This window comes from Vulpes vulpes, chromosome 12 (assembly GCF_048418805.1).
Source record: "Vulpes vulpes isolate BD-2025 chromosome 12, VulVul3, whole genome shotgun sequence".
In the NCBI taxonomy this organism is placed as follows: Eukaryota; Metazoa; Chordata; class Mammalia; order Carnivora; family Canidae; genus Vulpes; species Vulpes vulpes.
In genome coordinates this window covers 22893625-23181982 of record NC_132791.1, presented here as the reverse complement: position 1 = coordinate 23181982, position 288358 = coordinate 22893625, and the positions used below count along the sequence as shown (strand labels likewise).

Below are 288358 nucleotides of genomic sequence, written 5' to 3'. Positions count from 1 at the left end.
GTATTTTGTGTTGAATCTGTAGATCACTCTAGAGAATACTGCCTTCTTTTTTTTTTTTTTTTTAAAGAATACTGCCATCTTAATAATGGTGTCTTCTGATCCACAAACATGGGATTTAAAAAAATCTTTACTTAGATCTTAATCTCTTTCAATACTTTTTCATTATTTTCAGAGTATAAATTTTATACTTCTTTTGTTAAATTTACTATTTTATTCTGATACTATTAAGAATGGAATTTTTTAATTCATTTTTTTAACATTTTATTTTTAAGTAATTTCTACACCAAAGTTGGGCTCAAATTCACAACCCTGAGATCAAGAGTAGCATGCTCTACCCATTGAGCCAGGCAGGTGCTCCAAGAATGGAATTCTTTTTTTTTTAGATTTATTTATTAATTTGAGAGACAAAGAGAGAGCACAAGCAGGGAGAGAGGCAGAGGGAGAGGGAGAAGCAGACTCCCCACAGAGTAGGGAGTACTACATGGGGCTCCATCCCAGGACCTGGAAATCATGACCTGACCCAGAGGCAGATGCTTAACCATCTGAGCCATCCAAGCACCCCCAAGAATGGAATTTTTAAAAATTCCATTTTTGGATTGCTCATTGCAAGTGTAGAAAAATACAGCTGATTTCTGTATAGTGATCTCGTAGTCTGCAAGCTTGCTGAATTTATTATTTCTAATAGGTTTTAAACGCATTTCTTAGAATTTGTTATGTACAAGATCATGTCTCCTGTGAACAAAGTTTATAGTTTTAGTTTTATTTCCTTTCCAATTTGGATGCCTTTTATTTCTTTTTGTTGCCTAACAGACCTGGCTAGAACCTCCCATACAATGTTGAATAAGAGTGGTGAGAACAAATATTCTTTTTTTAAAAAAAGATTTTATTTATTTATTCATGATAGACAGAGAGAGAGAGAGAGAGAGAGAGAGAGAGGCAGAGACACAGGCAGAAGGGGAAGCAGGCTCCATGCAGGGAGCCCGATGCGGGACCCGATCCCAGGACTCCAGGATCACACCCTGGGCCGAAGGCAGGCACTTAAACTACTGAGCCACCCAGGCTCCCAAGAACAAATATTCTTATCTTGTTCTTGATCTAAGTGGAAAGTATTCAGTCTTTTACCATTAAGTGTGATATTGGTGGTGGGTTTTTCATAGATGCCCTTAATTAGGTTGGGGAAATTCCCTTCTATTCTGAGTTTGTTGAATGTGTTTATCACAAAAGGTTGTTCCCTGGTCATTCTTAAGCCATGTTGAAGGAGTGGATAATCCTGTGCCATAGGATCATTCTCTTCATCAACCCATGGCCCTTCACCTATTCTACCTGTTGGTGGCAGTATGAATAAGGCAGGGGCACAGTCAAGGAATGCAGTGAGTATAGCCTAGAGAATTCAAGGAAAAACATGGTTGGATGGTATGTTGTTATACATTTACATTATAAAATTGCACAAGGTAAATTCAATAATCTAGAAAACAAATTACCATTCACATTTGACATTCACATTTGGTAAGATACGTATTTGTGCTTATTGTTAATAAAACACTGTAACAACCAGCGAAAGACCCTTTATTTTTTTATCTTATTTTAGGTTTTGAGAGAGCTTTAGAAGCCAATACCCACAGGTGGCAAGATGGATGATGTGGTGTCATAGTCATATAACTAGCATTAAATAAATGGTATTAGGAAATTGGAGAGGCAAGAAGACCTATATTATTTTAAGACAGGTTCTGAGAAGTTATGGCCTTGTGAGTAATAATACTATCATTACCTTTTTCTCATGTGTGAGATGTAAAATTAACTAGCAATGGTGCCTCTGAAATAAAGACAAGGAGAGATGGTACAGAGACAGTACCAAGAATCTCTATGTGCACTGGTATGACAGCAAACAAATTTATAACCATTATCCTAAATCTTCATTAACAAAATATTATACCTCACATGGGACCATGAATTTTATAACACATCTTTTAATAATATTATTTACATAATTAATGACCTTGAAAAAATTATTTCTTTAGGATGATGCATATCCTCAAGGTGGTCTGGAGGCAGTAGAGTGAAGCAAATGGTTAGGAGAATGGCCTCTGGAGTAAAAAATGCCTAGATTCTGTGTATTAGCTATGTGATCTTAGGTTAACTTCTCTGTGCCTCACTTTCTGCATCTGTATAATCGAATCAATGAAATGCAGTACTTCATGTTGATGTTGTGAAGTTTAAATTACTTAACATATATACAGTGTTTAGTATCTGGCATTTTGTTTAAAGGTGTACCTACTTTTTATTCTCTATTGTTAAGTTTCATGATGGTAAGGACAAAATAAGTTTGTATTTGTGTCCCTCACAGGATGAAGTGAACTGTATTTGTGAATTTATCTGTAAACATGAAGTATATTAAAGTGTAAATAAAATACTAAACATTTAAAAATAATTTATTTATTTTTAAAAATTATTTTATTTATTTATTCATGAGAGACACACAGAGAGATGCAGAGACATAGGCAGAGGGAGAAGCAGGAAGCCTGATGTGGGACTCGATCCTAGCACCCAGGGACCATGACCTGAGTCAAAGGCAAGACTCTCAACCACTGAGCCACGAGGTGTCCCTAAAAAATAATTTAAATAAAAATCTCGGCATATCATTTGTATTTCTTCAGTTACTGCTTTGTAATTAGCTGTTAGGGAATTCATGACTTCTGACATTCTTTTTCTTACCCTCACTTTCTTTAAAGCACCTAGTATGGTGTGATAATGCACGTTACAGCCCTCAGAACTGCTAATTGGGTAGTCCGAGGGATGAGGCTGGGCAGCAAAGAGTGGGGCATATCAAGGTACGTTTTGCTGCTGGGGATGGAGGACCAATAACCTCAGAATAGAGCGCGCAGGAACAGTTGGGCCAGCAGAGCACTCTGTGAAGGCTCATCTGGACCCTCCGCAGTGGGGTACCGCCAAGGTGAGCGCCCTAACGCGCGGGTCGCCCGCCCGGAGGCCCTCACGCTGCAGCAGGGTCTGGCGACGGAGGGAAGGGCTCCGGCCAAGGCCGCCTGGATGAGTCATTCTCACCTCCCCAGGCAGGTGCGGGTGGCAGGACGCGTCGCCTCGGCTGCCGGGAGGGAGCCGGGAGCCGGGAGCCGAGAGCCGCCGCCGCGGAGCCCCTTCCCGGGACGCCTCCTCTGGGCCAGCACTGACCTTGCCGCTGGCAGCCCGACTGCCGAGAAGACCCGGCGCCGCAGAGCCGGACACTGGTCGACGGTGCCCACTGGCACCCGGACCCACAGGTGTCGGAGCCTGCCGCCGCCCTCCTGCGCTGTCTCAGCGCCTCCTCCCCACGCGAGGTCGCCAGCCGCGCCCCGAGGGCCGCGGCACGAGGCTCAGGAGCACTGGGCGGGGCGCGCGCCCACCGGCCCGCGGAGGTCTTCTCGCGCGGGCGCACGCGCCGCAGCCGCGCGGGGCGGGGGGTGGGGCGGGTGGGTGTGCTTGGGGCGCGCGCGCCGCCGCCGCCGCCGCCGCCGCCGCCGCCTCAGCCTGCTGCTCCGCCTGCGCCTCCTGCTCCCGGCGCTCGGCCCCAGCACGCCGGCTCCCGAGCGGCCATGGGCGGCGCGGGGTGCGCAGTGTAGAGTCCGCCAGTCCCGGACCCGCGTCCCGCACCCTGACGGTCCCGGTAAGCGGGGGCGGGGGCGGCGGGGACTCGGCAGGCACCCTAAGGGACGAGTCTGCGGGCCGCGGACAGCCCTTTGGGGACTGTGAGGTGTTGTGTGGGAGCAGCCCCTAAGGGAGTCCCTGTGTAAGTGGATAAACCCCGAGTGTCCCTGCCTCTGCCGCTGGGAGAGTCCCGGAGGCGGTTCGGGGAGCCGCCCCCATGGAGGACCCCTGTGGGAAGGGGGACTCCAGGGCTCGCTCTGAGGAGCAGCGTGAGGCACTGTCCCCGCAGAGAGACCGTCTGTAGAACTCGCGGAGGCCAAGGGTAGTCTCTGGTGCTGTCTCAGTGGAAGACCATTTGAGAACATACGGGAGCCTCGGGAGCCTGCGCGGTGGAGCTGGACCGCACAGAGGACTCCTGTGGGAAGGAATACCTTAGGCTGAGCGCTAGAACTGCCGGAAGGAATGAATCTGACTGGAAGGAGAGGAGGCTGCTATGGGATCTAGGCCAGGAGTAACTTCCCCATATGCACCAAAGGACTTTGGCCTTGACTTCTCTAGGGGTCAGTGTGCCCGAGGTTGTGTCCCTCCAAGCCCCTGCGGGGCTGCTGCCTTTGTCCATTCCTCCCCGCAACCCCGTTAGAAATGTATTCTCCGTGGTAGCCCAGATTGGCTCCAGGCTGGAATTTGTGGAGGCAGGAACTTCTCTTAGAGCAAAGGGCATAGGGGAAGGGAGGACCACTGAGGCCTCTGAAGCAAAGATGGGAGACTTGAGGCCCTGGGCTCGACTGTCCATAAGCAAGCAGTTAAGATGAGGTGGAGTAATTGATCCTGGCTGGTCCTGGAAGAGAAAGCCCTTTGAAGGGAGGAAAAAGGATGCATGAGATTATTGAGCTCCAGTGTTTAAACATGTAACTCTTCTAACAACCTTGTGATATTATCCCTTCGGTGATAATTAAACTGAGACTCAGAGATTTTAAGCAATTTGTAAAAGGTTACAGAGGTTGGAATCATGAAATCTGTTTTTTCAGATTTTATTTGGGAAGAGATATCAAAGAGAGACGGAAGCAAGAATTATGTTTGCTTAAGTTTAAGAGGTAAAACTATATAAAACTCTTAGAAGAAAAACGGAAATATCTTCAAAACCTTGGATTTGGCAGTGGTTTCTTAGGTATAACATCAAAAGCACAGACGAGAAAAAATAGAAAACTTGGACCTCCTCAAAATTTAAACTTTTGTGCATCAAAGGATTCACTGAAGAGAGAAAGGACAACCCATGGAATGGGAGAAAATACTTGCAAACCATATATCTGGTAAGTGATCAACATCTACTATGCATAAAGAACTACGAGTCAACGACAACAAAAACTACACTCAGTTCAAAAATGGAAAGGATGTGAATAGACATTTCTTCAAAGAAGTTACATAAATGCCTAACCAGCACTATTCTCAAAAAAAAAAAAAAAAAAAAAGAAAAAGAAAGAAAGAAAAAACCGGAAAATAATGTGAAGATATGGAGAAATTGGAATGCTGGTACATTGCTAAAGAAATGCAAAGTAGTGCAGCTGCTGTAGAAATGTTTTATGGTTCCTCAAAAAGTTACAAAGAATTTTCATATGACCCAGCATTTCTACTCTTTAGTGTATATCCAAAAGAAATGTGGTATGATATGGAAACTGGCCAAATTACAAATTTGGTAGCTCTCTCCTGTGATCAAAGAAATGACCGATTTTGTTGTATTGGTTACCTGTCATCATTCCTGCTAACCCCAACTCACTAATCAGGTTCCATCTCTGAGGAAGCACAGTGGATATGATGTGTTCAGGATTATACTGTTTCTAGAAACAAGTTCTGAAGAATTGGTCTTATTAGACCCTTCTGCTCCACTTTGAACTACAGAGAGGAGACTGACACTGTGATCTCAAATAAACTCTTTGCTTCCTTCAATCATCTTTGCAGCATTTCTTTAAGAAAGATTTATTCAGGCCAGCCCGGGTAGCTCAGTGGTTTAGCACTGCCTTCGGCCTAGAGTGTGATCCTAGAGACCTGGGATCGAGTCCCACATCGGACTCCCTGCATGGAGCCTGCTTCTCCCTCTGCCTGTCTCTGCCTCTCTCTCTCTCTCTCTCTCCCTCTCTCTCTCTCTCTCTATCGAATAAATAAATAAAATATTTTTTAAAAAAAAGATTTATTCAGCTCTTGTGCTGTGTAAAGCAGTGTAAACTATTCTGATTGTTCCTCCTTCCTGAATCCAAAGAAAATCTGGAACTCCTATTTTTACCTGTGAAACTTACTGATTTGAGTTGTTTTCCCCACTTCCCTTCTCAGAGGTTTCTTTTACTTTATTAGTTTTCTATTACTCTGCAACAAATTACCACAAATATGGTGTTTTAAAATGGTACACGATTTATGATCTCACAGTTATGGTCTGACAAGGTGGCAAAGTATTGGCTGAGCTGTGTTCTCATCTGGAAGCTTGCATGGGGAAGAATCTTCCAAGCTCACTCAGGTTGTTGGCAGAATTCATTTCTCTGCAGTCATAATAACCGTGGCCCTGGATTCTTGTTAATTCTTAGCTGGAAACTACACATAGCATCTAAAGACCACCTACAGTTCCTAGAGGGTAAACGAACCCCCCCCCCCAACATGGCCACTTCAAGGTCTGTCCACACTCAAGAAGATGGGATTACACAAAACACGAACACCGGGGAGTGGGAACATGGGGGAAGCCACCTTAGAGACTTCCTCCATAAAGAATACCTAGCAAAGGTTTAGTTTGCCCTTATTTCTTCCATTTTGTTTGGCTAACGGGGCCTATTCTATTTTCTTGTCTCTTTGGGATTTACCACCCCTTTGCCCCTGGTGCCTGAAGTTTTTTTTTTCAAGCCCTTCTCAAATTACCACAAATTCCTCAACATGAATGTTGTCTCTATGATAATATCTTCTATCTCTCTTTTGTTCTTTGATAAGGACACAGAAAACCCCAGTTCCACTTATCTGCTAAAGAAGTACTCATGAAGCATAAATAGTGGGGTATTTCTGAATTGATTTTTTTCTTTTTCTTTAAAAAATATTATTTATTTATTTGATAGCACAAACAAGAGGGGTGGTGGGCAGAGGGAGAGGGAGGAGCAGGTTCGCCGCTGACCAGGGAGCCTGGTACAGGGCTCCATTTCAGGACCTGGAGATCATGATTTAGGCGGCTTAACTGACTGAAACACCCAGGTACCTCAGTTGATTTCCTTTTTAACCTGGATGTCTCTCCTAGGACTTCTTTCACACGTGGAAAGCAATTTTTTTTTCTAACCATTCATTTATTTCTAACATTGCTAGTTATGGTTGGGAGAAACAACCTACAATGGGCTCTTAACATTCCTGAATGTTTTTACTGGGTATGTCAATAATGTAGGGCACTGTTTTCCAGGCCATTTCTTGAAACTGTATTTACAACAAGCACCTTGAAAGAAGGCAACATCTCTCCCTGGACAAAGATCAGACCGCTTTTTCTTCCTATAAAAGGGGTAGGCCAAAAAATTTTTTAAAAAAATTAAAAGGAGTAGACCCCAAATCTTAGCATTCCTCTCCTATAACACGGACTACTGTAAGTAGGCATCTGTCATAGATGTATCTGTCATATATGTCACTTATTTTTTTAGAGATTAAAACTGATTTTATTGATTTCTGAAGCACCTGGTGCATATTTTGGAGCTTGCAGCCCTGAACCAAGCCCATCTCTTGGTCCTCAGGCAGGACTGAATATAGACATTGGGGAAGGGGACACAAAGAGTGGTGGGTACATACCTGAGTTGTGAGTGTCCAGCTAAGAGTTGTGATCTGTTGGGTGAAGATTTTGGGTTGGTGAATTCCTGCCAGAGCCAAAGCAGTGTTTGACAACCTCCAGGATGTCCGAGGTGCAGAGGAGTCCTATAATAAAGGTCCTGGTGCCTGGTGTTGAGAAGTTAGGAGGTAGGGGATGAGGGAGGTATAATGTCTTACTTCAGCTTTACCTCTGCTGATCAATTCCTTGTGCATATACCCTTTCATCAGATTGAGATTCTGGAGGAGGGGGAGAAGAAGTGTGCTAATTTACCCTACTCTCACCCAGTGTCAGTAGGTCCACTATATTTTTGGGAAAGGCACCTAGGCCAGGCTCTGAGATACAGCTCCTTGGTGTGGTTGTTGCAAGTGTTGGAAATCTCCAAATCTCTTCAGCCCCAGGTCCCAGGCACATTTGCTTCTTCCTGGACGGGGGATCCAAGGCCACAGATGCTCCCAGCCTGACAGGAAGGAGCCAGGGAAGAGTATAGCGGTAATTTCAGTTTAGAGGCTGGGTTAGTCCCAGAGGACTGGGCTGGGCCCTTGCACACTTTTCTGTTTAACAAGAGTCAAACAGCCTGGGTACCTAGCTGAACACTGAGCACTACAGGGACATCCTGCCCTGATGACTATGCAGGTGTTACTGATGGAACTATGAGTTCCTGGAGTGCAGTTGACTCATATTGTCATAACTATGTGATATTTGTGCATCTAGTGCAGGTACAGGTGTAGCTACGTAGGGTTTAGGTAACTGTGCTTAGAATAGCATTGATATAGTGGTTACAGATTGGAGGTAGACAGTGGTAAGCATAAGGCAAAGTATAGATTTTGGGGGTAATTGCCACCAGCATTCCCTTGAAAGGGTGTGTCCGTCTGCTTTATTCTTCCCTTAGAGTCTGTGTCTGCTGAGGCTGGGGGTCAGGACCCTGCAGTAAACTGAGGACACTCCTGGGGATGAAGATTGGTATATAGGTGAGGGATGGGGCTGCTGAAGAGGGCAGTGGATTCACTGCTGACCTTGTCATTTCTTTGAAAGCCCACGGCCAAGTTGTTGAGACCAGGGATATGCATGTGAAACCAGGACTATCCTTAGTAAAGCACAAGCATGGGACAGGAATTATAAAACAGAGTTTATTTTAGTTTTATTTTTTTATTTTGTTTTCTATTTAACATTTATTTTTTTATAAATTTATTTTTTATTGGTGTTCAATTGCCAACATATAGAATAACACCCAGTGCTCATCCCATCCAGTGCCCCCCTCAATGTCCGCCACCCAGTCATCCCCACCCCCCTCCTACCTCCCCTTCCACCACCCCTGGTTCGTTTCCCAGAGTTAGGAGTCTCTCATGTTCAGCAGAGTTTAGAGGAGGGAACGAAAGACAAGCCTGGTTTAAGGTGGCCCAGGGGGCTTTATGGAGGAGAGCAAATTTGGTGGATAAATTTGGACCGCATTTGTGTTTGTTGGTCTGTATCTGTTTGCAAGGGTGAAACCTGTATTTGTGTCTGCCTGTGTGATTGTGGCAGTGTCTGCTCCAGCATGTCTGACTCAGGGTGTTCTTGAGTCTATGCAGGTGTGTTTCCTGGGCATGTCTCTGGGCACTATTCTGAATTAGTTTTGGAGTGGCCTCATTGAATTTGTGTCTTTGTGTTTGTGTATCTGTGTGGCTGGATATCTGTGTCCATGTGTCTCTATGTGTGGGATTCGGCTCTGGCCTCTCACTTTACCCTGCCCCTCTCCCCTGACACTCCCCAGCTGCCAGCATCATTTACCGCCAGGAATGGCTTCCATTCCCTTCCCGCTGTCTGGATTCCCACGGGTCCAGCTGCCTGCCCAGGGTCCTGCCCCTGTGGCCTCTGTAGCAGGCTTGTCCTTGGGGCGATACACTCTGGAAAGCCCCCAGTATGCTCCTTTCCTGGCCACAGACCCAGAGAAGCTACCCTCGAGGCGGGAAAAGGGGGGCAGTTGGCAGCACCCACCCCTCCTTCTGGAAACGGAGATCTCCCTCTGGCCCCTTCCCAGGCCCCCTTTCCCTCCCCATGCTCTCATCCAGACCAAGTATTCAGGGTCCTGGCCTCACTGTCTCTGGGGATAGGAATGAACAGTCCTCTGCAGGCCCAGCCAGACCTATAGGGATCTGGTCCTCTGTGTTCCCCAGCACCTTACATTGTGTTCATTCCTCATACCCCACCTAAAGTCCGGGCTGTCTTCCCTTCTTTCCTCTCCCTGCATCGGACACAGCAACCATTCTTGTTCTTCATTCTGTGACAGCCCTGGCCTCTGCCATGGGCCTCTGAGCCCAGTGGAACATTAGGCTTTGGATGGCTGGGAAAGCCCACTCTCACATGGTGCAGGAAGTAGCATCTGTGGGGTTTATTCCTGTTCTCATTCTGAGTTCACTGCCTTCCGTGGATGGGCCATGGTAAGCAGGTACAGAAATGAAGCAGTCATGGTCTCTATCCTCTAGGACTCAGTGTTTGACAGGAGAAGTGATTTTGTGGAGAAGCCACTCTTCTGCACTGCAGTGGTCAGTTGCCTGAAATTCCCTCCATAGAACTCTCAGGTGCCCTCTGCAGAGATTAAGCGAAGGGGTGCAGAAGGTCAGAACCTTTCCCCATGACACGTTACCTCAGAACGCCAGAGGTGAACTCCAGGGTTCCCTAGCAAGCACTGATATATTCCTAGCATCTACCACCAATTCTAGAGTAGTAAATGCTTGAGTTTCTGTAAAAATTCTGATTTTTTACCTCTCTTGAGCCTAGGAAAATTGGAGGGTGGGGGTTGTGCTAGGGTTATGAGATGGGATGAACAAGGCTTCATCCCTCAACAGCATCCTACATGAGTCACAGGCTCTGACCCCTGTCTTCTCTCAGCTCTTGACTTTGCTGAAAACTGAGAATCCTGAAGGTGTTTGTTCCAGCTCATCTTTATACCCTCAACCCTTTGTTGTAAGACCTTGGTCAGCACTATGAACTCACACTGCTCTGGGACGGGTAGTAGTGTTAGGGGACCATGAGAAGGACCTGCTCCACCTAAGTCAGGATGTGTACACATTAACCTTGGCTTCCCACATGATGCTGCTGTGATCTTTTCTGGGTCATTCTCTTCATGCCGAGTCCTCCCTCATGTCTCCTTGTTCTGTGGCTGTCTGCCTAACTTCCAGTAGGCAGGGAGGATGTGCCTGTCATAAGATCTCCTTTGGTCTTTGGGGATGCTTTAGGAAAACACCTGGAGGTTGTTGGCTCAACAGACCTGGGCCTTATATCTTCTCACCTTGGGAGCCACAACGGGGGCTGGTCCCCTATCTCTTAGGCACAGAGTCATCATTTAGAGCAGGGACACATTCATGTTTCTTCCCATCCTGGCTCTTTTCCCATCCTGCTAGGAGTAGACATGTTGTGCTAAGTGCTAGGGTCCTATCGTGGAAGAGAGGCCTGCCATTGCCTCTTGGTTTGATGGATGTTGAATTTCTTTAGGAATCAATGAAGTAGAGTCATCCCACAGTCCTTCATACTGTATCATAGGGAGACTGCAGCATTTCTTACACTTCCTCTAGCTCTTGGCTCCTGTGTGGTAGGTCAGAATGTGGGAATGCAGAGGTTTCACCTTCTGAGAAATGTGAGGTATCCAAAACAGAGGTGCATCCCATCTACTCAGGGCAACCTTTTTTCCTGCCTGCCAGTTCTCTCCTCCTACCCTTTAAACATATCTAGTCTTTGAACACTAAGATGCTATACCTGTCCTCTTTGTCTCTAGCCTCATGCACTAGGCTCCACACATCTAGAACTTCCCTGAAATCTCTCCCGCCATTCTAATCATCTGAGAGCATTGTCATACACATAATCAGCAGAGGAAACACCTCTTTCTGATGACTGGATATGGACTGTTAGCGATGAAACATCAAAATGACACCAATGGTTTCAGACTGAACGGACAAGAGGAAGTGCCATTAACTGATGTGGGAAACACTGCAATTGGAATAGGTCTGGTATGTGTGATTGGGTGGTGTTAAGGGAGCAGGGAATTAGGATTTCACTTTTGAGATGAATATTGGGGGAAAAGCACAAAGCCTAACTCAGGGCTATATCCCAGGACCTTGGCACCATGACCTGAGCTGAAGGAAGATGCTTAACTGACTAAGCCATCCAGGTAGCCCTGTATAAATTGTTCAGACAGTTTTTTTCAAGATTTATTTATTCGTAAGAGACACACAGAGAGAGACAGAAACACAGGCAGAGGGAGAAGCAGGCTCCATATAGGGATTCTGATGTGGGACTGGATCCTCCAGGATCCTGCCCTGGGCTGAAGGCAGGCGCTAAATCGCTGAGCCACCCCGGGATCCCCTGATTAGACAGTTTGGACACACAAGCCTACTCGGTAATGATCTCTATGGAGGTCAAGCCTGTCTTGGTGATTGTTTTGTTTGGCATAGTTCCTGACACATATCAAGTACACAAATATTTTAATTGTCAAATGCAAGATGCCTCTCAAGGTCATTTTTATTGTGACCTTTTTATGTGACCCTCGAGTCCTTTTCATCAGCTGAGTACTTCCTCCTATGGCAGGACCTCACACACCATAGTGTTCATCACATTGATGTAATAATTTATCTGCTTCCTCAGTCCAGGTTTGGATTCAAGTCTATTAAGTGGTGCCATGCACCAACCACTATCCTAAGCCCTGGGGATATGAGATTCTATTGTAATTTTTTAGGAGAGAAAGGGTGAGAAACTAAATCATAAGCAGAGGCAGTAAACATAGAGGAAAGGGGCAACGTGAGAAATATAAAAATTAGAACCAGAGACTGACTTGATGTATGGTTTGAGCAAAAAAGTGGATGTATAGTGATATTCCCTGGCATTAGAAAGGAGTTTGACGGGGCAGAGGGGTTTGGAAACTTTGAATTAATTTGCATTCTCTTTGGAGCAAGATGGAGCTTCCTTCTATCTATTGGCTATACAGTTGAAGCTCAGAAGAAAGACTAGAGCAACAAAGTGACTTTGGGAATCATTAGTATATTAACAGCAATTGAGGTTTGGGTATGGATATACAGTTCAGTTCTCCCCTTTTCCCAGATAAGCTGGGGCTCAGAAATGTTAAGTAACTTGTCAAATGTCAGAGTTAGGATTCTAACTCTGATTTTTTTTTTCACATTCCATTCTTGTGACTTAGGCCTTAAAATCTGCATCCTTTCTAAGGGTCACACATTTGGCTTGAAAATGGTAAAAACACATGCTTGAGGATTTTGTAATGTTTTCCTTGTGTTGTAGTTTTGCTGCCCTTTATTCATGTTTATTATCTTTCTCTGAAATCATTCTCTGGTCTGAAATTTCAGTCAGAAGTTTCCTTCTGAAGGAGACCCAAATTTTTTATTCATACAGACCTTATGTTGAGTGGAATAAGCACAACCTTCAGCTATGCTGTTCTGTTGTAGCCTCCTTAAGGGCAGGATTCCAGTCCTCCTTCCACGGGCACCATTGCCTGCCCCAACTCAGTTAATGGAGAATTAGGACAGGTCCATTCACACCTCTTTGGGAGGTCAGGGAATATTAATCTGATGGCCACCATTAAGAGGTCCACTTTGAAAAAAAAGAAAAAAGAGATCCACTTCGTGGCAATGGCTACAGAGGCTGCTGGTAGTGCTGGAGTTGAGGGTGGGAATGCAGGTTGACTGTAGAGGAAGTGGGAAAGAGCTCTAGTATTGACTGAGTATGGCAAGTTATTGGAGGGTTCTTAAAACAGTCTGTAGGAGGAACTTCATTTAGCCTATATGTAAGGGAGTATATAGACAAGATATGGGGAGATCAGCTTGCCTCTCAGTCTTTCTCTTGGGTAGTTCTTGGTAGTTCTGGCATAGTTCATAGAATTTCACATTATCTTTCCCTTATTGATAAACACATATTACTATGAAATAGCCAATTATTGGATAGTCCAGAAAAACCAAAGGGGCCACAGTCGCTATTCAGTGCTGAGCAGCTTATCCGGTTTAGAGTCTCATGTGTGGCATTAAATTCTGGATCCCTGGCCACCTTCTGTGACTGTTTAATGGAACAGAACACTTTAGAAAAGTTTCCTAACTGCTTTTGTTTGTCTGCTTTAACCGTAAAAGTGGTTCTAAAAAAAAAAAAAAAACCAGTAAGTGGTTCTGATGCTTTCTGAAATGCACGGGGACATACTGAAGAAAGGGGGAATGATGACAGGCACCGAGGACAGGAGTAGGCAGACTAATCGGTGCTATCTTTGGCTGGGGAGAGGACAAGAGTCATCCTCTGAGAAGACACTGGGCAGATCCTGGGAGAGGATACAGCTGAATTCAACACTGTACAATGTGCATGAACACATAAAAATAAACATATACACTCACATAATCATGTGTATGTATGTTCAGGAAGGGAAGACTGGTAAAAGGAGAAAGTGGAGAAGGATTGCAGTTATAGGTGGTATAGAAATGAGACATAGCAGTAAGGTTGGGTACAAGCTGCTGGCAGTACTTGACAAGATGGGATGTCTTTAGAAAAGACAAGATTGAATGTCTTTAGAAAACCACTTGTGTTTGTGGTTCTTTCCCAGCAGTTGCAAAACTTAGACAGCTGCTCTTAAGTACACTAAGGACAAACAGATTGAAACTCAGATTTACTCACCTACTTTCCCCCAAAGCACTTGAACCTTGGGTTGACTTCCTGACTCCAGACTCTTTTGAATGCAAAGTAAATTGGTTTTGTTCCCTTATCTTACCCTCATCAGGAACATGTCAGCCTCTGTCCCAGGTACTCAGACGTCCATCTACATGCTCCCACTCCCTGATTCTCTCCCTGCCAGCCCTTGGGAGTGGGGGACAAGCCCCTCTTCATGGCCTACTGTGATCTCCATTCCAAAAGTCACTCATTCCATGCAGCTGGCAGGCAGTAGAGGCGAGCTATGGGCAAGAGAGTTAGAGCAGCCTCGCAGATGAGTTCTCCAGAAAGATCTTGCCAATTACCAACAGGGAGCAGAGGAGGGGAGATTCTATCATTTGCTTTTAATATCCTGTCATATTAGCTACCTGCTTTTGATAAACACAAAGTACCTCCTCAAGGTTGGAGCACTGTGGTACTCCTCTAAAACCCTCCCCTGCAGACTGTGGGCCTTTACAGGAGTCATCAGTGAATTCTGCCTGTGGGATTCCTGGCCATTCCTTCTTGTCACTACAATCCTCCTCAGGTCCACATTGCTCCTCTGGGCCCAAGGACACCAATGGAAAGCCATGATAGAATTCAAGCCTGACCTTTACGTAGCTTACCTTCTCTGCTCAAGCCCCTTTATCCACAGTCCAGGGAGGCTGGGAGGAGTTGTGTGGAAGGCTGACCCAGCTTAAGTGTGGGTTAAAGCGCCTTCTCTAGTTGGGAAGGACATTTTAGCCTCCCCTCATGCCTTCCCTTAACACACCACAGTGGAGAGAAGGAGGAGACAGACAGTTCTTTGCTTAGAGACATGGATGTATTTTGGGTGGCACTCTGCCCCACCTGTACATTAATGAAAATGACAGCAGCAGCCCTCTTCAAGGGACACAGATGTTGGGGAGCCTACAAAGTCTTTTGATTGTATTGAGTCTTCTTGAGCAGACCAACGTTTCCCTCTAAGGTGAGAGGTGAGATCTAGGGTGCATTCCCTGATTGGGTGACACAAGCCATTCGAGGACAGTGCCTAGGGCAGTGGCGAGGGTGGTCCAGGACTGAGGCAGAATGGAGTTGGTGAGAATGGGAGCGGTGCCGGAGCTTACTGTCTGGGGAATGGGGTCCATCCAAGAAGCCCAGGCACACCTGCTTCTCGGTGGGGGAAGATTGGGCCTTGGAGTCCCCTCTTGCCTTCTGATTGTTGGTTTGCCCCACCGGACTTTTGGCAGGAGCCAGGATCTTTTGTACATTTTCTTTTCTGGGGTTGGCCACCTTCCCAGCTATAGAGAACATGGATTCCTTATGCCCTTTGCCTTTCATCTTGGAGTTAAAACAGTACAGGAAGGATTTCATCCTACTTCTCAAGCCTGCTTCTGGAAGGCTGGGCCTCTTGTGAGTATGGACTGGCATCTCCTGTCCCTGCAAAACCTGACCTTTCAAAGTTTGGCCCTGCAAAGGCCTAGGCTGAATGAGTTGGCCCAGGAAAGGCTGGCCCTGTGATGCCTGGGGCACCATAGGCTGGACATTCTTAGGAATCCTTGCTGGCTTGAGGATGACATTGAGCTTGGTTTGACTGTCGTGCAGGTCATTCTTCTCAGATACTTTCACCCCAGGGATTCCTGGAGATGGCTCTGGAAGCTTAATCTGAGGGTGATGCTGGGTATTGTGTTCAAAGGGAGCAGCAAGATGAGAGCTATGGCTCTGTCGCTGGGGGCTGCGGGGTGCCCTATTCAGAAGTATCCCTTTTGGCCTCTGGGCTTCATCGGGGTCGCTTATTTCTCTTGTAAAGGAGCATGCAAACCCTGCATCCCCTTCCCCATGGTCTCCTGCCAATTTGGGTTTCCCTGGGTCCTCTCTCTTTTCTGCCAGCATGGGGACGTGGGCTGAGTCCTTGCTCTTGCCAGGGCTTTGGGGCTCAGGACTCCAGGGCTCCTCCAGGCTGGGGCTGTTCACACTGGCTTGCAGCTGAACACAGAGCACCTGGGTCTCCTTCATGTCTCCGCTGGGCGGTGAGATCTTGGAGGCCCAGTGGGCAGAGCCATGAGGTACTGCTCTTGGACTAGGCTGCTTCTGGTTCTTCTGCACTGCCTTTAACTCAATGGCCAGCTGTTCTTTCAGGTGGAGCCATTCTGGATCTGGGGCACGAGGAGCATCTGGTGGGATGGGGAGATCCTGGAGCAGTGTTTTTCCTTGATTGTTTAGACTCCTGAGAGACTCCTGTGTGGATGTGTTGTCTGGGGTTGCCCCAGTTTGTTCTCTGGACTGCCTTGCCTTTATGGGAATTCCCAGTTGTATCTCTAGGATCTTCTTTCTTAGATGGAAATTTAGTTTGGCTAAGATGGGTTTTTTGAGTGTGTAGAGCTCAGAGGCCTCTGCCTGGCTTTCTAGAGGCACCGCCTTGATCATTTGTTCCACCTGTTCTTCCACCTGGCGCTCCTCTGCAGTGTCTGCACAAGTCTTGTTGGCATCTTGAAAGCATGGCCCAGGACTCAGGCACTGCTCTTCAGATGAGATCATCTGAGTCAGAGGTTCAGTAGGGAATTCGCCAGGTCCAGGCACCATTCCTGTGATTACAGCTTGGGTAGAGATTGCCGGTGCCATTGCCCTAGAGAGAGCCACATAATAAAGAGCAGGCAGCCCTGACAAGAAGGCAAGGTACTTGTGCCTCAGAGTCGTCTCCAGTTTCTCAATGGCTCCCTCGGACAGGGCTTGGGGCAGCTTAGTGTGTTCAGTGACAGCGTCTGGTGGGGCTTGTTGCTGTTGATCAAGGGCCGTTGGTATCCAGGCCACATCTTTCTGTTGTAGGGCAGGGTCAGTTGTGGCCTGTAGCTCCAAGGGCTTGCCTTCTGGGATGCAGGTGAAGGGAGCCACTTGCCGGCCCCCAGGAATTATGCACTGCCAAGAGCTACATACACAAGCAGGGACCTTGCCCTGGTGAATCTGCCCACATTTGGAGTTGATGTGGCTCTGCAATATTGCCTTAGCCTGGTCAAACAAGTGTGGCATGGGGACTGGTACTTGGTCTGTGACTGGAGAGAATGGGTCACCGGCCCCAGTGGCCTCTAGGGCCGTGGGTTGGGGAGCATGCACATTGGCTAGGGTTGTGCTGCTCCAGGACAGAGTTGACTGATCAGTGGAGGACAGGAGCAGTTGGATGGACTCCTGGATCTTCTGGGGCAGGCCCCAGCGATGGTGAATCAACTGCCGCTGGAGATGGAATTCCAGCAGTCTCCGGCCATGCTCCGGGAAGAAAACTAGTTCCCTAGTGAGGACTGTGATGGGCTTCACTGGCCAAGAAGTTTTCTCAGGAGACTGGGCCCTGCCATAGGGCCTATACTGCATGGGGTTCTGGGTATTCTGAGGTCTCTGAAGAACAGCTGACAAGCCCCATCGAAGCTGGAGCTGCCTCTGCAGCAGGTGCCATTCCAAGGCATTGCACTCAGCCAGCGTCAGAAGTGGGACACTGTTTTGAGGTTGTTGGTTGTCAGATGGAACGACCCAGTTTTGGGAAGATGGGGAAGAAGATGCATCTGACTGGGGTGGAGTTTTAGGCAACAGAGGGAGGATGGAGAGGTCCTTGAGAAAAGGGTCCTTCAAGGGATGCTTGGACACGCTCCCGTTCATGGAGAAGTTTTGAGAGCCTAAAAAGGTGTTAACCAGGGACTCACTGTGCAGAGATGGGGGTCCACAGAATAACTGGATGTATTTCTGCTGCAGATGGCCCACTGAATCATGATTCTGGTACCCAGGAAGTGCATAGAGGCCACTTGAGTCTTTAAGGGCTGGAGAGGGCAAGGTCAGAGCCATATGGTTTGGGATTTGCTGCTGGTGGTGTCTTTGTTCTGGGCCCATGATGGACCACTCAGAAACCCAGAAGGCCTGGGTAGGCTGGTTAGCCATACATGAAGCCCAGTTCTCGCAGGAATAGGGCCCGAGTGTTTCGATAGAGAACTTAGAAGTATTCTTCTGGATGAAAGAAACTGGTTGGTTATTGATAGCTTGGCAAAACAAAGGTGGGTTTGGCATAAGCTGCCGCAGGGACTCCTCCACACGTCTGGGTAGCCCCCACCTCTGGAAATGCATCCATTTTTTCACATGTACTTCAAGAAGCCTCAAGACTTCAGGACTGAGGAATGGCAGGTGGGCAGGGAGGACAGTAACCATATGCCAGGCCATAGGGTGGGTCAGTGTAGTGATTTCTCGGTTTAGGGTCTGCAGAGAGACCTGGGAATTCAAGGGCCAATGCCCTTGGTTTCCACAGACAAGGCTGGGAGTGCTCTGTATCATCTGCTGCTGGTTCACTGGAACCTGAGGCTCTTCAAGTCTTAAACAAGGCATAGTCTCTGGGACACAAGTCACCTCCGGAATTTGAAATCCCTGCCCCAGCTGGAGGTGTTCAGCCCAGCAATCATGGATCCTGAGTGCATCAGTTGACTGGACAGCTGATTGTGTTAAGCATTTCTGATCCATTAATTCTAACACTGGAGGCGTTGCAGATCGAAATGTAAGTGCTTTGCAGTGTAGGGAACGTTGCTGCAGACTCTGTTCAAAAGACACAGTAGACATGGACAAAATCTCTAAGCAAGAGGAGCCCTGCAATGGTCCTGATGAAGGGGAAGAGATCAGGGTGTTCTCACCTACCAGCAACTGCTGAATCTCCAGAGCCATGGCATTGCAGATTTGGCAGCAGGTATCTGCACACAGGAGCCGCCGCACACTTCCTTCCTGAGGAAGCCAGTCCTGGCTAGGAAGGGAAGATGGCAACGGTTACTGATGGAGTGACACCTGCTTCTTTGTTTTTCTCTTTAGTGCTTTTTTAAGTCGTCTCCATGCCTAGCGTAGAGCCCAATGTGGAGCTTAAACTCACAGCCCTGAGATCAAGACCTGAGCTCAGATCAAGAGACAGACGCTTAACTCACTGAGCCACCCAAGCACCCCAACACCTGCCTCTTTGAATATGTGTGGCCTGGAGATTTGGCCCACCTTCCCCTAGTCTTGGAACCCCAGGGCATTTACCCATCTCCTTTTCCTCCTAGGAAAGTGCCATTGGCAAGTTATGTTGGGCTGGGTTGGACTGAGGGTCTGGAGCTTGTTGGGCAAGGTCTCAGACAACGCATGGAAACACAGGGCCATGAGAGACACTGGGACGTGGGGTGCATTCTCTATTGGTCTGTGTTGAGAAACTACACCAGGAGAAGGGAACCAGGCAATGGTGGGGAGCCAATGGTTGGCTGAGGGGCAGCACCAGGAACATTACAGAGGGAACCTCCAGTCAGTCTCTTCTGGAGCTAAGAAGGCCACAGCCTGGCATTCACTATTTCTAAGCTGTGGAAAATATGGTGTTTGTGGGAACTCTGCATTGTGGGGCCTATGGGGTGTCCCAGATCCTGTACATAGTCTCTTGAGAGCCAATTCCCTTCCTTAGAGATTTTAGGAAGAGGATAAAATGACAGACTCCTTTCTGAGGGCTGTCCCAGGAATTGGCCTCCCTGAAGACAAAACCATGGAATTAATGTCAGCAGGTTTTATGGGTCTGCCCTTGGATGGTTGCAACAGGAATATGACAATGGTGATTTATTTATATATGCATTTATCTATTCTCTTGACTGGATAGCTTGCCTTGTGGCTGAGCGCAAACTCATGTAGAGTCTTCAATGAATTACATACTAGCAAAATCCTGACTTTCAGGACCACTGTGAACCTAGCCTAGAGCAAAACTGGGAGACTCCCCCTCCTGAGACACCTGATCCCCCTCTGCCCTGGCAACTCTCTCAACCAGTGCTCAGCATCCACTGTCTGACTCCCTCCGGGACATTTTCCCTCTCCTGGTCCCTGCCACAGGCCAACCAGAGAAATCGTCCCAGGCCAGGCTGGGAATTTGGAGGATGCAAAGAGCAAGTGATCACCTTCTCATGACAGAGAGCAGCTCCCACGGCTTATCAGCTTCTTCCTGACAAAATCTCCTAGCTGAAAAACCAGGAGAGTGTTAACAAAGAATGAGAGGATGCAGGGGCATCCTATAGGAAGCTAAAGGCCTTTGAGGAAGAGGAGGCTGAAAGCCCCAACAGTCAATGCTCTAAGGCACATATGCATACAGCTTAATCCACTACAACATACTGTCCTAGACCTCATTTCATTTGATCATCACAACCACACTGCGAGTGAGGCAGGATCGTGAGGTGCCCATTTCATGGATCACAGACTGAGAGATGAAGTCATTTCCACAGGGTGGTAAAACTAGTAAATGACACAGCTAAGGGCTTCTGTCCTCCTTCTATATTCTTCATTCTCAAAGGCAGGTGTAATGTAGAGATTTTTGGAACATTCCCAGGCTCTGATTTCCCACCCAAGAAAGTGTTCTGGGAGAAACTGTCAACTGAGGCAACTGGAGCCTTCAGTGGTTAGAGCACCTGGTTACTGGCTCCAGGGCTCGTAGAGGGATAGGAATCAGGGGAAACTTGCCCATAGTGAGGCGAGTCAGAAGAGAGTGAGACCGTACCTCTTGATGCTGCATCTCTTATCCTGACTTTTCGGTGACGCTTAAAGACAAAATGTTAGAGTATAATGTTGGGACACCTTTTTTTAATGTTTAAAACCAGACAAAGCTGATATATATTTCCCAATCCCCTTCTATATATCTGTGTCTATATTTTACTTACTTTCCTAACTTTGCTTTCCATATCCATCTCTTTTCACCTCAACATTTCCCTTCTCTGCTTGTGTTTGATTTATTTCAAGGCTCTTCCATATTCTCATTTATTTCCCAAGAGAAGTTATGCATGAGGTTTATGATGAAGCAAGAGAAAGAGTGCAACAGATTAAAGGGTGTGTGGGTGTAATAGCTAAAGGATTTCTGTTAACAAATGCCTATCGCAACCACCAACCAGAAGAATCCTGCTAATTGGGAGGTACTCTGAGATCCAGGATGTAGATTCCATTTCATCTAGGTCTCAACTCCAACCAGATCGAAAGGTTCTTTATTTTCCAACTAGAATACACTGTAAGATGGCCTAGAAAGAAATTCTTACTAGTCTCTGAGAAGTACCATATAAGAGTTACTGATTGCATGGCATAAAATTTAGGGGGCGTGGGTGGTAAAAGGAGAGACTCTGAGATCTTAAAAGCTTCTTATCTGAGGCTTAATTAATTAATCCATGGTCATAAAGTTTCCCTACCTGGCAGCAGATCCTTTGAGGTTCCAACCTTAATCCATGGTAACTCTTTGTTACTCGCCAGATAATTAGAAGAATAATAAAGATGAAGCCATAGGTATATAAGGGATACTTGAAATCCCACAGAACAAAAGTATGGCTCAACATGGTCTAAACCTCATTAACATGAAGATACTAACCATCCCTATATCTAGGCATTCAGGGTCCTGATGCCTAATGATTCTCAATGTTATGCCTTATCATCTCCACCTCATAGATGATGGAACCAGGCCATTAGACTGCATCACAAAGCCCTTCTGTTTCACAAGGCAGGTGTTGTGTCAAAGACTTTTATCTGTCCTAGGGAAGCTTATGTGGTGATTAAGTCTGTAGGTGAAGGTGCCTGGTTGTCTGTAAGGGTTACAGAGCCTGAGACTAAAAGTGTCTACTTATAGGCGGTGTCTATGTCTCCACTTTGTCTTTACTGTACATATCCTACAGCAGCCTGATGTCTTGGCTCTCTCCTCTACAACTATCTGGTCACCTGTCCCCAGAAAACTGAATGTTTAGGGACATAGGACACCTTTTGTGGAAGAGTGGTTGGGACAGAGGACTCTCCACTAACTCCTCCACCTGTACAGGAGCTATATCTGTGAAGCACACATGAGCTTAGGGAGGGCAGAGTCTGGTTATGGCTTGAGAATGGAGAGCTATGATATTACAGGCATTGGGTGATGGAGAATCAGCAGTATCTGAAGGGGCCCATGGCTTGTATAGGAGGAAAAGGGCAAGGTGACATTTAAATGCCATTGTGGGAAGCAGGGAGAAATGCCTCCTGGTCTGTGTGGCCTCAAGCTTACGCATAGGTGGGAAGAGATATAGACACTGCCTTCCTTGGAGATACAGTAACAAGATTCATTTATTGAGCTCCTTAAAAGTTGGTTTTCTAGAGATGTTTTTTACCATGTTATAGAATTCTGTCTGTTTCTGGATAGGACTACCTTCAGAGAGGCATTAGTGGCCACTTCCTACTCAAGGTCATAAGCTAGTTGGTGATCATGGTTTGAGTAGAGTATCAACTGATCTACTCTGGATACATGCTGTTTGCCTGAAGGAGGGTTTTTGTTTTTGTTTGTTTGTTTGTTTCTTTTTAACTTGGATTTCTTTTAAGATTTTATTTATTTATTCATGAGAGATACACAGAGAGAGGCAGAGACACAGACAGAGGGATGGAGAGCCCGATGTGGGACTCAGTCCCAGGACTCTGGGATCACACCCTGAGCCGAAGGCAGGCGCTCAACCACTGAGCACCCAGGCATTCCTAACTTGGATTTTTGAAACCTTTCAGCAAGCCATCTGTTTTCTAATTCATCCCTGGGCCCAACACTTCTATTCTATGCCCATTTATTTATACATTTGTTACCTGATTGACCTCTGTGGTTATTGTCATATTTCTCCAACACTGAACTTCTGAATTTCCCTGAGAGTCTTACCCTGCTGACAGCAATCTCACAGCCAAAAATATCTTTGTGCTCAAAGTCTCTGAAGAGGCTATTTTGGTAACTTCTCCAGCATGCAGTCCTCCACCCGGCTGGCATGGTGAGCCCTCAGTCTGTGCTTATCCTAAGCTTGGAAGTGTCAAGGGTACAAAGACATTTGAGTTATGTTGCCTTCCTGCTCTTGAGGCACTTAACTATCTGCTTACCAAGATAAGACTAATTCACACAAAGCAGGAGCCAATAATCTAGAACAAATAGAATTGCATATTATTTGCAACGTCCAGGTTATAAATATCACATTTCGGAGGAGAGAAACCATAGTAAGGATCAGGATGGTCAGAGAGGGCTCCCGGGTAGAGTGACAGAGAGGTTGGGTCTAAAAGTGTAGGCTGTGGGGGAAGGAGCATGTTCCAGATGGGAGAGAAACTTAAGAACGAAACTAGAACACAGAGCAATGGGCCACGGAGTGCATTTGGCAGTGAGAAATGTAGTGTATCTCTAGCAGAGGTGGAGATAGGTGGATTAGAGGGGACTTGTGGCAGAAGATTGGGATGAGGTCTCTTGATGAAGGGCCAGTGCATTTAACTGATTTTAATGTTTGAAACTGTGTTTTATAAAGTAGGCATACATAGACACTGTACAACATTCAATGGGCAATGGTATGTAGGAAATATGTATGCTCACCCTTGTCTCTCATTTCCCAGCCTTCCTCTCTCGAGTCATTTATTCCTATCAGATTTCTGTGTATCTTTCCAAATGAGTCTAGCATAGCCAAAAAGAAATGAATTATGCTTTTCTTCACGAATGGTAGTGTGACAGTTTCCCTTTTATTTCATTTAATAATACACATATATCTTGTATGTACCATTAAGTTAACGGCTGTAATGTCTTCCTTGATATAACACAATTCCTCTTTAATTCTTTATTAATAGATATTTAGTTGTTTATAGTCTTTTGCTGTGAATAAAATGCTGACACAACCTTATATTATAAATCTATGTTACACATGTATGAGTATATAGGTAGGAAAAATTTCTGTGAATGAATTGACATTTTAACAATATTAAGCTTTTTGATCCATGGATATGGTATATCTCTCCATTTATTTAAGGTATCTTTAATTTGTCTCAGAAATGTTTTTTTTGTACAAGTCTTATACATATTTTGTGAATTTACCCCTATTTAACATTTTATGATACTATTTTTTAAAAAATATTTTTATTCATTCATGAGAGACAGAGAGAGAGAGAGAGAGAGAGAGAGAGAGAAAGAGGGGGGGGAGAGGGCAGAGATATAGGCAGAGAGAGAGAAGTGGTCTCCCTGCAGGAGCCTGACGTGGGACCTGACCCTAGGACTCCAGAATCATGCCCTGGGCCGAAGGCAGGTGCTCAACCGCTCAGCCACCCAGGTGTCCCTTATGATGCTATTATAAGTGATATTGTTTTTTAATTTTAACTTCTAGTTTTTATTGTTAATATGTAGAAATAGAATTTGTTGTATCATATCCTGCAATCTTGTTAAATTCACAGTTGTAATAGCTTTTTTGAAGTAAATTCTTTAGTATTTCCAAAACGATGATAATGTCTGACAATTTTCACCTCCTTTTCCAATTTGAAAGCCTTTTGTTTCTCTTTTTTTACCCTATTTCACTGATTAAAACATTCAGCATCATGTTGAATAGAAGTAGTGAGAGCAGACATCTTTGCCTTGTTACTGATCTTAGGGGGAAAACATTCTTTTTTCTGCTCCTCAGACTTGTAAATTTCAAAAGTCCTATTTTTACATCTGCTGATTCTTTCTTCTGTCTATACAAATCTGCCATAAAATTCCTCTAGTGAACCTTTCCTTTTACTTATTGTATTTTCAGATTCAGGATTTTTAGTTTTGTTTTTTGTTTTTGTTTTAATACTTTCTATCATTTAGGGCACCTGGGTGGCTCAGTCAGTTAACCACTGAACTCTTTATCTTAGCTCAGGTCTCTATCTCATGATTGTGAGTTCAAGCCTGCATTGGGTATCATGCTGGGTGTGGAGTCTACTTTTTTAAAAGATTGGATGTCTTTGTTGATATTTTGTTCTTTTTTATTAAGTTTTATTTAAGTAATCTCTACACTCAACATGGGGCTTGAACTCACAACCCTGAGATCAAGGGTTGCACGTTCTGACTGAGCCAGCCAACTGCCCCACATTTTGTTCCTTTATGATTGCCTTTAGTTCTTCATCTATGTTTTCCTTTAGCGTATATAATTTTTATTTATTTATTTTTTATTTATTTTATTTTTTTTAATAGATTTATTTTTTATTGTTGTTCCATTTGTCAACATACAGAATAACACCAAGTGCTCATCCCGTCAAGTGCCCACCTCAGTGCCTGCCACCCAGTCACCCTCACCCCCCACCCACCTCCCCTTCCACCACCCCTAGTTCATTTCCCAGAGTTAGGAGTCTTTCAGGTTCTGTCTCCCTTTCTTTTTTTTTTTTATATATAAATTAATTTTTATTGGTGTTTAGTTTACCAGTGTACAGAAAAACACCCAGTGCTCATCCAGTCAAGTGTCCGCCTCAGTGCCCGTCACCCATTCCCCCCCACCTCCCGCCCTCCTCCCCTTCCACCACCCCTAGTTCATTTCCCAGAGTTAGGAGTCTTTATGTTCTGTCTCCCTAATATTTCCCACACATTTCTTTTCCCTTCCTTTATATTCCCTTTGACTATTATTTATATTCCCCAAATGAATGAGAACATACACTGTTTTCCCTTCTCTGATTGACTTACTTCACTCAGCATAATACCCTCCAGTTCCATCCACGTTGAAGCAAATGGTGGGTATTTGTCGTTTCTAATGGCGGAGTAATATTCCATTGTATACATAAACCACATCTTTATCCATTCATCTTTCGATGGACACTGAGGCTCTTCCACAGTTGGGCTATCGTGGACATTGCTGCTATAAACATCAGGGTGCAGGTGTCCCGGCGTTTCATTGCATCTGTATCTTTGGGGTAAATCCCCAGCAGTGCAACTGCTGGGTCATAGAGCAGATCTATTTTTAACTCTTTGAGGAACCACCACACAGTTTTCCAGAGTGGCTGCACCAGTTCACATTCCCACCAACAGTGTAAGAGGGTTCCCTTTACTCCACATCCTCTCCAACATTTGTGGTTTCGTGCCTTGTTAATTTTCCCCATTCTCACTGGTGTGAGGTGGTATCTCATTGTGGTTTTGATTTGTATTTCCCTGATGGCAAGTGATGCAGAGCATTTTCTCATGTACTTGTTGGCCATGTCCATGTCTTCCTCTGTGAGATTTCTCTTCATGTCTTTTGCCCATTTCATGATTGGATTGTTTGTTTCTTGCTGTTGAGTTTAATAAGTTCTTTATAGATCTTGGAAACTAGCCCTTTATCTGATACGTCATTTGCAAATATCTTCTCCCATTCTGTAGGTTGTCTTTTAGTTTTGCTGACTGTATCCTTTGCTGTGCAAAAGCTTCTTCAAATTGGCAAAGAAGAAGTCAAACTCTCCCTCTTCGCTGATAACATGATACTCTATATAGAAAACCCAAAAGACTCCACCCCAAGATTGCTAGAACTCATACAGCAATTTGGCAGTGTGGCAGGATACAAAATCAATGCCCAGAAATCAGTGGAATTTCTATACACTAACAATGAGACTGAAGAAAGAGAAATTAAGGAGTCAATCCCATGTACAATTGCACCCAAAAGCATAAGATACCTAGGAATAAACCTAACCAAAGAGGTAAAGGATCTATACCCTAAAAACTATAGAACACTTCTGAAAGAAATTAAGGAAGACACAAAGAGATGGAAAAATGTTCCATGCTCATAGATTGGAAGAATTAATATTGTGAAAATGTCAATGTTACCCAGGACAATTTACACATTTAATGCAATGCCTATCAAAATACCATAGACTTTCTTCAGAGAGTTGGAACAAATTATTTTAAGTTTTGTGTGGAATCAGAAAAGACCCTGAATAGCCAGGGGAAATTTCAAAAGGAAAACCATATCTGGGGGCATCACGATGCCAGATTTCAGGTTGTACTACAAAGCTGTGGTCATCAAGACAGGTGGTACTGGCACAAAAACAGACACATAGATCAATGGAACAGAATAGAGAATCCAGAAGTGGATCCTCAACTTTATGGTCAACTAATATTCAACAAAGGAGGAAAGACTATCCACTGGAAAAAAGACAGTCTCTTCAATAAATGGTGCTGGGAAAATTGGAAATCCACATGCAGAAGAATTAAACTAGACCACTCTCTTGCACCATATACAAAGAAAAACTCAAAATGGATGAGAGATCTAAATGTGAGACAAGATTCCATCAAAATCCTAGAGGAGAACACAGGCAACACCCTTTATGAACTCGGCCACAGTAACTTCTTGCAAGATACATCCACGAAGGCAAAAGAAACAAAAGCAAAAATGAACTATTGGGACTTCATCAAGATAAGAAGCTTTTGCACAGCAAAGGATACAGTCAACAAAACTAAAAGACAACCTACAGAATGGGAGAAGATATTTGCAAATGACATATGAGATAAAGGGCTAGTTTCCAAAATCTATAAAGAACTTATTAAACTGAACAGCAAAGAAACAAACAATCCAATCATGAAATGGGCAAAAGACATGAAGAGAAATCTCACAGAGGAAGACATGGACATGGCCAACATGCACATGAGAAAATGCTCTGCATCACTTGCCATCAGGGAAATACAAATCAAAACCACAATGAGATACCACCTCACACCAGTGAGAATGGGGAAAATTAACAAGGCAGGAAGCCACAAATGTTGGAGAGGATGCGGAGAAAAGGGAACCCCCTTACACTGTTGGTGGGAATGTGAACTGGTGCAGCCACTCTGGAAAACTGTGTGGAGGATTTTTTTGTTTAATGTTTCCATGGGAGAGTGAGGACTTGGAGCTTCCTAGTCCACCTGTTTTTTCTACAAATATTGTTGAGCTTTGTTTTGTAATTCATTAAGTTACTTGGAACAGTTTGATGCTTTCAGGTGTTCCTTATAAACACTATTAGGCAGATCCTACCAACGTTTAGTCCAAGATTTATTTTTACTTACTGTTGAGTCAAGGCCTTGTTTATACTCCATCCAATGTCCCATTTATTTTGATGTTTTCTACTCTCTGTTGGAATAAATACTTTTTCTACCTCTGTGTGATCTCTCGGTATTATGCTTTTATATCTTAGGAATTTTTAAAACGTCCTATCTCAGGTACTTTTCTTACATGCATATACTGACTAGTCCCTTGTGAACACTTGAGGGAGACCTTCTTCAGATCTTAAGAGTTCTCTCTCTGTCCAGCACTTTCTTTTCAGATATGATGCCATGGCCATCTCTGACTCCCAGCTCTATCTCCTCAACTCATAGACTGTCAAGTTCTACCTGGGTTCCTCCTTACTATACCACAACCTGGGAACTTTGTCCAGGCCATAAGCTCACACAACTGTAGAGCTCACCTCATTGATTTCCTATCTCTCAGTGATCTCTGTCATTTGTTGCTTGATGTCTAATGTCTTAAGAGTTATTGTATATTTTGTCTAGTTCTGTAGTTGCTATAGATAGTAGGGTAAATGTGGGCCCTGTTACTCCATCTTGACCAAAAGTGAGAGTCTCGACAGAGTTGTAAAGTTTTCTTTCTATGGTTCTTACTTTATTTTAATTAGGGCTTATTCCTATGTTTTATTTTATTTTTGCTATTAGAAATAAGTGCTATTCAGTTCTATTTACTAACTTCATAAACAGGATTAAAAATTTCAGTTTATTTCCTTTGGCTTCTGTTATCTGAACACAATTTTTATATCTTTCAGTCTAATTTTTATTCCTCTTTTTTCCTTGTCTGATTATGTTGGCTTGCATAGAGTTGTCTTGCTCCTACTTTATTTAGTTTTTTAAAAAATATTTTATCTAGTTATTCATGAGATACAGAGAGAGAGAGAGAGAGAGAGAGAGAGAGAGAGAGGCAGAGACATAGGCAGAGGGAGAAGCAGGTTCCCTGTGGGGAGCCCGATGCAGGACTGGATCCTAGAACTGTGGGATCACGCCCTGAGCTGAAGGCAGATGCTCAACTGCTGAGCCATCCAGGTGTCCCAACCTGCTCCTACTTTAATGAGAAGGTAGATGTTGATGATTTTTGCAAGAAGATTTTTAAAGATTGTTAAAGAAGATGTGATATATATGTATATATCTTTCTTTACAGATACTATGCATACATTTTTTTATGCATACATTTTTTAATATTACTCAGACATAAGAAAGGAATGAAATCTTGCCAACTACAGTGACATTGATGGAGCTAGAGGGTATTATCCTATGCAAAATAAGTCAGTCAGAGAAAGACAAATACCATATGATTTCACTCATACATGGAACTTAAGAAACAAAACAAACATAATAGGGGAAAAAGGAGTGAGAGGCAAACCAAGAAACAGATTCTTAACTACAGACATCAAACAGATGGTTACTAGAGGGGAGGTGGATGAGAAGATGAGTTAAAAAGATGATGGGGAATAAGGAGTGTGCTTGTGGTGAGCACTAGGAGTTGTATGTAAGTGTTGAATCACTAAATTGTACACCTGAAACTAATATTACACTGTGTATTTACTAACTGGAATTTAAATAAAAACTTTAAAAATTAAAAAAATTGCGTGTGTGTATGTGTGTGTGTTGAGAATGTGAGTGTATAATCATGTTAAGGATTCTATTTTATATACAATTTTTATAAAGAATAGTTGTTGAATCCGCTTCAGATAATGATGGAGTAACCGAACTACATTATGCCTCCAGTTGTAAGGAAGTACAAAATGAGACCAAATACATGCACAAGTTGTGTGGACAGTAGCACAGTGGACTTTGATCTATTAGACAGGAGAAACACACGAGTAAAGCTTCAAAATTGCCCCAGGATTCTGTCTGGAGGCACCCTGTGGACTATTTTTTTTTTTAATTATTTTTTATTGGTGTTCAATTTACCAACATACAGAAAAACACCCAGTGCTCATCCCGCCCTGTGGACTATTGTAGAGAAAGGTGAGACCCAAACAGAGCACAGCTGTATTGCTATGCTCTGGAAGTAGAGTTAAGCATTTCTGGCTTTTTTTTTTTTTTTTTTTTTTTAGATTTTATTGATTTATTCATGAGAGACAGAGAGCGCGAGAGAGGCAGAGACACAGGCAGAGGGAGAAGCAGGCTCCATGCAGGGAGCCTAACATAGGACTCGATCCAGGGTCTCCAGGATCAGGCCCTGGGCCGAAGGCGGCGCTAATCCACTGACCCACCCAGGGTGCCCCATTTCTGGCTTTTGAGCTTTTCTGTAGCTGTGCAGAAAAGGAGAACTGGGAATATGTACAATGTGCCCTTTAAGTTTCTGGTTGAATGATAATTTGCACATGTACAGAACAAGATTCTGTACAATCTAGTTAAGGACAGCTGCTAGAGAGCTGTGAGCTGAATTGAATTTCAGGAGGTTTCACAGTTGTGTTAGACATAGGAGTCCAGTGGACCAAGATGGAGAGGACTCACTGAACATCATAGACATTCAATTGTCCTTCCAGAAAGGCCACTCTGTAGGATAGGACTACTCTAGACCTAGATAAGGGCCACTCTAGTCCCATCCTAACAAAGGTTAGAACAGCTTTTGAAAAAAAGCGTTATTGATCTGCTAGTAAATTAACTGTGTGCCAGAACAAACCTCAATATTCTCTTAATGTGAGGCTGAGGTACAGAAGTTACAAGATTAGCCTTGAACATCTTCTTGTGGATAAAGTATAGAAGTGCTCAAAGAATCATGAAGACATATCACAAGGGCACAGCGGCCAACTTAAAGAGGCTGCCACTGGGCAAGTGTGGGACAATTTGAGCATCAAAATAGTGGTAATAATAAATTATAACATATTGAATGAAATAAGAATTAGTTCTTACTGATATAAATATGAGAGGGAGGAAAGTTCCTTACAGAAGATTGTCAACTTATAAATATAGAAAGAATGATAATGTTAGAAAGTCTATAATGATTGCCACAACTAGTATGTGAAAGTTTGAGGAAGAACAGAATATTTTCATAGATTCAGAGTATCTTCTCACTAGTGATTTCATTTCTGTGGATCCTTTCAATTGAATGGTCAGCTCACCAACTGAGAATTATAAGAGGAAATTTTTAGGGTTTTTTTTTTAAGTACTTTTTTTTAAATGAAATTTTTTTGTAGTTATTGTATATGTACCAAGAAAGCTATAACTTAGGGTTTGGTTGTGTTTTTGTTTCATGTTTTTTTTTTCTCCTTCGGTTTTGTATTTTTTGGAATGATTTGTTAATTTTTCTAACTTTACCAAAGTTTGCAGCTTTTACCTCAATAGAACAGGAATATTTTAAATCACATAACTGCAGACAAACTGGAGAGATACTGTTTTAAAGTTTTTCTTTTCTCCTTCTTATTAGGTTTGTTAATGTATTAGGAAGTAACCACGAAATCCCGTGTAGGCTTTTTCTGAAAAGTTCAATATTCTTTGTCCAGATTTTTAGATTCTCAGAATAAATGCCTTTTACAGATGCAAAAACAACAACAACAACAACAAACAAACAAACAATCAATTATCAGTATTGGGACAAATAAAATCATATGCCCCCTGATATAATGCACTAAGAAGAACACAGTATCACTTCTGTTGTAGAATGGTCAAGAGTGCAAAACTTGAAACACTGGACAAATGGAGGGACAGTCTTCCAAATAACTGTATTCTTCCAACAATAAGATACAAGACAACTGAATGTAATGCATGAGGGAAAAGCCAGCTATAAAGGACATTAGGGGAGTAACACTGTCAGTTTTACTCTTTAGAAATGACTTTATTTGCTTTTTGGGGGGAAAGCATTTGCTTTTTTAGGGGAGCAAGCATAGAACAAGGATCATTAAGATACCATTGTCTAGCTCCAGACTATTAGGTTGCTCTACGTAGTTCAAGCTGGAGATGGTTGGATTTTAGATGGGCTTTTTAGCAGTAGACTTGGTAAGAAGTTGTGTATTTTGGAGACACATCTACTGGTGGATTGAATGTTGGGTGTGAAGGTAAAAATATAGATTTAAGGAGGAGCCTGGGTGGCTCAGTTGGTTAAGTGTCCAACTCTTGGTTTCGGCTCAGTCATGATCTTATGGGTTGTGAGAAAGACCCATAGCAGGAAGTCTTCTTGGGGATTCTTTCCCTCTGCCCCTCCCCGCACTGCGTGCACTCTTTCTCTCTCTTTCTCTCCCCCCCTCAAAATAAATAAGTCTTTAAAAAATAATTAAGGAAAATCTCTAGGTTATTATTGGCTTGGGGAATTGGATGGGTGGTGCTATTTAATGATAAGGTAAAGGCTTGGGGACTATGGATTTTGGGGAATGGGGGATGAATATTCACATTTGGCTCTATTATGTTGGAGGTGTGTATTACTCATTTAAGCAGAAATGTCATATGAGGAGTTGGATTTACAGGTCTAGAAGTCAGGGTGTAGATCTCACCTAGAAATATAAAGTAAAAATCAATATCTAGACATAATTGAAGTTATGTTACGTGGCCAGATAAAATCTTGGAGAGAGTATAACCGAAAAGAACAGAATTAAGCAGGCTAAACAGAGATCTGGTAGAGGAAGAAGGGCCAGCAAAGGAAATCAGAAGGAACAGACAGTGGGTTTGAGGAAAAAAGGGAGTGTGTTTAGTCATTGAATTGGAGTTCATAATAGCCAAAGAAAGGAAACAATCAATCAAATCAATCAAATGGACAAATAAAGTATGCCATATCCATAAGGTGAAATATTATTTAGCAAATAGGGGATCCCTGGGTGGCTCAGCCTTTGGCCCAGGGCATGATCCTGGAGTCCCGGGATCAAGTCCCACAAGGCTCCCTGCATGGAGCCTGCTTCTCCCTCTGCCTGTGTCTCTGCCTCTCCATCTCTCTGTGTCTCTCATGAATAAATCTTTTAAAAAAAGAAATTATTTAGCAAATAAAGTACTGACTGATATATGCTACAATGTAGGCGAAGTGTAAAAAACATGCTAAGTGAAGAAGCCAGTCACAAAAGACCACATACTGTATTTTTACAATACATTTCACAACTTAGTACTCCATTTATATGAAATGCCCAGGAAAGGCAAATATAGACAGATATTATGTTAATTTTTCAGGCCTTTGGGCAGTGAGGGGAAGTAAGAGGTGAGGATGGGATATGCTAATGGTTATAAAGTTTCTTACTGGAGGGACAGCTGGGTGGTTCAGCTGTTGGGTTCTGCCTTTGGCTCAGGGTGTGATCCTGGAGTCGCAGAATCAAGTCCCACATCAGGCTCCCTCCATGGAACCTGCTTCTACCTCTGCCTCTATCTCTGCCTCTCTCTCTGTGTATCTCTCATGAATAGATAAATAAAAGCTTAAAAACAACAACAACAACAAAGTTTCTTACTGGCATAATGAAAAAAGTCTGAAGTTGATTATGATGATGGTGACACAACTCTGCAAATAGACAATGCCCCACTAAATTGTAAACTTTAAATTAGTATGATATATGCATTATATCTTGATAAATTTAGAATTTTTTAAAATGTGAAATAAAGATTTTAGACATGAAAAGCTGAAAGAATTCATCACCCTACAAAAAATTTTAAAGGAAATCATTCAGGCAGAAGGAAAATGACAGAAGATGGAAATAAGAATTATAAAAAGTAATGACGAGAACTACAGGGACAGCTGGGTGGCTTGGCAGTTGAGCCTCTGCCTTTGGCTCAGGGCATGGTCCCTGGTGGGGGGATTGAGTCCTGCATCAGGCTCTGGGCAGGGAGCCTGCTTCTTCCTCTGCCGTGTCCCTGCCGCTCTTTCTGTGTCTCTCATGAATAAATAAATAAAACCTTAAAAAAAAAAAAAACTACAAATGATTAGAATGCAGGTAAACACACATTTTCCTATTATTCATGTCTCTTTAAAGATAAATGACTGAACAGAAATAACAGTGCATTTAAAATATATGTATAAGTAAAATATATGACAATAAGGCCATAAAGGCATAGAGTGGAGAAATAGAAATATACTATTATAAATTTCTCATATTATATATGAAATGTATTAGTGACACTTGAAGTTAGTTGGTAATGTTTAATACTTAAACCATAAACCCTAGTTTAACAACCAAAATAACAAAAACAAATAATTATAGAAAATCAAATGAGATCAAATGGGATCACAGAAAACACTGAATTCAAAAGAAGGCAGAAGTAAAGAGGAAAAAATGAAACAAAGAACACTGAAAATGAATAGTAGGATGATAAGCTTAAACCCAACTATGTCAATAATAATAATCAAAATAGGAAGGCAGAGGTTGAGTAATTGAAAAAGCAAGACTGAATTGTATGCTGCCCATAAGAAGCAAATTTCAAATATAAAGACAAATCTGCTAAAAGGATAGAAAAAAGATAAAGCATGCTAATTCTAATAAAAAGAAAGCTGCAGTCGCCATATTAATCTTAGGTGAAGATTTCACAGCAAAGAGTAGGAACACAGATAAAAGTCATTTTATAGTGATACATGGGTTAATTAATCAAGAGAACGTAACAGTACTAATCATTTTTGCTCCGAATAACACAGCTTCACGAAAAGTAAAAAAGGACTGAGGAGAAATAAGTCTATCGTATTCAGAGATTTCAAGAACCATTTCTCAATAACTGATAGAAAAAGTAAAAGAAAGTCAGTAAAATATAAAAGGCTTGAACAATGCCTCAATTTATATTAATTATATGTTAATTTATATTAACTTAATATAAATGTCCTTCATAAGAATATTTCACCCAGTAACAGCAGAATATACATATTCTTCACATGCACATGAAACATTGCATTGTCATAATTCAAATATCAATAAATTTAAAAGAATTCAAGTTATACAAAATGTGTTCTCTGACTGAAATGGAATTAAATTAGAAATTCAATTACAGAAATACATCTGGAAAAGCACCAAATATTTGGAAACAAAATAAGACATTTCTAAATAAAGGAAAAATCTAAAGGGCAATTAAAAGTATTTTAAAATATATTCTGAATGAAAAGGAGAATAAAATTTGTAGGGTGCAGGGAGAAATATTAGTACTAACTAGATCTATGTAAAAAAACCCCTCAAATCCACAAATTCAGGTTCCACATTAGAAACAAGATAAAAAGAGCAAATAAAATTCAAAGCAAGGGATCCCTGTGTGGCGCAGCAGTTTGGCGCTTGCCTTTGGCCCAGGGCGCGATACTGGAGACCCGGGATTGAATCCCACGTCAGGCTCCCGGTGCATGGAGCCTGCTTCTCCCTCTGCCTGTGTCTCTGCCTGGCTCTCTCTCTGTGTGTGACTATCATAAATAAATAAAAATTAAAAAAAATAATAAAATTCAAAGCAAGCAAAAGGAAGGAAATAATAAATATGAGAGATCTATAAAATAGAAAATAGAGATACAATAGAGAAAATGGATAATTCCAAATCGTTGCTTTGAGAAATTAATAAAATTGATAAACTCTCGCCAGACTTTTCAGGAAAAATAGTGGGTTGAAATTACCAATATAAGGAATGAGAGAGGTGACTGTACCACCAATCTTGCAGATAGCAAAAGAAGAACAAGAGGCTATTATGAACTTTATGCCAATAAATTCAACAACTTAGATGAAAACGACAAATTTCTTACAAAATGCAAACTATCAAGACTTTCCTGAGAAGAAATAAACAAGTTGACCTATAGTTATAAAGGAAATAGAATTTTTAGTCAAAGACCTTCCCAAAAATAAATCTCCAGGTCCAGGTGTCTTCATTGGTTTCATTCTACCAAACATTTAAGAAAAAAAATACCAATTCTCCACAAATTCTTTTATTATTTTATTTTATTTTCCTATTAGAATCTTTTATTCTGATTTTGTTGGTGCTTCAAGAAAACAGCTTTGCCCATAATTCACTGTGTCCTGAACTAATGACACCAACTTATATTTGGCCAATTAGGAACAATGCCAAACCACATTTTTCTTAGGTCTATTCAGTTAATAAATGGCACTTAACTGATAGTTTCTTTCATATAATCTTTTTTTTTTTTTTAATATATTTTTTTAAGTTTATTTATGATAGTCACACACAGAGAGAGAGGCAGAGAAGCAGGCTCCATGCACCGGAAGCCCGACGTGGGATTCGATCCCGGGTCTCCAGGATCGCGCCCTGGGCCAAAGGCAGGCGCCAAACCGCTGCGCCACCCAGGGATCCCTCTTTCATATAATCTTTAACAAGAACTCATAAGTTGTATTGATTATGCCCCAAGAGATGAGGGATCGATGGTAATTCAGATGAGCACCTCTGAAAAGATTTGTCAGCTTCCTGTCCCGCTCTAGCCAGATTTTCTGGAAAACCTTGGGAAAAGACTGAAATTCCCCACTAATCTGAGACTGCATTAGAGTTTTCACAACATTAACTGGGAAAAACAAGATTCCCAACATGGCACCCAACAGACCTCCACAGATAAAATCATTGACCAAATGGGCGCTGTGAGTTTTGGCGGTAGGCAGATGCTCCTTAACGGGACCTCCAAGGCCAAAGAGAAGGACATTGCTGAATCCATTGCGGAAAAGAACAGGTATCAAGCCTTGATAATACTCTCTAATTCCATGGCATTTGAGTGCCTTGAAAGCCTGGCAAGTGTTTGTAAATTTGTCATGATGCTTATGGTCTTGAAGCAATGTCTGAACTCTTTCCAATGGAGTGAAAATCGCTTCTGTTGTGCCTGCAAGTACTGCTGCCACACTACGGGTTGCAAACTCAGGGGTACTGATATGCTTCCGGAGAAGGCAAGATAAGTCCTCGTACAGACCAAACATAAGTGCCAGTGTAGTTGTCTTCTGCATCAGTGGGGGAAGGATTCCGCAGTACAAGTTTCGAAAGCCATCCCTCCTCAACTGAAGCACTGCATCCCGGGTTTTGATTCCATACAGCTGCTGCCTAAAGAGCACCTTCTGAACGGGATATGTAATTGCTACATTGTTGAAAGCTGCACAGTAATGCTTCATTTCACCAACATGTGAGGTGACAGATCTTGTTTTGAAGATGTTAGGATGGGCGGTCGGTCTCTTTTCATGAGCTTCTGAATCCACCATGTGAAATGCTTCATTTCACCAACATTTCACCAACATGTGAGGTGACAGATCTTGTTTTGAAGATGTTAGGATGGGCGGTCGGTCTCTTTTCATGAGCTTCTGAATCCACCATGTTGCTTAAGATCTTTCTTCTTCATGAAGGATATTTTTAACCTGAAATATCCAGGTCCATGACAGTCTTGCCACAGAAAAATAAAGTAACCAATGGTAGCCATCTCTCTGCTAGATCACGCCATCGCCGCGGGCTCCCGGTACCGCCAGACCGCAGGTCCGCGAGCCGGCGAGCAGTGGCCACGCAGGCGCAGACCTTTCCACAAACTCTTTTAGAGCAAAATTGAAGAGGAGGGGATATTTACCAAATTGCTCCATGAGGCCAGCACTACCTTGATGCCAAAACCAGATAAGACATTACAAGAAATAAAAGTACAGATAAATATCCCTCACGAGCATAGATAGAAAACTTTTATACAAAATTTTAGCAAATTGAAACAAAAAAATATAAAAAGGATAATACATCATGACCAAGTGCGGTTATCCCAGGAATGCAGAGTTGGCTTAAAATTTGAAAAATCAATTGGTATAAGTCATCATATTACCAAACTAAAAAAGAAAAACAATTTGATCATCTCAATAGATGTAGAAAAGATATCTGACAAAATACAAGATGCCTTCCTGATTTTTTAAGTTCACAAACTAGAAAAGAATTCCTCCAGCTAATAAAGGACATCTAACAGCTAAGATCATAGTTAATGATGAAAGACTAGATGCATATTTGCTAAGATTAAAAACAATTCAAGGATATCTACTCTTAGAACTTCTGTTCAGCATTGTGCTAGAGGTTCTAGCCAGTGCTATGAGGCAAGGACAAGAACTAAAAGGATGAGCACTGGGTGTTATTCTATATGTTGGCAAATTGAACACCAATAAAAATAAATTTATAAAAAAATAAAATAATTAATTAAAAGTAAAAAAAAATTCAAAAGAAAAAAAAGAACTAAAAGGCATCTAGTTGGAATAAAGAAGGAAAGTTGCCTTTATTCACAGATGACTGTGAATTTAGCAGTCTAAATGGAAGTGAATTTAGCAAGGCTGTAAGATATAAAGCTGGTATATAAATTCAATTGTACTTCTGTATACTCATTGTGAACAACTGGACATAGAAATTTTAAAAAACAATACCACTGAAAATAGCGTAAAAACATGAAATAGGGATAAACTTCTAGCAAAAATGTGCAAGGCCAATGTACTTCGGTTGTGCCCAAGATCGCCAATCCGAGAAACCGCCAAGGAGCCGACACCGATGCAAACACACGAGGGTTTATTTACAAGCTCGAGCCTGGGTCCAGGCATACCCCACGCAGCGGAGCAGGGACTTGGACCCCGAGACTAAGAGGCTTAGCAGCTTTATAGGGGCCAGTGGCCAATGGGATACGCAGAAAGTTGCATAGTCATGCTGGTCCACTGAGCCGGATTTCCGATTAGGGTGTGTCCTGGTCTTTGACTGGGGCGGGGCAGTGCCCTAAGTAATAAGCAGGTCAGCGCAAGGTGGGTGTAGCCCAAAATAGAGTCAGTCCTGCTCTGCTTGTCCAGGGGTAGGGTATTTTGTTAAATTTCCTGGTCCCACACTTCAGCTGCAAAACACTGTTGAGAAAAATTAAATGAGACCTTAAAAAATGGAGAGATATACCTGTCCGTTAGTCAGAATACTCAATATTATTATGATGTCACCTCTCCACTTTTGAGAAATTGACATGCTCATTTAAAAATTCTTGTGGATATATCAATGGAACAGAATAGAGAACCCAGAAGTGGACCCTGAACTTTATGGTCAACTAATATTCGATAAAGGAGGAAAGACTATCTATTGGAAGAAAGACAGTCTCTTCAATAAATGGTGCTGGGAAAATTGGACATCCATATGCAGAAGAATGAAACTAGACCTCTCTCTTTCACCATACACAAAGATAAACTCAAAATGGATGAAAGATCTAAATGTGAGACAAGATTCCATCAAAATCCTAGAGGAGAACACAGGCAACACCCTTTTTGAAATCGGCCACAGTAACTTCTTGCAAGATACATCCACGAAGGCAAAAGAAACAAAAGCAAAAATGAACTATTGGGACTTCATCAAGATAAGAAGCTTTGCACAGCAAAGGATACAGTCAACAAAACTAAAAGACAACCTACAGAATGGGAGAAGATATTTGCAAATGACGTATCAGATAAAGGGCTAGTTTCCAAGATCTATAAAGAACTTATTAAACTCAACAGCAAAGAAACAAACAATCCAATCATGAAATGAGCAAAAGACATGAAGAGAAATCTCACAGAGGAAGACATAGACAGTGCCAACAAGCACATGAGAAAATGCTCTGCATCACTTGCCATCAGGGAAATACAAATCAAAACTACAATGAGATACCACCTCACACCAGTGAGAATGGGGAAAATTAACAAGGCAGGAAGCCACAAATGTTGGAGAGGATGCGGAGAAAAGGGAGCCCTCTTACACTGTTGGTGGGAATGTGAACTGGTACAGCCACTCTGGAAAACTGTGTGGTGGTTCCTCAAAGAGTTAAAAATAGACCTGCCCTACGACCCAGCAATTGCACTGTTGGGGATTTACCCCAAAGATTCAGATGCAATGAAACTCTGAGACACCTGCACCCCGATGTTTATAGCAGCAATGTCCACAATAGCCCAACTGTGGAAGGAGCCTCGGTGTCCATCGAAAGATGAATGGATAAAGAAGATGTGGTTTATGTATACAATGGAATATTACTCAGCCATTAGAAATGACAAATACACACCATTTGCTTCGAAGTGGATGGAACTGGAGGGTATTATGCTGAGTCAAGTAAGTCAATGGAGAAGGATAAACATTGTATGTTCTCATTCATTTGGGGAATATAAATAATAGTGAAAGGGAATATAAGGGAAGGGAGAAGAAATGTGTGGGAAATATCAGAAAGGGAGACAGAACATAAAGACTCCTAACTCTGGGAAACGAACTAGGGGTGGTGGAAGGGGAGGAGGGCGGGGGGTGGGGGTGAATGGGTGACGGGCACTGAGGGGGGCACTTGACGGGATGAGTACTGGGTGTTATTCTGTATGTTGGTAAATTAACACCAATAAAAAATAAATTATAAAAAAAATTAAAAAATAAAAATTCTTGTGGAAATACATAGGACTCAGAGTAGCCAAAACAATTTGCAAAAGAATAAAGTTTGAGGATTAATACCAAATTACTTCAAGACTTAACATAAAACAACAGAAATTAGGACAATGTAGTATCAGTATAAATATAGACAAGTAGATCGAGGGACCAGGATAGAGAGTTGAGATACAGATCCACTCATATATGGACAGCCAGATGATTTTCAACAAAGGAGAAAGTCTTTTCAACAAATGGGGTGCTGGAATAATTGGTTGTCAACATCCAAGAAGACGAATTTCAATTCCTACTTCATACCATATAGAAAAACTTATTCAAAATGAGTTGCAGATCAAATGTAAAGCCTAAAACGATAGATTAATTAATAGAAAACATAGAAGAAAACCCATGAATATGAGTTAGGCAAAGATTTCTCACATATAATTCCAAAAGTATGATCCATCAAGACAAAGTGAATAAATTGTACTTTATAAAAATTTTAAAACTTCTGCCTCTGGAAGACAATGTTAAGAGAATACAAATGTGGGAGAAAATGTCTGCATGTCATCTATCTGGAAAAGGACTCATTGCCAGAATATATGAAGAACTATAAAGACTCAACAATAAGAAAGCAGGCAACCTAACTTTTTCCCCAAACAACCCAACTTTAAAAAGAGGAAAATTGGTGTGGCACAAGAATGTTGTATCTTAAGGCCTTTGCCATACTGCAGTACATACATTGAAAGCCGTGGAGCTTATCAGAGTTTCCCCACTTCCTGTCTGTATTACTATTGCTGCATAACAAGTTACCCTAAAACTTAGCCAGTTACACCAGCACATATTTATTTATTTTTATTTTTTTATTTTTTTAATTTTTATTTATTTATGATAGTCACAGAGAGAGAGAGAGAGAGAGGCAGAGACACAGGCGGAGGGGGAAGCAGGCTCCATGCACCGGGAGCCTGATGTGGGATTCGATCCCGGGTCTCCAGGATCGCGCCCTGGGCCAAAGGCAGGCGCCAAACCGCTGCGCCACCCAGGGATCCCCCACCAGCACATATTTATTATTTCATGATGTCTCTCTGTCAGGAACAAGACATAGTTTAGCTGGGTCCTCTGCCTCATGGTCTCTGGTAAGGTGTCAAAAGCAAGGTGTCACCCAAGAGTCTGCAATATCATCCAAAGTTTCAACTGGAATCTGCTACCAAGCTCATTCGGTGGTTGCTGGCAGAATTCAGTTCATCAGGCTCTTTTGGACTGAGAGCTTTAGTCCTTCACTAGTTGTTTGCTACATGCCACCTTACCATGTGGGCTTCTCCAATATGACAGCTTAATTCACAAAAGTGTGCACATTAAGAAGGCAATGGAGGGCGGCCTGGGTGGCTCAGTGGTTGAGCGCCGCCTTCAGCCCAGTGTGTGATCCTGGAGACCCAGGATCCAGTCCCACCTCGGGCTCCCTGAATGGAGCCTGCTTCTCCCTCTGCCTGTGTCTCTGCCGCTCTCTCTCTCTTTCTCTCTCTGTGTGTATGTCTCTCATTAATAAATAAATAAAATATTTTTTATTCAAAAAAGAAGGCAGTAGAGTTGGCTAGCAAGATAGAAGTAACAGACTTTTGTTACTTAATCATGGATATCCCTCAAAGTTGCCATAATCTGTTGGCCAGAAACATGGTACTCAGGAGGGGATTATACAATGCCATGAAGATGGCAGGGGGGCAGGGCTCAACAGGAGCCATTTGAGAGACTGCCTACCACATTAGCAGCAGGAAATCCAGCTCTCTAGGTCAGTTTATTTTTAATTTCTGAAATCCAAGGACATATTTCCTTTTAATCACTTTAGCCATACTACTTCTAATCAATTCTTTGGGCTAATGATAATTCTATGTAAAAGTAAGTTTCCTTGCCTATTTCTACCCAGCACCCAGTCTGGTTTCATACTACCTGAGCCACAGTGGGGTCTCTGTAGATCTATGCACCTGCCTTTCTGTGTGCTTTTAACTTCCTTCTGGAATGACAGTTCTTTATCCATTGCAGAAACTTGGTACTTACCTTTCAAGATTTAGCTTATGCGACACCTTCTCAAAAAGTCTTCCGCTTATGCACCTTTCACACACATACTCATACTGCATTCTACAGGCTGAGTGACGTTCCATTTGTTCATTTTACCAACATTTATTATGAGGCTGATGTATGCCTTATACATACTAGGTTGCACTCTACAGATGTTTGTAGTATTAGCAAATAAGTAAATGCTGATAAACAGGGTGTAATGAGTGCATTGGATGAATAGGACTGTTGTTGCATGGGTCCAGAGCAGAGAACAGGGAGTGCCTCTCCATCTTGCTGGAAAGTTCTGCCTGCTAAGTGCAGTCATACTAGCCAGTCACTGATATGGGATATTCCTTAACAATTACTCTACTTCTGTGGGAAGCCAGCACTGTAGTTTTTCATCAAGATTCATCCAAAGCCCCAGAGGCTAAAGATCATGCCATAATTTGTTCCCATGTATGTTAGAGATTTGTGGGCTTTAAGTAAATATTAAGGAACAGTAGGGCCTCCCAGATGCTTCATTCTCTTGAGCTGAGTCCGGGAAGACTCAGTTTCAGTCCTTGGAAACCCCAAGGTAACTCAGTTAACTTAGGGTGGCCATATTTTTTGGGCTGACTTAAGCAAGTGCTGCTGTACTGGATAAACAAGGGTAAATGGAGGGACACTGCCTACAGAGAGGGAGACTAAAAATAGCAGCCAAATCACTCTGGCTAAGAATAGTTTCCAAAAGCACTGTGGTGAGGTGTTACATTCCTAAAGCACAGCCAGTCACTGGAGAATAGGCAAAATCACTTAAGACTTGGATTTCTTCAAAAAGTAGAAGTCTCTCAAATTTGGTGACTGAGTGATGGGCACTGAGGGGGGCACTTGACGGGATGAGTAGTAGGTGTTATACTCTATGTTGGCAAATCAAACTCCAATAAAAAATATATATATTTTTAAGATTTTATTTATCCATGAGAGACCGAGAGAGAGAGGCAGAGACACAGGCAGAGGGAGAAGCAGGCTCCATGCTGGGAGCCCGATGTGGGACTTGATCCCAGGTCTCCAGGATCATGCCCTGGGCCAAAGGCAGACGCTCAACCGCAGACACCACCCAGGCATCCCCCCAAAATATATTTTTTAAAAGCAGGAGTCTCATGGAGGAGTAAAGAGACTTTTGGTTGTTGTTTTTTGTGTTGTTTTCGTTATGTTTGGAGTTTTATCAGTGTTAATAATACCCAGATGTGCAGTGAACTCTGGGTGTTGTTATGTACATTCTGCATTTTTTTACAGATCCTAGTTCTGATGGTTTTCCACTTTTTATGTTATGTATGTTGCTTTCCCTGAGGTTCTTACATAATCATTCAGGCACATGCTTCCAGAAGCCAATTATCAACCACTCTGAAAATTTTCACTATTATGTGCAGATGCTGTTTGTGCTAAGTCTCTCCAGTTCAAACCCAGGACAGATGAGATGCAGTTTGCAGCTTCCTACACATGCCTTTAGGGAAGCTGCCCTCCTGTGGGCTAGGTCACAGTGCCCCAAAACACAGCATAAATGCAGCAAACTTTTCACCTTGGTGATTTGGTCTCTCTTTTATCATTGTGGTCATGGAAACTTGCTAAATTCCAAAATCTGGTAATTCTCCCCTGTGGTCAGAGAAATCGCTTGTAGCTACTATAATATTTTGCCTATTCTCATCCCTGCTAGCCCTGAATCATCATTCAGGTTCTACCTCTAGGGAAGGAAAGTAGATGTGAAGAGCTGGTAACCGTGTATTTTCTACAATTGAAGTTTACAGATCTGTCTGATGAGTCTCTCCAGTCCATTTTGAGGAAAAGAAAAGGTACTGACTGATACTGTGATCTCAAACATTTTCTGTTGCCCAGTCATTGATGCAGCATTTATTCAATGAAGATAGATAAAACACATGCTCTGTGGAAGGCAGCAAGAATCATCTAGATTTATTTTCCTCTCCCCTGATCTCAATGAAAAGTTGGGGCTTTCTTTTCCACCTTTTGAACCCTCTTTGGTTGCTTCTGCTTGTCCTCCCCTTCAGGAGTTTGCGTTTGTTTTTGCCTAATGAAGCCCTCTCACTTTTCAGGAGATTACTGTTATTTACGTTCTCAGCTATTTAGCATTACAGAGAGAGGTTCCTAAACTGCCTTCTGATTCCCTTTCCCTTTTCCGGATACAAAGCAGCACCCTTCCTCCCACTTTGCCCTTATAAATAAGCAAGTTTTCTGCAGAGAATTTATATATTTTGTACACCTATAAACACACAACCCAAGTTGCAATGTATATCTTAGTACCTTAGAAAGACATCTAGACAGACTTTTTGGCTGCAGCAGTACCAAGGAAAGATTCATGCTGTCCTCTGCTTTCATTTCCTCTAGTTCATACAATCAGATGGTCCTATACCATTAAATCTTTTTGTCCCTCTGATTTTGCTCTTCTTCTTTAAAACTGAATTCACTATTGTGGGTCTTTTGCCTCTCTATACAAAGTTTAGAATCAGTTTATTTTTTGAAATATTTTTTCAAATTTAAATTCATTGTAATTAATATAGTGTGTATTATTAGTTCCAGAGATAGAATTTAGTAATTCATCAGTTGCATGTAACATCCAGTGCTCATTCTTTCAAGTGCCCTCCTTAATGCTAGAATCAGTTTATTGATATTTATAAAATATCTTGTTGGGATTTTAAATGGAATTGCATTGAGTGTACAGATCAATTGGGAAGAACAGATATCTTGATGATGTTGAATCCCCCTTTTCTTTGAAGATGGAATATCTATTTTTAAAAATATTGTTCATTAGAATTCTGTATTTGTCCTTATGTAGCTGGTACATAGCAAAGCAATGAACTTTTGCATATTAACCTTATGTCCTGCAACCTTGCTATAGTTGTTTATTCCAGTCTTGTCAGTTCTTTGGATTTTCTATGTACACATTCAAGTCATCTGTGAACAAAGGTAGTTTGATTTCTTCCTTCCCATTCTGTATACCTTTCATTTCTTTGTGTGTGAGTGAGTGTCTTATTACATTAGCTAGGACTTCTCAGACATTTGTTTTTACTTGTCACTAACCACTTGTTTCTCTGGAATTTCAAGCTGAAATGCACATTGGATATTTGAGAACACTGACTTTTAATCAAGGTGCTTTTTAAAAATCAATTTTAAATTTTTTTTCAATTTTTACTTTTTAAATTTGAATTCCAGTGTAGTTAACATACAGTGTTACATTTATTTCTGGTGTACAGTATAGTGATTCAAGAATTCCATATTACTTAGTGCTTATCAAGATAAGTGTACTCTTAATCTTCTTCACCCCTTTCACTCATCCTCTCACCTGCCTTCCCTCTGGTAACTGTTCTATATACTTAAGAGTCTGTTTTTTGGTTTGTCTCTTTTGCTCTTTCCTTCGTTCATTTGCTTTATTTCTCAAACTCTACAAATGAGTGAAACCACATGATATTTGCCTCTCTCTGACTGGCTTATTTCCCTTAGCATTATACTCTCTGAATCCATCCGTGTTGTTGCAAATAGCAAGATTTCACCCTTTTTATGGCTGAATAATATTCCATTGCATATATATACCACATCTTCTTTATCCATTCATCAATTGATGGACACTTAGGCTCCTTCCATAATGTGGCTCTTGTAAATAATGCAACTATAAACATAGGGGTGTGTGTTTCACTTTGAATTAGTGTTTTTGTATACTTTGGGTAAATACCCAGTTAATGCAATTTCATAAGGTAGACCTATTTTTATCTTTTTGAGGAACCTCCCTACTGTTTCCTATATGACTGCACCAGTTTGCATTCATACCAACAGTACAAGAGGGTTCCTTTTTAAACCTCCTATTCCTTGCCAACACTTGTTGTTTCTGGTGTTTTTTATTTTAGCCATTCTGATAGGTGTGAAGTGATATCTCATTGTAGTTTTGATTTGCATTTCCTTGATGATAAATGGTGTTGAGCATTTTTTCATGCTTCTCCTGGTCATCTGTATGTCTTCTTTGGAGAAATGTCTGTTTATGTGTTCTGCATGTTTTTAAAATAGATTATTATTATTGGTGTTGAGTTGTATAAGTTCTTTATGTATTTTGGATACTGGCCCTTTATTGAATATGCCATTTGCAAATATCTTCTCCTATTAGATAGGGTGTCTTTTAGTTTTGGTTGTTTCCTTTCTTGTGCAGCAAGTTTTTATCTTGATGTAGTATCAATAGTTTATCTTTGCTTTCATTTTCCTTGACTCAGGAGGCATATCTAGAAAGATGTTGTAATGGCAGATTTCAGAGAATTTACTGCATGTGCTATCTTCTAGGATTTTTATGGTTTCAGTTCTTACATTCAGGCCCTTAATCTACTTTGAGTTTATTTTTGTGTATAAGAAAGTGGTCCAGTTTCATTCTTTTGTGTGTGGCCGTCTAATTTTGCCAGCACCATCTGTCGAAGAGACCAAGGTGCATTTTGTATATAGGTTTGATCCTCATCTCCATTAACCATTAAAAACTTTGGCCTCATTCATTAAACCTCGTTCTGTTGTGTCTTCACAGTTTACTCTCAAAATCAAAGCTATATCATTTCAAAATGACTAGAGATCTTGTTTGGATTCTGATGTTTTCTTGTTAAGGTTTTATTTAAATTTTTTTGCCTTTGGAGGGGAAAATGTGGCTAGGAAAGGAGCCATATCAGGTAAAAAGAACAGAAGTGCTCTTCGAGTCTGTGGTCAGGTTTGTTTTTTTTTTAAAGCTCTTTTTTAAAAATTTTTACTTATTTATGATAGTCACACACAGAGAGAGACATAGGCAGAGGGAGAAGCAGGCTCCATGCACCGGGAGCCCGGTGGGATTCGATCCTGGGCCAAAGGCAGGCGCTAAACTGCTGTGCCACTCAGGGTTCCCTGTGGTCAGGTTTGGAAAGTGTTCGGGTGTTTTTCTGGGAGGGGGGTGTGGAGGGAGGGGAATGGTGGATTTTTTTGGTTTCTTTTACTGGTAGATGTCTAGTTTAATTCATTGAAATTCCTTTAAAGACAGTCTCCCAAAGCCACTGTAATGGCATGATTAATAACTGAGATAGCTTAACAGTGATTCTTGTTATCCTTATAGAGAATAATGGTTGTAGCAGGACTACAGTGTATTATGAGGCACCTGTAGTTAATTTGCTGATACAATATTAATGAGTCAGTTCACTTAAAGTGTACTCCTAATTGGTTGGCCTTTGTTTAATAACTATTATTATGTTGTCTGAAAAAGCCTATAAAATCCAAATAATTACCACTGATTTTACTCTAGGTCTTTGAATAAGTATTTCTCAATTTTTTATTATTTATTTATTTTTATATGTATCTTTTTATTGGAGTTCAATTTGCCAACATATAGTATGACACGCAGTCATCCCATCCCCCCACCCACCTCCCCTTCCACTACCCCTTGTTCTTTTCCCAGTGTTAGGAGTCTCTCATGTTTTGTCACCCTCTCTGATTTTTCCCACTCATTTTCTCTCCTTTCCCCTATAATCCCTTTCACTATTTTTTATATTCCCCGTATGAATGAAACCATATGACTGTCCTCCGATTGACTTACTTCACTCAGCATAATACCCTCCAGTTCCATCCACGTCGAAGCAAATGGTGGGTATTCGTCATTTCTAATGGCTGAGTTATACTCCATTAAATCTTATGAGTGTTCCCTAAAACTTCTGATACAAAAATAAAAAACTTCTGATATAATTTCTGGGAGGGGACTTCCCCCAAACTATTTACAGAGCTGGTATCTTCTGTGTCTTCCCAAGAACCAAAAAGATACTATAAACCTCTGCTGTTTTGTAGTTTACATTACAAAAAAAAAGGGGGGGGGAGGGCAACATGTTTTAATATTTGTCCTCCAAATATAAATATGTATATTCTAATTGACATGCTTTTTAAATCCATTCATTTCTCCTCCTCTTCCTGGAATTTATTAGAGACAACTCTCACCTGCCCAGGATCCACCCACTTCACCATTTAAGAATCATTGCTCTAGATTTTGTATTCCTGTTGAGGTTGTTTCCACATTTAAACCTCTAAGAACAATGCTGTACTAAATACTCTTTTATATATTTTCACAGGTCAAAAAGGATCAGCTAGCTTCTCATATAGTATAAGGGTTTTTTTCAGCCAAAGGTATATTAGTAGCTGTCCATCTCTGTTAGACCTTCCAATCACACAGACTCTTAAGACAAGATTGAGAACTGTTCTTGCATCACAGAAGTCAAGGGGAAGGCTTATCTTATACTCCACAATGTTGTTTTTGTCTTTTAGGGGTAATCATCTTTAAATCAAGACAAAAATGTAGGTCTGTAATCAAAAATGTAAAATTATCCTAAGGCTGTGTTTCTCAAATTGTAGGTCCAGACTCCTTGGGAAGTCATGAAATCATCTGAGAGAGTCACTATTAAGACTATTTTAATGAAATAGGATAGAGAGGTTAGAAAACACCAGCATACATCACATGTAGTTAAAGTAGGATTATTTCACAAAACTTTGGATTCAGTTCTAGATCTATGAACACATGTTTATAACTGTGTATATATATAGGGTCACATCATAAGCTATAATTCTTGCTATGAGTCATAGTAAAAAAAAATTAATGGGGTGCCTGGGTGGCTCGGTTAGCATCCAAGTCTTGATTTCAGCTCAGGTCACAATCTCAGGATTGTGAGATTGAGCCCTTCATTGGGCTCTGTGCTGGGTGTAGAACCTACTTAAAATTCTCTCTCCCTTCCTCTCCTTCTGATCCTCTGCCACTTATACTCACTCATGCTGTCTCTCCAAAAAAAAAAAGAAAAATAAAATTAAGAATTGAAAGACTTACCACAAAAGGTTTCTGAGGAAGTGTGGCCTTGGAAATAATAATTGATCATGAGAAAGGTCCACAGTGAAGGCTTGTGTGTCCAGTTTTTTAAAAGATTTTAATTATTTGACACAAAGAGAGAGAGAGAGAGAGAGAGAGAGAGAAAGCGCAAGCAGAGGAAGTGGGAGAGGGAAAAGTAGGCCTCCCACATAGTGGGGATGCCAACATAGGGCTTAATCCCAGGACTCTGGGATCATGACCTGAGCTGAAGGCGGACACTTAACCAACTGAGTCACCCGTAGGGACCCCTGTTTGTTTGTTTGTTTTTAAAGATTTTATTTATTTGGGAGAGCAAGCAGGGGGATGGGCAGAGGGAGAGAGTATCCACACTGAGGATGGAGCCTGTCATAGGGCTCGATCCTAAGACCCCGAGATCATGACCTGAGCCAAAACCAAGAGTTGGCGGCTCAACGGACCGAGCTGCCCAGGCACCCCTTAGTTTTTTTATTTTTATTTTCTTTATTTTTATTTTCTTTTTTTTATGATTTTATTTATTTATTCATAGAGATGCAGAGAGAGAGAGGCAGAGACACAGGCAGAGGGAGAAGCAGGCTCCATGTAGAGAGCCCGAAGTGGGACTCGATCAAGGGTCTCCAGGATCTCGCCCTGGGCTGCAGGCGGCGCTAAACCACTGCGCCACTGGGGCTTCCCCCCTTAGTTTTTTTTAAAGAATTATTTTGGAAAGAGAGTGTACATGAGAGAGCACGTTGGCGGGGGGGGGGGGGGGGCGATGGAGAGAGTCTCAAGTAGACTCCACACTGAGCACAGAACCTGACCCAGGGCTTGATCTCACCACCTTGAAATCATAACCTGAGTCTAACTAAACCAAGAGTCAGAAGCTTAACTGACTGCACCATCCAGGCACCCCTGGATTTTTTTAAAGATTTATTTATATGAGAGAGAGTGTGTTTGCGTGTGTATGCATGAGAGCGCAGCGCGGAGGGGCAGAGAAGATTTTTTAATTTTTTTGCATATAGTTGACATATAATTTTACACTAGTTTACATTATACAATATAGTGATTCAACAAGTTTATGCTATGTTCACCCCAAGTGTAGCTACCATATGTCCACATACATTGCTATTATAATATCCTTGTATTCTTTATGCTCTGTTTCCCACTCCCTTCACCCAGTTTTCCCAACAACCCAACTTAGGAAACCATCAGTTCTCCATATTTATAGGTCTGATTCTGTTTTTTTTTTTTTTAATTTACTTTTAAAATTCCAAATATTGATGAAATCATATGGCATTTGTTTTATTTTCCTTTATTTCACTTAGCATAATACCTTCTAGGTCCATTCATATTCTCTCAAATGGCATGATCTCATCCTTTTTATGGCCACATAATATTCCATTATATATGTGTGTGTGTATGCTGCATCTTCCTTATGAATTCATCTATTTTTTTTTTTAAATTTTTTTTAAATTTATTTATGATAGGCACACAGTGAGAGAGAGAGGCAGAGACACAGGCAGAGGGAGAAGCAGGCTCCATGCACCGGGAGCCCGATGTGGGATTTGATCCCGGGTCTCCAGGATCGCGCCCTGGGCCAAAGGCAGGCGCCAAACCGCTGCGCCACCCAGGGATCCCTGAATTCATCTATTAATAGGCACTTAAACTGCTGAGCCACCGGGGCTGCCCAAAATCTATTTAATATTTTTAAAATGAGACTGTAATGTGATTATTCTTGTAACTTGCTTTTTTCACTACTATGTTCACATATTACTATCATCCTTCCAGGCATTCAGCCTGGACAGTGAGGGGGCAAGTTGAGGCTGGTGACAGGAAGTCAGGCCAAAATAGAGATGAGGCTGTGGAAAGGAGGATGACATTCAGAGGATGTGGGAATTTAGGAGTAGGGGATATTTTACCTAAAGACTTACAGAGTAGAGAGACTAGAATTTTGAGCTAATGATCAAAGATATCTGAGTCCTTGAATCTAAGTGTCTCCAACAGGTTGGGAATTGGAGTAGGGCAGGGAGTTTCAAGTCATGTTCATGGAATCCTGGTCCCTTGCTGGCAAGAGGCTGGCATAACAGAATTGCACCACGAGCAAGGAGATGAAGTCTCACACACTCACTCCTGTGCTCGGAATGTTCTATGATCTCCCTGCCAGAGTGGAATGAGCAGGGACAAAAGTCCAGCAGTTGTGGTCAGCTGCCTGAAATTTCCGTTATAGAAAACTACTGGTAGAGGGTGGGAGCCTGTAGGGGACCATGGGAAGGACCTGTTCCACCTAAGCCAGGATGTGTGCACATTAACCTTGGCTTTTCACCTGATGCTGATGTGACCCTTCTGAGTCATATTCTTTCTCCTGGGCATCCTCCTGCATGGCTCTCTGCCCAACTCCCACTAGGCAAGGGAGGATGTGCCTGTCACAAGACCTCCAGTGATCTCTGGGGTTGCTTTAGGAAAACACCTGGAGGGTGTTGGCTCAGCAGGCTGGTGCCTTGTGCCTCCTCACCTTGAGGGCTACAACAGGGGCTGGACCCCCATCCCTTAGGCACAGAATCACCATTCAGAGGAGGGACACATTCATGCTTCTTCCCATCCTGGCTTTTTTTTTTCATCCTGCTAGCAATGGACACATTGGGTTCTATCAGTGGAAGAGAGTCCTACCACCACCTCTTGATTGAGGGGATGTTGAGTCATTCTGGATTTCCTTACAAATCAGTGGGGCAGGAGTGTCCCATAGTCCCCCATACCACATATGTCTCATAGGGAGACTACAGCACTTTCTTTACTTCCTTTAGCTCTTGCCTCCTGTGAGCTAGGTCAGAAGGTGGGAATACAGAGGTTTTGCCTTCTGAGAAATAGAAGGTGTCCAAACAGAGATCCATACCTTCCATCCAGGGCAGCCTCTGTCTTTCTGCTAGGTCAGCTATGTGTGATTCTGTGGTAGAGGGGAGGGGGACAGGGAATCAGGAGTTCACTTTTGAGATCAATATTGGATATCCATGTGTTTATTTTCATTAGGCAATTTGATCTACCCATGAGATCATGATTGGCATAGAGGCAAGGCTGTGTCTTGGTGACTGTTATGTCTATCATAGCTCCTGGAAGACAGTAAGTACTCAAATATTTTAACTATACAATGTAAGATGTCTTTCAAGGTCATTTTTGTTGTAATACCTTTACATGACCCCAGGGTCCTCCTCATCCTCTGAGTACTTCCTCCTGGGGCAGGACCCCACATACTATAGCACTCATCACACCCATGTAATAATTTTTCTCTCCCTTGGCCTAGTCTCATAGTTCATGGTTTTAAATCTATCTATCTATCTATCTATCTATCTATCTATCTATCTATCTTCCCCTTCACCATCATCATCATCACTACCTATGTATATCTATTTATCTAGTTGTCTGTTTGTCTGCCTAAAGCCTGGGCCCTTCCATGAACCCCAGGGTCATATGCTCAAATTGTTTAAGTTTTGTATACACTTGAATGCCCAATATCTATCTCTGTGTAAAAAGGAACTCCTGATTACCAGTCCTACCCAATCACACTTATCACCCACTCCAGTCCTAATATTTCTCATATCAGTATAGATAACTCCATGTTGCCAGAAGATTAGGCTACAAGCATTGGTGTTATCCTTGATTTTTTAATGTTTTCTAACTGTCCACATCCAACCTATCAGTAAATGGATATCAGTATCCTTTTGTCTCTACTTCAAAATGTCCAGCATCTAAACACTTCTAGTCTCTGCTGCTACTATTACTGGAATAATCTCATAACTAATCTCATAACTAATGCTTCTACCCAAGTCTTTACCTCCAATACTGCTGTTAGCAACTCAGCCTAAGTGATCCTTTTAAAACAGAAAGCAGATCTAAGAAGATGCTCTAACAGCAACTTCCATTTCTTCAAAAAGTCAATTCAATGTCTTTGCAATGACCTTCTAGGCCTTACCTCTTTTGGCCCCTTTACTGCTCTTTGCCCTCCATTACTCTCCCCCTTAATGATTACTCTGCTTCAGGCTCACTGTCCTTCTTCCTTGGAATAGCTCAGGCATGCTCCAGCCTCCAGAAAGTTTATGTTTCTGACATGAAATTTCCTCAGTTATTCATGTGATTTACTCTCACATCTCTCTAGTCCATGCCCACATTTAAATAAAAGATGTTATTTACTTATTTGAGAGGAGGACGGAGATAGCGACAGAGATAGTGAGAGAGAGCACAGAGGTAGAAGCAGACTCCCTGCTGAGCAGGGAGCCCGACACAGGCCTTGGTCCCAGGACCCTGAGATCATAACCTGAGCTGAAGGGAGAGCTTAATTGATTGAACCACCCAGGTGCCCCCAACACCATAATTTTTAGTGAGGCCTGCCCTGAACTCTCTATCTACCTACTTATTTATTTTTGAATTCCCTATTTAAAACTGCACCCACCTAAGTCTTCCCCAAACTTCTTACCTCTTATATATTTGGTCATCTTCTACATACTATATGTTTTTTTACTTATGCTTCTTTCATCTCCCTCTCTAGTACCATCAATGTAAACTCATTAAAGGCAGATAATTTTTTCCTCTTTTGTTCATTGCTGTATACTCAGTGCCTATACAAGTGTGTGGCAAATAGTAGATGCACAGTATTAGTTGAAGGAATGAAAAATGCATGAGTGAATACCATCCATTCTCTATCTTGGCATTCTCATTCTGATCCCACAAACATCTTAATGTGCTTTTGATTATTATAGGTACTTCTCCAGCAAGTTACTGTTCTTTCCATGGTATGCCCATTTGTTTGACACCATACATTTGTACATTTTACTCTCAGACTGGGGAAGCCCAGAGACTCCCTACTTCCTTCCTAACTTCTTATCCTTTGAAATTTGGTCTACATATCACCTCTTCTAGGAAAATTTCTATTGAACCCCTTCCCCCTGCCAAATTAGGTTAAGTACCATCCTGTGTATTTCCATCTACTTCCTCTAATCAGTCCTTATCACACTGCTTTTAGTGACTTTTTACTTGACTGTCTACTCCATAATTCCATAAGCTCAATGGAGGAAGGCCTGTGTGTTGTTCACTGTTGTGTTCACCTCATGTTTTCTGGCATAGTATTTGGAACATAGTAAGTAGTTGAAAATTTGAAATGTTGCATCTAAGACTCATGTCAAGGACATTTTTATTGTGATCTTTTGGGAACCTTCTCTTCAACTGATCTTCATTCTAGGAGACATTTATCCCATGCAACTGAAAGGCAACGGGTGTCAAACTGTCAACAGGCCACGCGAAAATCCCAGATGGTTTAGCCCTTTTTAAGATCTAATCAATAACAACACATTGCAGAGAGGCGAGATTCTCTCATATGCTTCTGACACGTGTCATATTATCTGTGTTCTTTTATGTTTACCAAGGATGGAACAACTGTGACACTCACCTAAAAACTTCCCTTCAGACTGCTGGTATACATAGAAGCTATTGGTAAATTGTTCCCATGGGCCAAAAATGTACTGGCCGCTACTTCTTATACTATGATTATGCCTACATTGTTCCTCTAGGGCCCATAGATGCCATGGGAAGACATAATAGAATTCAAGCCTGGTGCACCTTCAATGCACTTTGGGCAGGGGTCTTCCTTCTTTGCTCAAGTCCCCCTCTCCAAGGTCCAGGGTAGGACTGAAGGAGTTGTGTGGAATGCTGACCTATTTGAAATATGAGTTTAAGCTCCTGTAGCATATGGGAAGTATTATTTACCTTCTCTACTCTCTCCATCACATACAACCTTGAAAATAAGGAGGCACAAACAGGTGGTTCTTTGCTCAGAGGCAAAGAGTATATTTGGAGAGGGTCCTGCCTCACCTGGACTTTAATGGAAATTATGATGACAGCCTTTTTCATGGGGATGCAGAGGAAACTAGGATCTCCTTTTTCCTGCACTGCGTTTTTTCTTTGTGTAGACCAGTGCCTTCTGCTGAGAGGAGAGCTGAGACCTGGGGTGGATTTTCTGGTTGAGTGGCACAAGTCAGCTGAGGACAGTGCTTGGAGCTGTTATGAGGAAGGCACAGCAACCAGGAATGTCTGGACTGAAGGGATTGTTGCTTGAGTTCATTGTCTAGGCACTGAGGAGCATCAAAGAAGGTCATGCTCTCCTCCTCTGTTTTATTATCCAACTTGGCTCCTCTCACAGGGTGTTTGGTGAGGGGTGAACTCTTTTCAACCTTTTTTGTCATGGTTTTGGGCACTGTCTCATCCTTAGAGAGGAGAATGGATTCTTTATGCCTTTGACCTTTCACCTCGGGGTTAATCCAGTGTGGAAAGTGCTTCAGCTTATTTCCCAAGCCAGCTTCTGCAGCTTCTGGAAGAACGGGATGAATATGGGCTTGTGAATATGGACTGCTTTTACTAGACCCTGCAGCTCTTACCCTAGAAAGTGTGACTCTACGAATTTAGGCCCTGTAAATTTTGGATCTCAGAACATGGTCACTTTAAATGCTGGACTTACAAAATTTAGCCCAGCTAATAATGGCCCAGTAAGCTGGTCATGTAAGGTCTGGTCCATTAAGCTCTGGTGACTCCAGTTTTGGCATTCTGAGGAATCCTTGTTTGGGTGAGGTCATTCAGATTGTTTTAACAGCCTTATAGACCATTCTCATCTGGCATTTTGACCCAAGGAATCTAGGGGATACTCTAGGAACTCAATGTAAGGGAGAAACTGGTGAAGGGCTGCGAGGGATCTTGTCACCTGAGAGGATGGAAATGGTGGCTCTGCAGTTCCAGACAGATCCTTGCTAGTTCCAACTCACTCAAGGCAACTATCTTAACCTAACTCAAATTCTATTTGAGAAAGTTCCTAGAGACATTTGGTTTTGAGGAATCTTTTTTTTTTTAAAGATTTATTTATTCATGAGAGAGAGAGAGAGAGAGAGAGAGAGAGAGAGAAAGAGAGAGGCAGAGACACAGGCAGAAGGACAAGCAGGCTCCATGCCGGGAGCCCGATGCGGGACTCGATCCTGGGACTCCAGGATCACACCCTGGGCCAAAGGCAGGTGCTAAACCGCTGAGCCACCCAGGGATCCCCGATCCTAGAGACAGTTGGGAAGTCAAGGGCTCTGAGGGTTCTATTTATAAAAGTCCCTTTTGGCCCCTGAACCACAGCAGAGTATATGTTCTCTCTGGCTGGAGATAGCCTCAAACCTGCACCCCCTTGTCTATGATTCTCTGCTGCGTTAAGTTTCCCAGAGTCCTCTATTTTCTCTGCTGGGGCAGGGAGTTGTCCTTACCTTTGCAGGGGCTAAGGGATCCAGGGCTTCTCCAGGCTCAGCTTGTACACACTGGCTTAATACAAAGCACCTGGGCCCCTGTTGTGTCCTCAGGGGGTTGTGAGATCTTGGAGGCCCAGTGGGAAGAACCATGAGGACTAGCTTGCTTTATGTCCTCCTCACTGCCTCAATTTACCTGCAAGCTATTCTCTAAGTTGGAGCATTCTAGAACACATGGGATGATATCTGGTGGGATGGGGGAGATTCTGGAGCAATATTTTCCCCAGGTGTTTAGATTCTGAAGGAGTCCTAGGTACAGATACTCCTTGGAACAACCATAGTTTGTTCCTGGACTCCTTTATCTTTATAAGACTTCCCAAATGTATCTCCAGGAATTTTTTTTTTCAGGTAAAAATTCAGTTTGGCCAAGATAGGTATCTTGAGTGATGAGTGGCCTGCAGGATGTCTGGCTCTCTAGAGGCACCATCTTCATTCACGTGTATTTCAGTCTGGAATGCTTGCCCACTATCTGCACAAGTCTCACTGGCATATTGAAAGCCTGCAGCAGGACTTTCACATTGGTGTTTAGATGATATTGAGCCATAGGTTTTACTGGGCCCCCAAAAGACCCAGGCACACTTTTGTGATTGGAGATTGGCTAGTTATTGACAGGGCCATGGCCTTGGAGAAAGCCACATAATAAAAAGCTGGAAGGCCTGACAGTAAGGCCAAAACTCGTCTCTAGTTTTTCAGTGGCTCCTTGAGAAGATACCCAGGCAGATGCTGGTCAAGATGATCAGTGACAGCATCAAGTGAGGCTTGTTACTGCTGTCAAGGCCTATCAATACTGAGGATGTTGCTTTATGATCCATGTAGGGGCTAATAGCCACCTCCATGTCTAGGGACTTACTTTCTGAGCACGAGGGAACCAAATTCCTGTCAAGGCCCTTGGAATGCTGCAGACCTAATGATTTGCGGTCCTAACAGCTGCAAATGTGGGCAGGAACAAATGCCCTAGCACATCTTCCCATGCTTGTAGTCACTGTAGCTCTGCAACATTGCAGTAGCCTGGGCAAGCAACAGTGGACCAGCCCTACTGCCACGATGAATCATAACAGGTCGATATCCCCACTGGCCTTTAGGTCTGCAAGCTAGGGGATACTCATTCTGGCCATGGTGCTGCTCTTGGGCAGGAGCTGCTGGTCAGCAGGGGACAGGTGCAACTCTTTGGATGTATCTTCTGGGGCAGGCTCTCACAATAATGAATCAACTTGCTAAATCAACTGCTTCTGAAAGTAGAACTCTAGCAGCTCTGGGTATGTTCCAGGGAAATACCACCTCTCTCTTGAAGACTGAAATGGGCTTCTCCTAACAGGCCCCTTGGGACAGGAAGAAACATGTCTCAGGGCTTATTTTATATGGTTCTCTGAATCTACAGAGATTTCTGGGCAACAGCTGAGAAGTTCCACTGAAGATGTGACTGCCTTTGCTGCTGGTGCCACTCTAAGGCTTCACACTTGGCCAGAGAAGGAAATGAGATATTGATATGGGTTTATTGTTAATCAAATGGAGAAGCCCAAATCTGAGAATGTGGGAGAAGGTGGGGCTAACTTAAGTGGAGGAAATTTTAGAGATTACAAAGTAGTTATTGAACAAAAAGGAACTGGGGCTCCCCTTTTGTGGAGAGATCTTTATTGGCAGACTAGGACTCATTGTGCAGAAAATAGGAACCATAGGAACATAGCTATTTTTCTGCTATAGATAGCACACTGAGGCCTCAGTGGATCCTCTGGTCAATGGATGGAGACCACTTAGAAACTGAAATGTAGTAGAGGGTAGAGCTAGAGCCATGAAGTTTGCTATTTACTTGCCGTGGTATTTGCTCTGGGTTCATAGTGGATCTTTCTAGAACTCAGAAAGTTTGGGTAGACTGGCTCAATCATGAACCCAGGTCAGAAAGATAGCCTATATTTTCAAACGAGACATTAGAGGTGACATTATGATGAATGAAATGGTTGTTTTTCCAGGCTTGGAAAACATTTGGACTATGTGTTATAAGCTGCCATAGGAACTCTTCTAAAGATTTCAGCAGCCCCCTCAGGTATAGAAATGCATGCATTTATATACATGTACTCAGATACCTCAGGGCTTTGGGGAAATAGGAACATGCAAGGCAACAGGGTATTTTAGCTTCATGAGCTCTGAAATCAGGGAAAGAAAGAGAATCAGATATTCAAGGGCAGCTGACCTTGTTTCTCCAGCACACATACAGGGTAGCTCTTCCTCTTGTCCTGCTGATTCACAGGAGTCCTAGGCTCCTCACTTGAAGAAGACAGAGCTCCTGTATCCCTGGACACATCTGGCACTTGATATCCCTTCCTTCGCTGGAGGCATTCACCTTGGATATCTTGGCTGCTGACACTGGTCGACTGGGCAGCTGACTGTGTTAAGCATTTCTGATCTGTTAATTGTGACTTGGTAGGGGTTACAGATGGAAGTGAAAGAGCTTTGGAGTGCAGGGAACCCTGACTCTGCTCCAAAGAGAGACAAGAGGAGCCCTGCGATGGCCCCGATGAAGAGAGAGAGGTCAGGGTTTTCTCACCTGACAGCAACTGCTGAATCTCCAGAGCCACAGCATTGCAGATGGGGCAGGAAGGATCTGCACACAGGAGCCGCCGCACACTTCCCTCCTTAGGAAGCCAGCCCTGGCTAGGAAGGGAAGATGGCAACTGTTACTGATGGACTGACACCTGCCTCTCTGAATGTGTGTGACCTGGAGATTTGGCCCACCTTCCCCTAGTCCTGGAATCCCAAGGCATTTACCCATCTCCTTTTCTTCCTAGGAAAATGCCATTGGCAAGTTATGTTGGCTGGGTAGGACTGAGGGCTGGAGCTTGTTAGGCAAGGTCTCAACAATGATGGAACCACAGGCCATGAGAGACACTGGGAGATGGGGTGCATTTACTGTTGGTCTGTGTTGAGAAACTACACCAGGATAAGGGAACCAGGCAGAGGTGGGGAGCCAATGGTTAGCTGAGGGGCAGCACCAGGAACATTACAGAGGGAACCTGCAGTCAGTCTCTTTTGGAGCTAAGAAGGCCACAGCCTGGCATTCAGTATTTCTAAGCTGTGGAAAATGAGGTCTTTGTGGAAACTCTGCATTGTGGGGACTATGTGGTGTCCCAGTTCCTGTACATAGTCTCTTGAGAGCCAATTCCATTCCTTAGAGATTTTAGGAAGAGGATAAGATGATGGACTCCTTTCTGAGGGCTGTCCCAGGAATTGGCCTCCCTGAAGACAAAACCATGGAATTAATGTCAGCAGGTTTTATGGGTCTGCCCTTGAATGGTTGCAACAGGAATATGACAATGGTGATTTATTTATATATGCATTTATCTATTCTCTTGACTGGATAGCTTGTCTTGTGGCTGAGTGCAAACTCATGTAGAGTCTTCAATGAATTACATACTAGCAAAATCCTGACTTTCAGGACCACTGTGAACCTAGCCTAGAGCAAAACTGGGAGACTCCCCCTCCTGAGACACCTGATCCCCCTCTGCCCTGGCAACTCTCTCAACCAGTACTCAGCATCCACTGTCTGACTCCCTCCAGGACATTTTCCCTCTCCTGGTCCCTGCCACAGGCCAACCAGAGAAATCGTCCCAGGCCAGGCTGGGAATTTGGAGGATGCAAAGAGCAAGTGATCACCTTCTCATGACAGAGAGCAGCTCCCACGGCTTATCAGCTTCTCGGGACAGTCTCTTGCCTGAGAAACCAAGAGACAGTGTTAGAAGGAATGAGAGGATGCAGGGACATCCATCCTATAGGAAGCTAAAGGCCTTGAGGAAGAGGAGGCTGAAAAGCGCAACAATCAATGCCCTATGGCACATATGCATACAATTTAACCCACTGCAACATGCTGTCCTAGACCTCATTTCATTTGATCATCACAGCCACACTGGGAGTGAGGCAGGATCATGAGATGCCCATTTCATGGATCACAGACTGAGAGATGAAGTCATTTCCACAGGGTCATAAAACTAGTAAATGACACAGCTGAGGGCTTCTGTCCTTCTATATTCTTCTTTTTCAAGGGCAGGTATAAGGTAGAGAATTTTGGAACATTCCCAGGCTCTGATTTTCCACCCAAGAAAGTGTTCTGGGAGAAACTGTCAACTGAGGCATTGGAGCCTTCAGTGGTTAGAGCACCTGGTTACTGGCTCCCGGGTTCATAGGAGGGACAGGAATCAGGGGAATCTTGCCCATAGTGAGGGGAGTCTGAGGAGAAACCAGGACTTTACCTCTTGATGTTTTATCTTTAGCCCTTTGTCTGACTCTCCGGTGACACTTGAAAACAAAAAAGTTAAGAGTTAAGCCAGGGCACCTTTTACTTTTTGCATCTAAAATGAGACAAAGTAATTAAGTATTTCCCAAACTTCTATATTCCAATTTTATATACTTTCCTACCATTCTTTTCTTTACCTTATGTCTTTTCACCCATCATTTCCCTTCTCTTATTATTAATTCATTTTGAGGCTCTCCTATACACCATACCTCTACCCCCATTCCCTGAACAAGTTCTGTGGGAGATCAGAATGAGACAGGAGAAAAGAGGAATAGATTAAAGGATAAGGGGTCTAGTAGCCAAGGGATTTTAGCTATCCAAGGTCCTGAATGTCTCCCAAACCAGTAGTAAACCAAAAATTGGAGCTATTCTGAGATCCATGAAGAAACCCCCATAAAAAAAATAAGGGTAAGGGTAACAGGAGAAATTAAGGGAATAAAATCTTGTTTGAGGCTTAATCAGTTCAGTCGTGATCATTGTGTTTCCCTACCCGGCAACAGCTCCTTTTAGGTCCCAACCTTAATTCTTGGTGGCTCTTTTTCACTTGCCAAATAATTAATGCAATAATAATGATGGAGCCATAAGTGTATAAGGGATATCCAACATCCCACAGAAGAAAGGTAGGGCTCAACATAATCTAAGCCTCACTAGCCATCTCTCTTCCTAGGCTTTCAGGGACTTGGAACCTAATGCTTCCAAATTCTAGACCCTGTCATCTCTGCCTCACAGGAGATGGAACCAGATCACCAGACTACATCACAAAGCTTTCCTATTTCCAAAGGCATGCAGAGCATCAGAGGCCTTTATTTGTCTAGGAGAAGCCCATGTGATTCAATGTTCAGATGAGGATGTCTGATTGTCTGTATGAGTTACAGAGCCTGGGCCTTAGAGGTGCCAGGGTCATGGGCAGCATATACTCTTTCATGCTCTGTTCCCTATAGCGTGATGGCTTAGCTCTCTCCTTTAGACAACAGTCTGGCATCTATCCTTAGATACGTTAGTCTTTATGTACACCCTATAAGAGAGAGAATGGTTAGGTCAGAGGAACTCCATGAACATGCATTATCTTGTTAAGTGTTAGAAAGTGAGGATTTTGATGTCACAAGCAATTGGTGGTCAGTATTAAGAGGTTCAAGAAGAGGGTCATGTCTGACATGTCAAGGAAAGGATACAGCTGCTGTCTTTTAAAATAGCTTTCTGGGGCAGCCTGGTGGCTCACTGGTGTAGTGCTGCCTTCAGCCCAGGGTGTGATCCTGAGACCTGGGACCCCAGACCCCAGGATCATGCCCTGAGTCAAAGGCAGATGCTCAGCCTTGAACCACCCAGGCATCCCAGGGCAAGCTTTTTCCTTTTCAACCTCAGTTACCCACCACACCTATGTCCACTGATTCACATATTAATGTTAACTTCATGGCCCATGTCGACATTGTGAGATGGCTCCAGTACCCTAGGACTTCTGAATTTCCACAAGTTCTTACCCTGATGAGAGTGGTCCCACACCTCCAAAATTCTTTAGCTCAAAATCTGAAAGTACTATTTGGTCCCTCCTCCAGCATCCTGTCCATCACCAGACAGGTATGGTGAGCACTCAATCTGTGTTCATCACTAAAGTGGGCAGTATCAAAGGCACAAAAGACATTGAGCTGTGTTACCTGCCTGCTCTTAAGACACTTAAAAACCTAGTTATAGGGGATCCCTGGGTGGCGCAGTGGTTTGGCGCTTGCCTTTGGCCCAGGGCGCGATCCTGGAGACCTGGGATCGAATCCCACGTTGGGCTCCCAGTGCATGGAGCCTGCTTCTCCCTCTGCCTATGTCTCTGCCTCTCTCTCTGTCTCTCTGTGACTATCATAAATAAATAAAAATTTAAAAAAAAACCTAGTTATAGGGATACCTGGGTGGCTCAGTGGTTGGGCATCTGCCTTTGGCTCATGGCGTGATCCTGGGGTCCGGGATTGACTCCCACATCGGGCTCCCTGTGAGGAACCCACTTCTCCCTCTGCCTATGTCTCTGCCTCTGTGTGTGTGTGTGTGTGTCTCATGAATATATAAATTCAATCTTTTAAAAAATATTTATTTATGAGAAAGAGAGAGAAAGAGAGAGGGAGAGAGAGAGGCGGAGGAGGGGCAGAAACACAAGCAGGCTCCATGCAGGGAGCCTGACACAGGACTCAATCCCAGGTCTCCAGGATCATACCCTCGGCTGAAGGCAACACTAAACCGCTGAGCTATCCAGGCTGCCCCAATAAATAAAATCGTTTTAAAAAACCCTAGTTACAAAAAGAAGAATGAATCAAGAATCAACCTTATTAGGGGTTGAGGGAGGGGGAATTAGGGAGTTATTATTCACTTGGTACAGAATTTCTGTTTGGGATGATGAAAAATTTTGAAAATGGGTAGTGGAGATGACTGCACAATGATACATTTAAAGAGTGTTAAAATGGTAAATTTTACGTTAAGTATATATACCCAATTTAAGAAACAAAAGGCAAAAAAAACCCCATTACTAATAATTAGTATGAGATCTTTTTTACTAACTTGAAGGAAGAATACTCTGAAAAGGAAGGAAATGGAAATAAAAATATGGATCATGAATGTTTTTCTTTAGTGTCATTTTTTATATAGAATAAAACAAAAACAAAATACATCCTTATGTTTAAGATAATTTAAGAGGAGTCTCACCTGATGATGGGATGAATTTGAGCCATTTTAACATCTTTCCTGAACTTGCAAATTCCACACTACAAATAAGAGAAGCCTTTTTCAGCCAAAGATCACTGAATGTCAAACTGATAAACAGCTTGCATCACCTTTTTAGTACCAGGTTGAGATACCTACAGTGTAGCTTGAATCTTTAACTTTTATTATTCCTACCCAACTGGCTCCTGCTTCCTGCAGATTCTTTCTTTGCCACTACAAAGGTTTTATCTTCCATTAACATGACCTAATATGGCCCAGCATGGTGTTTGGTATCCTCCCCGCTGGGCTGTGACTATATATGATTAATAAAACTACTGTCAATCTCATAGGTGCAGTGTCGAGTGTCATGAATTCAGTCACGTCCAGAACCCAAGGACATTCCCTCCCTCACCAATCGGATGAAGAGGTGAACAGAATATTTTATCTCTTCCCCAACCAGCTCTGCTTCCTGCAGCTGCTGCTGCCTTTTCACTGCTGAAACAGTTCTCAGTCTCCCATTAGGCTAACCTCCTGGCCACAAGAAAACCATCAGATTGTGCAAACTTTGCACCTGCTCCAACCAGTGCACTCTTTACCCTGCAGATAACCCACAGCCAGTGCCATCCTACTAAGCCATTAAAACCATCTGGGATCCCTGGGTGGCGCAGCGGTTTGGCGCCTGCCTTTGGCCCAGGGCGCGATCCTGGAGACCCGGGATCGAATCCCACGTTGGGCTCCCAGTGCATGGAGCCTGCTTCTCCTTCTGCCTGTGTCTCTGCCTCTCTCTCTCTCTCTGTGACTATCATAAATAAAAACAAAACAAAACAAAACAAAAAAACCCATCTGCTGCCAACTCCTCTGCAGCATCTCACTCACCCTTGTTCCTCTGTCTTCAGACTCAGGAGTTAGAGCCAAAGATAATCTTATGTGTTTTTGCAGAGTAGGCCTTTAGTACAGGTTTATTTACTGGTTTGGTACTCATTGACAAAAGGTGCTTGAGTGGTTAGGACAGGGGAATCAGTGTCTTTCCAAACAAAGGTGCATTCCTGTAATGAACACATCAACAATACAGGCATGGATCTTCATATTTGCCCTTCCTGCTTCACAGTTTATAGTGAAGAGTACACAAGGAAGACGAAGTACCTGAAAAGCCTCTATGGACTCTGGACATACAACTATAAATTCATACTCATTTGTTTCAATAAAATTTCTCAAAGCCAGACTCTGCTTAATGTTTTTTAAAAATAATTTTATTCATTTGAGAGACAGAGAGAGAAAGAGAGCACAAGAACAGGGGGAAGGAGCTGTGCTGTGTCTCAGTATCAGAAAATATTACCGAACATCTTAGATGAGCCAAGGTGCTGGGGACAGAGAAGCACACTATTCAGCAGCAATATTTTTATACATGAGTGTTTTTATCAATGCTCAATAGTTAAAATTTGCGGGGAGTTGGACAGGAAAACCCATGTTAGTGTCAGGCCCCAAGATCACTAGCGTTCAAGCAGCAGGTTATAGTGTGCATTAAGTGTAGCAAGCAACCAGAGGCACTAGAGGGCAGCACCTGCCCACCCAATGCTCCTAGCCCACCAAACTTAGTGACAAACTTTAAAAGGTCCACTGTTCCAGTGGCTCTCAATCCTGGCCTTACATCAGACTCACTGGGAAGCCTGTAATAATATAGATTTCCTGGCCTCATCCCAGACTTAATGAGTCAGAATATCTAGGGGCAGGCTCCAGAAATCTATATATTAAGTATCAAAAATAACTCTCAAGCAAAAAAGCACTAAGGTCTGAGTGTATATTTGGGAAATACTGGCAACAGCCAACCCCCAACCTCAGTTTTACTGAGATATAATTGACATATAGTATTGTATTAGTTTAAGGTGTGCAACATAATGATTTATACGTAAATATATTGATAAATTCTTATCACAGTAAATTTAACATCCATGTCCTCACAGTTACAATTTTTTATGATGAAAATGTTTAAATTAAATCTACTCTCTTAGCAGTTCCCAAATATACGATATATAGTATTGTTAACTATGGTCATCATGCTGTATATTAGATCCCCAGAACTTACTAATCTTATAATTGGAAGTTGGTACCTTTTAACTACCTTCCTTCCTTTCCTCCATCCTCCACCTCCTGCCACTGACAGCCACAAATCTCTTTTCTGTTTCTGTCAGTTCAGGATTCTTTTTAGATTATACATAAAAGTGAGATAAAACAGTATTTGTCTTTCCCTGTTTATTTTCACTTAACATAATGCCTTAAGATTCATCCATGTTGTTGCTAAAGGCAAGGTTTCCTTCTCTTTATGCTTGATAACATTCCATTGTGTATATATATGTACCACATCTTTATCCATTCATCTATTGATGGGCACTTGGGTTCTTTTCCATATCTTGGCTACTGTAAATAATGCTGCAATGAACATGGAGATGCAGATAGTGATTTTGCTTCCTTCAGATATATACCTAGTATTGGGACTGGTGGATTATACAGCAGTTGTATATTTAATTTTTGAGGAACCTCCATACTGTTTTCCATAGCTACTGTGCCAATTTACATTACCACCAGCAATGCACAAGGGTTCCCTTTTTCTCACCAGCATTTGCTATCTCTTGTGTTTTTGATGACAGCCATTCTAACACATTCGAGATGATGTTTCATTGTGGTTCTGATTTGCATTTTGCTGATGATTAATGATACTGAGGACTGCTAGCCAATTGTATGTCTTCTTTGGATAAATGTCTCTTCAGTTCCTCTGCTTGTTTTTTTAAAGTAAGCTCCACACCCAGTGTGGGAACCCAATGTGGGGCTTGAATTCATGACTCTGAGATCAAGACCTGAGTTGAGATCAAGAGTCAGATACTTAACCAACTGAGCCACTCAGGCACCCTGATCAACTTTTAATCAGATTTTTTTGACTACTTAGTTGTATGAGTTTTTCTAATGTATTTTGTATATTAACCCCTTATCAGATATATGATTTGCAAATATTTTCTCATTCCATAGTTCATTATGTTGTTGATGATTTTGAAGATGTGCAGAAGCCTTTTATTCTTTATTTTATTTTTTTCCAGAAGCCTTTTAGTTTGATGCAGTCACACATTTATTTTTGCTTGTGTTGTCTTTGCTTTGGTGTCAAATCCAAAAAAAATGTTGCAAAGACTGATGTTAAGGAGCTTACCCTCTCTGTTTTCTTCTAGGACTTCTGCAATTAAAGACCTTATGTTCAAGTCTAATGTATTTTGAGTTGAGTTTTGTATATGGTGTAAGACAAGGGTCCAATTTTTATTTCTGTTACTCATGGCTCTCCAATTTTCCCAAAACCATATACTGAAGAGGTTATTCTTTCCACGTTATATATTCTTGGCTCCTTTGTCATAAATTAATTGATCATATATGCATGAGTTTATTTCCAGGCTTTATCTATTCTGTTCCATTGATTGGTATATTTTTATGCCAGAACAACAGTTCTTATAGTGTTGCAGATCTATGTGAATATATGATGAAACTAGGTCTCTCTCCTCACACTCAAATTCGGATTCAATTTCAGAGGGTCACAGATTCATTTATGGAAACTCTAGGATGCCCAAGGAGGCTAGTTAAGAAACTTGAGTATGTGCAGAAACAAAGACAATAGCTCAAAGTCCTTCATATTCTGAGAAGTTATAGAAAAATAAGGAAAAACAGAAGACACAAATTACCAATATCAGGAATGACAGAAGTGACTCAACACAAATTTTAGATGTTAAAAGGATAATAAATTAGTATATAAAAATTTTAATATTATATATATCAACAAAATAGATAAAATGAACAAATTCTATGAAAGACACAAACCATCAAAGCTTACTCCAGAAGAAATAGAGGGGAAGGTTAAGAGGTGGGGGAGTAGGAGGGATCCTAAGCTTGCCTCATCCCTTGAACACAACTAGATAAATATAAAAACATTCTATACACCCAAGAAATTGATTTGAGAACTGAGTGAACAAACTACATGCTAGAGATTAAAAAAAAAAAAAAAACAGACCGTACTGTGCAAGCTACGGAGAGTTGATTTGGGGAAGAAAAATGCTGCATGCTGTGGAGGAGAGGGAGTCTTGATCAGGGAGAGAGGACGGAGAGGGAGGGAGGGGAGGAAAGGAATGGAGGGGAAGGAAGAAAGAGGGAAAAGAGAAGGAGGATGGAGGGAGAAGGAGAAGGAGAGGGAGAAAGAAAGAGAGAGACAGAGGGAAAGAGAGAGAGATAGGGAAATCTGGCAGTGGATTACACGAGAAAAACTTTTGCCCAAAACCACTGACTGGGAAAAGGAGAGGGGCTGACTACTGCAAGTTTTTTTTTTTTTTTTAAGATTTTTATTTATTTATTTATTTATTTATTTATTTATTTATTTATTCATGAGAGACACACACACACAGAGAGAGAGAGAGAGATAGAGAGAGAGACAGGTAGAGACACAGGCAGAGGAAGAAGCAGGCTTCCAGCAGGGAGCCCAACGTGGGACTGGATCCCAGGACTCCAGGTTCACACCCTGGGCCGAAGGCGGGCACTAAACCCACTGAGCCACCGGGGCTGCCTGCAAGTTTTTATAAGCAAGGGAGCACAAAGTCTGAAGTTTTAGAGCCCTTGCCATTGCCAGGGTTGTGCCTGGCAGGTTTAGCAGTGCTATGGTGGGGAAGGAGGGCAGAGACCAGGGAACAGACAGAGTGGTTTGGGGATCTCTTGGATCACATAGGGAAAAACAGTTCCCTTTCTTGGGAGTGCATTTGGGAGTGGGGGCACAGCCTCTCTGGGGACAAAAGACCCAGCAGATGGGTGAATAGCCCATCTGCTATTGAAGATGCCATTGAGCTGAATAGCATAGGAACAGGGACATTGGCCGAGGGTAGGGAGCCTTGGTGCTGGCTTTCTGCTATGCTTTACCATAAACTCTGAGCACCCGCTGAGGCACAATCATTTTCTGTGCAGTGCAGTGTCCTCCCCACCAGAGGATCAGTGAGGGTCCATGCCACAGGGTCTCTGAAGTTTGGAGTTTTGAAACCCAGCCTTGCCTGAGATAAAACATGGGATTGCTGGTACTGCCTGGTAGGCAGACAGCTCAGACACAGACAGGATGAAAGAAGGGATCTGGCTGGGGACACAGGAGGGGAGATTGTTTGCTCTTCTGTGAGGACTTCCTGAGGAGTGGCAGGCGCAAGCTCCCCACCCTGGAGAAGAGAGAGTGGGTGATGCTATTTTCCTCCCACTGCCCATCTCAGAAAGCAAAACAGCTCCACCACGTGGAGGCTGGAACCACTTACACCAGGGCCCACCCTACACTGTGCCCTGCAGGTGCATCTCCATTAGGGCAGGTCTACCTGAGAATCAATGTAGCAGGCTCCACCCCCAGAAGACCAGCATAAACCTCTCCTAGCACCTAGGCTACTGCTCAGAGAGTGCTGCAGAGCTTCAGCTCTGGGGAAATAGGATCTAGCTTCCTTTCTTTTTCTTTACTTTTTTTTTTAAATCTATCTTCTTTTAACAAGCAGACTAAAACACACCTACGATCTAGCTTCCCTTTTTATTTTTAAAAATTAATTTATTTTTTATTCTTTGGATCTAGCTTCTTTTAACAAGCAGACCAAAACATGCCTAGGATCTAGCTTCCTGTATTTTCCTTTAAAAAAAAAAAACCCAACATCTTCTTAATACAGCCATTATTTTCAAAAGCAGCCATACAACAGGCTGTTCTAACAGATACAATAAATGACCCAGACAAAATGATAAGACAGAAGAATTCACCCCAAATGAAAGAACAAGAAGTCAGAGAAAGGTATTTAATCAGTATATATATAAAATGTCTGAACTATAATTTAAAATAATAATCATGAAAAAATAAAATAGAATAAAATAAAATAGTAATCATAAGGACACTAGTTCGGCTTGGGAAAGCATAGAAGACACTAGAGAAAACAATAAAGCTGAAGGAAGAGAGAAAGAAAGGTTTTGGATAATGAATGTAGACTTTGAGAAGTCAGTAACTCCTTAAAGTGTAATAAGATTCCAATCATGAGACTCCCAGGAGAAAAAGAGAAAGAAAAAGGGGCAGAAGGTTTATTTCAGCAAATTATAGCTAAAAATTTCCCTAATCTGGGGAAGGAAGTGGACATCGAAATCCAAGGAGCACAGAGAACTTCCATAAAATTCAACCAAAGCTGGCCATCATCAAGACATAGTCACACTCACAAAATACAGAGACAAGAATCCTGAAAGCAGCACGGGGAAAAAAAGTCCTTAACTTACAAGGAAAGACACATCAGGTTCACAGCAGGTCTGTCCACAGAAATTGACAAACCAGAAGAGAGGGGCAGGATATATTCAACATGCTGAATGGGAAAAATTGGTAGTCAAGAATATTTTATCCAGCAAAGCTGTTATTCAAATAGAAGGACAGTTAAAGTGTTTCCCAGACAAAAACGAAAGGAGTTGTGATCTCTAAACCAGCCCTACAAGAAATATTAAAGGGGACTCTTTGGGGGAAAAAAAGAACAAAAGCAACAAAGACTAGAAAGGAACAGAGAGCATTACCAGAAACATTAACTTTATAGGTAACACAATGGCAGTAAATTCATATCTATCAGTGATCACTCTGAATGTAAATTAACTAAATGTTCCAATCAAAAGACATAGGGTATCAGAATGAATAAAAAAATAAGGACCATCTATATGTTGCCTATAAGAGACTGATTTTAGACCTAAAGACACCTGCTGATGGAAACTGAGGGGATGGAGAACCATCTATCATGCTAATGGATGCCAAAAGGAAGCCAAAGTAGCCATACTTATCTCAAACTATATTTTAAAACAAAGACCGTAACGAGAGATGAAGTGCATTATATCATAATTAAGGAGTCTATCCATCAAGAAGCTCTAATAGTAAATATTTGTGTCCCCAACTTGGAAGCACCCAAATATGTAAATCAATTAATAACAAACATAAAGAAACTCATTGATAATGATACAGTAATAATAGGGGACTATAACATCCCACTTATAACAATGGACAGCTCATCTAAGGAGAAAATCAACAAGGAAACAATGGCTTTGAATGACACACTGGACCAGATGGACCTAATAGATATATTCAGAAAATTTCATCCTAAAACAGCAGAATACACATTCTTTTCAGTGCAAGGGAACATTCTCCATAATAGATTACATTCTGGGGTCACAAATCAGCCGTCAACAAGTACAAAAAGACCAAGGTCATATCATGCGTATTTTCAGACCACAACACTATGCAACTTGAAGTCAACCACAAGAAAAAATTTGGAAAGACCACAAATACAAGAAGGTTAAAGAACATCTTTCTAAATATTAATGGGTTAATCAAGAATTAAAGAGGAAACAAGGGGGTGTCTGGGTCATTCAGTTGCTTAAGAATCTGCCTTTGGCTCGGATCATGATCCCAGGATCCTGGGATTGAGCCCCAAGTTGGGCTCCCTGCTGGATGGGGAGCTTGCTTCTCCTTCTCCCTTTGCCACTCCCTTCACTCATTCTCTCAATCTCCCCCTTCCTTCCCTCCCTCCCCCCTCTCTCTCCCATCTCTCTAAAAAATAAATAAAAATCTTTAAAAAATAATTTAAAAAGAAGAAATGAGAAAGTATATGGAAGTAAATGACAATGAATACATGACAGTCCAAAACCTTTGGGATGCAGCAAATACAGTCACAATATAGGCCTATCTCAAGAAACAAAAATAGTCTTAAATGCACAATCTAACCTTACACCTAAAGGAGCTAGTAATGCAACAGCAAATAAGGCCTAAAGCCAGCAGAAAAGGGAAATAATAAAGATTAGAGAGAAATAAATGATATAGAAACAAATAGACAAAAAAAAAAAAAAAAGCCCAACAAAAACAACCCTAGTAAAACAGATCAATGCAACATAGAGCTGGTTCCTTAAATTAGTAAAATAGATAAACCTGTAGCCAGACCTATCAAAAAGAAAAGAGAAAGGACCCAAATAAATGAAGTCATGAATAAAACAGGAGGGATCACAATCAACAACACAGAAATACAAATAATCATAAGACGATACTATGAAAAATTATATATATACACTTATTTACATACATACATATGATGGAATATGACTTAGCCATCAAAAAGAATGAATTATTGCCATTTGTAATGATGTGGATGGAGCTAGAGTGTATTATACTAAGCAAAATAAGTCAGAGAAAGACAAATACCACATGATTCCAATCATATGTGGAATTTAAGAAACAAAACAGATGAACATAGAAGAGAAGGAAAAATAAAATAAGGCAAAAATAGAGAGGGAGACAAATCGTAAGAGATTCTTAACCCTAGTGTACAAACTGATGGTTTCTGGGAGGGGAGGGGAGTGGGGGGATGGGGTAACTGGTTGATGGACGTTAAGGAGGGCACATAATGTAGTGAGCACTGAGTGTTATGTGCAACTGAGGAATCACTAAGTTCCATCCCTGAAACTAGTATAGACTATATGTTAAATGGAACAGAATAGAGAATCCAGAAGTGGACCCTCAACTCTATGGTCAACTAATATTTGACAAAGCAGGAAAGACTATCCATTGGAAAAAAGGCAGTCTCTTCAATAAATGGTGCTGGGAAAATTGGACATCCACATGCAGAAGAATGAAACTAGACCATTCTCTTATACCATACACAAAGATAAACTCAAAATGGATGAAAAATCTAAATGTGTGAGACAAGATTCCATCAAAATCCTAGAGGAGAACACAGGCAACACCCTTTTTGAATTTGGCCACAGCAACTTCTTGCAAGATACATCCATGAAGGCAAAAGAAACAAAAACAAAAATGAATTATTGGGACTTCATCAAGATAAGAAGCTTTTGCACAGCAAAAGAAACAGTCAACAAAACTCAAAGACAACCTACAGAATGGGAGAAGATATTTGCAAATGACATATCAGATAAAGGGCTAGTATCCAAGATCTATAAAGAACTTATTAAACTCAACAGCAAAGAAGCAAACAATCCAATCATGAAATGGGCAAAAGACATGAAGAGAAATCTCACAGAGGAAGACATGGACATGGCCAGCAAGCACATGAGAAAATGCTCTGCATCACTTGCCATCAGGGAAATACAAATTAAAACCACAATGAGATACCACCTCACACCAGTGAGAATGGTGAAAATTAACAAGGCAGGCAACAACAAATGTTGGAGAGGATGTGGAGAAAGGGGAACCCTCTTGCACTGTTGGTGGGAATGTGAACTGGTGCAGCCACTCTGGAAAACTGTGTGGAGATTCCTCAAAGAGTTAAAAATAGAACTGCCTTACAACCCAGCAATTGCACTACCGGGGATTTACCCCAAAGATACAGATGCAGTGAAACACTGGAACACCTGCACCCCAATGTTTATAGCAGCAATATCCACAATAGCCCAACTGTGGAAGGAGCCTTGGTGTCCATCGAAAGATGAATGGATAAAGTAGATGTGGTCTATGTATACAATGGAATATTACTCAGCTGTTAGAAAAGACAAATACCCACCATTTGCTTCGACATGGATGGAACTGGAGGGTATTATCCTGAGTGAAATAAGTCAATTGGAGAAGGACAAACATTATATGGTCTCATTCATTTGGGGAATATAAGAATTAGTGAAAGGGAATAAAGGGAAAGGAGAAAAAATGAGTGAAAATATCCGTGAGGGTGACAAAAGATGAGAGACAGGTAACTCTGGGAAATGAACAAGGGGTAGTGGAAAGGGAGGTGGGTGGGGGGGTTGGGGTGACTGGGTGATGGGCACTGAGGGGGGTACTTGGTGGGATGAGAACTGGGTGTTATGCTATATTTTGGCAAACTGAACGCCAATAAAAAAAATTTAAAAAAAGGAAACAGAAAAAAATTTTAAATACACTTTTTTTTTGCCATTTAAATATAAATAAATAAATAAATAAATAAATAAATAAATAAATAAATACCTCTAAATGAGGAGGAACAGACACAAGGGTAAGGTAGGAGTCAGCATTCCTCATCTTTACAAGTAGATTCCATCTTGTCAGAGTTCTGTGAGCCATTTGGTTTCTTCAGGATGGACAAGCTATAATTAAACTGAAAGGAATGTGGAGTACCTGGCTGGGTCAGTCAGGGAAGCATGAGACTCTTGATCTCAGGGTTGTGAGCTGGAGCCCCATGTTGGGTGTAGAGATGATTTATATTTCCCAGTGTAAATCAAGGTCTTAGTATTATAATTTATGCCTCATATTCTTTTTTTAAGATACAGTTTTTAAGTAATCTCTAGATTACATGTCTCTTCCTCCTAGTAAGTAGTCTCTATCCTCCTAGCCAGCTGCAGAGGCAGGGAGAGCAATCCTAAACACCAAGCTACTGCAATGAACATAATCCCCAGCCTCCTCAGAGGAGAGCAACTGCCACTATTTCCCAGTCTAAGCTGCCTTTCTCTTGTGTGCCTTTGTTTTCTTCCATTAGTATAAAGTAGATTCTATTAAAGAGTATTTATTTATTTATTTTTAAATTTTTATTTATTTATGATAGTCACAGAGAGAGAGAGAGAGGCAGAGACACAGGCAGAGGGAGAAGCAGGCTCCATGCACCGGGAGCCCGATGTGGGATTCGATCCTGGGTCTCCAGGATTGCGCCCTGGGCCAAAGGCAGGCGCCAAACCGCTGCGCCACCCAGGGATCCCTATTAAAGAGTATTTAATGAATAAAGCATGCAGAATAATAAATGTTATCTAGAAGTGAATCCTGAACACTTAAAAGTTGTATGTTTTCAGCTTGGTAGGAAATAATAAGTAGTTATACAAAAGTACTCAAATATCTCAGAGTGTGACTGGTATACACAAACTGCTATATGAGTCTCCTATAAAGAGGAGAGAGATTATTTTTGGCTGAAGTGATCTGGGAAAGCTTCATGTAGAAAATGGCATTTAATCTAGTGCTTGAAGCAGAAAGAAAATTATAATGTGTGAAGTTGGAAGAGAAAATGATCCAAATGCAGGCGTCAGTATGCTCACAGAGGTTGCTGGTGTTTCTGTGTAATGATATACGGTGATAAGAAAAGGATTCTTGAAATATTTATTTTACTCTGGGTATATTATTTTGTATATATTTTATCTCAGTGCAGTGAGGTTTAGACTTCATTTTGTCTTTGTGTGGAAACTCCGAGGTCGGGATGTCTCCCTATAGCTGTATTTTTCTGCATGATGTGGCCATAAACTGTGGAGTTAGGTCTCCTGAATCTGACCATATGTGTTCCTAGGTATAAACTTCTGTGTGGGTGCATTTCTCTGCAGATATTTTGGTCTTTGTGGGTGTGTGCACATGCAGTCCTGAGGGGATAGGAAGGAAAGACAGAGAAAGGAGTAGCAGGGTGGCAGGGTATGGGGGAAGAAAGTCGGGTGTTGACAGGAACCTGTCTGAAGCCCAAATATGAAACTGATACACATAATGAGTATTTTAAGTAGTTGATAATTCATTGTCACATGGACCTCAGAGGTTCTTTTTCTAATAAAACAACATTTATTGGTAAAAAAACTAGCTTTTCAAAATGCCATATTTTATCCATCACATCCTATCTCTTCTCATTTGTCCTTCCTTTCATCCAATTTAACCCTATTTTTGGATTTTCTTAAGTTTCTTCTTCCCTTCTTCTTCTTCTTCTTCTTCTTCTTCTTCTTCTTCTTCTTCTTCTTCTTTCTTCTTTCTTTCTTCTTCTTCTTCTTCTTCTTCTTCTTCTTCTTCTTCTTCTTCTTCTTCTTCTTCTTCTTTCTTCTTCTTCTTCTTCTTTTGTTGTTGTTGTCAAAAAGAAAGCTTTATGTTTTCTTTCTTTTCTTATCCTTCCAGTTTTATTCCTTTCTTCATTGAAGTTTTCTCCCTGTTTTTCCTTTCTCTTCTAATGTATGGAGCTAATATTGTACCCCACCCATACCTCAGAATCAATTGTATTTAAATTGGGAAAAGGGTTATCTCTTGTTGTAAAGATGTTTTAGGCTCAGTCTTGGGCTTTTGTCTCCACTGTCACTGCCACAGTCAGTTCATTCACTGGTTCAACAAATTTTAATTGGGTGCTTTTGTGTATGTCAAAGGCCTTGTTCTAATTCCTGGAGAAACAGAAAAAATACCTAGCATAGACAACCAAGTATATTAATTATCATCTTTAATGAAAGTAACCAATTTTTCCATCCTCCAGACATAGGAGAAAACTAAAAGAGATGCAAAAGTGAGTTAGCTAGTTTTTTATAGGTATCTATTATATATCATCTTAAGAAAACTGAGGTAGTAAATAATCATCCAATGCATTTGCATATTTATCATATTTGTTAATATATTGCCATTTTAAGAAATAAGGACAAATCAAAATTAGGTTTAGTGAGCAATATTTCTACATTTGTTTCTTAGAAATAATCCAGGCATTTGGGGATTGTTTATTAATCAACTTGATTGTTTGTTTAATGATTAAAGTTTTAAAGTTAGTTAAGAATCTGGAAATACAATTTTAGCTAATGAAATATTATATATCCTTATGAATTCTAGAATTATAAGAATTTCATAAAATTGAACTCCTTTGAAAAGATATTATCACCATTTCACTTACACTAATATATACATATATAATATGTATATAATTGGTATAGAAAATATATTTGAAGAAATAATGGCTGAAAATTTCCCAAATTTAATGAAAGTTATAAATTCACATTAAAAAAACTCAGTGAAGCCTAAACAGGATAAACTAAAAGATACCCATTCCTAGATCCATCATAATTAAGCTTCTTAAAATCAAAGAAATCTTGAAAACAACCAGAGAAAAACAACATGTTACAGTTCAAATGACTAGTTTTTTCATGAAAAATCATCCAAGCCAGAAAATGGTGTAACAACATCTTTAAAATGTTAAAAAACAAAAACAAATCTATCAATCCACAATGTTGGTAAGTAGCTAAAATGTGTTTTAAATTGAAAATGAACTAGAAACATTCTCACGTGAAAAAAAAACCCTAAGAGAATTTGCTGCCAGAAGACTCTAAAAGAAATGCTAAAAGAAGTTCTTCAGGCTGAAGGGACATGATCCCAGAAGGAAACTTCAAACTTCAGGTAAGGAAGAACAATAGAAAGGGTAAATATCAGGGTAAATAGACTATTTTTCTACTCCTGGGTGAAGAATGTGTAAGAATGTTGAAAGCAATAATTAGAACATTGTATTTATATGTAAAACATAAGACATCTTTTGTAAAGGGAGAGGATAAGGGACGTTTGTGGTGGTAAGGCTTCTGTGTTTCATTTGTAGTGATAAAATATTACATTTAAATAGACTGTGAGTGCTAGGTATGTATTTTATAGTTACTGGAGCAACCACTAAAAAACAACGCAAAGCTATATAGTCAAAAAGGCAATAGAAAGATTAAATAGATAAATTAAAATAGAATGCTATTAAATACGCAAAAATGCCAAAAGAGGCCAGGCATAGGAAAAAAGGAGCATAAAACAGAGAAGACAAACAAAAATAATACAGTAGTACAACCAAACCAACTATTTCAATTAGCATAGTAAATGTGAATGGTCTATGCATATAAATTGAAACATAGAAATTCTCAGATTTGACTTTAAAAAGACCAAGCTGTATAACTATATGGTGGTTTCAAGAACTCTACTTTAAATATAATTATACATATATGGAATTATAGACACACATACATGAGTTGAAGAACATATATCATATAAAGACTAATCAGAAAAAAGTCATATTAGCTCTTTAATATCAGAAAAGTAGTCTTCAGAACAAAGAAAATTACCAGTAGTAAAGAAGAAAATTATATAGTGATGAATGGGTCAACTGCCAAAGAAGATGGAACAATTTTTAATGTATATGCACCTAAGGACAGAGCTTTAGAATACATGATGCAAAACCTGACAGAACTGAAAAGGGAGACAAATGCACATGTATAAAGCTGCAGACATCAACACTTCTCTCTCTTTAATAGGTAGGTAGAAAACTAGCAAGGATATAGAAGACCTAAAAATGCTATTAACCAATCTCACCATATTGACATTTTTTTAAAGTTTTAATTTAAATTCCAGTTAACATACAGTGTAATATTAGTTTCGGGTGTACAATATATGATTCAACACTTCTGTACAACACCTGGTGCTCATCACAAGTGCACTCCTTAAACCCTATCACCTATTTAACCCATTCCCCCACCCACCTTCCCTCTGGTGACCATCAGTTTGTTCTATTCTATAGTTAAGAGTCTGTTTCTTGGTTTCTTTCCCTCTTTTTTCCTCCTTTGCCCATTTATTTTGTTTCTTAAACTCGACACATGAGTGAAGTCATATGGTATTTGTCTTTCTCTGACTTATTTCACTTAGCAAAATACTCTCTAGCTCCATCCATGTCATTGCAAATGGCAAGATTTCATTCTTTTTTAATGGCTGAGTAATATCCCATTGTATGTGTAGGCATATAAACTGCATCTTCTTTATCCATTCATCAGTTGATGGACACGTGGGCCATTTCCAGAATTTGGCTATTGTAGATAATCCTGCTATAAACTTTGGGGTGCAAGTATCCCTTTGAATTAGTATTTTTGTATTCTTTTGGTAAATAGTAGTGCAATTGCTGGATCATAGGGTAGTTGTATTTTTAACTTTTTGAGGAACCCCTATACGGTTTTCCAGAGTGGCTACACCAGGTTGCATTCCTACCAACAATGCAAGAGGCTTCCTCTTTCTCCACATCCTCGCCAACATTTGTCGTTTCTTGTGTTGTTGATTTTAGTCATTCTGACAGGCATGAGGTGATTTCTCATTGTGGTTTTGATTTGTATTTCCCTGATAATGAGCATCTTTTCATGTGTCTGTTGGCCATCTGGATGTCTTCCTTGTAAAATGTCTATTCATGTCTTTTGTCCATTTTTAATTGGATTATTCATTTGTGGGGTAGTGAGTTTTATAAGTTCTTTATATATTCTGCATATTAACCCTTTATCAAATATGTCATTTGCAAGTATCTTCTCCCATTCCGTGGGTTGCCTTTTAGTTTTGTTGATTGTTTCCCTTCACTGTGTAAAAGAGAAGGGTTTTATTTTGATGATGTCCCAACAGTTCATTTTTGCTTTTGTTTCCCTTGCCTCAGGAGACATGTCTAGAAAGAAGTTGCTATGGCTGATGTCAAAGAGGTTACTGCCTATGTTCACTTCCAGGATATTTACGGTTTCAGATCTCACATTAGCATTTATAGAGCACTCCATTCAACAAAAGCAAAATGTCCATTCATTTCAAGTGCACATGGAGTAATTCCATCAAGAACATATTGTGGGCTATGAAACAAAACTTAAATTTTTAAAAATTGAAATTGTGAAAACTATATTATCTCACCATAACAGAATTAAACTAGAAGTGATAATTTAATTAGTATAAATATATCTGGAATATCTCCAAATATTTGTCTATTACAAAATGCTGATAGAAGAAATCAGAGAGGACCTAAATAAACAAAAAGACAAATTAAATTCAAAGACTGGAAAAGTTAATATTGTTAACATCTCAATTTTGCCCAAATTGATCAGTTATTCCCAGCAGGATTTTTTTTGGTAGATTTATATGGAAAGATAAAGAAAGTAGAATACTCAAAACAACTGAAGAAAAGAAGACTAAAGTGGAGGACTGACGTTACCTGATTTCAAGACCTACTATAAAGATACAGTAGCCAGTACAGTATGGTACCAGAGAAAAGAGAGAACAAAAATCAATGGAGTTGAATAGAGCAGTTGGTAAACTGCAGCTTGTGGTCCAAATCTGACCCACTGCCTATTTTTGAAAGTAAAGTTTTATGGAACAGTCATGCCCATTTTACATATAGTACATATGGCTGCTTTTATGCTAAAATAGTCGAGTTGAGTATTTGGAACAGAGACCATGTGACCTGAATGTTTACTATCTAGTAGCCTTAAATATTTACTATCCGGCCCTTTAATATTAAAAAAAAAAAAGTCAATTCCTGAAATAGAGAATCCAGAAATAGACCCAACACATAAATGGTCAAATGATTGTTGACCAAAGTGAAAAGCCAAAACAATAGTAAAATGAGAGTCTTTAAACAAATGGTGCTACAATAACTGGGCATCCATTTGTGTCCCACCACCACAAAAAAAACAAGTGAATCTTGACCTATACTTCACACATTCTAAATTAACTCAAACTTGATCATAGACCTAAATGAAAACTAGAAAACTAGAAAACTCTTAGAAGAAAACATGAAAGAACTTTGTGACTTTAAGCTAAGCAATGAGATTTTATTTTATTTTTTATTTTTTTAAATTTCTATTTATTTATGATAGTCACACAGATTGAGAGAGAGAGAGAGAGAGAGAGAGGCAGAGACACAGGCAGAGGGAGAAGCAGGCTCCATGCACCGGGAGCCGGATGTGGGATTCGATCCCGGGTCTTCAGGATCGCGCCCTGGGCCAAAGACAGGCGCTAAACCGCTGCACCACCCAGGGATTCCCAGCAATGAGATTTTAGATACATCATCCAAGCAAAAACTACAAAAGGACACCTTGAATAATTGGACTTCATCAAGATTCTAAACTTCTGCTTTTTGAAAGATGCTGTCAAGATAATGAAAAGACAAGCCACAGACTAAGAGAAAATATTTGCAAATCAGATATGAGACAAATGACTTGTATCCAGAATATATAAAGAACTCTTGAAACTCAACAGTATTAAAAAACAAATGGCCCAATAAAAAGATGTTTATAGCAGCAATGTACACAATAGCCAAAATATGGAAAGAGCCCAGATGTCTATCAATAGATGAATGAATAAAGATGTGCATAGTGGAAGGGAAGGAAAAAACAATAAGATGAAAATTGAGAGGGAAGGAAACTATTAAGAGACACTGAACTCTAGGAAACAAACTGAGGGCTTGCTGGAGGAGAGTTGGGTGGGAGGAAAGGATAATTGGGTGATGGGCATTAAGGAAGGCACTTGATGCAATGAGCACTGTTATATGCACCTGATAATCACTCAATTCTACCTCTAAAAACTAAAAACAAACAAACAAAAGGGCCAAAGACCTTAATAGACATCTCACCCAAGAAGATATACAGATGGCAAATAAGCATATGAAAAGGGGTTCTACATCATATGTCAGCAGGGAAATGCAAATTAAAACAATGAGATACCACTATACAACTATTAGAAACACCAAAATCTGGAACACTGACAACACCAAATGCTGGTGAGGATTGAGGCAACAGGAAACCTCATACATTGTTCGTGGGAATGTGAAATGATACAGTCACTTTGGAAAACAGTGGTTTCTTACAAAATGAAACGTACTCTTACTATATGATCCGGCAATCATGCTCTCTGGTAGTCATTCAAAGGAGTTGAAAACATATTTCCACACAAAACCCTGCAGCTTTATTTATAATTACCGAAACTTGGAAGCAACCCAGATGTCCGTCAATAGGTAAATAGATAAACTGGTACATCCAGACAATGGAATATTTTTCAGCACTAAAAAGAAATGAGCTATCAAGACATGAAAGACATGGAGGAAACGTTAATGCACATTACTAAGTGAAAGAAGCTAATCTAAAAAGGCTTCATATTGGGGTGCCTGGGTGGCTCAGTGGTTGAGCATCTGCCTTTGCCTCAGGTTGTGAGCCTGGGGTTCTGGGATTGGGTCCAGCATTAGGCTCCTTGCTGGGAGCCTGCATCTCCCTCTGCCCATGTCTCTGCCTCTTTTATTGTGTCTCTCAATAATGAATGGCTACATATTTTTTATTCCAACCGTTTGACATTCTGGAAAAAACTGAACTATGGGTGTCGGGAGAAGGATAAATAGGCAGAGTATAGAGGATTTTTAGGTCAATGAAAATACTTTGTATGATACTATAATGATAGATACATGTCATTATACATTTGTCCAAACCCATAGAATGTAACAATAGGAATGAACCCTAGTGTAACTGTGGACTTTGGGTGGTTATGATGTGTCAGTGTAGGTTCATCAGTTCTGACAAATTTACTACTCTGGTGAGGAATGTTGATAACGGAAGAAGTTATGCATGTGTGGTGGCAGGGTTATATGGGAACTCTGTACCTTCTTCTGAATTTTGCTGTGAACCTAAACTGCTCTAAAAAGATAGTCTTTTAATTGTTTTTAAAGTGGAAAAAAATCAATGGGAACTCTTGACACCAAATTTAGTACTTTGAAATAATCTGTAACTTTTTTTAAATGAGCAACTTGTACAGACACTTCACCACCAACATGTACGGACAATTATCATATGGTTTCACTTATATGTGGAATTTAAGACAAAACAGATCATAGGGAAGGGAGGGAAAATAAAATAAGATGAAATCAGAGAGGGAGACAAACCACAAGAGACTCTTAACTATAGGAAATAAACTAAGGGCTGCTGGAGAGGAGTGGGTAGGAAGATGCGGTAACTGAGTGATGGGCATTAAGAAGGGCAAGTGAATGTAATGAACACTGGGTGTTACATGCAGCTGATGAATAACTGAACTCTAGGGCTCCTGGGTGGCTTAGTTGGTTAAGTGTCTGCCTTTGTCTTGTGTCATGGTCCCAGGGTCCTGGCTTGGGTCATGACCAGGGTCCTCAGGTGGAAGCCCGCTTCTCCCTCTCCCTTTGCCCCTCCCTGCTGCTTGTGCTCTCTCTCTCTCTCTCTTTCTCTCTCAAATAGATAAATAAAATCTTTTTTAAAAAACCCGAACTCTACATCTGAAACTAATGATACACTATGTGTTAATTAATTGAATTTAAATAGGATAAATAAAAAAGATGTACAGATGATAAATAAGCACATAAAAAGATGTTCAGTATTATTACTCATTAAGGAAATGCAAATTAAAACCACAAGGAGATACTAATATATATATATTTCTCAATGGAATATTACTCAGCAATTAGAAACGACAAATACCCACCATTTGCTTCAACGTGGATGGAACTGGAGGGTATTATGCTGAGTGAAATAAGTCAATCGGAGAAGGACAAACAGTGTATGTTCTCATTCATTTGGGGAATATAAATAATAGTGAAAGGGAATATAAAGGAAGGGAAAAAAAATGTTGGGAAATATCAGGAAGGGAGACAGAACATGAAAGACTCCTAACTCTGGGAAACGAACTAGGGGTGGTGGAAGGGGAGGAGGGCGGGGGGTGGAGGGGAATGGGTGACGGGCACTGAGGTGGACACTTGACGGGATGAGCACTGGGTGTTTTTCTGTATGTTGGTAAATTGAACACCAATAAAAGTTAATTAAAAAAAAATATATATTTTTTTGCATAAGGGAGATACTAATTAACCTAATAGAATGCCGAAAAAACAAACTGAAACAATAGTGAAAACTGACAATACAAGTGCTGATGAAGATGTGGAACAACTGGAACTCTCATACATTGGTGGTAGAGATGCAAACTGGTACAGTCACTTTGTAAAACACTTTTCCAGCTTCTTACAAATTTAAAATATTTACCATACCAGTACCTTGAGTACACCATCCTTTCAGATAGTTTTTGAACACTGTCTCCAAGAAACTAACAATGAGTGCATTTGACAACTGTTTATCCTGCTTTTAAGCCAGCATCAGAGCAACCTCTGTCCAAAGCTTTTAACCTAAAATATGCCCTAAAGAAGGGTATTCATAAATGAATTTGATTTTTCAGCCAGTGAGGTATTTTGCCCTGTGATTAGATTTTCTTGGCATAGAACAATTAGTTGTGTGATTTTGCAAGTGCTTGAGTGAAAGTGCTCACAACATAGGTGGGTGGGTGGGTATGGACCCAACTTATCAGTAACAACCTTAGCTAGTAGTTCATGCTTTAGTGAGAAGGAAATGGGGAAACGGTTACTACCATTTGGAATTCATAGAGTATATTGGGGAGAAAAACATTTTTAAACATATTAAACCTCATTGTTGAAATAATAAATTTGGGTTTTTTTTTTTTTCCTACTTTGGAATTCTAGGGATTTGAGAGAATTCCAGAATGTTATTAGCCTAAGTCCCTCTTTAGAGCAAGGCTCGGCCTCTACGAGAAACAAAAGATGGTATGGTAGATGCAGGGAAATATCTTGGTCCACACACAGTTCAAGCTCTTATGATCCAAAGGTTTCTGTTTTCTGGCCTTTAATCTTCTGTGTCTTCCTCAGTACCATGTAGCTCCAGCTCTTAAAATAAATTTACTTGATGACTACTTTCATTGTCCTACACTTGTGCTCTGAATTTTTAAGTGTTAGCAATGAATACAGGGATGAGACCAGATGAACCCTCTCATTTTTCAGTATCCCTATGAGTATTAATCCTCTCGATAAGTCATAGTATTCTCATAAGAGCTAATCAAATTTTAAGATGGTAAGAGGGTTAGGGCAAATTTTGTTGACATGTAGGATATAGGCAGAACTCACTTGGCATAGTTCCCAAATGCACAAATTTCAGTTCCACAGTCAAGTTAAATAACACCAGTTCCCAAACAACATAGTTGAGATTTCAGTTACCACTGTAGATTAGCTGTGAGTAGCTGCATGAAGTACAAACTTCACTTTTAGTACACAAATCACTATGTAAATAACAGATAAGCATTGTGGTCAGTGGCCAATGCATCACTTCTTTCAAAGTCTATCAGTGATTGGTCACTGTGTGATTATTCAGTTTCCACAGAGATAACAAAGAAGATTACAGTTGTATTGCCTCTTTATCTTTGGGTGATAAGCCATACACACTCTACTAAAATAAATGCTTGAAAAAGGGAAGTAGTCAACAAAGGTGAGAGTATAGTAGAGAAACAAAATAATCCTAGGGGTGAAATTGGAATAAATGTAAATGGAGTTATAAAAGAAACAGCTGACCATGGATGACATTGCCATCATTTGAGAGACCCCAGATATGTAGCAAAAGGAATGTAGTAAAGACAAACTTAACATAAATGGGATAAATGGGTAAAGGATGGTCGTGTGCCCGAAAAAGTGATGCCAGCAAAGTACTTCATATTAAAGTAACTCTCAAGACACATTTCATGACATTGAAAGTGCAAAGGGTAAATGTTGGAGGCTAATCCAGGCTTTGATTAGTATGATAATCTGCGAAGTCATAGAGAAGATACTCACCCCATACCCTACATGACATTATAAGAAGGCAAGAATGATTCAAACCATTCATGACACACTTTTTTCATAGAAACTGTTTTTTTTAAGGTTTTTATCAATTTATTCATGAGAGACACGCACAGAGAGGCAGAGACACAGGCAGAGGGAGAAGCAGACTCCCTGCTGGGAGCCTGATGCAGGACTCAATCCCACATCCCTGGAATCATGACCTGAGCCAAAGGCTGATGCTCAATCACTGAGCCACCCCGGTGCCCCTAGAAGGTGTTTTATTACATCTTAGCAAGACAGTTCAGTGGGTATCTGAAGGTTTAAAGAGAAATATATACTTTCCAGGTGCATGAACAATAATACAGTAAAAAGAAAAATCCTTTTTTTCCTACATAAATTAATCTGTATCTTTTAAAAAAAGATTTAATTTATTTATTTGACAGAGAGAGAGAGAGAGCACACAAGCAGGGGGAGCAGCAGGCAGAGGGAAAGGGCGAAGCAGGCTCCCAGCTGAGCAAGGAGCCCAATGTGGGGCTTGATGCCAAAGTCCTGGGAATGACCTGAGCCGAAGGCAGTCACTTAACCAACTAGACCACCCAGACACTCTTATTCTGTATCTTTGAAAAATTTTAAATCACTGAATAGTTTGATTTAAAAACTCACAGTTTTGGGGCGCCTGGGTGGCTCGGTTAAGCGTCTGACTCTTGATTTTGGCTAAGATCATGGTCTCAAGTCGTGAGATCAAGCTCTACATTAGGCTCCATGCTCCGGGGGGCATCCGCTTGAGATTCCTTCCCTCTCCCTTTCCCTCTACTCCACCCCCTGCTCATGTGCTCTCTCAAATAAAAATAAATCTTTTTAAAAAAGCTTTAAAAAAATCATAAGCTTATGAATACTAGAGTACTGATGAACAAAAATCATGGGGGATTTTTTGTTTACAAAGTTATTAAAGTGTTTACACCTACAAAATTCTTCATTGTTGAAAAAAAAGATATAAAATATATCCTCTAAAATGTCTCCTATAAGCAGGAAAGACCAATCTGCAAGCCTTAAGATAAGTTCAGAGTTTAGAGGCAGATGAAGGGAAAATCCTTAGCAGTAGTATCTTGTTTCGTATAAAAAATGAAAACAACACACTTGAAATATCAGTATTTCATTATTAATGGCAATAGAGGGTTTTTAACATTTTGACAAAACAATTTTATTATTTTTTTATTTTTTATTGGAGTTCAATTTGCCAACATATACGATAACACCCAGTGCTCATCCCATCGAGTGCCCTGCTCAGTGCCCGTCCATCAGTCACCCCCACCACCCTACCTCCCTTTCTACCACCACTTTTTCCTTTCCCAGAGTTAGGAGTCTCTCATGTTCTGTCTCCCTTTCTGATATTTCCCAATCATTTTTTCTCCTTTCCCCTTTACACCCTTTCACTATTGTTTATATTCCTCAAATGAATATAATGTTTGTCCTCCTCCTATTGACTTATTTCACTCAGCATAATACCCTCCAGTTCCATCCACTTCGAAACGAATGGTGGGTATTTGTCGTTTCTAATGGCTGAGTAATATTCCATTGTATACATAAACCACATCTTCTTTATCCATTCATCTTTCGATGGACACTGAGGCTCCTTCCACAGTTGGGCTATCGTGGACATTGCTGCTATAAACGTCGGGGTGCAGGTGTCGCAGCGTTTCACCGCATCTGCATCTTTGGGGTAAATCCCCAGCAGTGCAACTGCTAGGTCGTAGGGCAGGTCTATTTTTAACTCTTTGAGGAACCTCCACACAGTTTTCCAGAGTGGCTGCACCAGTTCACATTCCCACCAACAGTGCAAGAGGGTTCCCCTTTCTCCACATCCTCTCCAACATTTGTGGTTTCCTGCCTTGTTAATTTTCCCCATTCTCACTGGTGTGAGGTGGTATCTCATTGTGGTTTTGATTTGTATTTCCCTGATGGCAAGTGATGCAGAGCATTTTCTCATGTGCTTGTTGGCCATGTCTATGTCTTTCTCTGTGAGATTTCTGTTCATGTCTTTTGCCCATTTCATGACTGGATTGTTTGTTTCTTTGCTGTTGAGTTTAATAAGTTCTTTATACATCTTAGATACTAGTCCTTTACCTGATACATCATTTGCAAATATCTTCTTCCATTCTGTAGGTTGTCTTTTAGTTTTGTTGACTGTTTCTTTTGCTGTGCAAAAGCTTCTTATCTTGATGAAGTCCCAATAGTTCATTTTTACTTTTGTTTCTCTTGCCTTCATGGATGTATCTTGCAAGAAGTTACTGTGGCCAAGTTCAAAAAGGGTGTTGCCTATGTTCTCCTCTAGGATTTTGATGGAATCTTGTCTCACATTTAGATCTTTCATCCATTTTGAGTTTATCTTTGTGTATGGTGAAAGAGAGTGGTCTAGTTTCATTCTTCTGCATGTGGATGTCCAATTTTCCCAGCACCATTTATTGAAGAGACTGTCTTTTTTCCAGTGGATAGTCTTTCCTCCTTTGTCGAATATTAGTTGACCATAAAGTTGAGGGTCCACTTCTGGATTCTCTATTCTGTTCCGTTGATCTATGTGTCTGTCTTTGTGCCAGTACCACACTGTCTTGATGACCACAGCTTTGTAGTACAACCTGAAAACTGTCCTGTGATGCCCCCAGCTATGGTTTTCTTTTTTAAAATTCCCCTGGCTATTCGGGGTCTTTTCTGATTCCACACAAATCTTAAAATAATTTGTCCCAACTCTCTGAAGAAAGTCCATGGTATTTTGATAGGGATTGCATTAAACGTGTAAATTGCCCTGGGTAACATTGACATTTTCACAATATTAATTCTTCCAATCCATGAGCATGGAATATTTTTACATCTCTTTGTGTCTTCCTCAATTTCTTTCAGAAGTGTTCTGTAGTTTTTAGGGTATAGATCCTTTACCTCTTTGGTTAGGTTTATTCCTAGGTATCTTGTACTTTTGGGTGCAACATTTGATTGACTCCTTAATTTCTCTTTCTTCAGTCTCATTGTTAGTGTATAGAAATGCCACTGACTTCTGGGCATTGATTTTGTATCCTGCCACACTGCCAAATTGCTGTATGAGTTCTAGCAATCTTGGGGTGGAGTCTTTTGGGTTTTCTATGTAGAGTATCATGTCATCGGCGAAGAGGGAGAGTTTGACTTCTTCTTTGCCAATTTGAATGCCTTTGATTTCTTTTTGTTGTCTGATCGCTGAGGCTAGGACTTCTAGTACTATGTTGAATAGCAGTGGTGAGAGTGGACATCCCTGTCTTGTTCCTGATGAAACAATTTAAAGGTCACTAAACAACTGTAATTTTCCCCACTGATTTTTAAAATCACCTGACATGGTTTCAGCTTGCACAGTCTTTTTATGGTTCCAGGCTACTATGCGAAGAACTGTCTGTGCTAGAAACTGAATTACCCTAGGAATCATTTCTATTGGGATCCCTGGGAGGCTCAGTGGTTTAGCACCTGTCTTTAGCCCAGGCCATGATACTGGAGTCCTGGGATCGAGTCCCGTGTGAGGCTTCCTACATGGATCCTGCCTCTCCCTCTGCCTGTGTCGCCGCCTCTATCTCTGTATCTCTCATGAATAAATAAATAAAATATTTTTTAAAAGGAATCATTTCTATTGATTAGTCTGGTAGGTTTCATATTATCCTCTGCAAAATCCTGGGTTCCATCAAAGTGTCTCAGGGCTTCAAACATTTCACAAGTGTGGTTTTAATTGCATTTTTAAAATGTAGTTTCACTATTTTTCTTAACAAACAGTTTTTTGGAAGGTTTGGATATATACAAAAATTGCAGTGACAGTGCCAAAAGTCCTCTCCCTTCCACAGCACTTTTCCCTTGCTACTTTATTATTATTATTATTACTATTATTATTTTATTTGGCATGCTTGTTACAATTAATGAATCATAATTAAAGTCCACATTTTAGTCAAATTTCCATAATTTTTAATTAATGCTCCTTTCCTGTTTCTGGATGCTATCCAGATATCACACTACATTATTGTCATGTCTCCTTAGGCCTCTTTTGGCTGTGGCTGTTCCTCAGACTTCCCTTGTTTTTGATGGCCTTGAGAGTTTTGAGGAGTACTGGTCCGGTACACTGTAAGATGCCCCTCTACTAGAATTTGTCTGTTGTTCTCATGAATAGACTGGATTATGGCGTTTGGAAAGGAAGGTGACACAGGTAAAGTGCTATTTTTAATCACATATTAGCTATTTTTTAATGACTATATAATACGTGCCACTAGGTGGCGCCATGGCCCCTGCACTCCAGCCAGGCTCTCCTGGGTGCTGGGGAAGCAGGATCAGGAGGTGGCAATGCCCCCTCAGGAAATTAAGATATTTAAGTACAGGTTCCAGTCCAAGATAGCCCTGCAGGAAGACCCTGAACTCACCTTCTCCACGAAACACAAAAATTATACCTATTTAAGAGCAATTCTTCCTGAAGAAGAACCTAGGGCCAAATGAACAGCTTCTGCACAACAAAAGAACAGCAAAAGAACAGGAAATGAGAACAGCAAGAGAGACAAGACATGGGTGCCCGCTGTGTGGAGAGCCACAGGATCTCTCCGCTTGCACCCACTACAGCTTTAGGCTGTCTTGCCAGAGTGACTTCTGTGTAGAGAGCCCCAGGACCTCCCAGCCTGCACATGGCCTCGCAACACCTGCTTTAGCAGGGCACCCCTAGCAAAAGTACCCAGGGATCTCCTCATATCTATCCACTGCAGCTTCAGCTGTCCTGCCAGGGCACCCACTGCACAGAAAGCTGTACACCCCCCAGTCCACATTGTGCCTTATCTCCAGCAATGCTCTGCCAGGGGACTCTGCACCGAGAGCCCCAGGACATCTTGAATAATGCCCACTTCAGCTCTCGCTATGCTGCCAAGGTGTCCTCTGTGTCTAGAACCTCAGGATACCCTGGTTCGCATCCACTTTAGCCTTAATTCTCTGGCCAGGGTACCTGTAGTGTGGAGAGCCCGGGGCCTGTACCAATCCACACTCACTTCAGCTTTAGCTGTCCTGCCAGGCTGCCCACTGGATGGATTAAGGCCCAGGACCCCAGTCCATACCAACCACAGCTCCAGCGAGCAAGCAAAAAGTCACCAAGCACAGAGACTATGCAGGGGATGTCTACACGGAAGACTATTCCTTCAACTTTAAGAGAAGTAGCTGTTCCACCTAAAACACAGAAACTCAGAAAAGTCAAGCAAAATGAAGAGACAAAGAAATATGCTCCAAAAGGAAGAACAAGGGATCCCTGGGTGGCGCAGCGGTTTGGCGCCTGCCTTTTGCCCAGGGTGCGATCCTGGAGACCCGGGATCGAATCCCACGTCGGGCTCCCGGTGCATGGAGCCCGCTTCTCCCTCTGCCTATGTCTCTGCTTCTCTCTCTCTCACTGTGTGCCTATCATAAATAAATAAAAAATTTAAAAAAAAAAAAAACAAAAAACAAAAAAAACAAAAGGAAGAACAAGACAATCTCAGAAAAAGATTAAATGAGACAGAGGTAAGCAATATGATGGATAAAATTTAAAGTAATGATTGTAAAAATACTCGCCAGGATGGAGAGAAGAGTAGAACTCCCTGAAGTATTCAATATAAGGAGATGGAAAGCATAAAAAAGATTTGCCTCTCTCTTTTTTCCCCTTTGTCACCTGAAGCTAATATTACACTGCATGTTAACTAACTGGAATTTAAATAGAACCTTAAAAACCAGAAAATATAAACAAAAAACCAATCAGAGTTGAAGAACACAATAACTGAAATTTAAAAATACACTAAATGGTATCAACAGCAGATTAGTGGATACAGAAGAACATAGCATGATTTTCTTTAAAGATTTTTAAATTATTTATTTATTCATGACAGACAGAGAGAGAGAGGCAGACACACAGGCAGAGGGAGAGGGAGAGAAGCAGGTTCTATGCAGGGAGCCTGACGCGGGACTGGATCCCAGGTCTCCAGGATCATACCCTGGGCCAAAGGCAGAGCCAACCGCTGGGCCACTGGGGCTGCCCCATATCAGTGATCTTGAAGACAGGATAATGGAGAGCACAGCAAAAAGAGAAAAGAATTTTAAGAAAATGAGAATAGTTTAACAGATCTCTCAGACAACATCAAACGAAGAAATACATTATAGAGATTCCAGAAAAGAAGAGAGAGAAAGGGACAGAAAATTTATTTTTAAAAAAATTGCTGAAAGTTTCCCTAACCTAAGAAAGGAAATAAACATCTAGGTTCAAGAAACGCAGAATGGTCCAAAAAAAGAGGAGGTCCATACTTCAACACATAATAATTAAAGTGTCAAAGGTTAAAGATAAAGACAGGATTTAAAAAGCAGCAAGAGGAAAGCAAAGTTACCTACAAGAAAAACTCTATAAGGCTACCAGCTGAATTTTAGCAGAAACTTTTCCAGAGAGGTGACACTATATATTCAAAGAGAAAAAAATGTGCATCCAAGAATACTCTATCCAGCAAGGCTATCACTCAGAATAGGAGAGATAAAGAGTTTTCCAGATAAACAAAAGTTAAAAGAATTCATGACTATTAAACCAGCCAATCAAGAAATGTTAAGAGGGACTCTGTGAGTCGAAACCAAAAACCATAAGGAAGAGTAAGAAAAATAGGAACCACAAAAGCAAAAAAAAAAAATTTTTTTAAGAATATTTATAAAAATTAGTCAAGAAGCACAAAATAAAATGATATAAAATATGATACCAGGATGACTGGGTGGCTCAGTGGTTGAGCATCTGTCTTTAGCTCAGGGCATGATCCTGTGGTCCTGGGATCGAGTCCTGTGTCTCTGCATATGTCTCTGTCTCTCATGAATAAAGAAAGAAAGTCTTTAAAAAAATATGATACCAAAAAAAATATGATACCAAATATCTGAAATACGGAGGGGAGAGAAGTAAGCAATGAGTTTAAAATGAAGTGACCATCAGTTTAATATAGACTGCAAAATGTAGAATTTGTTATGTATAAATCAAATGTAACCACAAATCAAAAAAAGAGTAATAGACATGCAAAAAATAGAGAGTAAGGAATCCAAGTATCTCTCTGAAGAAAACCAGCAAACCATGGGAGAGAGAAAGAGAAGAAGAGATCAGAGAAAACTACCAAAACAACCACAAAACAAGTAACAAAATGGCAATAAATACATCTTTTAATAATTACTTTGAATGCAAATGGACTAAATGTTCCAATCAGAAAACACAGGTTGAAAGAGTGGATGAAAACACAAGACCCATGTATATAATTTGTCTAAAAAACTCACTTTAGACCTAAAAACACCTGCGGATTGAAAGTGAATGGATGGAGAAACATTCATCATGCAAATGGATGTCAAAAGAAAGCTGAAATAGCAGTCCTTACATTGGACAAAATAGACTTTAAAACAAAGCCTGTAAATAGAGACAAAGAAGGACACTACATTATAATAAAAGGAACAATCCAATAAGAAGATATAACAATTGTAAATATTTATGCACCCAAATATTCCACCCAATGGAAACATCCAAATACATAAAACAGTCAATAACAAACATAAAGGAACTAATCAACAGTAATACAGTAATAGTAGGGGACTTTAACACTCCACTTACATCAATGGATAGATTATGCAAACAGAAAACAAGGAAACAGTGCCTTTGAATGACACACTGGACTAGGTGGATTTAACAGATATATTCAGAATATACCATCCTAAAACAATAGAATACACTTTCTTTTCAAGTTGACACAGAACATTCACGAGAATAGATCACATATTAGGCCACAGAATAAGTCTCAACAAATTCAAAAAGGATTGAAGCCATAACATGCATCTTTTCTGACAACGCTATGAAACTAGAAATTAACCACATGAAAAATTATGAAACAACCACAAACAGATGAAGGTTAAATAACATGCTAATAAACAATGAGTGGGTTGACCAAGAAATCAAAGAAGAAATCAAACAGTACATGGAAACATGAAAAGGAAAACACAAAAGTCCAAATCCTTTGGGATGCAGCAAAAGCAGTTCTAGGAGGAAAGTTCATAGCAATAGGCCTATCGCAAGAACTGAGAAAAATCACAAATAAACAATCTAACCTGACACCTGAAGGAACTATATCAAAATAACAAAAATCCAAAACCAGTAGAAGGAAGGAAATAATAAAAGATTGGAGCAGAAATAAATGATACAGAACAAAAATTTAAAAATTTAAAAAAGAAACAAAAAATTAGATCAATGAAATGAAGAGTTGGTTCTTTAAAGAGATCGACAAAATTGATAAACCTCTAGCCAGATTTATAAGAGAACCTGAAGAAAAATAGAAAAGGCTCAAATAAATAAAGTCATAAATGAAATAGGAGAAATAACAATACCATAGAAATACAATCGTAAGAAAATATTGTGAAAAACTATATTCCAATAAAGTAGACAATCTAGAAGAAATAGATAAGTTTCAAGAAACATAACCTATTGAAACTGAACAGAGAGAAACAGAAAATTTGAACAAATCAATTTCCAGCAAGGAGATTTAGTCACTAATCAAAAAAATCCCAAGAAACAAAAGTCCAGGATCAGATGGGCTTCCCAGGCAAATTCTACCGAGCATTTAGAGAAGAGTTAATACCTATTCTTCTCAAACTATTCTGAAAATAAAAGAAGGAAAACATCAAATTCATTCTATGAGGCAAGCATCACCCTGATACCAAGACCAGATAAAGACACTGCAAAAAATGAGTATGACAGGTCAATGCCTCTGATGAACATAAGTGCAAAAATCCTCAACAAAATACTAGCGGGCACTTGATGGGATGAGCACTGGGTATTATGCTATATGTTGGCAAATTGAGCTCCAATAAAAAATTTTTTTAAAAAATACTAGCACATCAAGCCCAACAATACATTAAAAAAATCACTCACCATGGTCAGTTGGGATTTATTCCTGGGATGCAAGGCTGGTCCAATATTTGCAAATCAATCAATGTGATACATCATATCAATAAGAGAAAGGATAAAAACTATATGATCATTTTAAGAGACACAGAAAAAGGATTTTGGACAAAGTCCAGCATCCATTCAGAAGAAAAGCCGTCAACAAAGTAGGTTTACAAGGAACATACCGCAACATAGTAAAGGCTATATATGAAAAACCCACAACAAGCATCATGCTCAATGGGGATAAATTGGGAGCTTTCCTCCTAAGGTCAGAAATAAGACAAGGATGTCCACTCTCACCACTTTTATTCAGTATAGTACTGGAAGTCCTAGCCACAGCAAGTAAACAAGAAAAAGAAATAATAAAAAGCATCCAAATTTGTAAAGAACTAGAACTTTCACTATTTGTAGATGACATAATACTGTATAAAGAAAACCCTAAAGACTCCAAAAAAAAAAAAAAAAAACTACTAGAACTGATAAATGAATTCATTAAAGTCACAGGATTCAAAATCAATGTGCAGAAATCTGTTCAATTTCTATACTCTAATAATGAAGCAGCAGAAAGAAATTAACAAAATAATTCCATTTACAAATGCACCAAAAGTACTAAGATACCTGGGAATAAATCTAACCAACAAAGTTAAAGACCTGTACTCTGAAAACTACAAAACACCGATTAAAGAAATGAAGACAATACAAAGAAAGAGAAAGCTATTCCATGCTGATGGATTGGAAGAACAAATATTGTTAAAATGTCTATACCACCCATGATGAATCAATCAATAAAGTCTACTACTGGGGCACCTGGGTAGCTCAGTGGTTGAGTGTCTGCCTTTGGCTCAGGTCGTGATCCTGAGGTCCCGGGATTGAGTCCTGCATCAGGCTCCCCACTAGGGGCCTGTTTTTCCCTGTGCCTATGCCTCTGCCCCTCTCTCTCTGTGTGTCTCTCATGAATAAACAAATAAAACCTAAAAATTAATTAATTAATTAATAATTACTTCTACTCCTGAGGCCAATAACACACTTTATGTTAACTAACCAGAATTTAAATACAAATTCTGAAACAAAGAAAAAATGTCTATAATGCCCAAAGCAATCTATATTTAACATAATCCCTATCAAAATACCAACAGCATTTTTCATTGAACTAAAACAAAAAAATCCTAAAATTTATATGAAACCACAAAAGACCTAAATACCCAAGGCAATTTTGAAAAAAGAAAAGCAAACCTGGAGGTATCATAATTCCAGACTTCAAATTATATTACAAAGCTGTAGTAATGAAAACAGTACAGTACTGGCATAAAAATAGACAATAGATCAATGGAATAGAATAAAAAACTTGAAAATAAACCCATAATTATGTAGTCAATTAATCTTTGACAAAGCAGGAAAGAATTCCCAACAGGAAAAAGATTCTTCAACAAATGGTGTAGAGAAGACTGGTCAGCTACATGCAAAGGAATGAAACCAGACCATTTAAACCCTATACAAAAATAAACTCAAAATAGATTAAAGATCTAAATGTGAGACATGAAATCATAAAAATCCTAGAAGACAACACAGCTAGTAATGTCTCTGACATCAACCATAGCAGTATTTTTCTAGATATGTCTCCTGAGACAAGGGAAATAAAAAGCAAAAATAAACTATTGGGAATACCCAATAAATAAAAACCTTCTGCACAGCAAAGAAAACAATCAACAAAACTAAAGGAAACCTATTGAATGGGAGAAGATACTTTCTAATGACATATCTAATAAAGGGTCAGTATCCAAAATACATAAAGAAGTGATACAACTCAACACTCAAAAAACAAATAACCAATTAAAAAAATAGGCAGAAGACATAAATAGATAGTTCTTCACAGAAGACATCCAGGTGGCAACAGACACATGAAAAGATGCTTAACATCACTCATCAGGAAAATGCAAATCAGGGGATCCCTGGGTGGCGCAGTGGTTTGGCGCCTGCCTTTGGCCTAGGGCGCGATCCTGGAGACCAGGGATCGAATCCCACGTCGGGCTCCCGGTGCATGGAGCCTGCTTCTCCCTCTGCCTATGTCTCTGCCTCTCTCTCTCTCTCTGTGACTATCATAAATAAATTTAAAAAAAAAATTAAAAAAAAAATGCAAATCAAAACCACAATGAGGTATCACCTCATATCTGTCAATATGGCTAAAATGTAAAACACAAGAACAGCAAGTGTTGGAAAGGAGTTAGAGAAAAAAAGAAAACCCTTTTGCACCGTGATGGCAATGCAAACTACTATGGAAGATGATATGGATGTTCCTCAAGAAGTTAAAAATAATCACACTATTGGGTATTTGCCTAAGAGAAACCCCCAAAATCACTACTCCAAAGGACACCTGCAGCCCTATGTTTATAGCAGCATTATGTACCATAGCCAAATTATGTAAGCAGCTAAGTGTCCACCCATAGCTGAATGGATAAAGATGATATGATACACACACACACACACATACACACACACACACACACACACTATTATTTGGCCAAAAAATGGAATAAAATCTTGCCACTTGTATGGATGGAGCTAGAAAGTATAATGTTAAGTGAATTAAGTTAGTCAGAGAAAGACATACCATATGATTTCACTCATAGGTGAATTTAAGAAACAAAACAAATGAGCAAAGGAAAAAAAAGGAGAGAGAGGGGTGCCTGTGTGGCTAAGGTGGTTAAGCAACTGCCTTGGGCTCACTCAGGTCAGGATCCTGGGCCCAGAGGCTGGCTCCCAGCTCAGCGGGGAGTATGCTTCTCTCTCCTCCTGACCCTCTACTGGCTTGTGCTCTCTCTCACCCACTCTCTCTCTCAAAAGAATACATCTTAAAGAGAGAGAGAGAGAGAGAACCAAACAAAGAAACAGACTTTGAACTATAGAGAACAACTGACAGTTACCAGAGGGGAGGTGGGTAGGGGGATGGGTGAAATAGGTGATGGGGATTAAGGGGATGCATTTGTTGTGATGAGCCCTGGGTGATGTATGGAAGTGTTGAATCACTATGGTTTATACCTGCAACCAGTACAACACTGTATGTTAGTTACACTGGAATTAAAATGAAATAAAAATAAATAATAAATAAAATTGTATAACTAATAAAATTTTCAGATCATAATAAGATGGAAGCATAGGCTCTATAAATAAATACATAAATAAATAAGAAAAAATTTTAATGAACAAACAAAAATCAGAATCAGACCTGTAAAGACCTATACAAAGAACAAACTCATGGTTGCCAAGGCATATGGTTGGGCAAATTGGCAAGGAGAGAGGGAGATACAAGCTTCCAGTGATAGAATGAGTAAATCACAGGAATAAAAGGCACAGTATAAGGAATACAGGCAATGATATTATAATGGCATTGTATGGTGACAGACAGAAGCTACACTTGTGAACATAACATAAGGCATAGTATACCATATAAACTTGTTCAGTCACTGTTGTACACCTGAAACTAAGGTAATGTTCTGTCAACTATACTCAAAAATTATTTTAAGTAAATATAAAATAGCACACACTCTCTTACAGACCTTCTACTATTTTTTTTTTTTTTTTAGCAAACTGGAAACTACTAAACTATGAAGTTATTTTCTTAAAAATTGGAACAAAGCTTCTCTTTTAATGCCTCTTTTAAGAAAATACTGAGACTGCAAGACAGTACATAAATATAAATTGTTACCATTTAAAACCACTTAGCAATATGTATAAGAATTTTCCTAATGCTGTTCAAAACAAAAGTCAGAAATACAAACGAGGGGCAGGAAAGGAAGATTACATCAGTTAAAAAAGAAAAAAAGCTACTTTTCTTTGGTGTACTTATCACACAAATAAACATAAAATCACATACAAAAAAGTGCTATTTGGGAAAAAGTAGGGTATTCTGACTGTGTATACCACTGGAACATAGCCTAACTTTGGGGGTGTGGCTGTCAGAGAAAGCTTTGCAGAGGAAGGGACATTTAGATTGAGGCCAAAAGAGTGAGTTAATTTGAAGAAAAGCATTCTACACAGAGGTAATAACCTATACAAAGGCCCTTTGTATAGGGCACCTGGGTGGCACAGTCAGCTAAGCATCTGACTCTTGGTTTTTGCTCAGGTTGTGATCGCAGGGTCATGAGATCAAGAACTGCAGCAGGCTCCATGCTGAGCATGGAATCTGCTTAAGACTGTCTGTCCCTCTCCCTCTGCCCCCCCCCCCCCCCCGTTCTCTCTCTCTTTTCCTCTCTCCCTCCCTCTCTCTCTCTCTCAAATAAATAAATAAATCTTTAAGAAAACCAAAGGTGTTGAACTGGGAAGAGCTTACACATGAGGAAGTGAAACAAGCAGTACAAAGTGGTGGTGAGTCCAGGTTCCAAAGTCAAATGGCCTGGTTTTGAATCCTAGCTATACTCTCCACTTGCTGTATGACATTGTATAATTTACATAACCTCTCAGGACCTTGGTTTCCTCAGTACCCTATGCCTACCACATAGGGTATTTGGTGTTTGGTAATTGTTCAATAAATATTAGTTAATTATTTTAATAACTGGTTACTCTAGAATAGTGCTACAAGGTGTTGGAGAGGTAGGCAGGGCCATAATATCATAGAGGCTTCTAGTCCTCGCTAAAAATTCAGGATTTGTCCTAAATACAATGGGAAACCACTGAAGGATTTTAAGCAAAGGTGTAACATTCTGAAACTTGTGTTTTAAAACATTAATTAGCAAATATTATACTTCTGCTTTGTGGCAAAAAAGATTCTTGTGAGCTAAACCTTTCCTAGTTCAACCTCCTTTTCATCTCTACTTTGCCCTTTGATCTTTTAATGTGTGATAGCCACTTTCTGGTAAGTGCTAAGTCCATTGAAAATCCAGTCCTCATAAGAGTGTTTTTCCCCTCCCTCCCCTTCCTCCTCAACCACCATGTTCTGGTGTAAGGGAAAGTTTATTACTCTGCCCTGGTGACATGGAGGTACAGCTGGTGTCCATGCTCTTTTTCTGCTGGCCTTCAGTTAAGCTGTTTCATTTTGTTTATCTCTAATCCATCCTTGTCAGTTTCTATCCTTCTGGAATCCATTTGGGATGAACAAACACTACCACCAGAACTCTGGGGACACCAACCTCCATGATAGCCATCATCTCGATGACCCTGGAGTGTCTGGGTCTTGCTGTGTTCACAATATTCTGGGGCCATACGTGAACTTTTGCATCTTTTATATTATAGGTACAGACCACTGGGAACCAGCAGCATTATTTGAGAAGGTCTACCTAGACATTTGCCTTTAGAGATGTTCCCCTGCTACCCACTCTCCCTTCTCCATCTCCATGTCAAACACAGAGCTTCTCCTAGGCTTGTACCTGCCACTAAGCTCAAAGCATCTCAGGTCACTCTTCTCCCAGTGTGAATACTTCTACTACACCTTCCCACCTCCATACCCCTATCTCCATAAAAGTGCTTCCTTTTAGTTCATCTTCTCCGCAGGGAGTTTCCCCTTTACAATGTGTCCCTTCTTTAGGTAGGGACCATATTGGTGGAATGGCTGCAGAGGAGTGTGATTCAATTTGGGAAACATGTTTGGGGTTGGGATCTGTGAAAAAAAAAAAGCCACATTAGTTTATTGTCAAATAATCATCTCCAATTAAGTTGTTTGTCTTAACCACAAGATACAAGCTCCAAGAGGGATGGGTTTCCTTTCTCTGTTTTCTTAACTGGTATATTTCCAGTATCTGACACACAATAGATAACTGTGGAAAGAATGAAGAAATAGTATGAGCAACCAAAAAGATAATGGATGATTCTGTGCTGTTGGCACTGAGATCCACTGGAGGATTTTGACCAGAGGATTGAAGCAATCAGATTTACAGGTTACCAAATATTTTTGTTATGAACTGTACATTTGTGGTCCTGCCCCCTCCAAATTCACATGCTGAAATCCTAACCCCAATGTGCTGATATTAGGAAGTAGGGTCTTTGGAAGGTAATTAGGATTAGATAAGGTCATGGGTGTGGAGGTCTCACAAATGGGATTAGTTCCCTTTTAAGAGTCATGAAAGGACTTGCTGCCCCTCTCTGCTTTCTGCCATCTAGAGTTACAGCAAGAAGACAGCCAGGAAGCAGGCCCTCACAAGACACTGAACCTACTAGCACCTTAATCTTGGACTTCCCAGCCTCCTAAGAAATAGGAGGCTGTTATTTATAAGCCACAGAGCCTATTGATATTTTGATATAGAAGCCCAAGCATACTAAGATGGTCTTCAGGCAGTCACAGGCATCATAAGCAGTAGTCTGTATTATCCCCCCAAGTAATAGTTACTAAATAAATTCTCAAGTACCCATTCTGCAGTGAGAGAACACACTCCTATACATATTCAAATCCATGAACAGCCTCCTGAGAAGAACTAAGATGTCACAAACTTTAAAACTGCCTCACCTTCTCTCTATATTCTTTTTACCTCCTCCTCCTAACACCAGGGCCCTTTAGTCAGTGGAACTAGCTAGCCATTGTAACTCTTTTAGAGAATTTCAGCTGAAATCTGGATATCTAGCCCACTCTGATACAGTATTTGCATTTCATGCTTAATTTGTCTATAACATTACAAATTTCATACTCCTACATTTCTACTGTTAACATCATAATACTATTTTAGTACTCCTCTTTTGCAAGTGAAATTAGCATTTCCATATAAAATAGAAAAATTGCTGGTTGTCTCCCTAATGTGTCTAGGAGCTTAATCCAAGCCTAAAGTTTAAGTTCTCAGTGCCTGAGATGATTTATTTTTGTGTGTGGGTTTCTCAGCGGACTTAAATGCTACTGTGGACTTATGGCTGGGTCTATTTGTATCAGAGGATGACCTGGTTGACCCTTCCTTTGGAAAAGTGGAAGGAACCTGAGATCAGAGACATCATCTGGGAGTATCCTCCTGAAATGTTCTCTTGTTCCTTACCGTTACAGGTTTTTCCAACAGAAGCGCAGAGCACAATGCCTCTCCATTAAAGGAAGCACCAGCAATCCTGTGGACCTCATATCTAGAATTAAAAATCGAGAAGGTTCTTTCTAGATATATCTCCTAAGGAAAGGGAAACAAAAGCACAAATAAACTATTGGGACTACATCAAAATGAAAAGCTTCTGCACGGCAAAGGAAACAATGGACAAAAGCAAAAGACAACATCCTGAATGGGAGAAAATATTTGCAAATGATACATCTGAGAAGAGGTTAGTATTCAAAATATATAAGGAATTTCTACAACTCAACTATCAAAAACAAATAACCCAATTTAAAAACTAGGTAGAAGAAATGAACAGGACATTTCTCTAACGAAGACATACAGATATCCAATGAATATGAAAAAAAAAGTATTACTCATCATCAGGGAAATGCAAATCAAAACCACAATGAGCTATCACCACATACCTGTCAGAATGGCTAAAATAAAAAACCTGAAAGAAGTTTTTATAAGGTTTATTTATTAGAGAGAGAGAGAGACAGAGAGAGAGAGAGAAGAATGGGGGCTGGTGGGCAAAAGAGAGAATCTTAGGTAGGTTTCACACCCAGTGCAGAGCTCTAAATGCGGTTTGATCTCACAACCCTGAGATCACAACCTGAGCCAAAACCAAGAGTCTAATGCTTAACCAACTGCACCAACCAGGTGCCCCAAGAAATAACAAGTTTTGTGAGGATGTGGAGAAAAAGGAATCCTCATGCACTGTTGGTGGGAATGTGAACTGCTATAGCCACTATGGAAAACAGTATGGAAGTTCCTCTAAATATTAAAAAATAGAATCACTATATGATCCAATAATTCCACTATTGGGGATTTACCCGAAGAATACAAAAACACTAATTCAAAAAGATATATGCACCCTTATGTTTATTGCAGCATTATTTACAATAGCCAAATTATGGAAGCAACCAAGCAACCCAAGCATCCATCAATAGATGAATGGATAAAGAAAATATATACAATGGAATGTTACCTGGCCATAAAAGAGAATGAAATCTTGCCATGTGCAACAACATGGATGGATCTACAGGGTATAGTGCTAAATGAAAGAAGTGCATCAGATAAAGACAAATACCATATGATTTTACTCATGTGGAATTTAAAAAACAAAAACAAACAAACAAAGACAAAAGGGACAAAGAACTAGATTCTTTTATATATATAAAACAAACTGGTGGTTACCAGGGAGGAGGTGGGTTAAGGGATGAGTGAAATAGGTGAAGGGGATTAAGCATATATTTATCCTTTTTAAAAATATTTTATTTTTATATAATCTCAACACAACACAACACAGGGCTCAAACCCACAACCCAGAGATCAATAGTCGCATGCTCTACTGACTGAGCCAGCCAGGTGCCCCAAGAGTACCTGTATCTTCATGAGCACCAGTAATGTACACAATTGTTGAATCTCGGGCACCTGGGTGGCTCAGTAATTGACTATCTATCTGCCTTTGGCTCAGGTCATGATCCTGGGGTCCTGGGATGGAGTCCTTCATCAGGCTCTTCCCAGGGAGCCTGCCTCTCCTTCTGCCTATGTCTCTGCATTTCTCTGTGTGTCTCTCATGAATAAATGAATAAAATCTTTTAAAAAATTGTTGAATCACTATATGCGCATCTTAATATAACACTGTAAGTTAATTATACTGTAATTAAATGTATATATTTCTCAAAGCCTGTGGGTTTTGCAAAAAGTGCTCACATCCAGGGCAGAATCAAGATGGTGTCTCGGCTAGAAGGAAGCAGAAGAGCCATAAACACATTTCCAAAATATTAGGGACATTTCCTGCTGATACTTATGAAGATTTCTAATAATTGTGTGACTCTTGTTCTTATTTTATATAATTTTGCCTTCAGGGAACTAACATTTTAAGCAGAACAAAGAAACTAATAAACTTTTCCGACAGGGTCAGGGACATGGAGAGGAATTTTCCAGATGATCTTTTTGACATCTTCGCAATTTTATAACTCTAGTTTAACCCTAAAAATCTAAGAATTGTTCATAAACTCATTTCAGTATCTGAAGAGTAAGAAATAAATTAAGAAATTGCGTCCCCTGGGGATCACTGGGTGGCGCAGTGGTTTGGCGCCTGCCTTTGGCCCAAGGTGTGATCCTGGAGTCCCAGGATCGAATCCCACATCAGGCTCCTTGCATAGAGCCTGCTTCTCCCTCTGCCTGCCTCCTGCCTGTCTGTATGTCTCTGTGTGTGTCTCTCATGAATAAATGAATAAAATATTAAAAAAAAAAAAAGAAATTGCATCCCCATTTAGATGTATCTAAGCAAGAGCCCAGCCTAAGAAGACACTGGTGACAGCTGAAAAAGAAAGCAAGAGGCCAAAGCCATGGCCTATACAACTCAAAATTAACTTGTTTCAAAATTATCTTGGAAGAGACTCTTGCATCTTAATCCATAGCCCCAATATCCTAATAGAAAGAAAATGCAAGTCTGTGTTGTGGGGGTAGGGGTAGTATTTCTCCAGAAATCACCTAAGGTTGAGAAGGCAACAGTGAGTATCTGGGGCTCCTCTCTACTTCCAGAACCTTCTCTCTGGTCTTCAGGTACCTGACATGTCCCAGGGATTGAATCCTGCTTCAGCCTACTCATCTTTACTTAATCTTTTTCAGCATGGCCAATATATAACCTCTTTCGTCATCTCATCCCTTCAAAGCAGGACCTAGGCTAAGTTCAAAATGCCTTTATGTGATACTCTCACCTACTGCTGCCATTCCACTGTGCTATCTGCAGCCCCAACTCATGACCAAATGTTAGGAAACTGAGCCCGTTTTTTCCATGGTGAAACAGCATGGGAAAATGCTTAGGAAATGTATGATGAATAAACTATATACAAATAAATGCTAAGGCAATTTAAAAAGAATAATATAATGAAATTATTGATAATTTTCTACTTTAAAAAATTTCAGCATAGTGGTATTATTTACATAATCATAAATAATACTTGCTTTTCAAATTTTTCTAAATTTAAAAGTATGTTTATTTTTTTAGTATTTTATTTATTTGAGAAAGAGAGCGAGAGTGAGAGAGAGAGAGCACGACTGGGATGAGGGGAAGAGGAAGATGCAGACTCCCCGCTGAGGAGGAGCCTGATGTTGGGCTTGATCCCAGGATCCTGGGATCATGACCTGAGCCAAAGGCAGATGCTTAGCCAAGACTGAGCCACCCAGGTGCCCCAATAAGTATATTTATTTTAAAAATAAAATACACAATTATACATATAAATACTTTTATAAAAATGAAAAGCTTATAATATATACTTAACCTACTGCTACAGTAAAAAATTATTTTTATATAAAATTCAGACAAAAATTTTCCACATATTTTCTAAATATACCCTAATTATGCTTCAATCCTCTCTATCTTGGTGTAACTCCCACTGGAAATGTAAGCCTCTCCACCATAAGAGGAATGTGAGTCCTCTCCCTCCTGCCAAAATATAAATTTCATGACAGCAGGAACTCCTTTTTGTTTACCACTGTATCCCTAGCTCCAGGAACCCTGCATGGTAACTGGGAATCACTCAATAGCTATTGTTGAATAGGTAAATGTACGTCTGCATGCATCTTTATCTAAAGACAGTAACACTAATGTAATCAAATGGAAGCAAAAAGAATGCATATCTTACATGGGTTTTATTACAGTATTGATAATGGGTAATGTTTATTAAGCATTTATTAATATGCAAGGCACTACTCTAGGTACTTGATATGTAAAAATATGATTAGATACTATTATTAATTTTTTAAAAGATTTTGTTTATTGATTCATAGACACCGAGAGAGAGAGAGGCAGAGACACAGGCAGAGGGAAAAGCAGGCTCCACGCAGGGAGCCCGATGTGGGAGCCCGATGTAGGACTCGATTCTGGGTCTCCAGGATCACACCCCAGGTTGCAGGCGGCTCAAACTGCTGCGCCACCGGGGCTGCCCTAATTTTATTTTTTTAATACCTGGAAGAAAATGAATTTGAGATATTAGTATTATTATTACATACCTACATATATCCTTTTTTTTTTTTTTTTTTTTTTTAGAGAGATTTACTTATTTGGAACACCTGGGTGGCTCAGCAGTTGAGCGTTTGCCTTTGGCTCAGGGGATCCGGGATGGTGTCCCACATCGGGCTCCTTACTGGGAGCCTGCTCTCCCTCTGACCGAGGCTCCTTCCACAGTTGGGCTATCGTGGACATTGCTGCTATAAACATCGGGGTGCAGGTGTCGCAGCGTTTCACCGCATCTGCATCTTTGGGGTAAATCCCCAGCAGTGCAACTGCTAGGTCGTAGGGCAGGTCTATTTTTAACTCTTTGAGGAACCTCCACACAGTTTTCCAGAGTGGCTGCACCAGTTCACATTCCCACCAACAGTGCAAGAGGGTTCCCCTTTCTCCACATCCTCTCCAACATGTGTGGTTTCCTGCCTTGTTAATTTACACCATTCTCACTGGTGTAAGTTGACCATTCTCATTGTGGTTTTGATTTGTATTCCCCTCCCTATTTGATGTGGAGCATTTTCTCATGTGCTTGTTGGCCATGTCTATGTCTTCCTCTGTGAGATTTCTGTTCATGTCTTTTGCCCATTTCATGATTGGATTGTTTGTTTCTTTGCTGTTGAGTTTAATAAGTTCTTTGTAGATCTTAGATACTAGCCCTTTATCTGATACATCATTTGCAAATATCTTCTCCCATTCTGTAGGTTGTCTTTTAGTTTTGTTGACTGTTTCTTTTGCTGTGCAGAAGCTTTATGTCTTGATGAGGTCCCAATAATTCATTTTTGCTTGTTTCCCTTGCCTTCATAGATGTATCTTGCAAGAAGTTTCTGTGGCCAAGTCCAAAAAGGGTGTTGCCTGTGTTCTCCTCTAGGATTTTGATGGACTCTTGTACACGTTTACATCTTTCATCCAGTTTATCTTTGTGTATGGTGTAAGAGAATGGTCTAGTTTCATTCTTCTGCACATGGCTGTCCAGTTTTCCCAGCACCATTTATTGAAGAGACGGTCCTTTTTCCAGTGGATAGTCTTTCCTGCTTTGTCGAATATTAGTTGACCATAGAGTTGAGGGCCCATTTCTGGGTTCTCTATTCTGTTCCATTGATCTATGTGTCTGTTTTTGTGCCAGTACCACACTGTCTTGATGACGACAGCTTTGTAGTACAACTTGAAATCCGGCATTGTGATGCCCCTGGCTCTGGTTTTCTTTATCATTATTCCCCTGGCTATTTGGGGCCTTTTCTGATTCCACACAAATCTTAAGATGATTCATTCCAACTCTCTGAGGAAAGTCCATGGTATTTTGTTAGGGATTGAATTAAATCTGAAAATTGCTCTGGGTATCACTGACATTTTCACAGTATTAATTCTTCCAATACATGAGCATGGAATATTTTTCCATCTCTTTGTGTCTTCCTCAATTTCTTTTAGAAGTGTCCTGTAGTTTTTAGGATACAGATCCTTTACCTCTTTGGTTAGGTTATTCCTAGGTATCTTATGCTTTTGGGTGCAATTGTACATGGGATTGACTCCTTAACTTCTCTTTCTTCAGTTTCATTGTTAGTGTATAGAAATGCCACTGATTTCTGAGCATTCATTTTGTATCCTGCCACATGGCCGAATTGCTGTATGAGTTCTAGCAATCTTGGGGTGGAGTCTTTTGGGTTTTCTATGTAGAGTATCATGTCATCGGCGAAGAGGGAGAGTTTGACTTCTTTTTCACCAATTGGAATGCCTTTTATTTCTTTTTGTTGTCTGATTGCTGAGGCTAGGACTTCTAGTACTATGTTGAATAGCAGTGGTGAGAGTGGACATCCCTGATCTTAGGGGAAAGGCTCCCAGTGTTTCCCCATTGAAAATGGTATTTGTTGTGGGCTTTTCGTAGATGGCTTTTAAGATGCTGAGATGCTGTTCCCTCTGTCCCAACACTCTGAAGAGTTTTGATTAGGAATGGATGCTCTATTTTGTCAAATGCTTTCTCTGCATCTATTGAGAGGATCATGTGGTTCTTTTTTTTTTTCTCCTGTTGATATGATGTATCACGTTGTTTGCTTTACGAATGTTGAAACAGCTTTGCATCCCGGGGATAAATCCCACTTGGTCATGGTGAATAATCTTAATGTACTGTTGTATCCTATTGTCTAGTATCTTGTTGAGAATTTTTGCATCTGTGTTCATCAGAGATATTGGTCTATAATTCTCCTTTTTGGTGGTGTGTTTGTCTGGTTTTGGAATTAAGGTGATGCTGGCTTCATAAAATGAGTTTGGAAGTATTCCGTCCCTTTCTGTCTTTTGGAACAGCTTTAATGGAATAGATATTGTTTCTTCTTTAAACGTTTGATGGAGGGATCCCTGGGTGGCGCAGCGGTTTGGCGCCTGCCTTTGGCCCAGGGCAGCGATCCTGGAGACCCGGGATCGAATCCCACATCGGGCTCCTGGTGCATGGAGCCTGCTTCTCCCTCTGCCTGTGTCTCTGCCTCTCTCTCTCTCTCTCTCTGTGTGACTATCATAAATAATAAATAAAAAAAAAAGAAGAAAAATTTAAACGTTTGATAGAATTCCCCCAGGAAGCCACATGCCCTGGACTTTTGTGTCTTGGGACGTTTTTGATTACAGCTTCAATTTCCTCCCTGGTCATCGGCCTGTTCAGGTTTCCTGTTTCTTCCTGATCCAGTTTTGGTAGTTTGTGATTTTCCAGAAATGCATCCATTTCTTCTAGATTGCCTAATTTATTGACGTATAGCTGCTCACAATATGTTCTTAAAATCATTTGTATTTCCTTGGTATTGGTTGTGATCTCTCCTTTTTCATTCGTGATTTTATTAATTTGAGTCTTTTCTCTTTTGTTTTTAATAGGCTGACTAATGGTTTATCCATCTTATTAATTCTTTCAAAGAACCAACTTCTGGTTTTGTTGATCTATTCTACAGTTCTTCTGGTCTCTATTTCATTGAGTTCTGCTCGGATCTTTATTAACTCTCTTTTCTGCTTGGTGTAGGTTTTTTTTTTTTAATTAATTTTTATTGGTGTTCAATTTACCAACATACAGAAAAACACCCAGTGCTCATCCCGTCAAGTGTCCACCTCAGTGCCCGTCACCCATTCCCCTCCAACACCCGCCCTCCTCCCCTTCCACCACCCCTAGTTCGTTTCCCCGAGTTAGGAGTCTTTATGTTCTGTCTCCCTTCCTGATATTTCCCAACATTTCTTCTCCCTTCCTTTATATTCCCTTTCACCATTATTCATATTCCCCAAATGAATGAGAACATACACTGTTTGTCCCTCTCCGATTGACTTATTTCACTCAGCATAATACCCTCCAGTTCCATCCACGTTGAAGCAAATGGTGGGTATTTGTCGTTTCTAATTGCTGAGTAATATTCCATTGTATACATAAACCACATCTTCTTTATCCATTCATCTTTCGATGGACACCGAGGCTCCTTCCACAGTTGGGCTATTGTGGCCATTGCTGATAGAAACATCGGGGTGCAGGTGTCCCGACGTTTCATTGCATCTGAATCTTTGGGGTAAATCCCCAACAGTGCAATTGCTGGGTCGTAGGGCAGGTCTATTTTTAACTCTTTGAGGAACCTCCACACAGTTTTCCAGAGTGGCTGCACCAGTTCACAATCCCACCAACAGTGTAAGAGGGTTCCCTTTTCTCCGCATCCTCTCCAACATTTGTGGTTTCCTGCCTTGTTAATTTTCCCCATTCTCACTGGTGTGAGGTGGTATCTCATTGTGGTTTTGATTTGTATTTCCCTGATGGCAAGTGATGCAGAGCATTTTCTCATGTGCATGTTGGCCATGTCCATGTCTTCCTCTGTGAGATTTCTCTTCATGTCTTTTGCCCATTTCATGATTGGATTGTTTGCTTCTTTGCTGTTGAGTTTAATAAGTTCTTTATAGATTTTGGAAACTAGCCCTTTATCTGATATGTCATTTGCAAATATCTTCTCCCATTCTGTAGGTTGTCTTTTAGTTTTGTTGACTGTATCCTTTGCTGTGCAAAAGCTTCTTATCTTGATGAAGTCCCAATAGTTCATTTTTGCTTTTGTTTCTTTTGCCTTTGTGGATGTATCTTGCAAGAAGTTACTGTGGCCAAGTTCAAAAAGGGTGTTGCCTGTGTTCTCCTCTAGGATTTTGATGGAATCTTGTCTGACATTTAGATCTCTCATCCATTTTGAGTTTATCTTTGTGTATGGTGAAAGAGAGTGGTCCAGTTTCATTCTTCTGCATGTGGATGTCCAATTTTCCCAGCACCATTTATTGAAGAGACTGTCTTTCTTCCAATGGATAGTCTTTCCTCCTTTATCGAATATTAGATGACCGTACATTTCAGGGTCCACTTCTGGGTTCTCTATTCTGTTCCATTGATCTATGTGTCTGTTTTTGTGCCAGTACCACACTGTCTTGATGACCACAGCTTTGTAGTACAACCTGAAATCTGGCATTGTGATGCCCCCAGCTATGGTTTTCTTTTTTAAAATTCCCCTGGCTATTTGGGGTCTTTTCTCATTCCACACAAATCTTAAAATAATTTGTTCTAACTCTCTGAAGAAAGTCCATGGTATTTTGATAGGGATTGCATTAAACGTATAAATTGCCCTGGGTAACATTGACATTTTTACAATATTAATTCTGCCAATCCATGAGCATGGAATATTTTTCCATCTCTTTGTGTCTTCCTCAATTTCTTTCAGAAGTGTTCTATAGTTTTTAGGGTATAGATCTTTTACCTCTTTGGTTAGGTTTATTCCTAGGTATCTTATGCTTTTGGGTGCAATTGTAAATGGGATTGACTCCTTAATTTCTCTTTCTTCAGTCTCATTGTTAGTGTATAGAAATGCCATTGATTTCTGGGCATTGATTTTGTATCCTGCCACGCTACCAAATTTCTGTAGGAGTTCTAGCAATCTTGGGGTGGAGTCTTTTGGGTTTTCTATGTAGAGTATCATGTCATCGGCGAAGAGGGAGAGTTTGACTTCTTCTTTGCCAATTTGAATGCCTTTAATGTCTTTTTGTTGTCTGATTGCTGAGGCGAGGACTTCCAGAACGATGTTGAACAGCAGTGGTGAGAGTGGACATCCCTGTCTTGTTCCTGATCTTAGGGGAAAGGCTCCCAGTGCTTCCCCATTGAGAATGATATTTGCTGTGGGCTTTTCGTAAATGGCTTTTAAGATGTCGAGGAAAGTTCCCTCTATCCCAACACTCTGAAGGGTTTTGATCAGGAATGGATGCTGTATTTTGTCAAATGCTTTCTCTGCATCTAATGAGAGTATCATATGGTTCTTGGTTTTTCTCTTGCTGATATGATGAATCACATTGATGGTTTTACGAGTGTTGAACCAGCCTTGTGTCCCAGGGATAAATCCTACTTGGTCATGGTGAATAATTTTCTTAATGTGTTGTTGGATCCTATTGGCTAGTATCTTGTTGAGAATTTTTGCATCCATGTTCATCAGGGATATTGGTCTGTAATTCTCCTTTTTGGTGGGGTCTTTGTCTGGTTTCGGAATTAAGGTGATGCTGGCCTCATAGAACGAATTTGGAAGTACTCCATCTCTTTCTATCTTTCCAAACAGCTTTAGTAGAATAGGTATGATTTCTTCTTTAAACGTTTGATAGAATTCCCCTGGGAAGCCATCTGGCCCTGGACTCTTGTGTCTTGGGAGGTTTTTGATGACTGCTTCAATTTCCTCCCTGGTTATTGGCCTGTTCAGGTTTTCTATTTCTTCCTGCTCCATTTTTGGTAGTTTGTGGCTTTCCAGGAATGCGTCCATTTCTTCTAGATTGCCTGATTTATTGGCGTACAGCTGTTCATAATATGTTTTTAAAAATCGTTTGTATTTCCTTGGTGTTGGTAGTGATCTCTCCTTTCTCATTCATGATTTTATTAATTTGAGTCTTCTCTCTCTTCTTTTTAATAAGGTTGGCTAATGGTTTATCTATCTTATTAATTCTTTCAAAGAACCAACTCCTGGTTCTGTTGATCTGTTCCACAGTTCTTTTGGTCTCGATATCATTGAGTTCTGCTCGAATTTTAATTAACTCTCTTCTTCTGCTGGGGGTGGGGTCTATTTGTTGCTTTTTCTCTAGTTCCTTTATGTGTAAGGTGAGCTTTTGAATTTGAGATCTTTCCAGTTTTTGAATGGATGCTTGTATTGCGATGTATTTCCCCCTCAGGACTGCTTTTGCTGCATCCCAAAGATTTTGAACGGTTGTATCTTCATTCTCATTAGTTTCCATGAATCTTTTTAATTCTTCCTTAATTTCCTGGTTGACCTTTTCATCTTTTAGCAGGATGGTCCTTAACCTCCACGTGTTTGTGGTCCTTTCATACTTCTTGTTGTGATTAAGTTCTAATTTCAAGGCATTATGGTCTGAGAATATACAAGGGACTATCCCGATCTTTTGGTATCGGTTCAGACCCGATTTGTGACCCAGTATGTGGTCTATTCTGGAGAAAGTTCCATGTGCACTTGAGAAGAATGTGTATTCAGTTGAGTTTGGATGTAAAGTTCTGTAGATATCTGTGAAATCCATCTGGTCCAGTGTATCATTTAAAGCTCTCGTTTCTTTGGAGATGTTGTGCTTAGAAGACCTATCCAGGGTAGAAAGAGCTAGATTGAAGTCACCAAGTATAAGTGTATTATTATCAAGGTATTTCTTGAGTTTGGTTATTAATTGGTTTAAATATTTGGCAGCTCCCACATTCGGGGCATATATATTGAGGATTGTTAAGTCCTCTTGTTGGATAGATCCTTTGAGTATGAGATAGTGTCCCTCTTCATCTCTCACTACAGTCTTTGGGGTAAATTTTAATTTATCTGATATAAGGATGGCAACCCCTGCTTTCTTTTGAGGACCATTTGAATGGTAAATGGTTCTCCAACCTTTTATTTTCAGGTTGTAGGTGTCCTTCTGTCTAAAATGAGTCTCTTGTAGACAGCAAATAGATGGGTCCTGCTTTTTTATCCAGTCTGAAACCCTGCGCCTTTTGATGGGGTCATTAAGCCCGTTCACGTTCAGAGTTACTATTGATAGATATGAGTTTAGTGTCATCATATCTATTCAGTCCTTGTTTTTGTGGATTGTTCCACTGAACTTCTTCTTAAAGGGGAATTTTAAGAGTCCCCCTTAAAATTTCTTGCAGAGCTGGTTTGGAGGTTACATATTCTTTCAGTTCCTGCCTGTCTTGGAAGCTCTTTATCTCTCCTTCCATTTTGAATGAAAGCCTTGCTGGATAAAGTTGCTTGGTGTAGGTTTTATTTGTAGGTGTAGGTTTGGAGGTTCTGCTCGGATCTTTATTAACTCTCTTCTTCTGCTTGGTGTAGGTTTTATTTGTAGGTGTAGGTTTGGAGGTTCTCTCTCCAGTTCCTTTAGGTGCAAGGTTAGCTTGTGTATTTGAGTTTTTTCCAATTTTTTGAGGGATGCTTCTATTGTGATGTATTTCCCTCTTAGGACTGCTTTTGCTGTATCCCAAAGATTTTGAATGGTTGTTTCTTCATTCTCATTAGTTTCTGTGAATATTTTTAATTCTTCTCTAATTTCCAGGTTGACCCTGGATGATCTTTAACCTTCACATGTTTGAGTTTCTTCCAAATTTCTTCTTGTGATTGAGTTCAAGTTTCAAAGTATTATGGTCTGAAAATATGCAGGGGACAATCCCAATCTTTTGGTATTGTTTGAGACCTGATTTGTGACCCAGTATGTGGTCTATTCTGGAGAAAGTTCCATGTGCACTTTAGAAGAATGTGTATTTAGTTGTATTTGAATGGAAAGTTCTGTAAATATCTGTAAAATCCATCTGGTCCAGTGTATCATTTAAAGCTCTTGTTTCAGGATCCCTGGGTGGCTCAGCGGTTTTCCACCTGCGTTTGACCCAGGGCATGATCCTGGAGTCCCAGGATCGAGTCCCGCGTGGGGTTCCCGGCCTGGAGCCTGCTTCTCCCTCTCCTCTGCCTGTGTCTCTGCCTCTCTCTCTCTCTCTACGTCTATCATAAATAAATAAAAATAAATTAAAAATAATAAAGCTCTTGTTTCTTTGGAGATGTTGTGCTTAGAAAATCTGTCATTTGCATAAAGTGCCATGCTGAAGTCTCCCATTATTAGTGTATTATTATCTAAGTATGTCTTTACTTGGGTTATTAATTGATTGATATATCTGGCAGCTCCCACATTAGAGGCATAAATATTCATGATTGTTAGGTCCTTTTGTTGGATAGGTCCTTTAAGTATTATATAGTATCCCTCTTCATCTCTTACTACAATCTTTGGGATAAACTTTAATTTGTTATGAGGATTGCTACCCCTGCTTTCTTTTGAGGACCATTTAAATGGTAAATGGTTCTCCAACCTTTCATTTTCGGGCTGGAGGTGTCCTTAGGTCTAAAATGAGTCTCTTATAGACAGCAAATAGATGGGTCTTGCTTTTTTTTATCCAGTCTGAAACCCTGAATCTTTTAATGGGATCATTAAGCCCATTCATGTTCAGAGTTACTATTGAAAGATAGGAATTTAGTGTCATAATAATACCTATTCAGTCTCTGTTTTTGTGGATTATTTCTTTGGGCGTCCTCTTTCTTTTACAGAGCCCCCTTAATATCTCTTGCAGAGCTGGTTTGGTGGTCACATATTATTTCAGTTTCTGCCTATTTTGGAAACTTTTTATCTCTCCTTCTATTCTTGATGAGAGCCTTGCTGGATAGAGTATTCTTGGCTGCATGTTCTTCTCATTTAGGACCCTGAATATATCCTGCCAGCCCTTTCTGGCCTGCCAGGTCTCTGTGGAGAGGTCTGATGTTAATCTAATATTTCTCCCCGTATAAGTTAGGGATCTCTTGTCTCTTGCTGCTTTAAGGATTTTCTCTTTATCTTTGGAATTTGGAAGTTTCACTCTTAAATGTTGAGGTGTTGAACATTTTTTATTGATTTTAGGGGGGAACCTCTCTATCTCCTGGATCTGAATGCCTATTTCTCTCCCCAAATTAGGGAAGTTCTCAGCTATGATTTGTTCAAATATGCTTTCTGGTCCTCTGTTCCTCTCAGCACCCTCTGGAACCCCAATTAAATGTAGATTTTTCCTTCTGAGGCTGTCATTTATTTCCCTTAACCTTTCTTCATGGTCTTTTAATTGTTTTTCTATTTTTTTTTTTAATTTTATTTATTTATTTATTTATGATAGTCACAGAGAGAGAGAGAGAGGCAGAGACACAGGCGGAGGGAGAAGCAGGCTCCATGCACCGGGAGCCCGATGTGGGATTCGATCCCGGGTCTCCAGGATCGCGCCCTGGGCCAAAGGCAGGCGCCAAACCGCTGCGCCACCCAGGGATCCCTTGTTTTTCTATTTTATCCTCAGCTTCCTTCCTTGCCATCAACCTCTCTTTTTTGTCACTCACTCTTTCTTCTACCTCATTAACCCTCGTCGTTAGGACCTCCAGGTTGGATTGCATCTCATTTAATTGATTTTTAATTTCGGCCTGATTAGATCTAAATTCTGCAGTCATGAAGTCTCGATTCCTTTATGCTTTTTTTCCAGAGCTGCCTGTAGCTTTATAATTCTGCCTCTGAATTGGCTTTCTTACATTGAATTGTATTCCAAATTCTGTCACCCTGTGGCAGTGAGTACTGTTTCTGATTCTTTCTTTTGTGGTGAGTTCTTCTTTCTAGTCATTTTGCTCAGTGCAAAGTAGCTAAAAACGAGTTGTACTTGTTAGAAACGCAAACTCTTCTCTCTGTAGCATTCCAGCTGTTCTCTCTTTAAATCTCAGGTCGAATTCATAGGTTTTCAGGATGATTTGAAAGTTATCTAGGTAAGTTGGTAGGGACAGGTGACTTGGGTACCCTACTCCTCTGCCATCTTGCTCCACCCCTTGACCTGACTTTTTAAAAACATAAGTTGTAGATAGCAAAAATTGGAGGCAAGGTAAGGCAGGGTGCATAGACCAGTCATGTTACCAATGAATCAACTGAATACAATTTTGGTTGATTTAATCAGGAAAAGAGTTTATTAAAAAGATGCTGTGTAGCTCAGAGAACCTCTTGAAAGACTGATGATGCAAGATTAAAAAACATACAGGAACCAAAAGATGCTGCTCAGAGTAAACACATTCACAATAATACCAGAGAATGAGTCCAATGAAAGTACTGCTGCTGCTCTCATTGAACTCTGGATCCTTTAGCTTAAATTGCCAGTGTTGCCATATTGGATACTGATGCTGGCACTGAACAGTGGATGCTGATACTAGATACTGGATGTCCAGTGCAAGACACTGGTTACCCCTCTGCAACCTTCAAGACTCATAAACTTGAGATTCCAATCCTGATGGTTAAAAAAGAGGCATGGGGCAACTGATTGGTAGAGGATGTGACTCTCTTGATCTCAGGGTTGTAGGTTCAAGCCCCACACTGAGTGTAGAGATTACTAAAAGATAAAATATTAAAAAAAAGAGGCATTATAGCAGCATTCCAAGGAAATGAGGAGGTAAGATAAATGCATAGGTAATTTTTTAAAGCCTGTATTAGAAAAGAATAACTACATGTCAATAACTTTAGGCTTTAAAGCAGGACAAGATGAACAAACTAAATGCTAAGCTAGCAGAAAAAAGGACATAAAAATACAAAAGAAATCGATGAAATAGAAAACATAAACAATGAAGAAAATTAATAAAAGCAAAAGTTGGTTCTTTGAAAAGAAAAAAAATCAACAAACCTTTAGTTAGACTAGCCAAGAAAAAGGAAAGAAGATACAAATTACTAAATAGAAATGGAAAAGTAAACTTCACTACAAATTTAGAATAATTAAAAGGGTCATAAAAGGAATGATGTAAACAACTTTATGCTAATAATTTGGATAATTTATAGAAAACAGACAGTCTTAAAAAGACACAAATTACCAAAACTAACTCAAGAAGAAATGGAAAGCCCAATTAGACCCATAACAAATAAAGAAGTTGAATCAATAATTTAAAGCCCACAAATAAAATCGTAGATCATTTCAAAGGCGAATTCTATCAAAAATTCAAGAATGTGTAATACTAATCTTTCACAAACTCTCCAGAAAATAGCAGAGGAAGAATCACTTCCCAACTTATTCTGTTGGGTCAATAGTACCATGATACAAATATATCAAAAGAAAAAAATCATAAAACCAATTTTCTTCATGAATACAGACACAAAAAATCCTCAACAAAGTAAGAGGGAACTGAATCTAGCAAAATATAAAATGAATTAAACAATATGATAAAATGGAATTTATCCCAGGAATATGAGTCTGATTTAACATATAAAAATCAATTAATATAGTACATCATGGTAATATGAAAAAGGACAAAACCTACATGATCACCTTAATAGGTGCAGAAAAAAATTCAAAAGCTCCAACAGCAATTCATGAAAAATTTTTCTTTTTTTAAAATTAGTTACAGTTTATTTGGCATGTAAAAATAGTTTGCAATTGGGAGCTCTCAAACTAACAGGGAATGAGACTGAAAGGTATACTGTTATAAAAGGATGTTTATTATTTTCAGTGGTTTATTATATCACTAGATATAATAATTGAGGATTGGTTAAAAGTGACCACCTCATGCCAGTTTGGGGGAACAGCTTGAATTTTATCTATCATTTGTAGAGCAATATACAAGAAGTGGCCCAAGGTAATTTTTACTTATTTTGCAGAATAGGCTAAGGTTAGATACAGTTATTTTCCTAATAGCATAATCAGAATTATCTCCTCATTATCTATTCTAAAATCTGTATTATTATATATAGAAGTCAAATCTCCATAATTTGAGGAAAATCAAACTGTGTGATTTTCTCACAGAGTGAGTCTACAACATGCTCTAAATTAAGTCCAGTACCATTAAGGTGTTTTTTTTTTTAAAGATTTTATTTATTTATTCATGACAGACACACACAGAGAGAGAGAGGCAGAGACACAGGCAGAGGGAGAAGCAGGCTCCATGCAGGGAGCCCACCGCAGGACTTCATCCCAGGTCTCCAGGATCACACCCCAGGTGAAGGTGGCACTAAACCACTAGGCCACCCGGGCTGCCCCCATTACGGTTTTCTTTGTATAGGGACAGATTGCTAGTAATGAAATTTGAGTGGTTATGGGCCATCCTTTGGCTTCCAAGCCTCCTCCCAGGACTAGATTAACTAGTCATAAGTATTAGTTGAATGGCCAAGGGATGGATACCAATCCTTCTCATAAAGCCATTTTCCTGTCATACATACACGTATGGGAGCTAGTCCTAATATTAACTGAGAATCTTCCCAAGCTTTTGAGTGGCTACATAACCAGCAACCATTTTGATTAGTAAAGGAGGGCATGCATTGAGTGGCAGGCTTTAGTGAGTAGAGAAAATCTCGAACAGAAAAAGGAACATGAGGGGCTCCTGGGTGGCTCAGCTGGCTAAGCATCTGCCTTCAGCTGGGGTCATGGTTCCAGAGTCCTGGGATCAAGCCCCACATGGACTCCCTGCTGAGCAGGGAGTCGGCTTCTGTCTCAGCCCCTCCCTCCCACTCATGCTTACTCTGTCTCTCCGAAATAAATGAAATCTTTAAAAAAAAAAGGAATATGAGTATGAATATTTTGTGTTCATCTGTAAAGCAGTAATATCACAATAATTGTTATAAAAAATGAGTTCTGGGGAAAAGACAGAGAATCTAATAGAATCTTGTTCTGTGATGTTGCGTGTAAGCTATCTGCTTTGCCTTATTGTCTGCTTCCAGGGAAGTTTGGTGTGTTGTACTTTTCCCCTGGAAATTCCTAATTTTAAGTTTGCCATAGGTTGACAAGTTCAATAATCGAGGTGTAGGGAGAGTTCTCTTTAATTGTGAGTCATGACCCAAGTAATTTAACTGCTGTGTGAAAAAATAGAACCTGATGGAGCCCTTTTTCACCAAGGTTCAAGTACTATTGTGAAAAAATTTTCAACAAACTAGGAAGAGAATTCCTCAACTTGATAAATGTCTTTTATGAAAAACCTATAGCTAACATCATACTTACAGAGATTATGAAATACTGAGTGACTTCTCCCTAAAATCAAGAGCAAAGCAATGATATCTGGTCTCACCACTGCTATGTAACATTACACTAGAGATTCTAGCAGTACAACTGGCCAAAAAACAAATAAGAGGCACCCATGTTGGAAAGGAAGAAGTAGTACTATCTTTATTAATAAATAACATGATCCTGTGAGGAAAAAAAAATTCTAGGTAATCAAAAAACAAAAAAACTGGTAGAACTAATGTTTGTTAAGGTCATGAGATCAATACACAAAAGAAATTGCATTTCTAAATACCACCAATGAGTCATCCAAAAAACAAATTAAGAAAACAACTCAGGAATTTAACAAAAGAAATATAAGAATTATACACTGGAAACTATGAACCATTGCTAAGAAAAAGAGCTGAATAAACTGAGAGCCATTTCATGTTCATAGATTAGAAGATGAAATATTATTAAAGGGCAATTCTCTCCAAATCAATAGATTCAGTGCAATCCCTATTAAAATACAAGCTGTCTTTGTTGCAGAAATTGACAAATTGATATTAAGTTATATGTGAAAATTCAAAGAACCCTAAATAGAAAAATACAATTTTGAAGATGAACAAACTTGTATTTTCTCAGTTCAAAATAATATTAATAGCATGATATTAATATCTTTTAATCAATGGCATGATATTAGTACAAGCACAGCCATCTAGACCAATAATACAGAATTGATAGTCCAGAAATAAATGGTCAAATAGCCAAAACCTTCATAAATTAATCCAAATGTCCATCTGCTGATGAATGGATAAACAAAAACCATGGCTTCATACAATGAACTTACTAGAAGGCAATAAAAAGGAAAGAAGTATTACATGCTACAACATAGATGAACCTCAGAAACATGCTACATTTAAATATCCATTTGTGTCAAATGTCCAGAAAAAGTAAATCTACACAGGCAGAAAGTAGATTCACGGATGACTGGAGTGAGGAGTAGAATAACTGTAAATGGGCAAGAGGGATCTTTCCCTAATGGTAAAACTACTCTAAAACTGACCTATGCTGATGGTTACAAAATTCTATAAATGTACTAAAAATCACTGAATTGTGATTTAATTTAATTGTGATTTTTTCCACTAAAAATCACTGAATTGTGATTTAATTTAATTGTGATTTTTTTCCACATTTAAGTGGAATCTATGGTTTGTAAATTAATTCTCAATAAAAGAGTTAAAAACAATTGCTGAATGACTATATAAAGAACATGAGAGGAAGGGATCTAAATCTATATATCAATAATTATGTTAAGTATAAATAGTATAAACACACCAATTAAACAATAGACATTGTCAGACTAAATAAAAATAATAACCAACTATACACAATCTACAGCAAATCCACTTTATTTTTTTAAAGATTTTATTTATTCATGAGAGACACACACACACACACAGAGAGAGAGAGAGAGAGAGAGAGAGAGAGAGGCAGAGACACAGGCAGAGGGAGAAGCAGGCTCCATGCAGGGAGTCTGATGCAGGGCTTGATCCCGGGACTCTGGGCTCACACCTGGGGCCAAAGGCAGATGCTAAACCACTGAGCCACCCAGGGATCCCCACAAATCTACTTTAAATAACAAGTTACACATAAAGAGTTAAAAGATGGAAAAATAAATACCATTGGAAACCAATTAAAAGAAATATGGCGTACCTATATTAATATCAAAGTAGACTTCAGAACAAGGACCATTACCAGGAAAAAGAGCCACATTATGTAATAATAAAAGAGTTAATTCACAAAGGTAGCATCACAATCCTAAAGGTGTACGTATCTAACAACAGATGTTCAAAATACATACAACAAAAACTAGTATTACTAGAAGTCAAATTCATAAGTATACTTGAATGCTTAAACACTGCTCTCTCTCAGTAATCAATAAGTAAATACAAATCAGTAAAGAGAGAGACCTGAAGAACACTGTCAACCAACTTGACCCCACTGACATTTATAGTGTACTGCAACTAACAAAAAATCTTTTTAGAGAGGACTTAAGGGAGGGATGACTGGGTGGTTCAGTCAGTTGAGCTTGTGACTCCTGATTTCAGCTCAGGTCATGATCTCAGGGTTGTGAGATGGAACCCCGAGTCCAGCTTAGCACCGGGCACAGAATCTGCTTAGGATCTCTCTCTCCCTCTCCCTCTGTCTCCGCCAACACCCCACCCTGAATCAAAAGCACACTCTCTCTCTCAAAGAAAGAGCACTTGAAAGATTCACCAAGGTAGACCATATTTCATATTTCCAGGCCATAAAAGAAACTCTAATAAATTTAAAGGAATTGAAATCATACAGAGTCTTGGACTACAATGAAATAAAATGGAAATCACTGACAGAAAGGTACCTAGGATTATCCTAAAATAACTAGAAATTAAACAAGACCCTACAAAGAACTCATGCATCAGAGCGTAAATCTCAAGGGAAATGAGAAAATACTTTTGAATTGAATGAAAGTACAACATATCAAAATTTAGAGATGTTTACATTAATAAAGAAGAAAGTTCTGAAATTAATGGTGACCATTACACAACACTATGAATAAACTAAACCACTGAACTGCATTTTTTAAAGGTGGGTTTTACAGTATGTGAATTTTATCTCAATTTAAAATCATTAAAGAAAAGAAATATCTCAGTACAAAAATCTAAGTTTCCCCCTTAAACTAAAAACAGAAGAGCAAACTAAACCCAAAGAAAACAAAAGGAAGAAAATAATAAAGAGCAGGGTTTTCTTTCTTTCTTTTTTTTTTTTTTTTAAGATTTTATTTACTTATTTGAGAGAGAGTGTGCACAAGTGGGGAGAGTGTGCACAAGTGGGGAGAGAGGCAGGGCTCAATCCCAGGATCCTGGGATCATGACCTAGCTGAAGGCAGGCATTTAACCAACTGAGCCATGTAGATACCCCAAGTGCAGTTTTATAATAAAATTACAAATAGAAAAATAGAGAAAAATCAATGAAAACAAAAGCTGATTCTTTGAAATGATTGATAAAATTGACAAACCTCTAGCCAGACTACCAAGAGTGGGGGAAAAGACACAAATTACTAATATCAGAAATAAAATAAGGGACACCATTACAGATCCTACAGATGTTAAAAGGATAATGAAGAAACGTTATGAATAACTACATGCCCATTGTATTCATTTTCTACTGCTGCTTAATAAATTACCACAAACATACATAGTGGTTTAACACAACACATTTATTACCTCACACGTTCTGTGGGTTAGGAGTTCATAAGCTTGGTTTAGCTGGATGCTTTTTAGGGTCTGATAAGGTTGCAATCAAGATGTTGGCTGGGCTGTGTTCTCGTATGAGGGTTTGACTGGCACAGTAAGCAGAATAATGGTTCTCCAAATACGTCAATGCCCTTATCCCCAGAACCTGTGAATATGTTATCTTACATAGCAAACAGGCTTTGCAGATGTGACTAAATGAAGATTGTTAAAATGGGAGATTATTCTGGATTATCTAGGTGGGCTCAATTAAATATAAGGGTCCTTATAAGAGAAAGAGGCAGGCAGGGAAGTCAGAGAAAGAGATACGACAATGGAAGAAGTCAAGGTGATATGATGTGAAAAAATATGACCAGCCATTGCTGGCTTGGAAGACAGAGAAAGGGGCCACAAGCCAGAGAATACAGGTGGCCTCTAGAAGTTGGAAAAGGCAAGGAATGGATTCTTCCCTGCAACCTCCAGAAGGAATTCAGCCCTGCTGCCACCTTGATCTTTAATCTCATATGACTCATTTACGACTTCTGATCTTCAAAATTATGAGATAATAAATTCGTGTTGTTTTAAGCCACTAGGTTTGTGGAAATCTATGACAGCAGCAATAGGAACTAATATTAAGAAAGAAGAAACTTCCAAACTCACTCAGATTGTTAATAGAATTCATTTCCTATGGCTGTAAGACTGATGGCTCTGGATTCTTGCCTATTCGGTGGAGGCCATCCTCACCTCACCTCCTATAGAATCTTAAACTGATAAAGAACTTCTGTAAAAAACCTATAGTTAACATAACTTAATGTTGAAAAACTGAATGTTTTCCTCCGTAAGATTGGATATCTTCTCTTACCACCCCTATTCAACATCATCCTGAAATCCTAGCCAGTAAAATAATGAGTGAAAAACAAAATGCAAACAAAAAGAAAAAAAAAAAAGAAAAACAAAAAGCATACAGATTGGAAATACATAAAACTGTTTCTTTTCTTAGACAACATGATTGTCTACATGAGAAACCTCAAGGAATATACCAAAAAAAAACAAAACAAAGGTCTATAACTAATATATGAGTTTATCAAGATCACAGGATACAAAAGCAATAAAAAACCAATTGTATGTCCCTATACTGGCAATGAATAATCGGAAATTGAAATTATGAAAACTGCACATAAAACATGGAATACTTTAGTATAACATAATATGTGGAGGATCTAAAACGCCAATAAAAGAAATCAGAGGAAACCTAAATACATTAAGAGATATACAATGCTCATGAGTTTGTAACAGTTAATGTTATGATGACAATTTTCCCCAAACTAATCTAAAGATTTAACACAATTCCAATTAAAATTCCAACAGGATTCTTTGTACAAATCAACAAGCTATCTCTAAAATGTACATGGAAAGGCAAAGGTACTAGAACATCCAAAGCCATGGCGCCTGAGTGGTTCAGTTGGTTAAGCTTCAGTTGGTTAAGTAAGCCTCTGCTTTCAGCTCAGGTCATGATCCCAGGGTAAAAGATGTTCAACACGATTAGTCACTAGGGAGATCAAAACCACTCTGAGGTACCACTTATATCCATTACAATGTCTATAATGAGAAAAAAAACTGAAAAATAACAAGCGTTGGCGAGGATATAGAAAAATGGGAATTCTCATACAATACTGCTAGGAATGTAAAACGGTTCAGCCACTGTGGAAAAAAAGTTTGGCAGTTCCTCAAAAAAATATTTTTTTTTCAGTTCCTCAAAATTAAACATAGAATTACCATGTATTACGTGGTTCTGAGTTTCAAATTCCTGGGAGACACTATGATAGCACCAATTTGAGTGTCTACCTCTGGATCAACGGACAACAGCCAGGGGTGAGTTGCCTTAGTCTGAGAAGGCCACGGAGATCTTATCCTTGTGCTGTAGAGCCACTCACAGCAAAGGGGAATTGTGTGCTAAGTAGTTGCCCCAAGAGATATGTATTATAAGCAAAAAAGGTGCACTGATTACCTTCCACTGAAGGTCACCATCAGATTATGGAAAGTAGAGAATAGGATTCAGTGGCATTCTGATTATCCTCCCCAGCCCCCCAAGCTCCTCAATATCCCAATAGATTTTTTTCTAAGTCTTAAGAGAAAACACACTCATTGTCACTTTTATATTTTAAAATTGTGTTTGAGCCTGGGGCACCTAGGTGATGCAATTAAGGGTCCGACTCCTGGTTTCCACTCCGGCCACAACCTTGAGGTCGGCAAGATTGAACCCCGCATCAGGCTCCTTGCTCACCACAGAGTCTACCTGAGATTCTTTCTCCTTCTCTCTGCTCCTCCTGCTTCTGCTGTTTCAGATAAATAAACCTTTTTATTTTTTTAAAGATTTATTTATTCATTTATGATAGACATGGTGGGGGGGGAGGGGAGACACAGGAGGAGGGAGAAGCAGGTTCCATGCCAAGAACCCAACGTGGGACTCACTCCCGGGACTCCAGGATCACACCCTGGGCCAAAGGCAGGTGGCTAAACCACTGAGCCACCCAGGGATCCCCTAAACCTTTTTTTTTTAATTTTTTATTATTATTTATGATAGTCACAGAGAGAGAGAGAGGCAGAGACACAGGCAGAGGGAGAAGCAGGCTCCATGCACCGGGAGCCCGATGTGGGATTCGATCCTGGATCTCCAGGATCGCGCCCTGGGCCAAAGGCAGGTGCTAAACCACTGCGCCACCCAGGGATCCCCCCTAAGCCTTTTTTTAAAAGTAAAAACTTTGACCTACTGACAGAAGATCATATGCATTTTCATTCAATCTTTTATCTAAAAGATAACACTTTTAAATGTTTATGGTGGTCTTTAACATGCAATTACTTTCTCAAAAACTCGTAGGGGTTCCCTATAACCTACCATATTAAAATATCTAACTATTTAGCGTTCTTTATCAAATAGCTTCTCTCAGCTTTTCTGAACTCCTTATTTATTAAACGTTTGTTGAGGGTCACCTGGGTGGCTTAGTTGGTTAAACATCTAACTTTGACTCACGTTATGATCTCAGGGTCCGGGAATTGAGCCCTGCATTAAGCTCCACATTTGGCAAGGAGTCTGCTTATCCCTCTGCCCTTCTCCCTGCTGGTACTCTCTCTCTCTCTCTCTCTACCTCTCTCTCGCGCTCTAATAAATAAAATCTTTTTTTAAAAACCCATTTGTTGAATAAACAATGATCTCTTCTTTCCAGGAACTAACATGGATATGCTGTCATTAAGATTTGTCAATCTAAATGACAAGAACTTATGGACATAATGGCATCAAATTTCTGAACTGAGATCATCCTAGAATATTTATGGCATATGTTTGGTATAATTAAAAAGTAAGAAAAAAACAGTTGAAAACATAATCTCTATCTTGCAACAACAGTTCTGTGTGGTACACACTTCATTCCAGCAGTCTTTGACCCTGTCTTGTCAGAGTCCTGGCTGCCCCCCCACCCCCGACATACATTGTTCACTCTCACCTTACTTCTTATTTTTTTAAACATATATATTTATTATTGAAGTACTGTTGACATAGAATATTAGTTTCAGGTATACCACACAGTGATTTGATCATTCCCCCCTTTTTTTTCAGATTTTATTTGAGAGGAAGAAAGAGCACAAGAGGGGAGGGACAGAGGGACAGGGAAAGGGAAAAGCACACTCCCCAGCAAACAGGGAGCCTGGCACCAGGCATGATCCCAGGACCCCAGAACCACAACCTCAGCCAAAGGCAGATGCCCAACGAACTGAGCCATCCAGGCACCCGTGATTTGACAAGTCTATACATTACTCAGTACTTGCCATGATAAGTGTAGTCACCATCTATCGTTACCATACAACGTTATTACAATAGTAGTGACTATATTCCCCATGCTGTACTTTTCATCTCCATGATTTATTTATTTAATTACTGGAAGTATGTACCTCTTAAACCCTCTCACCTATTTTACCCATCTGCCCATTCATCTCCCCTCTGGCAACCACAAATTTGTTCTCTGTATTTATAAGTCTATTTTTGTTTCTTCACTCGTTTTGTTTTTTAGATTCCACAACTGAGTGAAATCATATGGTATTTGTCTTTTTCTGATTTATTTCACTTAACATAATACCCCCTAGGTACATCCATGTTCTCACAAATGACAGCATTTCATTCTTTTTTATGACTGAGTAATATTCATGTGTATGTGTGTGTATGTACTACATTTTATTTATCCATTCATCTACCAATGGACACTTGGATTGCTTCCATTTCTTGACTATTGTAAATAATGCTGGAATAAATATAGGGATATATTTTTAAATTAGTGTTTTTGGTTTTGGGGGGTAAATACCCAGTAGTAGAATTACTACATCATATATTTCTATTTTTAATTTTTTGAGGACCTTCATACTGCTTTCCACAATGGTTGCACCAATACACATTCTCACCAAAAATTTATGAGGGTTCCCTTTTCTCTATGTTCTTGCCAACACTTGCTATTTCTTGTCTTTTGATATGAAGTGATACCTCAAAGAATGAGACTGGACCACTTTCTTACACCATACACAAAAATAAACTCAAAATGTATTAAAGATCTAAATGTGGGACATGAAACCATAAAAGTCCTAAAAGAAAACATAGGTACACTCTTGGACATCAATCTTACCAATATATTTAAAGGTATATCTTCTCAGGCGAGAGAAATAAAAGTAAAGATAAACTAATGGGACTACCCCAAAACAAAACCTTTCGCACAGCAAAGGAAGCCATCCACAACACAAAAAGCAACCTACTGAGGGATCCCTGGGTGGCGCAGCGGTTTGGCGCCTGCCTTTGGCCCAGGGCCGGATCCTGGAGACCCGGGATCGAGTCCCACGTCGGGCTCCGGGTGCATGGAGCCTGCTTCTCCCTCTGCCTGTGTCTCTGCCTCTCTCTCTATCTCTCTGTGACTATCATAAATAAATAAAAATTAAAAAAATAAAAATAAAAAAAAAGCAACCTACTGAATGGGAGAAAATATCTGCAAACCATTTACCTGAAGGGCTTAGTAACCAAAATATATAAAGAACTTCTACAACATCCAAAAAATAATCATAATAATCTGATTTTAAATGGGCAGAGGACCTGAATAGACATTTTCCAAAGAAGACATACAGATGGCCAATAGACACATGAAAAGCTATTTGACATCACTAATCATCAGACAAAGGCAAACCACCTTACGTCTACTTTTGCTATTCGTTAGGCCTTGAAATGCTATGTTGTGCATCATCATTCTATTCTGTGCCCCTCATTAGGAGAAATAAAGTAAATCATCTTCAAAAAGTTTGCACTTGGGACAGTAGGGTGGCTCAACAGTTGAGTGCCTGCCTTCGGCCCAGGGCATGATCCTGGAGTCCAACGATCGAGTTCCACATCAGGCTCCCTGGATGGAGCCTGCTTCTCTCTCTCTCTCTCTCTCTGTCTCTCATGAATAAATTAAAATCTTTAAAAACAAATTTGCACATGGGGCATGTGAGTGGCAGTGGTTAAGTAGAGTCTGCCTTTGGCTCAGGTCGTGATCCCGGGGTCCTGGGATTGAGTCCCACATCCTCTTCGCAGGGAGCCTGCTTCTCCCTCTGCCTGTGTCTCTGCCTCTCTCTCTGTGTGTGTGTGTCTCTCATGAATAAATAAAATCTTTAAAAAAAAAAAACTTTGCACTTACTAACCTCTTCATACCTGAAACAATCCTTATAGTGAAAAGCTGTCTTTTCTGAACATGAGAAGAACTTCGCGTGTACTTTTTAAGAAATAAGAGAATTTGATAAATTCTCATACTGTTTGTAATACTTAAATATCAACAATAAGTTAAATGACAATTGTGTTTTCCTTAATCCAAGCTTCTTCATGAAGTTATCTGTCTCTCTCCTTGGAATTCCCATTGCATTTCATTCCTCTTTTGTGCATAATTCACTGTTTTATATTATGGCTCTCTGTCAATGCTTGCTTCCTCTATGAGATTACAACTCCTTCTGAGATAGTACTGTGTCTTAATCTTATTTGCACTCCTTCTGGTTCTCAGCACAATGCCTGACATACTGTAGATGCACAATACACAGGTGTTTTTGAATGAAGAAAAAATTAACCACAAGAGGTTTCTATGGTGATATTATTGCAGCTTTTTTCTTCCATATAGGCCTGTCAGCGTGGAAATAAAACACTTACTAAAAACAGTTCAGAGACTCCTATCTATGAAACTGTTCGTATGATATAATTCTGAACAAGGTTAGGGGCTTCCAAGCTATAGAGAAAGCTGTCTGCTCTCTTGTGTTACTTTTAAAGCAAATAAAAAGGTTCCTGAGATATAAATACTAAGTCTAGAATTCCATATATTAGTGAAATAAATACTAAGTCTAGAATTCCATATATTAGTGAAATAAATACTAAGTCTAGAATTCCATATATTAGTGGTTACTATCCTTTTTCTTAGTGGCAGTACGGTAAAATAGGAACTGGGGTCTGAACTCAGAATTTAACATCGGGCTCCCTGCATGGAGCCTGCTTCTCTCTCTGCCTGTGTTTCTGCCTCTCTCTCTGTGTGTCTCTCATGAATAAATACATAAAATCTTAAAAAAGAGAGAGAGAGAGAAAGAGAGAGAGAGAGAGAGAGAGAGAGAGAGAGGCAGCCCGAGTGGCTCAGTGGTTTAGCGCCTACCTTCAGCCCAGGGCAGGATCCTGGAGACCGGGATCAAGCCCCACATTGGGCTCCCTGCATGGACCCTGCTTCTCTCTCTGCCTGTGTTTCTGCCTCTGTGTGTGTGTGTGTGTGTGTCTCATGAATAAATAAATAAAATCTTTTCTAAAAATGAATTCAGAATTTAAGGATTTCAATCTCAGCTCCACCACGTATTAGCTTCGTGACCTTGCAAGTTGTTTAACTTCTCTGTGCCTCACACAGTACAGTCCCTCAAAGGAATGGTATAAAAATTCATGACTTGATATATTTAAAGTTTTTAGAATAGTACCTGGTACTTCGTTTAGAAGTGATAGCATACAACACCCAAGTGCTGATTACTTCAACTGATGAATCACTAAATTCTTACTCTGAAAATAATAATACATTATATGTTAATTAAATTGAAAAAATTTTTTTAAAAAGGGGGTTAGGAATGAATATGTAGTACTAACTATATTGCTCTTCTTCCCTATTGATAAGTTCCAAGATGTTAAGGACAAAATGAGTTTTGTTTTTATCCCCTATTACCCGCCTAGCACAGTATGTAACAAATAGTAGACGCTCAAAAAATGACGCGAATTGTATTGGAAACACGTATGAGTGCACAAGAAAATGAAGGTGTGTTGATGTAAATGAAATTGCAAAGGGTTCTTGGCATATCGTTTGCGTATCTTCACTTATTTCTTTATAGTTAGTTGTTAGGTGCTTTATGACTTGATCTTTTTCTTGCCGTCTTCAGAGCATGCACTTTGGTGTAATGCATGTTATATCCCTGAGGACTGCTGGCCTCCTCACATGCTGGCTATTCAAATAGTCTGAGGGATGAGGCTGCGGCAGGCAAAAGTGGGTTACGTTACAGTACTGCCTGCTGCTGGGGATGGAGGACCAATAACCTCAGAATAGAGCGCGCAGGAACAGTTGGGCCAGCAGAGCACTCTGTGAAGGCTCATCTGGACCCTCCGCAGTGGGGTACCGCCAAGGTGAGCGCCCTAACGCGCGGGTCGCCCGCCCGGAGGCCCTCACGCTGCAGCAGGGTCTGGCGACGGAGGGAAGGGCTCCGGCCAAGGCCGCCTGGATGAGTCATTCTCACCTCCCCAGGCAGGTGCGGGTGGCAGGACGCGTCGCCTCGGCTGCCGGGAGGGAGCCGGGAGCCGGGAGCCGAGAGCCGCCGCCGCGGAGCCCCTTCCCGGGACGCCTCCTCTGGGCCAGCACTGACCTTGCCGCTGGCAGCCCGACTGCCGAGAAGACCCGGCGCCGCAGAGCCGGACACTGGTCGACGGTGCCCACTGGCACCCGGACCCACAGGTGTCGGAGCCTGCCGCCGCCCTCCTGCGCTGTCTCAGCGCCTCCTCCCCACGCGAGGTCGCCAGCCGCGCCCCGAGGGCCGCGGCACGAGGCTCAGGAGCACTGGGCGGGGCGCGCGCCCACCGGCCCGCGGAGGTCTTCTCGCGCGGGCGCACGCGCCGCAGCCGCGCGGGGCGGGGGGTGGGGCGGGTGGGTGTGCTTGGGGCGCGCGCGCCGCCGCCGCCGCCGCCGCCGCCGCCTCAGCCTGCTGCTCCGCCTGCGCCTCCTGCTCCCGGCGCTCGGCCCCAGCACGCCGGCTCCCGAGCGGCCATGGGCGGCGCGGGGTGCGCAGTGTAGAGTCCGCCAGTCCCGGACCCGCGTCCCGCACCCTGACGGTCCCGGTAAGCGGGGGCGGGGGCGGCGGGGACTCGGCAGTCACCCTAAGGGACGAGTCTGCGGGCCGCGGACAGCCCTTTGGGGACTGTGAGGTGTTGTGTGGGAGCAGCCCCTAAGGGAGTCCCTGTGTAAGTGGATAAACCCCGAGTGTCCCTGCCTCTGCCGCTGGGAGAGTCCCGGAGGCGGTTCGGGGAGCCGCCCCCATGGAGGACCCCTGTGGGAAGGGGGACTCCAGGGCTCGCTCTGAGGAGCAGCGTGAGGCACTGTCCCCGCAGAGAGACCGTCTGTAGAACTCGCGGAGGCCAAGGGTAGTCTCTGGTGCTGTCTCAGTGGAAGACCATTTGAGAACATACGGGAGCCTCGGGAGCCTGCGCGGTGGAGCTGGACCGCACAGAGGACTCCTGTGGGAAGGAATACCTTAGGCTGAGCGCTAGAACTGCCGGAAGGAATGAATCTGACTGGAAGGAGAGGAGGCTGCTATGGGATCTAGGCCAGGAGTAACTTCCCCATATGCACCAAAGGACTTTGGCCTTGACTTCTCTAGGGGTCAGTGTGCCCGAGGTTGTGTCCCTCCAAGCCCCTGCGGGGCTGCTGCCTTTGTCCATTCCTCCCCGCAACCCCGTTAGAAATGTATTCTCCGTGGTAGCCCAGATTGGCTCCAGGCTGGAATTTGTGGAGGCAGGAACTTCTCTTAGAGCAAAGGGCATAGGGGAAGGGAGGACCACTGAGGCCTCTGAAGCAAAGATGGGAGACTTGAGGCCCTGGGCTCGACTGTCCATAAGCAAGCAGTTAAGATGAGGTGGAGTAATTGATCCTGGCTGGTCCTGGAAGAGAAAGCCCTTTGAAGGGAGGAAAAAGGATGCCTGAGATTATTGAGCTCCAGTGTTTAAACATGTAACTCTTCTAACAACCTTGTGATATTATCCCTTCGGTGATAATTAAACTGAGACTCAGAGATTTTAAGCAATTTGTAAAAGGTTACAGAGGTTGGAATCATGAAATCTGTTTTTTCAGATTTTATTTGGGAAGAGATATCAAAGAGAGACAGAAGCAAGAATTATGTTTGCTTAAGTTTAAGAGGTAAAACTATATAAAACTCTTAGAAGAAAAACGGAAATATCTTCAAAACCTTGGATTTGGCAGTGGTTTCTTAGGTATAACATCAAAAGCACAGACGAGAAAAAATAGAAAACTTGGACCTCCTCAAAATTTAAACTTTTGTGCATCAAAGGATTCACTGAAGAGAGAAAGGACAACCCATGGAATGGGAGAAAATACTTGCAAACCATATATCTGGTAAGTGATCAACATCTACTATGCATAAAGAACTACGAGTCAATGACAACAAAAACTACACTCAGTTCAAAAATGGAAAGGATGTGAATAGACATTTCTTCAAAGAAGTTACATAAATGCCTAACCAGCACTATTCTCAAAAAAAAAAAAAAAAAAAAAAAGAAAAGAAAAAGAAAGAAAGAAAAAACCGGAAAATAATGTGAAGATATGGAGAAATTGGAATGCTGGTACATTGCTAAAGAAATGCAAAGTAGTGCAGCTGCTGTAGAAATGTTTTATGGTTCCTCAAAAAGTTACAAAGAATTTTCATATGACCCAGCATTTCTACTCTTTAGTGTATATCCAAAAGAAATGTGGTATGATATGGAAACTGGCCAAATTACAAATTTGGTAGCTCTCTCCTGTGATCAAAGAAATGACCGATTTTGTTGTATTGGTTACCTGTCATCATTCCTGCTAACCCCAACTCACTAATCAGGTTCCATCTCTGAGGAAGCACAGTGGATATGATGTGTTCAGGATTATACTGTTTCTAGAAACAAGTTCTGAAGAATTGGTCTTATTAGACCCTTCTGCTCCACTTTGAACTACAGAGAGGAGACTGACACTGTGATCTCAAATAAACTCTTTGCTTCCTTCAATCATCTTTGCAGCATTTCTTTAAGAAAGATTTATTCAGGCCAGCCCGGGTAGCTCAGTGGTTTAGCACTGCCTTCGGCCTAGAGTGTGATCCTAGAGACCTGGGATCGAGTCCCACATCGGACTCCCTGCATGGAGCCTGCTTCTCCCTCTGCCTGTCTCTGCCTCTCTCTCTCTCTCTCTCTCCCTCTCTCTCTCTCTCTCTATTGAATAAATAAATAAAATATTTTTTAAAAAAAAGATTTATTCAGCTCTTGTGCTGTGTAAAGCAGTGTAAACTATTCTGATTGTTCCTCCTTCCTGAATCCAAAGAAAATCTGGAACTCCTATTTTTACCTGTGAAACTTACTGATTTGAGTTGTTTTCCCCACTTCCCTTCTCAGAGGTTTCTTTTACTTTATTAGTTTTCTATTACTCTGCAACAAATTACCACAAATATGGTGTTTTAAAATGGTACACGATTTATGATCTCACAGTTATGGTCTGACAAGGTGGCAAAGTATTGGCTGAGCTGTGTTCTCATCTGGAAGCTTGCATGGGGAAGAATCTTCCAAGCTCACTCAGGTTGTTGGCAGAATTCATTTCTCTGCAGTCATAATAACCGTGGCCCTGGATTCTTGTTAATTCTTAGCTGGAAACTACACATAGCATCTAAAGACCACCTACAGTTCCTAGAGGGTAAACGAACCCCCCCCCCCCAACATGGCCACTTCAAGGTCTGTCCACACTCAAGAAGATGGGATTACACAAAACACGAACACCGGGGAGTGGGAACATGGGGGAAGCCACCTTAGAGACTTCCTCCATAAAGAATACCTAGCAAAGGTTTAGTTTGCTCTTATTTCTTCCATTTTGTTTGGCTAACGGGGCCTATTCTATTTTCTTGTCTCTTTGGGATTTACCACCCCTTTGCCCCTGGTGCCTGAAGTTTTTTTTTTCAAGCCCTTCTCAAATTACCACAAATTCCTCAACATGAATGTTGTCTCTATGATAATATCTTCTATCTCTCTTTTGTTCTTTGATAAGGACACAGAAAACCCCAGTTCCACTTATCTGCTAAAGAAGTACTCATGAAGCATAAATAGTGGGGTATTTCTGAATTGATTTTTTTCTTTTTCTTTAAAAAAATATTATTTATTTATTTGATAGCACAAACAAGAGGGGTGGTGGGCAGAGGGAGAGGGAGGAGCAGGTTCCCCGCTGACCAGGGAGCCTGGTACAGGGCTCCATTTCAGGACCTGGAGATCATGATTTAGGCTGCTTAACTGACTGAAACACCCAGGTACCTCAGTTGATTTCCTTTTTAACCTGGATGTCTCTCCTAGGACTTCTTTCACACGTGGAAAGCAATTTTTTTTTTTTCTAACCATTCATTTATTTCTAACATTGCTAGTTATGGTTGGGAGAAACAACCTACAATGGGCTCTTAACATTCCTGAATGTTTTTATGGGGTATGCCAATAATGTAGGGCACTGTTTTCCAGGCCATTTCTTGAAACTGTATTTACAACAAGCACCTTGAAAGAAGGCAACATCTCTCCCTGGACAAAGATCAGACCGCTTTTTCTTCCTATAAAAGGGGTAGGCCAAAAAATTTTTTTAAAAAGTTAAAAAAATTAAAAGGAGTAGACCCCAAATCTTAGCATTCCTCTCCTATAACACGGACTACTGTAAGTAGGCATCTGTCATAGATGTATCTGTCATATATGTCACTTATTTTTTTAGAGATTAAAACTGATTTTATTGATTTCTGAAGCACCTGGTGCATATTTTGGAGCTTGCAGCCCTGAACCAAGCCCATCTCTTGGTCCTCAGGCAGGACTGAATATAGACATTGGGGAAGGGGACACAAAGAGTGGTGGGTACATACCTGAGTTGTGAGTGTCCAGCTAAGAGTTGTGATCTGTTGGGTGAAGATTTTGGGTTGGTGAATTCCTGCCAGAGCCAAAGCAGTGTTTGACAACCTCCAGGATGGCCGAGGTGCAGAGGAATCCTATAATAAAGGTCCTGGTGCCTGGTGTTGAGAAGTTAGGAGGTAGGGGATGAGGGAGGTATAATGTCTTACTTCAGCTTTACCTCTGCTGATCAATTCCTTGTGCATATACCCTTTCATCAGATTGAGATTCTGGAGGAGGGGGAGAAGAAGTGTGCTAATTTACCCTACTCTCACCCAGTGTCAGTAGGTCCACTATATTTTTGGGACAGGCACCTAGGCCAAGCTCTGAGATACAGCTCCTTGGTGTGGTTGTTGCAAGTGTTGGAAATCTCCAAATCTCTTCAGCCCCAGGTCCCAGGCACATTTGCTTCTTCCTGGACAGGGGATCCAAGGCCACAGATGCTCCCAGCCTGACAGGAAGGAGCCAGGGAAGAGTATAGCGGTAATTTCAGTTTAGAGGCTGGGTTAGTCCCAGAGGACTGGGCTGGGCCCTTGCACACTTTTCTGTTTAACAAGAGTCAAACAGCCTGGGTACCTAGCTGAACACTGCGCACTACAGGGACATCCTGCCCTGATGACTATGCAGGTGTTACTGATGGAACTATGAGTTCCTGGAGTGCAGTTGACTCATATTGTCATAACTATGTGATATTTGTGCATCTAGTGCAGGTACAGGTGTAGCTACGTAGGGTTTAGGTAACTGTGCTTAGAATAGCATTGATATAGTGGTTACAGATTGGAGGTAGACAGTGGTAAGCATAAGGCAAAGTATAGATTTTGGGGGTAATTGCCACCAGCATTCCCTTGAAAGGGTGTGTCCGTCTGCTTTATTCTTCCCTTAGAGTCTGTGTCTGCTGAGGCTGGGGGGCAGGACCCTGCAGTAAACTGAGGACACTCCTGGGGATGAAGATTGGTATATAGGTGAGGGATGGGGCTGCTGAAGAGGGCAGTGGATTCACTGCTGACCTTGTCATTTCTTTGAAAGCCCACGGCCAAGTTGTTGAGACCAGGGATATGCATGTGAAACCAGGACTATCCTTAGTAAAGCACAAGCATGGGACAGGAATTATAAAACAGAGTTTATTTTATTTTTATTTTTTTATTTTGTTTTCTATTTAACATTTATTTTTTTATAAATTTATTTTTTATTGGTGTTCAATTGCCAACATATAGAATAACACCCAGTGCTCATCCCATCCAGTGCCCTCCTCAATGCCCGCCACCCAGTCATCCCCACCCCCCTCCTACCTCCCCTTCCACCACCCCTGGTTCGTTTCCCAGAGTTAGGAGTCTCTCATGTTCAGCAGAGTTTAGAGGAGGGAAAGAAAGACAAGCCTGGTTTAAGGTGGCCCAGGGGGCTTTATGGAGGAGAGCAAATTTGGTGGATGAATTTGGACCGCATTTGTGTTTGTTGGTCTGTATCTGTTTGCAAGGGTGAAACCTGTGTTTGTGTCTGCCTGTGTGATTGTGGCAGTGTCTGCTCCAGCATGTCTGACTCAGGGTGTTCTTGAGTCTATGCAGGTGTGTTTCCTGGGCATGTCTCTGGGCACTATTCTGAATTAGTTTTGGAGTGGCCTCATTGAATTTGTGTCTTTGTGTTTGTGTATCTGTGTGGCTGGATATCTGTGTCCATGTGTCTCTATGTGTGGGATTTGGCTCTGGCCTCTCACTTTACCCTGCCCCTCTCCCCTGACACTCCCCAGCTGCCAGCATCATTTACCGCCAGGAATGGCTTCCATTCCCTTCCCGCTGTCTGGATTCCCACGGGTCCAGCTGCCTGCCCAGGGTCCTGCCCCTGTGGCCTCTGTAGCAGGCTTGTCCTTGGGGCGATACACTCTGGAAAGCCCCCAGTATGCTCCTTTCCTGGCCACAGACCCAGAGAAGCTACCCTCGAGGCGGGAAAAGGGGGGCAGTTGGCAGCACCCACCCCTCCTTCTGGAAACGGAGATCTCCCTCTGGCCCCTTCCCAGGCCCCCTTTCCCTCCCCATGCTCTCATCCAGACCAAGTATTCAGGGTCCTGGCCTCACTGTCTCTGGGGATAGGAATGAACAGTCCTCAGCAGGCCCAGCCAGACCTACAGGGATCTGGTCCTCTGTGTTCCCCAGCACCTTACATTGTGTTCATTCCTCATACCCCACCTAAAGTCCGGGCTGTCTTCCCTTCTTTCCTCTCCCTGCATCGGACACAGCAACCATTCTTGTTCTTCATTCTGTGACAGCCCTGGCCTCTGCCATGGGCCTCTGAGCCCAGTGGAACATTAGGCTTTGGATGGCTGGGAAAGAGAAGAAGCCCAGCCCACTCTCACATGGTGCAGGAAGTAGCATCTGTGGGGTTTATTCCTGTTCTCATTCTGAGTTCACTGCCTTCTGTGGATGGGCCATGGTAAGCAGGTACAGAAATGAAGCAGTCATGGTCTCTATCCTCTAGGACTCAGTGTTTGACAGGAGAAGTGATTTTGTGGAGAAGCCACTCTTCTGCACTGCAGTGGTCAGTTGCCTGAAATTCCCTCCATAGAACTCTCAGGTGCCCTCTGCAGAGATTAAGCGAAGGGGTGCAGAAGGTCAGAACCTTTCCCCATGACACGTTACCTCAGAACGCCAGAGGTGAACTCCAGGGTTCCCTAGCAAGCACTGATATATTCCTAGCATCTACCACCAATTCTAGAGTAGTAAATGCTTGAGTTTCCGTAAAAATTCTAATTTTTTACCTCTCTTGAGCCTAGGAAAATTGGAGGGTGGGGGTTGTGCTAGGGTTATGAGATGGGATGAACAAGGCTTCATCCCTCAACAGCATCCTACATGAGTCACAGGCTCTGACCCCTGTCTTCTCTCAGCTCTTGACTTTGCTGAAAACTGAGAATCCTGAAGGTGTTTGTTCCAGCTCATCTTTATACCCTCAACCCTTTGTTGTAAGACCTTGGTCAGCACTATGAACTCACACTGCTCTGGGACGGGTAGTAGTGTTAGGGGACCATGAGAAGGACCTGCTCCACCTAAGTCAGGATGTGTACACATTAACCTTGGCTTCCCACATGATGCTGCTGTGATCTTTTCTGGGTCATTCTCTTCATGCCGAGTCCTCCCTCATGTCTCCTTGTTCTGTGGCTGTCTGCCTAACTTCCAGTAGGCAGGGAGGATGTGCCTGTCATAAGATCTCCTTTGGTCCTTGGGGATGCTTTAGGAAAACACCTGGAGGTTGTTGGCTCAACAGACCTGGGCCTTATATCTTCTCACCTTGGGAGCCACAACGGGGGCTGGTCCTCATCTCTTAGGCACAGAGTCATCATTTAGAGCAGGGACACATTCATGTTTCTTCCCATCCTGGCTTTTTTCCCATCCTGCTAGCAGTAGACATGTTGTGCTAAGTGCTAGGGTCCTATCGTGGAAGAGAGGCCTGCCATTGCCTCTTGGTTTGATGGATGTTGAATTTCTTTAGGAATCAATGAAGTAGAGTCATCCCACAGTCCTTCATACTGTATCATAGGGAGACTGCAGCATTTCTTACACTTCCTCTAGCTCTTGGCTCCTGTGTGGTAGGTCAGAATGTGGGAATGCAGAGGTTTCACCTTCTGAGAAATGTGAGGTATCCAAAACAGAGGTGCATCCCATCTACTCAGGGCAACCTTTTTTCCTGCCTGCCAGTTCTCTCCTCCTACCCTTTAAACATATCTAGTCTTTGAACACTAAGATGCTATACCTGTCCTCTTTGTCTCTAGCCTCATGCACTAGGCTCCACACATCTAGAACTTCCCTGAAATCTCTCCCACCATTCTAATCATCTGAGAGCATTGTCATACACATAATCAGCAGAGGAAACACCTCTTTCTGATGACTGGATATGGACTGTTAGCGATGAAACATCAAAATGACACCAATGGTTTCAGACTGAACGGACAAGAGGAAGTGCCATTAACTGATGTGGGAAACACTGCAATTGGAATAGGTCTGGTATGTGTGATTGGGTGGTGTTAAGGGAGCAGGGAATTAGGATTTCACTTTTGAGATGAATATTGGGGGAAAAGCACAAAGCCTAACTCAGGGCTATATCCCAGGACCTTGGCACCATGACCTGAGCTGAAGGAAGATGCTTAACTGACTAAGCCATCCAGGTAGCCCTGTATAAATTGTTCAGACAGTTTTTTTCAAGATTTATTTATTCATAAGAGACACACAGAGAGAGACAGAAACACAGGCAGAGGGAGAAGCAGGCTCCATATAGGGATTCTGATGTGTGACTGGATCCTCCAGGATCCTGCCCTGGGCTGAAGGCAGGCGCTAAATCGCTGAGCCACCCCGGGATCCCCTGATTAGACAGTTTGGACACACAAGCCTACTCGGTAATGATCTCTATGGAGGTCAAGACTGTCTTGGTGATTGTTTTGTCTGGCATAGTTCCTGACACATATCAAGTACACAAATATTTTAATTGTCAAATGCAAGATGCCTCTCAAGGTCATTTTTATTGTGACCTTTTTATGTGACCCTCGAGTCCTTTTCATCAGCTGAGTACTTCCTCCTATGGCAGGACCTCACACACCATAGTGTTCATCACATTGATGTAATAATTTATCTGCTTCCTCAGTCCAGGTTTGGATTCAAGTCTATTAAGTGGTGCCATGCACCAACCACTATCCTAAGCCCTGGGGATATGAGATTCTATTGTAATTTTTTAGGAGAGAAAGGGTGAGAAACTAAATCATAAGCAGAGGCAGTAAACATAGAGGAAAGGGGCAACGTGAGAAATATAAAAATTAGAACCAGTGACTGACTTGATGTATGGTTTGAGCAAAAAAGTGGATGTATAGTGATATTCCCTGGCATTAGAAAGGAGTTTGACGGGGCAGAAGGTGTTTGGAAACTTTGAATTAATTTGCATTCTCTTTGGAGCAAGATGGAGCTTCCTCCTATCTATTGGCTATACAGTTGAAGCTCAGAAGAAAGACTAGAGCAACAAAGTGACTTTGGGAATCATTAGTATATTAACAGCAATTGAGGTTTGGGTATGGATATACAGTTCAGTTCTCCCCTTTTCCCAGATAAGCTGGGGCTCAGAAATGTTAAGTAACTTGTCAAATGTCAGAGTTAGGATTCTAACTCTGATTTTTTTTTTCACATTCCATTCTTGTGACTTAGGCCTTAAAATCTGCATCCTTTCTAAGGGTCACACATTTGGCTTGAAAATGATAAAAACACATGCTTGAGGATTTTGTAATATTTTCCTTGTGTTGTAGTTTTGCTGCCCTTTATTCATGTTTATTATCTTTCTCTGAAATCATTCTCTGGTCTGAAATTTCAGTCAGAAGTTTCCTTCTGAAGGAGACCCAAATTTTTTATTCATACAGACCTTATATTGAGTGGAATAAGCACAACCTTCAGCTATGCTGTTCTGTTGTAGCCTCCTTAAGGGCCAGGATTCCAGTCCTCCTTCCACGGGCACCATTGCCTGCCCCAACTCAGTTAATGGAGAAATAGGACAGGTCCATTCACACCTCTTTGGGAGGTCAGGGAATATTAATCTGATGGCCACCGTTAAGAGGTCCACTTTGAAAAAAAAAAAAAACAGAGATCCACTTTGTCGCAATGGCTCCAGAGGCTGCTGGTAGTGCTGGAGTTGAGGGTGGGAATGCAGGTTGACTGTAGAGGAAGTGGGAAAGAGCTCTAGTATTGACTGAGTATGGCAAGTTATTGGAGGGTTCTTAAAACAGTCTGTAGGAGGAACTTCATTTAGCCTATATGTAAGGGAGTATATAGACAAGATATGGGGAGATCAGCTTGCCTCTCAGTCTTTCTCTTGGGTAGTTCTTGGTAGTTCTGGCATAGTTCATAGAATTTCACATTATCTTTCCCTTATTGATAAACACATATTACTATGAAATAGCCAATTATTGGATAGTCCAGAAAAACCAAAGGGGCCACAGTCGCTATTCAGTGCTGAGCAGCTTATCCGGTTTAGAGTCTCATGTGTGGCATTAAATTCTGGATCCCTGGCCACCTTCTGTGACTGTTTAATGGAACAGAACACTTTAGAAAAGTTTCCTAACTGCTTTTGTTTGTCTGCTTTAACCGTAAAAGTGGTTCTTAAAAAAAAAAAAAAAACCAGTAAGTGGTTCTGATGCTTTCTGAAATGCACGGGGACATACTGAAGAAAGGGGGAATGATGACAGGCACCGAGGACAGGAGTAGGCAGACTAATCGGTGCTATCTTTGGCTGGGGAGAGGACAAGAGTCATCCTCTGAGAAGACACTGGGCAGATCCTGGGAGAGGATACAGCTGAATTCAACACTGTACAATGTGCATGAACACATAAAAATAAACATATACACTCACATAATCATGTGTATGTATGTTCAGGAAGGGAAGACTGGTAAAAGGAGAAAGTGGAGAAGGATTGCAGTTATAGGTGGTATAGAAATGAGACATAGCAGTAAGGTTGGGTACAAGCTGCTGGCAGTACTTGACAAGATGGGATGTCTCTAGAAAAGACAAGATTGAATGTCTTTAGAAAACCACTTGTGTTTGTGGTTCTTTCCCAGCAGTTGCAAAACTTAGACAGCTGCTCTTAAGTACACTAAGGACAAACAGATTGAAACTCAGATTTACTCACCTACTTTCCCCCAAAGCACTTGAACCTTGGGTTGACTTCCTGGCTCCAGACTCTTTTGAATGCAAAGTAAATTGGTTTTGTTCCCTTATCTTACCCTCATCAGGAACATGTCAGCCTCTGTCCCAGGTACTCAGACGTCCATCTACATGCTCCCACTCCCTGATTCTCTCCCTGCCAGCCCTTGGGAGTGGGGGACAAGCCCCTCTTCATGGCCTACTGTGATCTCCATTCCAAAAGTCACTCATTCCATGCAGCTGGCAGGCAGTGGAGGCGAGCTATGGGCAAGAGAGTTAGAGCAGCCTCGCAGATGAGTTCTCTAGAAAGATCTTGCCAATTACCAACAAGGAGCAGAGGAGGGGAGATTCTATCATTTGCTTTTAATATCCTGTCATATTAGCTACCTGCTTTTGATAAACACAAAGTACCTCCTCAAGGTTGGAGCACTGTGATACTCCTCTAAAACCCTCCCCTGCAGACTGTGGGCCTTTACAGGAGTCATCAGTGAATTCTGCCTGTGGGATTCCTGGCCATTCCTTCTTGTCACTACTATCCTCCTCAGGTCCACATTGCTCCTCTGGGCCCAAGGACACCAATGGAAAGCCATGCTAGAATTCAAGCCTGACCTTTACGTAGCTTACCTTCCTTCTCTGCTCAAGCCCCTTTATCCACAGTCCAGGGTAGGCTGGGAGGAGTTGTGTGGAAGGCTGACCCAGCTTAAGTGTGGGTTAAAGCGCCTTCTCTAGTTGGGAAGGACATTTTAGCCTCCCCTCATGCCTTCCCTTAACACACCACAGTGGAGAGAAGGAGACCGACAGTTCTTTGCTTAGAGACATGGATGTATTTTGGGTGGCACTCTGCCCCACCTGTACATTAATGAAAATGACAGCAGCAGCCCTCTTCAAGGGACACAGATGTTGGGGAGCCTACAAAGTCTTTTGATTGTATTGAGTCTTCTTGAGCAGACCAACGTTTCCCTCTAAGGTGAGAGGTGAGATCTAGGGTGCATTCCCTGATTGGGTGACACAAGCCATTCGAGGACAGTGCCTAGGGCAGTGGCGAGGGTGGTCCAGGACTGAGGCAGAATGGAGTTGGTGAGAATGGGAGCGGTGCCGGAGCTTACTGTCTGGGGAATGGGGTCCATCCAAGAAGCCCAGGCACACCTGCTTCTCGGTGGGGGAAGATTGGGCCTTGGAGTCCCCTCTTGTCTTCTGATTGTTGGTTTGCCCCACCGGACTTTTGGCAGGAGCCAGGATCTTTTGTACATTTTCTTTTCTGGGGTTGGCCACCTTCCCAGCTATAGAGAACATGGATTCCTTATGCCCTTTGCCTTTCATCTTGGAGTTAAAACAGTACAGGAAGGATTTCATCCTACTTCTCAAGCCTGCTTCTGGAAGGCTGGGCCTCTTGTGAGTATGGACTGGCATCTCCTGTCCCTGCAAAACCTGACCTTTCAAAGTTTGGCCCTGCAAAGGCCTAGGCTGAATGAGTTGGCCCAGGAAAGGCTGGCCCTGTGATTCCTGGGGCACCGTAGGCTGGACATTCTTAGGAATCCTTGCTGGCTTGAGGATGACATTGAGCTTGGTTTGACTGTCGTGCAGGTCATTCTTCTCAGATACTTTCACCCCAGGGATTCCTGGAGATGGCTCTGGAAGCTTAATCTGAGGGTGATGCTGGGTATTGTGTTCAAAGGGAGCAGCAAGATGAGAGCTATGGCTCTGTCGCTGGGGGCTGCGGGGTGCCCTATTCAGAAGTATCCCTTTTGGCCTCTGGGCTTCATTGGGGTCGCTTATTTCTCTTGTAAAGGAGCATGCAAACCCTGCATCCCCTTCCCCATGGTCTCCTGCCAATTTGGGTTTCCCTGGGTCCTCTCTCTTTTCTGCCAGCATGGGGACCTGGGCTGAGTCCTTGCTCTTGCCAGGGCTTTGGGGCTCAGGACTCCAGGGCTCCTCCAGGCTGGGGCTGTTCACACTGGCTTGCAGCTGAACACAGAGCACCTGGGTCTCCTTCATGTCTCCGCTGGGCGGTGAGATCTTGGAGGCCCAGTGGGCAGAGCCATGAGGTACTGCTCTTGGACTAGGCTGCTTCTGGTTCTGCTGCACTGCCTTTAACTCAATGGCCAGCTGTTCTTTCAGGTGGAGCCATTCTGGATCTGGGGCACGAGGAGCATCTGGTGGGATGGGGAGATCCTGGAGCAGTGTTTTTCCTTGATTGTTTAGACTCCTGAGAGACTCCTGTGTGGATGTGTTGTCTGGGGTTGCCCCAGTTTGTTCTCTGGACTGCCTTGCCTTTATGGGAATTCCCAGTTGTATCTCTAGGATCTTCTTTCTTAGATGGAAATTTAGTTTGGCTAAGATGGGTTTTTTGAGTGTGTAGAGCTCAGAGGCCTCTGCCTGGCTTTCTAGAGGCACCGCCTCGATCATTTGTTCCACCTGTTCTTCCACCTGGCGCTCCTCTGCAGTGTCTGCACAAGTCTTGTTGGCATCTTGAAAGCATGGCCCAGGACTCAGGCACTGCTCCTCAGATGAGATCATCTGAGTCAGAGGTTCAGTAGGGAATTCGCCAGGTCCAGGCACCATTCCTGTGATTACAGCTTGGGTAGAGATTGCCGGTGCCATTGCCCTAGAGAGAGCCACATAATAAAGAGCAGGCAGCCCTGACAAGAAGGCAAGGTACTTGTGCCTCAGAGTCGTCTCCAGTTTCTCAATGGCTCCCTCGGACAGGGCTTGGGGCAGCTTAGTGTGTTCAGTGACAGCGTCTGGTGGGGCTTGTTGCTGTTGATCAAGGGCCGTTGGTATCCAGGCCACATCTTTCTGTTGTAGGGCAGGGTCAGTTGTGGCCTGTAGCTCCAAGGGCTTGCCTTCTGGGATGCAGGTGAAGGGAGCCACTTGCCGGCCCCCAGGAATTATGCACTGCCAAGAGCTACATACACAAGCAGGGACCTTGCCCTGGTGAATCTGCCCACATTTGGAGTTGATGTGGCTCTGCAATATTGCCTTAGCCTGGTCAAACAAGTGTGGCATGGGGACTGGTACTTGGTCTGTGACTGGAGAGAATGGGTCACCGGCCCCAGTGGCCTCTAGGGCCGTGGGTTGGGGAGCATGCACATTGGCTAGGGTTGTGCTGCTCCAGGACAGAGTTGACTGATCAGTGGAGGACAGGAGCAGTTGGATGGACTCCTGGATCTTCTGGGGCAGGCCCCAGCGATGGTGAATCAACTGCCGCTGGAGATGGAATTCCAGCAGTCTCCGGCCATGCTCCGGGAAGAAAACTAGTTCCCTAGTGAGGACTGTGATGGGCTTCACTGGCCAAGAAGTTTTCTCAGGAGACTGGGCCCTGCCATAGGGCCTATACTGCATGGGGTTCTGGGTATTCTGAGGTCTCTGAAGAACAGCTGACAAGCCCCATCGAAGCTGGAGCTGCCTCTGCAGCAGGTGCCATTCCAAGGCATTGCACTCAGCCAGCGTCAGAAGTGGGACACTGTTTTGAGGTTGTTGGTTGTCAGATGGAACGACCCAGTTTTGGGAAGATGGGGAAGAAGATGCATCTGACTGGGGTGGAGTTTTAGGCAACAGAGGGAGGATGGAGAGGTCCTTGAGAAAAGGGTCCTTCAAGGGATGCTTGGACACGCTCCCGTTCATGGAGAAGTTTTGAGAGCCTAAAAAGGTGTTAACCAGGGACTCACTGTGCAGAGATGGGGGTCCACAGAATAACTGGATGTATTTCTGCTGCAGATGGCCCACTGAATCATGATTCTGGTACCCAGGAAGTGCATAGAGGCCACTTGAGTCTTTAAGGGCTGGAGAGGGCAAGGTCAGAGCCATATGGTTTGGGATTTGCTGCTGGTGGTGTCTTTGTTCTGGGCCCATGATGGACCACTCAGAAACCCAGAAGGCCTGGGTAGGCTGGTTAGCCATACATGAAGCCCAGTTCTCGCAGGAATAGGGCCCGAGTGTTTCGATAGAGAACTTAGAAGTATTCTTCTGGATGAAAGAAACTGGTTGGTTATTGATAGCTTGGCAAAACAAAGGTGGGTTTGGCATAAGCTGCCGCAGGGACTCCTCCACACGTCTGGGTAGCCCCCACCTCTGGAAATGCATCCATTTTTTCACATGTACTTCAAGAAGCCTCAAGACTTCAGGACTGAGGAATGGCAGGTGGGCAGGGAGGACAGTAACCATATGCCAGGCCATAGGGTGGGTCAGTGTAGTGATTTCTCGGTTTAGGGTCTGCAGAGAGACCTGGGAATTCAAGGGCCAATGCCCTTGGTTTCCACAGACAAGGCTGGGAGTGCTCTGTATCATCTGCTGCTGGTTCACTGGAACCTGAGGCTCTTCAAGTCTTAAACAAGACATAGTCTCTGGGACACAAGTCACCTCCGGAATTTGAAATCCCTGCCCCAGCTGGAGGTGTTCAGCCCAGCAATCATGGATCCTGAGTGCATCAGTTGACTGGACAGCTGATTGTGTTAAGCATTTCTGATCCATTAATTCTAACACTGGAGGCGTTGCAGATCGAAATGTAAGTGCTTTGCAGTGTAGGGAACGTTGCTGCAGACTCTGTTCAAAAGACACAGTAGACATGGACAAAATCTCTAAGCAAGAGGAGCCCTGCAATGGTCCTGATGAAGGGGAAGAGATCAGCGTGTTCTCACCTACCAGCAACTGCTGAATCTCCAGAGCCATGGCATTGCAGATTTGGCAGCAGGTATCTGCACACAGGAGCCGCCGCACACTTCCTTCCTGAGGAAGCCAGTCCTGGCTAGGAAGGGAAGATGGCAACGGTTACTGATGGAGTGACACCTGCTTCTTTGTTTTTCTCTTTGGTGCTTTTTTAAGTCGTCTCCATGCCTAGCGTAGAGCCCAATGTGGAGCTTAAACTCACAGCCCTGAGATCAAGACCTGAGCTCAGATCAAGAGACAGACACTTAACTCACTGAGCCACCCAAGCACCCCAACACCTGCCTCTTTGAATATGTGTGGCCTGGAGATTTGGCCCACCTTCCCCTAGTCCTGGAACCCCAGGGCATTTACCCATCTCCTTTTCCTCCTAGGAAAGTGCCATTGGCAAGTTATGTTGGGCTGGGTTGGACTGAGGGTCTGGAGCTTGTTGGGCAAGGTCTCAGACAACGCATGGAAACACAGGGCCATGAGAGACACTGGGACGTGGGGTGCATTATCTGTTGGTCTGTGTTGAGAAACTACACCAGGAGAAGGGAACCAGGCAGTGGTGGGGAGCCAATGGTTAGCTGAGGGGCAGCACCAGGAACATTACAGAGGGAACCTCCAGTCAGTCTCTTCTGGAGCTAAGAAGGCCACAGCCTGGCATTCAGTATTTCTAAGCTGTGGAAAATATGGTGTTTGTGGGAACTCTGCATTGTGGGGACTATGTGGTGTCCCAGTTCCTGTACATAGTCTCTTGAGAGCCAATTCCATTCCTTAGAGATTTTAGGAAGAGGATAAGATGATGGACTCCTTTCTGAGGGCTGTCCCAGGAATTGGCCTCCCTGAAGACAAAACCATGGAATTAATGTCAGCAGGTTTTATGGGTCTGCCCTTGGATGGTTGCAACAGGAATATGACAATGGTGATTTATTTATATATGCATTTATCTATTCTCTTGACTGGATAGCTTGTCTTGTGGCTGAGTGCAAACTCATGTAGAGTCTTCAATGAATTACATACTAGCAAAATCCTGACTTTCAGGACCACTGTGAACCTAGCCTAGAGCAAAACTGGGAGACTCCCCCTCCTGAGACACCTGATCCCCCTCTGCCCTGGCAACTCTCTCAACCAGTGCTCAGCATCCACTGTCTGACTCCCTCCGGGACATTTTCCCTCTCCTGGTCCCTGCCACAGGCCAACCAGAGAAATCGTCCCAGGCCAGGCTGGGAATTTGGAGGATGCAAAGAGCAAGTGATCACCTTCTCATGACAGAGAGCAGCTCCCACGGCTTATCAGCTTCTTCCTGACAAAATCTCCTAGCTGAAAAACCAGGAGAGTGTTAACAAAGAATGAGAGGATGCAGGGGCATCCTATAGGAAGCTAAAGGCCTTTGAGGAAGAGGAGGCTGAAAGCCCCAACAGTCAATGCTCTAAGGCACATATGCATACAGCTTAACCCACTACAACATACTGTCCTAGACCTCATTTCATTTGATCATCACAACCACACTGCGAGTGAGGCAGGATCGTGAGGTGCCCATTTCATGGATCACAGACTGAGAGATGAAGTCATTTCCACAGGGTGGTAAAACTAGTAAATGACACAGCTAAGGGCTTCTGTCCTCCTTCTATATTCTTCATTCTCAAAGGCAGGTGTAATGTAGAGATTTTTGGAACATTCCCAGGCTCTGATTTCCCACCCAAGAAAGTGTTCTGGGAGAAACTGTCAACTGAGGCAACTGGAGCCTTCAGTGGTTAGAGCACCTGGTTACTGGCTCCAGGGCTCGTAGAGGGATAGGAATCAGGGGAAACTTGCCCATAGTGAGACGAGTCAGAAGAGAGTGAGACCGTACCTCTTGATGCTGCATCTCTTATCCTGACTTTTCGGTGACGCTTAAAGACAAAATGTTAGAGTATAATGTTGGGACACCTTTTTTTAATGTTTAAAACCAGACAAAGCTGATATATATTTCCCAATCCCCTTCTATATATCTGTGTCTATATTTTACTTACTTTCCTAACTTTGCTTTCCATATCCATCTCTTTTCACCTCAACATTTCCCTTCTCTGCTTGTGTTTGATTTATTTCAAGGCTCTTCCATATTCTCATTTATTTCCCAAGAGAAGTTATGCATGAGGTTTATGATGAAGCAAGAGAAAGAGTGCAACAGATTAAAGGGTGTGTGGGTGTAATAGCTAAAGGATTTCTGTTAACAAATGCCTATCACAACCACCAACCAGAAGAATCCTGCTAATTGGGAGGTACTCTGAGACCCAGGATGTAGATTCCATTTCATCTAGGTCTCAACTCCAACCAGATCGAAAGGTTCTTTATTTTCCAACTAGAATACACTGTAAGATGGCCTAGAAAGAAATTCTTACTAGTCTCTGAGAAGTACCATATAAGAGTTACTGATTGCATGGCATAAAATTTAGGGGGCGTGGGTGGTAAAAGGAGAGACTCTGAGATCTTAAAAGCTTCTTATCTGAGGCTTAATTAATTAATCCATGGTCATAAAGTTTCCCTACCTGGCAGCAGATCCTTTGAGGTTCCAACCTTAATCCATGGTAACTCTTTGTTACTCGCCAGATAATTAGAAGAATAATAAAGATGAAGCCATAGGTATATAAGGGATACTTGAAATCCCACAGAACAAAAGTATGGCTCAACATGGTCTAAACCTCATTAACATGAAGATACTAACCATCCCTATATCTAGGCATTCAGGGTCCTGATGCCTAATGATTCTCAATGTTATGCCTTATCATCTCCACCTCATAGATGATGGAACCAGGCCATTAGACTGCATCACAAAGCCCTTCTGTTTCACAAGGCAGGTGTTGTGTCAAAGACTTTTATCTGTCCTAGGGAAGCTTATGTGGTGATTAAGTCTGTAGGTGAAGGTGCCTGGTTGTCTGTAAGGGTTACAGAGCCTGAGACTAAAAGTGTCTACTTATAGGCGGTGTCTATGTCTCCACTTTGTCTTTACTGTACATATCCTACAGCAGCCTGATGTCTTGGCTCTCTCCTTTACAACTATCTGGTCACCTGTCCCCAGAAAACTGAATGTTTAGGGACATAGGACACCTTTTGTGGAAGAGTGGTTGGGACAGAGGACTCTCCACTAACTCCTCCACCTGTACAGGAGCTATATCTGTGAAGCACACATGAGCTTAGGGAGGGCAGAGTCTGGTTATGGCTTGAGAATGGAGAGCTATGATATTACAGGCATTGGGTGATGGAGAATCAGCAGTATCTGAAGGGGCCCATGGCTTGTATAGGAGGAAAAGGGCAAGGTGACATTTAAATGTCATTGTGGGAAGCAGGGAGAAATGCCTCCTGGTCTGTGTGGCCTCAAGCTTACGCATAGGTGGGAAGAGATATAGACACTGCCTTCCTTGGAGATACAGTAACAAGATTCATTTATTGAGCTCCTTAAAAGTTGGTTTTCTAGAGATGTTTTTTACCATGTTATAGAATTCTGTCTGTTTCTGGATAGGACTACCTTCAGAGAGGCATTAGTGGCCACTTCCTACTCAAGGTCATAAGCTAGTTGGTGATCATGGTTTGAGTAGAGTATCAACTGATCTACTCTGGATACATGCTGTTTGCCTGAAGGAGGGTTTTTGTTTTTGTTTGTTTGCTTGTTTGTTTGTTTCTTTTTAACTTGGATTTCTTTTAAGATTTTATTTATTTATTCATGAGAGACACACAGAGAGAGGCAGAGACACAGACAGAGGGATGGAGAGCCCGATGTGGGACTCAGTCCCAGGACTCTGGGATCACACCCTGAGCCGAAGGCAGGCGCTCAACCACTGAGCACCCAGGCATTCCTGACTTGGATTTTTGAAACCTTTCAGCAAGCCATCTGTTTTCTAATTCATTCCTGGGCCCAACACTTCTATTCTATGCCCATTTATTTATACATTTGTTACCTGATTGACCTCTGTGGTTATTGTCATATTTCTCCAACACTGAACTTCTGAATTTCCCTGAGAGTCTTACCCTGCTGACAGCAATCTCACAGCCAAAAATATCTTTGTGCTCAAAGTCTCTGAAGAGGCTATTTTGGTAACTTCTCCAGCATCCAGTCCTCCACCCGGCTGGCATGGTGAGCCCTCAGTCTGTGCTTATCCTAAGCTTGGAAGTGTCAAGAGTACAAAGACATTTGAGTTATGTTGCCTTCCTGCTCTTGAGGCACTTAACTATCTGCTTACCAAGATAAGACTAATTCACACAAAGCAGGAGCCAATAATCTAGAACAAATAGAATTGCATATTATTTGCAACGTCCAGGTTATAAATATCACATTTCGGAGGAGAGAAACCATAGTAAGGATCAGGATGGTCAGAGAGGGCTCCCGGGTAGAGTGACAGAGAGGTTGGGTCTAAAAGTGTAGGCTGTGGGGGAAGGAGCATGTTCCAGATGGGAGAGAAACTTAAGAATGAAACTAGAACACAGAGCAATGGGCCACGGAGTGCATTTGGCAGTGAGAAATGTAGTGTATCTCTAGCAGAGGTGGAGATAGGTGGATTAGAGGGGACTTGTGGCAGAAGATTGGGATGAGGTCTCTTGATGAAGGGCCAGTGCATTTAATTGATTTTAATGTTTGAAACTGTGTTTTATAAAGTAGGCATACATAGACACTGTACAACATTCAATGGGCAGAATAAGGTATGTAGGAAATATGTACGCTCACCCTTGTCTCTCATTTCCCAGCCTTCCTCTCTCGAGTCATTTATTCCTATCAGATTTCTGTGTATCTTTCCAAATGAGTCTAGCATAGCCAAAAAGAAATGAATTATGCTTTTCTTCACGAATGGTAGTGTGACAGTTTCCCTTTTATTTCATTTAATAATACACATATATCTTGTATGTACCATTAAGTTAACGGCTGTAATGTCTTCCTTGATATAACACAATTCCTCTTTAATTCTTTATTAATAGATATTTAGTTGTTTATAGTCTTTTGCTGTGAACAAAATGCTGACACAACCTTATATTATAAATCTATCTTACACATGTATGAGTATATGGGTAGGAAAAATTTCTGTGAATGAATTGACATTTAAACAATATTAAGCTTTTTGATCCATGAATATGGTATATCTCTCCATTTATTTAGGGTATCTTTAATTTGTCTCAGAAATGTTTTTTTGTACAAGTCTTATACATATTTTGTGAATTTACCGCTATTTAACATTTTATGATACTATTTTTAAAAAAATATTTTTATTCATTCATGAGAGACATAGAGAGAGAGAGAGAGAGAGAGAGAGAGAAAGAGGGGGGGAGAGGGCAGAGATATGGGCAGAGAGAGAGAAGTGGTCTCCCTGCAGGAGCCTGACGTGGGACCTGACCCTAGGACTCCTGGATCACGCCCTGGGCCGAAGGCAGGTGCTCAACCGCTCAGCCTCCCAGGTGTCCCTTATGATGCTATTATAAGTGATATTGCTTTTTAATTTTAACTTCTAGTTTTTATTGTTAATATGTAGAAATAGAATTTGTTGTATCATATCCTGCAATCTTGTTAAATTCACAGTTGTAATAGCTTTTTTGAAGTAAATTCTTTAGTATTTCCAAAACGATGATAATGTCTGACAATTTTCACCTCCATTTCCAATTTGAAAGCCTTTTGTTTCTCTTTTTTTACCCTATTTCACTGATTAAAACATTCAGCATCATGTTGAATAGAAGTGGTGAGAGCAGACATCTTTGCCTTGTTACTGATCTTAGGGGGAAAACATTCTTTTTTCTGCTCCTCAGACTTGTAAATTTCAAAAGTCCTATTTTTACATCTGCTGATTCTTTCTTCTGTCTATATAAATCTGCCATAAAATTCCTCTAGTGAACTTTTCCTTTTACTTATTGTATTTTCAGATTCAGGAATTTTAGTTTTGTTTTTTGTTTTTGTTTTAATACTTTCTATCATTTAGGGCACCTGGGTGGCTCAGTCAGTTAACCACTGAACTCTTTATCTTAGCTCAGGTCTCTATCTCATGATTGTGAGTTCAAGCCTGCATTGGGTATCATGCTGGGTGTGGAGTCTACTTTTTTAAAAGATTGGATGTCTTTGTTGATATTTTGTTCTTTTTTATTAAGTTTTATTTAAGTAATCTCTACACTCAACATGGGGCTTGAACTCACAACCCTGAGATCAAGGGTTGCACGTTCTGACTGAGCCAGCCAACTGCCCCACATTTTGTTCCTTTATGATTGCCTTTAGTTCTTCATCTATGTTTTCCTTTAGCGTATATAATTTTTATTTATTTACTTTTTTATTTATTTTATTTTTTATTTTTTTAATAGATTTATTTTTTATTGGTGTTCCATTTGTCAACATACAGAATAACACCAAGTGCTCATCCCGTCAAGTGCCCACCTCAGTGCCTGCCACCCAGTCACCCTCACCCCCCACCCACCTCCCCTTCCACCACCCCTAGTTCATTTCCCAGAGTTAGGAGTCTTTCATGTTCTGTCTCCCTTTCTTTTTTTTTTATATATAAATTAATTTTTATTGGTGTTCAGTTTACCAATATACAGAAAAACACCCAGTGCTCATCCAGTCAAGTGTCCGCCTCAGTGCCCGTCACCCATTCCCCCCGACCCCCCGCCCTCCTCCCCTTCCACCACCCCTAGTTCATTTCCCAGAGTTAGGAGTCTTTATGTTCTGTCTCCCTAATATTTCCCACACATTTCTTTTCCCTTCCTTTATATTCCCTTTGACTATTATTTATATTACCCAAATGAATGAGAACATACACTGTTTTTCCTTTTCTGATTGACTTACTTCACTCAGCATAATACCCTCCAGTTCCATCCACGTTGACGCAAATGGTGGGTAATTGTCGTTTCTAATGGCGGAATAATACTCCATTGTATACATAAACCACATCTTTATCCATTCATCTTTCGATGGACACCGAGGCTCTTCCACAGTTGGGCTATCGTGGACATTGCTGCTATAAACATCAGGGTGCAGGTGTCCCGGCGTTTCATTGCATCTGTATCTTTGGGGTAAATCCCCAGCAGTGCAACTGCTGGGTCATAGAGCAGATCTATTTTTAACCCTTTGAGGAACCACCACACAGTTTTCCAGAGTGGCTGCACCAGTTCATATTCCCACCAACAGTGTAAGAGGGTTCCCTTTACTCCACATCCTCTCCAACATTTGTGGTTTCGTGCCTTGTTAATTTTCCCCATTCTCACTGGTGTGAGGTGGTATCTCATTGTGGTTTTGATATGTATTTCCCTGATGGCAAGTGATGCAGAGCATTTTCTCATGTACTTGTTGGCACTGTCTATGTCTTCCTCTGTGAGATTTCTGTTCATGTCTTTTGCCCATTTCATGATTGGATTGTTTGTTTCTTTGATGTTGAGTTTAAGAAGTTCCTTATACATCTTGGAAACTAGCCCTTTATCTGATACGTCATTTGCAAATATCTTCTCCCGTTCTGTAGGTTGTCTTTTAGTTTTGTTGACTGTATCCTTTGCTGTGCAAAAGCTTCTTCAGGGATCCCTGGGTGGCGCAGCAGTTTGGCGCCTGCCTTTGGCCCAGGGCGCGATCCTGGAGACCCGGGATCGAGTCCCACGTCGGGCTCCCGGTGCATGGAGCCTGCTTCTCCCTCTGCCTGTGTCTCTGCCTCTCTCTCTCTCTCTATGACTATCATAAATAAATTTAAAAAAATTAAAAAAAAAAAGCTTCTTCAAATTGGCAAAGAAGAAGTCAAACTCTCCCTCTTCGCTGATAACATGATACTCTATATAGAAAACCCAAAAGACTCCACCCCAAGATTGCTAGAACTCATACAGCAATTTGGCAGTGTGGCAGGATACAAAATCAATGCCCAGAAATCCGTGGAATTTCTATACACTAACAATGAGACTGAAGAAAGAGAAATTAAGGAGTCAATCCCATGTACAATTGCACCCAAAAGCATAAGATACCTAGGAATAAACCTAACCAAAGAGGTAAAGGATCTATACCCTAAAAACTATAGAACACTTCTGAAAGAAATTGAGGAAGACACAAAGAGATGGAAAAATGTTCCATGCTCATAGATTGGAAGAATTAATATTGTGAAAATGTCAATGTTACCCAGGACAATTTACACATTTAATGCAATCCCTATCAAAATACCATAGACTTTCTTCAGAGAGTTGGAACAAATTATTTTAAGTTTTGTGTGGAATCAGAAAAGACCCCGAATAGCCAGGGGAAATTTCAAAAGGAAAACCATATCTGGGGGCATCACAATGCCAGATTTCAGGTTGTATTACAAAGCTGTGGTCATCAAGACAGGTGGTACTGGCACAAAAACAGACACATAGATCAATGGAATAGAATAGAGAATCCAGAAGTGGATCCTCAACTTTATGGTCAACTTATATTCAACAAAGGAGGAAAGACTATCCACTGGAAAAAAGACAGTCTCTTCAATAAATGGTGCTGGGAAAATTGGACATCCACATGCAGAAGAATTAAACTAGACCACTCTCTTGCACCATATACAAAGAAAAACTCAAAATGGATGAAAGATCTAAATGTGAGACAAGATTCCATCAAAATCCTAGAGGAGAACACAGGCAACATCCTTTTTGAACTCGGCCACAGTAACTTCTTGCAAGATACATCCACGAAGGCAAAAGAAACAAAAGCAAAAATGAACTATTGGACTTCATCAAGATAAGAAGCTTTTGCACAGCAAAGGATACAGTCAACAAAACTAAAAGACAACCTACAGAATGGGAGAAGATATTTGCAAATGACATATCAGATAAAGGGCTAGTTTCCAAAATCTATAAAGAACTTATTAAACTGAACAGCAAAGAAACAAACAATCCAATCATGAAATGGGCAAAAGACATGAAGAGAAATCTCACAGAGGAAGACATGGACATGGCCAACATGCACATGAGAAAATGCTCTGCATCACTTGCCATCAGGGAAATACAAATCAAAACCACAATGAGATACCACCTCACACCAGTGAGAATGGGGAAAATTAACAAGGCAGGAAGCCACAAATGTTGGAGAGGATGCGGAGAAAAGGGAACCCTCTTACACTGTTGGTGGGAATGTGAACTGGTGCAGCCACTCTGGAAAACTGTGTGGAGGATTTTTTTGTTTAATGTTTCCATGGGAGAGTGAGGACTTGGAGCTTCCTAGTCCACCTGTTTTTTCTACAAATATTGTTGAGCTTTGTTTTGTAATTCATTAAGTTACTTGGAACAGTTTGATGCTTTCAGGTGTTCCTTATAAACACTATTAGGCAGATCCTACCAACGTTTAGTCCAAGATTTATTTTTACTTACTGTTGAGTCAAGGCCTTGTTTATACTCCATCCAATGTCCCATTTATTTTGATGTTTTCTACTCTCTGTTGGAATAAATACTTTTTCTACTTCTGTGTGATCTCTGGGTATTATGCTTTTATATCTTAGGAATTTTTAAAACGTCCTATCTCAGGTACTTTTCTTACATGCATATACTGACTAGTCCCTTGTGAACACTTGAGGGAGACCTTCTTCAGACCTTAAGAGTTCTCTCTCTGTCTAGCACTTTCTTTTCAGATACGATGCCATGGCCATCTCTGACTCCCAGCTCTATCTCCTCAACTCATAGACTGTCAAGTTCTACCTGGGTTCCTCTTTACTATACCACAACCTGGGAACTTTGTCCAGGCCATAAGCTCACACAACTGTAGAGCTCACCTCATTGATTTCCTATCTCTCAGTGATCTCTATCATTTGTTGCTTGATGTCTAATGTCTTAAGAGTTATTGTATATTTTGTCTAGTTCTGTAGTTGCTATAGATAGTAGGGTAAATGTGGGCCCTGTTACTCCATCTTGACCAAAAGTGAGAGTCTCGACAGAGTTGTAAAGTTTTCTTTCTATGGTTCTTACTTTATTTTAATTAGGGCTTATTCCTATGTTTTATTTTATTTTTGCTATTAGAAATAAGTGCTATTCAGTTCTATTTACTAACTTCATAAACAGGATTAAAAATTTCAGTTTATTTCCTTTGGCTTCTGTTATCTGAACACAATTTTTATATCTTTCAGTCTAATTTTTATTCCTCTTTTTTCCTTGTCTGATTATGTTGGCTTGCACAGAGTTGTCTTGCTCTTACTTTATTTACTTTTTTAAGTGCTATTCAGTTCTATTTACTAACTTCATAAACAGGATTAAAAATTTCAGTTTATTTCCTTTGGCTTCTGTTATCTGAACACAATTTTTATATCTTTCAGTCTAATTTTTATTCCTCTTTTTTCCTTGTCTGATTATGTTGGCTTGCACAGAGTTGTCTTGCTCCTACTTTATTTATTTTTTTAAAAAATATTTTATCTAGTTATTCATGAGATACAGAGAGAGAGAGAGAGAGAGAGAGAGGCAGAGACATAGGCAGAGGGAGAAGCAGGTTCCCTGTGGGGAGCCCGATGCAGGACTGGATCCTAGAACTGTGGGATCACGCCCTGAGCTGAAGGCAGATGCTCAACTGCTGAGCCATCCAGGTGTCCCAACCTGCTCCTACTTTAATGAGAAGGTAGATGTTGATGATTTTTGCAAGAAGATTTTTAAAGATTGTTAAAGAAGATGTGATATATATGTATATATCTTTCTTTACAGATACTATGCATACATTTTTTAATATTACTCAGACATAAGAAAGGAATGAAATCTTGCCAACTACAGTGACATTGATGGAGCTAGAGGGTATTATCCTATGCAAAATAAGTCAGAGAAAGACAAATACCATATGATTTCACTCATACATGGAACTTAAGAAACAAAACAATCATAATAGGGGAAAAAGGAGTGAGAGGCAAACCAAGAAACAGATTCTTAACTACAGACATCAAACAGATGGTTACTAGAGGGGAGGTGGATGAGAAGATGAGTTAAAAAGATGATGGGGAATAAGGAGTGTGCTTGTGGTGAGCACTAGGAGTTGTATGTAAGTGTTGAATCACTAAATTGTACACCTGAAACTAATATTACACTGTGTATTTACTAACTGGAATTTAAATAAAAACTTTAAAAATTAAAAAAATTGCGTGTGTGTATGTGTGTGTGTTGAGAATGTGAGTGTATAATCATGTTAAGGATTCTATTTTATATACAATTTTTATAAAGAATAGTTGTTGAATCTGCTTCAGATAATGATGGAGTAACCGAACTACATTATGCCTCCAGTTGTAAGGAAGTACAAAATGAGACCAAATACATGCACAAGTTGTGTGGACAGTAGCACAGTGGACTTTGATCTATTAGACAGGAGAAACACACGAGTAAAGCTTCAAAATTGCCCCAGGATTCTGTCTGGAGGCACCCTGTGGACTATTTTTTTTTAAATTAATTTTTATTGGTGTTCAATTTACCAACATACAGAAAAACACCCAGTGCTCATCCCGCCCTGTGGACTATTGTAGAGAAAGGTGAGACCCAAACAGAGCACAGCTGTATTGCTATGCTCTGGAAGTAGATTTAAGCATTTCTGGCTTTTTTTTTTTTTTTTTTTAGATTTTATTGATTTATTCATGAGAGACAGAGAGAGAGCGCGAGAGAGGCAGAGACACAGGCAGAGGGAGAAGCAGGCTCCATGTAGGGAGCCTAACATAGGACTCGATCCAGGGTCTCCAGGATCAGGCCCTGGGCCGAAGACGGCGCTAATCCACTGACCCACCCAGGGTGCCCCATTTCTGGCTTTTGAGCTTTTCTGTAGCTGTGCAGAAAAGGAGTACTGGGAAGATGTACAATGTGCCCTTTAAGTTTCTGGTTGAATGATAATTTGCACATGTACAGAACAAGATTCTGTACAATCTAGTTAAGGACAGCTGCTAGAGAGCTGTGAGCTGAATTGAATTTCAGGAGGTTTCACAGTTGTGTTAGACATAGGAGTCCAGTGGACCAAGATGGAGAGGACTCACTGAACATCATAGACATTCAATTGTCCTTCCAGAAAGGCCACTCTGTAGGATAGGACTACTCTAGACCTAGATAAGGGCCACTCTAGTCCCATCCTAACAAAGGTTAGAACAGCTTTTGAAAAAAAGCGTTATTGATCTGCTAGTAAATTAACTGTGTGCCAGAACAAACCTCAATATTCTCTTAATGTGGGCTGAGGTACAGAAGTTACAAGATTAGCCTTGAACATCTTCTTGTGGATAATGTATAGAAGTGCTCAAAGAATCATGAAGACATATCACAAGGGCACAGCGGCCAACTTAAAGAGGCTGCCACTGGGCAAGTGTGGGACAATTTGAGCATCAAAATAGTGGTAATAATAAATTATAACATATTGAATGAAATAAGAATTAGTTCTTACTGATATAAATATGAGAGGGAGGAAAGTTCCTTACAGAAAATTGTCAACTTATAAATATAGAAGGAATGATAATGTTAGAAAGTCTATAATGATTGCCACAACTAGTATGTGAAAGTTTGAGGAAGAACAGAATATTTTCATAGATTCAGAGTATCTTCTCACTAGTGATTTCATTTCTGTGGATCCTTTCAATTGAATGGTCAGCTCACCAACTGAGAATTATAAGAGGGAATTTTTAGGGTTTTTTTTTTTAAGTACTTTTTTTTAAATGAAATTTTTTTGTAGTTATTGTATATGTACCAAGAAAGCTATAACTTAGGGTTTGGTTGTGTTTTTGTTTCATGTTTTTTTTTTTCTCCTTCGGTTTTGTATTTTTTGGAATGATTTGTTAATTTTTCTAACTTTACCAAAGTTTGCAGCTTTTACCTCAATAGAACAGGAATATTTTATTTTATTTTTTTTTAATTTTTTAATTTTATTTATTTATGATAGGCACACAGTGAGAGAGAGAGAGGCAGAGACACAGGCAGAGGGAGAAGCAGGCTCCATGCACCGGGAGCCTGACGTGGGATTCGATCCCGAGTCTCCAGGATCGCGCCCTGGGCCAAAGGCAGGCGCCAAACCGCTGCGCCACCCAGGGATCCCAGAACAGGAATATTTTAAATCACATAACTGCAGACAAACTGGAGAGATACTGCTTTAAAGTTTTTCTTTTCTCCTTCTTATTAGGTTTGTTAATGTATTAGGAAGAAACCACGAAATCCCGTGCCGGCTTTTTCTAAAAAGTTCAATATTCTTTGTCCAGATTTTTAGATTCTCAGAATAAATGCCTTTTACGGATGCAAAAAAAAAAAAAAAAAACACACAAACAAACAAACAATCAATTATCAGTATTGGGACAAATAAAATCATATGCCCCCTGATATAATGCACTAAGAAGAACACAGTATCACTTCTGTTGTAGAATGGTCAAGAGTGCAAAACTTGAAACACTGGACAAATGGAGGGACAGTCTTCCAAATAACTGTATTCTTCCAACAATAAGATACAAGACAACTGAATGTAATGCATGAGGGAAAAGCCAGCTATAAAGGACATTAGGGGAGTAACACTGTCAGTTTTACTCTTTAGAAATGACTTTATTTGCTTTTTGGGGGGAAAGCATTTGCTTTTTTAGGGGAGCAAGCATAGAACAAGGATCATTAAGATACCATTGTCTAGCTCCAGACTATTAGGTTGCTCTACGTAGTTCAAGCTGGAGATGGTTGGATTTTAGATGGGCTTTTTAGCAGTAGACTTGGTAAGAAGTTGTGTATTTTGGAGACACATCTACTGGTGGATTGAATGTTGGGTGTGAAGGTAAAAATATAGATTTAAGGAGGAGCCTGGGTGGCTCAGTTGGTTAAGTGTCCAACTCTTGGTTTCGGCTCAGTCATGATCTTATGGGTTGTGAGAAAGACCCATAGCAGGAAGTCTTCTTGGGGATTCTTTCCCTCTGCCCCTCCCCGCACTGCGTGCACTCTTTCTCTCTCTTTCTCCCCCCCCCCCCAAAATAAATAAGTCTTTAAAAAATAATTAAGGAAAATCTCTAGGTTATTATTGGCTTGGGGAATTGGATGGGTGGTGCTATTTAATGATAAGGTAAAGGCTTGGGGACTATGGATTTTGGGGAATGGGGGATGAATATTCACATTTGGCTCTATTATGTTGGAGGTGTGTATTACTCATTTAAGCAGAAATGTCATATGAGGAGTTGGATTTACAGGTCTAGAAGTCAGGGTGTAGATCTCACCTAGAAATATAAAGTAAAAATCAATATCTAGACATAATTGAAGTTATGTTACATGGCCAGATAAAATCTTGGAGAGAGTATAACCAGAAAAGAACAGAATTAAGCAGGCTAAACAGAGATCTGGTAGAGGAAGAAGGGCCAGCAAAGGAAATCAGAAGGAACAGACAGTGGGTTTGAGGAAAAAAGGGAGTGTGTTTAGTCATTGAATTGGAGTTCATAATAGCCAAAGAAAGGAAACAATCAAATCAATCAAATGGACAAATAAAGTATGCCATATCCATAAGGTGAAATATTATTTAGCAAATAGGGGATCCCTGGGTGGCTCAGCCGTTGGCCCAGGGCATGATCCTGGAGTCCCGGGATCAAGTCCCACAAGGCTCCCTGCATGGAGCCTGCTTCTCCCTCTGCCTGTGTCTCTGCCTCTCCATCTCTCTGTGTCTCTCATGAATAAATCTTTTAAAAAAAGAAATTATTTAGCAAATAAAGTACTGACTGATATATGCTACAATGTAGGCGAACTGTAAAAAACATGCTAAGTGAAGAAGCCAGTCACAAAAGACCACATACTGTATTTTTACAATACATTTCACAACATAGTACTCCATTTATATAATGCCCAGGAAAGGCAAATATAGACAGATATTATGTTAATTTTTCAGGCCTTTGGGCAGTGAGGGGAAGTAAGAGGTGAGGATGGGATATGCTAATGGTTATAAAGTTTCTTACTGGAGGGACAGCTGGGTGGTTCAGCTGTTGGGTTCTGCCTTTGGCTCAGGGTGTGATCCTGGAGTCACAGAATCAAGTCCCACATCAGGCTCCCTCCATGGAACCTGCTTCTACCTCTGCCTCTATCTCTGCCTCTCTCTCTGTGTATCTCTCATGAATAGATAAATAAAAGCTTAAAAACAACAACAACAAAGTTTCTTACTGGCATAATGAAAAAAGTCTGAAGTTGATTATGATGATGGTGACACAACTCTGCAAATAGACTATGCCCCCACTAAATTGTAAACTTTAAATGAGTATGATATATGCATTATATCTTGATAAAGTTAGAATTTTTTAAAATGTGAAATAAAGATTTTAGACATGAAAAGCTGAAAGAATTCATCACCCTACAAAAAATTTTAAAGGAAATCATTCAGGCAGAAGGAAAATGACAGAAGATGGAAATAAGAATTATAAAAAGTAATGACGAGAACTACAGGGACACCTGCGTGGCTTGACAGTTGAGCCTCTGCCTTTGGCTCAGGGCATGGTCCCCGGTGGGGGGATTGAGTCCTGCATCAGGCTCTGGGCAGGGAGCCTGCTTCTTCCTCTGCCGTGTCCCTGCCGCTCTTTCTGTGTCTCTCATGAATAAATAAATAAAACCTTAAAAAAAAAAAAACTACAAATGATTAGAATGCAGGTAAACACACATTTTCCTATTATTCATGTCTCTTTAAAGATAAATGACTGAACAGAAATAACAGTGCATTTAAAATATATGTATAAGTAAAATATATGACAATAAGGCCATAAAGGCATAGAGTGGAGAAATAGAAATATACTATTATAAATTTCTCATATTATATATGAAATGTATTAGTGACACTTGAAGTTAGTTGGTAATGTTTAATACTTAAACCATAAACCCTAGTATAACAACCAAAATAACAAAAACAAATAATTATAGAAAATCAAATGAGATCAAATGGGATCACAGAAAACACTGAATTCAAAAGAAGGCAGAAGTAAAGAGGAAAAAATGAAACAAAGAACACTGAAAATGAATAGTAGGATGATAAGCTTAAGCCCAACTATGTCAATAATAATAATCAAAATAGGAAGGCAGAGGTTGAGTAATTGAAAAAGCAAGACTGAATTGTATGCTGCCCATAAGAAGCAAATTTCAAATATAAAGACAAATCTGCTAAAAGGATAGAAAAAAGATAAAGCATGCTAATTCTAATAAAAAGAAAGCTGCAGTCGCCATATTAATCTTAGGCGAAGATTTCACAGCAAAGAGTAGAAACACAGATAAAAGTCATTTTATAGTGATACATGGGTTAATTAATCAAGAGAACGTAACAGTCCTAAACAGTTTTGCTCCAAATAACACAGCTTCACAAAAAGTAAAAAAGGACTGAGGAGAAATAAGTCTATCGTATTCAGAGATTTCAAGAACCATTTCTCAATAACTGATAGAAAAAGTAAAAGAAAGTCAGTAAAATATAAAAGGCTTGAACAATGCCTCAATTTATATTAATTATATGTTAATTTATATTAACTTAATATAAATGTCCTTCATAAGAATATTTCACCCAGTAACAGCAGAATATACATATTCTTCACATGCACATGAAACATTGCATTGTCATAATTCAAATATCAATAAATTTAAAAGAATTCAAGTTATACAAAATGTGTTCTCTGACTGAAATGGAATTAAATTAGAAATTCAATTACAGAAATACATCTGGAAAAGCACCAAATATTTGGAAACAAAATAAGACATTTCTAAATAAAGGAAAAATCTAAAGGGCAATTAAAAGTATTTTAAAATATATTCTGAGGGATCCCTGGGTGGCGCAATGGTTTGGCGCCTGCCTTTGGCCCAGGGCGCGATCCTGGAGACCCGGGATCGAATCCCACGTCGGGCTCCCGGTGCATGGAGCCTCCTTCTCCCTCTGCCTGTGTTTCTGCCTCTCTCTCTCTCTCTGTGTGACTATCATAAATAAATAAAAATTAAAAAAAATAAATAAAATATATTCTGAATGAAGAGGAGAATAAAATTTGTAGGGTGCAGGGAGAAATATATAGTACTAACTAGATCTATGTAAAAAAACCCTCAAATCAACAAATTCAGGTTCCACATTAGAAACAAGATAAAAAGAGCAAATAAAATTCAAAGCAAGGGATCCCTGGGTGGCGCAGCAGTTTGGCGCCTGCCTTTGGCCCAGGGTGCGATCCTGGAGACCCGGGATTGAATCCCACGTCGGGCTCCCGGTGCATGGAGCCTGCTTCTCCCTCTGCCTGTGTCTCTGCCTGGCTCTCTCTCTGTGTGTGACTATCATAAATAAATAAAAACTAAAAAAAAATAATAAAATTCAAAGCAAGCAAAAGGAAGGAAATAGTAAATATGAGAAATCTATAAAATAGAAAATAGAGATACAATAGAGAAAATGGATAATTCCAAAAACTGTCGCTTTGAGAAATTAATAAAATTGATAAACTCTTGCCAGACTTTTCAGGAAAAATAGAGGGTTGAAATTACCAATATAAGGAATGAGAGAGGTGACTGTACCACCAATCTTACAGATAGCAAAAGAAGAACAAGAGGCTATTATGAACAACTTTATGCCAATAAATTCAACAACTTAGATGAAAATGACAAATTTCTTACAAAATGCAAACTATCAAGACTTTCTTGAGAAGAAATAAACAAGTTGACCTATAGTTATAAAGGAAATAGAATTTTTAGTCAAAAACCTTCCCAAAAATAAATCTCCAGGTCCAGGTATCTTCATTGGTTTAATTCTTCCAAACATTTAAGAAAAAAAGAATACCAATTTTCCACAAACTCTTTTAGAGTAAAATTGAAAAGGAGGGGATATTTACCAACTTGTTCCATGAGGCCAGCACTACCTTGATGCCAAAACCAGATAAGTCATTACAAGAAATAAAAGTACAGATAAATATCTCTCACTAGCATAGATAGAAAAGTTTTATACAAAATTTTAGCAAATTGAAACAAAAAAAATTAAAAGGATAATACATCATGACCAAGTGGGGTTATCCCAGGAATGCAGAATTGGCTTAAAATTTGAAAAAATCAATTGGTGTAAGTCATCATATTATCAAACTAAAAAGAAAAACAATTTGATCATCTCAATGGATGTAAAAAAGATATCTGACAAAATACAAGATGCCTTCCTGATTTTTTAAGTTCACAAACTAGAAAAGAATTCCTCCAGCTAATAAAGGTCATCTATGAACACCCCACAGCTAAGATCATAGTTAATGATGAAAGACTAGATGCATATTTGCTAAGATTAAAAACAATTCAAGGATATCTACTCTTAGAACTTCTGTTCAGCATTGTGCTAGAGGTTCTAGCCAGTGCTATGAGGCAAGGACAAGAACTAGAAGGATGAGCACTGGGTGTTATTCTATATGTTGGCAAATTGAACACCAATGAAAAATAAATTTATAAAAAAATAAAAAAATAATAAAATAAAATAATTAAAAGTAAAAAAAAATTTAAAAGAATAAAAAAACTAAAAGGCATCTAGTTGGAAATAAAGAAAGTTGCCTTTATTCACAGGTGACATGCTCATCTCTAGAAAATCCTGTGGAACCTGCAAAACAAAAAATGCTATTAGAACTGGAAGTGAAAAAAAAAAAGAACTGGAAGTGAATTTAGCAAGGCTGTAAGATATAAAGCTGGTGTATAAATTCAACTGTACTTCTGTATACTCATTGTGAACGACTGGACATAGAAATTTTAAAAAACAATACCATTGAAAATAGCATAAAAACATGAAATAGGGATAAACTTCTAGCAAAAATGTGCAAGGCCAATGCACTTCAGCTGTAAAACACTGCTGAGAGAAATTAAATGAGACCTTAAAAAATGGAGAGATATACCTGTGCATCAGTCAGAACACTCAATATTATTATGATGTCACCTCTACACTTTTGAGAAATTGACGTGCTCATTTAAAAATTCTTGTGGAAATAGGGGATCCCTGGGTGGCTCAGCGGTTTGGCGCCTGCCTTTGGCCCAGGGCATGATCCTGGAGTCCCGGGATGGAGTCCCACATGGGGCTCCCAGCATGGAGCCTGCTTCTCCCTCTGCCTGTCTCTCTCTCTCTCTCTCCCTCTCTATCATAAATAAATAAATAAATCTTCAAAAAATTCTTGTGGAAATACACAGGACTCAATAGCTAAAACAATTTGCAAAAGAATAAAGTTCGAGGATTAATACCAAATTACTTCAAGACTTAACATGAAATGACAGAAATTAGGACAATGTAGTATCAGTATAAATATAGACAAGTAGATGGATGGAACAGGATAGAGAGTGGAGATATAGACCCACTCATGTATGGACAGCCAGCTGATTTTCAACAAAGGAGAAAGTCTTTTCAACAAATGAGGTGCTGGAACATCCAAGAAGATGAATTTCAATTCCTACTTCACACCATATATAAAAACTTACTCAAAATGAGTTGCAGATCAAATGTAAAGCCTAACTGAGGTGGGCACTTGACGGGATGAGCACTGGGTGTTATTCTGTATGTTGGCAAATTGAACACCAATAAAAAATAAATTTATAATAAAAAAAAAACAAATGTAAAGCCTAAAACTATAAAATTTATAGGGAGGCGGGGCAAGATGGCGGAAGAGTAGAATCTCCAAGTCACCTGTCCCCACCAAATTACCTAGATAACTTTCAAATCATCCTGAAAACCTACATATTCAGCTTGAGATTTAAAGAGAGAACAGCTGGAATGCTACAGTGAAAAGAGTTCGCGCTACTATCAAGGTAGGAATACGGAGGGAAAAAGAAATAAAGAAACAAAAGGCCTCCAATGGGGAGGGGCCCCCGAGGAGCCGGGCTAAGGCCGGGGCGAGTGTCCCAGGACAGGAGAGCCCGGTCCCGGGGAAGCAGGAGCTTCACCAACCTTCCCGGAAAGGCGCTTGCAGGGAGTTGGAGCAGGATCCCAGGAGGGGCGGGGATGCCCTCAGGCTCCCGGGGGTACTAACAGACACCTGCGCCCCACAACCCACGGCCGAGCTCCCTAAAGGGCTGCAGGCACGCCCTGCGGGGCCGGGAAGCAGCTCGAGGCGGCTCAGGCGGTGGCTCCGCGCGGAGGGGGCTGCGTGGCCCGGAAGTGCGATTCCAGTAGCGCAGGCCCGGGAGATCAGGGCGCCGGGGACACAGCCCAAGATCCAGCGCTCCCCTCAGGACAAGCAGAGGCCGGGATGGCACAGGACAGCAAGGACGCTCCAGCCTCCGGGGCCCGGAGCTGAGCAGATCAGCGGCCCCGCCCCCGGAGCATCCAGGCCCCTAACAACTGAGAACTCCATAGTTACTGCAGGAGCCGATTCCAGGGCGGAGAGCTGGCCGCTGCTACTGTTGTTGTTCCTCCTGGGGCCTCACAGTGTTAACAACCCCCACTGAGCTTCACAGTGGCCTCACAGGATAAACAGGTTAAGGGACTTACATGGAGCTCTGCACCAGGATGGGGGCTAAGCAGCTCTCCCAAGTGCTCACACCTGAAAATCAGCACAGCAGGCCCCTCCCCCAGAAGACCAGCTAGAGGGATAGGGGAAAAACAAATTACTGACCAAACAGCACTGGAAAGTTCCAGGGGAAGTCGAGGGATTTACAGTATACAGAATCAGAGGATACTCCCCCGTGTTTTTTGTTTTTTTATTTGTTTGCTCCCCCCCCCTTTTTTTTCTTTTCTTCTCTTCCTTTTTTTTTCCTTCTTTTTTTTCTTTTTCTTTTCTTCTTTCTCTTCCCTCTTTTTCTCCTTTTCCCAATACAACTTGTTTTTGGCCACTCTGCACTGCACAAAATGACTAGAAGGAAAAACTCACCTCAAAAGATAGAATCAGAAACAGTCCTCTTGCCCACAGAGTTACAAAATTTGGATTACAATTCAATGTCAGAAAGCCAATTCAGAAGCACAATTATAAAGCTACCCGTGGCTCTAGAAAAAAGCATAAAGGACTCAAGAGACTTCATGCCTGCAGAATTTAGCTCTAATCAGGCAGAAATTAAAAATCAATTAAATGAGATGCAATCCAAACTAGAAGTCCTAACGACAAGGGTTAACGAGGTAGAAGAACGAGTGAGTGACATTGAAGACAAGTTGATGGCAAAGAGGGAAACTGAGGAAAAAAGAGACAATTAAAAAAAGATCATAAGGATAGATTAAGGGAAAGAAGTGACAGTCTGAGGAAGAAAAATCTACATTTAATTGGGGTTCCCGAGGGCACCAAAAGGGACAGAGTCCAGAATATGTATTTGAACAAATCATAGCTGAAAACTTTCCTCATCTGGGAAGGGAAACAGGCATTCAGATCCAGGAAATAGAGAGATACCCCCCCCCAAAATCAATAAAAACCATTCAACACCTGGACAAGCAGCAAGAGTCAAGAGATCCCTAACTTATATGGGGAGAAATATCAGATTAATAGCAGACCTCTCCACAGAGACCTGGCAGGCCAGAAAGGGCTGGCAGGATATATTCAGGGTCCTAAATGAGAAGAACATGCAGCCAAGAATACTTTATCCAGCAAGGCTCTCATTCAAAATGGAAGGAGAGATAAAGAGCTTCCAAGACAGGCAGGAACTGAAAGAATATGTGACCTCCAAACCAGCTCTGCAAGACATTTTAAGGGGGACTCTTAAAATTCCTCTTTAAGAGGAAGTCCAATGGAACAACCCACAAAAACAGGGACTGAATAGGTATCATGATGACACTAAACTCATATCTTTCAATAGTAACTCTGAAAGTGAATGGGCTTAATGACCCCATCAAAAGGCGCAGGGTTTCAGACTGGATAAAAAAGCAGGACCCATCTATTTGCTGTCTACAAGGGACTCATTTTAGACATAAGGACACCTACAACTTGAAAATAAAAGGTTGGAGAACCATTTACCATTCAAATGGTCCTCAAAAGAAAGCAGGGGTAGCCATCCTTATTCAGATAAACAAAAGTTTATCCCAAAGACTGTAGTGAGAGATGAAGAGGGACACTATATAATACTTAAATGATCTATCCAAAAAGAGGACTTAATCATCAATATATATGCCCCGAATGTGGGAGCTGCCAAATATATCAATTAATAAAAAGTTAAGACATACTTAAATAATAATACACTTATACTTATACATTGAAGCACTTCAATGTAGTGCTTTCTACACTCAATAGGTCTTCTAAGCACAACATCTCCAAAGAAACAAGAGCTTTAAATAATACACTGGACCAGATGGATCTCACAGATATCTACAGAACTTTACATCCAAATGCAACTAAATACACATTCTTCTAAAGTGCACATGGAACTTTCTCCAGAACAGACCACATACTGGGTCACAAATCAAGTCTTAACCGATACCAAAAGATTGGGATCGTCCCCTGCATATTCTCAGACCATAATGCCTTGAAATTAGAACTAAATCACAACAAGAAGTTTGGAAGGATTTCAAACACGTGGAGGTTAAGGACCATCCTGCTAAAAGATGAAAGGGTCAACCAGGAAATTAAGGAAGAATTAAAAAGATTCATGGAAACTAATGAGAATGAAGATACAACCGTTCAAAATCTTTGGGATACAGCAAAAGCAGTCCTGAGGGGGAAATACATCGCAATACAAGCAGCCATCCAAAAACTGGAAAGAACTCAAATACAAAAGCTAACCTTACACCTAAAGGAGCTAGAGAAAAAACAGCAAATAGATCCTACACCCAGCAGAAAAAGAGAGTTAACAAAGATTCGAGCAGCACTCAATGAAATAGAGACCAGAAGAACTGTGGAACAGATCAACAAAACCAGGAGTTGGTTCTTTGAAAGAATTAATAAGATAGATAAACCATAAGCCAGCCTTATTAAAAAGAAGAGAGAGAAGACTCAAATTAATAAATCATGAATGCGGGATCCCTGGGTGGCGCAGCGGTTTGGCGCCTGCCTTTGGCCCAGGGCGCGATCCTGGAGACCGGGGATCGAATTCCACGTCGGGCTCCCGGTGCATGGAGCCTGCTTCTCCCTCTGTCTATGTCTCTGCCCCACCCCTCTCTCTCTGTGACTATCATCATAAATAAATAAAAATTAAAAAAAAAATCATGAATGAGAAAGGAGAGATCACTACCAACACCAAGGAAATACAAACGATTTTAAAAACATATTATGAACAGCTATATGCCAATAAATTTGGCAATCTAGAAAAAATGGACGCATTTCTGGAAAACCACAAACTACCGAAACTGTAACTGGAAGAAACAGAAAACCTGAACAGTCTAATAACCAGGGAGGAAATTGAAGCAGTCATCAAAAACCTCCCGAGACACAAAAGTCCAGGGCCAGATGGCTTCCCTGGGGAATTCTATCAAACGTTTAAAGAAGAAACCATACCTATTCTACTAAAGCTGTTTGGAAAGATAGAAAGAGATGGAGTACTTCCAAATTCGTTCTATGAGGCCTTAAGGCATCACCTTAATTCCAAAACCAGACAAACACACCACCAAAAAGGAGAATTATAGACCAATATCCCTGATGAACAGGGATGCAAAAATTCTCAACAAGATATTAGCCAATAGGATACAACAATACATTAAGAAGATTATTCACCATGACCAAGTAGGATTTATCCCTGGGATGCAAGGCTGGTTCAACACTTGTAAAACAATCAATGTGATTCATCATATCAGCAAGAGAAAAAACAAGAACCATATCATCCTCTCAATAGATGCAGAGAAAGCATTTGACAAAATACAGCATTCCTGATCAAAATCTTCAGAGTGTAGGAATAGAGGGAACATTCCTCAACATCTTAAAAGCCATCTACGAAAAGCCCACAGCAAATATCATTCTCACTGGGGAAGCACTGGGAGCCTTTACCCTAAGATCAGGAACAAGACAGGGATGTCCACTCTCACCACTGCTATTCAACATAGTACTAGAAGTCCTAGCCTCAGCAATCAGACAACAAAAAGAAATCAAAGGCATTCAAATTGGCAAAGAAGGAGTCAAACTCTCCCTCTTCGCAGATGACATGATAGAGTACCTAGAAAACCTACAAGACTCCACCCCAAGATTGTTAGAACTCATACAGCAATTTGGCAGTGTGGCAGGATACAAAATCAATGCCCAGAAGTCAGTGGCATTTCTATACACTAACAATGAGACTGAAGAAAGAGAAATTAAGGAGTCAATCAAATGTTGCACCCAAAAGTACAAGATACCTAGGAATAAACCTAACCAAAGAGGTAAAGGATCTATACCCTAAAAACTACAGAACACTTCTGAAAGAAATTGAGGAAGACACAAAGAGATGTAAAAATATTCCATGCTCATGGATTGGAAGAATTAATATTGTGAAAATGTCAATGTTACCCAGGGCAATTTACACGTTTAATGCAATCCCTATCAAAATACCATGGACTTTCTTCAGAGAGTTGGGACAAATTATTTTAAGATTTGTGTGGAATCAGAAAAGACCCCGAATAGCCAGGGGAATTTTAAAAAAGAAAACCATAGCTGGGGGCATCACAGGACAGTTTTCAGGTTGTACTACAAAGCTGTGGTCATCAAGACAGTGTGGTACTGGCACAAAGACAGACACATAGATCAACGGAACAGAATAGAGAATCCAGAAGTGGACCCTCAACTTTATGGTCAACTAATATTCGACAAAGGAGGAAAGACTATCCACTGGAAAAAAGACAGTCTCTTCAATAAATGGTGCTGGGAAAATTGGACATCCACATGCAGAGGAATGAAACTAGACCACTCTCTTGCACCATACATAAAGATAAACTCAAAATGGATGAAAGATCTAAATGTGAGACAAGATTCCATCAAAATCCTAGAGGAGAACATAGGCAACACCCTTTTTGAACTTGGCCACAGTAACTTCTTGCAAGGAACTTGGCCACAGTAACTTCTTGCAAGATACATCCATGAAGGGAAGAGAAACAAAAGCAAAAATGAACTATTGGGACTTCATCAAGATAAGAAGCTTTTGCACATCAAAGAAACAGTCAACAAAACTAAAAGACAACCTACAGAATGGGAGAAGATATTTGCAAATGACATATGAGATAAAGGGCTAGTTTCCAAGATGTATAAGGAACTTATTAAACTCAACAGCAAAGAAACAAGCAATCCAATCATGAAATGGGCAAAAGACATGAAGAGAAATCTCACAGAGGAAGACATAGACATGGCCAACAAGCACATGAGAAAATGCTCTGCATCACTTGCCATCAGGGAAATACAAATCAAAACCACAATGAGATACCACCTCACACCAGTGAGAATGGGGAAAATTAACAAGGCGGGAAACCACAAATGTTGGACAGGATGTGGAGAAAGGGGAACCCTCTTGCACTGTTGGTGGGAATGTGAACTGGTGCAGTCATTCTGGAAAACTGTGTGGAGGTTCCTCAAAGAATTATAAATAGATCTGCCCTACGACCCAGCAATTGCACTGCTGGGGATTTACCCCAAAGATACAGATGCAATGAAACGCCGGGACCCCTGCACCCCGATGTTTATAGCAGCAATGTCCACAATAGCCCAACTGTGGAAGGAGTCTCGGTGTTCATCAAAAGATGAATGGATAAAGAAGATGTGTTTTGTGTATACAGTGGAATATTACTCAGCCATTAGAAATGACAAATACAGAAAAAAAAAAAAAAAAGAAACGACAAATACCCACCATTTGCTTCGACGTGGATGGAACTGGAGGGTATTCTGCTGAGTGAAATAAGTGAATCGGTGAAGGACAAACATTATATGGTCTCATTCATTTGGGGAATATAAAAAATAGTGACAGGGAATAAAGGGGAAAGGAGAGAAAATGAGTGGGAAATATCAGGAAGGGAGACAGAACATGAGAGACTCCTAACTCTGGGAAACGAACTAGGGGTGGGGGGTGGGGATGACTGGGTCATGGGCACTGTGGGGGGCACTTGATGGGATGAGCACTGGGTGTTATTCTATATGTTGGCAAATTGAACACCCATAAAAAATAAATTTAAAAAAAAGCCGTGGAGCTTATTAGAGTTTCCCCACTTCCTGTCTGTATTACTATTTCTGCATAACAAATTACCCTAAAACTTAGCCAGTTACACCAGCACATACTTATTATTTCATGATGTCTCTGGGTCAGGAACAAGACATAGCTTAGCTGGATCCTCTGCCTCATGGTCTCTGGTAAGGTCAAAACCAAGGTGGTTTTCTTGGGTAACCAAGAGTCTGCAGTATCGTCCAAAGTTTCAACTGGAATCTGCTACCACACTCATTCGGTGGTTGCTGGCAGAATTCAGTTCATCAGGCTCTTTTGGACTGAGAGCTTTAGTCCTTCACTAGTTGTTTGCTACAGGCCACCCTCAGTACCTTACCATGTGGGCCTCTCCAATATGACAGCTTAATTCACAAAAGTGTGCACCTTAAGAAGGCAATAGAGGGCAGCCCGGGTGGCTCAGCGGTTTAGCGCCGCCTTCAGCCCAGTGTGTGATCCTGGAGACCCAGGATCCAGTCCCACCTCGGGCTCCCTGAATGGAGCCTGCTTCTCCCTCTGCCTCTCTCTCTCTCTCTCTCTCTCTCTCTCTCTCTCTCTCTCTCTCTCTGTGTCTCATTAATAAATAAATAAATAAATGTTTAAAGAAGGCAATAGAGTTGGCTAGCAAGATAGAAATAACAGTCTATGTTACCTAATCATGGAAGGCGATACCCCTCAATGTTGCCATAATCTGTTGGCCAGAAACATGGTACTCAGGAGAGGATTATACAATGCCATGAAGATGGCAGGGGGGGCAGGGCTCAACAGGAGCCATTTGAGAGACTGCCTACCACATTAGCAGCAGGAAATCCAGCTCTCTAGGTCAGTTTATTTTTAATTTCTGAAATCCAAGGACATATTTCCTTCGAATCACTTTAGCCATACTACTTCTAATCAATTCTTTGGGCTAATGATAATTCTATGTAAAAGTAAGTTTCCTTGCCTATTTCTACCCAGCACCCAGTCTGGTTTCACACTACCTGAGCCACAATGGGGTCTCTGTAGATCTATGCACCTGCCTTTCTGTGTGCTTTTAACTTCCTTCTGGAATGACAGTTCTTTATCCATTGCAGAAACTTGGTACTTACCTTTCAAGATTTAGCTTATGCGACACCTTCTCAAAAAGTCTTCCGCTTATGCACCTTTCACACACATACTCATACTGCATTCTACAGGCTGAGTGATGTTCCATTTGTTCATTTTACCAACATTTATTATGAGGCTGATGTATGCTTTATACATACTAGGTTGCACTCTACAGATGTTTGTAGTATCAGCAAATAAGTAAATGCTGATAAACAGGGTGTAATGAGTGCATTGAATGAATAGGACTGTTGTTGCATGGGTCCAGAGCAGAGAACAGGGAGTGCCTCTCCATCTTGCTGGAAAGTTCTGCCTGCTAAGTGCAGTCATACTAGCCAGTCACTGATATGGGATATTCCTTAACAATTACTCTACTTCTGTGGGAAGCCAGCACTGTAGTTTTTCATCAAGATTCATCCAAAGCCCCAGAGGCTAAAGATCATGCCATAATTTGTTCCCATGTATGTTAGAGATTTGCGGGCTTTAAGTAAATATTAAGGAACAGTAGGGCCTCCCAGATGCTTCATTCTCTTGAGCTGAGTCCGGGAAGACTCAGTTTCAGTCCTTGGAAACCCCAAAGTAACTCAGTTAACTTAGGGTGGCCATATTTTTTGGGCTGACTTAAGCAAGTGCTGCTGTACTGGATAAACAAGGGTAAATGGAGGGACACTGCCTAAGGAGAGGGAAACTAAAAATAGCAGGCCAAATCACTCTGGCTAACAATAGTTTCCAAAAGCACTGTGGTGAGGTGTTACATTCCTAAAGCAACAGCCAGTAACTGGAGAACAGTTAAAGGTCTTAAGACTTGGATTTCTTCAAAAAGTAGGAGTCTTGATGGGATGAGTACTGGGTGTTATACTCTATGTTGGCAAATCAAACTCCAATAAAAAAATAGAAAATGAGTGAAAATATCGGTGAGGGTAACAAAACATGAGAGACACCTAACTCTGGGTAATGAACAAGGAGTAGTGGAAGGAGAAGTGGGTAGGGGGTTGGGTGAGGGGCATTGAGGGGGGCACTTGGCAGGATGAGCACTGGGTGTTATGCTATATGTTGGCAAAGTGAACTCCAATAAAAAAATTTTTTTTAATATATATTTTTTAAAGTAGGAGTCTCATGGAGGAGTAAAGGGACTTGTTGTTGTTGTTTGGGTTATATTTAGAGTCTTATCAGTGTTAATACCTAGATGTATAGTGAACTCTGGGTGTTGTTATGTACATTCTGCATTTTTTTACAGACCCTAGTTCTGATGGTTTTCCACTTTTTATGTTATGTATGTTGCTTTCCTTGAGGTTCTCACATAATCATTCAGGCACATGCTTCCAGAAGCCAATTATCAACCACTCTGAAAATTTTCACTATTATGTGCAGATGCTGCTTGTGCTAAATCTCTCCGGTTCAAAACCAGGACAGATGAGATGCAGTTTGCAGCTTCCTACACATGCCTTTAGGGAAGCTGCCCTCCTGTGGGCTAGGCCACAGTGCCCCAGAACACAGCATAAATGCAGCAAACTTTTCACCTTGATGATTTGGTCTCTCTTTTATCATTGTGGTCATGGAAACTTGCTAAATTCCAAAATCTGGTAATTCTCCCCTGTGGTCAGAGAAATCACTTGTAGCTACTATAATATTTCGCCTATTCTCATCCCTGCTAGCCCTGAATCATCATTCAGGTTCTACCTCTAGGGAAGGAAAGTAGATGTGAAGAGCTGGTAACCGTGTATTTTCTACAATTGAAGTTTACAGATCTGTCTGATGAGTCTCTCCAGTCCATTTTGAGGAATGGAAAAGGTACTGACTGATACCATGATCTCAAACATTTTCTGTTGTCCAGTCATTAATGCACCATTTATTCAACAAAGATAGATAAAACACATGCTCTGTGGAAGGCAGCAAGAATCATCTAGATTTATTTTCCTCTCCCCTGATCTCAATGAAAAGTTGGGGCTTTCTTTTCCACCTTTTGAACCCTCTTTGGTTGCTTCTGCTTGTCCTCCCCTTCAGGAGTTTGCGTTTGTTTTTGCCTAATGAAGCCCTCTCACTTTTCAGGAGATTACTGTTATTTACGTTCTCAGCTATTTAGCATTACAGAGAGAGGTTCCTAAACTGCCTTCTGATTCCCTTTCCCTTTTCCGGATACAGAGCAGCACTCCTCCTCCCATTTTGCCCTTATAAATAAGCAAGTTTTCTGCAGAGAATTTATATATTTTGTACACCTATAAACACACAACCCAAGTTGCAATGTATATCTTAGTACCTTAGAAAGACATCTAGACAGACTTTTTGGCTGCAGCAGTACCAAGGAAAGATTCATGCTGTCCTCTGCTTTCATTTCCTCTAGTTCATACAATCAGATGGTCCTATACCATTAAATCTTTTTGTCCCTCTGATTTTGCTCTTCTTCTTTAAAACTGAATTCACTATTGTGGGTCTTTTGCCTCTCTATACAAAGTTTAGAATCAGTTTATTTTTTGAAATGTTTTTTTTTCAAATTTAAATTCAATGTAATGAACAGAGTGTATTATTAGTTCCAGAGATAGAATTTAGTAATTCATCAGTTGCATATAACATTCAGTGCTCATTCCTTCAAGTGTCCCCCTTAATTCTAGAAACAGCTTATTGATATCTATAAAATAACTTGCTGGGATTTTTAATGGAATTGCATTGAGTCTATAGATCAATTGGGATGAACAGATATGTTAATAATGTTGAGTCCCCCTTTTCTTTGAAGATGGAATATCTATTTTTAAAAGTATTGTTCATTAGAATTTTGTATTTGTCCTTATATAGCTGGTACATAGGAAAGTAATGGACTTTTGCATATTAACTTTATGTCCTGCAACCTTGCTATAGTTGTCTATTCCAGTCTTGTCAGTTCTTTGGATTTTCTATGTACACATTCAAGTCATCTGTGAACAAAGGTAGTTTGATTTCTTCCTTCCCATTCTGTATACCTTTCATTTCTTTGTGTGTGTGTATGTGTCTTATTACATTAGCTAGGACTTCCCAGACATTTGTTTTTACTTGCCACTAACCACTTGTTTCTCTGGAAATTCAAGCTGATTTTGTTAATTTCTCAAATATTCCATGTGCACATTGGATATTTGAGAACACTCATTTTTAATCAAGGTGCTTGTTTTAAAATCCATTTTTAAATTTTTTTTCAATTTTTACTTTTTAAATTTGAATTCCAGTGTAGTTAACATACAGTGTTACATTTATTTCTGGTGTACAGTATAGTGATTCAAGAATTCCATATATTACTTAGTGCTTATCAAGATAAGTGTACTCTTAATCCCCTTCACCCCTTTCACTGATCTTCCCACCTACCTTCCCTCTGGTAACGGTTCTATATGCTTAAGAGTCTGTTTTTTGGTTTGTCTCTTTTGCTCTTTCCTTCGTTCATTTGCTTTATTTCTCAAACTCTACAAATGAGTGAAACCACATGATATTTGCCTCTCTCTGGCTTATTTCCCTTAGTATTATACTCTCTGAATCCATCCGTGTTGTTGCAAATAGCAAGATTGCACTCTTTTTATGGCTGAATTATATTCCATTGCATATATATACCACATCTTTATCCATTCATCAATTAAGCAACACTTAGGTTGCTTCCATAATTTGACTCTTGTAAATAATGCAGCTATAATCATAGGGGAGTGTGTTTCCCTTTGAATTAGTGTTTTTGTATACTTTGGGTAAATACCAGGAAGTGCAATTTCATAAGGTAGACCTATTTTTATCTTTTTGAGGAACCTCCCTACTGTTTCCTATATGACTGCACCAGTTTACATTCACACCAACAGTACAAGAGGGTTCCTTTTTAAAACTCCCATTCCTTGTCAACACTTGTTGTTTCTTGTGTTTTTTATTTTAGCCATTCTGATAGGTATGGTGTGATATCTCATTGTAGTTTTGGCTTGCATTTCCTTGATGATAAATGGTGTTGAGCATTTTTCATTCTTCTCTTGGCCATCTGTATGTCTTGTTTGAAAAAATGTCTGTTTATGTGTTCTGCGTGTTTTTAAAATAGATTATTATTATTGGTGTTGAGTTGTATAAGTTCTTTATGTATTTTGGATACTGGCCCTTTATTGAATATGCCATTTGCAAATATCTTCTGTTAGATAGGATGTCTTTTAGTTTTGGTTGTTTCCTTCGTTTTGCAGCAAGTTTTTATCTTGATGTAGTACCAATACTTTATCTTTGCTTTTGTTTTCCTTGACTCAGGAAGCATATTTAGAAAGATGTTGTAATGGCAGATATCAGAGAATTTACTGCGTGTGCTCTCTTCTAGGATTTTTATGGTTTTGGTTCTTACATTCAGGCCCTTAATCTACTTTGAGTTTATTTTTGTATATAAGAAAGTGGTCCAGTTTCATTCTTTTGTGTGTGGCCATCTAATTTTGCCAGCACCATCTGTCGAAGAGACCAAGGTGCATTTTGAATATAGGTTTGATCCTCTTCTTCATTAACCATTAAAAACTTTGGCCTCATTCATTAAACCTCATTCTGTTGTGTCTTCACAGTTTACTCTCAAAATCAAAGCTATATCATTTCAAAATGACTTGAGATCTTGTTTGGATTCTGATATTTTCTTGTTAAGGTTTTATTTAAAATTTTTTTGCCGTTGGAGGGGAAAATGTGGCTAGGAAAGGAGCCATATCAGGTAAAAGAACAGAAGTGCTCTTCGAGTCCGTGGTCAGGTTTGGAAAGTGTTGGGGTGTTTTTCTGGGAGGGAGATGTGGAGGGGAATAGTGGCTTTTTTTTTTTTTTGTTTCTTTTACCGATAGATGTCCAGTTTAATTTATTGAAATTCCTTTAAAGACAGTCTCCCAAAGCCACTGTAATGGCACGATTAACAACTTAGATAGCTTAACAGTGATTCTTGTTATCCTTATAGAGAATAATGGTTGTAGCAGGACTACAGTGTATTATGAGGCACCTGTAGTTAATTTGCTGATACAATATTAATGAGTCAGTTCACTTAAAGTGTACTCCTAATTGGTTGGCCTTTGTTCAATAACTCTTATTATGTTGTCTGAAAAAGCTTGTAAAAAACAAATAATTACCACTGATTTTACTCTAGGTCTTTGAATAAGTGTTTCTCAATTATTTATTTTTTATTTATTTTTATATGTATCTTTTTATTGGAGTTCAATTTGCTAACATATAGTATAACACCCAGTGCTCATCCCATCAAGTGCTGTCCTCAGTGCCCATCACCCAGTCATCCCATCCCCCCACCCACCTCCCCTTCCACTACCCTTTGTTCACTTTCCAGTGTTAGGAGTCTCTCATGTTTTGTCACCCTCTCTGATTTTTCCCACTCATTTTCTCTGCTTTCCCCTATAATCCCTTTCACTATTTTTTTATATTCCCCATATGAGTGAAACCATATAATGACTGTCCTTCTCCGACTGACTTACTTCACTCAGCATAATACCCTCCAGTTCCATCCACATCGAAGCAAATGGTGGGTATTCGTCATTTCTAATGGCTGAGTAATACTCCATTAAATCTTATGAGTGTTCCCTAAAACTTCTGATACAAAAATAAAAAACTTCTGATATAATTTCTGGGAGGGGACTTCCCCCAAACTATTTACAGAGCTGGTATCTTCTGTGTCTTCTCAAGAACCAAAAAGATACTATAAACCTCTGCTGTTTTTTAGTTTACATTACAAAAAAGGGGGGGGGGGGAGGGCAACATGTTTTAATATTTGTCCTCTAAATATAAATATGTATATTCTAATTGATATGCTTTTTAAATCCATTCATTTCTCCTCCTCTTCCTGGAATTTATTAGAGACAACTCTCACCTGCCCAGGATCCACCCACTTCACCATTTAAAAATCATTGCTCTAGATTTTGTATTCCTGTTGAGGTTGTTTCCACATTTAAACCTCTAAGAACAATGCTGTACTAAATACTCTTTTATATATATTCACAGGTCAAAAAGGATCAGCCAGCTTCTCATATAGAATAAGGGTTTTTTTCAGCCAAAGGTATATTAGTAGCTGTCCATCTCTGTTAGACCTTCCAATCACACAGACTCTAAGACAAGATTGAGAATTCTGTTCTTGCATCACAGAAGTCAAGGGGAAGGCTTACCTTATACTCCACAATGTTGTTTTTGTCTTTTAGGGGTAATCATCTTTAAATCAAGACAAAAATGTAGTTCTGTAATCAAAAATGTAAAATTATCTTAAGGCTATGTTTCTCAAATTGTAGGTCCAGACTCCTTGGGAAGTCATGAAATCATCTGAGAGAGTCACTATTTAGACTATTTTAATGAAATAGGATAGAGAGGTTAGAAAACACCAGCATATATCACATGTAGTTAAAGTAGGATTATTTCACAAAACTTTGGATTCAGTTCTAGATCTATGAACACATGTTTATAACTGTGTATATATATAGGGTCACATCATAAGCTATAATTCTTGCTATGAGTCACAGTGAGAAAAAAATTTTAATGGGGTGCCTGGGTGGCTCGGTTAGCATCCAAGTCTTGATTTCAGCTCAGGTCACAATCTCAGGATTGTGAGATTGAGCCCTTCATTGGGCTCTGTGCTGGGTGTAGAACCTACTTAAAATTCTCTCTCCCTTCCTCTCCTTCTGATCCTCTGCCACTTACACTCACTCATGCTGTCTCTCAAAAAAAAAAAAAAAAAAAAGAAAAGAAAAGAAAAGAAGAGAAAAGAAAAGAAATAAAATTAAGAATTGAAAGACTTACCACAAAAGGTTTCTGAGGAAGTGTGGCCTTGGAAATAATAATTGATCATGAGGAAGGCCCACAGTGACCAGTTTTTTAAAAGACTTTTTAAAATTATTTGACACAGAGAGAGAGAGAGAGAGAAAGCGCAAGCAGAGGAAGTGGGAGAGGGAGAAGTAGGCCTCCCACATAGTGGGGATGCCAACATAGGGCTTAATCCCAGGACTCTGGGATCATGACCTGAGATGAAGGCGGACACTTAACCAACTGAGTCACCCGTAGGGACCCCTGTTTGTTCGTTTGTTTGTTTTTAAAGATTTTATTTATTTGGGAGAGCAAGCAGGGGGATGGGCAGAGGGTGAGAGTATCCACACTGAGGATGGAGCCTGTCCTAGGGCTCGATCCTAAAACCCTGAGATCATGACCTGAGCCAAAACCAAGAGTTGGTGGCTCAACAGACTGAGCTACCCAGGCACCCCTTAGTTTTTTTTAAAGATTTATTTTGGAGCGAGAGTGTACATGAGAGAGCACGGTGGGGGGGGGCAGATAGAGAGAGTCTCAAGTAGACTCCACACTGAGCACAGAACCTGACCCAGGGCTTGATCTCACCACCCTGAAATCATAACCTGAGCCTAACTAAACCAAGAGTCAGAAGCTTAACCGACTGCACCATCCAGGCAACCCCCTTAATTTTTTTTAAGATTTATTTATATGAGAGAGAGTGTGTGTGCATGTGTGTGCACGAGAGCACAGTGCGGAGGGGCAGAGAAGATTTTTTAATTAATTTTTTTGCATATAGTTGACATATAATGTTACACTAGTTTACATTATACAATATAGTGATTCAACAAGCTTATGCTATGTTCACCCCAAGTGTAGCTACCATATGTCCACATACATTGCTATTATAATATCCTTGTATTCTTTATGCTCTATTTCCCACTCCCTTCACCCATTTTGCCCATCAACCCAAACTCCTCCCCTTAGGAAACCATCAATCCTCTGTATTTATAGGTCTGATTCTGTTTTTTTTTAATTTACTTTTAAAATTCCAAATATTGATGAAATCATATGGCATTTGTTTTATTCTCCTTTATTTCACTTAGCATAATACCTTCTAGGTCCATTCATACTGTCTCAAATGGCATGATCTCTCCTTTTTATGGCCACATAATATTCCATTATATATGTGTGTGTGTGTGTGCTGCATCTTCCTTATGAATTCATCTATTGATAGACACTTAAGTTGCTTCCATATCTTGGCTATTATAAATAATGCTGCAGTAAAGAAAGGGGTCCACATGTCTTTTTGAGTTATTGTTTTTGTTTTCTTTGGGTAGATGCCCAATAGTGGAATTATTGGATCATATGGTGTTTCTAGTTTTGCTTTTTTTAGTAAGTTCCATGCTGTTTTCCACAGTGGCTGTACCAATTTATATTCCAGATTGTATGTCAATTTTACATTCTCCATGTCCCCCCCCCCACACACACACCCAGTGTGGTGTGCCTGTTCCTCTAATAAGGACCTACTTTCCCACCAAACCATCGAGCACAGCTGGTGCTCATAGGCATGTGGACAGTGTCTGGAAACTATAGATCCAGCTTCTCACTTCAATTAACTCCTCGGTGAATAGCATAAAAAACTGTTTACACATACACACAGAGTCATCCCCTGCCCCATGGCTGGGTACCCCTGGCTGGATGCTCCAATTAAGTCCGTGGACTTAATTGGAATTGAAAAATAGTAGGAGTATGCTAGATGTTATGACAGAAAGGGAACTCTGTGATTCTCTGTTCCAATACTCACTGATAGATAGGGAAACTGAAACCTGTAAAACTGTCTTCTGGGTCACAGAGTTCTATATGTAAAACTAAAAGAAGCTACCTTGTTGCCAACTCTGGGATCTTTTTTTATTATAAAGTATGTAACTAGTTTGCAATGTAGAAAAATTTAAAAGTACAGATAAACAAAAGATGAAAAATAGAACATACATATATTTTTCTTTCAGGAAGGAGATTATAAGAAAATCTATATGAATTTGGGTTAGATGAATCACCAAAAGCACAATCTATGAAAAAAAATTAAAGTTGGACTTCAATAAAACTAAAAATTTCTCTCCAAAAGACACTGTTAAGAGAATGAGAAGACAAGCCATACTTGGAGAAAATCTTTATAAAACACGTATCTGACAAAAGAATGGTATCCAAAATATGCAAAAAATTATTAAAACTCAACAATAAGAAAATTAACAACCCAATTTAAAAGTGGACAAAAGACATTTCACCAAAAAAGATATTCAACATTATATGTCATTAGATAATTGAAAATTAAAACCACTATGAGATACCACTACACACACCTATAGAATGGCCAAAATCCAGGACACTGACAACAGTGAATGCTGGTGAGGATGTGGAGCAGTAAGAACTCTCATTCATTGCTGGTGGAAATGCAAAATGCTGCTGTGGAAAACAATTTGGTGGCAGTTTCTCTAAAAGTTAAACATAGAATTAACATGTGATTCAACAGTTCCACTTCTAGGTACATATCCAAAGGAATATAAAGGAGGTACTCAAGCAGATACTTGCACACCAATGTTCCTAGCAGCATTTTTCAAGTTGCTAAAAGTGGAAACAATCCAAGTGTCCTTTAATGGATAAATGAAGAAGCAAAATGTAGTATATACACAAAATGGAATACTTAGCAATGAAAAGAAATTAAATTCTGATACATGCCACGATATCGATGAACCTTGAACACATTATGCTAAGTGAAATAAGCCAGACACAAAAGGACAGATAGTGCATGATTCCTTTTATATGAAGTACCTAGGAAATTTATATAGACAAAAAATAGAAGTTACCAGGCGCTGGGGTAGGGTGGGGGAGATAGAGGATTATTGTTTAATGAGTACAGAGTTTCTGTTTGGGTTGATGAAAAAGTTTTAGAAGTAATGACGATGGTTACACAACACAGTGAATGTACTTAATGCTACTGAATTATACACTTAAAAATGGTTAAAATAATAAATTTCATGTTATGTATATTTTACCACAATTTTAAAAAAAGGATCAGTGGTTGCCAAGGGTTTGGGGGAAGGGAAAAAGGAATGAGTCGGTGGAATAGAGGGGATTCTTAGGGTACAGAAACTATTCTGTATGATACCTTAATGGTGGATATGTATCATTATACATTGGTCAAAACCCATAGCATGTATAACACAAAGAATGGATCCTAATGTAAACTACTGAACCTTGGTTAATAACAATGTGTCAATATTGGCTCGTCAGTTTTAATAAATATACCACACTAAATGCAAGATGTTAATAAGAAGGGAAATTGTATGTGGCCAATTGTATGTGGGAAGAGGTACATGGAAATCCCTGTGCTCGTTGCTCAATATTTCTGCAGACCTAAAAATATCAAAATCTATTTAATATTTTTATTTTTTTAAGATTTTATTTATTTATTCATGAGAATACACAGAGAGGAGAGAGAGAAGCAGAGACACAGGCAGAAGGAGAAGCAGGCTCCATGCAGGGAGCCTGATGTGGGACTCGATCCTGGGTCTCCAGGATCACACCCTGGGCTGAAGGCCACGCTAAACCGCTGAGCCACCGGGGCTGCCCAAAATCTATTTAATATTTTTAAAATGAGACTGTAATGTGATTATTCTTGTACTTGCTTTTTCACTACTATGTTCACATATTACTATCATCCTTCCGGGCATTCAGCCTGGACAGTGAGGGGCAATTGAGGCTGGTGATGGGAAGTTAGGCCAAAATAGAGATGAGGCTGTGGAAAGGAGGATGACATTCAGAGGATGTGGGAACTTAGGAGTAGGGGATATTTTACCCAAAGACTTACAGAGTAGAGAGACTAGAATTTTGATCCGACAATCAAAAATATCTGAGCCCTTGAATCTAAGTGTCTCCAACAGGTTGGGAATTGGAGTAGGGCAGGGAGTTTCAAGTCATGTTCATGGAATCCTGGTCCCTTGCTGGCAAGAGGCTGGCATAACAGAATTGCACCACGAGCAAGGAGATGAAGTCTCACACACTCACTCCTGTGCTCGGAATGTTCTATGACCTCCCTGCCAGAGTGGAATGAGCAGGAACAAAAGTCTAGCAGTTGTGGTCAGCTGCCTGAAATTTCCGTTATAGAAAACTACAAGCAGCAGGTGGGGCTTGTGGTGGACCATGGGATGGACCTGTTCCACCTAAGCCAGGATATGTGCACATTAATCTTGGCTTTTCACCTGATGCTGGTGTGACCCTTCTGAGTCATATTCTTTCTCCTGGTCATCCTCCTGCATGGCTCTCTGCCTAACTCCCACTAGGCAAGGGAAGATGTGCCTGTCACAAGACCTCCAGTGATCTCTTGGATCTTGGATCACTTGGATGCTTTAGGAAAACACCTGGAGGGTGTTGGCTCAGCAGGCTTGGGCCTTGTGCCTCCTCACCTTGAGGGCTACAACAGAGGCTGGACCCCCATCCCTTAGGCACAGAATCACCATTCAGAGGAGGGACACATTCATGCTTCTTCCCATCCTGGCTTTTTTTTTTTTTTCATCCTGCTAGCAATGGACACATTGGGTTCTATCAGTGGAAGAGAGTCCTACCACCACCTCTTGATTGAGGGGATGTTGAGTCATTCTGGATTTCCTTACAAATCAGTGGGGCAGGAGTATCCCATAGTCCCCCATACCACATATGTCTCATAGGGAGACTACAGCACTTTCTTTGCTTCCTTTAGCTCTTGCCTCCTGTGAGCTAGGTCAGAAGGTGGGAATACAGAGGTTTTGCCTTCTGAGAAATAGAAGGTGTCCAGAGATCCATACCTTCCATCCAGGGCAGCCTCTGTCTTTCTGCTAGGTCAGCTATGTGTGATTCTGTGGTAGAGGGGAGGGGGACAGGGAATCAGGAGTTCACTTTTGAGATCAATATTGGATATCCATGTGTTTATTTTCATTAGGCAATTTGATCTACCCATGAGATGATTGGCATAGAGGCAAGGCTGTGTCTTGGTGACTGTTACGTCTGTCATAGCTCCTGGAAGACAGTAAGTACTCAAATATTTTAACTATACAATGTAAGATGTCTTTCAAGGTCATTTTTGTTGTAATACCTTTACATGACCCCAGGGTCCTCCTCATCCTCTGAGTACTTCCTCCTGGGGCAGGACCCCACATACTATAGCACTCATCACACCCATGTAATAATTTTTCTCTCCCTTGGCCTAGTCTCATAGTTCATGGTTTTAAATACATCTGTCTATCATCTATCTATCTATCTATCTATCTATCTATCTATCTATCTATCTTCCTCTTCATCATCATCATCACTACCTATGTATATCTATTTATTTAGTTGTCTATTTATCTGCCTAGAGCCTGGGCCCTTCCATGAACCCCAGAGTCATATGCTCAAAATGTCTAATCATTATATACACTTGATTTTTTAAAAAAATTTTTATTGGAGGTCAATTTGCCAACATATAGCATAACACCCAGTGCTCATTCCGCAAAGTGCCCCCCTCAGTGCCCATCACCCAGTCACCCCAATTCCCTGCCCCTTCCACTACCCCCTGTTCATTTCCCAGAGTTAGGTATCTCTCATGTTTTGTCACCTTCATTGATATTTTCACTTATTTTCTTTCCCTTTATTCTCTTTCACTAATTTTTATATTCCCCAAATGAATAAGACCATATAATGTTTGTCCTTTTCTTTTTTTTAATTTATTTTTTATTGGTGTTCAATTTTTTTAAAGATTTATTTATTTATTCATGATAGACATAGGGAGAGAGAGAGAGACAGAGACAGAGACAGAGACAGAGACATAGGAGAAGGGAGAAGCAGGCTCCATGCCGGGAGCCCGACGCGGGACTCGATCCCAGGACTCCAGGATCGCGCGCCCTGGACCAAAGGCAGGCGCTAAACCACTGAGCCACCCAGGGATCCCCTATTGGTGTTCAATTTGCCAACATATAAAATAACACCCAGTGCTCATCCCATCATTGCCCCGGTCAGTGTCCCCCACCCCCCCGCCCACCTCCCTTTCTTTCCACCACCCCTTGTTCGTTTCCCAGAGTTAGGAGTCTCTCATGTTCTGTCTCCCTTTCTGATATTTCCCACTCATTTTTTCTCCTTTCCCCTTTATTCCCTTTCACTATTTTTTATATTCCCCAAATGAATGAGACCATATAATGTTTGTCCTTTTCTGATTGGCTTATTTCACTCAGCATAATACCCTCCAGGTCCCTCCAAATCGAAGCAAATGGTGGATATTTGTCGTTTCTAATGGCTGAGTAATATTCCATTGTATACATAGACCACATCTTCTTTATCCATTCATCTTTCGATGGACACCGAGGCTCCTTCCACAGGTTGGTTATTGTGGACATTGCTGCTATAAACATCGGGGTGCAGGTGTCGCAGCGTTTCACTGCATCTGCATCTTTCGGGTAAATCCCCAGCAGTGCTACTGCTAGGTCGTAGGGCAGATCTATTTTTAACTCTTTGAGGAAACTCCACACTCTTTTCCAGAATGGCTGTACCATTATATACACTTGAATGTCCAATATCAATCTCTGTGTAAAAATGAACTCCTGATTACCAGTCCTACCCAATCACACTTATCACCCACTCCAGTCCTAATATTTCTCATATCAGTATATGATAACTGCATTTTGCCAGAAGATTAGGCCACAAACATTGGTGTTATTCTTGATTTTTTAATGTTTTCTAACTGTCCACATCCAACCTATCAGTAAATGGATATCAATATCCTTTGTCTCTACTTCAAAATGTCCAGCATCTAAACACTTCTTGTCTCTGCTGCTACTATTACTGGAATAATCTCATAACTAATCTCATAACTAATGCTTCTACCCAAGTCTTTACCTCCAATACTGCTGTTAGCAACTCAGCCTAAGTGATCCTTAAAACACAAAGCAGATCTAAGAAGACCTTCTAACAGCAACTTCCATTTCCTCAAAAAGTCAATTCAATGTCTTTGCAATGACCTTCTAGGCCTTACCTCTTTTGGCCCCTTTACTGCTCTTTGTCCTCCATTACTCTTCCCCTTAATGATTACTCTGCTTCAGGCTTACTGTCCTTCTTCATTGGAATAGCTCAGGCATGCTCCAGCCTCTAGAGAGTTTAAAATGTTTCTGACATGAAATTTCCTAAGTTATCCATGTGATTTACTCTCTCATCTCTCTAGTCCATGCCCACATTTAAATAAAAGATGTTATTTACTTATTTGAGAGGAGGACGGAGATAGCGACAGAGATAGTGAGAGAGAGCACAGAGTTAGAAGCAGACTCCCTGCTGAGCAGGGAGCCCGACACAGGCCTTGGTCCCAGGACCCTGAGATCACGACCTGAGCTGAAGGCAAATGCTTAACTGACTGAGCCACCCAGGTGCCTCCAACCCCATAAATTTTAGTGAGGCCTGCCCTGAATTCTCTATCTAGAGATAGATAAAAATTTTAAAAATAAATAAATAATTTATTTTTGACCTCCCTATTTAAAACTGCACCCACCTAAGTCTTCCCCAAACTTTTTACATCTTATATATTTAGTCATCTTCTACATACTATATGTTTTTTTACTTATGCTTTTTTTATCTCCCTCTCTAGTGTACCATCAATGTAAGCTTATTAAATACATAATTTTTCCTCTTTGTTCATTGCTGTATACTCAGTGCCTATACAAGTGTGTGACAAATAGTAGATGCACAGTATTAGTTGAAGGAATGAAAAATGCATGAGTGAATACCATCCATTCTCTTCTCTTGGCATTCTCATTCTGATCCCTCAAACATTTTAATATTCTTTTGACTATTATAGGTACTTCTCCAGCAAGTTACTGTTCTTTCCATGGTATGCCCATTTGTTTGACACCATACATTTGTACATTTTACTCTCAACCTGGGGAAGCCCAGAGACTCCATACTTCCTTCCTGACTAACTTCTTATCCTTTGAAATTCAGTCTACATATCACCTCTTCTAGGACAATTTCTTTTCTTTTTTAAAAATTTTTTAAATTGGAGTTCAATTTGCTAACATATAGTATAACACCCAGTGCTCATCTGCCAAGTGCCCCCCTCAGTGCCCCTCACCCAGTCACTCCAACCCCCCACCCACCTCCCCTTCCACTACCCCTCGTTCATTTCCCAGAGTTAGTTGTCTCTCATGTTTTGTCACCCTCACTGATATTTTCACTCATTTTCTCTCCTTTCCCTTTATTCCCTTTCACTAAATCTTATATTCCCCAAATGGATGAGACCATATTATATGGTTTGTCTTTTTCTGATTGACTTATTTCACTCATGATGTGGTATATGTATACAATGGAATATTACTCAGCCATTAGAAACAACAAATACCCACCACTTGCTTCGATGTGGATGGAACTGGAGGGTATTATGCTAGGAAAATTTCTATTGAACCCCTTCCCCCTGCCAAATTAGGTTAAGTGCCCTCCTGTGTATTTTCACCTACTTCCTCTAACCAGTCTTTATCACACTGCTTTTAGGGACTTTTTACTTGACTGTCTACTCCATAATTCCATAAGCTCAATGGAGGAAGGCCTGTGTGTTGTTCACTGTTGTGTTCACCTCTTGTTTTCTGGCATAGTACCTGAAACATAGTAAGTAGTTGAAAATTTGAAATGTTGCATCTAAGACTCATGTCAAGGACATTTTTATTGTGATCTTTTGGGAACCTTCTCTTCAACTGATCTTCATTCTAGGAGACGTTTATCCCATGCAACTGAAAGGCATCGGGTGTCAAATTGGCAACAGGCCATGGGAAAATCCCAGATGGATTAGCCCTTTTAAGATTTAATCAATAACAACACAGTGCAGAGAGGTGAGATTCTCTCATATGTTTCTGACACATGTCATATTATCTGTGTGCTTTTGTATTTACCAAGGATGGAACAACTGTGACACTCACCTAAAAACTTCCCTTCAGACTGCTGGCATACATAGAAGCTATTGGTGAATTGTTCCCATGGGCCAAAAATGTACGGGGTGCTATTTTTCATAATATGATTATGCCTACATTGTTCCTGAGGGCCCATAGGTGCTGTGGGAATACGTAATGAATTCAAGCCTGGTGCACCTTCAATGCACTTTGGGCAGGGGTCTTCCTTCTTTGCTCAAGTCCCCCTCTCCACAGTCTAGGGTAGGACTGAGAGAGTTGTGTGGAATGCTGACCTATTTGAAATATGAGTTTAAGCTCCTGTAGCATATGGGAAGTATTATTTACCTTCTCTACTCTCTCCATCACATACAACCTTGAAAATAAGGAGGCACAAACAGGTGGTTCTTTGCTCAGAGGCATAGAGTATATTTGGAGAGGGTCCTGCCTCACCTGGACATTAATGGAAATGATGATGACAGCCTTTTTCATTGGGATGCAGAGGAACCTATGAACTCCTTTCTCCTGGACTGCGTTCTCTCTTTGTGTAGACCAGTACCTTGTGCTGAGGGGAGAGCTGAGACCTAGGTTGGATTTTCTGGTTGAGTGGCACAAGTCAGCTGAGGACAGTGCTTGGAGCTGTTGTGAGGAAGGCACAGCAACTAGGAGCATCTGGACTGAAGGGATTGTGCTTGAGTTCATTGTCGAGATACTGAGGAACATCAAAGAAGGTCATGCCCTCCTCTGTTTTATTCTCCATCTTGGCTCCTCTCACAGTGTTTGGTGAGGGGTGAACTCTTCTCAACATTTTTTGTCATGGTTTTGGGCATGTCATCCTTACAGAGGAGAATGGATTCTTTATGCCTTTGACCTTTCACCTCGGGGTTAATCCAGTGTGGAAAGTGCTTCAGCTTATTTCCCAAGCCAGCTTCTGCAGCTTCTGGAAGAACGGGATCTTGTGAATCCTTCAGTCTGAAATGCTGCTTTTACTAGACCCTGCAGCTCTTGACCCTAGAAAGTGTGACTCTATGAATTTAGACCCTGTAAATTTTGGATCCCAAAAACATGGTCACTTTAAATGCTGGACTTACAAAATTTGGCCCAGTTAATAATGGCCCAGTAAGCTGGTCATGTAAGGTCTGGCCCATTAAGCTCTGGTGACTCCAGTTTTGGCATTCTGAGGAATCCTTCTTTGGGTGAGGTCATTCAGATTGTTTTAATAGCCTTACAGAACATTCTCATCTGGCATTTTGACCCAAGGAATCTGATACTCTAGGAACTCAATGTAAGGGAGAAACTGGTGAAGGGCTGCGAGGGATCTTGTCACCTGAAAGGATGGAAATGGTGGCTCTGCAGATCCAGACAGATTCTTGCTAGTTCCAACTCACTCAAGGCAACCATCCTAACCTAGCTCAAATTCTGAGAAAGATCCCAGAGACATTGGGGAAGTCAAGGGCTCTGAGGGTTCTATTTATAAAAGTCCCTTCTGGCCCCTGAACCACAGCAGAGTATATGTTCTCTCGGGCTGGAGACAGCCTCAAATTTGCCCCCCTTGTCTGTGACTCACTGCTGCTTTAGGTTTCCCAGAATCCTCTATTTTCTCTGCTGGGGCAGAGTTGTCCTTACATTTGCAGGGGCTAAGGGATCCAGGGCTTCTCCAGGCTCATCTTGTACACACTGGCCTGCAGCTTAATACAAAGCACCTGGGCCCCTGTTGTGTCCTCAGGGGGTTGTGAGATCTTGGAGGCCCAGTGGGAAGAACCATAAGGACTAGCTTGCTTTTTGTTCTCCTCACTGCCTCAGTTTACCTGCAAACTATTCTCTAATGTGGAGCATTCTAGAACACATGGGATGATATCTGGTGGGATGGGGGAGATTCTGGAGCAATATTTTCCCCAGGTGTTTAGATTTGAAGGAGTCCTAGGCACAGATATTCCTTGAGACAGCCACAGTTTGTTCCTGGACTCCTTTATCTTTATAAGACTTCCCAAATGTATCTCCAGGAATTTTTTTTTCAGGTAAAAATTCAATTTGGCCAAGATAGGTATCTTGAGTGATGAGTGGCCTACAGGATGTCTGGCTCTTTAGAGGCACCATCTCCTTTCACCTATACTTCAGCCTGAAATGCTTGCCCGCCATCTGCACAAGTCTCACTGGCATATTGAAAGTCTGGCCTAGGACTTTCACATTGGTGTTTAGATGATATTGAGCCATAGGTTTTACTGGGCCCCCAAAAGACCCAGGTACATCTTTGTGATTGCAGATTGGCTAGTGATTGCTGAGGCCATGGCCTTGGAGAAAGCCACATAATAAAAAGCTGGCAAGCCTGACAGGCCAAAACTCGTCTCCATTTTCTCAGTGGCTCCCTGAGAAGATACCCAGGCAGGTGCTGGTCAAGATGATCAGTGACAGCATCAGGTGCGGCCTGTTACTGCTATCAAGGCCTACCAACACTGAGGATGTTGCTTTATGATCCAAGTAGGGGCTAATAGCCACCTCCATGTCTAGGGACTTACTTTCTGGGCACAAGTGAACCAAACTCCTGTCAGGGCCCTTGTAATGCTGCAGACCTAATGATTTGCGGTCCTAACAGCTGCAAATGTGGGCAGAACCAAATGCCCTAGCATATCTTCCCATGCTTGTAGTCACTGTAGCTCTGCAACATTGCAGTAGCCTGGGCAAGCAACTGTAGACCAGCCCTACTGTCACGATGAATCATAACAGGTCGATATCCCCACTGGCCTTTAGGTCTGCAAGCTAGGGGATACTCATACTGGCCAGGGTACTGCTCTGGGACAGGGGCTGCTGGTCAGCAGGGGACAGGTGCAACTCTTTGGACTGATGTATCTTCTGGGGTAGGCTCTCACAATAATGAATCAACTTGCTAAATCAACTGCTTCTGAAAGTAGAACTCTAGCAGCTCTGGGTATGTTCCAGGGAAATACCACCTCCCTCTTGAAGACTGAAATGGGTTTCTCTTAACAGGTCCCTGGGGACAGGAAGAAACATGTCTCAGGGCTTATTTTATATGGTTCTCTGCCTCTTCAGAGATTTCTGGGCAACAGCTGAGAAGCTCCAATGAAGATGTGACTGCCTTTGCTGCTGGTGCCACTCTAAGGCTTCACACTTGGCCAGAGAAGGAAATGGGATATTGATATGGGTTTGTTGTTAGTCAGATGGAGAAACCCAAATTTGGGAATGTGGGAAAAAGCTGGGGCTAACTTAGGTGGAGGAAATTTTAGAGATTACAAAGCAATTATTGAAGAAAAAGGGACTGGAGCTCCCCTTTTGTGGAGAGATCTTTATTGGCAGACTAAGGACTCACTGCAGAAAATAGGAACCATAGGAACATAGCTATTTTTCTGCTATAGATAGCACACTGAGGTCTCAGTGGATCTTCTGGCCAATGGATAGAGACCACTAAGAAACTAAAATGTAGTAGAGGGTGGAGCCAGAGTCATGAAGTTTGTGATTTACTTGCAGCGGTATTTGCTCTGGGTTCATAGTGGATCTTTCTATAACTCAGAAAGTTTGGGTAGACTGGTTCAACTCTCATGATCCCAGGTCAGGAAGATAGCCTATTATTTCAATAGAGGCCTTACAAGTGGCATTATGATGAAAGAAATGGTTGTTTTCTCCAGTCTTGGAAAACATTTGGGGCTATGTGTTATAAGCTGCCATAGGAACTCTTCTAAAGATCTTGGGAGCTCCCTCAGGTATAGAAATGCATTCATTTATATACATGTGCTTAAAGATGACTCAGGACTTTGGGGAAATAGGAACATGCAAGGCAACAGGGTATTTTAGCTTCATGAGCTCTGAAATCAGGGAAAGAAAGAGAATCAGATATTCAAGGGCAGCTGAGCTTGTTTCTCCAGCACACGTACAGGGTAGCTCTTCCTCTTGTCCTGATGATTCACAGGAGTCCTAGGCTCCTCACTTGAAGAAGACAGAGAGCTCCTGTATCCCTGGACACATCTGGCACTTGATATCCCTTCCTTCGCTGGAGGCATTCACCTTGGATATCTTGGCTGCTGACACTGGTCGACTGGGTAGCTGACTGTGTTAAGCATTTCTGATCTGTTAATTGTGACTTGGAAAGGATTACAGATGGAAGTGAAAGAGCTTTGGAGTGCAGGGAACCCTGACTCTGCTCCAAAGAGACACAAGAGGAGCCCTGTGATGGCCCCGATGAAGAGGGAGAGGTCAGGGTTTTCTCACCTGACAGCAACTGCTGAATCCCAGGAGCCACAGCATTACACACAGGGCAGGAAGAATCTGCACACAGGAGCCACACCGCACACTTCCCTCCTTAGAAAGCCAGTCCTGGCTAGGAAGGGAAGATGGCAACCGTTACTGATGGACTGACACCTGCCTCTCTGAATGTGTGACCTGGAGATTTGGCCCACCTTCCCCTAGTCCTGGAACCCCAGGGCATTTACCCATCTCCTTTTCCTCCTAGGAAAATGCCATTGGCAAGTTATGTTGGGCTTGGTTGGACTAAGGGTCTGGAGCTTGTTGGGCAAGTTCTCAGACAACGCATGGAAACACAGGGCCATGAGAGACACTGGGACGTGGGGTGCATCCTCTGTTGGTCTGTGTTGAGAAACTACACCAGGAGAAGGGAACCAGGCGGTGATGGGGAGCCAATGGTTGGCTGAGGGACAGCACCAGGAACATTACAGGGGGAACCTGCAGTCATCTCATCTGGAGCTAAGAAGGCCACAGCCTGGCATTCAATATTTCTAAGCTGGAAAAGATGGTCTTTGTGGGAACTCTGCATTATGGGGACTACGGGGGTGTCCCAGTTCCTGTACATAGTATCTCTTGAGAGCCAATTCCCTTCCTTAGAGATTTTAGGAAGAGGATAAGATGACAGACTCCTTTCTGAGGGCTGTCCCAGGAATTGGTCTCCCTGAAGACAAAACCATGGAATTAATGTCAGCAGGTTCTACGGGTCTGCCCTTGAATGGTTGCAACAGGAATATGACAATGGTGATTTGTTTATGTATGCATTTATCTATTCTCTTGACTGGATAACTTATCTTGTGGCTGAGCGCAAACTCATGTAGAGTCTTCAATGAATTACATACTAGCAAAATCCTGACTTTCAGGACCACTGTGAACCTAGCCTAGAGCAAAACTGGGAGACTCCCCCTCCTGAGACACCTGATCCCCTCTGCCCTGGCAATTCTCTCAACCAGTGCTCAGCATCCACTGTCTGACTCCCTCCGGGACATTTTCCCTCTCCTGGTCCCTGCCACAGGCCAACCAGAGAAATCGTCCCAGGCCAGGCTGGGGATTTGGAGGATGCAAAGAGCAAGTGATCACCTTCTCATGACAGAGAGCAGCTCCCACGGCTTATCAGCTTCTTCTGACAAAATCTCCTAGCTGAAAAACCAGGAGAGTGTTAACAAAGAATGAGAGGATGCAGGGACATCCTATAGGAAGGCCTTTGAGGAAGAGGAGGCTGAGAAGCCCAACAATCAATGCTCTATGGCACATATGCATACAGTTTAACCCACTGCAACATGCTGTCCTAGACCTCATTTCATTTGATCATCACAACCACACTGGGAGTGAGGCAGGATCATGAGATGCCCATTTCATGGATCACAGACTGAGAGATGAAGTCATTTTCACAGGGTGGTAAAACTAGTAAATGACACAGCTAAGGGCTTCTGTCCACCTTCTATATTCTTCATTCTCAAGGGCAGGGGGGAGGTAGAGAATTTTGGAACACTCCCAGGCTCTGATTTTCCACCTAAGAAACTGTTCTGGAAGAATCTGTCAACTGAGGCAATTGGAGCCTTCAGTGGTTAGAGCACCTGGTTACTGGCTCCAGGGCTCATAGAGGGACAGGAATCAGGGGAAACTTGCCCATAGAGAGGGGAGTCTGAGGGTAAATTAGGACTTTACCTCTTGATGTTTTATCTTTAGCCCTTTGTCTGACTCTCCGGTGACACTTGAAAACAAAAGAGTTAGAGCACCTAAGTTTTTCTAAGCCAGGGCACCTTTCACTTTTTGTCTAAAATGAGACAAAATTGGTAAATATTTCTCAAACTTTTCTATATTCCAATTTTGTATACTCTCGTACCATTCTTTTCTTAGTCTTTGTCTTTTCACCCATCATTTCCCTTTCTTATTACTAATTCATTTTGAGGCTCTCCTATACACCATACCTCTACCCCCATTCCCTGAACAAGTTCTGTGGGAGATCAGAATGAGACAGGAGAAAAGAGGAATAGATTAAAGGATAAGGGATCTAGTAGCCAAGGGATTTTAGCTATCCAAGATCCTGAATGTCTCCCAAACCAGAAGTGAACCCATATTGGAGCTATTCTGAGATCCATGAAGAAACCCCCATAAAAAAAAGTAAGGGTAAGGGTAGTAGGAGAAAGTAAGGGAATAAAATCTTGTTTGAGGCTTAATCAGTTTAGTCGTGGTCATTGTGTTTCCCTACCTGGCAACAGCTCCTTTTAGGTCCCAACCTTAATTCTTGGTGGCTCTTTTTCACTTGCCAAATAATTAATGCAATAATAGTGATGGAGCCATAAGTGTATAAGGGATATCCAACATCCCACAGAAGAAAGGTAGGGCTTAACATAATCCAAACCTCACTAGGCATCTCTCTTCCTAGGCTTTCAGGGACTTGGAACCTAATGCTTCCAAATTAGGTTTGGACCTAATTTGGCCCTGTCATCTCTGCCTCACAGGAGATGGAACCAGATCACCAGACTACATCACAAAGCTTTCCTATTTCCAAAGGCATGCAGAGCATCAGAGGCCTTTATTTGTCTAGGAGAAGCCCATGTGATTCAATGTTCAGATGAGGATGTCTGATTGTCTGTACGAGTTGCAGAGCCTGGGCCCTAGAGGTGCCAAGGTCATGGGCAGCATATACTCTTTCATGCTCTGTTCCCTATAACATGTTGGCTAAGCTCTCTCCTTTAGACAACAGTCTGGCATCTATCCTTAGATACGTTAGTCTTTATGTACACCCTATAAGAGAGAGAATGGTTAGCTCAGAGGAACTCCATGAACTACATTACATCACCTGTATTGGGAAGATAACCTAACACACAAACAAGAGGCTAAGACATGCATTATCTTGTTAAGTGTTAGAAAGTGAGGATTTTGATGTCACGAGCAATTGGTGGTCAGTATTAAGAGGTTCAAGAAGAGGGTCATGTCTGACATGTCAAGGAAAGGATACAGCTGCTGTCTTTTAAAATAACTTTCTGGGGCAGCCCAGGTGGCTCAGTGGCTTAGTGCTGCCTTCAGCCCAGGGTGTGATCCTGAGACCTGGGACCCCAGACCCCAGGATCATGCCGAGTCAAAGGCAGATGCTCAGCCACTGAGCCACCCAGGCATCCCAGGGCAAGCTTTTTCCTTTTCAACCTCAGTTACTCACCACATCTATGTCCACTGATAGGACACACCTATGTCCACTGATTCACATATTAATGTTAATTTCATGGCCCATGTCAACATTGTGAGATGCCTCCAATGACCTAGGACTTCTGAATTTCCTTAAGTTCTTGCCCTGATGAAAGTGGTCCCACACCTCCAAAATTCTTCAGCTCAAAATCTCTGAAAGTGCTATTTGGTCCCTCCTTCAGCATCCAGTCCACCACCAGACAGGTGTGGTGAGCACTCAATCTGTGTTCATCACTAAGTGGGCAATATCAAAGACACAAAGACATTGAGTTGTGTTACCTGCCTGCTCTGAGGACACTTAAAAACCTAATTACAAGGATGCCTGCATGGCTCAGTGGTTGAGCGGCTGCCTTTGGCTCATGGCGTGATCCTGGAGTTCTAGATTGAGTCCCACATCGGGCTCCCTGTGAGGAACCCGCTTCTCCCTCTGCCTATGTCCCTGCCTTTCTGTGTGTGTCTCTCATGAACATATAAATAAATAAAATCTTTTAAAAAGTCCTAGTTACAAAGATTAATTAATATGAATCAAGAATCAACCTTATTAGTGGTTGAGGGAGAGGGAATTAAGGAGTTATTATTCACTGGATACAGAGTTTCTGTTTGGGATATGAAAAAAAATCTGAAAATGCATAGTGGAAAAGACTGCACAACGATACACTTAAAAATAATTAAAATGGGGGGATCCCTGTGTGGTTCAGGGGTTTAGCACCTGCCTTCGGCCCAGGGCATGATCCTGGGGTGCTGTGATCGAGTCCCATATCGGGCTCCCTGCATAGAGCCTGCTTCTCCCTCTGCCTGTGTCTCTGCCTCTGTGTGTGTGTGTCTCTAATTCATAAATAAAATCTTTTAAAAAATAGTTAAAATGTTAAGTATATAGACCACAATTTAAGAAACAAAAGGCAAAAAACCCCATTACTAATAATTAGTATGAGACCTTTTTTATTAACTTTAAGGAAGAATACTCTGAAATGTTTTAATAAAAATATAGATGAATGTTTTTCTAAAGTGTCCTTTTTATATAGAACAAAACCAAACCAAAATACATCCTTACGTTTAAGATAATTTAAGAGGAGTCACACCTGATGATGGGATGAATTTGAGCCATTTTAACATCTTTCCTGAACTTGCAAATTCCACACTACAAATATGAGAAGACTTTTTCAACTAAAGAGCACTGAATGTCAAACTGACAAACAGCTTACATCAGCTTTTTAGTAGCAGGTTGAGATACCTACAGTGTAGCTTGAATCTTTAACTTTTATTATTCCTACCCAACTGGCTCCTGCTTCCTGCAGCTTCTTTCTTTGCCACTGCAATGGTTCTGTCTTCCATTAATATGACCTAATGTGGCCCAGCATGGTGTTTGGTATCCTCCATCTCTTGGCTGTGACTATATATGATTAATAAAACCACTGTCAATCTCATAGGTTCAGTGTCGGGTGTCATGAGTTCAGTCAATTCCAGGACCCAACGACACTCCCTCCCTCACCAATGGGATGAAGAGAAGGTAAACAGAATATTGTATCTCTTCCCCAACCAGCTCTGCTTCCTGCAGCTGCTGCTGCCTTTTCTCTGCTGAAACAGTTCTCAGTCTCCCATTAGTCTAACCTCCTGCCCACAAGAATACCATCAGATTGTGCAAACTTTGCACCTGCTCCAACCAGTGCACTCTTTACCCTACAGATAACCCACAGCCACTGCCATCCTACTAAGCCATTAAAACCATCTGCTGCCAACTCCTCTGCAGCATCTCACTCACCCTTGTTCCTCTGTCTTCAGACTCAGGAGTTAGAGCCAAAGATAATCTTATGTGTTTTTGCAGAGTAGGCCTTTAGTACAAGTTTATTTACTGGTTTGGTACTCATCGACAAAAGGTGCTTGAGTGGTTAGGACAGGGGAACCAGTACATTCATGTAATGAATGTGCATTCATGTAATGAACACATCAACAATACAGGCATGGATCTTCATATTTGCCCCTCCTGCTTCACGGTTTATACTGAAGAGTACACAAGGAAGACGAAGTACCTGAAAAGCCTCTATGGACTCTGGAGGGGTATTCAACTATAAATTCATATTCATTCATTTCTAGAAAACTTCTCAAAGCCAGAATCTGCTTCATGTATTTTTTAATTTTTTTTATTTATTTGAGAGACAGACAGAGAGAGAGAGAGAGAGAGCACAAGAGCAGGGGAGGGAGCTGTGCTGTGTCTCAGTATCAGAAAATATTACTGAACATCTTAGATGAGCCAAGGTGCTGGGGACAGAGAAGCACACTATTCAGCAGCAATATTTTTATACGAGGATTTTTATCAATGCCCAATAGTTAAAATTTGCAGGGAGTTGGACAGGAAACCCCCTGTTAGTGTCAGGCCCCAAACCACCAGTGTTCAAGCAGCAGGTTACAGTGTGCATTAAGTGTAGCAAGCAACCAGAGGCACTAGAGGGCAGCACCTGCCCACCCAATGCTCCTAGCCCAGAGAACTCTTAGTGACAAATTTTAAAAGGTTCTCTGTTCCAGTGGCTCTCAATCCTGGCCTTACATCAGACTCACTGGGAAGCCTGTAATAATATAGATTTCCTGGCCTCATCCCAGACTTAATGAGTCAGAATATCTAGGGGCAGGGTCCAGCAATCTATATATTAAGTATCAAAAATAACCCTCAAGCAAAAAAGCACTAAGGTCTGAGTGTATATTTGGGAGATACTGGCAACAGCCAACCCCCAACCCCGGTTTTACTAAGATATAATTGACATATAGCATTGTATTAGTTTAAGGAGTGCAACACAATGATTTATATATATATATATATATATATAGAGAGAGAGAGAGAGAGAGAGAGAGAGAGAGAGAGAAATTCTTATCACAGTAAATTTAACATCATGTCCTCAGAGTTACAATTTTTTATGATGAAAATGTTTTTTTTTTTTTGATGAAAATGTTTAAATTAAATCTACTCTCTTAGCAGTTCCCAAATATACGATATATAGTATTGTTAACTATGGTCATCATGCTGTATATTAGATCCCCAGAACTTACTAATCTTATAATTGGAAGTGGGTACCTTTTAACTACCTTCCTTCCTTTCCTCCATCCTCCACCTCCTGCCACTGACAGCCATAAGTCTCTTTTCTGTTTCTGTCAGTTCAGGATTCTTTTTAGATTATACATAAAAGTGAGATAACACAGTATTTGTCTTTCCCTGTTTATTTTCACTTAACATAATGCCTTAAGATTCATCCACGTTGTTGCTAAAGGCAAGGTTTCCTTCTCTTTATGCTCGATAACATTCCATTGTGTTATATATATATATATATATATATATATATATATATATATATATATATCACATCTTTATCCATTCATCTATTGATGGGCACTTGGGTTCTTTTCCATTATCTTGGCTACTGTAAATAGTGCTGCAATGAACATGGAGATGCAGATAGTGATTTTGCTTCCTTCAGATATATACCTAGAATTGGGACTGGAGGATTATACAGCAGTTGTATATTTAATTTTTTTAGGAACCTCCATACTGTTTTCCATAGCTACTGTGCCAATTTACATTCCCACCAGCAATGCACAGGAGTTCCCTTTTCTCACCAGCGTTTGCTATCTCTTGTGTTTTTGATGACAGCCATTCTAACACATTCGAGATGATGTTTCATTGTGGTTCTGATTTGCATTTTGCTGATGATTAGTGATATGAGGACTGTTGGCCAATTGTATGTCTTCTTTGGATAAATGTCTCTTCAATTCCTCTGCTCGCTTTTTTTAAGTAAGCTCCACACCCAGCGTGGGAACCCAATGTGGGGCTTGAATTCATGACTCTGAGATCAAGACCTGAGTTGAGATCAAGAGTCAGATACTTAACCAACTGAGCCACTCAGGCACCCTGATCAATTTTCAATCGGATTTTTTGGCTACTTAATTGTATGAGTTTTTTAAATGTATTTTATATATTAACCCCTTATCAGATATATGATTTGCAAATATTTTCTCATTCCATAGTTCATTTTGTGTTGATGATTTCTTTGATGTGCAGAAGCCTTTTAGTTTGATGCAGTCACACTGATTTTTGCTTGTGTTGTCTTTGCTTTTGGTGTCAAATCCAAAAAAAAATCATTGCAAAGTCTGATGTTAAGGAGCCTACCCTCTCTGTTATCTTCTAGGACTTCTGCAGTTAAAGATCTTATGTTCAAGTTTTTAATGTATTTTGAGTTGATTTTTGTATATGGTGTAAAATAGTGGTCCAATTTTATTTCTGTTACACATGGCTCTCCAATTTTCCCAAAACAATTTACTGAAGAGGTTATTCTTTCCACATTATATATTCTTGGCTTCTTTGTCATAAATTAATTGATCATATATGCATGAGTTTATTTCTGGACTTTCTCTATTCTGTTCCATTGATTGGTGTATCTGTTTATGCCAGAACAACAGTTCTTATAGTGTTGCAGATCTATGTGAATATCTGATGAAACTATGTCTCTCACCTCACGCTCAAAATCTGATTCAATTTCAGAGGGTCACAGACTTCATTTATGGATACTCTAGGATTCCCAAGGAGGCTAGTTAAGAAACTTGAGTATGTGCAAAGACAAAAACAACAGCTCAAAAGCCTTCATATTCTGAGAAGTTATGGAAAAATAAGGAAAAACAGAGAAGACACAAATAACCAATAGTAGGAATGACATAAGTGACTCAGCACAAATTTTAGATGTTAAAAGGATAATAAATTAGTATATAAAAATTTTAATATATATAAATCAACAAAATAGAAAAAAATGAACAAATTCTATAAAAGACACAAACCATCAAACCTTACTCCAGAAGAAATAGAGGGGAAGGTTAAGAGGTGGGGAAGTAGGGGGGATCCTAAGCTTGCCTCATCCCTTGAACACAACTAGATAAATATCAAATCATTCTAGACACCCTGGAAATTGATTTGAGGACTGAGTGAACAAACTACACACTAGAAATTAAAAAAAAAAAACAGACTGTACTGTGCAAGCTACAGAGAGTTGATTTGAAGGAGAAAAATGCTTCATGCTGTGGAGGAGAGGGAGCTTTGATCAGGGAGAGAGGAGAGAAAGGGAGAGAGTAGAGGAAAGGAATGGAGGGGAAGGCAGAAGGAGGGGAAAGAGAAGGAGGAGGGAGGGAGAAGGAGAGAGAGAGGGAGAAAGAAAGAGACAGAGAGAGAGAGAGAGAGATCTGGCAGTGGACTACACAAGAAAAACTTTTGCCCAAAACCAATGACAGGGAAAAGGAGAGGGGCTCACTACTGCAAGTTTCTATAAGCAAGGGAGCACAAAGTCTGAAGTTTTAGAGCCCTCGCCATTGCCAGGGTTGTGCCCGGCAGGTTTAGCAGTGCTCTAGTGGGGAAGGAGGGCAGAGACCAGGGAACAGACAGAGTGGTCTGGGGATTCCTTGGGTCACATAGGGAGAAACAGTTCCCTTTCTTGGGAGTGCATTTTGGAGTGGGGGCACAGCCTCTCTGGGGACAAAAGACCCAGCAGATGCCATTGAGCTGAATAGCATAGGAACAGGGATACTGGCCGAGGGCAGGGAGCCTTGGTGCTGGCTTTCTGTTATACTTTACCATAAACTCTGAGCACCCGCTGAGGCACAATCATTTTCTGTGCAGTGCAGTGCCCTCCCCACCAGAGGATCAGTGAGGGTCCATGCCACAGGGTCTCTGAAGTTTGGACTTTTGAAACCCAGCCTTGCCTGAGATAAAACATGGGCTTGCTGGCAGACAGCTCAGACACAGGGTGAAAGAAGGGATCTGGCAGAAGCTGGGGACACAGGAGGGGCTGATTGTTTGCTCTTCTGTGAGGACTTCCTGAGGAGTGGCAGGCGCAAGCTCCCCACTCTGGAGAAGAGAGAGTGGGTGATGCTATTTTCCTCCCACTGACCATCAACACTGACCACTTCAGTAAGCAAACAGCTAGCTCCACCACGTGGAGGCTGGAACCACTTACACCACGGCCCACCCCACACTGTGCAATGCTGGTGCATCTCCACTAGGGCAGGTCTACCTGAGAATCAGTGCAGCAGGCTCCACCCCCAGAAGACAGCATAAACCTCTCTTAGCACCTAGGCTACTGCTCAAGGAGTGCTGCAGAGCTTCAGCTCTGGGGAAATAGGATCTAGCTTCCTTACTTTTTCTTTACTTTTTTTTTTTTTTTGGATCTTTTTTTTTTTGTAAATTTATTTTTTATGGTGTTCAATTTGCCAACATATAGAGTAACACCCAGTGCTCATCCCATCAAGTGGCCCCCTCAGTGCCCACCACCCAGTCACCCCCACCTACCTCCCCTTCCCCCACCCCTAGTTCATTTCCCAGAGTTAGGAGTTTCTCATGTTCTGTCTCCCTTTCTGATATTTTCCACTCATTTTTTCTCCTTTCCCTTTATTCCCTGTCACTATTTTTTATATTCCTCAAATGAATGAGACCATATAATGTTTGTCCTTTTCCGACTGACTTATTTCACTCAGCATAATACCCTCCAGTTCTATCCACGTTGAAGCAAATGGTGGGTATTTGTAGTTTCTAATGGCCGAGTAATATTCCATTGTATACATAGACCACATCTTCTTTATCCCATTCATCTTTCGAGGTTCCTTCCACAGTTGGGCTATTGTGGACATTGCTGCTATAAACATTGGGGTGCAGGGTTCCCCGCGTTTCATTGCATCTGTACCTTGGGGTAATTCCCCGCAGTGCAATTGCTGGGTCGTAGGGCAGATCTATTTTTCACTCTTTGAGGAACCTCCACACAGTTTTCCAGAGTGGCTGCACCAGTTCACATTCCCACCAACAGTGCAAGAAGGTTCCCCTTTCTCCACATCCTCTCCAACATTTGTGGTTTCCTGCCTTGTTAATTTTCCCCATTCTCACTGGTGTGAGGTGGTATCTCATTGTGGTTTTGATTTGTATTTCCCTCCCCAAGTGATGCGCAGCATTTTCTCTCATATGCTTATTGGCCATGTCTATGTCTTCCTCTGTGAGATTTCTGTTCATGTCTTTTGCCCATTTCATGATTGGATTATTTGTTTCTTTGCTGTTGAGTTTAATAAGTTCTTTTATTTATAAATTTATTTTTTATTGGTGTTCAATTTGCCAACGTATAGAATAACATCCAGTGCTCATCCCGTCAAGTGCCCCCCTCAGTGCCTGTCACCCCTTCACCCCCACCCCCCGCTCTCCTCCCTTTCCACCACCCCTAGTTCGTTTCCCAGAGTTAGGAGTCTTTCATGTTCTGTCTCCCTTTCTGATATTTCCTACACATTTCTTCTCCCTTCCCTTCTATTCCCTTTCACTATTATTTATATTCCCCAAATGAATGAGACCATATAATGTTTGTCCTTCTCTGATTGACTTATATCACTCAGCATAATACCCTGCAGTTCCATCCACGTTGAAGCAAATGGTGGGTATTTGTCATTTCTTTTTATTTTTTTTAATTAATTTTTATTGGTGTTCAATTTACCAACATACAGAAAAACACCCAGTGCTCATCCCGTCAAGTGTCCACCTCAGTGCCCGTCACCCATTCCCCTCCACCCCCCGCCCTCCTCCCCTTCCACCACCCCTAGTTCGTTTCCCAGAGTTAGGAGTCTTTCATGTTCTGTCTCCCTTCCTGATATTTCCCAACATTTTTTTTCCCTTCCTTTATATTCCCTTTCACTATTATTTATATTCCCCAAATGAATGAGAACATACACTGTTTGTCCTTCTCCGATTGACTTATTTCACTCAGCATAATACCCTCCAGTTCCATTCACGTTGAAGCAAATGGTGGGTATTTGTCGTTTCTAATTGCTGAGTAATATTCCATTGTATACATAAACCACATCTTCTTTATCCATTCATCTTTCGATGGACACCGAGGTTCCTTCCACAGTTGGGCTATTGTGGCCATTGCTGCTATAAACATCGGGGTGCAGGTGTCCCGGCGTTTCATTGCATCTGTGTCTTTGGGGTAAATCCCCAGCAGTGCAACTGCTGGGTCATAGGGCAGGTCTATTTTTAACTCTTTGAGGAACCTCCACAGAGTTTTCCAGAGTGGCTGCACCAGTTCACATTCCCACCAACAGTGCAAGAGGGTTCCCTTTTCTCCTTATCCTCTCCAACATTTGTGGTATCCTGCCTTGTTAATTTTCCCCATTCTCACTGGTGTGAGGTGAAAAGACCCCGAATATCCAGGGGAATTTTAAAAAAGAAAACCATAGCTGGTGGCATCACAATGCCAGATTTCAGGTTGTACTACAAAGCTGTGGTCATCAAAACAGTGTGGTACTGGCACAAAAACAGACACACAGATCAATGGAACAGAATAGAGAATCCAGAAGTGGACCCTCAACTTTATGGTCAACTAATATTCGACAAAAGAGGAAAGACAATCCACTGGAAGAAAGACAGTCTCTTCAATAAATGGTGCTGGGAAAATTGGACATCCACATGCAGAAGAATGAACCTAGACCACTCTCTTTCACCATACACAAAGATAAACTCAAAATGGATGAAAGATCTAAATGTGAGACAAGATTCCATCAAAATCCTAGAGGAGAACACAGGCAACACCCTCTTTGAACTCGGCCACAGTAACTTCTTGCAAGATACATCCACGAAGGCAAAAGAAACAAAAGCAAAAATGAACTACTGGGGCTTCATCAAGATAAGAAGCTTTTGCACAGCAAAGGATACAGTCAACAAAACTAAAAGACAACCTACAGAATGGGAGAAGATATTTGTAAATGACGTATCAGATAAAGGGCTCGTTTCCAAAATCTATAAAGAACTTATTAAACTCAACAGCAAAGAAACAAACAATCCAGTCATGAAATGGGCAAAAGACATGAACAGAAATCTCACAGAGGAATACATAGACATGGCCAACAAGCACATGAGAAAATGCCCCGCCTCACTTGCCATCAGGGAAATACAAATCAAAACCACGATGAGATACCAGCACCATTTATTGAAGAGACTGTCTTTTTTCCAGTGGATAGTCTTTCCTCCTTTGTCGAATATTAGTTGGCCATAAAGTTGAGGGTCCACTTCTGGATACTCTATTCTGTTCCATTGATCTATGTGTCTGTTATTGTGCGAGTACCACACTGTCTTGATGACCACAGCTTTGTAATACAACCTGAAATCTGGCATTGTGATGCCCCCAGATATGGCTTTCTTTTTCAATATTCCTCTGGCTATTCGGGGTCTTTTCTAATTCCACACAAATCTTAAAATAATTTGTTCCAATTCTCTGAAGAAAGTCCATGGTATTTTGATAGGGATTGCATTAAACGTGTAAATTGCCCTGGGTAACATTGGCATTTTCACAATATTAATTCTTCCAATCCATGAGCATGGAATATTTTTCAATCTCTTTGTGTCTTCCTCAATTTCTTTCAGAGTGTTCTGTAGTTTTTAGGGTATAGATCCTTTACCTCTTTGGTTAGGTTTATTCCTAGGTATCATATGCTTTTGGGTGCATTGTAAATGGGATTGACTCCTTAATTCTCTTTCTTCTTCTTTTAAGAAGCGGACTAAAACACACCTACGGTCTAGTTTCCCTTTTAAAAAAATTAATTTATTTTTTATTCCTTGGATCTAGCTTCTTTTAACAAGCAGATCAAAATATGCCTAGGATCTAGCTTCCCATCTATTCCTTAAAAAAAAAAAAACAAAAAAAAACACCTCTTCTAAATACAGCCATTACTTTCAAGATCAGCAAACAACAGGCTGTTCTAACAGACACAAAAAAATGACCCACACAAAATGATAAGACGGAAGATTTCACCCCAAATGATAGAACAAGAAGTCAGAGAAAGGGATTTAATCAATATATATATACAAGATGTCTGAACTATCATTTAAAATAAGTACAATAGTTGGGCTTGGGAAAGCATAGAAGACACTAGAGAAAACAATAAAGCTGAAGGAAGAGGGAAAGAAAGGTTTTGGATCATGAATGTAGACTTTGAGAACTCAGTAATTCCTTAAAGTGTAATGAGATTCCAACCACAGGAGTCCCAGGAGAAAAAGAGAAAGAAAAGGGGGCAGAAGGTTTATTTCAGCAAATTATAGCTAAAAACTTCCCTAATCTGGGGAAAGAAGTGAACGTCGAAATCCAAGGAGCACGGAGAACTCCCATAAAATCCAACCAAACCTGGCCATTATCAAGACATAGTCACACTCAAAATACAGAGACAAGAAAGAAGCCTGAAAGCACAAGGGGAAAAAAAGTCCTTAACCTACAAGGAAAGACACATCAGGTTCACAGCAGGTCTGTCCACAGAAACTGACAAACCAGAAGAGAGGGGCAGGATATATTCAACATGCTGAATGGGAAAAATAGGCAGTCAAAAATATTTTATCCAGCAAATCTGTTATTCAAATAGAAAGACAGTTAAAGTGTTTCCCAGACAAACAAAATCGAAAGGAGTTGTGACCTCTAAACCAGGCCTACAAGAAAATTAAAGGGGACTCTTTGGGGGAAAAAAGAACAAAAGCAACAAAGACTAGAAAGGAACAGAGAAAAACAGCAGAAACATTAACTTTATAGGTAACACAATGGCACTAAATTCATATCTATCACTGATCACTCTGAATGTAAATGAACTAAATGTTCCAATCAAAAGACATAAGGTATCAGAATGAATAAAACAATAAGACCCATCTATATGTTGCTTATAAGAGACTGATTTTAGACCTAAAGACACCTGCAGATGGAAACTGAGGGGATGGAGAACCATCTATCATGCTAATGGATGCCAAAAGGAAGCCAAAGTAGCCATACTTATCTCAGATAGACTACATTTTAAAACAAAGACCGTAACAAGAGATGAAGAAGGGCATTATATCATAATTAAGGAGTCCATCCATCAAGAAGATCTGATAGTAGTAAATATTTATGCCCCCAACTTGGAAGCACCCAAATATGTAAATCAATTAATAACAAACATAAAGAAATTCATTGATAATGATACAGTAATAATAGGGGACTATAACATCCCACTTATAACAATGGACAGCTCATCTAAGGAGAAAATCAACAAGGAAACAATGGCTTTGAATGACACACTGGACCAGATGGACCTAATAGATATATTCAGAAGATTTCATCCTAAAACAGCAGAATACACATTCTTTTCAGTGCAAAGAACATTTTCCAGAATGGATTACATTCTGGGTCACAAATCAGCCGTCAACAAGTACAAAAAGACCAAGATCACATCATGCATATTTTCAGACCACAACACTATGCAACTTGAAGTCAACCACAAGAAAAAAATTGGAAAGACTGCAAATACAAGAAGGTTAAAGAACATCTTTCTAAAAAATTAATGGCTTAATCAAGACATTAAAGAAGAAACAAGGGGTGTCTGGGTCATTCAGTTGCTTAAGAATCTGCCTTTGGCTCAGGTCATGATCCCGGGGTCCTGGGATGGAGCCCCAAGTTGGGCTGCCTGCTGGATGGGGAGCCTGCTTCTTCTCCCTTTGCCACTCCCCTCACTCATTCTGTCACTCTTCCCCCTCCTTCCCTCCCTCCTTCTCACCTCTCTCTCCCATCTCTCTCAAAAATAGATAAAAATCTTTTAAAAATAAAAAAATTAAAAAGAAGAAATGAGAAAGTACATGAAGCAAATGAAAATTAATACATGACAGTCCAAAACCTTTGGACGCAGCAAATGCAGTCACAATACAGGTCTATCTCAAGGAGCAAGAAAAGTCTCAAATGCACAACATAACTTTATACCTAAAGGAGCTAGAAATGCAACAGCAAATAAGGCCTTGAGCCAGAAGAATAAGGGAAATAATAAAGATTAGAGGGAGATAAATGATATAGAAAGAAACAAACAAAAAACCCCTGCAGATCAATGCAACAGAGAGCTGGTTCCTTAAATTAGTAAAACTGATAAACCCCTAGCCAGACCTATCAAAAAGAAAAGAGAAAGGACCCAAATTAAGTCATGAATAAAAGAGGAGGAATCACAACCAACAACACAGAAATACAAATAATCATAAGACAATATTATGAAAAAATTATATATATATATATACGCATATACATACATGCATACATATGATGGAATATCACTTAGTCATCAAAAAGAATGAAATCTTGCCATTCGTAATGATGTGGAGGGAGCTAGTGTATTATGCTAAGCAAAATAAGTCAGAGAAAGACAAATACCACATGATTCCACTCATGTGGAATTTAAGAAACAAACAGATGAGCATAGAAGAGAAGGAAAAATAAAATAAGGCAAAAACAGAGGGGGAGACAAACCATAAGAGATTCTTAACCCTAGTATACAAACTGATGGTTGCTGGAGGGGAGGTGGGTGGGGTCATGGGGTAACTGGTTGATGGGCTTTAAGGAGGGCACATGATGTAGTGAGCACTGAGTGTTATGTGCAACTGAGGAATCACTAAGTTCCAGCCCTGAAACTAGTAATAGACTATATGTTAAATTAAAAAAAATTAAAAACACTTTTTTTGCCATTTAAATAAATGCCTCTACATGAGGAGGAACGGACACAAGGGTAAGGTAGGAGTCAGCATTCCTCATCTTTACAAGTAGATAGATTCCATCTTGTCAGAGTTCTGTGAGCCATTGCGTTTCTTCAGAATGGACAAGCTATAATTAAACTGAAAAGAATGTGGAGTACCTGGCTGGGTCAGTCAGGGAAGCATGAGACTCTTGATCTCAGGGTTGTGAGCTGGAGCCCCATGTTGGGTGTAGAGATGACTTATATTTCCCAGTGTAAATCAAGGTCTTAGTATTATAATTTATGCCTCATATTCTTTTTTTAAGATACAGTTTTTAAGTAATCTCTAGATTACATGTCTCTTCCTCCTAGTAAGTAGTCTCTATCCTCCTAGCCAGCTGCAGAGGCAGGGAGAGCAATCCTAAACACCAAGCTACTGCAATGAACATAATCCCTAGCCTCAGAGGAGAGCGAGTGCCACTATTTCCCAGTCTAAGCTGCCTTTCTCTTGTGTGCCTTTGTTTTCTTCCATTAGTATAAAGTAGATTCTATTAAAGAGTATTTAATGAATAAAGCATGCAGAATAATAAATGTTATCTAGAAGTGAATCCTGAACACTTAAAAGTTGTATGTTTTCAGCTTGGTAGGAAATAATAAGTAGTTATACAAAAGTACTCAAATATCTCAGAGTGTGACTGGTATACACAAACTGCTATATAAGTCTCCTATAAAGAGGAGAGAGATTATTTTTGGCTGAAGTGATCTGGGAAAGCTTCATGTAGAAAATGGCATTTAATCTAGTGCTTGAAGCAGAAAGAAAATTATAATGTGTGAAGTTGGAAGAGAAAATGATCCAAATGCAGGCGTCAGTATGCTCACAGAGGTTGCTGGTGTTTCTGTGTAATGATACACGGTGATAAGAAAAGGATTCTTGAAATATTTATTTTACTCTGGGTATATTATTTTGTATATATTTTATCTCAGTGCAGTGAGGTTTAGACTTCATTTTGTCTTTGTGTGGAAACTCCGAGGTCGGGATGTCTCCCTATAGCTGTATTTTTCTGCATGATGTGGCCATAAACTGTGGAGTTAGGTCTCCTGAATCTGACCATATGTGTTCCTAGGTATAAACTTCTGTGTGGGTGCATTTCTCTGCAGATATTTTGGTCTTTGTGGGTGTGTGCACATGCAGTCCTGAGGGGATAGGAAGGAAAGACAGAGAAAGGAGTAGCAGGGTGGCAGGGTATGGGGGAAGAAAGTAGGGTGTTGACAGGAACCTGTCTGAAGCCCAAATATGAAACTGATACACATAATGAGTATTTTAAGTAGTTGATAATTCATTGTCACATGGACCTCAGAGGTTCTTTTTCTAATAAAACAACATTTATTGGTAAAAAAACTAGCTTTTCAAAATGCCATATTTTATCCGTCACATCCTATCTCTTCTCATTTGTCCTTCCTTTCATCCAATTTAACCCTATTTTTGGATTTTTTTCTAAGTTTCTTCTTCCTTTCTTCTTCTTCTTCTTCTTCTTCTTCTTCTTCTTCTTCTTCTTCTTCTTCTTCTTGTTTTTGTCAAAAAGAAAGCTTTATGTTTTCTTTCTTTTCTTATCCTTCCAGTTTTATTCCTTTCTTCATTGAAGTTTTCTCCCTGTTTTTCCTTTCTCTTCTAATGTATGGAGCTAATACTGTACCCCACCCATACCTCAGAATCAATTGTATTTAAATTGGGAAAAGGGTTATCTCTTGTTGTAAAGATGTTTTAGGCTCAGTCTTGGGCTTTTGTCTCCACTGTCACTGCCACAGTCAGTTCATTCACTGGTTCAACAAATTTTAATTGGGTGCTTTTGTGTATGTCAAAGGCCTTGTTCTAATTCCTGGAGAAACAGAAAAAATACCTAGCATAGACAACCAAGTATATTAATTATCATCTTTAATGAAAATAACCAACTTTTCCATCCTCCAGACATAGGATAAAACTAAAAGAGATGCAAAAGTGAGTTAGCTAGTTTTTTATAGGTATCTATTATATATCATCTTAAGAAAACTGAGGTAGTAAATAATCATCCAATGCATTTGCGTATTTATCATATTTGTTAATATATTGCCATTTTAAGAAATAAGGACAAATCAAAATTAGGTTTAGTGAGCAATATTTCTACATTTGCTTCTTAGAAATAGTCCAGGCATTTGGGGATTGTTTATTAATCAACTTGATTGTTTGTTTAATGATTAAAGTTTTAAAGTTAATTAAGAATCTGGAAATACAATTTTAGCTAATGAAATATTATATATCCTTATGAATTCTAGAATTATAAGAGTGTCATAAAATTGAACTCCTTTGAAAAGATATTATCACCATTTCACTTACACTAATATATACATATATAATATGTATATAATTGGTATAGAAAATATATTTGAAGAAATAATGGCTGAAAATTTCCCAAATTTAATGAAAGTTATAAATTCATTCAAAAAAACTCTAGAAAACAGTGGTTTCTTACAAAATGAAACGTACTCTTACTATATGATCCAGCAATCATGCTCTCTGGTAGTCATTCAAAGGAGTTGAAAACATATTTCCACACAAAACCCTGCAGCTTTATTTATAATTACCAAAACTTGGAAGCAACCCAGATGTCCGTCAATAGGCCCTCCTATTTACCTTTTTTTTTTTTTTTTATGCCTCAGTCTCTTCCCATGTAAAATGGAATGATTGAAGCCACTTTCACGGGGTAGGGCTCTTGTGTGGATTACAGGGCACAAAGGCATCTAAAGGTTTTTGAGGGGACCCTGCCACACCGTGAGGTTAATTAACAGTAGCCACCACTAGCTGTTAGCAGGGCTCCAGCCAAGAGGACTGGCTGGGCTTAAGGAGAAATCACTTGACCGCTCAGCCTCCATGTCCTATGAAGAGAAGAATGCACACTCCAGGCCTCCTCCCCAGAAATGTTGTGAGCCTACACCAGGATGTGCACAGCACCAGTCAGGAAACCTTCTGGCCCTCAACGGGCTTGAGGCCCTCAGATTTTACTCAGTATAAGTTTTTTAATCCACCTCAATCTTACTACCAGGGAAGATAAATTAGGCAAAGAAAAAAAGTCCTCTCCTCCCCACCCCCCCCCTTTTTTTTTTTTAAGTCAAATGTTTTAATGGTGCAATTAAAGTAATCAAGGGTTCAAATATACTTTTTCAATATATTAGTTTCTTTAAAGTCATGTTCAGGCAAGGTGCTGTTTAAAAAACCACTATTAGCTTTGTCCACAGATGTTATCAAAAGTTATCCACGGTAGTTCTGATGTTGAATGCAGCTTTAAACAATAAAAAATTGTGTTTAAAGAGTACTTCTCAAAGCAAATTACATAACTAGGGAGTCCCAAACTTATAAACTAAAGATTCTGACACAAATGCACAAAATAAAGTTGGCAACATTAAAGAAAGGTCACATGAATTTTGAGATAATGTAGTGTTTAATGTTGAGCAAACTTGGTCGTGACTCTCAAAGGTGATAGAGTTCTGTTTTGGCTGTCAGAGGAGGAAACTGCCCGCAACCTCAAAATACAAATCAGATTAACAAAGCATTTTAGATGTCTATATAAAGCACAGAGCACATAGGAAGTGCCAGATAGAAAGATATGGCTCTGGCTTTCTGCTCCCACCTCAATCCATTATGTGCAGTATTTGACATTTTCACATATGCTCGTGTCTCAGGAAAACATTTGGGATTAGAAACCAGGTGATTGTACCTCATTGGTAGAAGGCTTTGGATGGTTTGATCTCATGGCTTTGCCTAATGTTCAGATAAATCCCACTGTCCTCACTCGAGCTGATAGTATGTTAGTGTGTGTATGTTCTATGGCCTATTTACCTTTACCTATTATTTAGGTAAATAGATAAACTGGTACATCCAGACAATGGAATATTTTTCAGCACTAAAAAGAAATGAGCTATCAAGACATGAAAGACATGGAGGAAACTTTAATGCACATTACTAAGTGAAAGAAGCTAATCTAAAAAGGCTTCATATTGGGGTGCCTGGGTGGCTCAGTGGTTGAGCATCTGCCTTTGCCTCAGGTTGTGAGCCTGGGGTTCTGGGATTGGGTCCAGCATTGGGCCCCTTGCAGGGAGCCTGCATCTCCCTCTGCCCGTGTCTCTGCCTCTTTTATTGTGTCTCTCAATAATGAATGGTTACATATTTTTTATTCCAACCGTTTGACATTCTGGAAAAAACTGAACTATGGGGGTCGGGAGAAGGATAAATAGGCAGAGTATAGAGGATTTTTAGGTCAATGAAAATACTTTGTATGATACTATAATGATAGATACATGTCATTATACATTTGTCCAAACCCATAGAATGTAACAATAGGAATGAACCCTAGTGTAACTGTGGGCTTTGGGTGGTTATGATGTGTCAATGTAGGTTCATCAGTTCTGACAAATTTACTACTCTGGTGAGGAATGTTGATAACGGAAGAAGTTATGCATGTGTGGTGGCAGGGTTATATGGGAACTCTGTACCTTCTTCTGAATTTTGCTGTGAACCTAAACTGCTCTAAAAAGATAGTCTTTTAATTGTTTTTTAAGTGGAAAAAAATCAATGGGAACTCTTGACACCAAATTTAGTACTTTGAAATAATCTGTAGCTTTTTTTTGCACTTTTTAAAAAAATTTTTATTTATTTTATGATAGTCACACAGAGAGAGAGAGAGGCAGAGACACAGGCAGAGGGAGAAGCAGGCTCCATGCACCGGGAGCCCGACCTGGGATTCGATGCCCGGTCTCCAGGATCGCGCCCTGGGCCAAAGGCAGGCGCTAAACCGCCGCGCCACCCAGGGATCCTCCTGTAACTTTTTTTAAATGGGCAAAAGACTTGTACAGACACTTAACCACCAAACATGTACGGACAATTATCATATGGTTTCACTTATATGTGGAATTTAAGAAACAAAACAGATCATAGGGAAGGGAGGGAAAATAAAATAAGATGAAATCAGAGAGGGAGACAAACCACAAGAGACTCTTAACTATAGGAAACAAACTAAGGGCTGCTGGAGAGGAGTGGGTAGGAAGATGGGGTAACTGAGTGATGGGCATTAAGGAGGGCATGTGAATGTAATGAGCACTGGATGTTACATGCAATTGATGAATAACTGATCTCTAGGGCTCCTGGGTGGCTTAGTTGGTTAAGCGTCTGCCTCTGGCTTGGGTCATGGTCCCAGGGTCCTGGCTTGGGTCATGACCAGGGTCCTCAGGTGGGAGCCCTCTTCTCCTTCTCCCTTTGCCCCTCCCTACTGCTTGTGCTCTCTTTCTCTCTCTCTCTTTCTCCGTCAAATAGATAAATGAAATCTTTTTTAAAAAACCCGAACTCTACATCTGAAACTAATGATACACTGTGTTAATTAACTGAATTTAATAGGATAAATAAAAAAGATGTACAGATGATAAATAAGCACATAAAAGATGTTCAGTATTATTACTCATTAAGGAAATGCAAATTAAAACCACAAGGAGATACTAATATATATATATATATATATATATATATTTTTTTTTTTTTTGCATAAGGGAGATACTAATTAACCTAATAGAATGCCGAAAAAACAAACTGAAACAATAGTGAAAACTGACAATACAAGTGCTGATGAAGATGTGGAACAACTGGAACTCTCATACATTGGTGGTAGAGATGCAAACTGGTACAGTCACTTTGTAAAAAACTTTTCCAGCTTCTTACAAATTTAAAATATTTACCATACCAGTACCTTGAGTACACCATCCTTTCAGATAGTTTTTGAACACTGTCTCCAAGAAACTAACAATGAGTGCATTTGACAACTGTTTATCCTGCTTTTAAGCCAGCATCAGAGCAACCTCTGTCCAAAGCTTTTAACCTAAAATATGCCCTAAAGAAGGGTATTCATAAATGAATTTGATTTTTCAGCCAGTGAGGTATTTTGCCCTGTGATTAGATTTTCTTGGCATAGAACAATTAGTTGTGTGATTTTGCAAGTGCTTGAGTGAAAGTGCTCACAACATAGGTGGGTGGGTGGGTATGGAGGCTCAGTGGTTTAGCACCTGTCTTTAGCCCAGGCCATGATACTGGAGTCCTGGGATCGAGTCCCGTGTGAGGCTTCCTACATGGATCCTGCCTCTCCCTCTGCCTGTGTCGCCGCCTCTATCTCTGTATCTCTCATGAATAAATAAATAAAACATTTTTTAAAAGGAATCATTTCTATTGATTAGACTGGTAGGTTTCATATTATCCTCTGCAAAATCCTGGGTTCCATCAAAGTGTCTCAGGGCTTCAAACATTTCACAAGTGTGGTTTTAATTGCATTTTTAAAATGTAGTTTCACTATTTTTCTTAACAAACAGTTTTTTGGACGGTTTGGATATATACAAAAATTGCAGTGACAGTGCTAAAAGTCCTCTCCCTTCCTCAGCACTTTTCCCTTGCTACTTTATTATTATTATTATTACTATTATTATTTTATATGGCATGCTTGTTACAATTAATGAATCATAATTAAAGTCCACATTTTAGTCAAATTTCCATAATTTTTAATTAATGCTCCTTTCCTGTTTCTGGATGCTATCCAGATATCACACTACATTATTGTCATGTCTCCTTAGGCCTCTTTTGGCTGTGGCTGTTCCTCAGACTTCCCTTGTTTTTGATGGCCTTGACAGTTTTGAGGAGTACTGGTCCGGTACACTGTAAGATGCCCCTCTACCAGAATTTGTCTGTTGTTCTCATGAATAGACTGGATTAAGGCGTTTGGAAAGGAAGGTGACACAGGTAAAGTGCTATTTTTAATCACATATTAGCTATTTTTTAATGACTATATAATACCTGCCACTAGGTGGCGCCATGGCCCCTGCACTCCAGCCAGGCTCTCCTGGGTGCTGGGGAAGCAGGATCAGGAGGTGGCAATGCCCCCTCAGGAAATTAAGATATTTAAGTACAGGTTCCAGTCCAAGATAGCCCTGCAGGAAGACCCTGAACTCACCTTCTCCACGAAACACAAAAATTATACCTATTTAAGAGCAATTCTTCCTGAAGAAGAACCGAGGGCCAAATGAACAGCTTCTGCACAACAAAAGAACAGCAAAAGAACAGGAAATGAGAACAGCAAGAGAGACAAGACATGAGTGCCCGCTGTGTGGAGAGCCACAGGATCTCTCCGCTTGCACCCACTACAGCTTTAGGCTGTCTTGCCAGAGTGACTTCTGTGTAGAGAGCCCCAGGACCTCCCAGCCTGCACATGGCCTCGCAACACCTGCTTTAGCAGGGCACCCCTAGCAAAAGTACCCAGGGATCTCCTCATATCTATCCACTGCAGCTTCAGCTGTCCTGCCAGGGCACCCACTGCACAGAAAGCTGTACACCCCCCAGTCCACATTGTGCCTTATCTCCAGCGATGCTCTGCCAGGGGACTCTGCACCGAGAGCCCCAGGACATCTTGAATAATGCCCACTTCAGCTCTCGCTATCCTGCCAAGGTGTCCTCTGTGTCTAGAACCTCAAGATACCCTGGTTCGCATCCACTTTAGCCCTAATTCTCTGGCCAGGGTACCTGTAGTGTGGAGAGCCCGGGGCCTGTACCAATCCACACTCACTTCAGCTTTAGCTGTCCTGCCAGGCTGCCCACTAGATGGATTAAGGCCCAGGACCCCAGTCCATACCAACCACAGCTCCAGCCAGCAAGCAAAAAGTCACCAAGCACAGAGACTATGCAGGGGATGTCTACACGGAAGACTATTCCTTCAACTTTAAGAGAAGTAGCTGTTCCACCTAAAACACAGAAACACAGAAAAGTCAAGCAAAATGAAGAGACAAAGAAATATGCTCCAAAAGGAAGAACAAGACAATCTCAGAAAAAGATTAAATGAGACAGAGGTAAGCAATATGATGGATAAAATTTAAAGTAATGATTGTAAAAATACTCGCCAGGATGGAGAGAAGAGTAGAACTCCCTGAAGTATTCAATATAAGGAGATGGAAAGCATAAAAAAGATTTGCCTCTCTCTTTTTTCCCCTTTGTCACCTGAAGCTAATATTACACTGCATGTTAACTAACTGGAATTTAAATAGAACCTTAAAAACCAGAAAATATAAACAAAAAACCAATCAGAGTTGAAGAACACAATAACTGAAATTTAAAAATACACTAAATGGTATCAACAGCAGATTAGTGGATACAGAAGAACATAGCATGATTTTCTTTAAAGATTTTTAAATTATTTATTTATTCATGACAGACAGAGAGAGAGAGGCAGACACACAGGCAGAGGGAGAGGGAGAGAAGCAGGTTCTATGCAGGGAGCCTGACGCGGGACTGGATCCCAGGTCTCCAGGATCATACCCCGGGCCAAAGGCAGAGCCAACCGCTGGGCCACTGGGGCTGCCCCATATCAGTGATCTTGAAGACAGGATAATGGAGAGCACAGCAAAAAGAGAAAAGAATTTTAAGAAAATGAGAATAGTTTAACAGATCTCTCAGACAACATCAAACAAAGAAATACATTATAGAGATTCCAGAAAAGAAGAGAGAGAAAGGGACAGAAAATTTATTTTTTAAAAAATTGCTGAAAGTTTCCCTAACCTAAGAAAGGAAATAAACATCTAGGTTCAAGAAACGCAGAATGGTCCAAAAAAAGAGGAGGTCCATACTTCAACACAAAATAATTAAAGTGTCAAAGGTTAAAGATAAAGACAGGATTTAAAAAGCAGCAAGAGGAAAGCAAAGTTACCTACAAGAAAAACTCTATAAGGCTACCAGCTGAATCTTAGCAGAAACTTTTCCAGAGAGGTGACACTATATATTCAAAGAGAAAAAATGTGCATCCAAGAATACTCTATCCAGCAAGGCTATCACTCAGAATAGGAGAGATAAAGAGTTTTCCAGATAAACAAAAGTTAAAAGAATTCATGACTATTAAACCAGCCAATCAAGAAATGTTAAGAGGGACTCTGTGAGTCGAAACCAAAAACCATAAGGAAGAGTAAGAAAAATAGGAACCACAAAAGCAAAAAAAAAAAATTTTTTTAAGACTATTTATAAAAATTAGTCAAGAAGCACAAAATAAAATGATATAAAATATGATACCAGGATGCCTGGGTGGCTCAGTGGTTGAGCATCTGTCTTTAGCTCAGGGCATGATCCTGTGGTCCTGGGATCGAGTCCTGTGTCTCTGCATATGTCTCTGTCTCTCATGAATAAAGAAAGAAAGTCTTTAAAAAAATATGATACCAAAAAAAATATGATACCAAATATCTGAAATATGGAGGGGAGAGAAGTAAGCAATGAGTTTAAAATGAAGTGACCATCAGTTTAATATAGACTGCAAAATGCAGAATTTGTTATGTATAAATCAAATGTAACCACAAATCAAAAAAAGAGTAATAGACATGCAAAAAATAGAGAGTAAGGAATCCAAGTATATCTCTGAAGAAAACCAGCAAACCATGGGAGAGAGAAAGAGAAGAAGAGATCAGAGAAAACTACCAAAACAACCACAAAACAAGTAACAAAATGGCAATAAATACATCTTTTAATAATTACTTTGAATGCAAATGGACTAAATGCTCCAATCAGAAAACACAGGTTGAAAGAGTGGATGAAAACACAAGACCCATGTATATAATGTGTCTAAAAAACTCACTTTAGACCTAAAAACACCTGCGGATTGAAAGTGAATGGATGGAGAAACATTCATCATGCAAATGGATGTCAAAAGAAAGCTGAAATAGCAGTCCTTACATTGGACAAAATAGACTTTAAAACAAAGCCTGTAAATAGAGACAAAGAAGGACACTATATTATAATAAAAGGAACAATCCAATAAGAAGATATAACAATTGTAAATATTTATGCACCCAAATATTCCACCCAATGGAAACATCCAAATACATAAAACAGTCAATAACAAACATAAAGGAACTAATCAACAGTAATACAGTAATAGTAGGGGACTTTAACACTCCACTTACATCAATGGATAGATTATGCAAACAGAAAACAAGGAAGCAGTGCCTTTGAATGACACACTGGACTAGGTGGATTTAACAGATATATTCAGAATATACCATCCTAAAACAATAGAATACACTTTCTTTTCAAGTTGACACAGAACATTCACGAGAATAGATCACATATTAGGCCACAGAATAAGTCTCAACAAATTCAAAAAGGATTGAAGCCATAACATGCATCTTTTCTGACAACGCTATGAAACTAGAAATTAACCACATGAAAAATTATGAAACAACCACAAACAGATGAAGGTTAAATAACATGCTAATAAACAATGAGTGGGTTGACCAAGAAATCAAAGAAGAAATCAAACAGTACATGGAAACATGAAAAGGAAAACACAAAAGTCCAAATTCTTTGGGATGCAGCAAAAGCAGTTCTAGGAGGAAAGTTCATAGCAATAGGCCTATCGCAAGAACTGAGAAAAATCACAAAAAACAATCTAACCTGACACCTGAAGGAACTATAAAAAGAATAACCAAAATCCAAAACCAGTAAAAGAATAACCAAAATCCAAAACCAGTAGAAGGAAGGAAATAATAGAGATTGGAGCATAAATAAATGATACAGAACAAAAATTAAAAAATAAAAAAAAGAAACAAAAAAATTAGATCAATGAAATGAAGAGTTGGTTCTTTAAAGAGATCGACAAAATTGATAAACATCTAGCCAGATTTATAAGAGAACCTGAAGAAAAATAGAAAAGGCTCAAATAAATAAAGTCATAAATGAAATAGGAGAAATAACAATACCATAGAAATACAATCGTAAGAAAATATTGTGAAAAACTATATTCCAACAAAGTAGTCAATCTAGTAGAAATAGATAAGTTTCAAGAAACATAACCTATTGAAACTGAACAGAGAGAAACAGAAAATTTGAACAAATCAATTTCCAGCAAGGAGATTTAGTCACTAATCAAAAAAATCCCAAGAAACAAAAGTCCAGGATCAGATGGGCTTCCCTGGCAAATTCTACCAAACATTTAGAGAAGAGTTAATACTATTCTTCTCAAACTATTCTGAAAATAAAAGAAGGAAAACATCCAAATTCATTCTATGAGGCAAGCATCACCCTGATACCAAGACCAGATAAAGACACTGCAAAAAATGAGTATGACAGGTCAATGCCTCTGATGAACATAAGTGCAAAAATCCTCAACAAAATACTAGTGGGCACTTGATGGGATGAGCACTGGGTATTATGCTATATGTTGGCAAATTGAGCTCCAATAAAAAAAAATTTTAAAAAATACTACACATCAAACCCAACAATACATTAAAAAAAAATCACTCACCATGGTCAGTTGGGATTTATTCCTGGGATGCAAAGCTGGTCCAATATTTGCAAATCAATCAATGTGATACATCATATCAATAAGAGAAAGGATAAAAACTATATGATCATTTTAAGAGACACAGAAAAAGGATTTTGGACAAAGTACAGCATCCGTTCAGAATAAAAGCCGTCAACAAAGTAGGTTTACATGGAACATACCGCAACATAGTAAAGGCTATATATGAAAATCCCACAACAAGCATCATGCTCAATGGGGATAAATTGGGAGCTTTCCACCTAAGGTCAGAAATAAGACAAGGATGTCCATTCTCACCACTTTTATTCAGTATAGTACTGGAAGTCCTAGCCACAGCAAGTAAACAAGAAAAAGAAATAATAAAAAGCATCCAAATTTGTAAAGAAGTAGAACTTTCACTATTTGTAGATGACATAATACTATAAAGAAAACCCTAAAGACTCCAAAAAAAAAAAAAAAACTACTAGAACTGATAAATGAATTCAGTAAAGTCACAGGACTCAAAATCAACGTGCAGAAATCTGTTCAATTTTTATACTCTAATAATGAAACAGCAGAAAGAAATTAACAAAATAATTCCATTTACAAATGCACCAAAACTACTAAGATACCTGGGAATAAATCTAACCAACAAAGTTAAAGACCTGTACTCTGAAAACCATAAAACACCGATTAAAGAAATTGAAGACAATACAAAGAAAGAGAAAGCTATTCCATGCTGATGGATTGGAAGAACAAATATTGTTAAAATGTCTATACCACCCATGATAAATCAATCAATAAAATCTACTACTGGGGCACCCGGGTAGCTCAGTGGTTGAGTGTCTGCCTTCGGCTCAGGTCGTGATCCTGAGGTCCCGGGATTGAGTCCTGCATCAGGCTCCCCACTAGGGGCCTGTTTTTCCCTGTGCCTATCCCTCTGCCCCTCTCTCTCTCTGTGTGTCTCTCATGAATAAACAAATAAAACCTAAAAATTAATTAATTAATTAATTACTTCTACTCCTGAGGCCAATAACACACTTTATGTTAACTAACCAGAATTTAAATACAAATTCTGAAACAAAGAAAAAATGTCTATAGTGCCCAAAGCAATCTATATTTAACATAATCCCTATCAAAATACCAACAGTATTTTTCATTGAACTAGAACAAAAGAATCCTAAAATTTATATGAAACCACAAAAGACCTAAATACCCAAGGCAATTTTGAAAAAAGAAAAGCAAACCTGGAGGTATCACAATTCCAGACTTCAAATTATATTACAAAGCTGTAGTAATGAAAACAGTACAGTACTGGCATAAAAATAGACACATAGATCAATGGAATAGAATAAAAAACTCGAAAATAAACCCATAATTATGTAGTCAATTAATCTTTGACAAAGCAGGAAAGAATTCCCAACAGGAAAAAGATTCTTCAACAAATGGTGTAGAGAAGACTGGTCAGCTACATGCAAAGGAATGAAACCAGACCATTTAAACCCTATACAAAAATAAACTCAAAATAGATTAAAGACCTAAATGTGAGACATGAAATCATAAAAATCCTAGAAGATAATACAGCTAGTAATGTCTCTGACATCAACCATAGCAGTATTTTTCTAGATATGTCTCCTGAGACAAGGGAAATAAAAAGCAAAAATAAATTATTGGGAATACATCAAAATAAAAAACTTATGCACAGCAAAGGAAACAATCAACAAAACTAAAATGATGGCAGGGGAGGGGCAAGATGGCGGCAGAGCAGGGTCCCCAAGTCACCTGTCCTCAACAAATTACCTAGAAAACCATCCAATCATCCTGAAAATCTACGAATTCGGCCTGAGATTTAAAGAGAGACCAGCTGGAACGCTACAGTGAGAAGAGTTCACGCTTCTATCAAGGTAGGAAGACGGGGAAAAAGAAATAAAGACACAAAAGGCCTCCAAGGGGGAGGGGCCCCGCGCGGAGCCGGGCTGAGGCCGGGGCGAGTGTCCCCAGGACAGGAGAGCCCCGGCCCGGAGGAGCAGGAGCTGCACCGACCTTCCCGGGCGGAAAGGGGCTCGCAGGGAGTTGGAGCAGGATCCCCAGAAAGGCGGGGATGCCCTCGGGCTCCCTGGGACAGTAACAGAGGAACTGCGCCCCGGGAGAGTGCGCCGAGCTCCCTAAGGGCTGCAGCGCTCGGCGGGACCGGAGCAGCTCGGAGGGGCTCGGGCGGCGGCTCTGCGGAGGGGGCTGCGGGGCTCCGGGAACAGCTCGGCGGCGGCGGCGGCTCGGGCGGAGGAAGAAGCTCCGCGGAGGGGGCTGCGCGGCTCCGGGAACAGCTCGGAGGGGCTCGGGCGGCGGCTCAGCGGAGGGGGCTGCGGGGCGGGAGCGTGAATCCAACAGCGCAGGCTCCGGAGCACAGGGCGCCGGGACACAGCCCAGGATCCGGCCTCCCCCGGGACAGGCAGAGGCCGGGAGGGCCCAGGACAGCAAGGACGCTCCTGCCTGGAGCTGAGCAGATCAGCGGCCCCGCCCGGAGCCTCCAGGCCCTGCAGACGGAGAGCCCCGGAGCTACTGCGGGAGCTGACTCCAGGGTCCCAGAGCTGCCCCCGCCACTGTGGCTTCCTCCCGGGGCCTCACGGGGTGAACAACCCCCACTGAGCCCTGCACCAGGCAGGGGCAGAGCAGCTCCCCCAAGTCCTAACACCTGAGAATCAGCACAGCAGGCCCCTCCCCCAGAAGACCAGCGAGACGGACCAGTTCCAGGGGAAGTCAAGGGACTTAAAGTATACAGAATCGGAAGATACTCCCCCGTGGTTTTTTTTGTTTTTGTTTTTTTGTTTTTGTTTTTTTTTGTTTTGTTTTGTTTTGTGCTTTTTTTTCCTCTTTCTTCTTGATTTCTTATTGCTTCCCCCACCCCCCCCCCTTTTTTTTCTTTTTTCTCCTTTCTTTCTTTTTCTTTCTTTTTCTTCTCTTTTTCCCCTTTTTTTCTTCTTCTTTCTCTTTTTTCTTTTTCTCTTTTCTTTCCTTCTCTCTCTTTTTCTCCTTTTCCCAATACAACTTGTTTTTGGCCACTCTGCACTGAGCAAAATGACTAGAAGGAAAACCTCACCTCAAAAAAAAGAATCAGAAACAGCCCACTCTCCCACAGAGTTACAAAATATGGATTACAATTCAATGTCAGAAAGCCAATTCAGAAGCACTATTTTACAGCTACTGGTGGCTCTAGAAAAAACCATAAAGGACTCAAGAGACTTCATGACTGCAGAATTTAGATCCAATCAGGCAGAAATTAAAAATCAATTAAATGAGATGCAATCCAAGCTAGAAGTCCTAACGACGAGGCTTGACGAGGTGGAAGAATGAGTGAGTGACATAGAAGACAAGTTGATGGCAAACAGGGAAACTGAGGAAAAAAGAGAGGCAATTAAAAGAACATGAGGATAGATTAAGGGAAATAAATGACAGCCTGAGGAAGAAAAACCTACGTTTAATTGGGGTTCCTGAGGGCGCCGAAAGGGACAGAGGCCCAGAATATGTATTTGAACAAATCCTAGCTGAAAACTTTCCGAATCTGGGAAGGGAAACAAGCATTCAGATCCAGGAAATAGAGAGATCCCCCCCTAAAATCAACAATGATGGGCAGCCCGGGTGGCTCAACGGTTTAGCGCCTGCCTTCCACCTGTGGCGTGATCCTGGAGACACCGATTGAGTCTCACATCAGGCTCCCTGCATGGAGCCTGTTTCTCCCTCTGCCAGTGTCTCTGCTTCTGTGTGTGTGTGTGTGTGTGTCTTTCATGAATGGATGAATAAAATCTTAAAAAATAAAAAACTAAAAGGAAACCTATTGAATGGGAGAAGATACTTTCTAATGACATATCCAATAAAGGGTCAGTATCCAAAATACATAAAGAAGTGATACAACTCAACACTCAAAAAACAAATAACCAATTAAAAAAATAGGCAGAAGACATAGATAGTTCTCCACAGAAGACATCCAGATGGCAACAGACACATGCCATCACTCATCACTCATCAGGAAAATGCAAATCAAAACCACAATGAGGTATCACCTCACATCTGTCAACATGGCTAAAATGTAAAACACAAGAACAGCAAGTGTTGGAAAGGAGTTAGAGAAAAAAGAAAACTCTCTTGCACCATGATGGCAATGCAAACTACTATGGAAGACGATATGGATGTTCCTCAAGAAGTTAAAAATAATCACACTACTGGGTATTTGCCTAAGAGAAACCCCCAAAATCACTACTCCAAAGGATACTTGCTGCTGTTTACAGCAGCGTTATCTACCATAGCCAAATTATGGAAGCAGCCAAGTGTCCACCCATAGCTGAATGGATAAAGATGATGTGATACACACATTTTTCTTAAAAATTGGAACAAAGCTTCTCTTTTAATGCCTCTTTTAAGAAAATACTGAGACTGCAAGACAGTACATAAATATAAATTGTTACCATTTAAAACCACTTAGCAATATGTATAAGAATTTTCCTAATGCTGTTCAAAACAAAAGTCAGAAATACAAACGAGGGGCAGGAAAGGAAGATTACATCAGTTAAAAAAGAAAAAAAGCTACTTTTCTTTGGTGTACTTATCACACAAATAAACATAAAATCACATACAAAAAAGTACTATTTGGGAAAAAGCAGGGTATTCTGACTGTGTATACCACTGGAACATAGCCTAACTTTGGGGGTGTGGCTGTCAGAGAAAGCTTTGCAGAGGAAGGGACATTTAGATTGAGGCCAAAAGAGTGAGTTAATTTGAAGAAAAGCATTCTACACAGAGGTAATAACCTATACAAAGGCCCTTTGTATAGGGCACCTGGGTGGCACAGTCAGCTAAGCATCTGACTCTTGGTTTTTGCTCAGGTTGTGATCGCAGGGTCATGAGATCAAGAACTGCAGCAGGCTCCATGCTGAGCATGGAATCTGCTTAAGACTGTCTGTCCCTCTCCCTCTGCCCCCCCCCCGTTCTCTCTCTCTTTTCCTCTCTCCCTCCCTCTCTCTCTCTCTCTCTCTCTCTCTCAAATAAATAAATAAATCTTTAAGAAAACCAAAGGTGTTGAACTGGGAAGAGCTTACACATGAGGAAGTGAAACAAGCAGTACAAAGTGGTGGTGAGTCCAGGTTCCAAAGTCAAATGGCCTGGTTTTGAATCCTAGCTATACTCTCCACTTGCTGTATGACATTGTATAATTTACATAACCTCTCAGGACCTTGGTTTCCTCAGTACCCTATGCCTACCACATAGGGTATTTGGTGTTTGGTAATTGTTCAATAAATATTAGTTAATTATTTTTTTTTTTTTTAGTTAATTATTTTAATAACTGGTTACTCTAGAATAGTGCTACAAGGTGTTGGAGAGGTAGGCAGGGCCATAATATCATAGAGGCTTCTAGTCCTCGCTAAAAATTCAGGATTTGTCCTAAATACAATGGGAAACCACTGAAGGATTTTAAGCAAAGGTGTAACATTCTGAAACTTGTGTTTTAAAACATTAATTAGCAAATATTATACTTCTGCTTTGTGGCAAAAAAGATTCTTGTGAGCTAAACCTTTCCTAGTTCAACCTCCTTTTCATCTCTACTTTGCCCTTTGATCTTTTAATGTGTGATAGCCACTTTCTGGTAAGTGCTAAGTCCATTGAAAATCCAGTCCTCATAAGAGTGTTTTTCCCCTCCCTCCCCTTCCTCCTCAACCACCATGTTCTGGTGTAAGGGAAAGTTTATTACTCTTCCCTGGTGACATGGAGGTACAGCTGGTGTCCATGCTCTTTTTCTGCTGGCCTTCAGTTAAGCTGTTTCATTTTGTTTATCTCTAATCCATCCTTGTCAGTTTCTATCCTTCTGGAATCCATTTGGGATGAACAAACACTACCACCAGAACTCTGGGGACACCAACCTCCATGATAGCCATCATCTCGATGACCCTGGAGTGTCTGGGTCTTGCTGTGTTCACAATATTCTGGGGCCATACGTGAACTTTTGCATCTTTTATATTATAGGTACAGACCACTGGGAACCAGCAGCATTATTTGAGAAGGTCTACCTAGACATTTGCCTTTAGAGATGTTCCCCTGCTACCCACTCTCCCTTCTCCATCTCCATGTCAAACACAGAGCTTCTCCTAGGCTTATACCTGCCACTAAGCTCAAAGCATCTCAGGTCACTCTTCTCCCAATGTGAATACTTCTACTACACCTTCCCACCTCCATACCCCTATCTCCATAAAAGTGCTTCCTTTTAGTTCATCTTCTCCGCAGGGAGTTTCCCCTTTACAATGTGTCCTTTCTTTAGGTAGGGACCATATTGGTGGAATGGCTGCAGAGGAGTGTGATTCAATTTGGGAAACATGTTTGGGGTTGGGATCTGTGAAAAAAAAAAGCCACATTAGTTTATTGTCAAATAATCATCTCCAATTAAGTTGTTTGTCTTAACCACAAGATACAAGCTCCAAGAGGGATGGGTTTCCTTTCTCTGTTTTCTTAACTGGTATATTTCCAGTATCTGACACACAATAGATAACTGTGGAAAGAATGAAGAAATAGTATGAGCAACCAAAAAGATAATGGATGATTCTGTGCTGTTGGCACTGGGATCCACTGGAGGATTTTGACCAGAGGATTGAAGCAATCAGATTTACAGGTTACCAAATATTTTTGTTATGAACTGTACATTTGTGGTCCTGCCCCCTCCACATTCACATGCTGAAATCCTAACCCCAATGTGCTGATATTAGGAAGTAGGGTCTTTGGAAGGTAATTAGGATTAGATAAGGTCATGGGTGTGGAGGTCTCACAAATGGGATTAGTTCCCTTTTAAGAGTCATGAAAGGACTTGCTGCCCCTCTCTGCTTTCTGCCATCTAGAGTTACAGCAAGAAGACAGCCAGGAAGCGGGCCCTCACAAGACACTGAACCTACTAGCACCTTAATCTTGGACTTCCCAGCCTCCTAAGAAATAGGAGGCTGTTATTTATAAGCCACAGAGCCTATTGATATTTTGATATAGAAGCCCAAGCATACTAAGATGGTCTTCAGGCAGTCACAGGCATCATAAGCAGTAGTCTGTATTATCCCCCCAAGTAATAGTTACTAAATAAATTCTCAAGTACCCATACTGCAGTGAGAGAACACACTCCTATACATATTCAAATCCATGAACAGCCTCCTGAGAAGAACTAAGATGTCACAAACTTTAAAACTGCCTCACCTTCTCTCTATATTCTTTTTACCTCCTCCTCCTAACACCAGGGCCCTTTAGTCAGTGGAACTAGCTAGCCATTGTAACCCTTTTAGAGAATTTCAGCTGAAATCTGGATATCCAGCCCACTCTGATACGGTATTTGCATTTCATGCTTAATTTGTCTATAACATTACAAATTTCATACTCCTACATTTCTACTGTTAACATCATAATACTATTTTAGTACTCCTCTTTTGCAAGTGAAATTAGCATTTCCATGTAAAATAGAAAAATTGCTGGTTGTCTCCCTAATGTGTCTAGGAGCTTAATCCAAGCCTAAAGTTTAAGTTCTCAGTGCCTGAGATGATTTATTTTTGTGTGTGGGTTTCTCAGCGGACTTAAATGCTACTGTGGACTTATGGCTGGGTCTATTTGTATCAGAGGATGACCTGGTTGACCCTTCCTTTGGAAAAGTGGAAGGAACCTGAGATCAGAGACATCATCTGGGAGTATCCTCCTGAAATGTTCTCTTGTTCCTTACCGTTACAGGTTTTTCCAACAGAAGCGCAGAGCACAATGCCTCTCCATTAAAGGAAGCACCAGCAATCCTGTGGACCTCATATCTAGAATTAAAAATCGAGAAGGTTCTTTCTAGATATATCTCCTAAGGAAAGGGAAACAAAAGCACAAATAAACTATTGGGACTACATCAAAATGAAAAGCTTCTGCACGGCAAAGGAAACAATGGACAAAAGCAAAAGACAACATCCTGAATGGGAGAAAATATTTGCAAATGATACATCTGAGAAGAGGTTAGTATTCAAAATATATAAGGAATTTCTACAACTCAACTATCAAAAACAAATAACCCAATTTAAAAACTAGGTAGAAGAAATGAACAGGACATTTCTCTAACGAAGACATACAGATATCCAATGAATATGAAAAAAAAAAGTATTACTCATCATCAGGGAAATGCAAATCAAAACCACAATGAGCTATCACCACATACCTGTCAGAATGGCTAAAATAAAAAACCTGAAAGAAGTTTTTATAAGGTTTATTTATTAGAGAGAGAGAGAGAGAGAGAGAGAGAGAGAAGAATGGGGGCTGGTGGGCAAAAGAGACAATCTTAGGTAGGTTTCACACCCAGTGCAGAGCTCTAAATGCGGTTTGATCTCACAACCCTCAGATCACAACCTGAGCCAAAACCAAGAGTCTAATGCTTAACCAACTGCACCAAACAGGTGCCCCAAGAAATAACAAGTTTTGTGAGGATGTGGAGAAAAAGGAATCCTCATGCACTGTTGGTGGGAATGTGAACTGCTACAGCCACTATGGAAAACAGTATGGAAGTTCCTCTAAATATTAAAAAATAGAATCACTATATGATCCAATAATTCCACTATTGGGGATTTACCCGAAGAATACAAAAACACTAATTCAAAAAGATATATGCACCCTTATGTTTATTGCAGCATTATTTACAATAGCCAAATTATGGAAGCAACCAAGCAACCCAAGCATCCATCAATAGATGAATGGATAAAGAAAATATATACAATGGAATGTTACCTGGCCATAAAAGAGAATGAAATCTTGCCATGTGCAACAACATGGATGGATCTACAGGGTATAGTGCTAAATGAAAGAAGTGCATCAGATAAAGACAAATACCATATGATTTTACTCATGTGGAATTTAAAAAACAAAAACAAACAAACAAAGACAAAAGGGACAAAGAACTAGATTCTTTTATATATATAAAACAAACTGGTGGTTACCAGGGAGGAGGTGGGTTAAGGGATGAGTGAAATAGGTGAAGGGGATTAAGCATATATTTATCCTTTTTTTTTTAAATATTTTATTTTTATATAATCTCAACACAACACAACACAGGGCTCAAACCCACAACCGAGAGATCAATAGTCGCATGCTCTACTGACTGAGCCAGCCAGGTGCCCCAAGAGTACCTGTATCTTCATGAGCACCAGTAATGTACACAATTGTTGAATCTCGGGCACCTGGGTGGCTCAGTAATTGAGTATCTATCTGCCTTTGGCTCAGGTCATGATCCTGGGGTCCTGGGATGGAGTCCTTCATCAGGCTCTTCCCAGGGAGCCTGCCTCTCCTTCTGCCTATGTCTCTGCCTTTCTCTGTGTGTCTCTCATGAATAAATGAATAAAATCTTTTAAAAAATTGTTGAATCACTATATGCGCATCTTAATATAACACTGTAAGTTAATTATACTGTAATTAAATGTATATATTTCTCAAAGCCTGTGGGTTTTGCAAAAAGTGCTCACATCCAGGGCAGAATCAAGATGGTGTCTCGGCTAGAAGGAAGCAGAAGAGCCATAAACACATTTCCAAAATATTAGGGACATTTCCTGCTGATACTTATGAAGATTTCTAATAATTGTGTGACTCTTGTTCTTATTTTATATAATTTTGCCTTCAGGGAACTAACATTTTAAGCAGAACAAAGAAACTAATAAACTTTTCCGACAGGGTCAGGGACATGGAGAGGAATTTTCCAGATGATCTTTTTGACATCTTCGCAATTTTATAACTCTAGTTTAACCCTAAAAATCTAAGAATTGTTCATAAACTCATTTCAGTATCTGAAGAGTAAGAAATAAATTAAGAAATTGCGTCCCCTGGGGATCACTGGGTGGCTCAGTGGTTTGGCGCCTGCCTTTGGCCCAAGGTGTGATCCTGGAGTCCCAGGATCAAATCCCACATCAGGCTCCTTGCATAGAGCCTGCTTCTCCCTCTGCCTGCCTCCTGCCTGTCTGTATGTCTCTGTGTGTGTCTCTCATGAATAAATGAATAAAATATTAAAAAAAAAAAAGAAATTGCATCCCCATTTAGATGTATCTAAGCAAGAGCCCAGCCTAAGAAGACACTGGTGACAGCTGAAAAAGAAAGCAAGAGGCCAAAGCCATGGCCTATACAACTCAAAATTAACTTGTTTCAAAATTATCTTGGAAGAGACTCTTGCATCTTAATCCATAGCCTCAATATCCTAATAGAAAGAAAATGCAAGTCTGTGTTGTGGGGGTAGGGGTAGTATTTCTCCAGAAATCACCTAAGGTTGAGAAGGCAACAGTGAGTATCTGGGGCTCCTCTCTACTTCCAGAACCTTCTCTCTGGTCTTCAGGTACCTGACATGTCCCAGGGATTGAATCCTGCTTCAGCCTACTCATCTTTACTTAATCTTTTTCAGCATGGCCAATATATAACCTCTTTCGTCATCTCATCCCTTCAAAGCAGGACCTAGGCTAAGTTCAAAATGCCTTTATGTGATACTCTCACCTACTGCTGCCATCCCACTGTGCTATCTGCAGCCCCAACCCATGGCCAAATGTTAGGAAACTGAGCCCGTTTTTTCCATGGTGAAACAGCATGGGAAAATGCTTAGGAAATGTATGATGAATAAACTATATACAAATAAATGCTAAGGCAATTTAAAAAGAATAATATAATGAAATTATTGATAATTTTCTACTTTAAAAAATTTCAGCATAGTGGTATTATTTACATAATCATAAATAATACTTGCTTTTCAAATTTTTCTAAATTTAAAAGTATGTTTATTTTTTTAATATTTTATTTATTTGAGAAAGAGAGCGAGAGTGAGAGAGAGAGAGCACGACCGGGATGAGGGGAAGAGGAAGATACAGACTCCCCGCTGAGGAGGAGCCTGATGTTGGGCTTGATCCCAGGATCCTGGGATCATGACCTGAGCCAAAGGCAGATGCTTAGCCAAGACTGAGCCACCCAGGTGCCCCAATAAGTATATTTATTTTAAAAATAAAATACACAATTATACATATAAATACTTTTATAAAAATGAAAAGCTTATAATATATACTTAACCTACTGCTACAGTAAAAAATTATTTTTATATAAAATTCAGACAAAAATTTTCCACATATTTTCTAAATATACCCTAATTATGCTTCAATCCTCTCTATCTTGGTGTAACTCCCACTGGAAATGTAAGCCTCTCCACCATAAGAGGAATGTGAGTCCTCTCCCTCCTGCCAAAATATAAATTTCATGACAGCAGGAACTCCTTTTTGTTTACCACTGTATCCCTAGCTCCAGGAACCCTGCATGATAACTGGGAATCACTCAATAGCTATTGTTGAATAGGTGAATGTACGTCTGCATGCATCTTTATCTAAAGACAGTAACACTAATGTAATCAAATGGAAGCAAAAAGAATGCATATCTTACATGGGTTTTATTACATTATTGATAATGGGTAATGTTTATTAAGCATTTATTAATATGCAAGGCACTACTCTAGGTACTTGATATGTAAAAATATGATATAGATACTATTATTAATTTTATTTTTAAAACCTGAGGGAAAATGAATTTGAGAGGTTAGTATTATTATTACATACCTACATATATCTTTCTTTTTTTTTTTAGAGATTTACTTATTTGGGACACCTGGGTGGCTCAGCAGTTGAGCGTCTGCCTTTGGCTCAGGGGTCCAGGATGGATTCTCACATTGGGCTCCTTGCTGGGAGCCTGCTTCTCTGTCTGTGTCTCTGCCTCTGTGTGTGTGTGTGTGTCTATCATGAATAAATAAATAAAATCTTTAAAAAAAAAGATTTACTTATTTATTTGAGAGTGAGAAAGAGAGCACAAGAGTAGGGGTCAGGGGAGAGGCAGAGAAGTAGACTGCTGAATGCAGAGCCCATCTGCATGACCATCCATGCATCCCTCTCATGACCCTGAGATCATGACCTGAGCCAAAACCAAGAGTTGGACACTTAACCAACTGAGCTACGCAGGTGTCTCTGCATTTATCTTTTTTTAATTTACCAAACCCCTGATCCATCTTCATGAGTTATTCTTCATAATAAAATTATAGAGTAAGATAATGTTCAAGTTCTCATTTGGATTCTCAAAATCATACAGTGAGTAAAAAAGCTGTAGTAAGAATTTTGTTTCCTTAATCCTAGTATGTGGGCAAAGCAGCTTGTATTTCTTCCCAGAAAACAAAAACAAACATTTGTAGTAATGTTGCCCATCTCACAATGCTCTGGTGAGGGAGAATTAATAAGTGATTACAAAATTCTTAGTAAATACAAGTAAATACAAAACTGCTGTCGAAATGCAAAACAGCTACAACAGCAGTAATTAATTTTAATCATCATCTCTTTTCTGTGTGCAGCTGTCTCTCAAAATTCACTTTGGGGGCTTAATCACCACATCTGAATAAATAAGTAACCTCCTTTTTTCTCAGACCCTAGAAGAAGTGGCTCCGCATCCCCCCCCCCCCCAGCTGCTCAAGTTCTCCTCCTCCCTAACCTTACACACTTCCTACTCCTGGGTGATTAGATGAGCAAAGGCTGAATGCTGACATTAATCAGAAAAAAGAGTTCAGACTGAGACTTGAGCCTTTAAAAATCCCTGAATTTCATTTTTTTATTTCAAGTTTTATTTAAGTTCTAATTAGTTAACATATATGGGAAAATTTGCTTCAGGTGTAGAATTTAGTGGTTCATCACTTACATTAACACCAACTGCTCATCACAAATGCCTCCTTAAGACCCATCACCCATTCAGCCCATCTCCACCCACCTCCCTCCATCAACCCTCAGTTTGTTCTCTATTATTAAGAGTCTCTTAAGGTTTACTTCCCTCTCTCCCTTTTTGCCCTTCCCCTATGTTCATCTGTTTTGTTTCTTAAATTCCACATATGATGGAGCATCTGGGTGGCTCAGTCGTTGAGCATCTGCCTTCAGCTCAGGACATGATCCTGGGGTCCTGGGATCAAGTCCTGCATCAGGTTCTCTGCAGGGAGCCTGCTTCTCCTTCTGCCTAAGTCTCTGACTCTCTCTCTCTCTCTCTCTCTCTCTCTCTCTCTCTCTCTCTGAGTTTCTCATGGATAAATAAAATCTTTAAAAAAAACTTTATTTGAAAAAAATAAATTCCACATATGAGTGAAATCCTGTGGTATTTGTCTTTCTCTGACTGATTTATTTTGCTTAGTATAATACACTTAGCTCCATCCATGTCATTGCAAATGGCAAGAGTTCATTTTTTTTTAAGATTTTATTTATTCATTCGTGAGAGACACAGAGAGAGAAAGAGAGAAAGAGAGGGGCAGAGACACATGCAGAGGGAGAAACAGGCTTCACACAGGGAGCCCGATGTGCAACTGGATCCCGGGACTCCAGGGTCACGTCCCCCCAAGCCGAAGGCCAAAGCTCAACTGCTGAGCACCCAGGCATCCCAAGATTTCATTCTTTTTAATGGCTGAGTAATATTGTGTATATCACATCTCTTTTATCCATTCAGGTTGATGGACATTTGAGCTCTTTCCAGTTTGGCTATTGTTGATAATGCTGGTAGAAACATCGGGGTGTATGTACTACCCAAAGCAATCTATATATTTAATGCAATCTCTACCAAAATACCACCAGCATTTTTTAGAGTTAGAAAGAACAATCCGAAAATCTGTATAGAACTACAAAAGACCCCACATAGCTAAAGCAATCTTGAAAAAGAAAAGAAAAGCTGGAGGCATCACAATTCTGGACTTTAAGCTGTATTACAAAGCTGTAGTCATCAAGACAGTTTGGTACTAGTGAAAAAGCAGACATATAGATCAATGGAACAGAACAGAAAACCCAGAAATGGACCTACAACTATATGGTCAACTAATCTCTGACAAAGCAGGAAAGAATATCCAATGTGAAAAAGACAGTCACTTCAACAAATGGTGTTGGGAAAAATGGACAGCCACATGCAGAAGAATGAAGCTGGACCATTTCTTTATACCACACACAAAAATAAATTCAAAATGGATGAAAGACCTGAATGTGAGACAGGAAACCATCAAAATCCTAGAGGAGAACACAGGCAGCAACTTTTTTGACCTCAGCCACAGCAACTTCTTACTAGACATGTTGCCAGAGGCAAGGGAAACAAAAGCTAACATGAACTATTGGGACCTCGTCAAGATAAAAAGCTTCTGTGCAGTGAAGAAAACAATCAACAAAACTAAAAGACAGACTATAGAATGGGAGAAGACACTTGCAAATGACACATCTGATAAAGGGTTAGTATCCAAAATCTAAAAAGAACTTAACAAACTCAACACCCAATAAATAAGTAATCCAGTTAAGAAATAGGTAGAAGACAGGGTGCTTGAGTAATAAAATTATAGAGTAAGATAATGTTCAACATCCAACTCTTGGTTTCAGCTCAGATCATGATCTTGGGGTCATGACATTGAGCCCCATATCAGGCTCTACACTCAGTGGGGAGTTGGCTTGAGATTCTTTCTCTCCCTTTCCCTCTGACCTTCCCGCTGCTTGTACTCTCAATCTCTCTAAAATAAATGAATCTTTTTTAAAAAATTTAAAAATTAAAAAATAAAAATCAGGCACACTAAGAGATCAACAATAACAAAATAGAATAATTGTTAACAAGATACGGTAATAAAAGGTTTATGAATGTGGTCTCTCTCAAAATATTTTACTGTAATGTATTTACCCTTTTTCTTGTGATGATGTGAGATCATAAAATGCCTACATGATGAGATGAAATGAGGTGAATGATGTAAACATTGTAACATACTGTTAAGCTACTATTGACTTTCTTTTTTTTTTTCTTAAGATTTTATTTATTTATTCATGAGAGACACAGAGAGAGAGTGGCAGAGACACAGGCAGAGGGAGAAGCAGGCTCCATGCGGGGAAGCCCAACACGGGACTCGATCCCAGGTCCCCAGGATCACGCCTGGGGCTGAAGGTGGCGCTAAACCACTGAGCCACCCAGGCTGACCTACTATTGACTTTCTGATGCTATGTCAGGAGAATCATCTGCTTCCAGACTACAAGTAATGGAAACCACAGATAATGGGGAACTACTATACTGTCTACTGCCTCTTGAGTAGTAGTAACAGATGCCATATGACCCCAAAACAAAAATGATTTAGTATCTGGCCCAATACAGAAGTAGTCTGCCAACCCTTGATAGGGTGAGGCCTGAGTTCTAGGGCACTCAAATATAATAAGAATATGAGGGGCGCCTGGGTGGCTCAGTCAGTTAAGTGTCCAACTCTTGGTTTTAGGTTAGGTCACAATCTCAGGGTTGTGAGATTGAGCCCCGTGTCAGGGCTGGGAGCCCCACTGGGCATGGAGCCTGAAGATTCTCTTTCCCAGACATACAAATGGCCCAGAGACACATGAAAAAGTGCTCAACATCACTTGGCATCAGGGAAATACAAATCAAAACCACAATGAAATACCACCTCACACTGGTCAGAAAGGCTAAAATATAACTCAGGAAACAGCAAATGTTGGCTAGGATGTGGAGAAAGGGGAATCCTCTTACACTGTTGTGAAAGTTCAATTTTGGTTTATAAAAGAAACCATATGCCTTTATATTCATTGCAAACCATATGCCTTTATACTCAAATGCAAAGTTGTGCATTTGGAAGACAGACATACTATCTGGAAGACAGTATACCAGTTCCTCAAAAAGTTAAAAATAGAGCTACCCTATAGCCCAGCAATTGCACTATTAGGCATTTATCCAAAGGATACAAACATAGTGATTTGAAGAGGCACATGCACCCCAATGTTTACAGCAGCAATATCCATAATTGCCAAAATATGGAAAGAGCCCAGATGTCCATCGACAGATGAATGGAAAGATGTGGTATGTATATACACAGTGGATTACTGCTCAGCCATCAAAAAGAATGGAATCTTGCCATTTGTAATGACATGGATGGAACCAGAGGGTATTATGCTAAGCTAAGTAAGTCAGGCAGAGAAAATATATGATTTCACTCATATGTGAAACTTAAGAAACAAAACAGATGAACATAGGGGAAAGGAAGGAAAAATAAAACAAAAACAGAGAGGGAGACAACATAAGAGCCTCTTAACTATAGGAAATAAACTGAGAGTTCCTGGAGAGGAGATGTGTGGGAGTATGGGGTAACTGGGTTATGGGCATCAAGGAAAGCACTTGATGTAATGAGCACTGGGTGTTACATACAACTGATGAATCACTAAATTACCTAATAATATACTATATGTTAATTACATTGAATTTTTTAAAAAGATTCTCTCTTTCCCTCTCTGCTCCTCTCACCCTCACTTTCCCATTCTAAAGCAATAACAACAAAAAAACTTTTTTGAGAAGGAGCAGTAAAACCAAAGAAATGTGGTGTCTCCAAAGTTAGGTGAAGACAAAGATCATTTTTAGGTAAGAGAGAGTGATCAACTATGTTAGTATTGCCTAAAGGACAAGCAAAATGGGAACTGAGAAAATTAATGTTGAATTCCACAACCTAAAGGCTACAGGGGACCTTCACAAGAATATTCTAATTGGAACAGTGGGAAATGATGTGGTGAGTTTAAGAAAGAATGGAAAGAGAAGTAGTGTAGACTGGTAAGAGTTTTGCTAGAGAGGAGAAGAGAGAAACTGATCAGCAAAAGGTGAATGAATTCCATAGGCACAACATCTGGGCCACAAAGTTGACAGCCCTTCGTTTTCATGTCAGTGTTAACCTTAAAATTTTTGTGTTTTATTTAATATAAAAGAGGAAACCTTACAAAATCATAGTAGATCGTAGGGCAGGTCTATTTTTAACTCTTTGAGGAACCTCCACACAGTTTTCCAGAGTGGCTGCACCAGTTCACATTCCCACCAACAGTGTAAGAGGGTTCCCTTTTCTCCGCATCCTCTCCAACATTTGTTGTTTCCTGCCTTGTTAATTTTCCCCATTCTCACTGGTGTAAGGTGGTATCTCATTGTAGTTTTGATTTGTATTTCCCTGATGGCAAGTGATGCAGAGCATTTTCTCATGTGCATGTTGGCCATGTCCATATCTTCCTTTGTGAGATTTCTCTTCATGTCTTTTGCCCATTTCATGATTGGATTGTTTGTTTCTTTGGTGTTGAGTTTAATAAGTTCTTTATAGATTTTGGAAACGAGCCCTTTATCTGATACGTCATTTGCAAATATCTTCTCCCATTCTGTAGGTTGTCTTTTAGTTTTGTTGACTGTATCCTTTGCTGTGCAAAAGCTTCTTATCTTGATGAAGTCCCAATAGTTCATTTTTGCTTTTGTTTCTTTTGCCTTTGTGGATGTATCTTGCAAGAAGTTACTGTGGCCAAGTTCAAAAAGGGTGTTGCCTGTGTTCTCCTCTAGGATTTTGATGGAATCTTGTCTCACATTTAGATCTCTCATCCATTTTGAGTTTATCTTTGTGTATGGTGAAAGAGAGTGGTCCAATTTCATTCTTCTGCATGTGGATGTCCAATTTTCCCAACACCATTTATTGAAGAGACTGTCTTTCTTCCAATGGATAGTCTTTCCTCCTTTATCAAATATTAGTTGACCATACAGTTCAGGGTCCACTTCTGGATTCTCTATTCTGTTCCATTGATCTATGTGTCTGTTTTTGTGCCAGTACCACACTGTCTTGATGACCACAGCTTTGTAGTACAACCTGAAATCTGGCATTGTGATGCCCCCAGCTATGGTTTTCTTTTTTAAAATTCCCCTGGCTATTCGGGGTCTTTTCTCATTCCACACAAATCTTAAAATAATTTGTCCCAACTTTCTGAAGAAAGTCCATGGTATTTTGATAGGGATTGCATTAAACGTGTAAATTTCCCTGGGTAACATTGACATTTTCACAATATTAATTCTTCCAATCCATGAGCATGGAATATTTTTCCATCTCTTTGTATCTTCCTCAATTTCTTTCAGAAGTGTTCTATAGTTTTTAGGGTATAGATCCTTTACCTCTTTGGTTAGGTTTATTCCTAGGTATCTTATGCTTTTGGGTGCAATTGTAAATGGGATTGACTCCTTAATTTCTCTTTCTTCAGTCTCATTGTTAGTTTAAAAATAGACCTGCCCTACAACCCAGCAATTGCACTGTTGGGGATTTACCCCAAAGATTCAGATGCAGTGAAACACCGGGACACCTGCACCCCGATGTTTCTAGTAGCAATGTCCACAATAGCCAAACTGTGGAAGGAGCCTCGGTGTCCATCGAAAGATGAATGGATGAAGAAGATGTGGTTTATGTATACAATGGAATATTACTCAGCCATTAGAAATGACAAATACCCACCATTTGCTTCAACATGGATGGAACTGGAGGGTATTATGCTGAGTGCAGTAAGTCAGTTGGAGAAGGACAAACAGTGTATGTTCTCATTCATTTGGGGAATATAAATAATAGTGAAAGGGAATATAAAGGAAGGGAGAAGAAATGTGTGGGAAATATCAGGAAGGGGGACAGAATATAAAGACTCCTAACTCTGGGAAACGAACTAGGGGTGGTGGAAGGGGAGGAGAGCGGGGTGTGGGGGGGAATGGGTGACGGGCACTGAGGGGGACACTTGACGGGATGAGCACTGGGTGTTTTTCTGTATGTTGGTAAATTGAACACCAATAAAAATTAATTTATTAGAAAAAAACCAAAATCATAGTAGATTTTGTGTGAAGGAGAGACATTTTCTAAAAAGCTAATGAGTATAAAGGCATATGGTTTCTCTTATAAACCAAAACTGAACTTCTACAACTTAACTCTCCAAAGAGACTTTCCAGGCAGGAAAGGGAAAGCTCAGCAAAGCTGCCCCAACTGTGTCCTTTGAGTTTCTCTTTCCCCAGGGAGACTCTTTAACATCAAGAACTGTTACAGACCTCAGGAATACAAACGTTCTTCCTTTCACATTCTGGTACAAGCGTAGTCAAAAACTCCTCCTGCCTTTGCAAGGTAGAAACAGACTAGAATATTCAAAGGCCTTTCCAGGAGACTAAGGGAGAATGACACAAGCAGGAAGGGCAGAGGCAGGAAACTAGGAATATGAAACCTAGGCACATGAACTTTGAAGCCAGATAATCCCAGATTTAAACCATCGCTCTGCCACTAAGTGGCTATATAACCTTGTGCGTTACTCTGAAGCATAGTTTCTTCATCTCTACAGTGGGTGAATTTATACCTACCTGTGTTCATTCAGGTCCTCCAAGAAGTAAACACACCAAGATCAGATCAGACTTGGAAGAAATTGGCAGGAATACCTGTGGGGGAAAAAAAAAAACAGGGAGGGAGTTCAAAAAGGATGAGGTATGTCAATGACACACATCTGACCCATAGGAAGAAGAAAGGGTGGGCAGCCTGGGTGGCTCAACGGTTTAGTGCTGCCTTCAGCCCAGGGCGTGATCCTGGGGACCTGGGATTGAGTCCCACGTTGGGCTTCCTGAATGGAGCCTGCTTCTCCCTCTGCCTGTGTCTCTGCCTTTCTTTGTAGTCTCTCATGAATAAATAAATAAAAGCTTTTTAAAAAGGGGGTGGGGAAGAAGGTAGAAGGTAGAAGGAAGAGCCTTAAACTGCCATGGAGCTTTCAGAAAGTTTCTGCAAAGCTGACATAAAATCCTCAGGCCAAAACCATCTGTCTCACAGGAATGGGCCTGCTGCAATATCCCTGCTGTGCACTTCACTGGCTGGAGACAGACCACAGGAAACAGCTTCAGAGCAAATGCAATGGGGTATTTAGAATACAGCAGCTGGGGGCATCAATTATGCTCTCCACAGTAGGAGATCTGAGAAGCACATTCTCATGGTTGCACACATCTCCCTCTCTACAGGGGATTGTAGAGCAGTTCTTCCTTGGTTCCCATGGGCCTTTCTTCTTGAGGAAGGGCCAGGTTAGTGGAATGAACCATAGCCCTCATCGCTTCTGTCCATCTCATGCCTGCAACAGATACTCATCCTCTGCTGTCTCCACTCTAAATTCTCCTCACTGTCATCTGTCATCTTGGCTGGTCTTAGTGGTTTACCTGGTGGTGTGACCTGAGCCTTCATTTCTGAAGGGCCTGGTAATCATATAGTTGGTAATCACACCCTTCTCAGGCTGGAGTTGCTGCATGTGTCCATTCAGTGGGAAAAAGGGAATACCAGGAGACACCCAACTGTATCACATTAATTTCACACATATTCCTTCCCTGTCCCTATTGTATAGCAGCCTTACCTTTTCCTGCTGATCAAGGTCAAATAACTTTGCCAATATTGGTGACTTCTCTTCTCTCAGGCTGGTCCCTGGATGCAAGAAATCCAAAATTGCCCTTATGGCAGCCCATAGCTTATAGTTGAGTAGGAGCCTTGCAGTGTCCCCCAGCAAGAGTACACCTTTCTTAGGGAATCAAGACCTCCAACTTTGCAAAGCTCAGAGCTGCTGGAACAGAAAGTACAAAATCCCCCATTGGGTCATTGTAACTGGTAAATGGGGTTACCCCTGCTTGCACCCCTTGTTTCCCAGACCTGTGTATTCTTCTCATTGGGGACCTAGCAACAAAAGTTTTTCTCCATATATATTTCCCATCCTTTTAGAGCATTATCACAAAGCTAGCACTTTAGCTGTGCCTTTAAGAGACTATTCCAAAATTTTCTAAGACCAGCTGCCCCTGGATGGTGCAATATATGCCATGCCCACTTCACACATCCTCTACTGTGAGAATCCCTACTTATAGATTAGGCATTCCATAAGCCCCTAAATAGTGATGGTGGCCAAGGCACCACATGTAGGACATGCAAACTCATACCTAAAATAAGTTACCTATCCCATATACCCTGTCCACCTATCCCTAACCACTGGACCTTCCATTATAGGTAAGGCCCAATGTAGCTGACTTGCTACCAAGTAGCAAGATGGCTTCCTCAAGGAATAGTGCCCCATCAAGGGCCAGCATTGATCTCTACTGTTGACAAGCTGAACATTCAGAAGCAGCAATAGTCAGAATTCTAAGGGCCTGCACTGTGATTCCCCCACAGGAGCTTAACAAAATCCACATACTGCATCTTTTCCCATCATCGACATTTCTAACCCCAGACAGTTTTCCAGATCCTATTGGCAGAGTCCTTTTCTCACTCAGAGCTGGCAGCCTTCCATGTTACCTCATATATGAACCAAAGCAATGATCCTAGGTATAGAATATATTGCTTCCAGAACCCAAAGAGGACTACTGGCACTGTGCTTCCATCTTTGAGGTAGAGGATAAAAAATGCTCCAATATTTCACTTTGGAGAGCTATCTCAACATACTCCAGACCATTAGATTCCTAAAATCCTCACTGAAATGGCAAGTTCCCTAATCTTTGCAGGATTTATCTCCCACCACCTGGAGCACATCATCATGCCACCAATGAAATGGTTCAGTGTGATGGTTCTGTGGGATACCTAGGCAGTCCAGATCTCATCAAACTATATTATGACCGTGGGCAGGAAAGTTCATATAGCCCTGAGGCCAAAGTGTAAATGATACTGTTGGCCATCTCACATGAAAGATCACATCTCACATGAAAGATCACATCTTTCCTGATTGGAATTGAAAAGAATGGCTTTTGTCACATCAATGGCCATATACCATGTATCAATGGCCATATATCATGTATCTGAAGACTTATCGATCTGCTCTAGCAATTAGGCCATATCTGGCACAGTAGCTATCTATGATGAAGGCTACTGCTTGTTTAAGCCAACAATAGTCTTCAATCATCCTCTAGGGATGTGATATTGTTTCTGATTTACTATCTTAGCTGGGAAATGAAGGAACAGTTTCAAAGATATCTACTTGGCCTTCCTCACTCTATATTTTACCCTACAGACTAAGAACCCAATATGAGGGTTATTCTAACATCCAAGTATATCAATGCAATCAGGAACACACAAAATAACCACTGGGTGTATCTGCAAAACTAGCAGGCCCATTCCAAGCTAGACTTTAGTGAGGACTTAATTTATTACCCGGTCCCCATAGGCCCCCACTCTATTAGAATTATAATGATGCTTTGGGTCTCCAGGTATCAATGACAACTCAGACTATGTGTCTAATAGTCCTCAAGATGTCTGAGCATTTTCTCTTCCCCAGTATACAATCACCCAAGTAAACTGCCAGAGGTACCTTTTTTTTTTATTGGCGTTCAATTTGCCAACATTTAGCATAACACCCAGTGCTCATCCCGCCAAGTGCCCCCCTCAGTGCCCATCACCCAGTCACCCCAACCCCCCACCCACCTCCCCTTCCACTACCCCTTGTTCGTTTCCCAGTGTTAGGTGTCTCTCATGTTTTGTCACCCTCACTGATATTTTCGCTCAACAGAGGTACCTTTCAAAAAAGAACTAGAGCAAAAATACGTGCTTGCCATGGTTTTGCCACCTCTCTTTCTCCTCTACTTCATGCTCTATCACGATCTCTACAATTCTGTGCAGCGCAAGTCCCTTGGCTGTACCCTCACATCTTGAAGGTCATTATAATTATTGTGACCTCTATTACATTGAAAGTCATCATCCCTATGGATATTAATGAGCCCCACTCTGTAACCACTTCTTCTACAATCACCCTTGACCTGCCGAGAAGTCACTGCTATGATGGTGATGCTATCCTCACCAGTGCTTTCCCACTGGCCTCATGAATGGTGTGTCTTCTAAGCCCTCCCACAGAACAAAATCAACTGGTATGTTTTGTGACCTCACATAACACAGTCATTCCATTTTGCCCACTTTCCTTGCCTCTTTTTGATTCTAGTGTCTGCGAGGATAGTTCAAGCATTGCTACTTCATTCAACATTGGCCATTCCTTTCTTAAAGACTCTAAGAACCACCTCATCCCCTAGGGTGGGGTTCTTGCCAGTATGTTAAATCCTGTGACCCCAGAAATTGTCTATAAGTCTATGAATTCCTGATTTCTGGTCTTATAGTCTAACCCCCTGATAAATACAATCAAGTCTAACCCCCTCAAAATACAATCCCAAGTATACCACCTTGCCTCTGCTAGCTAATTCTTGCAGTTCTTTCAGTGCATAACATCTTTCCTCCCTTACCAGGTCCAGCATTTCCCTGGCCAGGTTGTGCTAGTATTTAACCCAAAGTTATTGACCTACCAGCCAGGAGAGAAGGTAGGGCTCCTAGGAGGCATCTGCTGCCTTAGGGGAGAAGGGATTATATCTGTATAGAGATTGTAATTTATAATACAATCTCTATCTAAATAAAAAAGTGCTAGCTCTTACTATACAAGAGTAGGCCACCTCTGCAAACTCTTAGGGTTCAAGGGAGCTTTTGGAGCTAAAATCCCTAGAAGCGTCCATTCAGATGTCCCTATCTCATAAATCAGGATCCCAGGTATTCCCAGCCAGGACCCTTACCTTAGCATAACATATCTGCCTTAACTGATAATTTAAATGTCTCTGGAGCTTGGGGCACCTGGGTGGCTCAGTTGATTAAGCATCTGACTCTTGGCCTTGGCTCAGGTCATGATCTTAGGGTTGTGGGATCGAGCCCCATGTCAGGCTCCATACTCACTCAGCAGGAAGTCTGCCTGCTCTCCCTTCTCTCCCTCTCCTCCACTCACGTGCACAAAGCGTTCAAGAAAGAAAGAAAGGAAAAAAAAGAAAAAGAAAGAAGAAAAAGAAAGAAGAAAAGAAAGAAAGAAAGAAAGAAAGAAAGAAAAGAAAAGAAAAGAAAAGAAAAGAAAAGAAAAGAAAAGAAAAGAAAAGAAGCCTCAGGAGCTCTGCCATTCTAATCAGATCATCTGTTTGCTGCTCAGCTATGTCCTTTCTTCCACTGCAGTGGATAAGGGCTCTCATACTTAGTCTTTAACTATTTAATACCCTTCCAATTCTCATCCCTCTGCTAAATGAGTGTTCATTCAGTTAGCAGTAGCTAGCCAACTCCACTGTCTTTCTATGTACTGTCCTCCCCATATCTTCCAAATGACTGAATCAAAGTAAAAAAATCAGCAAAGTCTTGAGTGTTATACCATATGTTGGCAAACTGAATTTAAATAAAAATTTAAAAATAAATAAATAAAAATTATAAAAACTCATCAAGTCAACCCTCTCAACCAGGAATTTTTTTTCTAGTAGCAACTGGCCCACCACTGTGTGCCAGGGACTATTCATAGTCATACTTCACTACCACCTAGGAGGAAATAATCTTTACCCATTGGGAAGCAGGTGAACCATACCCAGAATCCCATCTTACTACTTTTTTTTCTTGAACCATGTGTATTGGTTGAATCATCTAGGGAGCAGATGTCAAGATGTAATCAGATACACAAAAGATCTGTGGAGGGAGCAAGATGAACTCCTGTGAGGGAAAACGGGGAGGGAACCAGAGAAGGGTGAGACAGCTATCAGAACATAATACAGGTTGTCCCCACTGTGTAAGAGAGGGGGAAAAAAGAAAGGTTGGGTAGGAAGAGTTTTAGATGGTCATTTAGTCCAAACAAAATTTTGGCAAGGCCAGTGAGAGATCCTTAAGCCAAAGGAATCTGTCAAAGGAGTCCTACATCTTGCAGGAGCAACCTGCCTTAGTAAGGCTGCTGTGCTCAATCATTGGCTAAGAACAGTCTGTGGGAAGTGCAACCCTAGTACAAATGCAGTGGTAGGCTCAGAGTGCAGCAGCATGTGAGTAGAAGGAGCTACACAGAGAGAGAAACCAGACCTAAGAGATGACATTTTTTAAGAACCTACAGTCAGCTCCATCCCTAACATCCCAATTACATAAACCTTTCCTTGAATTTGTTTTCCTTTGTTCAAATTTGTTTGGATTGGGCTTCTGTCATCTGTAAGTAAGAGAGAATGCAGATACCTGAGGAGACAATAGATTTGATAAATAAGTTTGAGGTCATGAAAGGAAGATTAAAAGAAGTCAATGTCAGAATAAAAAAGTCTGTATTTCCAAACTAACAGATAAGCACATACGGTGCATGAAAAGTATATACTACCCCTACTATGTCTACGTGTCTATAGGTTTAAGAGATAATAGAAAGCATATAGCAACGTTTGTGAAATTTGGATTCCAGCACTGAACAATTTTATAATCTTGGGCAATATGATAACTGACATTTATTAAGTGCATACTTTATGCCTAGAAAGACCCTAAGAGCTTTATATGCATTACTTTAACCACTATTTCACAGACGAGAAGACTGTGACTCAGATATTAAGAAACCATCCCTGGGGCGCCTGGCTGGCTCAGTTGGAGGAGCTTGTGACTTTTGATCTTGGTGTCATGAGTTCAAGCCCCACACTGGATATGGAGATTACTTAAAAATAAATAAACTTTAAGAAAATAAAAGGAACTACCCTCAAGGGCACATATCTACTAACTGCAGTTTTAGGATCTGAATACAGATCTCTCCAACTCCTGAACCCATGCCCTTTACCAACATAGTATATGGCCTCTCTTGAAGTCAATTTGTGTCTATTACCTGAGGCTAAAATGTTTTAAAATTCACAGAAGTCACTTCACTAAACATTCGTAATCCCTCTACTCACTGGAATTCTTAAAAACTGTGAGTAATTATGAATATCTGCTTTTCAGATAATAAAATTTCTGGCTATATTTAATAACTTAGAGGGCTAGAATATGGAGCTTCTATTCTATCTGAAGTCTAACATTGATAATTTCACACAGGCAGTGCAAACCTATTTGACATAAATGGTAAATTTTGTGTAGAAGCACCAGGAACTCAAAGGTTTGTAGTTACCTTCTGAGGGATTTATCCTCTTTTTCATCAGAATCTCCAGAAGACTGGAAAATAGACACTCTTTCCCCACCCTATGCAATCATTTTGTCCAAGGTATTTAAAAGAAATTTTTATCAAATAAAGGAGAAACCAGAAATACAAGAGGGTCCTCAATAGTTGGAGTATGATAAAGAAAGACTCTTCATTTTCTTCTCTGTCTCCAGGATACTTAGTATAAGTCCTCACTGTCATTTATAATCTCAGTGATAGACATTTTCTGTATAAGAATCCATTAGGCATGTGAAAAGCTTGGCTGAGCATAATGTGCTCACCAATTCCCTCTAATGTGGACATCTATCATTTTGCTAGATATTGACAGGACACATCCCAGAATTCCATTACTTCCAGTCTGGCTCCTGCCACCAGTCCCTCCACTCAAATTGCTCTTTCCCAGTCCCCAGCAACACCCACGCTGCCTAATCCAATGACTGTTTTTTAGTGCTTCTTGTTCTGGAACTCAGCAACAGTTATTGAGTTAGTTACCTCTTGCTCTGTTCTCCTGCCTTCCTCTGGCTCCTTGTTCTGTCTTTTGGTCACATTCCCTCCTAGTTTTTCTTTTTGTACAGTCCTTCCTTCAGTCTCTTTCAAAGGCTTTTCTTCTTTTTCTGGCCCCTTTAAAGAATTGTCTTTGGTCTCCTATGTTCTCTCTATTCACTCTCCATGGATGATCTCAACTATATCCATGGCTTCCAGAACTACCCTGATGGCTCTCAAATCTCTATCTCCAGCCCTGACCTCTCTTGTGAACTCCCAACCCATATACCTTTCATCTCCATCTGGATGTCCCACAAGCATCTCAAACCTAACACAGCATAAATGAACTCATCTTCTCACCAGTACCTGGACCTTCACCACCATATTTATTTATGAGAGTCTATATCTCCATAAATGTCTCCATGGTCCACAGTCATCTTGCCCTGGCTTCAAGAAGGGCACCCTTCTCAACCTCACCCACATATCTTCACTTACCTAACCTCTGCTCATTCTCCTTATTGCAGCTTGGACATCAAAGGAACTCTTTGCCAACCCTGCAAGTCTATATAAGTTAGTTACTCCTTCTATGTGTTCCTAGAACACCTTAAACTTGTCCTCTCATAGTACTTACCATAACACAGTATTGTAATTGCCGGGTTACTTGTCTGTATCTTTCACAGACACCGAGAAGGGACCTTGTCTAAATTTCTCATTGTTATATTCTCGACGTCTAACACAATACCTGGCACATGGTAGGTACTCCTTCAATATTTGTTGAAGGAGGAAACAAATGAATCAATAGGACTTCAGACCAATTCAACAGTTCAATAATGTTCAATATGTGCTGTGCCTATCATATGCCATTTTATTTCCTAAATTGTTTACTGAATATGTTCCCATCTCTTATCTATAAAGCCATTGTTTTAGCTAAGATTCCAATAATTTCTTGACCAGGCTACTTGAGCAGTTTCTTCTCAAACCACAATCCCCTCTGCTCTATTCTCCACACAGCTCTTAGAATGATCTTGCTAAAATCAAATTAGATCATACTAATCTTTAACTTAATGACTTCAGTGGGTTCACTGTAGACATAGGATAATCCAAAACCTGGGCAGGATATAATAGAAACCTCCATGCTTTGGCTCCTGCCTATTCTCCAGCCATATCACTCACCACTCCCCTACAGGCACCTCCTAAATCAGGCTGCTAGTCCCTCCACACATACACAATCTCCAACTGTTTACCCTGACTCACTCCTATTCTTTCATAAAATGTTTACTGATCACTTTATATGTGCCACGCAATGTTCTAGGTACTGGAATACAAAGACAAAAATCACTGCTCTCTTCGTGAATTCTCTCTATATTCAAATGCTACCTTGAACTGGATGCCTTTTTTTAAAGATTTTATTTATTTATTTATGAGAGACAGAGAGAGAGGCAGAGACACAGACAGAGGGAGAAGCAGGCTCCATGCAGGAAGCCTGACGTGGGACTCGATCCCAGGTCTCCAGGATCACACCCTGGACTGCAGGGATGTGAAGGCAGCACTAAACCGCTGAGCCACCCAGGCTGCCCGGATGCCTTTCTTCAGTGCTTCTACAGAACTAGCAGAATATTTTTATGATACTTTATCATAACATGCCATAATTGTTGATGTACTTGAATTCTATGGTAGATCTAGGTTTTATTAGCCCTGAAGCTAATGCAATTTGGTTTTGTACATCTGAGGGGGCATCTTTATGAAAAAAAAATATTACTAATATCATATTGCTAAGCCCTTTCAGACAGGGCCTTGGAAGGGGCCTATGCAAATAACTTCATGGTAAATCCACTCCAATTTACCCATGTTTTCCAATAGACTATGAACTTTTTGTTCCTATACCATCTCTCTGTGCCATCTCAGAGAGTTCTTTCTCCCAAGTCTATTATCCTTGTTTACTGTTTCCCCACAAAGGCTACAACAGAACAAGAATCTTGCCTAGGAGCTCTATCTACCTGTCTTCTCTTATGGAGCTCGCTCTTGAGCTAGTGAATCATTAATTCTAACACTTCATTTCAGTTCTACATGCTTTACTGAAAGTAGGAATCCTCTTAGAAGACTACTCACTGGCTCTCCAGGGGAATGAAGACACTTCAGTTGGTGCAGTCTATTTCCGTAAGGCACAGGACCTCTTAAAGCAGATTAATAACGTGTAGAAGATTGTTCCTAACATCACCAAAGGATTTTAAAACTGTTTACAATAGGGGCTGTCACATGTACAAAGAGCAGACCCAAGTCCAGACTTAGAAAAATTCTTTCTGGCTTCCTTACTTAGTCTACATTTAAGACGTTAAGGCTACCTAAATCTGCAATTTTCTTGGTCCAAAATCACTCTGGGTTTTTCCTCTGGATGTATTTACTCTGTTGATCCAAATATTTCCTGAGTTGTCCAAAATCAGAGAATCAAGAGATTTTAGAGTAAGAAGGGACTGAGATTTTAAAAATCGTATATTAGTATATCTATTATGTGCAAGCCACTGTGAGGAAAAAACAAAGAAGGGGACACCTGGGTGGATCAGTGGTTGAGTGACTGCCTTCAGCTCAGGTCATGATCCTGGGGTCCTGGGACTGAGTCTCACATCTGGATCCCCACAGGGAGCCTGCTTCTCCCTCTGCCTATGTCTCTGCCTCTTTCTGTGTCTCTCATGAATAAATAAAATCTTTTAAAAAAAAATCTCATTTGCTGGAAACTAAGCAAGTGAGCTCTAAAGAATGATTAGGGCTTCCACAGGCTTCCCTGGCCTCATAGATCTATATCACTGATGAGTCCCACACTGTGAATAATTCAGTTTTGAAGAAAACAAAGAATTTAAGGATATTAAAAGTAATACCCACCAAACATTTATGTTTCGCCTTTGAGAACCGACTAAATCTCAGACATTGAAAATAAATCATGGTCCCTGCTCTTAAGAATAGGCTAGTAATTCAGACAGAAATCCTCAGATAAGAGTACAAAAATGGCAGAATGATGATAAAGATAAGTACAGGGTACTATATAAATCCAGAGGATGGTACTAATGTAGCTGGTATGGAGGAAATAATATTTGACCTTACTTTTTAAAAACATAAGTTGTAGAGAGCAAAACTGAGAGGCAAGATAAGGCAGGGTGCATAGACCAGTCATGTTACCAATGAATCAACTGAATACAACTTTGGTTGATTTAATCAGGAAAAGAGTTTATTAAAAAGGTGCTGTGTAGCTCAGAGAACCTCTCAAAAGACTGATGATGCAATTAAAAAACAGACAGGAACAAAAATATGCTGCTCAGAGTAAACACAGTCACAATAAAACCAGAGAATGAGTCCAATGAAAGTACTGCTGCTGCCCTCATTAAACCCTGGATTCTTTAGCTTAAATTGCCAATGTTGCCATACTGATACTGGATGCTGGCACTGAATAGTGGATGCTGATACTAGATACTGGATGTCCAGTGCAAGTTTGGCCCCCTCTGCAAAATTCAAGACTCATAAAATTGAGATTCCAATCCTGACGGTTAAAAAAGAGGCACGGGGCAACTGACTGATAGAGGACGTGACTCTTGATCTCAGGGTTGTAGATTCAAGCCCCACACTGAGTGTAGAGATTACTAAAAAATAAAATCTTAAAAAAAAAAAAAGAGGCACTACAGCAGCATTCCAAGGAAATGAGGAGGAAAGAGAAAATGGATAGGTAATTTTTTTAAAGCCTGTATTAGAAAAGAATAACTACATGTCAATAACTTTAGGCTTTAAAGCAGGACAAGATGAACAAACTAAATGCTAAGCTAGCAGAAAAAAGGAAATAAAAAATACAATAGAAACCGATGAAATAGAAAACAAAAACAATGAAGAAAATTAATAAAACCAAAGCCTGGTTCTTTGAAAAGAAAAAAAACGACAAACCTTTAGTTACACTAGCCAAGAAAAAGGAAAGAAGATACAAATTACTAGAATAAAATGAAAAAGTAAACTTCACTACAAATTTAGAAAAATTAAAAGGGCCATAAAAGGAATGATGTAAACAACTTTATGTCCAATAATTTGGACAGTTTATAGAAAACAAAGTCTTAAAAAGACACAAATTACCAAAACTAACTCAAGAAGAAATGGAAAATCCAATTAGACCCATAGCAAATAAAGAAGTTGAATCAATAATTTATAAAGTCCACAAATAAAATCCCAGATCATTTCAAAGGCAAATTCTATCAAAATTTCAATAATGTGTAATACCAATCTTTCACAAACTCACCAGAAAATAGCAGAGGAAGAATCACTTCCCAACTTATTCCCAATAGTACCATGATACAAATGCTGGACAAATACATCAAAAGAAAAAAATCATAAACCAGTTTTCTTCATGAATACAGACACAAAAATCCTCAAAAAAGTAAGAGGGAACTGAATCTAGCAAAAAATATAAAATGAATTAAACAATATGATTAAATGGAATTTATCCCAGGAATACGACTCTGATTTAACATATAAAAATAAATTAATGTAGTACATCATGGTAATATGAAAAAGGACAAACCTACACGATCACCTTAATAAGTGCAGAAAAAAATTCAAAAAGCTCCAACAGCAATTCATGAAAAATTTTTCTTTTTTTTTAATTAGTCACAGTTTATTTGGCATGTAAAAATATTTGCAATTGGGAGCTCTCAAACTAACAGGAAATGAGACTCAAAGGTATATTGTTATAAAAGGATGTTTATTATTTTCAATTATTTATTATATCATTAGATATAATAATTGAAGATTGGTTAAAAGTGACCACCTCATGCCAATTTGGGGGAACAGCTTGAATTTTATGATTTGTAGAGCCATATACAAGAAGTGGCCCAAGGTAATTTTTACTTATTTTGCAGAATAAGCTAAGGTTAGATACAGTCATTTTCCTAAAAGCATAATCAGAATTATCTCATTATCTATTCTAAAATCTGTATTATTATACATAGAAGTCCAATCTCCATAATTTGAGGAAAATCAAACTATGGGATTACAGAGTAAGTCTAGGACATGCCCTAAATTAAGTCCAGTACCATTAAGATTTTCTATGTATAGGAACAGATTGCTAGTAATGAAATTTGAGTGGTTATGGGCCATCCTTTGGCTTCCAAGCCTCCTCCCAATACTAGATTAACTAGTCATAAGTATTAGTTGAATGGCCAAGGGATGGATACCAATCCTTCTCATAAAGCCATTTTCCTGTCATACATACACGTATGGGAGCTAGTCCTAATATTAACTGAGAATCTTCCCAAGCTTTTGAGTGGCTACATAACCAGCAACCATTTTGATTAGTAAAGGAGGGCATGCATTGAGTGGCAGGCTTTAGTAAGTAGAGAAAATCTCGAACAGAAAAAGGAACATAAGGGGCTCCTGGGTGGCTCAGTTGGCTAAGCATCTGCCTTCAGCTGGGGTCATGGTTCCAGAGTCCTGGGATCAAGCCCCACATGGACTCCCTGCTGAGCAGGGAGTCGGCTTCTTTCACAGCCCCTCCCACCCACTCATGCTTACTCACTCTGTCTCTCCGAAATAAATAAAATCTTAAAAAAAAAAAAAAAAAGGAACAGGAGTATGAATATTTTGTGTTCATCTGTAAAGCAGTAATATCACAATAAGTGTTATAAAAAATGAGTTCTGGGAAAAAGACAGAGAATCTAATAGAATCTTGTTCTGTGATGTTGCGTGTAAGCTATCTGCTTTGCCTTATTGTCTGCTTCCAGGGAAGTTTGGTGTGTTGTTTTTCTTCCCCTGGAAATTCCTAATTTTAAGTTTGCCATAGGTTGACAAGTCCAATAATCGAGGAGTAGGGAGAGTTCTCTTTAATTGTGAGTCATGACCCAAGTAGTTTAACTGCTGTGTGAAAAAACAGAACCTGATGGAGCCCTTTTTCACCAAGGTTCAAGTACTATTGTGAAAAAATTTTCAACAAACTAGGAAGAGAATTCCTCAACTTGACAAATGTCTTTTATGAAAAACCTATAGCTGACATCATACTTACAGAGATTATGAAATACTGACTGACTTCTCCCTAAAATCAAGAGCAAAGCCATGATATCTGGTCTCACCACTGCTATGTAACATTACACTAGAGATTCTAGCAGTACAACTAGCCAAAAAACAAATAAGAGGCACCCATATTGGAAAGGAAGAAGTAGTACTATCTTTATTCACAAATAACATGATCCTGTGAGGAAAAAAAAAATTCTAGGAAATAAAAAGCAAACAAAAAACTGGTAGAACTAATGAATGAGTTTGTTAAGGTCATGAGATCAATACACAAAAAATAAATTGCATTTCTAAATACCACCAATGAGTCATCCAAAAATCAAATTAAGAAAACAACTCAGTGAAGTCAGTCAATCAGGGAAGGACAAACATTATATGTTCTCATTCATTTGGGGAATATAAATAATAGTGAAAGGGAATATAAGGGAAGGGAGAAGAAGTGTGTGGGAAATATCAGAAAGAGAGAACATAAAGACTCCTAACTCGGGGAAATGAACTAGGGGTGGTGGAAGGGGAGGAGGGCGGGGGGTGGGAGTGAATGGATGACGGGCACTGAGGGGGGCACTTGACAGGATGAGCACTGGGTGTATTCTGTATGTTGGCAAATTGAACACCAATAAAAAATAAATTTATTATTAAAAAAAAGAACCACCTTAAAAAAAAAGAAAACAACTCAGGATTTTAACAAAAGAAATACAAAAACTATACACTGGAAACTATGAACCATTGATAAGAAAAGAGCTGAATAAACTGAGAGCCATTTCATGTTCATAGATTAGAAGATGAAAGGGTGGTTCAGTCAGTTGAGCTTGTGACTCTTGATTTCAGCTCAGGTCATGATCTCAGGGTTGTGAGATGGAACCCCGAGTCCAGCTTAGCACTGGGCACAGAATCTGCTTAGGATCTCTCTCTCCCTCTCCCTCTGTCTCCACCAACACCCCACCCTGAATCAAAAGCACATGTGCACACACTCTCTCTCTCAAAGAAAGAACACTTGAAAGATTCACCAAGGTAGACCATATTTCCTATTTCCAGGCCATAAAAGAAACTCTAATAAATTTAAAGGAATTGAAATCATACAGTCTTGGACTACAATGAAATAAAATGGAAATCACTGACAGAAAGGTACCTAGCATTATCCTAAAATAACTGGAAATTACACAAGACACTACAAAGAACTCATGCATCAGAGCATAAATCTCAAGGGAAATGAGAAAATACTTTTGAATTGAATGAAAGTACAACATATCAAAATTTAGAGATGTTTACATTAATAAAGAAGAAAGTTCTGAAATTAATGGTGACCATTACACAACACTATGAATAAACTAAACCACTGAACTGCATTTTTTAAAGGTGGGTTTTACAGTATGTGAATTTTATCTCAATTTAAAATCATTAAAGAAAAGAAATATCTCAGTACAAAAATCTAAGTTTCCCCCTTAAACTAAAAACAGAAGAGCAAACTAAACCCAAAGAAAACAAAAGGAAGAAAATAATAAAGAGCAGGGTTTTCTTTCTTTTTTTTTTTTTTAAGATTTTATTTACTTATTTGAGAGAGAGCGTGCACAAGTGGGGAGAGAGGCAGGGCTCAATCCCAGGATCCTGGGATCATGACCTAGCTGAAGGCAGGCATTTAACCAACTGAGCCATGTAGATACCCCAAGTGCAGTTTTATAATAAAATTACAAATAGAAAAATAGAGAAAAATCAATGAAAACAAAAGCTGATTCTTTGAAATGATTGATAAAATTGACAAACCTCTAGCCAGACTACCAAGAGTGGGGGAAAAGACACAAATTACTAATATCAGAAATAAAATAAGGGACACCATTACAGATCCTACAGATGTTAAAAGGATAATGAAGAAACGTTATGAATAACTACATGCCCATTGTATTCATTTTCTACTGCTGCTTAATAAATTACCACAAACATACATAGTGGTTTAACACAACACATTTATTACCTCACACGTTCTGTGGGTTAGGAGTTCATAAGCTTGGTTTAGCTGGATGCTTTTTAGGGTCTGATAAGGTTGCAATCAAGATGTTGGCTGGGCTGTGTTCTCGTATGAGGGTTTGACTGGCACAGTAAGCAGAATAATGGTTCTCCAAATACGTCAATGCCCTTATCCCCAGAACCTGTGAATATGTTATCTTACATAGCAAACAGGCTTTGCAGATGTGACTAAATGAAGATTGTTAAAATGGGAGATTATTCTGGATTATCTAGATGGGCTCAATGAAATATAAGGGTCCTTATAAGAGAAAGAGGCAGGCAGGGAAGTCAGAGAAAGAGATACGACAATGGAAGAAGTCAAGGTGATATGATGTGAAAAAATATGACCAGCCATTGCTGGCTTGGAAGACAGAGAAAGGGGCCACAAGCCAGAGAATACAGGTGGCCTCTAGAAGTTGGAAAAGGCAAGGAATGGATTCTTCCCTGCAACCTCCAGAAGGAATTCAGCCCTGCTGCCACCTTGATCTTTAATCTCATATGACTCATTTACGACTTCTGATCTTCAAAATTATGAGATAATAAATTCGTGTTGTTTTAAGCCACTAGGTTTGTGGAAATCTGTGACAGCAGCAATAGGAACTAATATTAAGAAAGAAGAAACTTCCAAACTCACTCAGATTGTTAATAGAATTCATTTCCTATGGCTGTAAGACTGATGGCTCTGGATTCTTGCCTATTCGGTGGAGGCCATCCTCACCTCACCTCCTATAGAATCTTAAACTGATAAAGAACTTCTGTAAAAAACCTATAGTTAACATAACTTAATGTTGAAAAACTGAATGTTTTCCTCCGTAAGATTGGATATCTTCTCTTACCACCCCTATTCAACATCATCCTGAAATCCTAGCCAGTAAAATAATGAGTGAAAAACAAAAAGCAAACAAAAAGAAAAACAAAAAGCATACAGATTGGAAATACATAAAACTGTTTCTTTTCTTAGACAACATGATTGTCTACATGAGAAACCTCAAGGAATCTACCAAAAAAAAAAAAAAAAGAAAGAAAGGTCTATAACTAATATATGAGTTTATCAAGATCACAGGATACAAAAGCAATAAAAAAACCAATTGTATGTCCCTATACTGGCAATGAATAATCGGAAATTGAAATTATGAAAACTGCACATAAAACATGGAATACTTTAGTATAACATAATATGTGGAGGATCTAAAACGCCAATAAAAGAAATCAGAGGAAACCTAAATACATTAAGAGATATACAATGCTCATGAGTTTGTAACAGTTAATGTTATGATGACAATTTTCCCCAAACTAATCTAAAGATTTAACACAATTCCAATTAAAATTCCAACAGGATTCTTTGTACAAATCAACAAGCTATCTCTAAAATGTACATGGAAAGGCAAAGGTACTAGAACATCCAAAGCCATGGCGCCTGAGTGGTTCAGTTGGTTAAGCTTCAGTTGGTTAAGTAAGCCTCTGCTTTCAGCTCAGGTCATGATCCCAGGTAAAAGATGTTCAACACGATTAGTCACTAGGGAGATCAAAACCACTCTGAGGTACCACTTATATCCATTACAATGTCTATAATGAGAAAAAAAACTGAAAAATAACAAGTGTTGGCGAGGATATAGAAAAATGGGAATTCTCATACAATACTGCTAGGAATGTAAAACGGTTCAGCCACTGTGGAAAAAAAGTTTGGCAGTTCCTCAAAAAAATATTTTTTTTTCAGTTCCTCAAAATTAAACATAGAATTACCATGTATTACGTGGTTCTGAGTTTCAAATTCCTGGGAGACACTATGATAGCACCAATTTGAGTGTCTACCTCTGGATCAACGGACAACAGCCAGGGGTGAGTTGCCTTAGTCTGAGAAGGCCACGGAGATCTTATCCTTGTGCTGTAGAGCCACTCACAGCAAAGGGGAATTGTGTGCTAAGTAGTTGCCCCAAGAGATATGTATTATAAGCAAAAAAGGTGCACTGATTACCTTCCACTGAAGGTCACCATCAGATTATGGAAAGTAGAGAATAGGATTCAGTGGCATTCTGATTATCCTCCCCAGCCCCCCAAGCTCCTCAATATCCCAATAGATTTTTTTCTAAGTCTTAAGAGAAAACACACTCATTGTCACTTTTATATTTTAAAATTGTGTTTGAGCCTGGGGTACCTAGGTGATGCAATTAAGGGTCCGACTCCTGGTTTCCACTCCGGCCAAACCTTGAGGTTGGCAAGATTGAACCCCGCATCAGGCTCCTTGCTCAGCACAGAGTCTACCTGAGATTCTTTCTCCTTCTCTCTGCTCCTCCTGCTTCTGCTGTTTCAGATAAATAAACCTTTTTATTTTTTTAAAGATTTATTTATTCATTTATGATAGACATGGTGGGGGGGGAGGGGAGACACAGGAGGAGGGAGAAGCAGGTTCCATGCCAAGAACCCAACGTGGGACTCACTCCCGGGACTCCAGGATCACACCCTGGGCCAAAGGCAGGTGGCTAAACCACTGAGCCACCCAGGGATCCCCTAAACCTTTTTCTTTTAATTTTTTATTATTATTTATGATAGTCACAGAGAGAGAGAGAGGCAGAGACACAGGCAGAGGGAGAAGCAGGCTCCATGCACCGGGAGCCCGATGTGGGATTCGATCCTGGGTCTCCAGGATCGCGCCCTGGGCCAAAGGCAGGTGCTAAACCACTGCGCCACCCAGGGATCCCCCCTAAACCTTTTTTTAAAAGTAAAAACTTTGACCTACTGACAGAAGATCATATGCGTTTTCATTCAATCTTTTATCTAAAAGATAACACTTTTAAATGTTTATGGTGGTCTTTAACATGCAATTACTTTCTCAAAAACTCGTAGGGGTTCCCTATAACCTACCATATTAAAATATCTAACTATTTAGCGTTCTTTATCAAATAGCTTCTCTCAGCTTTTCTGAACTCCTTATTTATTAAACGTTTGTTGAGGGTCACCTGGGTGGCTTAGTTGGTTAAACATCTAACTTTGACTCACGTTATGATCTCAGGGTCCGGGAATTGAGCCTTGCATTAAGCTCCACATTTGGCAAGGAGTCTGCTTATCCCTCTGCCCTTCTCCCTGCTGGTACTCTCTCTCTCTCTCTCTCTACCTCTCTCTCGCGCTCTAATAAATAAAATCTTTTTTTAAAAACCCATTTGTTGAATAAACAATGATCTCTTCTTTCCAGGAACTAACATGGATATGCTGTCATTAAGATTTGTCAATCTAAATGACAAGAACTTATGGACATAATGGCATCAAATTTCTGAACTGAGATCATCCTAGAATATTTATGGCATATGTTTGGTATAATTAAAAAGTAAGAAAAAAAACAGTTGAAAACATAATCTCTATCTTGCAACAACAGTTCTGTGTGGTACACACTTCATTCCAGCAGTCTTTGACCCTGTCTTGTCAGAGTCCTGGCTGCCCCCCCACCCCCGACATACATTGTTCACTCTCACCTTACTTCTTATTTTTTTAAACATATATATTTATTATTGAAGTACTGTTGACATAGAATATTAGTTTCAGGTATACCACACAGTGATTTGATCATTCCCCCCTTTTTTTTCAGATTTTATTTGAGAGGAAGAAAGAGCACAAGAGGGGAGGGACAGAGGGACAGGGAAAGGGAAAAGCACACTCCCCAGCAAACAGGGAGCCTGGCACCAGGCATGATCCCAGGACCCCAGAACCACAACCTCAGCCAAAGGCAGATGCCCAACAAACTGAGCCATCCAGGCACCCGTGATTTGACAAGTCTATACATTACTCAGTACTTGCCATGATAAGTGTAGTCACCATCTATCGTTACCATACAACGTTATTACAATAGTAGTGACTATATTCCCCATGCTGTACTTTTCATCTCCATGATTTATTTATTTAATTACTGGAAGTATGTACCTCTTAAACCCTCTCACCTATTTTACCCATCTGCCCATTCATCTCCCCTCTGGCAACCACAAATTTGTTCTCTGTATTTATAAGTCTATTTTTGTTTGTTTCTTCACTCGTTTTGTTTTTTAGATTCCACAACTGAGTGAAATCATATGGTATTTGTCTTTTTCTGACTTATTTCACTTAACATAATACCCCCTAGGTACATCCATGTTCTCACAAATGACAGCATTTCATTCTTTTTTATGACTGAGTAATATTCATGTGTATGTGTGTGTATGTACTACATTTTATTTATCCATTCATCTAACAATGGACACTTGGATTGCTTCCATTTCTTGACTATTGTAAATAATGCTGCAATAAATATAGGGATATATTTTTAAATTAGTGTTTTTGGTTTTGGGGGGTAAATACCCAGTAGCAGAATTACTACATCATATATTTCTATTTTTAATTTTTTGAGGACCTTCATACTGCTTTCCACAATGGTTGCACCAATACACATTCTCACCAAAAATTTATGAGGGATCCCTTTTCTCTATGTTCTTGCCAACACTTGCTATTTCTTGTCTTTTGATATGAAGTGATACCTCAAAGAATGAGACTGGACCACTTTCTTACACCATACACAAAAATAAACTCAAAATGTATTAAAGATCTAAATGTGGGACATGAAACCATAAAAGTCCTAAAAGAAAACATAGGTACACTCTTGGACATCAATCTTACCAATATATTTATAGGTATATCTTCTCAGGCGAGAGAAATAAAAGTAAAGATAAACTAATGGGACTACCCCAAAACAAAAGCTTTTGCACAGCCAAGGAAGCCATCCACAACACAAAAAGCAACCTACTGAATGGGAGAAAATATCTGCAAACCATTTACCTGAAGGGCTTAGTAACCAAAATATATAAAGAACTTCTACAACATCCAAAAAATAATCATAATAATCTGATTTTAAATGGGCAGAGGACCTGAATAGACATTTTCCAAAGAAGACATACAGATGTCCAATAGACACATGAAAAGCTATTTGACATCACTAATCATCAGACAAAGGCAAACCACCTTACGTCTTCTTTTGCTATTCGTTAGGCCTTGAAATGCTATCTTGTGCATCATCATTCTATTCTGTGCCCCTCATTAGGAGAAATAAAGTAAATCATCTTCAAAAAGTTTGCACTTGGGACAGTAGGGTGGCTCAACAGTTGAGTGCCTGCCTTCGGCCCAGGGCATGATCCTGGAGTCCAACGATCGAGTTCCACATCAGGCTCCCTGGATGGAGCCTGCTTCTCTCTCTCTCTCTCTCTCTGTCTCTCATGAATAAATTAAAATCTTTAAAAACAAATTTGCACATGGGGCATGTGAGTGGCAGTGGTTAAGTAGAGTCTGCCTTTGGCTCAGGTCGTGATCCCGGGGTCCTGGGATTGAGTCCCACATCCTCTTCGCAGGGAGCCTGCTTCTCCCTCTGCCTGTGTCTCTGCCTCCCTGTGTGTGTGTGTGTGTCTCTCATGAATAAATAAAATCTTTAAAAAAAAAAAAACTTTGCACTTACTAACCTCTTCATACCTGAAACAATCCTTATATTAAAAAGCTGTCTTTTCTGAACATGAGAAGAACTTTGCGTGTACTTTTTAAGAAATAAGAGAATTTGATAAATTCTCATACTGTTTGTAATACTTAAATATCAACAATAAGTTAAATGACAATTGTGTTTTCCTTAATCCAAGCTTCTTCATGAAGTTATCTGTCTCTCTCCTTGGAATTCCCATTGCATTTCATTCCTCTTTTGTGCATAATTCACTGTTTTATATTATGGCTCTCTGTCAATGCTTGCTTCCTCTATGAGATTACAACTCCTTCTGAGATAGTACTGTGTCTTAATCTTATTTGCACTCCTTCTGGTTCTCAGCACAATGCCTGACATACTGTAGATGCACAATACACAGGTGTTTTTGAATGAAGAAAAAATTAACCACAAGAGGTTTCTATGGTGATATTATTGCAGCTTTTTTCTTCCATATAGGCCTGTCAGCGTGGAAATAAAACACTTACTAAAAACAGTTCAGAGACTCCTATCTATGAAACTGTTCGTATGATATAATTCTGAACAAGGTTAGGGGCTTCCAAGCTATAGAGAAAGCTGTCTGCTCTCTTGTGTTACTTTTAAAGCAAATAAAAAGGTTCCTGAGATATAAATACTAAGTCTAGAATTCCATATATTAGTGAAATAAATACTAAGTCTAGAATTCCATATATTAGTGAAATAAATACTAAGTCTAGAATTCCATATATTAGTGGTTACTATCCTTTTTCTTAGTGGCAGTACGGTAAAATAGGAACTGAGGTCTGAACTCAGAATTTAACATCGGGCTCCCTGCATGGAGCCTGCTTCTCTCTCTGCCTGTGTTTCTGCCTCTCTCTCTGTGTGTCTCTCATGAATAAATACATAAAATCTTAAAAAAGAGAGAGAAAGAGAGAGAGAGAGAGAGAGAGGCAGCCCGAGTGGCTCAGTGGTTTAGCGCCTGCCTTCAGCCCAGGGCAGGATCCTGGAGACTGGGATCAAGCCCCACATTGGGCTCCCTGCATGGACCCTGCTTCTCTCTCTGCCTGTGTTTCTGCCTCTGTGTGTGTGTGTGTGTGTGTGTCTCATGAATAAATAAATAAAATCTTTTTTAAAAATGAATTCAGAATTTAAGGATTTCAATCTCAGCTCCACCACGTATTAGCTTCGTGACCTTGCAAGTTGTTTAACTTCTCTGTGCCTCACACAGTACAGTCCCTCAAAGGAATGGTATAAAAATTCATGACTTGATATATTTAAAGTTTTTAGAATAGTACCTGGTACTTCGTTTAGAAGTGATAGCATACAACACCCAAGTGCTGATTACTTCAACTGATGAATCACTAAATTCTTACTCTGAAAATAATAATACATTATATGTTAATTAAATTGAAAATTTTTTTTTAAAAAAGGGGTTAGGAATGAATATGTAGTACTAACTATATTGCTCTTCTTCCCTATTGATAAGTTCCAAGATGTTAAGGACAAAATGAGTTTTGTTTTTATCCGCTATTACCCGCCTAGCACAGTATGTAACAAATAGTAGACGCTCAAAAAATGACGCGAATTGTATTGGAAACACGTATGAGTGCACTAGAAAATGAAGGTGTGTTGATGTAAACGAAATTGCAAAGGGTTCTTGGCATATCGTTTGCGTATCTTCACTTATTTCTTTATAGTTAGTTGTTAGGTGCTTTATGACTTGATCTTTTTCTTGCCGTCTTCAGAGCATGCACTTTGGTGTAATGCATGTTATATCCCTGAGGACTGCTGGCCTCCTCACATGCTGGCTATTCAAATAGTCTGAGGGATGAGGCTGCGGCAGGCAAAAGTGGGTTACGTTACAGTACTGCCTGCTGCTGGGGATGGAGGACCAATAACCTCAGAATAGAGCGCGCAGGAACAGTTGGGCCAGCAGAGCACTCTGTGAAGGCTCATCTGGACCCTCCGCAGTGGGGTACTGCCAAGGTGAGCGCCCTAACGCGCGGGTCGCCCGCCCGGAGGCCCTCACGCTGCAGCAGGGTCTGGCGACGGAGGGAAGGGCTCCGGCCAAGGCCGCCTGGATGAGTCATTCTCACCTCCCCAGGCAGGTGCGGGTGGCAGGACGCGTCGCCTCGGCTGCCGGGAGGGAGCCGGGAGCCGGGAGCCGAGAGCCGCCGCCGCGGAGCCCCTTCCCGGGACGCCTCCTCTGGGCCAGCACTGACCTTGCCGCTGGCAGCCCGACTGCCGAGAAGACCCGGCGCCGCAGAGCCGGACACTGGTCGACGGTGCCCACTGGCACCCGGACCCACAGGTGTCGGAGCCTGCCGCCGCCCTCCTGCGCTGTCTCAGCGCCTCCTCCCCACGCGAGGTCGCCAGCCGCGCCCCGAGGGCCGCGGCACGAGGCTCAGGAGCACTGGGCGGGGCGCGCGCCCACCGGCCCGCGGAGGTCTTCTCGCGCGGGCGCACGCGCCGCAGCCGCGCGGGGCGGGGGGTGGGGCGGGTGGGTGTGCTTGGGGCGCGCGCGCCGCCGCCGCCGCCGCCGCCGCCGCCTCAGCCTGCTGCTCCGCCTGCGCCTCCTGCTCCCGGCGCTCGGCCCCAGCACGCCGGCTCCCGAGCGGCCATGGGCGGCGCGGGGTGCGCAGTGTAGAGTCCGCCAGTCCCGGACCCGCGTCCCGCACCCTGACGGTCCCGGTAAGCGGGGGCGGGGGCGGCGGGGACTCGGCAGTCACCCTAAGGGACGAGTCTGCGGGCCGCGGACAGCCCTTTGGGGACTGTGAGGTGTTGTGTGGGAGCAGCCCCTAAGGGAGTCCCTGTGTAAGTGGATAAACCCCGAGTGTCCCTGCCTCTGCCGCTGGGAGAGTCCCGGAGGCGGTTCGGGGAGCCGCCCCCATGGAGGACCCCTGTGGGAAGGGGGACTCCAGGGCTCGCTCTGAGGAGCAGCGTGAGGCACTGTCCCCGCAGAGAGACCGTCTGTAGAACTCGCGGAGGCCAAGGGTAGTCTCTGGTGCTGTCTCAGTGGAAGACCATTTGAGAACATACGGGAGCCTCGGGAGCCTGCGCGGTGGAGCTGGACCGCACAGAGGACTCCTGTGGGAAGGAATACCTTAGGCTGAGCGCTAGAACTGCCGGAAGGAATGAATCTGACTGGAAGGAGAGGAGGCTGCTATGGGATCTAGGCCAGGAGTAACTTCCCCATATGCACCAAAGGACTTTGGCCTTGACTTCTCTAGGGGTCAGTGTGCCCGAGGTTGTGTCCCTCCAAGCCCCTGCGGGGCTGCTGCCTTTGTCCATTCCTCCCCGCAACCCCGTTAGAAATGTATTCTCCGTGGTAGCCCAGATTGGCTCCAGGCTGGAATTTGTGGAGGCAGGAACTTCTCTTAGAGCAAAGGGCATAGGGGAAGGGAGGACCACTGAGGCCTCTGAAGCAAAGATGGGAGACTTGAGGCCCTGGGCTCGACTGTCCATAAGCAAGCAGTTAAGATGAGGTGGAGTAATTGATCCTGGCTGGTCCTGGAAGAGAAAGCCCTTTGAAGGGAGGAAAAAGGATATGTAGGATTATTGAGCACCTATGTGCCAAGTACCATGCCAGGGATACTAACATCTCATATAAACGTTACAAAAACATTAGGAGATTATCTCCTTTTAAACATTAAGCGCTTTAAACTCAGAGAGGTTTAGCAATTTGTCCAAGGTCACAAAGCTTGGAATCATGAAATCTGCTTTTTTAAAGCTTATTTAGGAAAAAGTATCAAGGAGAGGCAGAAGCAAGAATGTAAATTTATTAAGTTGCTTTAAGATACCAAGTGTAGGGATGCCTCGGTGGCTCAGCGGTTGAGCATCTGCCTTCAGCTCAGGGCGTGCTAGGTCCTGGGTTTGAGTTCCATATCGGGCTCCCTGTGGGGAGCCTGCTTCTCCATCTCCGTGTCTCTGCCTCTCTCTCTGTGTCTCTCATGAATAAATAAATAAAATCTTAAAGAAAACAGATACCAAGTGTAGGGCTTTGCAGTAGTAGTATATGGTTAGTAAATGTGATGATTAAATAAGTGAATGTGGACAGCTTAATTGGGGATGAGACTGCTGCAGGAAGTGATTTCCACCTAAACCCCAGATTTCAGGGTGTAGCTTCCTTCACTGGCAACCCAACTGTAACCATGCCTCTGGGTTTCTCCGACTTAATTGGGTCTGGGAGAGGCCTCTGGGTGTGGTCTTCGATAGGACTTGCTCTGGGGAACTAGAACCCTTCAGAGGCTGGTGTTCTAAGACCACTGTCTCAGTTTACGGAATCCTTGAGGGAGCAGAGGGAGAGACAGGGTAACTTTTAGAAAGTGTGATTCAGTGCCTTTATGGCCATCTAACTACTGCACCACAAACACTGTTCCACAGATAACACGCAGGACACTTTCCAGAAAATGCCTCTGCATGATGAGGAGGCAGAACAGGTGCAGAGCCAAGGAAGACTTTTTGGAAGCGCATTGTCTGGGGAGGGCAAAGGGTCTGCACCTGATATAGTGATGCACTCTCATCTCACCCCCTTGGCTGTGGTAGTGCTTTAATTCCACCTGAATTCCAAGGGTGCAAATTTGGGACCAATGAGATATTCTGGTTTCTTGTCCAAAAAATAGAGTGGTGAAGGAAGTAAGCAGTGTAATTCACCAGAGAACCATTCAGAGTTTTCCTGTTCCCCTTTCTATCCTTCCACAAAGCCAAACCTAGTGACATCCTCCTTTAATAGAAGTGGCTTCCTTGGGCTCCTAGGGTTATTTAGGAAGGATAAGGCTTGTGAGAAAACAAAACAACCTGATTTACCAATTGTTAGCTTTTCTATTTAACTCAATAGCTGCCTGAAGCATGGGTGTGGCGCTCATGCATAGCTCCCTCAGTGGAGTAAATTCTGACAAAGGTTTATATTAGTTAATCACCTCCCCATTACAGAGTTATTAATCCCCTTTCAGTTCAAACCCCTTTCATCAGCTTAACACACCAAAATAAATAGGGATATGGAGATATATAGATATATCCATATTTTTTAAAGAAAATCAGAAGAATCAAGCCTGCAAATATCGTCTTACTCCAGAATACATCATTGGGGTTTTTTTCTAGATGGTCTTTTCATTGAGGGCTTTTGGTGTCACACCCTCCGCATGTCCCTAGAAAAATTGCTTGATGGCTTTAGGTACTCCCCAAATACTGGACCTTCAATGTCATCTCCTTGATGTCCAAGTTTGGGTAAACATAAAGATTACAAAAATCCTAGGAATACCATCTAACTCTCCCCTAATCACAACATAAGTCAAATCATTCCAGAATGGATGTGAGGGGTGTCACAAAGTTGCCTTAATTTACTAAAAAAACAATAACAAAAAACAAAAAAATTTTCCTCCATAGGAAAATAAAAAGGGAGAGAATTTCACTTGCATGTACACAGATATATCTGGGGTTAACTTACAGATTTTTTTAACCTTTAATTTTCCACATCTTCTGATCACATTCTTAAAGTTTTCTTTCTCCTGTATTTTACGTATTTTTGACAGTGCTTCCTTTTCCTCAAAAATGAATAGTAATTCTTTCTCCAGCCCATTTCCCACACTCCCTTTATTTTTTCCAGTAAACCTGTTCCTAAGTGGATCATATTTATGCAAATAGTTTCCTTTCTCTTTACAGAATCTATTATCTTCTAGTCTCACCTGCTTTTCTCCATCAGTACTCTTGATTTCTGCTATCTTCATTTCTCAAATTGATTTATCCATTTCTGATGGGAATATCATCATTCACTCCACCCCTCAATCTTAATGACCAAGTTCTGACAGGAATTGCTTACCAGCTTTGGACCAAGAAACCAAGACCATCAATTTGTAGCTGGAGACATTATTTTTTCCATTATAGCATCCCTCTCCATCCTCTCCTTCCAGCAATCCCCTCAGAGACTCACAGATACTTATTAAGTGCTATTTGCCAGGCACTATGCTAGATAAATATGATTGTTGCTTGCCCTTGAGAAGTTCTCATAGAATCAGTCTGCATTTCCCTAACTATTTACTATAGAGTAAGAAAACTAAGGGGGAAATTACAGTTTTACTGAGTATAGGAATCAATGTAGACTATGCTTTTTCCTAGGCATCACTGAAATGCAACTGCTGTTCTGTGCCTCCTCTGGCAGCTCCATTGTTAACTCCCTGCCATTGCCCTGCCAAAATTACTTGTTCCCATATGCTTTGAGTGAACTGGCCATACTCTTAGCTTCTTAGGATAATAATGATAGTAACATATTTGGATAACATGTTGTAGTTAAAGCCCTTTTACATACATTATTTCTATTTGTTTTTGAGGCATGTTTCCTCTTACTAGAGTCTTCTCACTAAAACAACAGCGTGTGGGCTGCCTGGATCACTTTCTCTATTTTTTTTTTTTTTAAGTCTCTTAATCAAGTTTATGGGTCTCCCAGAGGGAAAGCCCCAGTGATTCACTACAGTCACCACCTACCAGCTCTCAGGCTATGAGAGGAGTTTCTTGTTGGCTCCAGAGGCCAAGCAATGTGCTCACTGATCAGCCCTGGTACTTATCAGGGCTATCCTACTACCTGGCCTCAGAAAATTCAGTTCTCTGTGTTTTTTTCCTCCTGAAATCCCAACACATATTCCCTTCTAAATAAGTATTTTCAGCTTACTGTCTCAAACCAGTTTTTTGGGCTGATTCATAACATGAAGGCAGTTTTCCTTGCCTATTTGTATCCAGCAACCAGCTGGCTTCATACCATCTAAGCTATGATGGAGTCCCCGTATAGCAATCCATGCCTTGGCATGTGCTCTTACCTCTTCCTGGAATGCCTTTTTTTTTTTTTTCCTAAGCCATTCGGGTAACTCCCACTCATATTTCAAAATTTAGCTCAAGCAACACCTTTTTTAAAAATCCTACACTCATGCCCCCTACACATGCATGTACACTGCATTCTTACAGGCTGAGATTCCATTTGTTCATTCTACCAAGTTATTAAGTGCCTGATTTGTGCCTGACACATAGTAGGCTGCACTCAGCATATATTTGTAGAATCAGTAAACAAGTAAAGATAATTAAGTTGTAATAAGTTCATTAAATGAGTTGAATCTCTGCTTCAGAAGCCCACAGCAGAGAACAGGGAGTGCCTCTCCATCTTGCTGAAAAGCTCTGCTTGCTAAATGCAGTCATACCAGCCAATCACTGATAGTGTGCTATTTCTTAACTGTTGCTCTGCTTCTGTGGGAAACCAGCACTGTAGCTCTTCATGAAGACTCACCCCAAGCCCCCAGAGGCTGAGGATCATGCCATAATTTTGTTCTCATGTATATTAGAGCTTTGTTGGCTTTCAGTAAATATTAAAAACACGACCTCTGTCATGTCTTATTCTCTTGAGCAGAGTGGAGAAAGATAGTTTTAGTCTTTAGCTCTTCTGCTGCTTGGAAACCCCAAAAGAGCCCTGTGCAGTTGGGGGATGATTGTCTCTGGACTAACTGAAGCCAGTACTACTGTGCTGGATAAATAGGGGGAATGGAGAAAGACAGGGAGGTACTAGGTAGACCCCTTCAAGGTCTGCAGACATGAAAACTAAAATTAATCTGTAAGCTACTGCTAGGCCACAGAATGGCTGACTATGAACAGGGATCCCAGAGCAGTGTCATGAGACACTGTATTCCTAAATCAAAACTCTTTTTATTGGCTTTTTAAAGTCTTGAGATTGATGTTGATGTCTATAGTGAGCTTAGAGGCTGTGCTATAGATTTTGCCTTTCTTAGCCCCTGGTTCTGCGGTTTTCCATATCCTTGTGGCAAATTACCTTCTATGTTAAGTACGTGTCTTTCCTCAAGGTTCTCAATCTTTTAGGTAACATGCTTCCTGGAACCAGTTGTCCACAACCTTGAAATTTTTCACCCTCGTGTGCAGATGTTGCTCATACTAAATTTCTCCAACTCAAACTCAGGAGGGAGAAGATACATTTTCAAGTTTCCTACACATGGTCATAGGGCAGTAGCCCTCCTGTGGGCCAGGCCACAGTGCCACAGGATACAGCATAAATGCAGGGGACCATTGACCTTGGTAATATTATCTCTTACTGTGTTTTTACAAACTAGCTAAATTCCAAAATTCTGTAGCTCTCCCCTGTGGTCAAAGAAATCACCTATAACTACCATGATTACCTGTTCTCATCCCTGCTAGTTCCAAACTACCATTCAGGGTCCTCCTTTAGGGAAGCAGAGTAGATGTGATGAAATGAGCTGGTGACTTCGTAGGTTTTAGAAGTGAGCTCTGAAGATTTACTTTCTTTGGTCTCTCTGGCCAACTCTGAGGAAGAGAAAGGGTACTGATACCATGATCTCAAACTTTTTATGTTGTCCAGTCATCTCTACAACATTCATTCAACAAAGATTTTTATTTTTTTTTTTTAAGATTTATTTATTCATTCAGAGAGAGAGAGGAGAGAGGCAGAGACACAGGCGGAGGGAGAAGCAGGCTCCATGCAGGGAGCCTGATGTGGGACTCGATCCTGGGTGTCCAGGATCACACCCCAGGCTGCAGGCGGTCCTACCGGGGCTGCCCTCAACAAAGATTTTTAGAACCCATGCTCTGTGGAAGACAGTGGGAATCATCTAAATTTTTCTCTCTTCATATCACTGAAGATCTGAGATTCCTTTTTCTAACTGCTCAGCCCTTGTGCCTCTACTCAAAGGTTTTTTCTTTGCCTTGTTCCCACCTAGGAAAGCCTTCATAACCTCCAGACAATCACTTTTAGATGTTTTTTTTTAATTTTTTTATTTATTTATGATAGGAACACAGTGAGAGAGAGAGGCAGAGACACAGGCAGAGGGAGAAGCAGGCTCCATGCACCGGGAGCCCGACGTGGGACTCGATCCCGGATCTCCAGGATCGCGCCCTGGGCCAAAGGCAGGCGCCAAACCGCTGCGCCACCCAGGGATCCCACTTTTAGATGTTTTTGAGCCTTTTTCAAACAGTTGCCAGTCCTATACGAAGAATCAGGTGAAAGAAATAAAAGTCATTCAGATTGGTAAAGAAGTAGTAAAACTTTTACTATTTGCAGACGACCTGATACTATATATAGAAAACCCTGAAATTCCTCCAAAACAACTAGTAAAACTGATAAATGAATTCAGTAAATTTCAGGATACAAAATAAAATGTTTATTTTTTTTTAAGATTTTATTTATTCATTCATGAAAGACACAGAAGCAGAGACACAGGCAGAGAAAGAAGCAGGCTCCACGCAGGGAGCCCGACGTGGGACCCGATCCCAGGACTCCAGGACCACTCCACTTTGACCCTGGGCCGAAGGCAGGCGCCAAACCACCGAGCCATCCAGGGATCCCCTTAATAACATGTTTAAAAAAAAGAGTCAGATCGGGACGCCTGAGTGGCTCTGTGGTTGGGCATCTGCCTTTGGCTCAGGGCATGATCCTGGTCCTGGGATCGAGTCCCACATCAGACTCCTTGCAAGGAGCCTGCTTCTCCCCCGGCCTGTGTCTCTGCATCTCTCTGTGTGTCTCTCATGAATAATAAAATCTTAAAAAAAAAAAAAAATCAGATGAATGCAAGTAAAGTAAATGTACTTTACATTTAGCATGCCAAACAAGGAGACTCCTGCCTTGTTAGGGCTGCTCCCCAGGCTTCTCACAGTTACAAATTTTTTAAGATTTTATATTTAGGGCAGCCTGGGTGGCTCAGCGGCCTAGGGTGTGATCCTGGAGACCAGGGATCGAGTCCCACTTCAGGCTCCCTGCATGGAGCCTGTTTCTCCCCTCTGCCTGTGTCTCTGCCTCTCTCTCTCTCTCTCACGAATAAATAAATAAAATCTTTTAAAAAGATCTTATTTTTAAGTACTCTCTACACTCCAGATGGGGCTCAAACTCACAATCCCAAGATCAAGATTCACATGCTCCAGCAACAGAGCCAGCCAGGTGCCTCTCAAGTACAAATCTTTATAGAGAGCTAGGGAAGAGGTTCCCTAGCTGCCTTCCCCTTCCTTATTTTTCTACCAGCTCCTATTAGGGAGCAACCCTTCCCCCTCTTACTCCCACCACTCTGCCCTTATAAATATTCTGTGTTGTAAGCATGTGCTCTAGAGAATGGGTGTGTCTTGCAAATACATACTCCAAGCTGCCCACATATATCTTACTGCCTGACAAATACATCTATCTAGACAGACTTCTCTTAGCCAAAGAAAGATTTTGGTTTTATCTTCTGTTTTCATTTCCTCCAGATCATATAGCCAAACAGCCTGTTCTACCTTCATGTCCCTCTGTTATTCATCACCACCTGCTCCTGCCCCCCCCCCCCCCAAGGTTTTTTCAAAGCCTTTCTTAGATACCACAAATTCTCTGGCAATCAAATCATCCTTGAGACAAAGTCTTTTTATCCTTCTTTTCATCCTGTTAGGAAGACAGAAAACCCGATTCTACCCACCAGCCAAAGAAGTAATCATTAGTGATCATTTATGGGGATCTTTACAACTTGATTTCTTTTTAACTCACTCAGGGCTTCCTCAGCACAGGAAAGGCCAGGTTTTTCTCACCAGGCATTTGATTTACCCATCACTAATCACTACCACTTGTTTCTCCAGAAATTGAACTGATTTTGTTAATTTCTCAAACACCCAGGTGCACATCATGGCTATTTCAGCACACTTGCTTTTAATCAAGGTGTCATACAGGTTTGATCCTCTCCATTAAGCACTAAGAGTTTTAACCTCATTCTTTGAAGCCTACTGCTATTGTGTTCTCACAATTTACTCTCAAAATCAAAGCTATGTCGATTCACAATGACTTGGGGTCTTGTTTATATTTTGATGGTTTCTTTTCGATGATTCTGCTCTACATTTTCTGCCCTTATAAGCATAAAGTGGCCTAGAAAACTGAATCATCTCAGGAAAAAGCAGTAGCAGTACTCCAGGATCCTGTGGTCAGGAATGGAAAGTGGTTTTTAATTTGTTTTTATGTTTGTTTTGCTGGTGGATGTCATTTCAGTCTTCATTGAAATTCCTTTAAAGATCAACTCCCCAAACCACTGCAATGACATCATTAACAACTAAGATAGCTTAATAGTGATTCTTGTTCTCCTTACAGATAATAATGGGTTGCAGCAGGACTACAGTGTATTGGGAGATGCCTGTGGTTAATTTGCTGATAAACTATTAATGACTCAGTTCACTTACAGAGTAACCTTCCTCTTTGGCCTTTGTTGAGAACTTTTATTATGTTATCTGAAAAAAAAGCCAATAAGAACTAAATGCATACCATTGATTTTCCTTCAATGAACCATTCTTGAAAAAGTGAATTTTGTATGGTTACTCTCAGTCTCCAAATAAGCATTTCATAACTTTTTCTTTCAACCCATACTTTCTTGCTGATTAACTTAAATGTCTTACAACTACTCCCTAAAACTTATAACACAGCTTCTGGGAAGGGGCTGCCCCAGACTATTTAGAAAGCTAGTACTTTAGTATCTCCCCAGCAGCCAAGAGGACACTGTCAAGCTCTGCTGTTTTGAGTCTGTGTTACCAAAAAAAAAAAAAAAATACTTTTAATATTTGCTTTACAGATAAAACATATATATTATAACTAATATGCTTTTTCAATCCACTATGTCTCCTTTCCTCCTGGAATTCAGATATACTCCACTTGCAGGATCAAACTAATGAGGATCATTGCTGTGATCTTTGCATTCCTATTGGATTAAATCATTTTTTTCTCTCTTTATGGTATGAATATTTCAGGGTATTTAATAATTCTATTGACGTTTTTTCCACCTTTTTATCATTGTAAACAAATTGCTACAATAATATTCTTTTACATTTGTGCACAGGTCAAAGAGGATCAGCCTCTCATATAGAGTAGGGTCTTCTTCAAAGGTATATTAATAGCTGTCCATCTCTGTTAGAACTGTAGGCTCTCTTTTTAAATATTTATTTATTTATTTATTATTTATGATACACATAGAGAGAGAGGCAGAGACACAGGAGGAGGGAGAAGCAGGCTCCATGCCAGGAGCCCGACGCGGGACTCGATCCTGGGACTCCAGGATCGCGCCCTGGGCCAAAGGCAGGCGCCAAACCGCTGAGGCTCTCTTTTTATTAAAGTTTAACTCCAATATAGTTAACGTGTTTTATTAGTTTCAGGTGTACAATATAGTGATTCAACACTTCCATATATAACCTAGTGCTCATCACAAGTTCACTCCTTAATCTCTATTACCTATTTCACCCATCCCCCCACCCACCTCTCCTCTGGTAACCATCAGTTTTAGAACCACAAACTCTTAAGCTTGAGAATTCTATTCTTTTTTTAAAGATTTTATTTTATTTATTCATGAGAGACACAGAGCGAGCAAGAGGCAGAGGGAGAAGCAGGCTCCATGCAGGGAACCTGTCATGGGACTCGATCTCGTGTCTCCAGGATCATGCCCTGGGCTGCAGGCAGGGCTGACCCACTGTGCCACCGGGGCTGCCCGAGAATTCTATTCTTGCACCACAGTAGTCAAGGGGAAAGCTTACCTTCTACTCCACAATGTTGTCCTTACCTCTTAGTAGTAACCATCCTTAAATCAAAACACAAAAAGTGGGGGATCCCTGGGTGGCTCGGCGGTTTGGCACCTGCCTTTGGCCCAGGGCATGATCGGAGTCCCGGGATCAAGTCCCGGGATCAAGTCCGTGTCGGGCTCTTGGCATGGAGCCTGCTTCTCTCTCTGCCTCTCTCTCTCTCTCTCCCTCTCTCTCTCTCTCTCATAAATAATAAATAAATAAATCTTTTTAAAAAAACACAAAAAGTGTAGTTTTCTAATCAAAAATGTAAAATTATTAAGGCTATAATTTTCAAATTGCAGGTCCAGACACATTGGGAAGTCATGAAATTATTTGAGGGCATCACTATCAGGATTGTTTTAATGAAATAGGATAGAGTAGAAAATATCAGGGAGCATCACATGTAGTAAAAGTAGGATTTGTTCACAAAACTTTGGGTTCAGTTCTAGATCTTACAGGGTCACATCATAAACTGTATTTCTTACTATGAGTTAGTCAAAAAATTGAAAAAACATACCATGAAAGTTTCTGAGGAAATCCTGTAGCCTTGGAAATAATAATTGATCATGAAGGTCCACAGTGTGTGTCAGTTTTACATTCTCCCTCTTGGTGTGGTATTGTTATGCCTGTTCCTCTTGTTTTAAGTGGGAGACTTGCTTTCCCTTCTAATCATAGAGCACAGCTGGTGTCTTGAGGCATGTGGGCAGTTTCTGGAGACTATAGACCCAACCTCTTCAGGAATCCTTTGGATCCTTTGGGGTGCCTGGGTGGTTGAGTCAGTTAAGTGTCTACCTTCGGCTCAGGTCTTGAGCTTGGGGTCCTGGGATCGAGCTCCACATTGGACTTCCTGCTCAGGAGAGAGTCTGCTTCTCCTCCCTCTGCCTCTCCTCACACCACCCCCTGCTCATCCTCTCTCTCTCTCTCAAATAAAAAAATAAAATATTTTTAAAAATCCTCTGGATCCACAGCTTCAGCAAAAACTCTAATATACACCATACTCTCCTCTCTAAAGCCCACCCCCATCAAGCTGGATATCCTCATTAGATCACATGAAATTCTTTTTAATTTATTTTTTTAAAGACTTTATTTATTTGACAGAGACAGAGCAAGCAGAGCAGCAGAGGGAAAGGAAGAAACAGACTCCCCACTGAGCAGGGAGCCCGAATCTCTACTCTCCGGGCTTGATCCCAGGACCCAGGAACCACGACCTGAGCCTAAGAGCTGAGCCTAAGGCAGATGCTCAACCACTGAGCCATCTGTGTGCCTCACTCCTCTTTTTTTTTTTTTTTATTTAAATTCAATTTAGTTAACATACAGTATACTATTAGTTTCAGGGGTAGAATTTAGTGACTCAGCAGTTGCATGTAAAACCAATGCTCATTACATTAAGCACCCTCCTTAATGCCCATCATCCAGTTACCCCATTGTCCCACCCACCTCCTTTCATCAACCCTGTTTGTTTCCTACAGTTATAAGTCTCTTACGGTTTGCCTCCTCCTCTGTTTTAATCTGATTTTATTTTTCCTTCCCTCTCCCTATGTTCATCTGTTGTTTCTTAAATTCCACATATGAGTGAAATCATGCAGTATTTGTCTTTCTCTGACTTATTTCACTTAGCATAATACCCTGTAGTTCTATCCATGTCATTGCAAATGACAAGATTTCATTCTTTTGATGGCTGAGTAATATTCCATTGTGTATATATATATATATATGTATATATATATATATATATATATATATATATATATATATATATATATTCTACATCTTCTTTATCTCCTTTATCCATTCACCTGTTGATGAACATCTGGGCTCTTTCCATATTTTGGCTATTGTGGTCATTGCTGCTATAAACATTGGGGTGCAAGAGTCAGCCACCTAACCAACTGAGCCATCTAAGCTCCCCCAAAAAAGGATTTTCTTAATCACAATTTATTAATTGTCCACTGGGGGGTGCCTCAGTGGCTAAGTTGGTTAAGTCAGCTCTTGATTTCAGCTCAGATCATGATCTCAGGGTCATGAGATCAAACCCCCCACCAGTCAGTCTCCACGCTCAGCAGGGAGTCTGCTTGAGATTCTCTCTCACCCCCGCCCTCTGCCACCCCCATGCTCACACTTGTTCACTCACATTCATTCTCTTTCTCTCTCTTACATAAATCTTCTTTAAAAAACTGTCCCCGGGGCATGAACACCTTAAGATGAACACAGTTTCCTGAATTTAATCAATAAATTTTTCCTAAGTCTTCTTTGCCACTGTCCTGTATAAAAGATAGTTACCTATTCAAAGTAAATGTTCCTGGGCCACCTGGCTGACTCAGTGGAATTTGCAACTCTTGATCTCAAGGTATGGGTTTGAGCCCCACATGGGTGTAGAGTTTACTGAAAATCTTTAAAAAAAAAAAAATTCCTTAGTCGTGTACTTTAATTTTAAAAACATACTTTACAAATAGGGAGAGGGGATACTTCCTTTCTTATCAGTTTATAAATTAAAAAATATGGATTATGTTTCTTTGGTAACAATTGATGGCAGGGCAGTTCCAGGCAGGGTGGAAATTTGCACCACTATGATGCATGTGATACTTGTTTCTGGAAAGAAGATACAGTTGTCATCAGATATTATGTATATTAAGACTTTATTTGGTGACTACTGGGTGGCTCATTGGTTTAGCGCCTGCCTTCTTCGGTCCAGGGCATGATCCTGGGGGCCCAGGATCAAGTCCCACATTGGGCTCCCTGCATGGAGCCTGCTTCTCCCTCTGCCTGTGTCTCTGCCTCGTCTCTCTCTATCATAAATAAATAAAAATCTTAAAAAAGACTATTTAAAATATCAAAAAAGTTTCTCCACAATTAGGAAATGTTTATTTTTTTAAGTTTAATGTTTTTAGTAATCTCTACACCCAGTGTAGGACTCAAATTCATGACTGTAAGACCAAGAGTCTTGTGTTCTTCTGACTGTGCCAGCCAGACACCCCGGGAAATGTTTATTGTTATTCTTTTCTATACACATTGCTAGGCAGTGGAGATAGGTACTAATCAGGGTAAAGACAATCTAATAGAGGAAACTGACAGTGATCAGGTAAGTGTCCTACTGAATATGTAATGACAAAGATAAGTGCTCTAGTGAAGATCATAGTGCTGTGAGTACTCTAATCTGAACTTCCATGAGGACATGATATGTGAGCTCTGACAAATAAATAGGCACTAATGGAGGGAAGGAATGTTCTAGGGTCCCAAAAATATAGGAATCATGGCAAAGAAAGATTGAAAGAAAGCCAATATGGTTAGGACATAGAACAAAGAAAGGAAACCAGACCAAGCAGGGCCTCACAGGCAACAGTTTAAAAAAAAATAAAAGTACAATCTGGAGGACTTTATCCTTTTTGTTTTGTTTTGTTTTAAGATTTTATTTATTTACTTGAGAGAACAGGGGGAGGAGGGGCAGAGGGAGAGGGAGAAGCAGACTCCCCACTGAGCAGGGAACCCAATGGGGGCTCCTTCCCAGGATCCTGGGATCATGACCTGAGTCTAAGGCATCCACTTAACCAACCGAGCCACCCAGGTGCCCCCATTTCAAAATTTTAAGCAGAGGATAACATAACACCTGAATGCCCCAGACATCTTTAATTCAACAGGTAGAAAATCCAGTTTTATTTCCCAAGTTCTGTAAATGGCAATAGCATTCTGCTAGGTAGTTTTTTTTAAGTGTTTATTTAAATTCCAGTTAGTTAACATACAGTGTAATATTAGCTTTAGGTGTACAGTGTAGTGGTTCAACAGTTCCATACATCACCTGGTGACCTGGTGCTCTTCATAAGTGCCTTCTCTAATCTCCATCACCTGTTTGACCCATTGCCCCACCTACCTCCCCTCTGGTAACCATCAATTTGTTCTCTATAGTTAAGAGTTTTTTTCTTGGTTTGCCTCTTTTATTCCTCCTATGATTGTTTTTGTTTCTTAAATTCTACTAGTTAGTTGATTTTTTTAAAAGATTTATTCATTCATGAGAGACACAGACTGAGAGAGAGGCAGAGACATAGGCAGAGGGAGAAGCAGGCCCCTCTCAGGGAACCTGGTGCGGGACTCGATCCTGGATCCTAGGATCACGACCTGAGCCAAAGGCAGGTGCCTAACTGCTGAGCCACCAGGTGTCACTTGTTAATTGATTTAAAACTGCCCTCTGGGGGATCCCTGGGTGGCTCAGCGGTTTAGCGCTTGCCTTCGGCTCAGGGCGTGATCCTGGAGTCCCGGGATCGAGTCCCATGTCGGGCTCCTGGTATGGAGCCTGCTTCTCCCTCTGCCTCTCTCTATATATATATGTCTATCATGAGTAAATAAATAAGATCTCTTTAAGAAAATAAAAATTAGAAAAAATAAAATAAAACTGCCCTCAATAAGTCAGGCAGAGAAAGGCTGAATAAAGTACTATATGACTTCACTTAGACATGGAATCTAAAAACATTGGACTCAGAAAAAGAGGCCAAAGCCTGAGGAGAGGAGGAAACGGGAATACATTGGTCAAAGGGTAAAGACATTCAGGTATAAGATATGTTCCAGGGATCTCAGGTACAGCAAGGTGACCATAACTAGTAATATTCTATTGTATACTTGAAAGACACTATGAGAGTAGAGCTTTAATGTTCTTACCATAACAAAAACAACAAAAGGGTAATTATGTGGCATAAAGGATATGCTAACTAGCCTTATTATGGTAAGCATTTTGCAATATGTAAGTGTATCAAATCTTATCATTATACACCTTAAACTTGTATTATATGTCAATTTATCTTTTTAAGATTTTATTAACTTATTCATGACAGACACACAGAGAGAGGCAGAGAGATAGACAGAGAGGGAGAAGGAAGAAATAGGCTTCTCTCAAGGAGCCCAACGCAGGACCTGATCCCAGACCGGGATCATGCCCTGAGCCGAAGGCAGACGCTCAACCACTGAGCCACCCAGGCGTCCCTATGTCAATTATATCTTAATAAAGCTGGGAAATAAATATAAAACTGCCCCCTCTCCTTTTACCCTTTATCCAGTCAGTTATCATTTTATTCCTAAATTTCTCTATTTCCGTGATATCAAATAGACTCAGCCACCATTATTCCTGCTGCCATCATTTCAATCATTTCAATTTAAACCTTCTACATCTTGGGACACCTGGGTGACTCAATTAGTTAAGCAACTGCCTTTGGCTCAGGTCATGATCTCAGGGTACTGGGAGATCTCAGCGTCTTGGGATCGAGCCCCAGGTCAGGCTCTCTGCTCAGAGGGGAGTCTGCTTCTCCCTCTCACTCTCCCTCTCTTTGCTTGTGCTCATTCTCTCTCTCTCTCTCAAATCTAAAATAATAATAATAACAATAATAATAATAATAAAACCTTTACATCTTGCTTAGACTATTATAGTAGCCTTCTAATTGGCCCTAACCTCTCCTCCTACCCTCTGCCACCTTTTCATCCAAATGAACAGAGAGCAACTTCCTACTTACTCTTTAAGGTCCTCTTTGACTCTCAGTCCTTTAGGCATTTCCAGTCCTTCATTCTTCTTTGAGTTCTGATATTAGTAGCTTAAGTGGTGAGACTGTTTTCTTGTCTTTTGTTTCCTATAATGAGTAGTTAGTGCCTTCCACATAGTATTTTTCAATAAGCCTTGATTATAATGGTTTGAAAGCAAGGCTAAAGTGAACCCTGTTTCACTTTACTTGGAGCAAGCATCCCCCAGCTGAATTCTACAAAGACGCTTCAGACTAGGGAACAGCAAACCAGCTTTGCAATGTGCCATGTCATATCCTCACTTTCTGGTGCTGTACACTGGTACTGTAGAGGAAGAGCAGGGATAATGTTACATCTCAACCTGTAAAGGTTTTATTGAACAGTTCAGAAAATCAAAAGAGAAAATGGAGTAACATTAGCAAAGCCTTAAATGTCCAAGAAGCACTTTAGCACTTGTAATGGGCAGGTTGTCTGTGAAAGACAGACTCACAAAGAAGCATAGCTACTAATTAGAAGGGGCAAAGGAGTGTTTGTGACCTTGACCATATGGATATGTGGTAGAGTTGCCTGTCTAATTCAGAAGTCCCCTAAAAATATGAGTGAATTTATTCTGAAAAGTGAGCGTTTGATATGGAGTATCCCTGGATGCACTGTGCACAGCACTTACTGGAGGAGTTTTTCTTTAACTAGAAGTCTGAAATGTATTGCTGCAGTCTTGTTTTAAGCTTTGGGTAATCTCTTGGGGCAGAGGAGAGATTTAGGCTCTGAAGTCTCCAACTATCTCATCAGAGGCCTGGAACCCCTGGACCTAATTGGCTTCAGGACAGCAACAAAAAGAGATACCATTTCACATTTGTAGAATACTTTCCAGTCTACTAAGCCCTTAATAAGCCCATTTTCTAATGTCATCCTCATGACAACCCCGTGAAGTACACTGGGCAGATAGCCCTCATTTTACAAATGGGAAAACCAAAATCACAGAGCCAGTCAGAAAAAAAAACCAGGGTCTTCTGACTCCTTAACAAGTGCTGTCTTCACCCCACCATGCCACTGAATTCCAGAAGAGAGAAAAACTATTTAACAGCTCTTACCACTCAGATGAATGGTTGAAACTGATTGGCCTGACATGGTCATCCATTGGCTGAGTCTGAGCCCCTGTTTTTTGTCCACAGAGCCATGGGGGTGTTGATGTCCAAGAGGCAGACAGTGGAACAGGTGCAGAAGGTGAGCCTGGCTGTGTCTGCCTTCAAGGATGGGCTACGGGACAGGCCTTCTATCCGACGCACTGGTGAGCTTCCAGGGTCCCGCCGTGGCACTGTAGAGGGCTCTGTCCAAGAGGTACAGGAGGAGAAAGAAGCAGAGGCAAGTACCCCAGTGCTCCAAGAAGAGAGCAGTGTCAACCGTGCAGCCTGGGAGAGGCTCCGAGATGGGCGTGGAGTGGAGCCAGAGGAGTTTGACAGGACTAATCGTTTCACACCCCCTGCCTTCATCCGCCCCACCCGAAAGCTGGATGATGACAAGCCTCCTGATATCTGCTTGGAGCCTAGAGAACTTGTGAGTATCTAGTTAGGGAGTAGTCCTCAAGTCTTAAGAATCTTAAGAAGTCTGAGAATCAGGGAGCAGGACAGGGAGCCCTGGGTATAATTAACGTGAGATTCGAAAAGAACTCCAGAAAGGTGCAGTTGAGTCCAGAACAATCTTTGAATTTCTTCTACAAGAATAAAAATGTTACATCCTGGATTGGTCTTAGTGAAAGACTTGAGACAGTGGGTAATAAGGAATGACAACCATGGCAGATCTTCTGACTTCCTTCTCACTAAGGGTTAGTAGTATTCCTGTGGGGGGCATTTGGAAATTTGTGGGGATTCAAGAAGGTCATAATCACAGGAGTTGCTACTGGTTTTTAGTGCCAAGAAAATCAGGGATGCTAAGTGTCCTGCAGTGTCTGGGACAGTCTTTCAGAACAGATTATTTTTTCTAAAAATGTTTGTAGCATCCCTGTTCAGAAACATGGTCACAGAGGCCTGAGAAGATGGAAGAGTTTGCTGGTTCTTGTTTTCTAGAGAGAAAGCTCTATCCCCTTAACATTAGCTTCAGTTGGAATTGTTCCTCTGGGCTGCTCCAGGGATATTGAGCCCCACGTGGATAGCTCTGTGTTTGGTGGCCATAGGATCTTGCTGCCTATGCTGGAATGAATACACTGCCTATTTATTCCTTTCTCCAGGTTGTCAACGATGAGATGTGTGATGTCTGTGAGGTCTGGACAGCTGAGAGCCTCTTCCCATGTAGGATCTGCACCAGGGTTTTCCATGATGGCTGCCTGCGCCGCATGGGCTACATCCAAGGAGATAGTGCAGCAGAGGTGACCGAGACAGCCCACACAGAAACCGGCTGGAGCTGCCACTACTGTGTGAGCCTGGACTGCAGGGACAGTGGGCTGCCACACTGCAGGAAACTTGGCACTTTTTTAGAGACCCAGTCTTAGAATACTGGTTTCTAGGCAGTGACCTAAAAGAGTTTTCCAATAGTATAGTAGATACAAGGATCCTCAAGCTTGGACAGGCTTTTTCTACCTCAGTATTATGACATTTTGGACACAGTTTTTTGTTGTGGGAGATGTGTGGAATGTAGTATGTTTAGCAGCATCCCTGGCCTCTACCCCCATTAGATGTCAGTAGCACCCACCCCCAAGTTGTGACAACAAAAATTGTCTCCAGGTATTACCCAATGAGTCCTAGGGGAGAAAATGCATCCCCAATTGAGAACTACTGAGCTGGAGGAATCAATGGGTAAGATAAGACCTAATTACTCAAAAGCTATTCTGTTTGGAGTTGTGCTTTCTCTAATAGTCTATAGTTGTCATTCATTGTACTCATCTGAAAAACCATCCTAACCAGCTTCCAATAAGGATTGGTTCTAACACAGGAATACTTCTTAGTCCTAAGATCATCACTTGACCTACCACTTTCCAACTTTTAAAAAGACAAAAGCCAGGTTTGCATCCATTTTTCAGTATATCTGAATAGAATTTAAGTCTTGCTTTATTGGTTATCTTGCAGATATAGATATCTTCATTATTCACTGATTTCAGAGTAAGGAGCTGTGATCACAGCAGAGTTCCCATCTTCTTCCTACTGCTTAGAAAAAGAAGTAAATTTTTCTAAGAAATATCACTTTATCTATGGCTTGTCCATAAAATGAATTACAGAATAATTATTTCCAGCTGTTACTTACACACCTTTTCCCTAGCTCAAGTATGTCACAGTAGATGCTCTACACACCATCTTCTCTAGTCACCACCCTCCAAACACCAGCCTTTTCACTCACAGCAACTCTGCCCTGCAGTGTTCCGCTGACACGGGACCCTGTTGAAGGTATCTCCTTCCTAACCCCTCAGAATACGTAGCTCTCTTCCTGGCTTTCCAGAGTCCTACCATCACTACTACTACTTCCTGGACCTCTTTTTTTTTTTAAGATTTTATTTATTTATCCATGAGAGACACACACAGAGAGAGAGGCAGAGACACAGGCAGAGGGAGAAGCAGGCTACATGCAGGGAGCCCAACATGGGACTCGATCTCAGGACTCCAGGATCACACCCTGAGCCGAAGGCAGATGCTTAACCACTGAGCAACCCAGGTGTCCCCTCCTGGGCTTTTTACAAAGGTTTCTTCGAAGCTCTTCCCCTTTCTGTCCTTCCCTTCATAGCCAGGCTTCTTGAAAAGACTCCATCATGTCCTTGTGCCTTGTGGCTCCTCAACCACCTATAATTCAGCTTCTGCACCTGTCATTCTGTTGCATTGGTTCTTTCTAAAATCACTAGTGACCTGTCAAGTCTAGTGACCTTTTCTCAGGCATCTTCTTATTTGACTTCTATGAGATATTTAGCACTTCCTTATTGCCTCCTCTTTTTTTGGAGGGTTTAAGTGTTTATGAGAATTATTATGCAAAATAAGGAAACTAGACAAAATAGAAAATCAGTAAAGTCCCATCATTGTTGTATCACCACTGTTAACAGTAAACTTCGACTTTGTACAGCTCTCTTTTCTCTTCTTCCAGTAACCTCTCTACTGATTCTCCTCCTCCCTTCTTCTCTAACCTTTCTGAGTGCCCTTAGTTAATTTCTTGTCAGAGTTATAAATGCTGATATTCCTTGGGGTTCTGTTGTTAACACTGTTCTTTGCTCATTGCACACACTGTCTTCCTGGGTTATTTCATCTACTTCAGTGGCCACAGCTATGATTCCCAAACCTGTGTATTCAGATCTAAGTTTCTTGTCTCTTGGACATTTTGATGTTTCACAGGTACTTCACACTCAACATACCCCAAAATGAACTGCTCTTTTCCCCAAAACCTGTTCTCTCTAAATTTCTTAACCTCTCTGAATAATAATACTACCCCACATCCCCAGTTACCAATACCAACTCATTTCTCTCTTTCACTCCTCACATCCAGTAAGTCAACAGGTCCTATTGATTCTATCTAATACCTATCAAATCTCTTTTCCATTCCCATGTCTTAAGTTAGCTGGTCATCCTTTCTTACCTGCACTATAGCAAGAGCTAACTAACTGTCCTCATGCCTCTAGACTTTGCCCCTCTAATTCATTGTCCACACAGCAAAGATCTGACCATGGCACTATGCTCTTAAAAACCATTCAGTCAGGGCCCCGGAGTGGCTCAGTTGGTTCAGTGTCTGACTCTTGATCTCAGCTCAGGTCTCATCTCAGAGTTGTGAATTCAAGCTCTGCATTGGGCTCCATGCTGGGTGTGGAGCCTACTTAAAAAAAATTTTTTTTTGGTGACCCCCCCTTTGCCTTCAGAATAAAAACCCATTTGAAGAGCTCAGTAACGGGTATTCGAGGCACTTCACAGTCAGGTTTCTGCCTATTTCTCACTTAACTTTCATCATTCCTCTCTACTCTCCCTCCACACACAAACACCCCTACACTCCAGCCCCACTTAGCATCTCACAGTGTTATACCCCACTATGCCCAGCATATATCAGGTGCTCAATAAGTGTTTACTGAAAGGATTGTTTGAGTTCTTTATGAAATCCACAAATGAATACTCATGAAATGTCTGTTCCTCTCTTTGCTGATACTTTTTTAAAGACTTATTTATTTTTTCATGAGAGACAGAGAGAGAGAGAGAGAGAGAGAGAGAGAGGCAGACACATAGGCAGAGGGAGAAGCAGGCTCCCCACAGGGAGCCCAATGCAGGACTCAATCCCAAATCCCAGGATCATGCCCTGAGCCGAAGGCAGATGCCCAACTGCCAAGCCACCCAGGCATCCCTTTTGCTGATATTTTAAGAGAGAAAAATAATCTAATAAGAAGAATCTTTGACAGTTTAAAGACTATAAACTGTATAAATTAGTATTAACAGAATAACATATCAGTGCTGTTTTGGAATTAAAACTCTGTGGTACCACAAAAAACTCATTTGGTTTTAGGAACTTCATTATGATGGCATCTCTTTCAAAACCATTCTGGATTATTTAAAGTAATGCAGCCTACTCTGGTAGCAGAGTTAGAATTAAACTTCTTTTTTACCTGAAATACTCTTTGAGCAGTCTAACATAGAAGCCAACTTCATAAAATGGATAAAGAAGGAGTAGCTATGGTTGGTGGAGCTGGGGATTCACAACCCTGCCCATTTCTTAGTCCCCTTTTCCCTTGCAGCAGCTTCCTAAGGCACTTCCAAGGAATCCCTAGGGTATCTCAGAGAATAATATTAAAACTACTGTTTTAGTAAAAGGGACTTAGGTCTAGAATCAGGATACCTGCCTTCTGGAGAAGATTCTGCTCAGAGCTGGGCAACTTTGAGCAAATCCTTTCCCCTTTCTGGAGTTTCAGTCTCTTTGATTATGATTAGATGCTGGGATAAAATGATCTCACAATTGCCTTCAAGTTGAAATACAGTTTCCATCTTTCTTGATCCTAGGCCTGCCTTTCTTACTCGTCTATATGGCCACTGACTCAGATCTTACCTTTTTTCAGGATAATCTCAACTTGCTGCTAACTGAGGAGGAGATGTACAGCCTCACAGAGACCTTTCAGCAGTGTAAAGTTATTCCTGGTAAGGCTGGACAGTGCTGCCAGATGGAGAGGGGCTGGCACATTTTCCTCCATACTTTCTAGGATGAACCATAAAAGGAGTATCCTGGAATTTGGAGAGTAGGGGTAAATAGGTCCCTGTTCCCAAACTGTTGGGTAGAAGGGGCACCCACACACCCGCCTATTCTCCCCACACACACAGCCTGAATTATCCTGGCTATGGGAAACAAAGACTCCACAAAAGCTGTGCATATAGGGGTTCTGGAGGGTACCTTAAAAGTAAATAGAGGTGCCCCAGATGCTGAGGAAAGGATGGGCATGGCTAATATGGGGTGCCTCCCACAGATTGCTCCCTGACACTGGAGGACTTTCTGCGATACCGCCACCAAGCAGCAAAGCGGGGGGACAGTGACAGGGCTCTAAGCGAGGAGCAAGAAGAGCAGGCAGCCCGCCAGTTTGCAGCCCTGGACCCTGAACATCGAGGACACATAGAGTGGCCTGACTTCTTGTCCCATGAGTCCCTCCTACTTCTGCAGCAGTTGCGTCCCCAGGTGAGGGCCAGCTGGGGTGAGTGTCTATGGGATACTGGGTGACAGAGACCTAGGAAGCATGCCAGGCAGGTTGGAGGAGCACTAGTTACTGTCTCAGCAGGGACCATGTTCCACCCAGTGACAGATGATCCCAATCCTTGAGCTGGGGAAACTTCCCAAGGAAGATTGATTTGCACTAGCCCCAACTGCAAATGTTAATGCTACCAGAAAGGCCCTGGGTGGCTTCAAAGGGAGGCTGCAGAGGTCATAATGGAGATAGGATTCTCTATAGCTTGACATTTTATAAAATATTTTCACCTCCAAGATCTTAACTTGTCTCTTCTTCCCCAGAACTCTCTGTTAAGACTTCTGACAGTCAAGGAGAGGGAACGAGCCCGGACCACTTTCCTGGCCCGGGGCAATGGGAACACTATCAGTGAGGCAGAGTGCCGTGGAGCCCAGCACTCTTGGTTCTGCAAACGCCTTACAGAGGTTCCTTCCTGCAGTGTCAGGTCTGTTCCTTACCAATCCCTTCCCCCACTCACATGCCCTTCTCTTTTTTCCATGCCAATGGCCCTTGGTATGAAAGGTACCTCTCTGTTTCTTCTGTCAATAGACAGGAGAGGATCTTCCTGTGCGTTAGCCAAAGGACATTGACTCTTATTGGCCAAGGCATAGGGCGTCCTCTACATCAAACTGTTGCCCATGTTAGAAAAGCATGGACATGTATATCCAAGCTATGGGTTCCCCAGAGTTTGGGAGGGGCCAGACCTTTCACTTTTCCATTTCTAACCACATATCCTTGTGCCAAACAGCATCAGCCATGTGGGTCCCATAGCAGACAGCAGTCCAGCCAGCAGTAGCAGCAAGAGTCAGGACAAGGCTCTGCTGCCCACAGAGCAGGAGTCCAGGTGAGTAGGATCCCCTCACTGGGCTGTCTGCACTCCTGACCCTTCAACACATGTAAATGGGCATTACCCACTGCCACCCCAAAACAGCAGGTGCCTATCCCAGAAACCAGGCTCCAAGAATGTACATTTGACCCCAAATCTATAGGGTCGGCTGGCTGGTCTGTCAGCTTGGAATCACAGCCAGCCATACCTATGATAGCCAAAAGCCAGGGCTTCTCTGAGCTTTGCCTAGCTTAAGCCATAGTGCCACTGGGATCAGGTCTCATGAGCCCCCAGGCTCTGCAGCCAACCTCACAAACCTATTCCTTGCTCCCACTCCAGATTTGTGGACTGGCCTACCTTCCTGCGGGAGAATGTTGTCTACATCTTGGCTGCTCGCCCCAACAGTGCAGCAATTCATCTGAAACCCCCAGGATAGCATGGAGCAGAGAAGCTCAGTTTGGGGACAGTGATGTTTCTCCCCCATCTCCTTTTTCTCTTTCCCTCTTTCCCCCACCATCCTCTGGTACTGAGACTTAACGGGAATGGAGCACTGGCAGCATTTCAGTTTGCCACTAAGCTTTATGGAACTGAAATCACTGCTCCCCTCACAACAGAGGCAGTAAATGCATTGCTGCAGGGAAAAGCCCTGGGAGCTGTGGAGGTATCCACTCCTGGACCCATTCCTCTGCCCTCACATCATAAGACTGGACCTGCCACTGAACACATATGTGTGCACATTCACACATGCCTAGCTGTCCATGCCTTCAGAGACCTGGTTCTTCTTGATTGAAAAAGGATCAAAGTTCCTTTGTGAAGCTCCTGGTATGGATGAGAGGAGTCTCTATTCACTCCTATTGGCCAGTTCTGATTTCTAGAAGACAAGTCTCTGGCCAAGTGATTTTTAAATAGGGCATATCAGTCTCACATGCTGTCCTGGAGATGCTTATAGGCTCCCTCTTCCTCAATTGAAAATCCCTTCTGTAGTGAGCCACTATCCTGGTAGGTATGTGCTATGTCCCTTAGGTATGTTGAACTGGGAAAATTATTGAAAACCACCACTGCACTTCAGCCCGTTGTTTATTTAAATCCTTATTCCTAGTGACAAAGAAGGCATCTAGCCCCTCCCAGGAACCCAGAATTCTAGGAATCTCTCAGCCAAGTCTTTCAAGTCCAAAAGTCTTTAGCAGAACAGTCAAAAACCAAGATGAGCCATCCTGGCCCCTGATTTACAGATGGGAACACATGGCCCAGAGCCCATGGGCCTGAATGGAACAAGTATGATGGCAGGAGTCACAACCCTCTGTATTAGATGCTTGACCCAAGTCAACTACCACAGAGACCTGAAGCCTGATATCCAATGAAGACCAGTTTAGGATGGAAAAAGAGAGGAGAAGCCTCATGATATTCCATCTTTCCACCTCAGCCCAAATGTAGATCTAGAAGAGTGTGCCATTGTATGGAGAACAAGAGCCAGCCTCTTCCATAGCGCCCCTGACAAGCTGGAGCCAAGAAGAGGATTTGCATCTCAGCTCGCTCTCTCTCTCTTTCTCTCTCTCCCTCCCTCCCTCCCTCAGCTCTTCAGCAGAAGTCCCAGCAAAACCTCACAGGAGGTTCATCCTCCCCATCACTGAAATACGGCCTGAGTTGCTGCTTCTCCGTGCTACTCACTACATGTCTTTCTCCACCAAGCCTGGCCTCTTAAGTCCCAGCTGTCCCCCTTAAGTTCTTAAGTCACTGCATGTTGTGGGTCAGCTCTGGCCCTGGAGTCCAGGTTCTGTTTCCAATCTGAATATTAGAGAGGGGATTGGCTCCATCATGTTGAAACTAACATATCCCTGTTGCTCAAGGCACTTGTATTAAATTGTGTGCTTACAGAAGTAGCATACAGCTCAGTGTTGAGATGCTCAGAGGAAAGTGGGGAGCTACAACCAAGGTTATGGTAACAACATTATATGGTCACCTTCTGTAGAAACTGCTTGACCTAGAACAGGTTGTGAAGCTTCGGGGGTTGGTTTATTCAGGACTGAAATGAAGCAGACAGAAAATGAATCTGGGTTCATGGGTATGGCCCTGAACATTTTAAAACCCACAGCTTTTTAAAAAATACTGCTTAGCCATACTCCTAAGACTGATCATTAAGAGAGGCCATTGTTCAGTTTAGCCAGAAAGGAAAAAAAGAGAGAGAGAAAGCACATGACTCTTGGGCCCAAGGACTGCCTCTGAAGCAGCCAGACCTGGGGTTTTGCAATGAAAAAGATTAAAGCACATTCAGCACAGGGGCTCTTGCTTATTCTTCTGGTAAATCACCTTGTATGCCAATGGCCTTGGGCTGGTGGATCTCACAGGGCATTTTGAGTAGAGACAAGCTCTGGGCTCTGAGAGCAGAACAGCTTTTTTCTCCTGCCTCATCATCAGTCATAGGGAGTGAACTATATCTTCCTGTGCCCTGATCCTTCACAGACAAAGTGATGCCTACCTCTCTGGAGCTGCAGCTTTTAGCTTTCTGTAGATGAGTGGTAAAAGACCATGCATGGCCAGATTGGGCTGGCTGCATCTCAGGGCCTGGCAAAGTAGGATTCCTTCCACAGTAGGACCAGGCTCATTGAGACTATTCTTCTCCCTATTCCAAGACAGCAAGTTTCCTTGGTAGGGGCATGCTGCAGAGGGCCCAGGGGACCCCAGCATAGAATTCCCAGTCCACAAAGTCCTAAGAAGCAGAAAAGCATGGAGAAGCAATTAGCCTTTTCTCCCATTAGGCATTTAGCTTTTTACCAATGTAAAGATTCCCTTGCTCCACCAGATCAGAGTTGTAGAAGCCCCACCCCAATCCCCATCTGGGATTTTGCTTTGCAGTGTTCTAATCCATGGAGATCATCTGCAGTACATATGAAGCTGTTCAAACTTTTATAAACTTAGTGAAGCCCATTCCCTTTCCTTTTCATCAAACCTTTCCATCACAGGTGACTATCTGAAATTCTGCCAAGTACAAAAATTAGCGTCTGACTCTTAAGGTTTGAGAAAATGTTCTAGTCATTTCTTCTTGGCTGCCCAAAATTGAGATCAGTACTTTTTACAAACACCACCCACTCCACCCACTATCAACAGAGGTTAGGGTTGCTCCTCTGACATCTCCTTGCCCTAAGCCTATTTTTTACCCAACACTCCTTTTCCCTATGCTCAGATTTAAAGGCAGGGGCATCTGGATGACACAGTGGAGCTGCAGTGATAGAAGGTAAGTAAGGCAGTAAGCTGTGGCCATACCATATAACATCCAGATCTAATTTGTGGCTTCCTCACCTGAGACCAGACCTTCCTCTGTTGAGGAAGGCTCTGTGGTTTTGAGCAATGGCCCCTTTGGATCCCAGAGATGGAGCAGACCCTTCCTCTAGGTACTGACCCACTCTCAAGTGCTTTTCTTCCTATGAGAACAGCCAAAGCTATGAGCATATTGCCTCTTCCCACCTCTAGCCCAAGTGACTGGGCCTAGAGGGCAGATATGCCTTTTTGGCCCTCGTGCTCCCTATGGGATGTCACCCTGACCTTATTTGAGTGGCCAGATCTAGGAGTTCCCCCATTCCTATCACTAACATTGGAGGCACAAAATCATACTGCCTGGGAGGAAGACACCTCTCTGGAGAGTAAGCCCAGGATTGTACCTAGGCCTCTTAGTCCGAAGCACAACCTCAACCATTGCCGGTCTCATGGCTTCAGTAAGAGCAGTGCAAGGAAGCCCTAAAGGCAAGAGGGAAGCTCAGCAGAAGCTGTCTGGCAGGGCCTCAGGCTAGTTATGACCACTTCAGAGTCCAGAATAACCTCCAGGCATGACTGGTAGCAGACTCTAGTGATCCTACAAGCATGACCCTTTCAAACTAGCAGAATTTGATATAAGGAAGGTATATATTTGGCACTGAAAGAATAACATCCTGGCAGCACTTGTAACCATAACCCCATTTTACTCCTCAATTTAGAGTAATAAAATTGCTTCTTACCCTATACCACTTAATTTGAATTTGCCCAGGATCCTTTTCTGGGGCCCTGACTGTAGCTTAGATAACAGAGATCTGGATGGAGGATGGGAAATACTATATTGTGCCTATTCCCTGTAGCTCAGTCCTGGAGTGTGGTAGGACTGGGCATTTCCCCTGCTGCCACTGCTCTTGGCAACCTTGAAAGAAAATAAACAGGTGACAGAATTTCTACTAGACCCAACTAGCACTAAGGAAAACCTTTCCTCTGAGCCATGTGTCCTGATGACCCAATTTGTGGACAATGTGTCACATCTGGTCTGGGCCAGTAACTAAGAAGCCCAATCACATTCCAGCTTGTATAGCACAGGTTGGCATGACCATAAGTGAGAACATCATGTTATAAGCAGCAAGGCCTTTCCATAACCATGTGAAACAAAGGCCTTTAAGTTTACCCTCCTTTAAGAGATGGCCTGTGATCTATCTTCTAGCCAAATACAGGCTTGTGAGGGGGTTCCTGAGAACACATAACTGGAGGATCCAATGCCCTCTGGCCCCTTATACCCTTCCTATGTTCTTTTCTGCAGAAGGTAATTGACAGTAAGCCGAGGGGAACATCCCCAAGCCCTGTCTTCCCACCAGTACAGCTGCATGCTCCTCCCCATGGCTCAGCCCTCACTCCTGAAGGAGCTGATGCTCCCAGAGGCTGGGCACAGTGGAAATCATAATAAAGAGATTGTGATGCTATTTTGGCTTCCTGCTTCCTGTTATTCAGGCACCTGCTGAGTTTCTTGTTTCCCTATCATTAGCCAATTCCTGAGTCTAAGGAGCTACTGTGGCCTCCAGGAAGAATACAATATGCTGTGGCTCTCTTTCTGGAGCTTTACTGGTGCTGACCTTCCCAAGAATCAAGTGATGGGTTGGGAGGAGGCAGGGGCTCCACCATGGACACAGAGGGAAAATGAAAGCACAGAAGAGAAGCCGGAATCTTCTGAGAAACTGAGGAATAGTTAAGGCCTCCAAGCCTATC

The 288358-nt window shown here is 41.0% G+C and overlaps 5 protein-coding genes and 1 pseudogene across 13 annotated transcripts; 1 reads left to right on the top strand and 5 right to left on the bottom strand.

Annotated features, from left to right (window-relative positions):
- Positions 1–14940: 14940 nt before the first annotated feature.
- On the bottom strand, positions 14941–21423 carry LOC112912646 (protein SPATA31F1-like). Its single transcript, XM_072728021.1, has 4 exons — positions 21280–21423; positions 20604–20643; positions 20011–20071; positions 14941–18848 (listed from the first exon to the last, which is right to left on the bottom strand). Exons 1-4 carry the CDS (start codon positions 21421–21423, stop codon positions 15086–15088), a joined length of 4008 nt encoding a protein of 1335 aa, XP_072584122.1. The 3' UTR covers positions 14941–15085.
- A 14617-nt stretch (positions 21424–36040) lies between these two features.
- On the bottom strand, positions 36041–36919 carry LOC112912647 (mitochondrial nicotinamide adenine dinucleotide transporter SLC25A51-like). The gene has a single exon (XM_072731899.1). The coding sequence runs from the start codon at positions 36917–36919 to the stop codon at positions 36041–36043; it is 879 nt and encodes a 292-aa protein (XP_072588000.1).
- A 15071-nt stretch (positions 36920–51990) lies between these two features.
- Positions 51991–288075, top strand: PHF24 (PHD finger protein 24). Of its 9 annotated transcripts, XM_072728052.1 has the most exons (10): positions 51991–52080; positions 100310–100572; positions 182841–182927; positions 277055–277436; positions 278107–278292; positions 281884–281962; positions 282286–282491; positions 282822–282982; positions 283286–283381; positions 283703–288075. In XM_072728052.1, exons 4-10 carry the CDS (start codon positions 277059–277061, stop codon positions 283797–283799), a joined length of 1203 nt encoding a protein of 400 aa, XP_072584153.1. In that variant the 5' UTR covers positions 51991–52080; positions 100310–100572; positions 182841–182927; positions 277055–277058; the 3' UTR covers positions 283800–288075. The 9 variants fall into 9 exon arrangements, with proteins under 9 accessions (XP_072584153.1, XP_072584148.1, XP_072584151.1 ...); XM_072728051.1 differs by lacking the exons at positions 51991–52080; positions 100310–100572 and adding an exon at positions 128825–129028; XM_072728046.1 differs by lacking the exons at positions 51991–52080; positions 100310–100572 and adding an exon at positions 128836–129028 and having other exon boundaries at positions 284787–288075.
- SPATA31F3 (SPATA31 subfamily F member 3) lies at positions 54858–61201 on the bottom strand. Its single transcript, XM_072731898.1, has 5 exons — positions 61058–61201; positions 60524–60569; positions 59931–59988; positions 58471–58931; positions 54858–55318 (listed from the first exon to the last, which is right to left on the bottom strand). Exons 1-5 carry the CDS (start codon positions 61199–61201, stop codon positions 54858–54860), a joined length of 1170 nt encoding a protein of 389 aa, XP_072587999.1.
- Positions 140318–146832, bottom strand: LOC140594564 (protein SPATA31F1-like). Its single transcript, XM_072728039.1, has 5 exons — positions 146689–146832; positions 146013–146052; positions 145420–145480; positions 144155–144257; positions 140318–144055 (listed from the first exon to the last, which is right to left on the bottom strand). The coding sequence occupies exons 1-5, from the start codon at positions 146830–146832 to the stop codon at positions 140495–140497; spliced, it is 3909 nt and encodes a 1302-aa protein (XP_072584140.1). The 3' UTR covers positions 140318–140494.
- Positions 187153–193402, bottom strand: LOC112912668 (protein SPATA31F3-like; annotated as a pseudogene).
- Positions 288076–288358: the final 283 nt, after the last annotated feature.

Bases quoted from the DNA above. Each gene is read 5' to 3' on its own strand.
- LOC112912646 (XM_072728021.1), bottom strand. From the start codon at position 21,423: ATGTTGAGCCATACTTTTGTTCTGTGGGATTTCAAGTATCCCTTATAT. The intron at 20,644-21,279 runs GTAGGGAAACTT...TTTGTCTTTAAG, and splicing joins CTCAAAGGATCTGCTGCCAG to CGTCACCGAAAAGTCAGGAT. The intron at 20,072-20,603 runs GTACGGTCTCAC...CTGGTTTTTCAG, and splicing joins AAGAGATGCAGCATCAAGAG to CTAGGAGATTTTGTCAGGAA.
- LOC112912647 (XM_072731899.1), bottom strand. From the start codon at position 36,919: ATGGTGGATTCAGAAGCTCATGAAAAGAGACCGACCGCCCATCCTAAC.
- LOC140594564 (XM_072728039.1), bottom strand. From the start codon at position 146,832: ATGTTGAGCCATACTTTTGTTCTGTGGGATTTCAAGTATCCCTTATAT. The intron at 146,053-146,688 runs GTAGGGAAACTT...TTTGTCTTTAAG, and splicing joins CTCAAAGGATCTGCTGCCAG to CGTCACCGAAAAGTCAGGAT. The intron at 144,056-144,154 runs GTAGGTGAGAAC...TCTTTTGAACAG, and splicing joins TGGAGATTCAGCAGTTGCTG to AGTCTGCAGCAACGTTCCCT.
- SPATA31F3 (XM_072731898.1), bottom strand. From the start codon at position 61,201: ATGTTGAGCCCTACCTTTCTTCTGTGGGATGTTGGATATCCCTTATAC. The intron at 59,989-60,523 runs GTAAAGTCCTGG...TTGGTTTCTCAG, and splicing joins TAAAGATAAAACATCAAGAG to GCAAGAGACTGTCCCGAGAA. The intron at 55,319-58,470 runs GTCAGCTGCCCT...CCGTTCTTCCAG, and splicing joins ATGTGTGCTGGAGAAACAAG to AAGCTGCAGAAGCTGGCTTG.
- PHF24 (XM_072728047.1), top strand. From the start codon at position 277,059: ATGGGGGTGTTGATGTCCAAGAGGCAGACAGTGGAACAGGTGCAGAAG. The intron at 281,963-282,285 runs GTAAGGCTGGAC...TGCCTCCCACAG, and splicing joins GCAGTGTAAAGTTATTCCTG to ATTGCTCCCTGACACTGGAG. The intron at 282,492-282,821 runs GTGAGGGCCAGC...CTTCTTCCCCAG, and splicing joins TGCAGCAGTTGCGTCCCCAG to AACTCTCTGTTAAGACTTCT.